The 278,589-nt window shown below is 41.3% G+C and overlaps 26 protein-coding genes and 2 non-coding genes across 53 annotated transcripts in view; 13 read left to right on the forward strand and 15 right to left on the reverse strand.

Annotated features, from left to right (window-relative positions):
- Nucleotides 1–757: 757 nt before the first annotated feature.
- Nucleotides 758–10,316, reverse strand: LOC131701751 (alpha-internexin-like). The gene is made up of 10 exons (XM_059001523.1): nucleotides 9,912–10,316; nucleotides 9,345–9,483; nucleotides 8,703–8,855; nucleotides 8,241–8,360; nucleotides 5,715–5,810; nucleotides 4,711–4,839; nucleotides 3,658–3,768; nucleotides 2,400–2,510; nucleotides 1,864–1,988; nucleotides 758–1,045 (listed from the first exon to the last, which is right to left on the reverse strand). The coding sequence occupies exons 1-10, from the start codon at nucleotides 10,019–10,021 to the stop codon at nucleotides 1,003–1,005; spliced, it is 1,137 nt and encodes a 378-aa protein (XP_058857506.1). The 5' UTR covers nucleotides 10,022–10,316; the 3' UTR covers nucleotides 758–1,002.
- A 1,282-nt stretch (nucleotides 10,317–11,598) lies between these two features.
- On the reverse strand, nucleotides 11,599–30,298 carry LOC117430786 (inositol polyphosphate 5-phosphatase OCRL-like). Of its 2 annotated transcripts, XM_059000868.1 has the most exons (24): nucleotides 29,805–30,298; nucleotides 26,973–27,052; nucleotides 24,961–25,052; nucleotides 24,655–24,693; nucleotides 24,090–24,203; nucleotides 23,398–23,541; nucleotides 22,570–22,840; nucleotides 22,068–22,211; nucleotides 21,552–21,653; nucleotides 21,036–21,150; nucleotides 19,962–20,078; nucleotides 19,536–19,717; nucleotides 19,004–19,115; nucleotides 18,365–18,474; nucleotides 17,997–18,132; nucleotides 16,940–17,050; nucleotides 16,592–16,757; nucleotides 16,091–16,326; nucleotides 15,378–15,401; nucleotides 14,972–15,091; nucleotides 14,774–14,858; nucleotides 13,957–14,084; nucleotides 13,626–13,737; nucleotides 11,599–13,286 (listed from the first exon to the last, which is right to left on the reverse strand). In XM_059000868.1, exons 1-24 carry the CDS (start codon nucleotides 29,862–29,864, stop codon nucleotides 13,162–13,164), a joined length of 2,925 nt encoding a protein of 974 aa, XP_058856851.1. In that variant the 5' UTR covers nucleotides 29,865–30,298; the 3' UTR covers nucleotides 11,599–13,161. The 2 variants fall into 2 exon arrangements, with proteins under 2 accessions (XP_058856851.1, XP_058856852.1); XM_059000869.1 differs by lacking the exon at nucleotides 15,378–15,401.
- An 891-nt stretch (nucleotides 30,299–31,189) lies between these two features.
- LOC117963324 (protein eva-1 homolog C-like) lies at nucleotides 31,190–37,828 on the reverse strand. Of its 4 annotated transcripts, XM_059000870.1 has the most exons (8): nucleotides 37,672–37,828; nucleotides 35,767–35,966; nucleotides 34,433–34,556; nucleotides 33,716–33,868; nucleotides 33,219–33,362; nucleotides 32,743–32,814; nucleotides 32,334–32,423; nucleotides 31,190–32,210 (listed from the first exon to the last, which is right to left on the reverse strand). In XM_059000870.1, exons 1-8 carry the CDS (start codon nucleotides 37,772–37,774, stop codon nucleotides 31,825–31,827), a joined length of 1,272 nt encoding a protein of 423 aa, XP_058856853.1. In that variant the 5' UTR covers nucleotides 37,775–37,828; the 3' UTR covers nucleotides 31,190–31,824. The 4 variants fall into 4 exon arrangements, with proteins under 4 accessions (XP_058856853.1, XP_058856855.1, XP_058856854.1 ...); XM_059000872.1 differs by lacking the exon at nucleotides 33,219–33,362; XM_059000871.1 differs by lacking the exon at nucleotides 32,334–32,423.
- A 1,209-nt stretch (nucleotides 37,829–39,037) lies between these two features.
- LOC131701743 (chloride intracellular channel protein 2-like) lies at nucleotides 39,038–54,757 on the forward strand. The gene is made up of 7 exons (XM_059001506.1): nucleotides 39,038–39,052; nucleotides 48,465–48,663; nucleotides 50,183–50,292; nucleotides 50,678–50,803; nucleotides 51,690–51,790; nucleotides 52,688–52,869; nucleotides 53,643–54,757. Exons 2-7 carry the CDS (start codon nucleotides 48,607–48,609, stop codon nucleotides 53,802–53,804), a joined length of 738 nt encoding a protein of 245 aa, XP_058857489.1. The 5' UTR covers nucleotides 39,038–39,052; nucleotides 48,465–48,606; the 3' UTR covers nucleotides 53,805–54,757.
- An 8,968-nt stretch (nucleotides 54,758–63,725) lies between these two features.
- LOC131701742 (C1GALT1-specific chaperone 1-like) lies at nucleotides 63,726–68,579 on the forward strand. The gene is made up of 2 exons (XM_059001505.1): nucleotides 63,726–63,886; nucleotides 66,225–68,579. Exon 2 carries the CDS (start codon nucleotides 66,233–66,235, stop codon nucleotides 67,181–67,183), a length of 951 nt encoding a protein of 316 aa, XP_058857488.1. The 5' UTR covers nucleotides 63,726–63,886; nucleotides 66,225–66,232; the 3' UTR covers nucleotides 67,184–68,579.
- Nucleotides 68,580–68,909: 330 nt separating this feature from the next.
- On the reverse strand, nucleotides 68,910–73,009 carry LOC117430215 (malignant T-cell-amplified sequence 1). The gene is made up of 6 exons (XM_059001507.1): nucleotides 72,834–73,009; nucleotides 72,122–72,274; nucleotides 71,712–71,809; nucleotides 70,382–70,515; nucleotides 69,896–69,963; nucleotides 68,910–69,167 (listed from the first exon to the last, which is right to left on the reverse strand). The coding sequence occupies exons 1-6, from the start codon at nucleotides 72,842–72,844 to the stop codon at nucleotides 69,086–69,088; spliced, it is 546 nt and encodes a 181-aa protein (XP_058857490.1). The 5' UTR covers nucleotides 72,845–73,009; the 3' UTR covers nucleotides 68,910–69,085.
- A 716-nt stretch (nucleotides 73,010–73,725) lies between these two features.
- LOC117430870 (cullin-4B) lies at nucleotides 73,726–86,917 on the forward strand. Its single transcript, XM_034051420.3, has 20 exons — nucleotides 73,726–74,429; nucleotides 75,681–75,796; nucleotides 77,102–77,205; nucleotides 77,574–77,643; nucleotides 77,743–77,816; nucleotides 78,032–78,194; nucleotides 78,331–78,420; nucleotides 78,680–78,762; nucleotides 78,952–79,019; nucleotides 79,473–79,591; nucleotides 79,925–80,117; nucleotides 80,494–80,598; nucleotides 80,744–80,854; nucleotides 81,219–81,304; nucleotides 81,553–81,660; nucleotides 82,208–82,321; nucleotides 82,685–82,790; nucleotides 83,545–83,717; nucleotides 84,133–84,285; nucleotides 85,240–86,917. Exons 1-20 carry the CDS (start codon nucleotides 73,976–73,978, stop codon nucleotides 85,333–85,335), a joined length of 2,586 nt encoding a protein of 861 aa, XP_033907311.3. The 5' UTR covers nucleotides 73,726–73,975; the 3' UTR covers nucleotides 85,336–86,917.
- A 4,351-nt stretch (nucleotides 86,918–91,268) lies between these two features.
- LOC117430886 (lysosome-associated membrane glycoprotein 2-like) lies at nucleotides 91,269–106,251 on the forward strand. 4 transcript variants are annotated; one of them, XM_034051459.3, is made up of 9 exons: nucleotides 91,269–91,488; nucleotides 95,875–95,993; nucleotides 96,756–96,969; nucleotides 97,215–97,376; nucleotides 97,537–97,757; nucleotides 98,078–98,203; nucleotides 98,382–98,442; nucleotides 98,785–98,952; nucleotides 105,718–106,251. In XM_034051459.3, exons 1-9 carry the CDS (start codon nucleotides 91,443–91,445, stop codon nucleotides 105,948–105,950), a joined length of 1,350 nt encoding a protein of 449 aa, XP_033907350.3. In that variant the 5' UTR covers nucleotides 91,269–91,442; the 3' UTR covers nucleotides 105,951–106,251. The 4 variants fall into 4 exon arrangements, with proteins under 4 accessions (XP_033907350.3, XP_033907353.3, XP_033907351.3 ...); XM_034051462.3 differs by lacking the exon at nucleotides 105,718–106,251 and adding an exon at nucleotides 104,376–105,711; XM_034051460.3 differs by lacking the exon at nucleotides 105,718–106,251 and adding an exon at nucleotides 103,208–104,080 and having other exon boundaries at nucleotides 91,270–91,488.
- Nucleotides 106,252–106,455: 204 nt separating this feature from the next.
- LOC117430887 (protein ATP1B4-like) lies at nucleotides 106,456–115,564 on the reverse strand. 2 transcript variants are annotated; one of them, XM_034051464.3, is made up of 9 exons: nucleotides 115,209–115,564; nucleotides 114,853–114,921; nucleotides 113,072–113,258; nucleotides 111,436–111,564; nucleotides 111,000–111,104; nucleotides 110,139–110,338; nucleotides 109,274–109,330; nucleotides 108,918–109,010; nucleotides 106,456–108,521 (listed from the first exon to the last, which is right to left on the reverse strand). In XM_034051464.3, the coding sequence occupies exons 2-9, from the start codon at nucleotides 114,916–114,918 to the stop codon at nucleotides 108,360–108,362; spliced, it is 999 nt and encodes a 332-aa protein (XP_033907355.3). In that variant the 5' UTR covers nucleotides 114,919–114,921; nucleotides 115,209–115,564; the 3' UTR covers nucleotides 106,456–108,359. The 2 variants fall into 2 exon arrangements, with proteins under 2 accessions (XP_033907355.3, XP_058856828.1); XM_059000845.1 differs by lacking the exons at nucleotides 114,853–114,921; nucleotides 115,209–115,564 and adding an exon at nucleotides 113,545–113,702.
- A 1,574-nt stretch (nucleotides 115,565–117,138) lies between these two features.
- LOC117963260 (transmembrane protein 255A-like) lies at nucleotides 117,139–129,837 on the forward strand. 2 transcript variants are annotated; one of them, XM_059000846.1, is made up of 9 exons: nucleotides 117,152–117,524; nucleotides 121,201–121,343; nucleotides 122,891–122,953; nucleotides 125,566–125,655; nucleotides 125,870–125,929; nucleotides 126,193–126,281; nucleotides 126,464–126,629; nucleotides 127,052–127,183; nucleotides 127,277–129,837. In XM_059000846.1, exons 1-9 carry the CDS (start codon nucleotides 117,470–117,472, stop codon nucleotides 127,424–127,426), a joined length of 948 nt encoding a protein of 315 aa, XP_058856829.1. In that variant the 5' UTR covers nucleotides 117,152–117,469; the 3' UTR covers nucleotides 127,427–129,837. The 2 variants fall into 2 exon arrangements, with proteins under 2 accessions (XP_058856830.1, XP_058856829.1); XM_059000847.1 differs by lacking the exon at nucleotides 122,891–122,953 and having other exon boundaries at nucleotides 117,139–117,524.
- On the reverse strand, nucleotides 128,458–128,607 carry LOC117430985 (U12 minor spliceosomal RNA). Its single transcript, XR_009309020.1, has one exon. It is a non-coding gene; the product is annotated as a U12 minor spliceosomal RNA (small nuclear RNA).
- Nucleotides 129,838–130,270: 433 nt separating the features above from the next.
- On the reverse strand, nucleotides 130,271–138,785 carry LOC117963441 (transcriptional regulator Kaiso-like). 7 transcript variants are annotated; one of them, XM_059000839.1, is made up of 3 exons: nucleotides 138,608–138,626; nucleotides 137,738–137,786; nucleotides 130,271–136,236 (listed from the first exon to the last, which is right to left on the reverse strand). In XM_059000839.1, exon 3 carries the CDS (start codon nucleotides 136,232–136,234, stop codon nucleotides 134,186–134,188), a length of 2,049 nt encoding a protein of 682 aa, XP_058856822.1. In that variant the 5' UTR covers nucleotides 136,235–136,236; nucleotides 137,738–137,786; nucleotides 138,608–138,626; the 3' UTR covers nucleotides 130,271–134,185. The 7 variants fall into 7 exon arrangements, with proteins under 7 accessions (XP_058856822.1, XP_058856821.1, XP_058856824.1 ...); XM_059000838.1 differs by lacking the exon at nucleotides 138,608–138,626 and adding an exon at nucleotides 138,185–138,252; XM_059000841.1 differs by lacking the exons at nucleotides 137,738–137,786; nucleotides 138,608–138,626 and adding an exon at nucleotides 138,715–138,785.
- Nucleotides 138,216–144,147, forward strand: LOC117430378 (NF-kappa-B-activating protein-like). 2 transcript variants are annotated; one of them, XM_034050366.3, is made up of 10 exons: nucleotides 138,216–138,291; nucleotides 139,634–140,051; nucleotides 140,214–140,294; nucleotides 140,637–140,698; nucleotides 140,891–140,998; nucleotides 141,199–141,244; nucleotides 141,530–141,651; nucleotides 141,897–141,969; nucleotides 142,339–142,488; nucleotides 143,043–144,147. In XM_034050366.3, exons 2-10 carry the CDS (start codon nucleotides 139,678–139,680, stop codon nucleotides 143,215–143,217), a joined length of 1,191 nt encoding a protein of 396 aa, XP_033906257.1. In that variant the 5' UTR covers nucleotides 138,216–138,291; nucleotides 139,634–139,677; the 3' UTR covers nucleotides 143,218–144,147. The 2 variants fall into 2 exon arrangements, with proteins under 2 accessions (XP_033906257.1, XP_033906256.1); XM_034050365.3 differs by having other exon boundaries at nucleotides 138,217–138,320.
- Nucleotides 144,148–144,347: 200 nt separating this feature from the next.
- LOC117430379 (A-kinase anchor protein 14-like) lies at nucleotides 144,348–146,447 on the reverse strand. 2 transcript variants are annotated; one of them, XM_059000849.1, is made up of 6 exons: nucleotides 146,359–146,447; nucleotides 146,055–146,175; nucleotides 145,842–145,936; nucleotides 145,269–145,448; nucleotides 144,698–144,750; nucleotides 144,348–144,483 (listed from the first exon to the last, which is right to left on the reverse strand). In XM_059000849.1, the coding sequence occupies exons 2-6, from the start codon at nucleotides 146,152–146,154 to the stop codon at nucleotides 144,399–144,401; spliced, it is 513 nt and encodes a 170-aa protein (XP_058856832.1). In that variant the 5' UTR covers nucleotides 146,155–146,175; nucleotides 146,359–146,447; the 3' UTR covers nucleotides 144,348–144,398. The 2 variants fall into 2 exon arrangements, with proteins under 2 accessions (XP_058856832.1, XP_033906258.3); XM_034050367.3 differs by having other exon boundaries at nucleotides 146,055–146,416.
- A 4,330-nt stretch (nucleotides 146,448–150,777) lies between these two features.
- LOC117963301 (putative defense protein 1) lies at nucleotides 150,778–154,563 on the forward strand. Its single transcript, XM_059001441.1, has 5 exons — nucleotides 150,778–151,052; nucleotides 153,197–153,309; nucleotides 153,602–153,711; nucleotides 154,007–154,068; nucleotides 154,261–154,563. Exons 1-5 carry the CDS (start codon nucleotides 150,848–150,850, stop codon nucleotides 154,335–154,337), a joined length of 567 nt encoding a protein of 188 aa, XP_058857424.1. The 5' UTR covers nucleotides 150,778–150,847; the 3' UTR covers nucleotides 154,338–154,563.
- Nucleotides 154,564–154,866: 303 nt separating this feature from the next.
- Nucleotides 154,867–155,966, reverse strand: LOC117412640 (NADH dehydrogenase [ubiquinone] 1 alpha subcomplex subunit 1-like). The gene is made up of 3 exons (XM_034021164.3): nucleotides 155,716–155,966; nucleotides 155,196–155,285; nucleotides 154,867–154,986 (listed from the first exon to the last, which is right to left on the reverse strand). The coding sequence occupies exons 1-3, from the start codon at nucleotides 155,815–155,817 to the stop codon at nucleotides 154,966–154,968; spliced, it is 213 nt and encodes a 70-aa protein (XP_033877055.1). The 5' UTR covers nucleotides 155,818–155,966; the 3' UTR covers nucleotides 154,867–154,965.
- A 749-nt stretch (nucleotides 155,967–156,715) lies between these two features.
- On the forward strand, nucleotides 156,716–161,806 carry LOC117411975 (regulator of nonsense transcripts 3B-like). Of its 2 annotated transcripts, none has more exons than XM_034019876.3 (10): nucleotides 156,716–156,954; nucleotides 157,651–157,757; nucleotides 158,333–158,439; nucleotides 158,553–158,651; nucleotides 158,769–158,879; nucleotides 159,012–159,058; nucleotides 159,284–159,451; nucleotides 159,760–159,926; nucleotides 160,239–160,581; nucleotides 160,676–161,806. In XM_034019876.3, the coding sequence occupies exons 1-10, from the start codon at nucleotides 156,841–156,843 to the stop codon at nucleotides 160,808–160,810; spliced, it is 1,398 nt and encodes a 465-aa protein (XP_033875767.3). In that variant the 5' UTR covers nucleotides 156,716–156,840; the 3' UTR covers nucleotides 160,811–161,806. The 2 variants fall into 2 exon arrangements, with proteins under 2 accessions (XP_033875767.3, XP_058857507.1); XM_059001524.1 differs by lacking the exon at nucleotides 156,716–156,954 and adding an exon at nucleotides 156,982–157,208.
- Nucleotides 161,807–162,678: 872 nt separating this feature from the next.
- On the forward strand, nucleotides 162,679–164,948 carry LOC117412618 (large ribosomal subunit protein eL39). The gene is made up of 3 exons (XM_034021131.3): nucleotides 162,679–162,805; nucleotides 163,644–163,747; nucleotides 164,729–164,948. The coding sequence occupies exons 1-3, from the start codon at nucleotides 162,803–162,805 to the stop codon at nucleotides 164,775–164,777; spliced, it is 156 nt and encodes a 51-aa protein (XP_033877022.1). The 5' UTR covers nucleotides 162,679–162,802; the 3' UTR covers nucleotides 164,778–164,948.
- Nucleotides 164,222–164,352, forward strand: LOC117430957 (small nucleolar RNA SNORA69). Its single transcript, XR_004548608.1, has one exon. It is a non-coding gene; the product is annotated as a small nucleolar RNA SNORA69 (small nucleolar RNA).
- Nucleotides 164,949–166,716: 1,768 nt separating the features above from the next.
- On the reverse strand, nucleotides 166,717–168,611 carry LOC117430845 (ankyrin repeat domain-containing protein SOWAHD-like). 2 transcript variants are annotated; one of them, XM_059001526.1, is made up of 2 exons: nucleotides 168,495–168,611; nucleotides 166,717–168,376 (listed from the first exon to the last, which is right to left on the reverse strand). In XM_059001526.1, the coding sequence occupies exon 2, from the start codon at nucleotides 168,254–168,256 to the stop codon at nucleotides 167,120–167,122; it is 1,137 nt and encodes a 378-aa protein (XP_058857509.1). In that variant the 5' UTR covers nucleotides 168,257–168,376; nucleotides 168,495–168,611; the 3' UTR covers nucleotides 166,717–167,119. The 2 variants fall into 2 exon arrangements, with proteins under 2 accessions (XP_058857509.1, XP_058857508.1); XM_059001525.1 differs by having other exon boundaries at nucleotides 166,717–168,379.
- Nucleotides 168,612–170,517: 1,906 nt separating this feature from the next.
- LOC117430570 (septin-6) lies at nucleotides 170,518–191,697 on the forward strand. Of its 5 annotated transcripts, none has more exons than XM_034902764.2 (11): nucleotides 170,518–170,652; nucleotides 174,643–174,757; nucleotides 176,186–176,381; nucleotides 177,601–177,787; nucleotides 180,165–180,326; nucleotides 182,674–182,770; nucleotides 183,525–183,693; nucleotides 184,148–184,280; nucleotides 184,465–184,655; nucleotides 185,785–185,829; nucleotides 190,247–191,697. In XM_034902764.2, the coding sequence occupies exons 1-10, from the start codon at nucleotides 170,623–170,625 to the stop codon at nucleotides 185,786–185,788; spliced, it is 1,284 nt and encodes a 427-aa protein (XP_034758655.2). In that variant the 5' UTR covers nucleotides 170,518–170,622; the 3' UTR covers nucleotides 185,789–185,829; nucleotides 190,247–191,697. The 5 variants fall into 5 exon arrangements, with proteins under 5 accessions (XP_034758655.2, XP_034758654.2, XP_034758651.2 ...); XM_034902763.2 differs by lacking the exon at nucleotides 190,247–191,697 and adding an exon at nucleotides 187,775–188,649; XM_034902760.2 differs by lacking the exon at nucleotides 185,785–185,829 and having other exon boundaries at nucleotides 189,148–191,697.
- A 1,170-nt stretch (nucleotides 191,698–192,867) lies between these two features.
- Nucleotides 192,868–198,771, forward strand: LOC117430621 (NF-kappa-B-repressing factor-like). Its single transcript, XM_034050869.3, has 3 exons — nucleotides 192,868–193,893; nucleotides 195,317–195,441; nucleotides 196,085–198,771. The coding sequence occupies exons 1-3, from the start codon at nucleotides 193,676–193,678 to the stop codon at nucleotides 198,247–198,249; spliced, it is 2,508 nt and encodes an 835-aa protein (XP_033906760.3). The 5' UTR covers nucleotides 192,868–193,675; the 3' UTR covers nucleotides 198,250–198,771.
- A 651-nt stretch (nucleotides 198,772–199,422) lies between these two features.
- LOC117430622 (ubiquitin-conjugating enzyme E2 A) lies at nucleotides 199,423–205,974 on the reverse strand. The gene is made up of 7 exons (XM_059001695.1): nucleotides 205,762–205,974; nucleotides 205,437–205,517; nucleotides 204,573–204,598; nucleotides 201,841–201,930; nucleotides 201,127–201,215; nucleotides 200,048–200,919; nucleotides 199,423–200,012 (listed from the first exon to the last, which is right to left on the reverse strand). Exons 1-6 carry the CDS (start codon nucleotides 205,803–205,805, stop codon nucleotides 200,791–200,793), a joined length of 459 nt encoding a protein of 152 aa, XP_058857678.1. The 5' UTR covers nucleotides 205,806–205,974; the 3' UTR covers nucleotides 199,423–200,012; nucleotides 200,048–200,790.
- A 1,703-nt stretch (nucleotides 205,975–207,677) lies between these two features.
- Nucleotides 207,678–218,320, reverse strand: LOC117430425 (uncharacterized). 2 transcript variants are annotated; one of them, XM_034903224.2, is made up of 16 exons: nucleotides 217,649–218,319; nucleotides 216,447–216,564; nucleotides 216,122–216,335; nucleotides 215,200–215,342; nucleotides 214,009–214,171; nucleotides 213,532–213,584; nucleotides 213,161–213,312; nucleotides 212,603–212,713; nucleotides 212,033–212,155; nucleotides 211,421–211,525; nucleotides 211,155–211,313; nucleotides 210,329–210,872; nucleotides 210,174–210,228; nucleotides 209,296–209,474; nucleotides 208,660–208,742; nucleotides 207,678–208,278 (listed from the first exon to the last, which is right to left on the reverse strand). In XM_034903224.2, the coding sequence occupies exons 1-16, from the start codon at nucleotides 217,952–217,954 to the stop codon at nucleotides 208,189–208,191; spliced, it is 2,598 nt and encodes an 865-aa protein (XP_034759115.2). In that variant the 5' UTR covers nucleotides 217,955–218,319; the 3' UTR covers nucleotides 207,678–208,188. The 2 variants fall into 2 exon arrangements, with proteins under 2 accessions (XP_034759115.2, XP_058857677.1); XM_059001694.1 differs by lacking the exon at nucleotides 208,660–208,742 and having other exon boundaries at nucleotides 217,649–218,320.
- Nucleotides 218,321–224,062: 5,742 nt separating this feature from the next.
- Nucleotides 224,063–227,132, reverse strand: LOC117430656 (ADP/ATP translocase 2). Its single transcript, XM_034050965.3, has 4 exons — nucleotides 226,933–227,132; nucleotides 225,208–225,694; nucleotides 224,958–225,098; nucleotides 224,063–224,503 (listed from the first exon to the last, which is right to left on the reverse strand). Exons 1-4 carry the CDS (start codon nucleotides 227,041–227,043, stop codon nucleotides 224,346–224,348), a joined length of 897 nt encoding a protein of 298 aa, XP_033906856.1. The 5' UTR covers nucleotides 227,044–227,132; the 3' UTR covers nucleotides 224,063–224,345.
- Nucleotides 227,133–228,709: 1,577 nt separating this feature from the next.
- LOC117430655 (solute carrier family 25 member 43-like) lies at nucleotides 228,710–236,517 on the reverse strand. Of its 2 annotated transcripts, none has more exons than XM_034050963.3 (5): nucleotides 235,823–236,517; nucleotides 234,581–234,822; nucleotides 233,429–233,601; nucleotides 230,821–230,955; nucleotides 228,710–229,777 (listed from the first exon to the last, which is right to left on the reverse strand). In XM_034050963.3, the coding sequence occupies exons 1-5, from the start codon at nucleotides 236,083–236,085 to the stop codon at nucleotides 229,565–229,567; spliced, it is 1,026 nt and encodes a 341-aa protein (XP_033906854.1). In that variant the 5' UTR covers nucleotides 236,086–236,517; the 3' UTR covers nucleotides 228,710–229,564. The 2 variants fall into 2 exon arrangements, with proteins under 2 accessions (XP_033906854.1, XP_033906855.1); XM_034050964.3 differs by having other exon boundaries at nucleotides 228,710–229,685; nucleotides 235,823–236,515.
- Nucleotides 236,518–250,639: 14,122 nt separating this feature from the next.
- LOC131701760 (ligand of Numb protein X 2-like) lies at nucleotides 250,640–265,507 on the forward strand. Its single transcript, XM_059001573.1, has 10 exons — nucleotides 250,640–250,775; nucleotides 253,227–253,781; nucleotides 254,355–254,572; nucleotides 256,091–256,287; nucleotides 258,836–259,201; nucleotides 259,362–259,517; nucleotides 261,072–261,246; nucleotides 261,501–261,738; nucleotides 262,035–262,193; nucleotides 262,847–265,507. The coding sequence occupies exons 2-10, from the start codon at nucleotides 253,396–253,398 to the stop codon at nucleotides 262,980–262,982; spliced, it is 2,031 nt and encodes a 676-aa protein (XP_058857556.1). The 5' UTR covers nucleotides 250,640–250,775; nucleotides 253,227–253,395; the 3' UTR covers nucleotides 262,983–265,507.
- Nucleotides 265,508–271,582: 6,075 nt separating this feature from the next.
- The window catches only part of LOC131701761 (cysteine-rich hydrophobic domain-containing protein 2-like), a 7,083-nt gene continuing 76 nt past the window's right edge, over nucleotides 271,583–278,589 (reverse strand). Inside the window, exons 1-6 of the mRNA XM_059001574.1 lie at nucleotides 278,424–278,589; nucleotides 277,466–277,520; nucleotides 275,416–275,571; nucleotides 274,774–274,830; nucleotides 273,965–274,024; nucleotides 271,583–273,768 (exon numbers count right to left, since the gene is read on the reverse strand). The exon at nucleotides 278,424–278,589 is cut by the window's right edge and continues 76 nt beyond it. Coding sequence (XP_058857557.1) covers nucleotides 273,718–273,768; nucleotides 273,965–274,024; nucleotides 274,774–274,830; nucleotides 275,416–275,571; nucleotides 277,466–277,520; nucleotides 278,424–278,566 — 522 coding nt within the window. The 5' untranslated portion in view covers nucleotides 278,567–278,589 and the 3' untranslated portion in view covers nucleotides 271,583–273,717. The remainder of the gene's footprint in view (nucleotides 273,769–273,964; nucleotides 274,025–274,773; nucleotides 274,831–275,415; nucleotides 275,572–277,465; nucleotides 277,521–278,423) is intronic.

Below are 278,589 nucleotides of genomic sequence, written 5' to 3' on the forward strand. Positions count from 1 at the left end.
GAGTTTACAGAAAGGATAACCCTATAAAGGTACTGACCCTAGTACCAACAGATCTCTGTATCAGGAGTGTTGAACTGGACTGTAAATGAATGCCAGCTGCAACGCTAAGGGGGATCTTACTTTTGAGGCCCCTTGAGATAGTGGATGCTGGGGAGTGTAGCTTTCTTACATGTGGCCTCTCTTGACTGATATGGAAGGATGCCCCCACTCCTCTCCTAATCCCTTCCTTATCCCAGACATGCTGTACCCTCCTCCCTCTGTATGGAGATGCATCACTCCATGTCTATGGGGCTCCTGCAGGGCACCCTGATCTCATCCATTACCCTCCCTGCCTCCCTGCCTGCCTGCCTGCACTTCAGCAGCTTTGATAGCGCTTCTCCATTAGGCCTGTTTAAAGTAGCCCTCATCACTCCTTAAAAGATGAAATACATACAAGGCCAATTTAAACAAGGCTCAATTAGGGCTTACCGCAGCCACGATTCTTCATGGCAGTGCAAAAGGGCATCAAATGCAAGTTTCCAAGAGCTTGGGTTTCTGCTGGAACAGGGGGAGAGCAGCGAGCCCAAATTGTTTCTTGTTTAAATTGGCCTGTTTTTTTCAGCTGATATCTCACATCATAATCCATTTTCAATTGTGTTTTTTTTTTAAACTACACAGTATTCCAGTAGACATGCTATCACCAGGTGGTTTTATACAGTATATTTCCTTTGACATCATTTTTTAAACAATGTTAAGAAAACAAAGCCAAAATGTTAGCTTTGTGTCAAGCAGTTTAATGAATTTATATCTGTGTATACAGTAACATCCACTCTGCTGTGTTAGATGATGGTGACCTTCCTAAAGTCCTGGTTGCTGTTTCAATGGTTCAGTGCTGCTTCTGCTTGAAATGAACCACCCCAGCCTGTTTCTGTGTGCTGCTGGGAAAGGAACACTGCACCCTGCTCTAGAACAGTACACTGTTCTAGAACGGTCTTGCACTTGGAATTCTGCTGCTCCAGACAATTAATAGTAGCATAGTCTCTCCACTTCTTCTTCAACCAATCCCCTGGGGGGAAAAAAAGTAGGGTGTCAGATCTAGACACAGCAAATTAGTGTGTTCCCTATCTATATAGCTATAAGAAAGCCTGGTCCCCACAGCTGTGGAGTAATTGTGTTTCTTATAAAGGACAGCTAGCCACATGATACTGCTTGTACTAGAACTGCCCTCCAAGAGAAGAAAGACGACCGAAGGGTTTTGCTCTTGTACTTCCATTAATCACCTTTCCTCTAGACTGACTCTTCTCATTATAGACCTGTATCTAAGCATAGGCAATGGCAGGAGTGAATTGAAGCAGAGGGCAAGGATGTTTATACATCAAGAAGAAGAAGAAGAAGAAATGACACCGAGTCTTCAAGGCAAGGGGAAGTGGAAGCACCTGCCAGTGACAGCTTGGAATCAGCTTCCTGCAAGCCTGTGGCTCCCCTGAGACTCAGGAAACAGTAGCCCTCCTTCCGAATGCTTCTTGAAGTGCTCAGCAATGACAAAGCTGCTCACAGCTGCTATCTGGAGCATTCGTCATCACTACTGAGGGTCCAACCACACTTTCCAGCTCTGACTGAGCCCCCCCTTCGCTCCTTGGAGGAATCTGTATTTCAGCACTCTCTCCGGCTTCTATTGTTTCATTCAAGATTAACCTGTTTTTAAACTAAATGTCAATGGTCTTTAGTTCTGCTGCCCTCAGTATAGCGTTGGATTTGACATCAATATTAATAGGAAAAAAAAAATCTAAAACGTTGCCACAAATAATGAACTAATCTAAGAAGCTCTGAACTCCAGACACCTCTGCAAGCACAGTAGCGGTCTTGTGGCCAGAGCTGCGTTACCTGTAGGCTGCAATCTCGATATCCAGGGCCATCTTCTCGCTCAGGAGCTCCTCATAATTGTCGGCCTGCTCTCTAATCTCCTGCTGAAGGACCTTGTGGCTCTCCTGCAGCTCCGCGGCGCAGTCCTGAGGAAACAGAGACACGTCAGAGGGTTCTGCCCAGCTCGGCTCCTTATGAGAAAACTTTCAGTTACACCATTCCCTTCTGACAGACGTACCTCCACTCGTGTCAACTGCTGGAGTCGGAGGCTTCTAGATAAGAATCTGAAACATACAGTACCACTATCTCCAGACCGCCAGGTGATCAAGAAAAGAACAGCACTGCTGACGTGGCCACACTGCGCAGCAGTGGCAGTCTGTGAAGTCAGATCTGTCTGGGGCGTATACATTAAGGGGTCTGTTTAGTTGGAAGCGAGATTAATGATGATGTGGCTTTTGATGGGCTCAGTCCTGCTCCTCTTGCCTTTGTTTTCAAGTACGCCAGTGTAGGGGTGTTGGTAATGGCCTTTATTTGTGTCAAGGCTGTGCTCTCCTCACCTCCAGATGAGCGATCTCCTCTTCGTGGAGAACCTCCTGGTCCTCGATCTCCCTCTCTAGAGCCTCTCCACACTGCCGCAGAGCCTCCAGCTCCTTCTCCAGCTCAGCAATCTGCGGGACGTGCAGACGAGAGGGAATAGCACAGCTCAAAACAGCGCAACTCAAAACAGCACACTGCCGTAACGACTATGGTAAACTTTCTTTATCCCAGATACAGCTGGAGTTACAACTTCTTTCATGAAAAACTTAACTTTTTCTGCAACCGATTCCCTTCAGTAGTACCATTTAAATAAAAATAAAAAAAGTACAAAACAGTCATATCACGTTATATCCTGAATATAACAGCAATAGAAATAAGACTCCTAATGCTTAGCAGTTGGATCCATTCCTGCTTTTACTATGAGTTTAATAAGACACACCTGAGCTTGTTACCTGTACACTAATTAAGCTCGTATTAAGCTGGAATGGGCGAAACTGCTATGCAATACCAGTCTTATTTCCATACCTGTATAAAACAGGATACAAATTTAAACATGACAACAGATTAATTGTGAAAACTCTGTGACTAGAAACCTGTTTTTCTAGAATCCGGCGAAGAGGCTAAAAAGCAGATTTGTCTTTCTATAAGGTATTTAGAATAGCTTTAATTTGCTCCAGCTGGAAGGCAACATATTAAATACAGAATGGGTTACTTCAAAGTTAAAAAAGATAAGAGGTGAGCACTGATGGGCTGAATGGCCTGTTCTCTTCTCTGATAATTATACAATTATATAGAATTACAGTTTAGCTATATTTCTGGGGAGATTTTATTTGAAGCGGTTCAGCCAGAATTCGTTATCAACAGGGAATCGAGTCCACATTCAATCAGCCATCACTCCTGAGTGCTAGAATTAAACTATGAGTGTGGTCTGGACAACTGCCCTTGGAAAATGTAAATCTAAATGGGAGGTTATCATTAATCTGCAGCAGCTGAACTATTAGAAACAGTATGGATTAGACAATTGAGACTGCACAATGGTTATTGATTTAAACTGTTTTATCAGCAAAAAACTTGTAAGCATTAGAAACCATATAACGTCATCAAAAAGGTTATAATGGTCAACAGGCGGTAAACCTTCACCACAGGAGCAGACAAGGACTTCGACACAATGGATTTGTCTTAATGTTGTCAAAAGGTTCCTCTAGACTTCCTCAGAACGATCTGATTCTCAAGCAGGATTAGACACGAGGGACCACAGAGGTGTTCCTCTAAACCTACCCGTTTCTTCAGTTCTCCAACATTGCTCACGCTTCTCCCTTCGACCCCGAATTCTGTGCCAGCCTTCGGCTTCTTTGTTTCCTCGTCCCATGTGATAGCAGCTGGCTCAAACTGGAAAAGCAGTACGGTTTTGTTAGTTCTCTTGCAGGTCATGACTATGACCCGGGCTGCACACAAACTATCGATTAATGTGACTCTATGACCAGACTGTACCTCTTCTAGTACAGCAAGGTAGTCAGAATGAATATGAATAAAGAATGCATACAATACAGCCACTAGTGTCAAGGACAATAGAATAATTCATTCATTTTATAAGGATGATGCTTTAAGATCTAAAGATGAACTTTACTTTAAGGTAACAGTACAAACTTAAATCGTGACTAGCCAGAAAGATGTACTCCATTCCTAATGGCATCCGAGCCTGCTATACTCTATAGCCTGGATCTGAGGGGGGCGCTGTTTTGAATGCTGATGGATGTTTGTGAGAGACGATAGGGGAAAGAGGTCAGGGGTCACTGCAGAGATTACAAAGATCAAGAGTGTTCAAATGGAGCCTGATCCTAGTTGTTAGAAGCTGTCTGTCTGGAAGTTATGTATGTTGTAAATTATCCTGTATTTGATTCCAGGATAACAGTGAAATGCCCTGCAGCCTCACAGATAAGCCTAGTTAAATCTCTGTGTCTTGTTATCGAAGATGGGCTAAGAATTTAATCATAGCTTTATAATTACACTTTCCATCTTCCAATAGCGAAGATTACAAAAACCCCTGAATGACAGACAGTAAAATATAATAAGACTACTACAGGTATTACTTTTTACATACTGTGAACTACCAATACTGATTTATTAGATTTTTATATATATATATATATATATATATATATATATATATATATATATATATATATATATATATATATATATATATATATATATATATATATATATAAAATCTAATAAAAAATATTATGTCTCTTAATAGACATGCCAAAAAACAATAAATATGCTCAATCTAAAATAAAATCAAACCACCCCCTCTCCCCCCTCCCTCACCTGCAGGTTCTCAGCCAACTCCCTGTAATACTCCTTGATATTCAGGACAGTGGGGGTCACATCAGGGGTAGGGAATGCCAGGCTAACCAATGGGGCACCGTCACTAGGGGCAACCAGGGTCTCCACACGCTGTAAGACAGACAGACTAAAACTATAAATGTTTTATCAGAAACAGTTTTTAAAAATGAAATTACTGAATGCTCAACAAGTCTGTCACAAATGGGTACAGGTGACAATAAGTGGACTGTGTTCCTTTTCCCTGGAGCTCTGGGATACAGTATCCAGGTGTGTCACGGTGTTATGGAAGTCACTGTCAGTACCAGTGGGTGTGTTATCAGATCTGTCTACCCTCCCATTCTACTCCCACTCCTGTTACCTGGCAGGGGGAGACGCTCCACACTTCATCTCTTGTTCCCCAAATGAGAGTTAAATTGTCTCTTTGTCAGAGAGGGCTGCTATCAGCGCTCTGATCTCCAGCATGGAATATCAGTGTCTTTTAGTACAATCCAGTCTCCATGTGGCACTGGCACTAGAGTCTCATTCATTTGCAGAGAAGATGAGAAATTGTTTTTGAACCCAGACCAAAACGCTGGAGGGAAGTTACTCTATCCCTTTTTGTTTTTCACCTCACTGCTTTCGATTAAAGCTTTTATTGTTCATTTTAAACTGACATAACAGCGTATTTACTATGAATGAATTTTATCAGGAAAGTGTGAGTAGGATGAGAACAGTATCCTCTGAGAATAGTTTCCATTAGCGCAATAGGGGAAAATTGTATCCATTACTGATACATTTTCAGAATATGCTAATTAAAATAATTCAATCTCTGAACTTTACAGGGACGCCTTGATAAAAGCAGCTAGGTATATGCACAAACCCAAAACCAGAACTGAGAACCATACTGATATCTGTGATTCCACACCTTGTGTGCGCAGCAACGACCTCCTATAAATCTTGAGTGGATAATTGGAAAGCGATGGTTGGTGGTTTTGTAAGACTCTCACCTGCTCGTGCTCCTCCTGCATCAGCACCAGCTGCTCCTCATAAATGCCTACCTGCTCCTGCAGTGCTAGGCACTCCGCTGTCACAGCGTCCACCTCCTGGAACAAAACAAATAGTGCACCAGGTCTCCCTCGGTCAACAGGCCTCAACAGCAGAACAAAACCAAAACAGCTGAGAGAAGAAGGGGAGCCGCAGAATACTGCAGACTGAAACGAGGTGTGGGAGAGAGGTGTGAAAAAAAAGCTAGAGAGTATGTTTAAATTGCCAAGACAGATCGCTGCCAGGTTCGGAGTGTTTTGGTGCTGTTCCCAATGACTTCCTAAACATGCATGTCAATGGACACGTTTATGCTTGCAGCCATAGTGTGAGCCATCGCGTGATCACAATATATGCATGTTAGGAAAAACTGCAGCTCACTGCAAATCAGTTTAACACAGAGAGCCTGAGGGAGGGGTGACTGTATTTCTAACTGAGATCATTTGAGATACTATTGCAAGCACTGCAGAGCACAATGAAGCAGAGTAAACCCATATACAAGCATGATGCAGCATAGAGATGGAGTAAAGCATGAAAGGCTTTTAGAAATAGGTATGGATACAGAAGCATGAAAAAGAACTGAAAAAGCTTGGAATCAGCCTAATGAAAGCAGATTCAAGCATGGCAAATCCAAAAGAAATCATCTTAAGAGAAGGATACTATGCCAATTTAATGGTAAATTACTATTGAAATTGAACATTTTTAAAAGGACTGGAATGTCAATTAAGTAGGCATAATTGCCTTAGTGGATATGTTGTGGGTTTGAGTCTGCAAGTCCAATCTGTGTATAGGTGTCTGGCTAAACTGATATATATTCCAGGAGTGAGCAAAGACTGATGCATGTATGGAAGTGTTGTAGATGTGTTCAGCAGACACCTTGCACTTTCAGTTTATATATGAGCAACACTGTACAGTATGTGCTTGTGAGATATTAAAGACAGGGCTCTTTTCACTGAAAAGACCTGATGAGTGAAAAGATATTTCAAATGCTATTCTCGCCACCAGGTGCTCTAGGCGTTGATGCTTCATTTTTTACGATCTCTCCACACGCTTTCTCTTTTGTGGTACGACCTTGGATTCCAAAACAGGAGGCAGCTTTTTTGTAAATAATACCATGCTCAGGCCCTGCTAAAGAACTGTTTTGAATAAAATCACAGATTAACAAACGAAGGCAAAAACAAACCAGGGAACAGATTCTCCAAAGACACAGAGTTGGATTGGCTACCTGAACAGAAGGGTTAATACCCCATGATAACACAAAGGACGGTCTTTCTCTTACTTTATTTGCAGATTGTAGTATCTGACTGCGGGGCTTCTTGCATGTTTAAAAACAGTGCAGTGTTAAAGAATTATTGAGAATCGATTCCATGTTCTGTTGAATTGTCACAGTGGTGTCTGTTCAAATCTACACAGTGCTGGATCTGTACATTATTATATGAAATATCTTTAGCCCAGAAGCTTCAAACCTATTAATACTACTATCTAGCAATTCCACCTTAAATCAGCTTTGTATGAACATCAGTCTATATATCAAGGGTAATAGGTGTATGTCATTTGTAATACATGCATTAAAATGTTAAGATGCATAACAACATTGCACACATGAGAAATGCAATGTGCATGCTGCATGATAATAGATATGACTGCAAGAGACTCATCTGAACTCTAAAGGGTACTATTCAAAGCTGTTGAAGGGGGTGGGCTGTGCGGTGGCATGTTGATTGTGTTTGATACAATGGTTTCAAAGGCAGGAGTTGGGTTTCACTGTGGCTCGATGCCCAGGGACTCGGCTAAGTTTAGGCTGTTTAGGAATCCAACAGCTGTGGCCGACATGTCTATCTGCTGAGCACTGCATGCTGAAGCACAGGGTATGTTAGCCTGCAGTGACACCTAGTGGAGGGGCTGACAGAAGCAGCTTCTGCTATAAAGTCAAGCCCTATTCCCAAAGCTCACAAGTTATTTACAGACTGCTTTGGTAAAGACTGGTTTGATGAATTAATATGTTACGTTATTATCTGTGATTATTATCTGGAAGCTGGTACTATACACCATCGATCTGTGTGGTTCCATTGTTTTTAAATTAGAGAGTAAGACATATTATCCTTGTTCAAAAAATAAATAAATAAATGTGGTTTTCTATTACGATTTGCTCAAATCAGATTTTTTTCCAGCACTATTAATAACAACTCCATTATCTTGCAGTCACCCCTAAAATGTTCTATCACGTGATAGGAAAGGAATAACACTTGACAGAGTCTTCAGATGTACTACAGTATTCACACCCCGAAGTCTGGTGCCATTAAACAGCTTCGACATGCATTGGACCATGGGAAGTGACTCAGACTAGAGCGGTTCTTAAAAGTATCAAGCTGGCATTGTGACATATCTACACTGGTTGAAACAGTCAGCCAATCAGATTGCTCCATGTTTCCTTGCCGTTTTGTAAAGACTACAATTCTCAGCTGTGGGAATACAAGGCAGAGCTGTGTTACCGGAGTGATCTCCTCCCTCTGCAGCTCCAGGTGAGCACGTTGCTCGGAGGTGTGTCCCAATTTCTTTTGCAGGATCAGGAGCTGTTTCTGTCGGGCATCGATATCGGACACGATCTCTTCCTGTGGAAACAAAGGGGCCTTGGTTACAGGAAGCCATTTAAAACAGGTGCTGACACACGTTAGTTATTTGTTTTAAGGATTTGGTGTGGGCGAGGTGGGGGTGAAAGCTGGTGAAAGTCTTTTACTGCACACCTGGGCTGACACAATCATTTGCTCATTACCTGCCACGCACTTCATACCTTGGGTCTGTCTTGGCTTGATAACAAAAAAAAACAACCAAGGATGATTATATAAAATGAGTCTACCTTCTAATTTAGTCAGTACTACAGCCCCACCTGGTGGCACAAGTTAGAATGACCTGTAACAGTAATGTCCCAGATTAAGAGTGCAGGTCCTCTTTACCCTCTCCTTCCTGAGCCTCTCCACCACGGCGCTCAGGTCCAAGATGTTCTCTCGCTGGCTGGTTGAGGAGGGGGAGGTGCGACTCTCCAGCCTCCTCTCCAGCTCCAGGATCTCTGCTTCCAGCATTTCATTCTCCTCCTCCAGACAGTGGGCCTGGGCCAACACAGAAGGGGACCGTCAGAGTGGAACCAGATATCATACCTGCAGCTGCAGCTTTGCAAGTCTAGCACCTTGTCCCAACCACAGCCTGACATTTTATAACTGAAGCCACTTCTGTTAAATTCCAAATTGGCTACGGTCTGGTTTTCCAAAAAGCATCAATTTGTAAAATGAACATTAGCAAAGGCCATACCATACTTTGATTGCAAGTGTCTGTGAATTGCAAACCAGGAATCAAGCTGGATTCCGGGGGCTAATAAAGCCTTTCAGATATCTTTTATGGAGGAGTTGAATGAAAATGTACTCAACTTTACAATTAAAGTGTCGCAGAAAACGTATTCAAGACAAAACTGCTCTGCCTGACACAATGCCTGCCTGTAAACTTACAATCAATTAACTGTATTAACATCTTCTACTGAAAACGCTGAGTCTCTGCTGTTTGTCAGATTGCACTGGAGTTGCTGTTGAAGGCTGGCGACTCACCGTTTCAATAAGGTTGACCAGCCTGTTGTTGAGAGCCGCTATCAGACCGCGGTCCCTCACACAGCTCGACAGACCCTCTCTGTTCAGAGTCCGGGCAGCAGCGAAGTCCGGCTCCACCAGCTCCACACCGCGACCAGCTCTGGAGACCAGACACAGAGAGAGCCCCACTAAGGTGATCGACACAGGTAACCACAACTCCAGCGTTCTTTAAAACAGCTCTCATTCTGGATGACTGGCGAAAGGTGGCCAAACTGAAGCTTCATTTCTATTAATGCAGATATCCAGATCTTCACAACAACGCTCAATCATAATACTAAGGTAAAACTATGAGAACTGAAGTAACTATTTGAGCTAGTGTCAGTCTTCTTAGACGTTTTAAATAACATGTTATTAAGTTCTATTAAATAAATTAAAGAAGTTAAGAAAACTATTACACCAACAGCACGTTTAAAAATTTGGAACACACTCATCTTTTTTTCTTCAAACTTAACGGAAAGACACAGGTACTTTGGTGAAACAGCAGCGCCAATTTAGCTGGCATCTTGCAGGCGTGGATCAGTCGCTCACCTGGCTGCTACTCGGTACTGCCCCCCACACTGGAGGCTCGCCGCTGGGCCCGAACCCCACTCCTCCTCCTCAAACAAGCGGCGGTAGGACGAGACACGGAGAAGACTCATACTTCCAAGGGGGTGGTGTGCGAATCAGCAGGCATGGTGCAGAGACGAGGGTTATAAACAGGGAGTGGAGGTCACATATAAGGGGAATTTCACACCCGAGAGAGGGATCTCTCATGAGCTCCCGAATAACCTAACTAAAAGTGTGCCATCACCACTCAGGGATTTAGCAGGGAGCAGACACAAGCACAGCACAACACTGCTTCCCGTTAAACCCAGTCTAGATCTTCGAGCACAATATAAAGGCAGAGAGTAAGCAGGACTTATTTTTCATAGTGGTTTTCCTCAAATAATATGCATACATTTCCAGGGGTTCTACAGAACACTGGCCATGTTAAAGACAATATCAAGCACATCATTTCTGTGCTTGGATGTTGAGGAATAATGTGTGTACTCATCCTAATGGCTCTCTATACAGCCTACAGGAAACCACGAAGATTACCAAGTCACAAATCTTTAACCTGCAAAGTGAGGGTTCCTCTGAAAGAAGCCAGCATTAAGGATAAAATGTTGAAAGCTCCATAAAGAAAGACATCTCTTTAACCAATAAAATAACTGTTTGCTTTTGCATTACAGAACGCAGGAGATATTTTGGAAACGGTTCCTTTACGTTGTACTGGAGTATGAATACGCTATTAAAGTTGTAAACGAGGGACAATGCTAACAGAGTTCATTCCTTCCCATCACAGTCACGTTTGGCAGAGTCGAGAGCTCGTTGGGAGCTGTCATATCCACTGACTGCAGCATTTATTACTGTAGGTCTAGTTGCAATACAAGAACACACAAACCCCTAGTTTTACATGTGTTGAACCTGTGCTAGGGTGATGGAAACAAACACATTCACTTAAATATTAGGTGCTGAACCTGGAAGTACTGTCCAATGTTGCCAGGATAAATTTCACACATGGGAGCTGTAAGGGAGGCATAGTGTTACGGAGTTTGGAGGAAACAAAGCACAGAAAGCACAAATACTGCAGGCGTTCAGGAGCTGAGGGTAACGTTCCCTGGGAAGAGGGCCTTTGGCAGCAATAGGTTCATTTTGGTAAAAAGGTTGCTGACACAATAATCAAAAGGATGCTGGTCATGTACTTACCAAGACACTATGAGCTTCTTCAACAGGAACGGCACATTGAGAGCCAAAAGATGATCAATGGGATGGTTTTAAAACTGATCCCAATCCAGCCCAGCCCGCTTGCATACTGAATTCATATAAACCATGTCTAAAAGCAATTTGATTGTTGCATATGGCTAGAGCTAAATCTTTACATTTTCTGTAGCCATCTGTCTATGGTGCACATACCAGCTAAAAGGTAGTACCACTGCCTTGTAAAGTTCCACTGCACATCAAGCCTCAAAGAAACTGGTAGATCAAAAAGTCTCTATGAAAGCTTTTCTGCCAGTCCTATACTCTCACCTGTGAGTCTGTACTTTAATTTATCTTTACCTGTTCTGTTACTCCCAACATCAATTAACCAAGCAGGCCACTGACAAACCCCAGTGGCTGAAGTTGCAGTGGTTTCAAGCTCTTTTGAGTTTCTTTGTGAGGAGAGGCAATGTGAAAAAGGACAAAAAACTGTAAATGGAGGAAATTTTTTTTTTGTATTTAGGGAGTACCGTTTACAGGACACAGAATTCAGATAAATATATACATAAACATTTTTTAACTGCACTTACTTACAGTACAAGTCATTTTTACATCACAGAAAGAAACACTACAGTATGTACACCAGAGTTAAGACATGAATGTAGATAGTTAATGCAGAGTCTCCAGCGTGCAGAGAGCTGCTCTCTCCCGCTGCACACCGTGACTCATCACTGGCAGTCTGTAAATTGCAAGTCTACTATACAAGTTTCTATGTGAAGCGAAATGGTGATCTAATCAAGAGCAGAAGCCAGAGTCCTGATCCCTTGATGTACAGTACCTGGTCAATTACTGTAGTTTTAGAGGAACCCAGTTCCTTGAAATGTAACCTCTTACATTGTGGATTGCACAGTGATAATGATGGCGCCAGATTTCAATCTGTCTTCAAACTCTAGTGTTTATTATTATGTTAATAATGAAGTTGAATAGTAGCCAATAGACCCGGGTTCGATTCTCTGTCTGAATACAGATGGTAAAATAATGCAGTTGGAGCCAAAGAGAACTGGGGCTGATGTCTTCCATCCTGTGCATTTATTACTTTGGATTTCAAAAATAAATAACATTATAATACACCAAATTAACATCCCAAAATGCATGGACATGTAAGTGCGTTTTGGGTTTGCCAGTGGGTGTGCTTGTGGTTTCAATTCTCTCTCAGGTTGAACGCAGGTCCCATTCAATATGGTAGCAAAACAAGCTTCAGTTGACCTCTTATTCCTATAAATACAGCTGCAGAGGAGAACCACTGCAACGAACAATAAAGTGCTCGTCCCTATCCTAGTAAGTAGTGTGGAGGGCTTTACCTTAGCATGTGGGTAACTAAGGGCACATTTTTACATTGAGGAACCAGATTAGCATCATGTATTTTGGCAGAGACTCTAATGACCCTCCATTTTTTGCAAGGTAGGATGAATACTGCATTATTGAGAAGTATCTGGGAACAGGAGTTGAAACACCATAAGAATCCTATGTTGGGAGTTAATGGCTTTCATCATTAACAGCACTGGATATGCCCTGACTGTACACCTTCAAATAGCAGGAGATACAAGTCTTATTTCTGGTATTACCGATAGCTGTGTGGGGGTGGTGGGAGGTAGGGTGTCTGTGTTTCAGGAGCAGATGCCATCAAGTATACTAGACCTTAAACAGTTATAGCAATAGGATATCCATTGCAGAGCAGTTTGAGCCATTCCTGATTTTACAGTCTGCTTCATTAGACGCACATAAGATTGTACTTGGTGGTTAAATAAGATCACAGTTGGATTGGATCACTCTGCCATGCAATGGGAGTCTTATTCTCAGTCCTGCTTGCTGGTTTACAGCATTGATCCCTCCCCCCTCTAAACAATTCCTCTATCCACAGCGACACACATCTCTGTATTAACAGGCTGCATGGTCAGGACCAGCACCCATGATAGTCTTTCATCACTGCCCACAATCCTTAACCCTTTGCCCCCTTGGTACGTCCTCCCATTGCCACCCCTCCAACCGGCTGGCTGCTCTACTCCTCATCCCCGCCCATTAGGAACCCCAGCATGAAGTCTATGGCTTTCTGACGGTCGTGGTGAGTCTGTCTTCCAATCAGGTTGGGTGGGGGTCGGATCAGGAGGCTGGCAAAGAGCGTGGCTGAAACACAAGGGGTGGGTGGTACAGTAATAATTATTATAAGGTCTTCTCACACAGTCTCAGTATCTTTACTGAACTCAACAGATTCAATGACATGCTCGCACTGAGCACAATACACCAGAACAAATCTATACTTGCATTCAAAATACCTGACCAAAAATGCTTGTCAGATAATGATGTAAGGAATTGGGCCAAATCAAACGTTTTCAGGACTAAGCAGGTACCTTTAAATCTAGTATCCATCACCCAAAAAAGCAGCTGTTAGATGACCATTTATGGCAATGTGTTACCCTGATCAAAGTGCCACTGTTCGAGATCTGTTCAGCCCCTCTCTCTCACCTATCATATTGGCGTTGAGATTGTTGTCTTCGGAATACTTCAGGAGCTCTCGCAGGAATGCCATGATGTACCGGAAAACATTGCGGTGAGCCCGGGGCAGCTGGGAGATCACCTAGGGGAAAGCAAAGAATTAGAATCATGTGGAAGCGACATCCTTCCACTGTACATGCAATCTACCCTGTGCAACACATTTTACACATATAAAACCATGTGATACTGATCACAGTTGTCTCTGCCCCAGGCAGATATGTGTGTTGGCCAGTCACAAAGATTCAATGAACAATGCTGATATCTGCACTGTTTCCTCGAGGATTTCCTACAAGGGCTGTACCTGTCTGCAGAGTCGGCTGTCGTGGGAGCAGTCCAGGCAGCGCTGGCACAGTTCATAACACACCACCGGCTCCGGCAAGGCCTCCAGGAAAATGAGCAGGGCCTCGGCTACTGAATGGTTACTGCCGGCTGGAGCGTTCTGTTCAGGAACCAACACGATGCAGAGGAGAGGCGTGAAGCCAGGGAACAGGAGCCCCTAGTGCCTCGGAAGCCTACATCAGTGCAACAGTACAGACAGCCTTACTGTCTTTCTGCTTATACACCATGCAGTCCATCTAATTTATGTAGTATTGATTCAGTTTATATCACCCCTGCCTTACATACATTTAAAAGACAAGACACACTACTAAATAAGATCTACTTTGAGATGCTTTTCAAAAACTATGGTTCACAAAAGGACCCTACTTTCATGATGCAAACGTTGGTGACTATAGATCTGCTGCGGTTTAGTGATTCATTAGACCAACTTTGCATTGCAAGGCAAAGTCCGTTGCTGGCTTTTTAGCAGTGAAATGTCTGGCTTTTTAACAACCAGCACACTGGGGTAAGACTCGGTGCTAACTTTGTATCTAGGTAATCAAACGCCTTGTTATTTTACCACAGCAGGGATCAAAACCCTTTGGTATTGAGCCACACTGATTACATCAGTTTCATGCAGCCATTTAACCTTTGCAATCTGGCACGGACGCCTTTTACCATTTTGAAGAATTGTGTCACAAATTCTCTTAGCTGCCTCTGTAACTCTGTACCCACACTGCTGTCTGTAAGCCAAGACTGCAGGATGTTTAGCTATCTGGAACTGGGACTGTAAAGGATACGGATGGTGTTAGGAATGCTGGTATCCAGACAGTTGATTATAGTCTGCAGCTCCTCCTGCATCCCTGGGGTCTGGAACAGGTCCTCCTGCACACCAGAACACAAAAACAGATTGTAGTCTTATTTTTTTTTAACAACTCGTTTTACACGGACATTTTTTCTAAAGGACCCTTCAGTGTTTGTGTGTGTTACTGACCCACCTGTCGACAGGCTTTTGTAAACAGATGGTCCACCAGCAGCCAGACCTCCTTGGGGATTTTCAAGGGTTTGTCTTCAGTTCCAACGTTGTCCACTGGGAGGAGATCTAAACGAGACCTCTCCTGATTGAAAACAAACAATACAAGCTCTGGTTCATCGAGACGGGTCTTCAGAACAGTTTGTAAATCATACTGCTTTCAAGCTTACTGTACACACTGCATTTCCAGCTACTGTAAGAAGTGACTCAGATGATTAACTATGCTAGGGAGTAACTTCAAATATTAAAACCATGCACTGTCCCTGAACAACTCTTAGCAGCAGGCAGAAATCAAAAATGAAGATCTGCCAACATATAAACCCACATGTGCGAGTGCATACCATTCATTGTTTGAGTTTTAAGGTTTTTACCGTCTCAGTGAGGCTTTCTTCTCCCTGGACATGATGCAGCCCAAAACAGATGTGTGTTTGACAGAGACAGAGAGAAATAAAGACACAAGACATAAATTGATTGATAGAAAGCAAAAAATCTTCTAATCACAGACTGATGAAAAACTTTTAAGATTGACATGCTTCGGAACCTTTAGGAACAGTGATCCGCTCCAATTAACAGCACAGGTGTAAGATAAGAAAAGCATTGAGAGTGTTATCAATGCAGAAAAGCACAGGCTGATGGAGTAAAGCAGCACTTAGGGGGTATTCCTTACTTCCCTACCAGCTTAATGCAAGCAGAGCATTAACCAGCCATGCATTTTGGGCTTACAATGCAGAAATGACTTCACTTATCCACCTAAAGTACTTCAGTTTCCCATCCTCACTCCAATATGCAAGCTGAGAATGCAATTCGAAAGCGACACCATACTATAAAGCCATTCACTTCCTCTTTCCAAAGAGTAGTCAGGGTTTCTTTATTAAACAAGCAGCGACCCTCTCACTTCCTCGTCATAAGGAGCCATGCAGAGATTCTGACGTAGCTCACGTCTCCACTCAAGGCTTGCAAGCTTAGAAAGATAAATTAGAAGAAATAAATAAACCAACAAACTCCCCCCCCCCCCCCCCCCCAAGCACCAGATATCGCACAGCACAGTACACACAGTACCCCACTGCCCGCCCCAGCCCCTCACCAGGTCAATGAGCTTGGTGATGGGGATCTCTCGGATGGGCTTCTTCATGCGACACAGGGTCTCCAGGGAGGTGCCGTAGCAGCTGGGCAGGTAGTTGCCCCCGATGGTGAGGAAGTAGTCCTTGCCCCGGTCGAGGTGCAGCACCAGGATGTCTTCAATGGAGTCCTCGGTGGAGTTGAGCATGGTGACCGAGTCCTTGCTGACATACACCTCCAGGGAGATCTCCACCGTCTCATCTGAGGAGTAGACAGACAAGCACAGCCCGCTTACATTCACACATCACAGAGGGCACACAGACGGAAGCATTCAAAGCTTTCTCATAGCATTACAGAAACCGTTCTTCATAGCTCTCCTACTCATTTCCACAATCCTTGGCAGCGTTTTATTTTTTTTTTATCTGTTTGGTACTTGAACATTAAAATGCATTGTAAACCAGAAGTTTGTAAGGGGGGGGGGGGGTCCCTTTATATAAAAAAAAATGTACAAAATGTATGTACTTACTGGGCTCCAGGTAGCCGTCACATGGCTCCACACGCAGCCAGGGCTTGCAAAACTGAGTGTCGTTCAGTTTGGGGATGAAGGCAAAGTGACAGGGGACCTGCCCATCGTTCATGATCTGGAACTTTGCCCTCTGGAGCTGCCGGAATCTCACGTTCTCAAAGATGAACTGCGGAGAGAAGACTTGGAGATAAAGGAGAATAGAACCGGCACTGGGAAAACACATTTATCGAAAACGGCTTATTACTTAATTGTTTGTTTTCTACCATTCTACCCAGGCCCAGGTTTGCTGGGGAAATGCTACATGTTTTCTGTGTAGGGCTGCAGCTGCTTCTTATCTGACGTACTTACCTCTCTCCGGGTGAGGGACAAGGAGGGGAGGAATTCGTTTTCCATCCTGTCCATCATCCGCACGATTTCTTCAAACACCCTCTTGTGGCGTCGCTCATCCACGACCTTGACCTGCGGGCGAAGAAAGCAGTGTGACACAAATCAGGACCGTACAGAACCAGAATGACTTCAGCATTGTGACTGCTCAAGTATTTGCTGTGTTTATGTTTCCAAGCACAGCTCACAGATGATTCAGTAGTGCTAAAAAGAAACGCAGTTTATAATTTTTGTTCTTATTCCTACCGATTATACTTGAGGGGTTCAAGGGTAGTTGTCGTGTGCATTCAGAAAAGTTGTGTAACTCCCCATGGTGAGAACATGCACATTTTGCAATAATGTTAGTAGCTTCTTAAAGCTTGTTTTAAGGGCTTTGCAAAAAAAATTACTCAGTGAAATAAGGTCTTGAGCAACACCCCCTGGTCTGACCCTTAAGTAATCGAATATGCCTGACAACTAAGTAATAGTGTTTGTAGCAGTTTGATGTGGTGGCCAACATACTGTCATACTTAGCAGAGACTTGAAACAGAAGAGGAAGCAGGCCAGGCTGTGGTTTAATATCTGATGCTGACCAGCCTGTATTTATAGATTAATAAATAAACTCATTCATCCCTCAGTTTTAATGCTGGGAGCCGACTGGTTTGCAAGTTACTATTTAAAGTGTTATGCATCCGCTTTGGAGTATTTATAGATCAATAAACATGCTGATCAGTTCCACCTTTGGAGATCTGACTATTCAATGGTTTCCAAGAATAAATAGCTGGTTTGCAATTTGCAAAGCTTTTTGTTTATAACTTGTAGACAGGTTTTTCACTGTTGTTTATATATTTGCTCTGCCCTTTAATGCTCTATATATCCTGCTGGGGTTTAAGACAGTAAGATCTGCCACTGTGTAAATCATTCAAATATACTTTCGATTGTTTTGTTTTTTCATTTCAACCATCTGCTAAATGCCCAGGGACTGCCCACAGACCAGCAATGAATGTCTAATTGATATGACCACCTGCAATGAAGACCTTACCCCAACACTGAAGAGGGAGCTGACAGGCTTGTGGTCACTGGTCTGTAGCTTCATGTGGCTCCTGTAGGTGAGCTGCTTCACACTGCTCCCTCTCCACAGGATCCGATCGCACCAGGCAGGGACACGGCACTTTCCACTGACACACCAAAAAAAGACAAAGCCAGAGCATGCAGAACGGGCTAAATCATTCACACTGGCTTATTCGAGACACCTGCTGGGAGAAGCAGAACTTGAACAGCTGCGTGTTCCTTCTTAACGACTGCTTAGGCTGCAACCAACCTGCCCCAGTGATAAACAACAGGCTTCAAAGCCTGGTTATTAATGACAACAGGATTTCAAACAAAATGAGAAAAATGATCAAACTATACCTGGAGTCCCATCGATCAGTTTTCGGGTCGTATTTGTACGTTGGTGTGAAATTGAGCTCTCCTTCATTGAAATCTGTAAACGCTTTCTTTGTCTGCCTCTGGATATTCAACTAAAACAAAAATTAAAATTAAAAAACGGTCAGTACATGGGATTTGTTCTCAGCTGTTTAACGAAGACCCCCTTGTGCTTTTATACACTAGATAATCTGCCTGGTTCTAAACAGGAACCCAAGAAACGCCATTTAAAAACATGTGCAGCAGCTCACTCGGACATTGAAAACCACAGTATTCATACCTTTACTGTTTATTTAAAACCACACAGAACAGACCTACAGCCTGTAATAACTGAATGCATTAAACTAGGTTTTGAACAATACATTTCCTGTCGTATGCATTAAATGTGCTGTATTCATTTTAGAAATAATTCTACAGCATAGACTGTATTGAAAACATATTGTACCACATGCAGCCACCACCACAGCAGCAAAAAAATAAATAAAATGCCCCCCCCTTTAATTAAATGAATGCAATTTCCAATGACAATTTTCAGGTTTTGAGAATTGTTAGACTACAGTATAAAGAGTGCACCAGCTCCTCTGCCTCGGCTGGATGTTTTCCTCTCATCCTCCCCTCTCTCACCTGGTCCAGTTCCTGTAGCTTCTTGATTTCATTTTGGCTGATCAGGCTTTTGACGTCCGCTGCATCAGTAAGAAAGAGGCGATAGTTGAGGTCTCCCAGCCAGATCACCACACTGTAAAAGGGGAGGATCAGATTTATCAGGCTGATTGCAAGCTTTTTAGATGGATTTTGCATTTGTTATGAACTATTTAGTGGACCGAGGGGAATTGCACAACTCATTACATCACTGGCTTACATGCCTGTTACTGGGCGGAAATCCCTTGAAACAAGCTTTAAAATGAGTCAAATATTTTAGTCTAGTTCGTCTCCCAAATGGTAATATAATCGGATCCAAGGTCAATAAAATGGGATTTTTTTGTAAGCTTCAGACACATTCTCACCATGTGGGGTGTGAGTTTTCTAGCTCTTCTTTTGCAGCACACCTACAGTGGGGGTCTGTTTGTTTTCATGGTTTCATTAAATCTAAACGTTACCCAACCTGAAATGAATCTTGAAATTGATTTCTCCAAGCCCCCACCCCCCCTTGACTCACTCGTGTTTAACAATGCTGCTCGGCGGCTGCCCTGGCACATGGAAGCTCATCCGAGCGCAGATGTCCTTGTAGTCCTGATTGCGCCTCTCAAAGTCTTCCACATGCGCAGCCAGGTGAGAGTTTACGATGCAGAAACTGGTGTTGTGGAACACAAACCTCACACCTACCCCGCCTTTATTACCCTGAACAAATTCAGAACATATTAGATTTAGGAGAAACAACAACGGCACGCTCACCTGTGCTTTTCTGACTGTGGACTCATACCATACTGTCATGTCTTTACCAGGTCAGTCAATTGGGGACCCCTTCTATTCTACTGTGGCTTCAACATTCAATACTGTTTAACGGTTACATTATATTTATTCATATCTTATAAGACTGAAGCACACAAAAGCATTTACTTGCTTTATTTCTCTGGCTGCTCACCATTTTACCCATAATCCCAGTGCCAGTGGATTCTTTCTCCACCTCACGGATATACTTCCGGTGCTCCTTCTTGGCGTAGACGACCAGCATCATTCCCACCAGTCGAATGAGGCTGATCTTGAGAGCAAGGGAGACGAAGTGTCATGAAGGCATGAGCTGAAATGTGTGCGTACAGTACTTGACTTGCAGGCAGCAGGGCTTGAAACTCGCAAAAGCCCTGGACCCACTCCTGGGTTTCAGAACTTCCTTCAATGAAGTATAGAAGACTTTGATGTTACATACATTCTTTCCTTATATCTGCATGAAGAACTATTAGCAAACCTGCAGACTCAAGGATGAGGTGCTGTGATGAGATCAGAGCAGGTTAACCAGAGGCCTTTCTGTTTAATCTGGCTTGAATAAGAGAGGTTCTGACAGACAGGACTAGATGCAGGGCTGGTGCGAGTTTCAAGCCCTGAGGTAGTGTATTATAGTGTGGTTGCTACTCAGAATTGATGAGTATTTTATGGATGGATTGGGAACATGAAACACTTTCAGTCTGATTCATAGCGCTGTACCAAGCCTTCATTACGACTCTTAATGTTTCAGCACACCACTTTACTTCATTGTAGCCAACACAGTTAAATCAGCTTTTGTGAGAATCCAAGAATGGTGACAGTATCCAGTAAAACGTCAAAGCTAATTCAAGCACTGCCGAGCCCGAATACATTAGCTCACCTTAGGAACGCCCCAGGAGAAGAGAAGATGAGAGCAACATAAAACAATAGCTGCATTCAAATCTATTTCTCTGCTTTCTAAGAAAGCATGCAAGTTTAAAGTACTTAATTGAGTTAACATTATCCATCAATTATATCCAATACAATTAAAACTGTTTATGAAGAGGACGTGGTCCAGCAGGTAGCAGTCCTGTCCATTAACTGTTATCTGGGTTCATCATTTTATACGCAAAAGCAGACAACTTTAAATTTTGAAGTGCTTTGTGCGTAATGGTGACTCCTAATAGTGAAGTATTAACTTGTCCTGGTGCTGCTGAATTTAGTGTATGATTTTCAGCTGGAGTTTTCAGAGACTCACTTTTTTGTACTTGGCTTTGGGGTGCAGCCCCTTCTCCACAGCTTCCACCCACACCTGCTCCCTCGCCGAGTCGAAATAGAAAAAGGCCTCTGTGCTCAGGTCCAGTTCCTGAAAACTACAGGCGCGGCAGAAATAGGAGAGCGATGAAATGCTTTCTGTTGTGCTGCACACTGGAGCAGACATACAAACTTTCTAAAGATACATGTTAAATCTCAGAGGAGCCTGACTACATCCCATCAGTCCAGCACACAAATAAACACAACACTGCAATTATCTGTCCATCTCCATCTCTCTATGTCTTTAGTTCTCCAAAGACGATTACAACCTTTTATATACCGTAGCTATTTCCTCATGTATGTTCCCATTAGTATGCATACAATATAACAAACCGTAAAGTGATTTCTAGTCCTTCCTGATACACATTTTTCAGGTGCTAAAAGTGTACTAAATCTATTATAAGATGCTATATCCCCATGCCCACACACACCGGTTCCCACAGCGTGGTACAGTACCTACCCAATACAGTACACATCAGGGGGTTCAGGGTCACAGCTTAGCCAGGCTTCCAGCCCACTGTCAGGGGACTGCCCGTTCACGTTCCACGTTCCCGTAAAAAACCTGGCCGGTGAAAAGCATATTTTATTGTACATTTGAACAACCCTTTGCAAAAGATCCCCACATTCTAAGCAAGTTGCCTCTCTTTCTCCTTTGCCTGCCCATTCAGCTAAGGTTACATTTTTATATCGATTTAAATTTCAGGATCAGGCAAAGCTATCTTGTTTTTAAAAGGTAATTTAGTCCAGCTCCAAGCAACTCCAACCAAAATGATTATTAATAGTAGAAACCTTCAAACAGAATCCTTGTTCGTCTATGGACTTGGTGTGTAGTTCTTCAGTATAAGAACCTGCAGTTACTGTAAAGCAAGGTAAGGGCTATGAGCCTCCCTCTCCTATTGGGAATCAGTGACTCATGAGCTGACCTGTCTAGTGGATAGTGCTTTCTACAAAGACAGCGTTCCTCAGTGCTTCTCACCTGAAGTTCTGGATATCCACATATTCCTTCTCCTTCTTGATCAGGCAGTGCTTGATTAAACCCTCCCTCTGTCCCGACTGGCTGGTCGGCACAAACAGTTTCCTCATGGTATTGGTCACATTGGGGTTGTCATTCCACTTGGAGCTGCAGGAAAGACACTGATGAGTCACAATACATGCAGGCTGAAAAAGGACGTTATACTGGAATAGTTAGTAAGCATGAGAAAGAATGCTTTAGGCAGCAAGCTCAATAGCAGACGATAGAGAATGCAGATGCATTAGGTAAGAAATGAAACCGTCAGAAAATAGATGTAAAATATACCTTTACCCTGATTTAAAATGTGTTTTAAAGCAGCCTCTCCATTATAAGTGCTCACATCCTTACTATACATGTTACAACAATACTGGTAAATTACTCTTCTAAAAGCTGTCAGGTTGAAATGCTGCCTAATTATATATACATATTAAAGAAAAGAATGCACACAATAGAGAAAGGTACTCACTCTTTATTTTGAGAGGCAGTAAAATGCCCTTCTTTTGCTGGTGAAGACAGGTGCCTCTCTTTTTGGATTGGTGCAGGTGCAGGTGCAGGTGCAGGTGCAGGGGCTGGGGCAGGGGCTGGGGTGTGTAACCCTCTCCGAGGCGGGACTGGGAGAGGTGTTTCTTTATGAGTCGGGACAGGCGGGGGCCCACGAGGCACACTGACCCGGTTGTGCTGGTTCTTCTTCTCCTCCACTTTCAGAACATCACTGAAATTATCTTCAAAACCAAGATCTATAAAAGGAATGGACCAGGTCAATCATATCACACTGGCACTCACATTCCAGACAGCCATGGCATTCCACACTGGTCTACAAATGGCTTTCACTGATTAAAGAAGGTGGTTGTAGCCTGGTGTGCTCGTGTCTACACAAGGGAAACAAGGTCTAGAAAGGGCCATGGAGGAATGGAGTAAACAGACACAACTCAGCTACATTTTAGAGTCATATTTTAGTACAACAGAAGATCCCGCTTTTGTACCTAAAGCAACTGTCTATTTGTTTTCTTAAAATATTGGTAAATAAACAAAAACAAATAGACACGTCCATTGCACACAGCTTAAAGTGTATTTTTTGGTGTTGAACATATGATACAATACTTTGCTACCTTCTGTAGATACTTTCCAATCAGTCCTCAAAAGCCAGTGGATTATGTGTTGTTGGACAGATCTACAATTTTGTGTTCAGTGCTATGAATGGTGACCAGTTAAAATGAATCTATTTCACCGAATAGAATCTCTGTAAAGAAAAGTATTATGATGCTCAAGTGCCAGTAGTACAATCCTTCATTACCTGCCGCTGGAAAGGCATTGGTAGGGTTGCTAGCACTGGTAGTAGTGGATGCTGCATTGACAGGTCTGCTTGTGTTACTGGGCCCTGGTGCAAAGTCTGATCCAAATGGGTCCATCCTGCCGGGTGGCTGGCTTTTAGATACAACTACAATGAAAGAATTGATGACATGTAGGTGGCAATATGACTAAATATTATGAGGTTATTAGTACACACACAGTAGCATTGAAACACAGTTTGATATTCATGTTCTGGACTGAGCAGTTTCATGAATATCAAACATAATATATATTTTCTCCCATTGCAGAAGTTACACTGAAATGTGCAAGTGTAGAATGATTTCCTTCCTTCTGCTTAAAATGAAGTAAGCACAGGGACCGATTTCATGAACTATAGAACAGTTTGATTTATTTCAAAGAGCAAAACCAGCAGGTTCTGTCTATACAAAACAGTGAGAACAAAAAATGTCTATTTTGTTTGTTAAATGAATCATTACTATAAATGGAATACATTATATATTACATTTGCATGCTGTCAGGTAGGCATGAGACAGAACTGTGTCATTTTAAGACTCAATACCTACTTCAAAAACAGGACGAACAAGTTCTCAAATAAGTAATGCAGTTCAGGGACATGTGAAATGTTCGGCAGGCTTCTTGAATGAAGTTGCTTCTTGAATTAAGCTTACCCCTTACCTTGCTGCTTAGCTCTTTTCACCTCCGTCAGGAAGGACAGACACCGGTCATCATCTGGGAACTCAAACAGCAGCTCTCCAGTGCGGTCCCCTCGCACCCGGATCCTGCACGAGGCTGGAAACAGAAAAGTAGACAGAGGGACGAGGATGGTTAGAATCTTCTTGAGCAAAGACTATGACATTTCTCCAGTGCAAAAAAAGGCTCAAAATCTCTAAATGTTTCTGTTTACTACCTGCTGTGTGGTTCTTTGCAGCCCTGTTTAACAACAACGTACCTAAAAATCAAGGCAGACTGGTCTAGCGTTAAGCCTAATGGCCAAGAGCCACCGACTCACCGTGTGACTTTGCAGGTTAGGAAATAAGGCTTGTTCTGCAAGAGGATGCTTCAACTCTTGCGCCGGAACTCATTATGGTGCAATGGTGTTTCGTTAGTGGTTGATATTATACAACAAGAACAGTTGTAGCAGAGGATATTAAACTCCAAAATGAATAGGACACAATGAGAAACCTCCCTATATAAACCTTTGTTCATTGGAAACTGCTCAGAGTTGATAATTGATACTCACAATTAACTGGGATGTCTATGAGAAGAGCCTCTTCTGCGTCTGAAAATGACAACAGCAAAGACAAAATCATGTCATGTGACTGCAGGAACCACTTTCCAACATCTGAACCGGATTGAATTGCAGTGCTTCCTGGGTTATTGATTAGCACGATGGCGTTTGTAAAACGCAGTACATAGGAAGCACTAGACTCCAAGTGGAAAGGTTTTCTAAGCTTTGTGAACTAGGCTCTTACTTGCTGTATTACATTAGCACTTTTGTTTAAACGTATCAGTTATGCCCAGATTTCAACTAATTTCAGAGAGTTACCTTGTATGATGTGAAACCTGCTGTTAACTGGTATGGTAATTTGTGGCACTGGACTTTTCACAACTACATCAGGATTCGACAAGATGTCCAACCTAGAGAGAGAGAGAGAGAGAGAGAGAGAGATACAGTGATCATCAAGAATGTTTACTGATGACATAATGAATAACATAACAGGAATGAAATCATGTTTCTGTGCACTGCAGTGCAATGCGTTTTACTTTCACATGCTGCTTTGTAAAAAGTGGTCATGGTTATTTGCATGACACCTCTATAAATCAGGATTTCACAAAGGGTTTTATAATCTGACAGGTGAAGCCATCCTGTGCTCTGTATTAGGAAATATACTGCACTGCTGATGCAGGAACAGGAGCAAGCACCTAAAAAAGAAGGAGCAAGTACAAAAACTAGAGGTGTTCAAATTACCTGGCAGATGAGTGGCATTTAAAAAGACTTGCAAGTCAAAAACTGAGCTAGTGGTAGAGGCAGAGAATGGAAGCACTCCAACTACTGAGAAAGAAAAAAGAATGCAAGTCCCATAGTTCTGCAATCTCCGGTATAGGGCTTTACTCACAGTGTTCCTTTCACTCCACTAGGATTTGGGAGAATTATTATTAAGCCCATGATCTACTTTACCCTCCTGATGTACGCTGGAACCACAAACGCTCTTACTCTCTCACACAGCACAACCAGAGCACACGTACAGTTTTCATACTAAGGGGTTGTAAGCATGCAAGTCTAATTAAGCTCTGGAAAGAAGACTGGAATGTATGCATAATGACCCTGAAACCCAGAAACACTACAATACTGGCAGATCAGCTTGCAAAATGATCACGCAGTACCCGGGTAGTGCCTGCAGTCTGGCCCATGTAAAGTCATAATTTACTGTTCTGACATCACAAGCCAGCGGATTATCATTGTCAAGAACAGCCCTGTGTAAGCAGAGCACAATGAAAAGTTACACAAACTTAATCAAATGTCAATTAAAAACCACCCCAACACTTTTGTTTTATTGCCTGAAATTATTCAGGAAATGTACAATACATATATTGTATTTCTGTCTTTCATGTGGCACTCAGTGCTATAAACAGTCCAGCAGCTCCTTCATCTAATGCAAGACAGAGTGGCTTTATTGGTGTGACCTAATGCTGTTGCCCCAAGCAGGAGGACTGCCCTCTTTTTTGCCCTGTAACATCCTGTAAGCACAAACTTGTTATCAAGAGCCAAAATGTCATGCTACCACAAGTAATCTTAACAGCTCATGCCCTGACTCTCTGTGCTGCTGAACTGAAACTAAAAAAAAAACACTTAGCATCTAACTTCTGTCTTTCATGGTCTAGATTCTATTGCAGCTTTCTTTGTTTTCTGCCAGATCAGCTCTGCTTGCGACAGTATCAAGCTTTGGACACATGCTACTGGAAGTTGTTCTAGGCTAAAAATGTAATTAATTAAAGTCAGTGGTTAATTCAGGAGAAGATCTGATGCTGCTGATCAACACAGCTACACAAGGAAAATACACAGATACATTATCTACAATATAAAACGCGTTCTTTCCTGCATCCTGCTTGGCAAAGCTGAAATGTTCCGGTTACAGATTATCATTATTGCTTCTGACATTTCCTGAAACTACTGTTAGATGCTGGCTTTAAATCAATGGCTCTGTTGTAATCTAAAAGGGACAAAGAACAAACTACAGTGTCAAAAACCTGGACAAATCACCTGCTGGCAAATGAGACTTTACTGAGGCTGATGTGCACCATACAAGATCAAACTACAGTTGAGGGGATCAATCTATACCCTGCTGGCATAAGGCACAGCTGGATTTTTTTAGAGCATTTTACAGCACTGGTGACTCGTGCTGGATTACATTAACACCCTATCTGTGGTTATCACTGAGCTACACCTTAAAACAGATGGTTGATACAATTCAGCGTAGAAGATACTGTAATGCTACTGCCAGATTCTTCAATGTCTTGGTGAACACAACTTTAATAAACAAAAGAATACAAACTCACATGTACTCTCCTGAGCGTTGAATCAGAGACAGCAGCCTGGGCTCCTTCAGTCCGTCCTTCACTGCCAGGCCTCTCACAGCTTAAACACAAGTGTTAAGGAACAAGTGGCAGCCTAGGGATTAGGATAAGAGTTTCACAGGGTTTCTCTCTCTCTCTCGCTCTCTCGCTCTCTCGCTCTCCACAGTTTTAACTATGTTTAAGCAATGCTTTTACACATTGTGCTTCAAAAGGGTTGGACCTGATCCTCTCTGAAACCAAAGCAGGCCCACCTCTACTGCAGTTAGGTTTACAGAAATAAGGCAGCACTCTCAGCGTGCCAGTCCTTCATGTGGGATGAACTGCGACTGTTAATCTAAATTCAAACCGGGGATCTCCTACACAGTATGCAGCAGTTAAAACCACTTAATCAGAAATAGCCAAACTAGAACTACTGAGAATGAACTCTGGCAGAATCCGCTTTTCCAGTGCATACAAATGAGACAGAGATTTCAAACTGGAACCCTTTTGGACTCTCAGAAGAGGAAACGTTTTTATCTGATCATTCATTTTTTATTTTATTTTATTTTTTTAATTTAGTAGTCACCAATTGATTTTTACTGGGAGAGGCAAAGACAAACACACGCTGTCCTCCGAAGCGTGTGCCGTCAGCCGACCTCTTCTTTTCACTCTGCAGGCCTACCAACACAGAGCTACAGCGTCGGAGGACAACGCAGCTCCGGGCAGCTTACAGGCAAGCCCGCACGTGCCCGGCCAGACTACAGGGGTCGCTGGTGCGTGGTGAGCCGAATACCCTCCCCGTTCCCCCCAGCCAATTGTGCACCTCCCCTTGGGAGCTCTCGTCCACGGTCGGCAGTGGAATAGCCTGGACTAGAACCGGCGACATCCAGGCTACAGGGCGCATCCTGCACTCCACACGGAGCGTCTTTGCTGGATGCGCCACTTGGAAGCCCCTAATCTGATCATTCTACAGAGCTGCCTAAATATATATATTGCCTCCGTTATTGATTTACTATCACAGTTGGACAGTTTGAAAGGGAAGCTGCTTCACAGGCTGATTACTCATTTAAATAAAGAAAGCCATGTCAGAAACATCCACCACCACAGCTACAACTTCTCATTTTGACCCTTTTCATAGCAATCACTAAACTCAGCACAGCCTCTCGTTTTTGGTCATCTGTTGCTGGTCACTACTCTGGGGTTTCAAGCAAGTTAACTGGAGGACAACCTGATATTTATTTACAAATACCAACAGCTGCTTTTGAAGGCATGCCGAATCACACAAGCTGACACTCAAAGTCCCCAAGCATTGAGGAAGAAACTGTTCCCCTACACCACCACAAGATCAAAGCTAGACAAAATGTCTTATTTATGAATGTATATAAATGGAAGTCTTTCCAACTCTTGTTGCATTTCTTCATGTGTCCACAAACATTGCTAGGGTATTTCAAATACAAGTATGTTCTTCCATATATACTAACATGTTTTGGCTTCAGCTTTCTTTACATCAGGTACTTGCATTACATTAAAAAAGTGTGCTGCACAACACTGTTCTTAACCTACATTATAATAGACAGGCAGCAATGAATGTTCTAGTCCTTGTACTTAAGTATAAAATGTACAAGGAGTGTCGTGTGCCACACCTGTTTAATCACATCTATATATAGACTACTGAGGTGCGCTTTGCTCTCCTTTATCAAAGGTAGAATTGGCCCACATATGAGCAAAGAGTCAATACCTTGTAGATTACCTTTAAAACAGCAAATGTTTGGAAAAAAAAATCTGTGCAGCACACAGTAAGTTTTACAAAGGTTGCCTCAGAATGTGAGGTCACATCCTGGCCCATTTCACTTGCAAAATAAATATTCTAGCTATCAACCAATACGACTAGACTTTGAAACCACTCCACCTGTCAGGGATAATTTGCTTAGAAACAAAACCATATGTAAATAATTTCTTAGTCCCTCCTACAAACCATATTCCATTATTCCTGTTGGTAAGATTATTTAAATGGTGAAGGTTTATAAACTACACTAGAAACAGTGTCACTTTACAGAGACACGACTCTAATTGAAATGCAGTTCATTTGTCAAAGGGACCGAATGTAAAACACATAACCCACGTAGCATTAAAAATGTTGTTTTTTTTAACTTTAACGCCTTGTTTTAACCAGCATGAATAGCAAAAGAAACATAAGACGTTTCGCAGCTTTTCCTTACAATTCCCACTCAAAGTATTTTCCTAAAGGTCCGGGTGTTGCAAGAATTTTAAAAAGCGATGCAACTCAAACCTGCATACATTTTCCGGATCTGAAAGCACTACACTACGTGTGTGGGGGTGTCCTAGAACAGATTATAAAGGCGGAGCAGAGGCAGAAGTATCGATTTGACAGGGAATGTGACACCCGTTTACCTTACCCAGTTACCACGGCAAACACTTTAAAAAAAAAAAAAAAAAAAAAAAAAAAAAAGTTATTTATTTTTAGTCACACTTCAAATAAACTAACATAAGACAAAGAAGCGTCGCAGAAGGTGAAATGGTGTTACAGGTAAGCGTGGTTGCCATGGTAAAGCTGACAACTTCCTACCTGATAAATCTCCCACACCATAAAGAAATATCGCCCGTAATATTACAAACAACTTATTTCAGGTGTGGGACGAACTGCTATGCAGAGGAATTTGTATTTACATGACAAATCAATCGGACAGCCTGATCAAACGAAAACCCAAGGTGCACGACATGATTATACCGTTTGACTTTGGGGGGTTTCTAGAGTAAATGGTTTTGCCTCAGATTGAAACAAACTAGCGATATGTTATAATCATCAAAGGATATTATAATGCACTGATCTTGCCCCAGCCCGAGTCTCATTGCCGACATGTTAACAGGATCCATCAATACTGGTTGTAACGTACACTTTGTCCAACTGCTTCCCCTAGGCTCCGTCCCACTTAGCCCAGGCAGGAATAAATCCTCGTCGGTTTCGCTCCCCGGCTACTGACAGGCAGTGCCCCAAACCAACACAGCAGCCTCCCGGCCGCTCGCTGACTACACCCGGTTCACTCTCCAGCGCTGTCCACACAGGCAAACTGTTCCCGGCCGAGCCGAAACACGAATCTACAGTACTCTGAAGCTTCGTGCTGCCCTCTCCCGGTCCAAACCGAATTTTAGCTGCACGGTACCCAGTTCTACACAGCGGTCTTGCCTGGATTCTTCTCCCGCACTCACGGTAATAACAGCAGCTCAAGCACCGACCCTACACTCCCTGCGACCCGGAGCTTGCCTCAGTTCCAACAGGGAGACAACGGGAACACCTGGCTGTCACAATTGTGAAATATTTATAATACTAAAAATAAAACACTGCCATCTAACGTTGAGGACGACTTAATTTTAATACAAACGATTTTGACTTCTAATTTTGACTTCCACAGGTATGGAGGTAGCTTGCATGTTGATATTGTGGGTGGGTGGTATACTCCAATAATTATTTCCTTCAAAAATAATGAATATAGAATTATTAATTCAAGTGATGGGATGGATTTTATTTGGCAGTTTTATAGCTGGTTTGACATATTCTACCATTTAATTCCTTTGTCAGTGCTATTAGTAGTAAGTATGAATCATTAGCATTAATTATGACATTCCAAATGTAATGTTTAGATTTTAACTGTATATACATCTATATAATTTACTTAAATCTTGTTTGCGACTTTTTTTTCTGAAGAAAAAAAAAAAGACTACTTACAAGCCCAGAATTAAACGTCCGTGTTTATTTGTGTTTTGGGTTTGGGGAATGTGTTCTGGAAAAACGACAGTTTGGTGTAGAGAGCTGAGACTAGCTGACATATCTTCACAGTGGTTTCTGCACAGAGCTGCAGTTTGTTTGTTTTTTTATCTCTGGATAAATCAGATGACTGGATTCATACTGTTAACCATGCACATTAACTATGTGTCAGCTTCCAATGTCTAAGAGTATTAACAAAATACCAAAGAATGAGCTGTATAATGTAAAGCTGCACAGCATTGCAGTTTGAGACTCTGCAGCTCAAAGAGCAGCTCTCCGATTCTTCTACTGGCACTCTGGGATAGTGCTTATCTCTGTCTCAGTGCAGTCTGTTCAGACTCAGGGTTTGGCTTGGCAAGAGCCTATTGCACCACAATCAACATTCACAATATTGCATATTGAGTGGGAAAATGACATAATAAAATAAAAACAAAGAAAAGGAGGCTCTTAACTTTATTCCAGTTTAAAACAGGACACATTGAGAACCCCTTTATTGAACACTGTTTCCTAAAGCACCATCCCACACATGTCAATTTCATTGGTAATTCAGAAGCAAAAGAGTAAAGGAGTAAGTTTGCTCATTATTTAGGTTTTAGGATTGCCTTGGTTTTGGAGTTGTCTTACAATACAATACAAAATAAATATTTAACTTGTTCCATTACTTGTTACAAAGCATAGCACACTATTCAACCACTAGGTGGCACTGATGTAGAAAAAAATCCCCTTAGAATTAAAAGAATCTGTCTTAAAGGGGAATTGATATAACCATGGTTTTTTATTTACTTTTTTATTTTTTTATTTTTTTATCAGAGCTCTACATTCCACAGTTCTATAGTTAATCTCAAGCTTTGAATTAATTGCTCACTTGCTAGTCCTTGTCAGTTTGCATGTGAAGGGTTAGCCAGTCTCCCAGCTGATCTGTGCCCCTACAAAGTCGCAGCAAAATCACAAAAAATATATATATGACCTTGATTTGTTGATTAAATGTCTTGTTAGGAAGCATGTGAAACAAGACATTTTAATCGCTTTTTGTATTAAAATATCTTTAACATGAGCATTGTGCAGCCAGCATCATTTAGTAGCTGCTTTGATCGTGTGAATGGCATAGGGGCTCGAGTCCTTGTGCAGCCAGATTTCATTGTCCCCTGGCTCCTTGACCTCGGCTCTGTCCACCAGCTCGGCCGTCACCTCCGGGCTGAAGATGTTTTCAGAGACGCGGTAGGAGCGAGTCAGGCGGCGGAAGGAGGAATCAGAGGAGGTGTCGTCATCGTAGTCCTCGATCTCCTCCCGACTGGGGTCCTCCCCTGGCAGGTCTACCTTCAACTCCTCCTCCAGCTCCGAGCACAGGCCCTTGATGTCTCGAACCAGCGTGGCCTTCAGCCCAAACAGGCAGGACAGGAGGACCAGGCCGGCGCAGATTCCAGAGACGAAGTACAGAGCGACTTTCTCGGGCCACCCTGAAGAGAGAGAGACAACGTCATGTGAGCCTGCGTCCCACCTGGGTCAAATCAGAATTCCAGCCCCCTCCCCAAGTCCAGAAGGAGCCCCCTCCAGCCTGTACACAGCAAACAGACACGTACCCCGGATTTGAGCAAAGATTTCCAAAGAGCTGGTAAAAATCACCAACTTGTCCTGAAGCCTGGACACTCCTGGGCCAGTATACCAGCCTCCTGCAGGCGAAGAGGGACTAGGCTTAAGGCTTCTTGAGAACCAGGGATATTTAAAGCACTGTATTCAATACAAACTCCCACATTTCACCTTGGGTTCCTTGAGATTCTAATTAAAAATCGACTGTGATTACAAAAATGGATCTAGATTGGGTTTAAAACTGCTGGATTACATTAAAATGCTCTAAATTTACAGTCAGAGCTGATTTTGTGTTTATCTTTTTGTGACACTGGTGTTGGTCTCAAAACACAGTGCATGAATGAAGGTGAAGTGAATGAGGTGGAGATTAGTTTTCAATGGGTGAAGGCTAAAAGGTTTTACCGTGTGTGTAGTCCGAGAGTGAAAAGGGGTCTGGAGATCCCCTCCCCAGCTCTTCCAGAAGGTTTCTAGGGACTGAAAGAGAAGTCCCATTAACAAGACCCCAACAGCAAAGAATCATTAAAAAACATACAGTATTTCAGAGCTGTGATATACCATGTAACAGTTTAGAAAACTGTTGCAAAGAATAATGATACGATGCTACACTATAGAAGTATATAAATAATGGCACACATAGGGAATGTGCTAGATTCTCAAAGCTATGTACTCCAACCAACTTGATGAATCCTCACAAGCCCTCCAATTTTATACCTGAGTTGCTTGATTTTTGGTTGAATTTTTCTTTTCTGCTAATTTTGAGTAAAGAGCTTTGAGAATCAAGCTCAATATTCACTCCGTTTTCTGGCATGACATATTTGCTCTATCCACAACAACAAAATCTAAAAGGGAACCTGGGCATGGTGCTGAGTCTCACTCACCGCACGTGTACGACACCCTCAGGTGCTTCCTCACCCCCGGGAAGCAGGGGTCCCCGAAAGTGTGCATGTCAGCAGAGACCGAGCAGTTGGGTTTGCTGTGACACCTCCGAGAGACCTTCTTTAGGGCCGAGGGGGCCAGGCACTCTGCAGCACACACAAACAACATTCATCCACCAGAGGGAGCTCCTGTCAGCACATGCAGTGAGAGCGGAACTGCACAGAAATAAAGGAGATACTGACAGAGCTCCATGCCTTGAGCCAATCCTGGACAACAGCTGCATGGTGGGATAGGCATTCAGCACTGTGGGGTGGGTTTGATCATTAACAATGCTCAGGTACCTACAGGACTTCCAAAATGGGATGGTGGGAGGAGGTCCGAATAAAGTGGTTAGTGAGTGTATATCATTCAAGCACCAGTGGTTTGGACTGAAAGGAGGGTCCTGTGGACCAGCTTACTGTACTGGAGTTCCACAAGCATCTCTCTCTGCAGTACTCACCAATGTCAGGCCCTGTGCTGTTCCCTTGTGGACACTCAGGGTTCCCGTGGTGTAAATGGCCGAACGTGGCTGAGTAGATGGCCAGCACGGTCTGATTCTTACACACCAGCCTCAGCTTCTCATTCTCACATACGACTTTACTGCTGTGATTCTCTGAGGGGGAGAAGAGAAGCAGGCTTGATCTTGCTCCACTAAAATCAGATTCTGCTGTGTTAATCTCATTTAGAAATAAATTCAATGACAAACAACTGGACAAGATATCTTTCGCAGTGTCAACGCCTTCTTAAACAAAAGGAACCTTTTTTTGTCTGAACTTTTCTACAAATATCTGTTTTTTTAGTCATAACTTTTTTAAGTAATCTTCCTGTTTCTTTTCATAAATTCAATTTCTTCCAATAGGAACCCTATTATAATCCTATTATTTGGTTGCTATTATTAATGCATCATCAATTTTTGTATCTATAAAATCTATAACCTAAAATCTATCTAATCTACAAGTCCTGTAGTTCTTCCTGTAGTAGCTTCTATTGAAATTACTGTATATCCCAGTAGACAAACTCTCTACCACACAACACCACAACACCAGACAGGGGACCGCATCAGAACAGCAAAGTCTCTGTCCCAACTTCCAACCCTCAATCCTGGATCATGAGGTAAGGCTACTCTAACCCCTCCAGCCCGATACCCCTCACCCCTCATGCCCAGCCCCAGCCTCACCTGGTCTGCACTTGAAGGACACGATCAAGTACTTGCTGGTGCTGGGACAGGGGTCCAGGCCGAAAACACGACTGTTGACAGGCAACTGGCAAGTTCGCTGATCCTGGCATTCAGCAAATACTTTCTGCAAGCAGAGAAAACAGACCATCAAGGAGACAGCGTGCAACAAGAGCCAGTGATGATCGCTGTACTGTGATTAGTGTCCCAAGTTAAAATGCACAGAAGTGAAAGCTGCAGTGACTTTAGTTCCTACAGAACATTCTGGTCTTGTTTTGCCTGCTGTGCTCTGTACTTGACCTTTGTGACAATCCAATTGTTGGTTTAAGCTGCCACACCCCTCTCTGTACTGGATATATGTTTCCATCATGGAGTGGGGTGTGGTTGGCTTTGCTGTTTCGTAATTCAACAGATCTGGCCTGTATCCTCATTTAAATAACACTGTGTAACAATTTTTTTTTTTTTTGGTTCCAGGAACAAAAATTGTGTTACATAGTGTAATCATTCCTTCAAATACAGATTGCTTTAAATCCTGTATTGCTGCAGCGGTCTCCAAGCGTTTCCAAGTTTTTGTGTTTAGGGATATTTCTGGGAGCAGGAACAGCATGAGACCAAAACAATACCCCCAATGTATGTTGAAAACAAATATGTATTCCCTGTTTGAAAATACAAACCTGGACAGCTGGAGTTAATTGAGGACTAGGGTTGAAAACCGCTGCTATGCATACATGCATTATCAGGAGTACAGTATTAGCAAGCTTGCAGTGATTGAGATATTCCAGGTATATGCATATCGCATTGTTCTTTGTAGCTGTAAATTTACACACAAAAAAGGAAACTGGCAAATAATGTTCTCAGTAAAAAAAAAACGGTTATACTGTTGCATTTTTTTTAACATATATTTTTTTAATATTTTAATTTAATTTTTTGTGTTGGAAAGTTTGAGATGCTGCTCCAAGTGTTGTTTAATGAAGCAGATTAAGGTTGCGGTGCATGTGAAATGGATCAACTTTGCAGCAGTGTAGAGTAGTGGTTAGGGCTCTGGACTCTTGACCGGAGGGTCGTGGGTTCAAATCCCGGTGGGGACACTGCTGCTGTACCCTTGAGCAAGGTACTTTACCTAGATTGCTCCAGTAAAAACCCAACTGTATAAATGGGTAATTGTATGTAAAAATAATGTGATATCTTGTAACAATTGTAAGTCGCCCTGGATAAGGGCGTCAGCTAAGAAATAAATAATAATAATAATAATAATAATCAAGAATTTTGCTTTGATTTAATCACTGGCCGCAAAAGGTTGGAGGAAACCTCTGCCGTGGTGCTGTCACAGTACCTACTGTAATGGCTATCGAGGACTGGCAGTCCGTGCGCTCCTCGGACGTGCTCATCACAGTCGGGCACAGATTCTCACTCGGGACCCGGCGTCCGTAAAACGCAGACAGGACAGTGATGGAGGTTTTATAGGGACACGTGACGGTGAGCCGTTCCCCATCACAGGCGTGGACCGTGTGGTTCTTCAGTATCTTCTGTAGGTAACCTGCAGGGCATTGCACACGCACACACACGCACTCATGATGAAAACGTGCCAGAAAATAACTTTGTGTTGAATATCAGAATAGCACCGTCTATTTTGGGAAGCTGTATACTTCCAGAATTCACTGTTAAGTGGTTGGTATGATGTCAGCCGGGACGCCACAGCTGGGGATTTTTAGAGAATTTTACAGCCCAGTTTAGTTTGCTGGGGGTTCCTAATGCACCAGGGACAGCATTAGTCACTTTTATTGTCTTGTTTGTAAACGTGATTATTTCAAAGAATTCGAGTCCTGTTAAATGAATGTAAGCGTCCTATAAAGAGCGCCCGCCCAGCACGTTTCTAAGAACAATCAGTGATATGGTGATCTAGCATGTTCTGAATGTTACAATGAACTCATAGCTCACAGCGTATTAATCATATTCCGGCAGCAGACCATGCAAACAGGGAAGTAGGCGTTGTTTCTACAGTAAAACACAACTTAAGTATTAAAAGCTGTCAGTCTAAATACATTTGAAGGGGTACCGTTTAAAAAAAAAAGTTATGAAAATCATTCTTAACGAGAACAAATAGATATACCTTTAAGTTATATCGTTGTTTTCAGGGCCAGGGTTAACAATAGCAATCTGGTGCTCCATGTCTTTAGTACCTGGGGTTAGTAAATATATTATATATAACTCCTACACTGACACGCGCTGTATTCCCTTCCGTTACCCAGCAACGCCCGTACCAGGCGCACGGGTACAATGAACTAGTATGCTAGAACGGGCTGGTACGGCAGTCATCAGAAACACACTTATTATTGTGACAAGCAATGTGCTTCGGAAGAAGAAGAAGAAGAAGAAGAAGAAGAAGAAGAAGGACAGTAATAATATACAAACTGTGTGTGATATATTTGCATTCATAAAACTACTTAAATACAATTTTCATAAACATTTTACGTTGTGCTTTGAGTGTCAAATAGCCCAACAACATGTTGCTCTCATGGGGTCTTTGATTACATAAAAGAAAAGAAAAAAAACAACTTGTATACTTTTTTTTTTTTTTTAATGTACGGTATATTACCATAAGTTACAATAATGGTGTTTGGAAAACGTGCTGTTAATTCAAAGTGACATGTTTTGTTGTTGAATAGAATGTTATTGCGACTCCCAGTTAGGCCGGGGTACCCAGCAGGGATGAAGCTATCATTTCAGAACCAGCGTATTCCTACGACTAACAAAAACATTACAGCGTAAACCAGGTACCGCGGAGCGTTCATTCAGCATCACTGTGACCAGGTTCCTTACGCGAGCCTGCGGAATGTAGCATAGCATACACTGATCATTCGGTATAGTATACTTCTGAAATATATGACATGGTCATTTTAATAACTGGATATTATTGGTGAGGATTCTGGGATTAGAGTTAAGGTTTAGCTTAATAGTATAGGTAACTAAGTAGTAGAGCATGAACAAAGCCTCAATGATACATATAAAGTGGGCTGCAGAGTTGTGTTATGTTAACATTTATTATCAGAAAACTCTCATAACATAAACAAATACTTCAGCCCTGACTGACCTCATGCCTGTCCCCAAAGCAGAACGCGTAGCAGCTGTTTGGCAACGATTTGCTAGAAAGTGGAGGAGGTTTTCTGAATATAAAAATTCCAGCCCAAAGTTGCTCTTAAACTTTTTTTATTATTACTATTTTACTAAAATGTGCTACTCACCTGAAAAATCAGGAGCCGCCAGCAGACGAGATGAGAAACACAGGAGAGTGAGAGACAGGGACAGAACAAACGTAGAACCGCCTAAACTCTGTACCCCTCGCATGGCGCAGCTGTCACATAGCGGCTTTATGGCAGACCCGTGTAATATGTGATTGCGTTGCGATGTCGTGCAAAGCTGGGAACCATGGACCCGTGCTCCTATTGTCCACGCGACTAAACAATGGCCTTCTTCATTATCTGGTGAAGAACGCTTGACTTGTTTGCAGTTAACTCCAAATCTACCATATCAGCTTGCAACTGTATATATACTGTAATAGTGTATGGAATAACTACATATGAATGTCACACATTAAGATTTTTTTTTTAAATAGAGAGAATTGTCCCTTTTCATGCATTTTTCATGCAAGTTAGCAGCATGTTTCCTCCATTCTCCTTTAATATATGGGCCCATGTTTTATTTATTTATTTATGTTCAAAATAATCCTCTATTTTAACATGGAATTACAATAAATATTAATCACATAGTAATGTTTTAAATACATATTATATGGGTTATTTAAAATGCACTGGACACTGTTAGTGCCAGGATAAGATTATTGAATGACTTGGAATAAGTCAGTCCTGAGTGCTCTGATCAGACGCCAGGAATTATGTTATTATTAGATCTTCTGTGCCCTATTATCTTCAGGAAATAGCGGCTTCCTCTTCCTATAAAACAAGAGGTATCTTGTGTTATCTTTTTCTGTAGTTCCTTGGTCAATTTTTGCTTCACCGCTGTATTATAAACATTGATGTTAGACTGCCGCTCCCTCGACTTGTGCTGTTAGCCTATTGCAAAGATCAAGGGTGGGTATTAGCATAGCTGGGTTATTATTTAAAAACCTGCAAGCAAACTGGATCCACTAGCTTGAACTCTGTGTAATAGACTGCTCCAGCGAATCTTAGTAAGGTCCAAAAAGGCATCCATTCACTGTAAGAACGAATCATTTGGGAAAGAGATGAAGGGTTGACTGGATCATCTCCTGACTAAAGCCACGGCTGTTTTTGTAGGGCATTTTACAGTACCAGGGAATCTAAACGGATTGCATCAAGCACTTTGTTAGGGGTATGTAGTTGATCCAGGGTTATTCCACAGTGCAGCCAAAAAAAAAAAAAAATTACAGGGAGCTTATCTCTGCAGGGTATAAAGTGATCAAATTGACTCCTTAGATTAAGAGTAAAAGGGACTTTCTCACCCTGACTAAGCTTCATGCAGCCGTCTTTAGGAATCCACGTAGCTTTAAAGGTTGTATCTGTTTTAATGACACCCCAGTGCTTATCTCCCCAGGCTGGCTGTTGGATCCTCTGAAGAGCCCCACGGATCCCGGAGCTTTCCTTAGTGGTGAGTACAAAGGAAGTGAAGGTGAAATAACTCATAGGAACTGAAACAGCCTTCACCACCCTTTCCATTCATCAAAATATCAGAAAATCCTGGCAAGTCCAAAGAAGGTCCTCCCCTGCCATGACACTGAGTGAGTAAGCCTGCATCGTGAGACCTCATCGGAACCTGCTGGTCATCCCTTTGTTTCATTTCCCTTCCTGGTGATGTGGCGCTACAGTTGTTATATTACATAATGCTTACTGTGGAGTTTAAAGACCGGTCTTTACTGTAGTGTAGGGCTATAGTGTTTAGGACCTATTTAAAGACCGGTCTTTACTGTAGTGTAGGGCTATAGTGTTTAGGACCTATTTAAAGACCGGTCTTTACTGTAGTGTAGGGCTATAGTGTTTAGGACCTATTTAAAGACCGGTCTTTACTGTAGTGTAGGGCTATAGTGTTTAGGACCTATTTAAAGACCGGTCTTTACTGTAGTGTAGGGCTATAGTGTTTAGGACCTATTTAAAGACCGGTCTTTACTGTAGTGTAGGGCTATAGTGTTTAGGACCTATTTAAAGACCGGTCTTTACTGTAGTGTAGGGCTATAGTGTTTAGGACCTATTTAAAGACCGGTCTTTACTGTAGTGTAGGGCTATAGTGTTTAGGACCTATTTAAAGACCGGTCTTTACTGTAGTGTAGGGCTATAGTGTTTAGGACCTATTTAAAGACCGGTCTTTACTGTAGTGTAGGGCTATAGTGTTTAGGACCTATTTAAAGACCGGTCTTTACTGTAGTGTAGGGCTATAGTGTTTAGGACCTATTTAAAGACCGGTCTTTACTGTAGTGTAGGGCTATAGTGTTTAGGACCTATTTAAAGACCGGTCTTTACTGTAGTGTAGGGCTATAGTGTTTAGGACCTATTTAAAGACCGGTCTTTACTGTAGTGTAGGGCTATAGTGTTTAGGACCTATTTAAAGACCGGTCTTTACTGTAGTGTAGGGCTATAGTGTTTAGGACCTATTTAAAGACCGGTCTTTACTGTAGTGTAGGGCTATAGTGTTTAGGACCTATTTAAAGACCGGTCTTTACTGTAGTGTAGGGCTATAGTGTTTAGGACCTATTTAAAGACCGGTCTTTACTGTAGTGTAGGGCTATAGTGTTTAGGACCTATTTAAAGACCGGTCTTTACTGTAGTGTAGGGCTATAGTGTTTAGGACCTATTTAAAGACCGGTCTTTACTGTAGTGTAGGGCTATAGTGTTTAGGACCTATTTAAAGACCGGTCTTTACTGTAGTGTAGGGCTATAGTGTTTAGGACCTATTTAAAGACCGGTCTTTACTGTAGTGTAGGGCTATAGTGTTTAGGACCTATTTAAAGACCGGTCTTTACTGTAGTGTAGGGCTATAGTGTTTAGGACCTATTTAAAGACCGGTCTTTACTGTAGTGTAGGGCTATAGTGTTTAGGACCTATTTAAAGACCGGTCTTTACTGTAGTGTAGGGCTATAGTGTTTAGGACCTATTTAAAGACCGGTCTTTACTGTAGTGTAGGGCTATAGTGTTTAGGACCTATTTAAAGACCGGTCTTTACTGTAGTGTAGGGCTATAGTGTTTAGGACCTATTTAAAGACCGGTCTTTACTGTAGTGTAGGGCTATAGTGTTTAGGACCTATTTAAAGACCGGTCTTTACTGTAGTGTAGGGCTATAGTGTTTAGGACCTATTTAAAGACCGGTCTTTACTGTAGTGTAGGGCTATAGTGTTTAGGACCTATTTAAAGACCGGTCTTTACTGTAGTGTAGGGCTATAGTGTTTAGGACCTATTTAAAGACCGGTCTTTACTGTAGTGTAGGGCTATAGTGTTTAGGACCTATTTAAAGACCGGTCTTTACTGTAGTGTAGGGCTATAGTGTTTAGGACCTATTTAAAGACCGGTCTTTACTGTAGTGTAGGGCTATAGTGTTTAGGACCTATTTAAAGACCGGTCTTTACTGTAGTGTAGGGCTATAGTGTTTAGGACCTATTTAAAGACCGGTCTTTACTGTAGTGTAGGGCTATAGTGTTTAGGACCTATTTAAAGACCGGTCTTTACTGTAGTGTAGGGCTATAGTGTTTAGGACCTATTTAAAGACCGGTCTTTACTGTAGTGTAGGGCTATAGTGTTTAGGACCTATTTAAAGACCGGTCTTTACTGTAGTGTAGGGCTATAGTGTTTAGGACCTATTTAAAGACCGGTCTTTACTGTAGTGTAGGGCTATAGTGTTTAGGACCTATTTAAAGACCGGTCTTTACTGTAGTGTAGGGCTATAGTGTTTAGGACCTATTTAAAGACCGGTCTTTACTGTAGTGTAGGGCTATAGTGTTTAGGACCTATTTAAAGACCGGTCTTTACTGTAGTGTAGGGCTATAGTGTTTAGGACCTATTTAAAGACCGGTCTTTACTGTAGTGTAGGGCTATAGTGTTTAGGACCTATTTAAAGACCGGTCTTTACTGTAGTGTAGGGCTATAGTGTTTAGGACCTATTTAAAGACCGGTCTTTACTGTAGTGTAGGGCTATAGTGTTTAGGACCTATTTAAAGACCGGTCTTTACTGTAGTGTAGGGCTATAGTGTTTAGGACCTATTTAAAGACCGGTCTTTACTGTAGTGTAGGGCTATAGTGTTTAGGACCTATTTAAAGACCGGTCTTTACTGTAGTGTAGGGCTATAGTGTTTAGGACCTATTTAAAGACCGGTCTTTACTGTAGTGTAGGGCTATAGTGTTTAGGACCTATTTAAAGACCGGTCTTTACTGTAGTGTAGGGCTATAGTGTTTAGGACCTATTTAAAGACCGGTCTTTACTGTAGTGTAGGGCTATAGTGTTTAGGACCTATTTAAAGACCGGTCTTTACTGTAGTGTAGGGCTATAGTGTTTAGGACCTATTTAAAGACCGGTCTTTACTGTAGTGTAGGGCTATAGTGTTTAGGACCTATTTAAAGACCGGTCTTTACTGTAGTGTAGGGCTATAGTGTTTAGGACCTATTTAAAGACCGGTCTTTACTGTAGTGTAGGGCTATAGTGTTTAGGACCTATTTAAAGACCGGTCTTTACTGTAGTGTAGGGCTATAGTGTTTAGGACCTATTTAAAGACCGGTCTTTACTGTAGTGTAGGGCTATAGTGTTTAGGACCTATTTAAAGACCGGTCTTTACTGTAGTGTAGGGCTATAGTGTTTAGGACCTATTTAAAGACCGGTCTTTACTGTAGTGTAGGGCTATAGTGTTTAGGACCTATTTAAAGACCGGTCTTTACTGTAGTGTAGGGCTATAGTGTTTAGGACCTATTTAAAGACCGGTCTTTACTGTAGTGTAGGGCTATAGTGTTTAGGACCTATTTAAAGACCGGTCTTTACTGTAGTGTAGGGCTATAGTGTTTAGGACCTATTTAAAGACCGGTCTTTACTGTAGTGTAGGGCTATAGTGTTTAGGACCTATTTAAAGACCGGTCTTTACTGTAGTGTAGGGCTATAGTGTTTAGGACCTATTTAAAGACCGGTCTTTACTGTAGTGTAGGGCTATAGTGTTTAGGACCTATTTAAAGACCGGTCTTTACTGTAGTGTAGGGCTATAGTGTTTAGGACCTATTTAAAGACCGGTCTTTACTGTAGTGTAGGGCTATAGTGTTTAGGACCTATTTAAAGACCGGTCTTTACTGTAGTGTAGGGCTATAGTGTTTAGGACCTATTTAAAGACCGGTCTTTACTGTAGTGTAGGGCTATAGTGTTTAGGACCTATTTAAAGACCGGTCTTTACTGTAGTGTAGGGCTATAGTGTTTAGGACCTATTTAAAGACCGGTCTTTACTGTAGTGTAGGGCTATAGTGTTTAGGACCTATTTAAAGACCGGTCTTTACTGTAGTGTAGGGCTATAGTGTTTAGGACCTATTTAAAGACCGGTCTTTACTGTAGTGTAGGGCTATAGTGTTTAGGACCTATTTAAAGACCGGTCTTTACTGTAGTGTAGGGCTATAGTGTTTAGGACCTATTTAAAGACCGGTCTTTACTGTAGTGTAGGGCTATAGTGTTTAGGACCTATTTAAAGACCGGTCTTTACTGTAGTGTAGGGCTATAGTGTTTAGGACCTATTTAAAGACCGGTCTTTACTGTAGTGTAGGGCTATAGTGTTTAGGACCTATTTAAAGACCGGTCTTTACTGTAGTGTAGGGCTATAGTGTTTAGGACCTATTTAAAGACCGGTCTTTACTGTAGTGTAGGGCTATAGTGTTTAGGACCTATTTAAAGACCGGTCTTTACTGTAGTGTAGGGCTATAGTGTTTAGGACCTATTTAAAGACCGGTCTTTACTGTAGTGTAGGGCTATAGTGTTTAGGACCTATTTAAAGACCGGTCTTTACTGTAGTGTAGGGCTATAGTGTTTAGGACCTATTTAAAGACCGGTCTTTACTGTAGTGTAGGGCTATAGTGTTTAGGACCTATTTAAAGACCGGTCTTTACTGTAGTGTAGGGCTATAGTGTTTAGGACCTATTTAAAGACCGGTCTTTACTGTAGTGTAGGGCTATAGTGTTTAGGACCTATTTAAAGACCGGTCTTTACTGTAGTGTAGGGCTATAGTGTTTAGGACCTATTTAAAGACCGGTCTTTACTGTAGTGTAGGGCTATAGTGTTTAGGACCTATTTAAAGACCGGTCTTTACTGTAGTGTAGGGCTATAGTGTTTAGGACCTATTTAAAGACCGGTCTTTACTGTAGTGTAGGGCTATAGTGTTTAGGACCTATTTAAAGACCGGTCTTTACTGTAGTGTAGGGCTATAGTGTTTAGGACCTATTTAAAGACCGGTCTTTACTGTAGTGTAGGGCTATAGTGTTTAGGACCTATTTAAAGACCGGTCTTTACTGTAGTGTAGGGCTATAGTGTTTAGGACCTATTTAAAGACCGGTCTTTACTGTAGTGTAGGGCTATAGTGTTTAGGACCTATTTAAAGACCGGTCTTTACTGTAGTGTAGGGCTATAGTGTTTAGGACCTATTTAAAGACCGGTCTTTACTGTAGTGTAGGGCTATAGTGTTTAGGACCTATTTAAAGACCGGTCTTTACTGTAGTGTAGGGCTATAGTGTTTAGGACCTATTTAAAGACCGGTCTTTACTGTAGTGTAGGGCTATAGTGTTTAGGACCTATTTAAAGACCGGTCTTTACTGTAGTGTAGGGCTATAGTGTTTAGGACCTATTTAAAGACCGGTCTTTACTGTAGTGTAGGGCTATAGTGTTTAGGACCTATTTAAAGACCGGTCTTTACTGTAGTGTAGGGCTATAGTGTTTAGGACCTATTTAAAGACCGGTCTTTACTGTAGTGTAGGGCTATAGTGTTTAGGACCTATTTAAAGACCGGTCTTTACTGTAGTGTAGGGCTATAGTGTTTAGGACCTATTTAAAGACCGGTCTTTACTGTAGTGTAGGGCTATAGTGTTTAGGACCTATTTAAAGACCGGTCTTTACTGTAGTGTAGGGCTATAGTGTTTAGGACCTATTTAAAGACCGGTCTTTACTGTAGTGTAGGGCTATAGTGTTTAGGACCTATTTAAAGACCGGTCTTTACTGTAGTGTAGGGCTATAGTGTTTAGGACCTATTTAAAGACCGGTCTTTACTGTAGTGTAGGGCTATAGTGTTTAGGACCTATTTAAAGACCGGTCTTTACTGTAGTGTAGGGCTATAGTGTTTAGGACCTATTTAAAGACCGGTCTTTACTGTAGTGTAGGGCTATAGTGTTTAGGACCTATTTAAAGACCGGTCTTTACTGTAGTGTAGGGCTATAGTGTTTAGGACCTATTTAAAGACCGGTCTTTACTGTAGTGTAGGGCTATAGTGTTTAGGACCTATTTAAAGACCGGTCTTTACTGTAGTGTAGGGCTATAGTGTTTAGGACCTATTTAAAGACCGGTCTTTACTGTAGTGTAGGGCTATAGTGTTTAGGACCTATTTAAAGACCGGTCTTTACTGTAGTGTAGGGCTATAGTGTTTAGGACCTATTTTGTGAATTAAATACAGTATGTAACTAGCAAGAAAATGTTCCCTTTGTCTTTGATCTTGCATTAAAATAGTCCTGCATTTATATATAACACTAACCCTAACCCCAACCCCAACCCCAACCCTAACACTAACCCCAACCCCAACCCGTACACTAACCCTAACCCCAACCCTAACACTAACCCAACCCCAACCACAACCCTAACACTAACCCCAACCCCAACCCCAACCCCAACACTAACCCCAACCCCAACCCCAACCCCAACCCTAACCACAACCCTAACACTAACCCCAACCCCAACCCCAACCCCAACCCCAACCCTAACACTAACCCCAACCCCAACCCCAACCCCAACCCTAACACTAACCCCAACCCCAACCCCAACCCTAACCACAACCCTAACACTAACCCCAACCCCAACCCTAACACTAACCCCAACCCCAACCCTAACACTAACCCCAACCCCAACCCGTACACTAACCCTAACCCCAACCCTAACACTAACCCAACCCCAACCACAACCCTAACACTAACCCCAACCCCAACCCCAACCCCAACACTAACCCCAACCCCAACCCCAACCCCAACCCTAACCACAACCCTAACACTAACCCCAACCCCAACCCTAACACTAACCCCAATCCCAACCCTAACACTAACCCCAACCCCAACCCCAACCCTAACACTAACCCCAATCCCAACCCCAACCCCAACCCCAACCCTAACACTAACCCCAACCCCAACCCCAACCCCAACCCTAACACTAACCCTAACCCTAACCCTAACCCTAACCCTAACACTAACCCAACCCCAACCCCAACCCTAACACTAACCCCAACCCCAACCCCAACCCTAACACTAACCCCAATCCCAACCCCAACCCCAACCCTAACACTAACCCCAACCCCAACCCCAACCCCAACCCTAACACTAACCCTAACCCTAACCCTAACCCTAACCCTAACACTAACCCAACCCCAACCCCAACCCTAACACTAACCCCAACCCCAACCCCAACCCTAACACTAACCCCAATCCCAACCCCAACCCCAACCCTAACACTAACCCCAATCCCAACCCCAACCCCAACCCCAACCCTAACACTAACCCCAACCCCAACCCCAACCCCAACCCCAACCCTTACACTAACCCTAACCCTAACCCCAACCCTTATACTAACCCTAATCTTAAATCACAAACTCACCCCACACCTCTAACTGAATCCTGACCTCTCTAATAATGCATCATTGCTTTTCATTCCCCCCAGCGGTACAACTGAAATGTTTTTTCTCTATAAAACAAACGCTTATGAAAAGGTTAGTTCTACCTGAGCATTTAGTACTGGAATTGACCTGTGACATCCTAAAGCCCCCTCTTAATTATTACACTTAATTATTACACATAAAAAAAGAAAATGGTTAGATACTGAGTCAATAGTACGGCTGAACCTTGAAATACTAGCACTTGTGAAACACCACCATACATGGAACTGCAACAAAATCCAATGCTATTCATCAGAAAAATCCAAGACTGATGGAAAACTTTTCCACAGAGAGACATCCTCCCCTCAACCAGATTGTCAATTACAGATCCTTCACCCCATTCTCATCCTGAACTTTCACCTTTTCCCTTCCCTATAATTCAGCATTTCGATTGGATTAAACACTCAGAAAGTTTGTCAGATAACAGTGATTTACCACCAGAGGGTTTCTCGTGGTTTATAAGAACTGTCAAGTTGTTAGCCAGAGAACATGGGCTTTAAGCCAGTGCTGGTGTCAGATTGACTGGGGGTTAAAACCCTGGTGTCGAAACACTTGATTGTTCAGCCTCGCTTGGCTCTTCTACGCTGCACTGAGGATGATGTTGAGTGCTTACAGACCCTGCCTTGGCTTCCTTCCACGTGATTTTTTTTTCAATTTCCTACATTTGTTGGGAGTTTCCAGTTTGAGGATTTGTTTTTCATCCTCCCAGCTAATGGAAAATCCCAAACAGAAACGAAGAACATTTAAAAGTCTGGTGTTTTAATTTTGATATCTGGGTGAACTCTTTCACTGCCTCTTGTTTGTGTGTTAGCTTTCTGCTCTGCTCATCAGTGACATCATTTTCAAACTGACATTTATGTTAATATAAGATACAAAAAACAGTTATTTATAGACTGAGCTTTACCGTTGTGTAATTGAAACAAAAAATGTATCAATTGCTTCAGAACGTGCCCATATTAATCTAGTATAAGGACTAGTCTGAGAAACTGCCACAGAATCCAGTGGGCAAGCAGGCAGCACAGTGGCATTGCGATAGACATCCCAGTGACCTTCAGGGTGCACCTCCAAGACTAATGTAAAATATTATCACAGAAAAGACAAGATTGCACGTCCCTTGTAAAAACACCATTTAAGAGTTAAAGGACACTATAGCAACTATTTTTGAAATGACTACTACATTACAGCGCAGTGGAAAATGTGACCCTGAAATGTTCCCTAGTGTCTGGAAACAAGGAAACATGCAGCTTACTTACACAAGCACTTCCTCGTGTGGGTAGCTGGACTGGGAGAGACTCCACTCCGATCCCTTTGCCAGCACTCTCGGGAACGATGAATATGTTTTAGGGTCCCGAAACACCAGGAAACTGCCAGGCATTTTATTCTGCCAACTACTGGGGTGACTAGTTGCATGTAACTATACTGGGCAGTGCCGCTACAGATTCTGTTGTGTCTCCTGTTGGTGAGATGAGATGCGGCTAAAATCTCTAAAACCATAGATGCAAACGAGCCTGGTGGTGCATGGTGGTTAAGACACTCACTTGCGGTTCACACCCAGCCTCCCTGTTACAGAACATTGTAACACAGTTTTAAGCAAGGTATTCAAATCAATGTGATGTTGCCCCTTTTCTGTTATTTTAAATAATTGACAATGCAAGTATTGTGTAAACAGATGTAAGGCCATGTTTACCACAACAGAAAAACATCTGATCTGCATTTGACAGTACAGTGGATATAGTAAATGTCCTCTGTGCGGGGCTGTGTTTAATAAGTCACGAATCACTTTGTGTCTGCCTATTACATGTTTCATATTGTTACAGTTTAATAAATTATGCATATGACCACAAACTGAAATGTTTTCAAGTTTCATTGTCCCTGCTGGGCAGCTGTTTACGCAACATAACTAGAATCAACGCCCATCTGGAAAGCCCTCTCGCTGTGTGTCTCTTATGGGTTTTTAAATAAGAGTCTAGTGAGATAGTTTAGTTATAGCAGGAGGGTGGGTGAGTAACAGTTCCAGGAATCCCCCCTCTCCTCCCCTCCCCTCTCCTCCCCCTCCCTCCCTCCCTCTCTGTCTCTCTCGTTTAGGAAGCACTTAGCTGTCAGGGTCCTGAGGGACTGCTGAGCACAATTTAAAGTACTTTCACTCTCACTCAGTCCAGTCAAAGCAGCGGGGCACAGAGGGGGAGAAGCCACTGAGATTGCAAGCTGCACATTCAGGAGCTGGGGAAGAGAACATCGCTATTGCTGTGTCGTCGTGGTTGTTGCTGTTGTTGTTTTTGTTGTCACACCTGGAGAAATGGCTTTCAGAAGGTCTGACCCGAAAAAAGAACCCAGTATTGAGCTGTTCATTAAGGTGAGTCCTTTTCAATTCCTTTATGAACCTGAGTTACTTCTGCTGAAACTTTGCTGTAGCACTGCACCTTTGAAAGAGGGCAGGGTCCCACATAGGCAGAAAACAGCAGAGGGAACAACACAGGGATAGTCAATAATTGATCATAATCCCCAATCGTACAATCAACCACAAACACAACCGTTTTAGATAGCGTCAGCAAGACAAGAAATCGAAGCAAAGTTATGCATAAGAACTACACAAATCAGCTAATTAATACAATAATTAATATCCAGGTTTTTCTATGCTTTTTGGATTTGACAGAATGTAAGATGATCCTTAAACGTCCAGTACACCCAAAATATAAGCAGAACTTTTCCACCTTAAATACCCAATACAAGCAGTACAGCAGTCCAAAGGTGAAATATTACACAGGCTGAAACTCTTAAACCGGGGAGGAAATTCATCATAAAAAGACAGACCCTGAATTGAATCGAACGCTGAGTAATTCAAAGACCTCTGTACTTTTTATGAACTTCCCCCACTCCTGACATGCGTATCAATCACAAGAGTATTCGATTCAGGAGAGTTTGTTTGATCGAGCACAAGATTGCCAACTCCTAAACTAAATTAAAAACCATCCCTCAACCAGAATTGACATGGTTGTGTGACGCAGTGGGAACAAACTACAGAACTTTACTGTAGTTCCATTGTAGTTCTAAAGATAAGCAATGGCATGCAATGGTTCCAGTGCTTTTAAAGTGGCCACTGTGATCACTGCTGTTGGAGGGGGATACACTATCACAAACTGACAGTGGTAAAGGGGAGTTCAAGTCTATAGCCGTGTAGTAAAGACAGCTTGGGACCTGTCAGTTTTGACTGTCTGTCTTCCTTGTCAGTCCGCTCTTTATCTCTACACACAGACTGCGAGGAGTGTTGCCGCCAGCCAGTGTCGCCTTATCAAGCAGCCCTGCTGTTGAGACACTCAGCCCCCCGGGCTCCCACAGGCACCTAGCTGGAGCTGTCGCTCCACTGCCTGATAATCCAGACAGCGCTGTTAGAGACACGAGCGCCACAGGCAGCGGCTGCAGGTTATGGAACTGAAGGGAGGTTAAATTGAAAAGCAAAAAACGTGATATTTCATGAAACTGAGGCTGTTACTCAGTATTCAGTATGTCTTCGGTATGATAAAAACAGACCTGGTTCAGTGCTGCCTGGGCCAGGGATCAGAGTATTAAATCACATAAGGTGCTGCCAGGTACATGAAGTGTCTAATTACAATGTATTCACATAGTACTGACTTAGTAAATACATGTGTACTGACACATAATTACAATGCTATCAGAAAAGGGTTAGGGTTAGGGTTAGGGTCAGGGTTAGGATTAGGGTTAGGGTTAGGGGGGTTAGGGTTAAGGACAGGTTTAGAGTTAGGATTCGGGATAGGATTAGTGTTAGGGTTAGGGTTAGGATTCGGTATAGGATTAGGGTTAGGGTTAATTTGTTAGCTAAAGGTCCTGGCTGACCACGTGCTCTCTCGTTACAGGCAGGTCTCGACGGAGAGAATATTGGACACTGCCCATTCTGCCAGCGTCTCTTCATGGTTCTGTGGCTTAAAGGAGTCAAGTTCACTGTAACCACCGTCGATATGAAAAAGTAAGGAATATTCCTTTACACAGATTACACACACATGTAGCAAGATATGAAGGGAAACACAGCATGTGCATGAGGAGTGGATTCTCAATGAGATTCTTCGGGGTTGAAGGATTTTCTTTAGAGAGAATAGTGTGCTGGAGTCAGAAGGGCTGGAATAGAAAGATATAAATGTTCAAATAGAAAACAATATTAAAATGCTAAAAGAGACTCCCATAGACAGTTCAAGATGCTTGATTTACTGATTAAAACAATGGCAGATGAATTGAATCGAGCCAGGTGCAATGGCTTGGGTAGAGTTGGAAACTGTGCTCTTCCTAATATCCCTAATGAAGAGCACAGGCCCCTTTAACCAGGACTGAAACTCCCTTTCCTGTTCTGACTCCAGGAAACCAGAAGAACTCAAGGACTTGGCACCCGGGACCAACCCCCCTTTCCTCCTGTACAACGGAGAGCTCAAAACGGACTTCCTGAAGATCGAAGAGTTTCTGGAGCAGACCCTGGCACCCCCTAGGTGGGACGCCCTGGCACTTCCTTTCGTTCAGATCACACTGCATGCTATACATGCGATGCAGACAGTGTTAACACGGCTACACTCATGCGATATCACTTTGACATAACGCTTGCTGTCGAGTGTCAGAAATAAGCATTGGATTCATATGCAATTAACCATGTGCTGAAGTTCCATGTTAACAGACAGTCAATAGATATGCCATGTGTGTATCTATCATTAGAGCATTTTAGCAGCCATTGATTAGCATGTGAAATACCTTATTAGCTTTGAACTAGATGAATAAACAGCAGCTAGGCTGTGGTTAGGAAAGCTTTTTAGTTGCTGCGTTACTGTACTGTAGTGTAGAGTAAGAGGCTGATGGGTGTGTGAGAGTAGATAGCTTTCCAGTACAATTACTTGGGGGGGTTTTCAAGGGGAACTTCTTTCTATTTAAATATACTGTTTAGAATGCTTACTGGGTGGCTTCAGTCTGCGCTAGAATCGATGCCTGTAAACGCTGTTTACTGAACTGGTATTAACACTGGCTGGAACACAGCACAGGATTGATCAGGAGGCATTTCTAATACATTCGAGCTGCCGATGAGTTCAGGTGACAACTAGGGTCTAATATGAATCAGTGTGGAGTGAATCATGAGTGTGCGCTGTAAAACTCAACATGAATTGAATGGGATTAGAGTCAGTAAATGTGATGTATCAAAACGTAATAATATAAAGTGTTATCCGAAGGTTTGCGAGCAGCCGTTAGCATGTGTTGGTGAAGCAGGGAAAGGTATGCAGTCAGTAATCAGCAGAACCCATGCTGTAAAGCCTCCAGTATCAGTAGGTGCCTCGTGTCTCACTACATGCAGTACGTCTAACATCACTGCTGTTATTCTCTCAATTCCAGGTATCCCCACCTCAGCCCGCAGAATAAGGAGTCCTTTGATGTTGGCAGTGATATCTTTGCCAAGTTCTCAGCGTACATCAAGAACAGCTCAGCAAACAAAAGTAAGGACCGGTAATAAGCGAGACAGTTCAATAGTGTTGCAGTGTAAGCACTAAGGTTTAGTCTTAATGTATACACAGCGTTTTACACAGAATCATTATCAAGGGTGTGTGTGGTGTTTATTTCTGGTATGGTAACTGTATTGGGTGTGTGTTTTTATTTATTTCTGAAACAAATTATTTGTATTATTTTTTTATTTTATTTGAGATTCTATCCATTTGTCTTTTATTTCAAAATGCACACAAAGTGGTCCTGCTTTTTCTTTTCCTCCTGAGATGCCCTGAAGTGCATTGAATTGTGTTCATTGGATGCACCGGTCATTTTTACCATGCCTGGAAGTCAATTCAGAGAAGGGGGCCACGCATGCTAAACACACTTGAGAAATTCACTTTGAAGTCTTATCTACACTGTCTGGTGTGTAAAAATAAAAGCAGGGCCTCTTTTAAAACCTGCTCAATCAACATCAGGAAGCTCATTTCAGTCATGTTTTGATGAGACTCGCTTCAAAATGGGCAGAAAAATTAACTGGATATTTTAATGAATAATAATGTTAAAAAACTGTGCAGAAAAAAATACTATTGTTATCAGCAACACTGAAAACAAAAGTGCAGTACAAAGATACAGTTGATTCATAATGATAAAGACATATAATAATTCATAATGATAAAGACATATAATAATTCATATGGATATACCATGGGTGCTAAAACAATGCTCAGCTGTCAAGTGTTTTTTGAACAAATGAAAGTGCTGCCGTTAGACTGCCATAACAGTGCGACTCTTGTTGTTTTTCACATAGCTGTCACTATGCTTCCCTATACTCTATGATATACCATGCCTTCACTCGATGGCATTTTGCCCGTGACCCTAACAAAGCTGTACCTCCCTGCTCACTGCAGATTTCGAGAAGGCTCTGCTGAGGGAGTTCAAGCGACTCGATGACTACCTGCAGTCCCCCCTCCCCGAGGAGATCGACCCCAACAGCACCGAAGACCTGCTCGTCTCCCGGAGGAAGTTCCTGGACGGAGACCGGCTGACCCTGGCGGACTGCAACCTGCTGCCCAAACTGCACGTCATCAAGGTGAGCACTCCAGATCCATTATACAGAGCGGGATACGCGGCTGTAGAGACCGCGGCTGCACCCTGCTCAGCCAGACACGTTAGTGCAGTGTGAAAGGGAGTGGGGAGGGAGTGGCACTGCGTAAACTAAAGCAGCTACTATACTTCACTGGCCCTGCACATGATTCTCACTGTTACAGTTCGATTTATTGGGTTAGACCCTCAAAGATGTTCACACCAAACTGTCCGTCAATAGACCATTTTTTCATGATGCAAAAGTTTTTTTTTTTTTTAAGCTGTATAAGTATGGATTGTTAATACGTTCTTAAAGACGGAATCATTTCCTTTTTCCCCCTTGACAACACCAGTAGGTTTCTGTACATTATTTTGACTCATCGGTGAGCAAGACGGGTGATCTATTCCCATGGAAACCAAAAGCAAACCCGCAACAATAAAAAATAGCAGAGATTCGGTCATTTCTAGAAAACTTCCTTTGTCTCGTTGGAGCCACAACACACCTAATATGTGATGAAAACAAACACACAAATAGTTTAAAAAAAGATCTTAAAATCTAGTAATTTATTACTATATTTAATATTCAATGGGTTTTGATGACCTGTTTTTTTTCAGAAACATTTCCATGTATTTAAAGGATATCTTTATTGTTGAAGTGTTGTATTGCTTTGTTCCATATTTCATTGCATGTTCTATATTCCCGTGTGTATCGTTTTTCTAAATCGTATCTAATGTATGGTTTCTCCATAACCCTATTAACTGAAGACTTTGACTTTCCAGATAGCGGCTAAGAAATACTGTGATTTCGAAATCCCGGCTCACTTCACGGGGGTGTTGCGCTACCTGGAGCACGCCTGCCAGAGGGATGAGTTCAGTCACACCTGCCCTGCCAGCGGCGAGATCGAGCGGGCGTACGCATCCGTAGCAAACAAGAGAACATGAACTGTGACCCGCGGCCAGACTCGCACAACTGCACTAACACAGCGAAGATCATCGGCGGCCAAATACATTCACTGAACTTTCTTTTAAGGCGTTGCATTTGTATAGCTTTTTATACTCCTATAGAGGCAAGAATCGGGTTCCTGGGAGCAAACCACTGCTCCGAGTGCTGGAAGAGATAGAGATGATGAGGATGATGATGAGGATGATGAGGAAAGCCCTCTGAGAATGAGGGTTGAGTCTTATTTATGAATCATAACGTCATGGTGGTATTTGCAAAATAGTATTTAAATGTAATCTAGGATCCACAGCCATTTGACATACTCCATTTTACTACACTGAGATATTGTAGACAACTTGTAGAATGATAGATTATACATATATATATATATATATATATATATATATATATATATATATATATATATATATATATATATATATATATATATATATATATAATGTGTGTGTGTGTGTGTGTTATTTGGTATTGTATACAAGGGCTTTCTGAAACTGTTTTCGTTTAACCTGAGAAGCGTTTTGGTCTTTTATACAGATTTAAAACCTGAAGTCATTAAAAAAAAAAATACTGTAAAGCCTTAAATATTTGTGAGCCTTTGTACATTACATACTTCGTATATTGCAACAGGTCGCCAACTTTTCTGGCGCAAAATAGCTTTTATGATTGTGATTCGCCAAATATTTTGTTCGCAAATATTTATGGCTTTACTGCCACCCAGTGGTGAAAGAAATAAACTTCACCTACTCATTCTAGCGTGCACTTGTGTGTGTGTGTCACTGGCAGCCATACATGTTATTGTGTATTATAGTGTATAATATGTTTGAGCTTGTGAATGTTGGATTGTTTTTCCATGTGTAACTGTATCAGTTATTTAAAAAACACTGCATTAGCTTCCTTAATCACCCCCAATTTTTTAATTAAAGTATTTAAAATATGTTCTCTATTTTCTACTAATGCATGTTCTAGCATTGTGCAACCCACTTTCAAATAACAGGAAGGTAGTATGCTGAGCTTAAATCGTCATTGAAATATAAATGCTTAAGAGCTTTTATATCCAAATGGAAAATGCATTTAAAAAATGTTCAGCGATAGTGTTGCGTGTAATTACAACCCACATAATAAGCTTGGATAGCACATAAATAAACCTGAAATTCCAGTCAGATGTTCACTTGTGTTTAATTACAGGAGCTCTGTGCAATCTGTAGCAATGATCAGTATTTTTGGAGACGTACTGCACATCATTTTCCAATATAATACATAGAAAGGCTGACTCATGTCATAAAAGAACGTGTTTATTGAATAGATTCCATCTGCTGTCCGTCACCCTGCTGGGGGAGAGGGGGCTCAGTTTGTCACACAGTATTTCCAAAAGCAAGCTGCAAAACAAACAAAAAAGAAAGCATTATACATGCACTATCAAACCTCTCTTTATATATTAAGAGTTCGATTTCACTGATGTTTTAGTTTAGTTGTTTAGAACCACTCTTCTCCTGAGGCCTCAGAATAGCTCTGTATTGTACTGTAAGACCTTTGGTACCCCTGAGTGTAACCATTAACCTGCTCCCCCTGCAACACTCGAATCTAAACAACAAGAATGCATTCTTTAAAGTAAATGAAATAGTGTAGCGAGATGCATCCCACCCTCCCACCCCACTCCCCCAGTGTTTTTAAGACAGTACTTTGTGCTCCGTTCCTCACCTCTCTTGGCTGGTTTCTGTGTGTTCTGGTCTGATTTCACAAAACTGTGGGTTATCAGTTTCTCTGCGGCTGCCAGTTTCAGCACTGCAGACTTGATATCATTAGCCTGAGATCAGAGAGATTTGAGGGGACAAGGGGGAGAGAGAGGGGGAAGGGGATGGAGAGGCAGAGAGAGGAGGAAATGATGACATCACAAACGCAGCGTGGTTCTAGGTGGCTCTGTGGGTTATTTTGAAGCCCAGGATACAGTGAGTAGAGTAGCACACATCTCCAAACCACCACACGTGTTATCTCAACATATCAGGCTGAATGTTTCAGTGAGCTTACATTGAAAAAATGATTTTTAAACATAGATATTGTAATGGTGTTGCCACTTTTTTGTCTTCTCACCAACACGGTCTTCTTTCTTAAAACACAGAGTTAAACACCAGGATGGATGGCAACGCTGTTGCGTGCTTTTACAAAATAAACCAAACAAAACCTAACCCACCTCAACAAGTTCTTTCTTGTCTTCCTCTCTCTTTCAATTCAATTCAATTCAGTTCAAAGATGTTTTATTAGCATGACTACAGCACAAGTATGCCAAAGCAATTACAAAAATAAATAATAATAATACAAAGAAAAAGAAAAACATCATACCAATTGGTTACAGAAAATACATCTATAAAATAAAGATAAAAAAAAAATACTTCAATAAAACACACCCATATAATTATTTGTACACACGTGTGTGGGACGGAAGGGAGTTTCTGTAAGTGAAGTGTAAGCAGACAGTCTCCTGGTGGAGTCTGTTTGAACACTGTGGTTTTACTGGTCCTGTCTCAGCTCTGATATATTCAGCAGCTGTGAGTGCCGTGTCGCTGTTCTCCCCCAGAATAATTACCATCTTATCCTCTACCTTCAGTGTCCTAAAGTTAGAGCTCTTTTGGGAGATCTTTGTAAAGAAATAGTCTAAATAGTCTGATTATATCTTTTGGGAGATCTTTGTAAAGAAATAGTCTAAATAGTCTGTGATTATATAATGTCTCTGCAGTGCTCTATAGCATTTTAAGGTTTTGTGTTTGTTGAGCCCAGCGTGCCATGAATGGATTTCTAGATTCTTTGCTAATTGCACTGATCAGCCTCTTCTGGGAGTTTCTGTTGTTGCCATTCCAGTTTGTTCTGTCTGTCCTGCTCAGCTCTGAAATCTTTTTCACAATCACTGTGTCAGATTGCTCCTGGCTACTGACAGCTATAGACTGCAATGATTTTGGGTCGCTCTGTTTCAGGTGTAACCTCACGACTCGTCTCTCAGTGTGGAGCAGTAGTGGGTATCGCCCGAGCTCAGCTCTACAGGCATTGTTTGAAGCACTTCTGAGCACATTTTTACAGAATAGCACATGCATACTTTCTGGTAGGGTTTTATCCCAGTCATTGTAATCTGGGCTCAAGGTTGGACCCCAGACCTCACTCCCATAGAGGAGAATGAGCACAGTAACACAGTCAGATAGTTTGTTCCAGGTTATGATCGGTGGATTGCTGATATAGAATCTGGTTATGATCAGTGGATTGCTGGTATAGAATCTGGTTATGATCAGTGGATTGCTGGTATAGAATCTGGTTATGATCAGTGGATTGCTGGTATAGAATCTGGTTATGATCAGTGGATTGCTGGTATAGAATCTGGTTATGATCAGTGGATTGCTGGTATAGAAAATCTCTCTCTCTCTCTCTAACAATCTTAACAGCACTGTTTGTACACAGACTTACCATATTGCTGATCTTCTCATGCTGTGAAGAATCCTTGGTACCTGAAAGAGGATCAGTAATATTGCTATTAGAGGTGAGTGCTCACGAGCCGGCCAGTTTACAGAATGAATAAGCTCCCCATTTATCTACAAACAGGAATGTCAATGGTCATCTCGTTGAGCTCTTCCCGTTCAGTACAGTCCAGGACCATGTTAATGTCCTTAATGGTTTCATTGCACAGTCCAAAACGTTTTCCCAACCACATCTAAAGCTTTTTTTAAAGACCTCTTATGTTGATGTGAACAGGTTAGGTTGGGTCATCACTTCAAAACTTCACTTTGCTCTGTAATGCAGAGTCATACAACTTCAATGGCTGAGAAACTCAAATGATGAGGTGCTACGTTGCTGTGTCTAACGATACATGTTGAAGCTCTATGTGTGTAACTTTTGTTTATCGGACTCAATAAATGGAAACTTACTAACAGAGCAATTGGTATTGTGCACACTCATTCACAGACATCAAATGTGTTTCTTTACACACACACACACACACGCGCACGCACTCACACACGCACACACACACACACACACACACACACGCACGCACTCACACACGCACACACACACACACACACACACACACACGCACACTCACACACACACACACACACCTCTTGTTAAGGAAACATTGTTTTGTTTTCCATTCTGCAAATCAGATTACTATCTTGATACTTGACGTGTATGCAGTCAAACCTGTTTATAAATGATCCACGCAGAGGTAAGTGGTTTTTAGAGACAGGTGGCCTTCATATCCAGGAGATTTAACACAGGAAAAATAGACAGTACATATAGTGGGATTTACTGTATTAAAGCCCTTAATTGAGATTGCTTTGTTTGTACTTTGAAAGCACCCACCTTTCACCCAGGCAGTCCTCAGTGTGCCCTGTGTGTCCTCATCCTGTGTCAGTAGTAAGGGATACACCTTCTTTAACTGTCTCATGCCTTCGGTTTGATCGTTGTCTGTCAGGTCCCCCTCCTCACTGTCTCCCATCCTCTGGTACACATCTGTAGAGAAGAGAACAGGCCATGGGAAACTCGTGTTTGCATAGATGTGGCTAAACAAACAGAGTAATCTTAGAAAAGAACATCACACAAAGGAACTTGTTTTACTTGTGTCTGTAATTCATTTTTCTTAAAGAAATATAGTTATTTTTACAAAACTGGAACCTCTACATCTAAATGACATCATTTGAGGTTATTTGAAAACTGCTATGGCAAACCATGAAACACAAGTCGCACCTGGAACGCACTGAAAGCTTGAAAAGGTCTCCCTGAGTGAGCGGCCAAAACTATCCCAAAGGTCCCAGCCCCTTGGTAATTCAGATTTGAATGCCATTGGCACTGACAAACAAGGATGTGGTGTTTTGAAAAATATTCTCCAAATCTGCTTCTAATTGATAATGATTTGAGAAAACATGTTTGTATTTGGGAAAGCTGTCAGGACGTTGAATGAAACGTGACAAAACTATAAAAGGAGGACTCACCCCAACCACACCCCCGCCATAACAAAAACAGATTGGATGTCGCCATAGAAACATCATCAGGGTCTAAGCTGAGCTCTGTAATATTTGATTGAATCTTAAAAAAATCTTAAAGCTGTAATGAAACTCCTAAAAACCAAGCGCGTGGTACCTACCTCCTTGTGGCACGTGGTTGCTCCCTGAATACAGCGGGTAAGCCTGCGACCAGCATGTTGCAGACAGCACGGCTACAATCGAAACCAAAGCCCAGGACTGCATGACGGTGTCTCGGTGGTTTCAGGTTTATTCTGCTCTGCTGAGATCGCATTGGTCCCATTTTTATATCTTCCAGCACCATCTATCTTGAGTGGATCGATAGTGTATCATGTCATCTCAGCCTGCCGGTTAATGGATAGACATGACAAGACCCCTCATCACGGCTCTCATTAAGGCACGCTGTCACTTGAAATCTCCCCTATCATTGCTTGTACAGAGAGCTTTGTCAAATGTTTACTCAAAGCTGCAACAATCAGTCCTGGCTATGAGGTCACTTCCTGTGCTATGAGGTTAGAATACAAATACATTATTTCTCTTGTACAATCTACGGTCACTTTTGGTCTGTGACATATGCAAATGTGATGATAACTGTGGACGACAGTGAAAGGCGGTTTTGCCCTTTGCTCTGGTGCGTTCATAGTTTTACCTTTCTTTCTTGAATCAACAATATTGGACGCCAAAGAGTTTTTGAATCAATGCTGCTGTTTTCTGGCGTCACGCTGTGTCTTTTTCACAGTAGTTTTGATATTTATTTATTTTCCTATCGTTAATCAATGGGGAGCAGCCAAGCACAGCCCACACACATGGTATTCACAGGAGGCTGCAGAAACAGGGGACAGGGTTCTGACTGAATGTCACTTCTGCAGTATTGTATCCCTCTTCCAACTCTCTGAAGTGGGTGTCCTGTGACTGCCATACCTTAAGAGAGAGTAGCTTCAAAAGTCATTATCATTGCTTTATTCCCCTTTCTGTGATCTGGTATCTGCAGTCATTCTCAATGCTTCTGGGTTCTGATGTTCCAATACTGAGTTCTTGCCAATTCTCTCTAAGTCTGCCTTAACCTTGCCTGGAGAATCTAAGTGCCAGGACGGAACAACCTTTCTCATGCCATTCAAATGATGTGACTTTCAACTCTCCCAGCCCAACCCACTCTCTGTCTGTATAAATGTAGGTGAAATATGAATCTCTGTTTGACAGTTTATCAGCATGATTGACAAGCAATGAATGAAGGGTGTTACCTTTCTAAATCTGCTCAACCAGAGTTTGATGGTTGTCTTGGGGGTGAATCTAAGCAGTTATTAAAAGTGAAATTATCAAAGGTAGTACTTTTCTGAAACTGTCCCAAAACAGCATTGCAACCTAAACTAAATGTCATTGCACCAGCCTACTCTGTCAGGTGCTTGCTTTCTAAAGGAGTGCTTGAGAAAAAAAATGAAATATAGTAAGTACAGGTGACAGAGCTTGGACAATGACCCCTGTGGTTTCTTTTCATTTTTACATTTCCATGTGCAACGGGCAGTGCTGTGCGATGAGGTTAAAAGCTCTGCAACCACACCTGCAGACACGCCTGGCTGTCTTGCATGGTAAAGATTGTGAGGTGCCCAGCCTCAGCACTGTAGATATAGAATGTTTCCATATTGTCTATGGAAAAGGCCAATGTAAGTCTGCCTTGACACTTTGTCAAGACTCAATATGCTGCACCTTTTCCACACACTGCATCATCCCTAAACTACTTTCTATGTTTAGACTCCGTCCTTCATAGAATCCAAAAAGCAATGCGACAGATTTCAAGGCAAACTGCGTCATTTAACAGCTCTCTCATCCATCAGAGCCTGCAGAGAGCTCTGCACACTCTCACCCATCAGAGCCTGCAGAGAGATCTGCACACTCTCACCCATCAGAGCCTGCAGAGAGATCTGCACACTCTCACCCATCAGAGCCTGCAGAGAGATCTGCACACTCTCACCAATCAGAGCTTGCAGAGAGATCTGCACACTCTCACCCATCAGAGCCTGCAGAGAGATCTGCACACTCTCACCCATCAGAGCCTGCAGAGAGATCTGCACACTGTCATCCATCATAATGCTCCTTTCAAGTTTGATGAGAAACCTTTCATTTTGATAAAGAGTCCAGTATATCTCGGTTAAAGCACACCTCATCCTTGCTGTCACCATGTGCGTAGGAAAGGATATTTTAAAGCTCCACACCTTTGTCATTAGATCATTATTTACTAGCCTTACGATTTTTCAATTGTAGATGCTGCGTCCTAATAGCACTAGCAACATTGGGCACTATACACAAAACATTAAGGTCTGTTTAAGGAATGTTTTACTAAATATTGTACATTTAAAGCCCATATTGTCTCATTAAATCGTGTTTGCAGTCCATGAATCCTATCTTAACTGTTTGGGTGGATTAGAGATTTATGATCATTATTATAAAAAACAATCCAAGAATAATCTGGGAGAATTGATGTTTGTTGTGAAATATTTTGGTTCTTTTCTTGTGTTTTATATATAGTTCAGTAGTAATAACCATTATATTTATGAATTTGCCTAAATCAGATTTAGCAATTCTATTTCCAAATAGGTCTTCTAATTCCTGTTGGAGAGCATTTCCAAACAGGTCTTCTAAATCCTGTTGGAGAGTATTAAAAAGTTTAAAATCTTCTCCGCTTCTCATAATGCCAGACAGGTGAATGATCTTCTAAATGGGTTTGTATATTAGGGGCTGAAGCCACCTTTCTGACTCTGAGTGAAATGTAAATTCATCAGGAGCACTCATAATTGAACTTATAAAGAAATGCACAGTGTTATCTAGAGGCAAAGTATGCACAAACCGTGTATGATTTCAACCTGAATGGAAAGCCCAATATCCTTGCTGTACAGTATCAGATCAAATGATAGAGGGCTTAGCAGGATCTGTTTAACTAAACAACAGGATATCCGGCAAATTAACATTGTGCAGCTGTCTGGATATCAGCAAGGAGAGCTAAGAAAAGAATCTGAAAGAAACAATTTTATATATATATATATATATATATATATATATATATATATATATATATATATATATATATATATATATATATATATATATATCCTTGTACTAAACAAAAAAAAACAGGATCAGGGAAATGCATCGAGTTCCAGTATCTGAATAAAGTGTGGCATGTCCCTTGAAAGAGAAAGTTATTTCAAAAGCTCTTTTAAAAAGACGAAGCATCTGTAAAATTAGAGTAGTCTAATTATCTCATATTCTGTACTATTTGAATTCACTGTGATGACAATAAACAAAGAAATAAATAAATCATACGACAGCGCAATATTATGAACTATCCACACAGCGCGAATTACCGCAGCTCTTTCCTAGAAAGTTTTTTTTTTCTTTTAAATTACTGTTATTATCACATTAGCATCAACACTTGAAACGAATACAATCATACAGTGACTCTACAGAGATTGCAATAAACAGATTCCATTTAACTGTTCTGTCAATTATTCTTTTATGTTTACTGTGAACTAAAACATCACCTAAATTAGCTTCTCTTTTGAATGCTACAACTGGGGCCTTAAGACTTTTTTTTTCTGAATTATGTAGAATCCGCAAGTGTTTCCAAACTATCTTAGAAATATTCGTTTAGAGTAAGTCATTACTAATGGGTCTCTCTTTACCTTTTTTTTATCTCGATTTTTATAATCTAGTAGACCATCTCTTTAAAAAAAAGGTGCGTGAAATACAACTAAAGCACTTGGAACAAACTACCTATAGTCCGTAAACATAGCAAAGCCGTCTAACACGTTTGCCTAGAGCCGTCTACAGTTTTTGCATTACCTATTGTTATATATAACTTCTGACAGACATATCTATGACCAGCCTGTTGGTTCATCAATAGTCATAACTGCTGCGGCTACATTTTGAACCTCTGGCATTTATAATGACCGGGTCCGTTCTTGCGTTCACGGGTTCGCTTAAGACGGTTCTGTTGCGGTCAAAACGCGAAAACTCACATTAATTAACATAGGTTGTCCAAGATCAGTCCGATCGGGGCCGTGTAACTATTTAATTGATTACCATGTGACTGTGTTTCTATCCATATCGTGCTGAAACTGTTAGTACATTTTCTTGTCATACTCAACAGCTGTTGCTGATTCAAGTAAAACGGGAAGCACCTCGTAAATGAAGGGCTGCGTTGTTAAATGCACCGATGTAAAGCGGATTCACCGTTGTTAAATTCACCGGGGGTTGCTCAATGAACTGTTGTTAAATGCACCGGAGCGTCACCGCTGAAGCAGCGGATTCACCGGCTTTGAGAGTCGGTGAACTGCAGCGAAACCAAATGACCGCTCCCACTGTAGAAGTTTGTCTTGTATACGGAGATACTGTATTGTCAATGTAACTGTAGATTCAGAGACGCCAGGTCTTTTGAAAATGGGTATGGAGTTGTGTATTTTTAAGAAATATATAACAGCGCTAATAAACAATACCACATTTGCCAATTATTCAGAATAGCCGCCTGAGCTGGTGACGTACAAGAATTCGATATGAGAGAGAACACATTATTATTATTTTTTTTATCGTGTATGTTATTTGTCCTTTTATAATTCAAACAAATATATGTTACGAAGTTGCGAAAAGTGGGCGAACTGTATTTGAAAGTGTATCTATTAATATATTCATATTAATAAACAATATTGCAGGCTAGCTGCTTTCTACATTTTAATGTAACAACAAGTTAAGCTCCTCGTTAGTCGGTTAAAGATAACTAAACCTTCGTCCCAATAAGCGTTCAGCTCTCACAGGTCAGCCACAGCCTTGCATGGCGCAGCAGCAACCTTTCCATTATTAATATTATCAGCTATGTTCATTCTCCAAACGGTTAAATTTCCCGCCCGATGAGCACCAAGTGATGTCACTTCCGACTCAGCTAGCCTTGACGTCATGAACACGGAAACAGGAACAGCAAGAGAAGGGCTGGCAGCTGTGTGTCTGAGTGAAGTTACTGTCGGTAGCGATTGAGCTAAATTGAGTTTTTTTTTTAATGTACTGAAAACGAAAAGGTAAGAACACTTTTTTTTTTTTTTAAATAACTTTAAAATTATTTTGGTGAAGTAGCTAGTAAATGCACAGGCGACAAACCTATATCCGTGTATATCATTATTTGAGTATTTTTTTTTTAATTTAGATTTTTAGCCACACGCCCAATACAGTTTAGCTTTCTATTTTGAAAACCAACGGTATTGATGATATGGGATCTAGAGAAGGGTCAGATTGCATTGGTGAAAAATAACTTACAATTGTTACAATATATCACATTATTTTTTACATACAGTTGCCCATTTATCCAGTTCGGTTTTTACTGGAGCAATCTAGGTAAAGTACCTTGCTCAATAGTACAGTAGCAGTGTGGGATTGAACCCACGACCCTACGGTCAAGAGTCCAGAGCCCTAACCACTACTCCACGGTGTTAATTTGCATTAGAGCTGTAGAGGCTAAAAAAAGTGTTATGATGATCAAACCCTTGAGCAATAATACAGTGTACTGTACGATAGCGGAATGGACTGTCCCACATACACAAGGATTACAAATCGGTCCTTTCAGGATTGATATATACAGTGTGTTTCTTTAATTTATTTATTTATTACCAAATGCTAAACTTCTAGAGTCACAATTGCAGCGTACCAAATGTAGTCCATTTGATGTGTTTAACTAGTGGATTAAGCAGGATTAAGTTAGTACAGATATGGAGGATTTTCTGTGGACTCAATCACTTCTACGCTACAATTGACCCCTACTGTTTTACCCAATCAAGAATAAATAACTTTATGTAAACAGTTTTAAAAAGCTGGAGCTTGGGAAGTAAGTGTTGATTTGTTTTTGTAGTGTACTCTAGGATATTACAAAGGAATATTGTATTAATAGACCTATATAATTCGGTATGTTCGTATACGAGGTCACACAATTATGTTTTTCAATAATGTTTTCACTTGTAACTAGAGTTAGCCGTCCCGGGTTCTGCACAACAACGGGTTGTATATAAAATGGAATGGTATTAAGTTGTATTTAGGCTAAATGATTCAAGTATAGCCAATGGTATTGATGCTAAATAAAACAGAATATGCAATACTGGACCAAGCAAGCATGGCATCTCTCCTACCATTAGTCACAGATTGACGTCGTTGTTTGCATAAAGCAGTGGCTGTAAATGCAAACCCGGATCACACTCGTGTAGTCTTCTGAATTTGAGTTTAGAAAGTTGTACGTCAGCGTCTGCTTTCGCCTGGAGCTCAATTAGCAAACATTGAGCTTGTTTGCTTTATTACGGTATAATGGTTTTTTTTTTATTAATCAAAAAACCTCTTGATTGCATATAGTACAATAGGCAGGGGATGCAGACAGAATATCACACAACACCGGCTCTGAAGCGCTGTAGTGGGCGTGGATTGAAAGTCAACATCCCATCTGCATTTTTTTCAAATACAATGGCTGGTCAAGAACGAGGTAGTAATTGGAGATGAAGTTAAGGAATTGTTAACTTTACAATGTGGGATTGGAAGCTGCGGCACTTTGAACTGTGCAGTAGAATTTGTGGGCACAGACCTTGCGCAAATCCTGTTCATGTGATCGAGGGATCACATTAACTGTATGTGTATATAATAAACAACGCATCAGCAATTTTTGGTTGCTTTTACTTGGTTAAATGTGCAGATGCGTTTTTATATGCATGTTATATGTGCATATGTTTTTATACACACACACACACACACACACACACACATATATATATATATACACACACACACAGGGGTGAAATTCTCAACAAAAAAGTGCAAGTACTGATATGCACTGCCGGGTGTAAACATTTAAAAAAAAAAAGACAACTGTAGAGACATCGTGTTATGATAAGACTAATTCAATAAACCCATCGAAGCTTTACACAAGTAAACCCGCAGTAAAAATTGCACAGGCTTTTTTAAAAACAGTTCTAAAACTAAAGGGACTCTCCAGGTAGCCATAGACAGGTGTTTTTTTTCTTCAAACAGTTCAAAGGTCTACCCATAGTACCCAAAAAACATTAACTCGATTCTGATGTGCAAGGATGGTTATAAAACTTCTGTTGCATAGCAGTTTGACTGGTTTTACGAAGAGTCTAATAAGACACACCTAAGCTTGGTACCTATACACTGGGGCTAATCAAGCTGGTTGTAAAACCTGGAATGGGTGAAACTGCAATGCAGATGGAGTCTTATTTCCTTCCCAGATGTGTGTATAATATAGTAGTCCAGTGAAAGCTTTTCATTGTGCAATATTGAATACCAGATACTGTAATCATTACGGCAGTAGAAATGTATTGTGTGTGAAAATGACTACAAGTAAATCTTTTTCTCTTCTGCCAGATTCGAAGATGATTTCAGAAGGCAGCTCCTTCATAAAGGGTATGTTACTGGGGGGTCTGTTCTGCACGTTGGTGACCCTGTTAGGGGATTTCAACAAGGGGCATCAGTCAACCACAGACCACCATCACCACCACATCCAGGCACCAAGCGAGGAGGAACTGCTAAAGCTTCCCGAGCCCAAGAGGTTAGAGCTGAGCCAGAACATCCGTGTGTACTGCGCCATCCTCGTGCAGCCCAGAGAACTCTCCTACTGGGCAGCTGTGAAGGAGACCTGGAGCAAGCACTGTGACAAAGCTGAGTTCTACAGCTCCGAAAACGTCAAGGTGTTCCACTCTGTCAACCTTGACACCAAAGACAAGTGGCTCATGCTGAGGAACGCTCTGAAACATGCCTACGCCAACGGCAAGGGCTACAGCTGGTACTTCGTGGCACTCCCCTCCACGTTTGCGATTATCGAGAACCTGAAATTCTTCCTTTTGAATAAGGACCCCGGCCAGCCCTTCTACATCGGACACACCGTTAAATCGGGGGAGCTGGAGTACGTTGAGCTTGAGGGCGGTTTGGTGCTGAGCGTCGAAGCCCTCCGCAGGCTGGTGGGGGTGTTCAGTGACAATGTCAAGTGCCCCGAACAGGGCAGCGCGCTTTGGAAACTGACTGAGGAAAAGGAGCTGGCTGTGTGTCTGAAGTACACTGGCGTGTTCGCTGAGAACGCAGAGGACTCGGAAGGAAAGGAGATTTTCAACACCAAATCGGTCAACACTCTTATTAAAGAGGCCCTGGCTGAGAAGCCCCAGGAGGTGGTGAAAGGCTGCTGCTCTGACGTAGCCATCACCTTCCACGGCCAGTCTCCGAACCACATGCAGGTCCTCATGTACGGGGTCTACAGACTCCGTCCTTACGGGCACACCTTCCACGATTCCTTGATATTTTTGCCTCCAGTTGATTCCGACAATGACTGAGCTTGGGCTGCATCGGCAGCCACACAGAACTGCAGCCCTGTGCAGAACGAGTCTAGAAACTACTTTATCTGTCCAATCTGTTCTCTTCTAGGGCTTCGTTCAGTGGTCCGAAGGTATGAGGTTTCAACAATTTCAGTAATTCAGCAGCAGTTGTCAGCCTTCAGAGGATCTGTCACACATTGCATTCATGTACTGATCAAAGTTATTATTTTCTTGTTAATGGTTGTTAAAAGCTGACGGGGGCTGTTGCGTCATTGTGGTGTGAGGAAATCATTATCTTTTACTTGCACCAAGCCTGATTCTCAAGGAGAAACTGAGATTTGAGACCCTGTGATTTATATTCAAGGACATATTGCCAACAAAACATATTGAAGAAACAAAACTGAACACAAAGCTCCTGTACTGAGAGCTCACTTATTTTCTGCAGGTCTGTGTCACGGATGCATTGGTGTAGCCTGTACTATTGCATCCGTTCATCAGACAGTTATGTTTTTGCCACGTACCAGACTAGGTTCACACAGAATTTGTCACTTCAGTCAATCTAAATAAAATATTAAAGAGGGCATAACATTGTTAGTGAGTATGTGCTTAGAGGCCACAGGAGAATAAGTAAGAAATGATATTAGTTGGAGTCATATCTTATTCATTAAGAGCCACGATAAAGATACGTTTCCAAGAATGACAATCAGGCTGTTTTTGTGATGGCAGAATGTTTTGCAAATCAATTTGGCCTATATGAATATGCATGTATTGCACAGGCTATGATTGATGCAATACTCTCAATTTAATCAGTTCATAGTCTGCTGCAGTATCTAATCTATTTAAAAGAAAAAATACAAGTACAGAAATCAAAGTACTGCATTTAATTTGGGTGAATTAGTTTGAGACTTTTATATTTAATTTTGTATTTATCTCTGAAAATCATGCATAGATGATTCAAACTATATATGTCCTAATTGATATTCGAGAATTAAAGAAGTAAGAAAGTTAAATGTAGAAAGCTTTGAAAATGATGTATTGAGATCACCTGCATTCATTATCTGCAATAACAAAATATGAGATTCTTCTGTGTTTGTATGTAACAAGTCAAAAAGCATTGAAGGGACTGCAAATGTAAAATGTTTTTCTAGTGAAGTTGTACACTTTGCAGCGGAAGTGACAGCATGTACAGTGAAGTCTCTACAATTGAAAAGTGTGCTCTACTGTCATTCAGGTGGGGTCCACAGAGAAGCTTTTGTAACCCTAAATCTGCTGTAACATGAAGATATTTTTGCATAGCACATCATACTTTTTCTACTGGTTTTGGATAATTTGTGGTAAATACATAAAATCTGACATACTGGGAATAATTGATGGTTTCTTGTCAATAAATGTTTGTGTCGGGATTTTTTAAAAACTTGTTTCTGTAAATGTCTTATTATATGATTTTTAATAAGTTGGCTATTTGGAATGTATTAAATAAATCTGAATGCTTTCATTTACAACACATTTTCCACAGATAGTTACAGCCTAAATTAAATCACTTTAGCTACACTTTATACTGGCTATGGCACAGCTATAATCCTGATTGAACCCAGGCAGAGCTTCAGTGTTCTGGCACTGCTATCCTCATTGTGACTAAGCTGGGATAGAGAGAACTGCAATCATCTCATGAGAAAAGAGTTAATCTGGGGTACCCCATTTAGCATCAAGCTTCACACTTTAGTACACTTGAAAAAGAGAACACTTTTAGAGCAGAATCTTAATTTATTTGTATTTTGTTTTGCCATGAATCCGGGTTTTCATTGTGTATTGTTATATATTCACAACAAGTCCATTGTCGTACAAAGCAGGTAATCTGCACACATTCCTCCTGAAGTTCCAGCTGGCAGGGACAATACATGACAATGCTTCTGCCACTCCTCACTTGTATGTCTTCATGTGCCACAGACCATCATTTAAATAGTGGAGGTTCTCAACGCCAATTCCTTTGTTGACTTTTTCACTGTATTAAAATGTGTGTGGGGGAGAAAAACACATTCCTCATCATCAGCATTCCAACATGATACAAATCACTAAAAAGCATGACTGCATCCTGATAAAAACAGGTTTTGAACACACCTGCTACTACTGGTATGGTGGAATGTTCTGCACTACACTCTTTAAAAGCGAGTTCATCGGAATAACTTTTTTTCATTGCTTTGTATTTACACCATTAAACTAACACTAAATTGTAAGACCAGGGTATGGGGTCAACTCCTGGTTTTCAATTCCGTTAACAATTTCTTTTTAAAATCAAATCTGACACATCACTGATCAAAATCGCAATGGGCAGCGTTCTGTTAAAATGAGCTTCTCACAGTGGCAAAACAAATTACTTCAATTGAATCACTGTTAGTCAGATACACTGACTTCAAATGAAAGCACTTGTGCAATCACAACAAGCATGTCTTTAAAATATCAATTCCAATTCCTGTACCTTCAAAAGTTATTTGATTTGTGAATTGGTTTCTAAATGGAATGGGCCTGAACCCTGTATAAGACAGACACACGTTCTGTTTAAATGTGTGTCTTTTTGACTCGATCTCATCAACCTTTTCCCTGCTGGGATAAGCTGTTTCTTGGAGCATTACACAGCAAAGCTGCATCAACCATCTACAAACCATGTGGATTCCCTGCTGGCAACACAAATCAAACCCTTTGACAATTTATACAAACAAATGGAGTACTTGCATGTTCTCTGCTGACATCTTCATGACACCGACGCACAGTGCATTCTGCTTACCCTCTGCCATTATAGCCTGGCACCCGAGGTCAAGGAGCCTACTAGCTGAGGTTCAAAGCCTTACCTGAAAATCATTACTTATTTACTAGAAATGAATTAAGTGTAGTTTGATTCCTGACTGTACATCGGCAGCCTTTTCTCCGGGATCATGTGCTTTGTATTGCTGTTAAATACTTAAACTCAGGCTTTACTTAACCCTAAACTAGTGTTTACATGACATATGGAAGATGTAAATGCAATACGACCTCATCTGAGGATGCCATTTGGAAAACACTTTCAATTCAAATACATATTTATTATGTGTCCACAAACGACTTTTTCCCCAGCTATTGCCTATTTTCAATATGTCATGCACACAAGGGTTCTGTGTGTAATCTCTCTTAAAATGTGTATGTATTATTTAAGGGCATTTTCATTTTCCTCTGGAAGGATACAACCACAGTATCTGCTTCTGCTGGGTACAGCTTGGCTCCTGGGGATGTGAGGCCAGGACACATGATGTTTGCTCCACTCAGGACAAATTTGATAGCTCCTTTATCTACCTGCTGATGTGGAAGGATAAAGGGATCTGGGAAAAATATAGAAATAAATACAATGATGTAAATCAGTGATACATTAGACATGTTCCACTACATGTAGACTTGAACTGCATGGGTCAAGAATTTAGAATATTATAAATGTATGCTGATACACTGAAGTCACAATACATACAAATTACTTTATGCAATACTAGCCAGGGTACAGCTGATGCAACTGTTCGGACTATTTTGAAGCTCAAAGAGATAAAGTGGTCAGCAATGATATTCTGTTGAGAAGATATGGTGAAACCTATATCACTATTAATCACTGACAAACTTGACAAACTACAGCTATCTACAGAGCTTTTTCTGGTTATGTTGTCCTCTATTCAAAATGTTATAAAAAGGTAAAAAGAACATATTAATGTTATATTATTAACACTATTACAAAATATCACCATGATCCACTTATTATTGGAAAATAATTTCATAAAAGCTGAGGCAAAGGTTCATCAAAATCAGACAAGCAGCTCCCAATATGGCTTTTAAATGTTCTACAGCTCAGCCTACTATATAATACTGGATGTCTTCACAGCATGAGGAAAACACTCCCATCTCTGAGACCTACATTCACAGTATGAGGAATAACACATCTCCATCAATTCACATGAGCAGCCTGGAAGAGAACGCCATACTGATCAGTTCCAACACATTTGTAGGTAAAATGTGGTCCAGTGGTTAAAGAAAAAGGCTTGTAACCAGGAGGTCCCCGGTTCAAATCCCACCTCAGCCACTGACTCATTGTGTGACCCTGAGCAAATCACTTAACCTCCTTGTGCTCCGTCTTTCGGGTGAGACATAATTGTATGTGACTCTGCAGCTGATGCATAGTTCACACACCCTAGTCTCTGTAAGTCGCCTTGGATAAAGGCGTCTGCTAAATAAACACATAATAAATAAATGCATTTTATATGTACTGCACCTCCTCTACAGTATAATCCCTTTCGCCAGAGAGTTTCCTCCACCACTGGAGATCATTTCAAAAAATACACTTAAGTCTTCTTAGTTTTTAGCTGAAGTAAAGTCACCAGCCACCTGTGATGCAGAAATAACAGCAAAATCAAAGTTGACAGTGCATGTCATAGCTATACTTAACAATGGCGGTAGTGTCTCCTGATTTTGATTTAATTCAGGCCAGGAGTGCATTCCCTTGACAATCAATGAAAAAGAAACCATTGAACCTTACATTTATGAAGTAATCTCAGTGTTGGGTAGAAAGGTCCTTCCCTCTGTCTGAAGAACAGCAACTCTCCATTGACTGTCAGGATTTCAATATGCTCGTGGCTGAAAATGTACAAATACCAATGCCTTACTTTAAACATGTTAATCCAAACAGAAATCAATTCATACACTTAAAATCAGAAAGGATAAATGCTAAACTTATAGTCTGGCTACTGCACTTCAGAATGCAAAGTTTCCCCTAGCTGATGTCATGAAATAGTGTAAATAAACTGGTTCAGTACAGTACAGGTGTTTGTGGATATATACATATTACAACTCAGAATGATCGGAGGCGCCCCCAAGGTTCTACTTAGCATTTTAAACTGCATATATGAGAAACTATAAAGATTCAAAAGCGAATTCCGAATACCGTACCATCGAACTATCTTAACCGGGTCCTTCTTCGGCATGATCTGATTGAGCCATGACTCAATGTCCGGGAAATGCTCCAAAAGCTGGTTCTTTATCCCTTTGATAACAGACGTTTTGAGCTGAATGCAGTTGGAAACATTTTCCTTATCATCAAATCTGAAATCAAATAAAAACACGAAGCTGTCATCGTGCACTGCTGTACAGTTTTCATCATAATTATTACTACGGTATTTACAAATAAGTACTTTTCTAGGAGCTGTACGCCCTGGAATTGTCACCTGACTTTACGTGCAGGTAGTCGGTTAAAAAAAGACAACAAACGATGAAGACTATGTACTACTGTATGAACCATTTTCTGGTCTAATTTTTATTTTGTGATTAATTTCAAAGACAATACAATAAATCCGTTATGTATGTACATATGTTAAACTGAATGCATAAGTAAAAAAAAGACAAGATTGCATCCAGTTACATTCAGAGTTATCATAAGCGATTGCTTACGGTCAGTTTCTACACTCATTTTATTTTTTAGGTCAGCTATGAATCTAATCCGCGGTATAACACGTAATGACACTTGTAAGAAGACTTTATACAAACGCATAACTTCATTGTAAGCATACAGTCAGTATAATAATCAGTCGTTTTACTGCAATAGCAAAACAGCCACGCAATGACAACCCCACAGACAGTCCAACGACACACAAACAAACCCAACTTTTTAAACATCCTCGGTGATTGTCTTTTCTAGAATTCGATTTTTGCTGATATTCTTTAGTAGAGCTCAATCAAACCCCAAAAAGTATAAATAAGATGCTCTCTCTCCACGCGTCTCCAAGCGCCGGATTCAGATGTGTTTGCAACAGCAACAGACAACACACACACACAGCACGACAGTACAGAGCGGAATGCGGTAAGAGCAGGACGTTTACCATCGAGATTGATGTTAAGACAAGAGCGGTCACATCATCGCTATAATGGATTTGTCACGCCACAAATGTATATAACATTATAGTGCTGAAATACAAATTATTACATAACACTTAAAGCGTTGTTTTTTTTTTAAAAAAGTATTTTTTATTTTTTGTCTCCCTTGGTTTCATTGGTAATTCCTCAATTAAAATTAAGTGTTATGTACATGTTGTTGTAGTTCATGTTATACTAATACAATTAGTATTATTCGTGGCGCTTTTAATTTAGCATAATTTAAAGGTTTAACAAATGCAAAAAAATGTGACACTAATTCATGAACACATGAATTCTCAAAATATATTTATTCTTATTACATGTTTTAAAACCATTTTTTACTGGCTGCAAAAACAGCTCCAGTCCAGAGTGACAACAGTATTGAAAACTTTTTAAAAAAACTTTATTTGTACTCCAAAGTTCACACAGCACCACCTCGCGCCTAGTACTGCGAACACCCGCTTTTACACTGTCGACGAAATACTGAAATACTTCCGGTAGGTCACAACATGTCCGTACACAGTTTAAAGTGGTTTTTCAGAATCTATATATATTCAACAGCCATTTAGACTGTTTGCCACGTTAACTTGGATTAAATAGGCATAATTAATGTAAATCTAATTTTAAAATATTTTTCAATGTGTGGGATAGACGGGCGCTGAAGAGGAAGCAGTAACCAGCCATCTTTTTTTTGACAATAACAAGAAAGAAAGGGGGTCTAAAGAGTGGAGCTTTAGTTTGATTTTATTATCTGTTAAAACAATTCAGCATTCAACAAAATCAGAGGGGACGAGGCTCAGAGAAAAGTATAGAGCATCAACGTCAACATATGCAAAAAAAAAAAAACCCTCGTAGGATTAATAGACTGGTTATTTGATTTTTGTAATTTTTTTCATGTTTCCAACAGGTTTATCTTCCCCTAATCCCCCGCCGCCAGCTCAGGAGGTCAGGCCAGCAGCTTCTGATGGTATTAACAGTAGCAGCAACATTAGCTCAACGTCCAAAAAGAGGAAAATAAACAGCTCCGAAAGGGAAGAATTTGAATCGATTTCCTCGTCTCCTTCCAAAAGCATTGGCAATTCCCCCTCCTCCGGTTCTTCTACCTCTCACCACGTCCAGAAGAAGTTGAGGTTCGAGGACTCTGTCGATTTTATCGGACTGGATGTGAAAATGGCTGAGGAGTCCTCTTCTTCTTCATCAACGTCTTCTAACAAGAATAAAAACCTCTTTTTGGCTGCTGGCGTTGGACATCATGCCAACGGGCTGACAAAAACATCGACAGGGTCCACAAGCTTCTCCAACAGCAAACCCGGAGCTGCCAAGAAACTAGTTATAAAAAACTTCAAAGGTAACATTTCCTGTCACTAGCCCTGCAGTAAAGCAATTTACCAGTTTCATTCTTGATTAAGAGTTTAGTGCATTCACGTAATCCACTCCGTGAGGCCTCTGGTGTAATGGACAATGGGTAACGTTAACTTCGAAGCTGTGTAATAATGTAGCAGAAACATGTTGCATGGACCGGTATGCTCATGAATCATGATCAGTTAAACTTCTGGTCGGGGGCTCAGTGTAGAGAGCTGCTATTTCAATGCATTGCCAATAGTAATGTATTTGTTGTTTACATGGAACAAGGTGTGATTTAGTATCTGCGTGCATTGGACAGCTACTGAGGTGCTGACCTGTGTCATAGCACTGCTAGGAAAATCTTGGAATAATTAGTCGGTCAAATTGAAATGTTTGTATTTTGATTTAAGCACGACAGCTCTCAGTATGCTCTGATATGATTGAATTGTGATAAGAAGTCCTCTGTTTGTAGGGATTGCTGATTTTATATGTTTGGTGTTTGTACAAAAACGTACTATGCCTACTAGAAAAAGTTATCTTTTAACAAGTGCCAAAACCATTTGATTGAAGTATTGTCAAGAAAGCAGTCCCTCCTGGGATTATAGCTGCTCTTTGTTGATGTGTTTATCTGCTGTGTATTGACTTCTTCAAATCTATTCAATCCGTTTTTTGCCAGGGATAATCTTTCTTTTGCATGACTAAGGTCCACCACATTATAGATTTAGTTCAGTGCAGTAGCCCCCTTTAGAATGTACTGTACTTTGGATACAGTTTTCTATGGCAGTACCTGACTTCAGAAATGTATGTTCACCTCTGAACTATTGGAAGTAGGATGATGTGTAATGTCATGTTTTAGCCCCAACCTTTCAAGCTTTTGTTTTAACTGCTTTTTATTTATTTAATACTACATATGGAGTACACTGAAGACCATGCAAACGTTATCCTAATATTAACATGGGATATTTGTTTATTTATCCACCTTCAGCCTCAGATTAACTCACATTTCTAAACCGATAATTATAATTTTGGGGGACGTGCTGTACATGTTAAGAGCTAGTCCTTGTTTTATACGCTGTAGTTAAAATGTTTTTTTCTTTTACATTTATTATACACACTGGAGCTCAAGATGATATTTCGTTGCCTCCATGCTTTTCAGGGCAAGTAAATGAAATCTAAGCACACAACACACAGGTACATGTGAAATTGAGGTTCAATGTTAACTCGCATTGCTTAAAAATGAGGTTTCGATTTGCAGAGAAACCGAAATTGCCAGAGAACTACACTGACGAGACCTGGCAGAAACTGAAGGAGGCTGTGGAGGCCATTCAAAACAGCACTTCAATAAAATACAATCTAGAGGAGCTTTATCAGGTAAGAAGCACACTACAGCATTAGTGTTCACACCAACAACATCTCATCATTGCCCCTGCAGTACTCATTTAATTTAACGTCTGTTCTCCTGCAAGTGGAGAAAAAAAAAAATCGCACATGTCTAGAACTTGTGGCTTCTCATTGATTTTGATTGTATTATGCCTTCAGTTTAATTGCTTCCACGTGGTGTAATCAGGTTATCTGGGCTGGATGTTTGTCACTGGTGTACTGAGAGTACAGCCAGACTCCTTTTTGAGCTGAACTGGTGCATGCGGTTTTCTGTTTGTTCTGTCTTGAGTGTACAGAGGACAGATTGGGCTGATATGAGGAGTGCAGAAACAAGTTGTTTTTTTCTTTTTTGTAAAGAACGCATTTACATAGGAGCGTTTACAGGATAACCAGTATAGTATAATGAAAAGTGTAAAAATGGGCATGTAATTAGCATATTGGATTAAGTTACTGGTTTGCAATGCTTTTTCCTATACTAGTAGAGCGCTCTGCAGTTGTGAGTGGAGTTATCTTTTCTAACCAAACCTGTGTGCTACACACTACTCTGCGTGTTGTTGATTACTGTTGATCCCAGCCGTGTTATGCAGCTCTACAGCGCAGTGTATTTTGCTTTGAGTGCTGAGCATCACAGTATTGATTTCATTCAGCACAGCAGCTGTTTCCAAGGGTCAAAATCTATATCTTTGTTTTTTTCATGTTTGTTTTTTTTTAAAGCGATGACCTTAACAGCGTTCTAGATTGGGAATCAGAATGTCCTAGGTTTTTATTTAGCTAGTTGTTGTGAGATTTGTAAAAACAAAACAAACAAAAAAAACAAAAACAAAGGAAGATGTCCTTTAAATAAACTGAATGAGAGCCAGAACTCCACTGCTACTTGTAACACTTGATCTTTTGTCCTATAGAGGTTTATTGTTCAGCTATTTAAATGAGGTCTCAGTATCTTGGAGTACAGTAGATCCCCATGCCTTTCATCCACTGTATACAGACAGACTGACAGGCTCCCAGGCTTTGATAGTCTCAATTTAGTTTTGTAACAGTTGGATAAACGGTTCTCTTGATTCTGTTCATAACAGTGAAAATGTAAGTGTGATGTTCCTACATAGACAGACAAGCATCTCCATATATACCCAGATATTAATGCACTCAATAAATTGTCCACAAAAAATCCAAAATTGCATCACATTTGAACAAACACTTCTCTAGATATCCACACATATCCAAACTAGCAACATCACTTGTAGTACTTTTTAAATAAGAGTTTTAATTCATTCTTTGTTCCTTTTCTCTGTTTTTTAGGCTGTTGAGAACCTCTGTTCCCACAAAATTTCAGCAAAACTTTATAAGCAGCTGAGGGCGGTGTGCGAGGACCACATCAAGGCTCAGATCCATCAGTTCAGAGAATATCCTTTACTGGGTGAAGAAGCAGCTGGACCACAACAAAGTGTCATATTATTGGTTCATCACTATATAGATAGATAGATAGATAGAGAGATAGATATAGATCTCAATCTCAAAAGATGTCATGTAGAGGTGTTGCCTGTATTTGCAGTTGATGATGCTGAAACCACACATGATGAGGGGGGTAATAATGCCTGTTTGTAATATTTTCTCAGTGTCGGGGCTATAACCTAGACAAATAGCATTAGAGTCATTTTGCCGTAATGGGTCAAGCAACACTTCTTGGTCCACTTGTGCTGCAGTGACCCAGATGTTATAAGGGTTGTATGCATTTCTCCATAGTATAGCAGCTTCCTTGACCTAACGTTACGGATGCATTAGACAGTGTGCTGTTCCTGAAGAAGATAGATAAATGCTGGCAGGATCACTGCAGACAAATGGTAAGTTTATGCAATAATGAACTTGAGTGACATCACAAACAGGTGCGTAAACAGGTAAACCTGGACTGACGTCATTACTACGTTTTGTTCTATTTGCAGATCATGATTCGAAGTATCTTCTTGTTTTTGGATCGGACTTATGTTCTTCAAAATTCAATGCTGCCGTCTATTTGGTAAGTGTAGTAAACAGCTTGTGAATGGAATGAGGAAGTCTGTTCAGTCCCAGTGCTTTGGGATTCTCCTGACGAGCTCCATGGCAGGTTTAGAGTAAATTGATAATGCAATATTGGAACAGAACCAGGAACCAATCGGAATGATTGTGAACACCGTAAAATAATAAAGGAAATGTAAAAAAAAAAAAAAAAAAAACATTGAACTCTTTTTCTAGGGACATGGGACTGGAGTTGTTTAGATTTTACATAATCAGTGATCAGAAAGTGCAGAATAAGACGATAGACGGAATCCTGCTGTTGATTGAAAGGGAGCGAAGTGGTGAGGCCATCGGCAGGAGTTTGCTCCGAAGTCTTCTCAGCATGCTCTCAGATTTGCAGGTAAGTAGCTAATTAAAAGCATTCTCTGGTCTGTTTCAGTCACCAGTCAATACGTTTGCTCTGAAGGCATCGTGTTTTAGTCTACACGTCATGATGGGTCTGCTGCTTCAAATATCTTTTCTGCTCTGACACTTAGATTTACCAGGATTCATTTGAGCAGCGGTTTTTGGAAGAGACTAATCGTTTGTATGCTGCCGAAGGTCAGAGGCTAATGCAGGAACACGAGGTAATTTTGACTTCATTAGATGAATGCACTTTTTATAAACTGATCCAATGGCATCAACAACTAAAACTGTACAAGTTAAAATAGAAAGGGGGGTATGCCTTGGTCATTGTTGCAAAACTCTTTATTCAGAAGTCTTTATTCATATTGATTGAATTGGAGTTGAATCTGACAGACACGGGTTATGATGGTTTAACACAGTTTTGTTTCAATCACGTTTTCCATCCCTGCAGAGCTGTATATATTAGATTTTCTTTTTCAGGTCCCAGACTACCTGCACCATGTAAGCAAGCGCTTGGAAGAGGAAGCTGACAGGGTTATCACGTATTTAGACCAGAGCACACAGTAAGCCTTCCTTTACTAATTCAATTGGCAGATGCTGTGTTGAGTTTTTATGTCCGTACTCCAGTTTAACCGGCTACAGTGGCCAGTCGTTAAGGGAGGAGGGGATGGTGTTTATAATAATAGTTCATGCCTTGGTTGTTTTCTAATTTAATTAATTGACTCCAACAAGAGCTTTTCCCTATTTTACAGAAAGCCCCTTATCGCTACTGTGGAAAAACAGCTATTAGGTGAACATCTAACAGCCACTCTTCAGAAAGGTAATTTTTTATTTATTTTGTATTCTCTAAAAGCATCTATTCCAGATGATCCTATAGCTTGACCTGGAAGACAAAACTACAGTTAATATTAGTAGGGCAGTTTCAGGCTTGTCGGTATCATAAACCTTCCTGCAGACTGGTGTCTACCACACGACAGATCTATTCCCTGTGCAGCATGTGTTAGGACTCCCTACTGAGGTTTACAGATGTGCTGATACGCATCAGACTTTATATGGGGCGCCTCATACCTGCAGCACAGGAACCTATTCTATAGTGTGGTGGAAGGGTACATGAACAAAAATAAAGTTTTACAGAATTTGAAAACTATGATCAAATGTTTTACTGATAACTTACTTGATTGCTAGTATTCTAGTTTCATTAAGAAGCAAATCAAATGTTATCTGGGAAAAAGTGTACATTTTCAAATGTGTTATTTTAAATTGCTTTCCCTAGGTCTAAACCACCTCCTAGATGAGAACAGAATCCAGGACATGTCCCTTTTGTACCAGCTCTTCAGCAGGGTGCGAGGGGGTGTGCAGGTCCTCCTTCAGCACTGGATTGAGTATATTAAGGTACTGGTAGTGGGATTCACAATTCTTCTCCCTTTCTAATGCTTTTTATAGCAGTTTAAGAATAATTTTCAATAAATGCAAACATATTTAAAAATATGAAGTCCAAAAATCTTTTCTTGCATGTATTCATTAATATATGTATGGATGCTTGAATGGGTCAATAATAAAAGAATATGTGTATGCTGTGTGTGTATTCCAGTTCTGCTCCACTCTGTTATCTTTGTGTTTTAAATTCTGACATGCCTCTTCCACGTTCCTGGGGACATAGACTTGCACGCTGTGCCTGTTGAGAATGCTGTGTAGCTGAACTTGGGTTTACTGTGCGTTCTGTAGGCCTTTGGAAGCACGATAGTAATCAACCCTGAAAAGGATAAGACAATGGTCCAGGAGCTGCTAGATTTTAAGGACAAGGTGGATCACATCATAGACATCTGCTTCTTGAAGAACGAGAAGTTTGTCAACGCCATGAAGGAAGCTTTTGAAACGTTCATAAACAAGAGGCCAAACAAACCAGCAGAACTAATTGGTAATTTTTTTTATTTTTTTTATTTTTGACAGTAAACACCTCATTCGTTCCTTTTTATGAGAAGTCATTCTGAGGCCTTTATTTCAGCTGTACTACAGAATGGGTTTAGCAGAAAGCTTTGATGTGACGGCTATAGGGTCAATGATTATAACAACACTGGACATAGTGCAATATTAAATGATGTAAAGGAATATCACATTCTCATTCCCTTTGCTTGGAGAAGAAGACTAAATACAGTTGTATTTTATCAATAGACGCACTGTAATAAAATGTGTGTTGCGGAAATCATTTCTGTAAGCATTGCAAGTTTTCTAGAACAAGTTTCCATAGCTGCGTTTTGGTAGCTCTGTAATTTACTTTTCTTTTTATGTCCTAGCAAAGTACGTGGATTCAAAGCTGCGTGCAGGCAACAAAGAAGCAACGGATGAAGAGCTGGAGAAGATGTTGGACAAAATAATGATCATATTCAGGTTCATTTACGGTACGGAACTCGCTCTTAAAATGAACCTGCTGCAGAAACATATTATGCTATTTTCATTGATCGTTCACTTGCAATTGGAGATGAGCGATGCAGAATATAAAATGTACTACACTAATTTACCTTTTTTTTATATTGTTTGCAACAGGAAAAGATGTTTTTGAGGCATTTTACAAGAAAGATTTAGCAAAGAGGTTACTGGTTGGGAAGAGTGCTTCAGTAGATGCTGAGAAGTCCATGCTGTCCAAACTAAAACACGGTGAGAGTCAAGTTCCTCCTAAACCATTAAGAGCAAGTGGCTTCAAACTACATTTGAATATTTAGAGATTTGTCATCTTACCTAGAATTCTAATCATTGAGGGTTTTTTTTGTATTGGTTTTTATTGCAGATGTATTGTAAAACTTGAAGCTACTTCTTTTAAAACTGTGGGTTATACTACACTTGCTGCTTGATTGTTTGAGGTGGGCTAGGTGTTAATTGCACTGTAGACCTGTGCAGTGTGTCAGGCTATGAAGAATTGCTCTTTGATTTCTAAAGCTTCTGCTCAGAACTAATCAACATTCTGATCATGTCTAGGAGGGTTCTTTGTTTCAGTTTATTGAACCTTTGTATTGTATTTCAGAATGTGGAGCTGCTTTCACTAGTAAATTGGAGGGGATGTTCAAGGACATGGAGCTTTCGAAAGACATCATGGTTCAGTTTAAACAGGTAAGGCTGAATTGCAAATTAAAAACTTCTATACAGCAAATAGTTTGTCCAGGCTTCAATTCTATAGATTGGAAGTGTTTACCAATACAGTTTGATATGACTTCATCCCTGCAAGGTTCAACAGATGTTTCTCTGTTGCACGTAATTCCATTCAAACTAGAGACTTGCTGTAATTGAATATGCAGTATTGTGTTGCTTTCTGTAAACTGTCCAACAGTCTCCTGCAGTTGTGTTTTTTTTTTTTTCAGTACATGCAGTGTCAAAACGTACCTGGTAATATTGAACTGACAGTAAATATCCTAACAATGGGCTACTGGCCAACATACGTGCCTATGGAAGTTCATCTACCCGCAGAGGTCAGTATTCTTTCAATAAAGCCAAGGGCAAAACAAAATACACAATGAGAGAATAACAGTTACATGATTAACAAATAAAATGTTGATACACTACATATGTTGATCGTAATATTATTTTCTCCCAGTATAATTTTTCATGCATGTCAAAATTAAATTCTCTTTGGCGATGACACCACAGTGCATTTTAAAGACTGTTGGATTTGCACGCGAGGGTCTTGAATTTGGATCCTGGCAGTTGTGCTTGGTTTTGTTTAAGTTTGAAATCAGCCTGGCCGCGTGGCCGTGATCCAGGTCTCGGTTGTGCCACAGAGAGCACTTCTTTAATTCTTCTGTGTTTCAACTGGAGGGTGTTGGTTCCTTGCTATGACTGCTCTGCTAACACCAGGTGCAATGCGCTGGGCTGCATGAGAGCACTGCAAAACTGCACCAACATTGACTTTCTAAGATCAGGGCTGTAAAAACGTGTTCAGGAAAAGAGGAGCCGCTGTTCTGTGAAATTAATTTGTGTTAACGTTTTGTTGCTACATTGTGTTTTTGACCTCTTTAGATGGTAAAACTGCAGGAGATTTTCAAAACGTTTTACCTGGGGAAGCACAGCGGCCGGAAGCTCCAGTGGCAGTCAACACTAGGACACTGTGTATTAAAAGCTGAGTTTAAGGAGGTAGTCGCGGTTTTTCAATTTCAGTTTTCTTTCCCCCCCCAGTTATTTCCCAAGAATACAAATTGTAGATACTTGGTTTATTGTTTTCCACCCTTTTTTTGTTGTCCTTTTTTAAATGATGAATGCAGTGCTGATTCTAAAAACAGCACACTTAAGTATTTTAGCTGATCCTGTAGGGTCAATTGGCACACATTTGACCAATATTCTCCAACCTGAATGGAGGTGTGGCATGTGTAGATGCAGCAATCATTGCACTTTCATTTTTCCAGCAATGCGGCATAATACTAGGAGGTGTTTTATATGTGACCCACATGTTAACGAATGGGCAGGGAGGGTTCTAAGTTGAATCTTTTTTGTGCACAGGGTAAAAAGGAGCTGCAAGTGTCACTTTTCCAGACTTTGGTGTTGCTCATGTTCAACGAAGGAGAAGAGTTCAGCTTGGAAGAAATCAAACTGGCAACAGGAATAGGTATATTTCTTTTTCACCCTTAACATTGAAGTACTCTCTTCCTTCTTAATATCTCCCACAGCGATTACAAACTCAAAAGTGTTAATTAGGAGAAGCTTAATGATTTAAATCACAAAATATTTGAAAGTCTTTCTTAATGTCTTCCTTGTTAATAATACACCACTTGTAATAACACTTTTCTAGATGCTTTATAAACTAAAGCATGACCGTTCTAAATTGAGATACGCAGTGAAAAGGGTGCAATTGACTTCTAGTCAGACTGAAAGAGCTGGCAGTAGATTTCTTGAGGTTGTTGAATTTGTCATGAAATGTTTTATCTGTATTATCTATACACTGTTTTGAGTAGATCATGTGTCTTGTGATCTGGAGCTCATTTTGACATTTCTGCCGATCGTACTGTTGCAGGTGGTTTATTGTTTTTTATTATTATACTGCAAGCTGTGGGCCAAAATCAATTTCCAAAGCAGTTGTAATAAATTGTGGGTGTAATTTGTGACCTACCTTGGAGTGCCTGTGCCAAGGAAAGGGAACGTTGCATTAAATTTAACACATACATGTAAAGTTATTTCACATACTGTTAATTCAATGGGCAACTGCAGACATTTCATACTCTGGTGTTAATTTTAATGATCAAACGGGTGGATCCCACTGTGTGGGTAACGAAAGAAGGTAAAGAACCTATTATATTGCTTTTGAAGGCTCTCCTTGCACAGGCCGTGGAATATTTCAGCAACGATGATTTTTGTCTTGACAGAGGACGGTGAACTGAGGCGAACTCTGCAGTCCCTAGCCTGTGGCAAGGCCAGAGTCATTTCCAAGACCCCGAAGAGCAAAGATGTGGAGGACGGAGACAAGTTTACCTGCAATGATGACTTCAAACACAAACTCTTCAGGATAAAGATCAATCAGATCCAGATGAAAGAAACGGTACCTTTTTATTTATCACAGGAGCTTTCTGTGGACTGAATTAGCTGTGCCAGAGCACCGGCAGTGTCGACGTTGGTTAGTCTGATGTGACCTGAATCAATAGCACTGCCAGTGCACTTGCAGAGCACTCTTTATTTATTACAAACACAGCACAGAGGGTACCAACGTATCCAGGCGATGCACGCTTGTAAAGATCTTTATCCAGATAAAGTAAAGCACTGGCATTTTCTCTCAAGCTGTGTGGGCGTAACCTTCAAACCAGTCCTCTTTGTTCTCCACGGCATACCAAATCATCAGAAAAAAGTAGCAACCTTTTGAAGATTATTTTATTTAAAAAATATATATAAAGGTTTTCTGGGCTATATTTCAGGTCAACTGTTTCCTTTGTACTGCAGTACATTTTATTTTTTCCCAGGTGGAAGAACAAGCCAGCACTACAGAGCGAGTGTTTCAGGACAGGCAGTACCAGATCGACGCGGCCATCGTCCGGATAATGAAGATGAGGAAGACACTCAGCCATAACCTCTTGGTGTCGGAGGTCTACAACCAGCTCAAATTCCCCGTCAAGGTAAGCATGTGACACTCGCACCCGCTGGAAATGCATGGCATCTGCACCTAAGAGACTAAATGAACCCAGAGAGAAATAAATGGACCTGATGAAGGACAGTGGTGTTTTTTTTTTTTGGGGGGGGGTTATCTTCAGACCTGGGAGTCTAACAAATAATAAAATAGTGTTTAAATGATGACATACAGGATAGACCTTATATGTACCCATTCATTATAGTGCAGTACAAAACATCAGTGATCCACAACTGAAAGAAATGAGAAAGGCCATTACTGTCTGGGGAAGCATTCAAATGGCTATATAATTAAAGCATACCACCACTAGATGGTGCTCTAACAAGTCTGTTTCATTTAAATTGTTTATAACTTACATAATTTAAGCCAAAGAATACCCTCTAATTGATGGTTTATAACCATAGTACATACCGAAAGAAACTAAATAAAGCTGTCTCATGATACATATATTTTTAATTAAAAATCTTCCCTAGTAAATTGTGATGTTGTTTGTGTGACATATTCCAGGAGTTCGACTCTGCCACATCAAGAATGCATACAATAAACCATTTATTAAAATATGACCTGCATTTTTAAAATGAGATTTCCAGACTTGTATGATCATATTAAAGTAATACATTAAAGAGAGAAATATATATATATATATATATGGCTTTGTTGCAATTTATATTAAAAAAGCTACCATCTATACAAAATGAAGAGAGAGAGCCAGAACTGAGCTTCTTCCTTAGCATGAAGTCTATTTGACATATATTAACGGTCCTGTGGTATGGCATTTCACTTGCTTTATTAATCTGAATGAATGGATTGTGAAGTCACTCATCAGCACTGCAGTGGGCGTCTTGCAAACGAGCTGCTTCATGGGATGCAGTTCATGTAGTTTCCAATAATATAAAACATTTTATATGTATTTATTGATTTATTTTATTTGTTTTTCTTGAAGCCTGCTGACCTGAAGAAGAGAATAGAGTCACTAATTGACCGGGACTATATGGAGCGTGACAAAGAGAACCCCAACCAGTATAACTATGTAGCGTAGAGGAAGCCCTGCACATGCCCTCAGCTGCTCTGAGCACTTGGTCTGGTCTCCCAGTCTCCAGTGGATGTTACTACTACCCTGTTGAACCCAGCAACCGACAACTGAATGGAAGTAGCCTCCTGGAACAAGACTATTACTGGGGCCTGTTTCCTGGGGACTGCATGCCCATTTTCAGAATGCTGGTAAATGCGAAGCAAAGGTTTCAAAGAAAAACTAGACACTTAACAAAGCAAAACAAAATGTGGGGGTCTGAAGAAGGAGATTTGATTAAACTTGTTTTAAAACAGTATTTATTGTGAAACTTATATTCATACATTGTGCATTTTTAAGGCATCCCAGGACAGTCGTCTTTTTTTTTTTGTTTGTTTGTTTTTTGTTGTTTTTTTTACGTTCCACTTTTGTTTGTCTCGCACAACTTGCCCCTGGCAGAGTCATCCTAAACTCGATATTTCATCACAGATTTGCCACTTCTATAAAATTCTAATAAACTGATGTTTGTGTGTTTCATCCATGTCTGTTCAGAACCCAAGACGGAGGAAGTTAGATAAATGCTGTTTATTACACAATTTAATTCCACTCTAGAAAGAATACACTTTTTATTCGTTTTTTTTTGTCTGGTCTGAACTTTTCATAACCTACAAAGATGTGAAAAGCATCCAGCCAAGGGTATAAGCCTGGAAAGGATATTGTCGTAATGTTATGTTGTCAGTTTTTTAAGTATCGTGTCACTAGCTTTGATATATCAAACTATTTCAATTGGATCTTTCTTAAATTTAAAAAATAAACTTATTTTCAGCAGAAACGTGCCAAAAAAAGGGGTTCCATTCATTTTTTTTTTTTTTACGGGGGAAAAAAAGAGAGCTACAAAACTCTTCTGTTGCTGCTAAACACCTTCATTTGTAAATGCTTATTAAAAACTAGAAGCTGCTTTTTGGAATCTGTTCATACCTCTTTGTTCTTTGTATGTAGAGAAAAAAAAAAAAAATGTTGTAAGGCCAACAAGCGAAGAACCACCAGATCACTATTGAGGGTTTAAACTAAACATGTGTCACCTGCAGCTGGAAACTGCTCAATGTTTTTATGTTAACACTTCATAAAGATGTTTCTGGGACGACGCTGAAAGGTACCAGTGGTTGTATGCACTAAATAAAGCACTCGGCTTGGTGTATTGCACAGTAACTAGAGGCCTGCGGGAGCCGGTATATTTGTTGACAGTTCTGAGATTGAAGTGTGCCAAGTCATGCTGCGTCAGACTGCTGTCCAGGTTTGAATTCAACATAACCATTGATGTTTTTTGTTATTGCTTCAGATTAAAAAATGTGTAGACCTGTTTTCTTTTTAGTTTCTATGTCCAAGGTTATTGTGCTCAAAACCCCAAATCATCTGTTTTCTTTTTTTTGTGGTGCAAGAATTCAGGGATGGGGGAAAAAAGACTCCCATTGCCAAGCGGTTTGATCCAGTCCAGGTTTTACTGTGCTTGTTACCTGTACAGTGTGACTTATAAAGCTCGCAATTAAACCAGGAATGCGTAACATTGCTGTGGAATTAAGTTTGACCAGAAATGTATCTTTTGCAATAAACATTGAAGAGGGAATAATAAACTGTAATCATTTCTGCAACCAATAAAAAAAAGCACATTTTTTAGTAAAGTTTCATACAAGCAAAAAGCCATCTTTATGGACTTTTTATAGATTCCAAGAGCAATGTAACATAAAGTAACGAATTGTGAGTGACACGTTTAAGCAGTTTCCTCATGATTACTCAACGCTGCGACAGTTATCATTTTGCTAATTGAACTTTGAAAGAGGAGGGGATAGCATGCATTACATGACCCTAAAGTTGCCATTGTAAGTTACTAGAGGAACCGGGAGGGTTGTATTTCTTCAGAATTCCTTTTTTAAAGTGTCAGGAAATGCTGAACTCTAGTTCGTAAGGAATCTAAATTCCTAAATATTTTTAATTTTAGATTAAAACTGAGGAAAGAATAGCACAGTATCAGTGAGCTTTTTTTTCTTCTAGAGACTTGTTGGTAATGATTCAGATAAAGGCATGGTGTAGCACTGTAGTCTCTGTAGAAGTTCTGTTTTTCGTTTCTGAATTGCAGCACGTTTCCCTGTATTGACTGGTGTTCAGGTATTTAACCCACAATGTGAACCTTTTACAACCCGTACATAGAGCTGCAATATAAAACCTTTTCATAGTCATCCGAGAACAGCTGGTGGCTTGTGTGTCAGTGGTTTTTATAAGGGGAAGTTCTTTTTTTAAATTTTATTAAACTGTTGCACCACAACCAGTACAATTTTTATTTTTTTATTATCATTTTGAATTATTTATTAGTACTTTTTGCATCAGCTGCTGCAAGCTGATATGATGCAAAACAGGATTCTGTACAAGTTTAGTGCTCGTGTATCTGCAGCTTCACTACATGCTAACATTGTTTTCATGCCATCCACATTAACGAGTGCTGGTATAAAAAAGAGAGAACAAAAAAAACTGAAACTGAAAGCTACCTGTTTTCTTTTTTAAATAAACACAAATATTTAGCAGGGGTAGGCTTACATAACACATGACAAGCCAGGACCATACCGAGTCAGTCTTTAGGGAAGGGGATGAGGGCAGAACAGTAGTTTCCTATCTGGATCACATGGTTTTTATCACCGTTGAGAAGCACTGTCCAAACAAATGAAAATGTTGTAGCTGTGTTCTGTGTTCTTCAGCCATTTCATTTCAGCATACCAAGATACACCCTTACGAACTATCTTTACTGCAGACTATGCTCCTCTGCAATGTTAAAGATCCCTTGAGGGTACCCTCCACGTTCTGGGTATTGATGTAATAATCAGTAATACATTCAAGTTTTTTTGTTTGTTTTTTGAGACGAGGCCTCATTTACAAGGGGATCCACAGCCTACATCTTTGGTAGAACAGCTAAAACCTTTTTGATCTTTAGTAAAGGACATGGGTGACAAGGGTATGTTATAGACTGTAAATATATGTTCCCTTGGAAGAAAAGAGTGAGAGGCTGTTCTCTAGTTTTTTGTGTCATTCAATATAAATATATATATATATATATATATATATATATATATATATATATATATATATATAAAATTAAAATATTGGTTTTGTATCTCCATCTATGTTACATTTCCCCTTTAAAGTGAACAGAATAATTTCATAGCTGCCATTTGCTTGTATTGGTCTCAGGTGTGCAGTTTTGAAAGAAACACATAGTATAGTAAACATTGGCTTTGTATTATTATTATTTATTTCTTAGCAGACGCCCTTATCCAGGGCGACTTACAATTGTTACAAGATATTTTTACATACAATTCCCCATTTATACAGTTGGGTTTTTTACTGGAGCAATCTAGGTAAAGTACCTTGCTCAAGGGTACAACAGCAGTGTCCCCCACTGGGGATTGAACCCACAACCCTCCAGTCAAGAGTCCAGAGCCCTAACCACTACTCCACACTGCTGCCCTTGTATAATGCATGGATACAATTTGTCAAAATATCACTTACAAGTACTGTGCAGTATTAACATTAACCCCATTGAATGCTGTAGATAAACTCAATTAGAAAAGGGGTTAGCATGTCATACACAGTAAATCTGTTTTGAGAGCATGTCAAACTGAGAGATCAGTTATATTAAGGTACTTTTATATTTCTGTTACCCTGGGTTACAAATGGCACTCTCATCAGTTTTTTTTCGATGGCCTGTTTTGTCATTTGTCTATTAGCAGAAGTAGAAGTGGGGTATGGAGAAGTATATAATCGAATTATGTCCTTTTAATTTCACAGGCAAGGTTACTATATTAGATTTTGTGGTAAACCGCAGTGACAGGGTTTAATCTTTTTTTTAGTGCTTCTGCTTTTGCCTGTCAAAGCCTGTGATCTATGGTTCATTTTTTAAGAGGAACTATTTTAGTAATTGAAGGGTTTTTAAACTTGAAATCTTACATAGAAATGCCTCAGTGTGCAACCAATCTTGAAATACCATACTAAAACTGTAAGTAAATGACAAAACTAATGTTATGATCGTCCTGTTAAAACCACAGGATTTCATAATATGCATAACTAATTAAATCCTGAATCGAGCCCCCCCCCCCCCAACTCCACACACACAAAGCAGGATTGTTTGTATTCATTGATTAAATTATCATGAAATCAAATCCTGGGAAACATTAACAATTGAAATATAGGCAGGTGTTTGGAAAGGGGGCGATTTGTAGTATTAAACCAATGACAAGATAAAGGGCTGAGATGGTACAGCAGCTTGCTCCTTAATTCACATTAAGGAAGCCTTTCACCTCTGCAGGCCTGGGTTTTCAATCTAGCTCTGGTCCCATGGGAAATTGGGAAATGTGTTTGATTGAACCATCACACACATGGCAGTCTATGCATTAGGGTTACCAGATTTCCAGAGTGAAAAAGCAGGACCTTCTTTTTCTTCAATTCATGAACACCATAGCAACTCTGAAGCAGTTAAAATAACTATATAATAATTCAATTGAAACTTAAATGTTGGGTCTATTTATTGCAGATCAGAACAATGTCTTATATATTTAATACATTGACGATTTAACAGGTTTACTGTTTCTGACTGTGACCAAATAATAAGGCTGACAACTGGGACTATCCCAGTTTTCCCAGGACGTCTGGTAACCCCTCATAAAGAATCGGGTCAGGATTGAGATGCAGTTGTGAGGGAAAGCTCTCAGGAGCCTGCAGACAAAAAAAAAATGTGAAAAGTGAAATGCTAGCCCTGTATATTTATATAAATACATGTTTTATATACAGAGGGAGAGAGACAGCATAGGTGAATTCAAAGAAGAAAAATCACAAACAAAAGACATAAAAGACACTGCCTGTATTTGGTGTATTGCTTGTGGTTTGAACTTCCTGAATTACTGCATTCGATTCAAACTCAGATTTAGTTAGTCAGTCGGACTAAATCAGACCAAGGCTGAACTCAGAGGGAGTGTGTGAACACTCGGGAAAACGAAAGGGAGAGTGATTCAGGAGGCGCGGCACACACTGCAGTTACCAGGCAGAGTACAGCCAAGGCACAAACATTTCCAGGAAGTCATCTGACTTGTCAGCTAAATATCCTGCTCTTATGGTTTCCAGTTCAGGTCACATTGGAATTGTGGGCTTTATCAAGCACAGCCTTCCTGTTTGTCAAAAAACATATAAAATACAGTCTGATTAGAGAAAGGGAAATGTGAAATCTGCTTCTATGTAACTATTTTTGTGGGTTTTTTTGTACTCACGGTGATAGAATAAAACGCCCTTGTGCAAAATGTGGGAAAAGAGGAAGATACACATTGAAGGCGTGTGAGAACATGACCGTTTATAAATTATGATCAGTCTATAAAAGAGAATTGTCGGCATGAATGCGCAAAATCAATCATAAAGAGCAGCTTTGAACAAGCACCTTTTTCCCTGGGAGAATCCTGTCCCAGCACGGCTGCTTCCCTGGAATCTCTGCAAATGACAGTCTGCAATTTGAATCTATTCAAATCGTTTTTCTAAACTCATTTGTTTTGGATTCAAGGGCCCGACTGTATCTGTATTTGCATTCTGAGATTTTATGGCCTGCTTTGTGTTAGCAGCGATGATTACCAGTCTTCACACCATAAATGAATGTGGAGAGATAGATGAAAAAAAAAACATTACTGAAAGACGCTTTCCTGGAGGTGTACAGCTATTACTACAAACAGCAGAAATGTTGCTAATTTCAAACTGCAGTACAAAATAACTGCAGATATCACGACTACAATATATTGCTGTACAGTATAGCTCTCATACAACCAAAAATAAACCTGTTAGACTGAAGTTAGTATTAGTCTTTTATAACAACGACTCCGCTTGGCGTCAGGTCGTTGCAATGTGTGTATTATAATATAAATGACTGGAGATCTTGAAGCCCTTCCCCTTGCGTACTGCCGCAGCGCTGATCCCGGTTGGAAGTTTGGAAAAAAAATCATGTGACTTTCATTTCCTGCTCTTTCAAGTCAGATCAGTCAGATCAGTCGCAGCAGCGGATCCTCGGTTACTCTCTCTCTCTGTATTCCGCACAAGCTCCCTTTTCAAAAACCGATATGTACAGCTGCATTGGCCTAGCTTTCCTTTTGCTTTTAGGCTGTGGTGAGTATGTGAAAATAGCACGTTTTTTTTTATTGAATTTGATGCATTTTGAATTACGATGGAAACTTTTAATGTACCTTGGCCTGGTCGATTCCACTGCAGCCTGGGGCTTTCCTAAGTCATGGATCCACACCTTCCGCGCAAAGGCAGGCTAGTGTGTGTCCGCACCACTCGCTTTGTTTTGTTAGTTAGTTGGTGCGGGCATGCGTCAAAAGTCATAGTTTATGTAAACTGTTTGTTTGTCGTTTTAATTTGAGTGCGTGCTGATAATTTATCGTAGAACGTTTTACTTTTTAAGTTTAAGAATCTGCATTATATTTTTATTCACGGATGTTGTTAGCAAAACAAAAAAGCATTCACGTAATTTAATCTTTAATAAACAATTCTGGTTAAATGCAGTCACAAATATTTTTTTTCAACCGTTTAACAGAATTGATTAGTTTATACCACATCAAATATATGTGTTCTAAAACCAAGCTACTGTAGATGGCATTTTTGGCTAAACTTATTTTGAATTTAAGCTACTATAACGTATATTTTTTTTATATCTTTAATACTGGTCTATCTACTGCTAGACAGTGATAAATAGCTGTCATTGTTAAAGTGATGAAGTGAATAGTATTACCAGTAACAGTGTTAGACGAGTTTTATATGCATAATTTTTAAAACACCAGCGACCGTTGCTAATGTGTGGTGACTTCAGGAGACTGGCCTGCCCACAATGTTCTCTCCAAATCCTAACACTGCTGTGTCAAGCTCTGCACCGGCCTTCATTGAATCTTGTTGAATAGGTTACACATAGGAACCAGCACGGGTGTTTTTTCGTTGGCTTTGTTTATGCATTTTTAAAAAATGGACTCGCAGACCTGTTATGACAAGCAAAAATGTTTTCCCTTGCTTTTCACCACTGTAATAATACGCTTATCTAGGCGATCTCCTGGGCCCTTATTTCAAAGTGCATGTGATTTCAGATCAGGTTTCACATTACCTACTTCTGCAAGTCATGTGCTGGTGTCCTAACATGACAAACAAGCTTATGATGTTTTGTCAGTACATATTAACGGTGTACCTTGGCCTCAATTACCTGTTCAAGGTACATTATGATCATAAAGTACAGGGTAGAACTAACACTGTACCAGACACTCCCAGTACAGTGCTACTGTCTCCAGCTGAGCGAGGTGTCCTAATTATATCTTTATAGTTGTACAAATATCTAAAACCAGCTGCATAACTTGGGTAGGACATTCTTTAAAACACACTGAAGGAAAATAAAGAGAAACCTGTTTGTCTATCTTTCAGAATAAGGAGAAACCTGTTTGCCTCTCTTTCAAACTGTCACACATGCATCTTAAACAATCGAACATATTGAAATATATGTACATCACATTTTTATTTGAGTGTATACAGGTATGACATTATTAGGAGGAACGCAGCCTCATTGTACACAGTGAAATGCCAAATAGTGCTTCCATGTGACTTATAGGCTTGCCGTTTCTGGAAGAGTTTTTGGATAGGAGCCCAGATGTAATGTGTGCAGCAGTGGTGGCCATTTGCCCAAGCCACCATATGGGTGTGATGTGATTAAAATATGCAAAGGTGAAAGGGTAGCACGCTGTGTTTTTACTGTGGTGTTCACTGATGTTGCTGGGCTTGAAACTCACACTAGCCCTGCACCCAGTCCTGGGTTTCAGAATTCTCTTGTTTAGGTATGTTATACCCCTGTTCCACTGGCACACCCAAGCCATGAGGGCTGGGGTGCTTCTCCACTGGCACATCCGAGCCGTGATGGCTGGGGTGCTTCTCCACTGGCACGCCCGAGCCGTGAGGGCAGGGGTGCTTCTCCACTGGCACGCCCGAGCCGTGAGGGCTGGGGTGCTTCTGCTCTGGCACGTCCGAGCCGTGAGGGCTGGGGTGCTTCTCCACTGGCACGTCCGAGCCGTGAGGGCTGGGGTGCTTCTCCACTGGCACGTCCGAGCCGTGAGGGCTGGGGTGCTTCTCCACTGGCTATCTGTCGAGACGAGCAAGAACCAAACAGTGAAACTTTGGCCTCACAAAACATCTAAATCTGGCTCGCAGCCAAGCAGGGCCAGGGGCAGATTAATGATTTTCATCACTACGCTGCGTCAGTCAGTACACTCGAGGAAGACGAACAACATGGCGTGTAGCGAGTGGGAGGAGAGAAAAGTGCAGCCTTGGGACACTGAGGAAGTATAGGTGTTGCATTTCAGTTGTATTCAGTAATATATGAAGAATGAAAAGGAAGAAAAACACAACTAACCTCTGGATCTGCCATTCTCCGCTCAAATACAGCGCCTCTTAATACTGCGTCATCCACATGCGAGCCAGCACGTTCATTGTGTGTTGTTTTGTCATCTTTATTTTCACCCAAATGAATGTTTTAGTATTGGGAGATCAATCAATCAAGGGGTGGTCCAAATAACATAAATGTTGGCATTCTCTTAGATTTTTTTGAACAGCTTTGAGCAACAGCAACATTACCCATGCTTATTTTTTGTTATAGCAGGAATCCTCTTTTTTTTCTGAATTTTGCATAATAAAACCAGAATGACATGCATACATCCTCTGCCATTGGTGTGGTCAATGTTTTAAAGAAAACAAGTAAGTAATCAACTTGTCATGTGAGTTAGCCTGAAGCCTGTGCCCATTTCTTTTTTTTTTTGGCATTTTTTTTTCTTCTTTTTTTGGTCTCTAAATAGGTTGGATACTTTAGTGGTTGTGACTGAACATTTCACGCGTTTTAGTTTGCTGAATCTGAATTTGAGGTGTCTTCCGGAACATGCGTGCCAGTGTGGTCAGTTTAATCTAGACTGAAAGGAAAGCTGCTAAATTCAGAAGTGAAACTGTTAACTGCTTGTGTTGACTGAGCATTCATGTAATAGTTTACTTTTGTACATCTTAATACAAGCATAGTTCTAAACATTGGCAGTGTTAATATATATTAAATGTTAATAGCAGTTGTGTAACATACAGGTTATTTCATACTGTAGAGAGCATATTGCCAGGAAAACCTGGAAAGGAGTTGTGTTTTCAGAATATTTATTAGTAACTAAACTAATGTGCGTAATGTAACTCATCACAACTCCAAAGTTTGTTTGATATTGCTCTGATATCAGGCCGTTTAGACCTAAATGTGGAGGTGTTGAAATGGACTATTTGTCTTAGATTTAAAACTGTACTAATATTTAATACTTCAACTTTAAGAGATCAAATAAGTTCTTTAAGTTTTAAAATACTTTAAGATTGATGTCTACAGTATGCTCAGTCTGAAATGATACAGCTCCTACTTTTCTTAGTGAATACCTTGCATATTTTCCCAAAACATATTTGATCAGTTCAAGGTGCAAGTCTATGCTTTCAATCGACTAGCTATCTGGGGTAGACCTGAATATTTTTATGCACTCTTAAAAACCCAAGGCCTGTTTCTGCAGGAACTATATTTAATTTAATTGTCAGCTGCAATGCAAAAAAAGAAATTCAAGTATGGGTGTGAATTTATCACTTGGAATCTGGGGTATGCTAAATGCTGTGAGCTTTTCTATGGCTGAATGGAACACTTGTCACCAGTTTGTGAAGAAGTTATGGATTGCATGATCACTTTGCTATTGCAATGTTCATTCCAAATGCAGCATTTAAGCATTCCACAGGATGCTGACTATTGAGTTGAAGAGAAGAGCCATCAAGAATCGGCAGTCTGTTCTGTCTCTGCTGGATAAGTCTAATGAGACGTTTATTTATTTTATATCCCTCTGTCTCTCATGGGGCGACAGCAGGTCCCATCACAATATGGGTAAAAGATCAGTATCAAAGGGGGATCTGCCTGCACTGCCCAAAATCTTAATTATTAAATAGTTTCCAACAAAGGTCTTGGGTGTTTGGAACATCTATATAGACCTGAGGTCAAAATGTAGTGCCAGGATGCAGCTACGTTCGGATCCCTTACCTGCAGGCTCCCCTGGGTCTTAGTGCTGTTACTGCGCTGGCAGTTGAGTCTTTCAGGCATCCTGGTTTTCCATTGAAAAACGACAACTGGTGTGTTATCTTGTATATAACGGATATATTCTTTTCATGTAACTGTTGTTCTTTTTGTTGCATCCCTAATTTTTTTCCCAAATCCAGTTTTTGACCGTGGGGCAGATGTGATATTGATTTTAATAAATGTCACCGCTGAGCTATCCTCTCCGGCCAAGCAGATTATTTATTTTTTTCTTCCTTTTTCTTTTTTCATTAGACAAATTAAAATGTAAAGCAAGCAAGCAATTAAATACATTTCAGCAGAATGACTACATTTTTACAGTATAGGCTTGCCAGTATTCTAATGCATCCTCCTAACGTGTGTGTGTGTGTTTTTGTTTTTAACATACACAGGTGTCCTACAGTCTGATGCAACTGTAGCAGAAGTTTTAGATCAGAACAACAAGACATGCATCTACGCTGAAATGATGGTGAATTTCACGGTTCAGTATGAGACCAGCAATTCTACACTTGTAAGTGCTTTTTAATGGCTATAGTAATGATTTAAGGTGCGTTTTGGTTTTTGGAGTGTCTGGTTTCATTTGTGGTTTGTGTGGCTGTTGCGTGCCAGTCAATTTACACTGTGTGTATGTGTGTGTGTATGTATGTATGTATGTATGTATGTATGTATCCTATCTATCTGTCTATCTATCTATCATTTGCAAAATGTGTGCAGTGCTTTGCAAAAGTGACAAATATTTAATATTTGAAGGAAAGTGATATTTTAGCTTGGGTTCATGGTATTATTTTAATACTTATGAAAGACCATTTATGGATAGCTCTCATAACATTAAACATACACAATGTAGTAAGTGAACCTTTAAAGCACTTGGATTACAAGTTGTTATTTGGGTCCAATCTAGTTGTAAATTTGATAGTAATAGGATACAACCAAGGTCCAGAACCATGTTTAAAAGCATCTGGGTCTCAAGTTTCTAAATGGGTCCAATTTACTGTCAAAAGAACACTTGCAGTAGGGATTCTTGTCCATTGTGTTGGTGCTTTTGGTTACTTGTTGCATTGTGTTCATGCTTTGCCTTTTCTTTAGATTAAAAATGGTCGTGTGCCTCCTTGAACTCTTGTTGTATTGCTAAACCTTTGTCATTCAAATGTACTGGATCAGTACTGTAGATACAGTCATGTGGAGATACAAATAGCAACTGATACTGTACCTGTCATACGTTGATATTCTTGGTGAGTGGTTTATGATTTTACGAATGTACTTTGTATTTTAGAGCACTGCAGAATTTGTCCTGCCAACAAATGTAACAACAGCAGGAAGCATCTGTGGCAATAAGACGGTCACCCCTTTTTTAAAAATCAGTTTTGGGAATGGCCACTATTGGAGCATTAACTTCACACACAGCAATACTTCGTACCATGGAGATGTTTTTATCTTCGGCTATAATGTCAGTGACAGCACCATCTTTCATAATGCCTCTCAAAAAGGTTAGTGTCTGTGCTCTATTTGTATGGGACAGAGGGATGGATTTTGTATAATTGTGCTTGGTTGCAATTCCCTCCTCCTCCAAGTTACATATACAACTATGTGTTTACAACTGACACCTTGTAATGTAAAAAAAATCCCAAAAAACTATAGAATATGCCCACATTAAAATAAATTAACTAGATTTGACTTTCCTTATTGGATGTGTACAGTTTCTTTACATGTTTTCTTTTGCAATTCATTTTAGGTGTTATCAAGGTTGTGGCCAATGATACAATGCCACCTGTGCCCATGGATCACTACTACAGATGTATGAGTGATGACGTTTTTAAGCAAGGCAATGTCACGCAGACCTTTTGGAACGTCAGTATTCAAGCTTACATTAAAGATGGAAATCTAAGTGAAAATGGTAAGCATAAAAATAAAATGTTCCTTTTTTATGCACGGTATGCAAGTTTTTCTGCCTGTCCCGTTGAACCAGAACATATTGTTCTATCTTGTGTTGTTGTTGTAGGTTTTCTGCTTGATACGTGGTTTAAATCCTATTTGTACATTTTTTTTTTTTACAGCCACTGTGTGTAGTGCTGATACCCCGACCACTGTAGCTCCAGTGACAAATATAACGACTATAGCTCCAGTGACGAATGTAACAACTGCGGCTCCCACCACTACTCCTAAGCCAACTCCAACCCCAAAACCAGATAAGGAAACCTACAAGGTTTCCAGGGGCAATGACACATGCCTGATTATCACCATGGGACTGCAGCTCAACTACAGCACCAGTGCCCAGGTACGGGACGGCACAATCATTTATTTAATCCAGGAAATGTCCTTTCCTGGTGAACTGCAGTGCAATCCTAAAACCTCCCGATGCATTTAAATATATCTCCACACATTACTAATACGCTCCAGCTGGATATTTCTATACAGCTGCAACTTTTCTAAGAGGCTAAGAGTACAGGAGAGGCTGTGTCGGGGGGCTGTGCCCAGCACATATGGGAGAAAGCACTGGGGTATCTAGCTTGAATTCTTGCGTGTGTTGAAGAAATGAAATGTGGTATATGTTGCTCCCTATTTGTTTAGTTGATTTATTATGTTTTTTTATTTTAGGCACCGTGGGAAGTGAAGAACATTGACCCCAATGTAACCACTGCGTCAGGAACCTGTGGGAATGACACCTCCACCATAACGCTGAATGAGAACAACACCATTTATCTTGTTTTCTCCTTCGCTAAAGTAAGTCCTTTAGCTGTATCTGAACAATGTAACTGTATGAATTGTTCATATGTTAGAGGCCAAATATGCATTCCGATAATGCAACTGTCTTTTTGACCGGATGCATTGTAATGCTAATATTCAAAGATTAATGCAATGTTGGTAACCGTGTCTTTATTTATTTATTTTTTTTAAACAGCACAGTTCAAAGACATTCTATCTTAAAGGAGTGAATGTAACCACAATTGTCAATGGCTCTGGTAAGTCAAATGAAATGAATTGCGTTTCTTTAAGACTTTACAGTTGAGTTCCATCTAAATAACATTGTCCAGTTTCAGAAAGATGCTTGTTTATGGCAAAGCTATACATTGTTCTTCTAAGTGGTTTAGCGTGCAAATATACGTGGAGCACTGTCACTAGAACCAGGTGCATTCCTTCTGATATACAATTCAAAATCCACGTCGTGGATACAAGGACAAGCATATTGGAATAGGTTTTAAAACGAGGAGCTTTGTGGAAGTGAAAATGTGGCAGTATGGATGGAGCATGCTTCATTTACATACCTTTATATATATTTATTCAATGTATCTTGAATGTTTTAGCACAACAACTTGGAATTAACAACAATCTAAGTTACTGGGAGGCAACCCTGGGCAGCTCCTACATGTGCAACAAGGACCAGGTGTTCAAGGTTACTGACAAGCTCTTCATCAACACATATGATCTGAGGGTGCAGCCTTTCAACGTGACCAACGGAGAATATTCTACAGGTATGTTCTGGAGATCTCTATCAAGTAAACTAGGGGTTATGATGGGTGGATCATTCACTATATTCTGTACAACCTGCAAAAGTGATGCTTTTTATATTCAGTGCATAAAAGACAAATGGCTTAGCAGCTGACCTTACAACTACAGTATGAGGCCACCTTTGAGAGCCAAGTTTCCTGATTTTTATTGCATGAGAGTAGCTTTTATTTACTTCATGCTAATATTGGACTCTGCTTTTGCCCAGATAAAGTAAGATATTAGTGGTGCAGGTGAATCAAGACGTAGCTTTGCCGTAGTGTACGAGCCATGAAGTTGGATTGTACATAGTTAGCTCGCTGGATTTTAAACTTGGGATGTGTGTTACTTTTAATGGTCATGGGTGATGTGCTAACAAAATATTAAACATTCCAAAAAAAAAAAAAAAAAATCAATGTGTTCAGTTAACAATATCCGAGTTAAAATGCTCTAAGTAAGTAACTGAACCTTGCTATTACAATGGACAGTCAAACACACTCTTTCTATTTGAACTAAACTCAAGTTGTCCTGAAAGCCATGTCTTATGTCTTCTGTGTAGCTGTCACTTTTAGAAAAAAAGGGTGTTGTAAAAATTTGGTTCGTTTTTACCCTCCTGTTTTTTGCATTCCTAAAATCAAAACACAAAAAAGAATGTGCTTTTATTAATTTATTTAATTTTTTCAATACGCAATCTATTTCTTTTTAATTACATTTTTATGCATACTTTCTCTCTGTCTGCAGCCCATGAGTGCTCACTGGACGACAGCAGCCTTCTGATTCCAATCATTGTTGGCGCTGCCCTGGCAGGCTTGATTGTCATTGTTGTGATTGCTTATTTGATTGGTAGAAGAAAGACCTACGTCGGATATCAAACCCTTTAAAGTGATGAAAATCATGAAACCAGCTAATCACCCCGATGGTTTCGTTCTGCAATCTCACAAAATCACTTTGTGTTTTTTTCTTTTTTTTTTTCACTCCACGGAGCAAGTGCAGGTTCTGTTTTTGTAATTGACCAGTCTGAGCTAAACTTTCTTCAGACAAACGGGCTAGATCTTTGACTTGTAGTATGGAAATGTGCAGAACAGTTGATCAGCTGCAATCATTAAAAGTATGAATCTCTTGAACTTAAGCAGAGTGTTAAATATTACCCACAGCTCTTTATTTTTTTTTAATGACTTGATTAACCACTTATAACCCACAATATTTTTAACAATCTGCGAGATACATTGAACCTGCACTTGTCTCCTGTATAGTTAGCCCTTTGTTTTAATTTCTTTAATTCATCCGTGTACATCTATAACTCAACCTTTATTTTTTAGCATCTCTACACTTAAATTTGGAAGTTGTACATGTTATTTTATTTCACTATATACTGTAATAAAAAAATATATAAAGGGTGTTTGCCACTGTATCCATGCTGCAAATATATAATAGACAAACAATAGTGAATTGGCCATGTCTATATTTAGTTTAGCCTCCCTGATATGGGAGAGCAGAGTACTGCAGATGAGGATACTTTGCTACAAAAACACTCCTGTGCAATTGTAGGGCATTGTTCATTGCTTTCCTACTGTCATGTGCACTTTTGAAGCTGGCTTAACTTTAAGCTTACCAAATTCCTAATGTGGTGGTGTATTTTGTAATATTAAAATATACGACAAGACTAGAAGTCATTGTCGTCTTTTGATGTAACAATGACAACAAAAATAATCAAAACAGTAAAAAGCTGTGTAGCCAGTGTTCAGATCTAGCTTTATTTCAGTATAGCACTGCAGTTACACTCTGTAAATAGAGAGAGGTTAATGTGTTTTATATGTATTGAAGGATTGTTTTGGTTGTTTGGTGCCGACCCAAACGCTTCTCACTCTGGCACAAATGCGGAACGTGAAGGTTGAGTTATAGCTTTTGAAATGTTGCAGTGACCTGCTGGAATTTGGTTGAAAAGGGACTTCTCATAGTAACTAGCAAATATTAGCCTTTATTACCATGATCCCTTTTAAATAGATAGATACAGTTTAACACCTCCTTATTCTAAATTTGATTTGACATGAAATGCACTTACTTGCTTTAACACAGATGTCATTCGTAACATTTCATAATGTGTTTAAAATAGCTGCTGCTGCTTTTATGATGCCAGCATGCCTCACTGCAACATTTAGTCTTTTGATTAGGGAGAAACATATTTAAACTGGTCCAGTTCCAGCCAACCATGGGATCATAAAAGGAATTTGTGTGTTTTTTGTCTGCACATGTATATATTCGTTTTTGCACGGATCTTGTGTCATGTGTTCTTGCAGTGACCAGTGCGCTGATGCCTTTCTGTTTTTTCTTTTGCAATATTTCTAAATCGTATAAAGTAACTTGCATGCCCCATTTCCACACTGTTTTAAGGGAATATTAAACGTACAGGGTCCTTAATTGCTAGGCAAGGTCGTAACGGTTTTGTTGCAGGAGTTGCTGTGTTCACTTTATTGCAGCCAGCGCTTGGTGAACCTGTTTCAGTACTGTAAGTTTTCACTTAAACTGTTCAGGGGTCCTTGAGAATACTAATTTTCCATTCTGTGTTTTAACACTTATTACTTTTACAGCTGTAAGATTTGCAGGGTAAAGTAACTGACTTTCTATATATCCATGTCACAGTACACAAATTCTGTCCCTGTTTAAACAGATCAGTCATTTAGCAGCTGTCATAAGATACTGCTGTTCAGTTTTGACATGTATTGCCCTTTTAGTGTTTTTATGGATATTGTTTTTATTACAAAGGCTGTACAAAACAAGAAGGGATATACATTTATTTGACTGCATATCCTTGCAAATCTCTGTGCACAAAATATCTCAACTCATCTGTTGCTGTTGCAATGCCAGTCTAACCTGTGCTTTATTTAAAGTCCGCGTTCCTATGGTAACCGAGCAGAACGGGGGACCAGTCTCTTTGTTACTGATTTCATCACTTTGTTGAATACAAAAGGGTGCAGCTTTTGAATACAAAAGTGCTCCTCTTCTCCAGTGAATACGAATCTTAAGAGCTGAGGTTGTAAAAATGTTTGGCAAGTGTTCATAGGAAAGGCATACAGGTGGTCACACCTTTTTTTAAATTGTTGCTTTGCATCAGCCTGAACTTTTAGAAAGTGCTCTGGGGGCCTTGGCTCTCATTAATCTTGGTTGTATTGTGCTTTTTGAAGTTTGCATTTAGCTCTAAAACTTGGATTATGTGTGCAGTGTTGACTCTGCTTTTGGGAATATAATGTAGCTCAATGTTTGTTTCATTTTAACGTTAAGATGGATTTTCCTTGTAGAAATGCATTTTGAGTCTTGCACAAGGTTGCTTTCCTCCCCTGAAGAATCTGACACCTTTTTTTTGTACATAAGTTGCCCTAATAAAAACTTTAGAGACTGTTTTGATGGAATTAAGAGCTTTTTTGTTTTGTTTTGTTTTGTTTGAAACATTATTGTGAATTAAACAGTGCTGTTGTTTAATCAAAAAACACATTCTTTAACAACACATTCCTTAATCTGTGAACGGGGTCCCAAGATGTAACTAGGCTGGGTACCGGCACAAACTTTTCTTCATAGCTGTAAATTTAAACAATCAGAAATACAATACTGTTGTTCTGCATATTCATCATGGCTTTGTATAAACAGCTTTATTTTCAGAGGAAATAGTTTGTGAAACTCCCAAATGATTCCATACTAAAACTAAATGATTCTACATTCTTTAAACACTGGCAGACTGGGATAGGGATGTGTTTGACGTTGCATCCACTTGGGTGCACAGCCATTCAAGCAGGGTTTTTTAGTAGTTCAGTTTAATTGCATTTGTAAGATATTTAAGATTCAGAGTCAATGAGACGTTCTTCATGAGAATCAGACTTTGCAGTGAAAGTACAGCGTGTTTGCGCCCTGTCACTTGAAAAAGAAAAAGGGAAAAAGAAGCCAGTACTGTAGTTACACTGTAATGTTTTTTTGGAAGCTTATTGCCGAGGTTTCCTAACCTCGCTTTAATAAAGTGAATTTCTTTATCCCTTCCTAATGTATTTTTTTTCACATTTCTGAGTCTTCAAAGGTCACGCAACTCAAATTGTATTCTCAAAATTGGGCTACTAAAAATGTTTGTTGGTTTTGCTAGTTTAGGTTATAAAGAGTTTTACATGTTAAGCATATTGGCTTTTAATGGTTTAGTACTTTTTTTTTTTTTTTTTTTTTTTTAATTTTGCTTTCGCATTACTTTTCATCCATATCCAGCTGAAGATTGCTCTTCTGATAAAGAAAACTACATTGTGCCCATAGCGGTCGGAGTAGCCCTGGCAGTTCTAGTTATTATAGTGCTGGTGGCATATCTTATTGGGAGGAGTCGAAACCGCAGCGCTGGATATGAGCAGTTCTGAAACAGTGGAAGGGCTTGGAATGTTCCTCGTTGTCAGAGCTAGCACCCAACAGTGCCTTTGCATTGGGGGCAGGAACACGATGCTTTCAATAGTAACGTAATAATGACTTGACCCTTTTTATTTTTATTAACAGAATTGTGTAATGGAAGACCTGAATTATGTAATGCGTTTACTGAACCTGCCACTTCAAATGAATGGGGAAATATGTAATCAGCAAGTAATCAAATACATATAAACAAGAAATTTCAGTAAATGGGGAAAGTCAAATTCTAAATCTTAATTGAATTGCTTATATAAGAGTTATTGGGACATAATTTGAAGTATTGCTAAACCTGAAACTAATGATTTGCATCTCTAATAAAACTATAGTTTAATAATGAAGAAATGAGCCCAGTTCGTGTTCTGTTCATGTTTTGTGTTTAGAGGCGGTTTATAAAGTCCTGCGTTCATTATTTTAAAGCTGTATATTTTAAATGATTTATTTGTGTGGCTCCTGCTGTTGCTGTGTTTTGATGTTTCAGAAGTTCAATGCAAAATGTGCTTGTTTGTAAACTATTTTTTTGCAGGATTACTTTAATTTCATTGTCTTTTTTTTTTTACTGCTTGATAGCTGTTTGCCTTCCAATGTTTTGTTTCATTATCACTGAATTTCAATGACCACCATTTAGTTTTTTACTGCATTTTGTTATGGCCTATAATTTGCTCAATAAACCTAATTTTCTACCTTGTATGTGTGGCATGCAATGAATTTAAGTCATAATTCTTTGGTATTCATTTTAATAGGTGGGGAAAAGCAACCAAGCAAAATTGGGATTTTATATTAAAAAAAACAAAATACTAATAAAAAGGTGTGTCTTGATTCATCAGGTGTGTGTGCATTGTAACAGCATGTGTGCAATTGTTGCTTGCATCGACAGGAACAGGACATTATGAGCGACTGACCTGCTAGCATTCTTAAAGGGTTTAGTGGCCTCTTCATTTTCTCTCTTGTGCTGACTGACCCTCTTCTCTGTCTTCTGTCACAGCTGTGGAGTGCTTCTTGGACTCTGACCTGAGCTTTCTTGTGCCTGTTGCTGTCGGGGTGGCTTTGAGTTTCCTAATCATCCTTGTGCTAATCTCTTACCTGATTGGGAGAAGGAAAAGTCGCACTGGCTACCAATCCGTATAACCCTTCTTTGCTGTGGCTTCTGCTGCTGCTTCTGCTAACACCACTATAATTCTGCTTCAGTCTATTACTAAAAGTTGTAACAGGTCTCCACACTGCTGTCAGGGAGGGCAAAGGAGTCGGTTCTGGAGCAGTTTGTGGCTCCTAACATGGTGGTGTTTTTATATAGATGCTCAAATACCTGGAACCAGTTAACATTTTACTGTATGTATGTATTTATTTATTATATTGGTTAAGTCCCAAAATTTTCTTTTAGTAGATAAAAAGCAGAAATATATATATCACAAAACATTTATTTGAACTTTTTTTTAGAAATTCCGTCTTTGAAATGTTATTTGGCAAGGGCATGCTTTCTCAAAAATATAAAAGGAAGTCAAAATAAACAATAGCCACTCTGTGTGTGTAGTATATACCATTTTTTAAAAAATATTCATCAATCTTAAAGGTAGTGGACAAGAAATGTGGGAGGCAAGCAATGGAAATGTGTTGACTTTTATATCCTATACAGTACGTAATACCCTCCCTTCAGCAGAACGCAGGTTCAGTGCTTGCCTGAGTATAGCATCAGCACACTGCGTCCATATTATCCTGTGAGATGTTAGCATAAAATTGAATTTTAATAGTCATCTTCACAAATGCTAGTCTTTGCCTTCATCTAAATATGCTGTGCTCAATTGTTCTGTATGTAAACAGAAAAGCTGATTCCACTCTTGGAAACATACAGTAATAAGAGCTTCAAATAGTGATTCAGATATATATTGGTGGAGTCTGACAATCAGTGCTTGTTGGGTAGAACATGCAGGAATCGTAGGTGTGACTATACTGTGTACAGGTAGCTACAAATTGAATGATTTTGACCCAAACATAGAGCCTGCAGAGACTGCTCTCACAAAACTGGCTCCCAAAGGTTTCTGGGTCCTCTTGAAAATCCTGCTGTTCTGTTAACCCTGGATGATACCCCTGCAGCTGATTTGTTTGTTTTTGACTCTGTTAAATCACATGTATATAATCCCGCACTCTTTTATGAGTTGAAAGTACAGAGGGTGGAACAGGACAACTGAACAAACAAAAGCTGTATCTGATCATGCCTGATTCTAGGTGCAGCGATTGCACGGTCGTCCTTATCTGTGCTAGCTTTTTATAGTGCACAAAAATATTCATTTACTACAATACAATTATAGTACATTTCATTTTTTTTTCAGGTTACTTTGCCTTCCCAGTTGGGTTATTCAAATATAAAACCTGTCTATGCTGGAATCCACAGATGAATATACCTGTATGCATTAGCCAGCTGCAAGATATCCAAAGGTTTTATAACTTTATTTCAGTTTTGAAGGATGCTCTAAACAAAAGCTGTAAATCTTTCACTTGTATACAGACCAACTGTTTTGAGATGAACCACAACAACAACAAAAACATGCATATTGCAAAATAAACCTGAAATGGACAACCAGCTTTGAAAATGTCTTTTTGGTCAACGAATGGAAGGTTGGGGATGATTCGTTTTGGCAGATGGACTTTTATCAAGTGGTTTTGCTGGTGTGTTCCTGCATTGAGAGATGCAGTTCTCTCAACCATGCTTGAAATATGTATTTTGCCCCTCTCCAGTCACCACTGAAGTCAGTTCTGAATGCACTTGTGCGTTTATGTATTTAGATCAAACCCGTTTCAACTCCTTGCTCAAGAGCTTTTGGTTCCTGAATAAATAAATACAAAGTTGAGCTTCTTTTACAGAACTTTGTGTGTGTGTGTGTAACATGTATTTTGAAAACCTGTTTCAACTCAAGGCTGAGATTGTCATGCTTTTGTTTATTATTCCACGCTGTAGAACGTTTGTGCCTGTGAAATACGAAATTGTAAACTCACAGTGCCCCCTTCTGGTTTTAATACTTTATTGCACCAATCTTTTTGCAATTTGATAATACAAAGAGAGTAGACACTTCTTTCAGATTAGTTTATTTAGTTCAGCCTTTGATTGTGCATATTATTATTATTATATAAATATGGTACATATTTCTCACTCAAAAACTAAATTATGTACCATCCCCATCTTTCAACATTTCAAGTATGACTAAACAGTAAGTGGAGCTACACAACAGCATCTCATACAAAGAAAATTGTATCTTTTAATAGAGCCTTAGAAACCACGCCAACATTAAAACCCGAATTCATAGTTTCAAATTTAATTTAAAAATGGGAATCCTGTAAAACCAAAGCAAACCTTATAAATGTACTGGCCAGCTACCAGCTACTCGCTACAATAATCCTGGGGTCTGCCGATAACTACTGACAGCAATCCCCAGCTTTAGTCATAATAAAATGTATGAGTGAACATGGCATTCATATAACCACTGTTAAATTCAACGAAACTGAATCCACTGGTTACAGATTACAAGGTAGTTTAAACTGGCCACACCCACTGCTGCCCATTGCTTCAACACCCTATTAATCACAGTATTAAACAGTTACCCCTTCACTGCTCTAGAACACTACAGAACAAAGGCACAATCTAGTAATTGAAAAAAAGTCATCTCCCTGGATGAAGTAAAATTAGCAGGGCTTTTTTTTTGCTTGAAAATAAATGAATGCATGAACCAAAAGCATGGAATTAAGCTTGACCTGTGTCCATATATGGACTGCCACTGCTTGCATCTATCGGCATGCTGTTTACAGCACAAGATCATATGGTGCAGTAAACTCCTGCTTGCACAGTGGTATATAATAGTATAGGGGTCGTGCCTTCGGTAAGGAAGCATTCAGACTCTACAGCGGTCTGTCCCAGTTTTATTCACAATCACTTCGTAGCTTTCCTGGTCATGAGTTTGGATACCTGGAGCAGGTATAAGCGTTCCTATGAAGTACCAGGACCGTATCGTTCAAAGTTAATATGGAAACGGTCTAAACGTGCTCTTCATGTGGTGTGAGCAGCACGGGCCCCTAAAGCGCTGTAAACAGCTGAAACGAAGGGCCCGGTTCATGCAGTTCTTCACGCTGGAGAGAAGCTGAGGGGTATTTAAAGTTGTGAGCGTGTCAGGGTATCAGGGGCAATGCTGAGTTCAAGGTCAGCTTTGCTTTCTGAATTGCAACTTGAAATGCCCGTCAGCGTTTACCTGCAGCTGGATTTGTTGAAATTGCTGGTAAGTATAAGTAGCGCTCATGATGTTGTCTTTGTGTGAATGTAAAGCTGTTAAAGGGACTGGTTACAGCCAGACAGGGAGCCAGGAGGGTATCCTCTCACAGCTCTGCCAGAGAGCAACCTCCATCCCCACCGGAACTGCCCCAGCCTGCCTGCCCTTCAGTCCAGGGACTCCCTCAAACACACCTGCATGACCTACCCCACAAAATGGGAATTTCTGATTAACATATTTCAATAGCAAATACAAATACATCAATGTTGTTTTAATACATTCAACATTTGTAATTTATTCTTGACAAATGACATGCCCTTTTACATTGGGAGACAAACTGTCCTAGGATAGTAACTATTATAAGTACATATACACTGTATATTCCTATATCAGTAGCTTCCTAGTGTTCATTTTTCAATCATATGTGCTTTTAACCATTTAGTCTACTGACCATGTGCTTAGTGTTTCTTGTAAGGTTTTATCTGGTGATACAGTACATGTCGCTGTAATTATTTGGTTAACATATTATTAATACTGTCAAGTTTATAACTCCTTTCTTTGTACGTCGATACAAAGAGCTATAAAGCCACGCTGGACTGGCTTTGGAAATGTTACCCAGCGAAACACAAGGATGGAGTCTCGATGCCGCAGATCCAGATGGTCCCCCTCTTGGGAATATGTTGGTTCTGCTGCTGCTGCTGCCCGGCGAGTCAGCGCTACGCTCCGATCTGGAGTGTGAACGTGATCCTGCCGAGGAAGCGGTCCTGCATGGAGTCACTCTTGATGCCTTTCCCGTTGAGTTTGCACTGGACAGTCAGGGGGTTTTCTGTTGTCACTTGAGGGAAGCGGATTGCCACCAGCGGGGAGGTGTAATTCACCTTTGGGAAGAGGAGCAAGAAAACCACATCAACACTGGAGAGCACCTGCAAAGCATATTACTGAATACAGTTGGGGAGAACATTGTGGCTTGCTAGTTTTAGTTTGGATACGGGCAGCATCATTTCTAGAAAGAAAACTGAATTTCCACCACCATCCGCTGGTCTAGACCCCTGAATACACGGGTGGATGACACATGCCAGGTTACCCCCTTTCACAGTACCTTGCATTAGTGAGTGCTGGCAGGGTGACAGCTGGAAGGCATACTAACGGACCATGTGTTACATGCCAAACCAGTCGAGAGTAATGAGACAGAGAGCAGGCAGGAGAAGTCAAAGCAAACGGGAAACAGAACAATGTGCATCTCCCAGCTCTGGTACAGTCTAATATCTACTTACGTGGGTCAGTTTCCCGTAGTAAGGATAATACATCAGATTGAAAAAGTCATATGGATGGAATTCTGCAGCTCCAAAATGATCCACATCTCCTTTCTGAAATCACAAATAATTACTGAAACCCGTTCCATTAAAATATATGTTAGGATCCAATTGGCTAATATATTTATGAAAACATACAGAAGTATAATATATCTATATATACTGCATCACTGATGCATCATTCATATATTACATTTTCTACTCTTGGCACAGTGCGTGATTTTCTACAGAGACAATAGAACCGAGTTTGATAAATCGAATAGTAAATGAAACATTAACACACAGACAGAGAAAAATAGACAGGAATAGACCATTACCAGAGCTTCACATGACACGGTCACTGGGGTCCCTTCTCCAGGCAGGTAACCAATGATCTAAAGATCAGCAGAAAAGAGTAGAAATCATACAGCAGTACACGTGTCGTGTCGCAGCGTAACACCCAAACAAACAGGCACAAGCAGTGCCACGGAGACGGTAGTTTTGTAAAACGTCTAACATGCAAACACTGCAGTATTGCAGGGAGACTCACACTGACGTTTACACATGGGACCTGCTGTGTCAATACATGCAATCTGTCAATCAGTTATCTTTCTCCTCACACAGTTCTGCTGCCTGCAGGACCAGCACGTTGTACTGCATCCACTCAGACATTCTTTCCTTGGAAATATCTAGGCACATTAAACGGTTTGTGAACACATACACTTGAGACGTTCTGTGTAGTGTGGACAGTTCTTAATAACGATATGCGTGGGAAAGCTTCAGTGGTGCCAGAAAACAAAATAGTTCCAATACCACTTGCAACCACCAGGTGGCAATGTAAACCAATCAAAATCTTAGAAACTAATGCAAGCAGCTGTAGCATTAACTATCCCACTATAGAATGTGTGTCAGATAAAGTCAAATGAAGCCTGCTGAATAATGACGTTGACATATCGAATTACATACTGCTTTGTAGTTTTCTGTATACTTAATAAAAAATTGACAAGAATTAAAAACCTATTTAAAATGATGTTCATGATTTATATCATACGACACCTTGTGTCCTTATTGGGCCCTGTTCTCAATGTTAACTTGCCCTTTATTTGAAGGCTTGTTCTGATTGCTTCAATACAGTAAGGTGTTCTTTATGAACTGAAGCAGGCTCCTTTTCTCCTGGCATATAAAAACCAGCTCCGCTCTTACCCTGTTCATTTTCAGAAGGATGCACGGCTTCCCCTCCGAGTAGCCAAAGCTTGGATCGTCGATCCCGGAGCAGTTTCCCAGCGAGGAGCGTTTGAACTGGCAGGCTTTCCTCTCGGCGCTCTCCTCTCTGTCGTCCTGCTTGAAGTACACATCAGGGGTGCAGGCAACGTTCTTCCTTTCCTGTTCGACGTCATTGTAGGCTGCCGGAGGAAAACAAGCCCTACTGTCACTCAGCCGAACACAGCGCTGTCAGCTCTACTGGGATTAAGGGAGGGATCTTGTGCTAATACGAAGGTGTTGTTTAGACACTACCAGCTGTATTCAGCACAGTTAAACTGCAGCCTAACTAAGCTTCGTAAGAAATCTTAAAGTGGTCTTAGCAAGCAAATTCTATACATCTTACCTGTGGTGCACCTTATAGGTCTCACATGTGCAGCTTTTACCCTAAGCAGTGTCTTTAGGGTCAAAGTATATCCCTGGCTGCCCAGTGTGTCAGTCAAAAGGGGAAGCAGCTGATTGGTTAATGACACGACAGAAAGCCCCAAAGGGGTGGGGACAGTTTCACTCACCAGGAGAAATGACCAAGGAAGTGAAAGGTTAGCAGAAAGCAAGGCTTGCAAACAAAACATTCTCTTAACCTTGTGTAGGACCAGCTGTGGTGTTTCTTTCAAAACTGCACATCTGAGCCCTGTATAGCGAATGCAGATTTACAGAATGTTTTTTTAATTTTTAGCTGCAATCACTTTACATTTATTAGATGATCAGTCCAAGCACTGTGCAATTGAAAATGATTGTAAGCCACTTCAGTAGAAACACAGGGAGTCACACCATGCTGTAACGTGGATCAAACGGACAACTCACGTGTCAGAAATGCATTCAGGGTCTCCGCGTACTTGGCCCATGTTTTGGGATCCGATGCATTGAACGCGATGTCGAATCCACCGACGCGGGGCGAGATCATCACTCCTGTCGAGCGGTACACAGATTCACAGAACTGCGTTATTACAAGGATCTCCCGCAGGCTCGTGTTATTCAGACGTGTAGATTAACTACCATTCTGAGGTGTGTTATAAAAAGGCAGGGCTGGGCTTTTCCAGCAAACTTTTTCTACTGCCTGTTATCAGTGTTGGAGAAGTTTTAAAAAGTGATCCGTTACTTAAACACAATTGTAACTAGTCACAGTAACCTACCACTTTGAAAGAAAGGAAAGCAGTTAATGGAAATGTAACATAATGTAATGTTTGATCCCAGTGTGTGTGCATGGGGTAGGATCATTGTGCGGTATGGAGTGTTTTACCTGGAGGGACCACCCTGTCTCTGTAGGTGGGTGTGTATGGACTGATAGTCATCAGCAAGGCATACATGCACACCGTGAACATGGCAGCCAGGAAGGAGTAGAAGATCGTGTAGAACAAGAGGATGAGCCCTTGAAGAAGATACAGCTGCATTAATACTTACATTTAATAAGAATAAGACCTCTGAAAGACAAGCTTCCCAATGAACAAATATATCAGCAGGAATATCTAAATGCTTTGGGGCTGTCCTGTCTGTTGTGACATTACTATCCGCACTGTCAGATAAGAGCATTCTGAGTAAACCTTCAATAGCTTTTAACAGACAGTCGTGGGTATCCATGTGCCACATTAGAAATCCATGGGATCAACTGTATCCACTGAGTTAGAATAGTGTGACTTCACTAAATCCATCACAGGACCATTCTCTAGCAAACCGGGACCCCATCTCCCCATTGTAGAGGATTCTCATCTCCAGGGGGTATTAATGGTGCTTTTGTCATTGCACAGCATGGGCTCCTTTGACATCGCAATAGTGAGGAGCCCCCTGGGAACTCTCCCATCTGCCCTTTCACTTCAACAGCCCTTAGTGTGGGACTCAGATCGCTGAATTTAACCACGATACTGAGAAGCCCTCTTTGTTTCAAATTGGTGTTCGTCTCATTTTCAGACTCAGAAAATAAGTCCAATTCCTTAGTTTTAATTAAAAAAACTGTTACTTTATGTTTTTGCCTAAAAACAAGCACTAGGACCAAGATTACATATATATAATCCACATTACCAAAGAAGGTGCAATAACTAAAAGAATGGTCTCTAAATGGGGTCTTTTTACAAGCTGGCATGACCGAGCACACAGCAGCATCCCTCCTGCTCTGGTTCGTGAGCCGTCGGAGGAGGAGATGAAAGGGTTAATTGGATTTGCAGCTCTGGCTGCTCTGCGGCTCCAGGACTGTGTGAAGGACCCTCAAGGTCACCAGAGCTTTGGGAAACCAGTTAAGGAGACAGCGGAGTTGTATGAGAAATCTGAGACCTGGCAAGCAGACACACAATTAATAAGGTTACGTGGGGAGTTTGTTTTTCCCAGGACAGCTTGTGTTGTGAGATACTGAATCATCTTATCTCTTATCCCTTATACACAGTGACCTACAACTCTACTAACCTAAGCAGGTAAAGTACAGTACAGCTGCATGTTCTGACTGTTACAGTGTGGTATATTCACAACAGCAGGTTAACTTTAATGTGTGGAGCTTTATTACTCACTAAACACCTCATTCTTAAAACTTGAGCACCTTTAGCAAGCATAAATACTGTAGTTCTTTTATTAATTGAATTACACATTTTCACAAACATGCTTTATGACTGATTACAAACATTGACCCCTAGGTCTTCAGCAGCATGTTCTGGGCTAGGCTGCTTGCCACCTTTGAATTCCATCAACTCTGAGATCAACGGCAATGCTAATTACAGATGTGTAAATACCGCGGATTGACAGCAGACTTCATTTAATTAACGTAAATGGGGAATTCAAATAAAAAAACAAACATAACAGATCATTGCTTAATACAGCCCTTAACGTTTCGTGACAGTGTCTGTCTGTGTGTGTACTGCTCCTCTGCTCTAAATGGACCTGCCTGTACTCACCCCAGCTTTTCCCTGACCTCCCCATGAACGCATGGGTCTCGGGGTTCCACCAGAACAGCTTCAGCTCCTTCATTACTTGCCCCCATGATTTTTTGTTTTTTCTCTCTGCTGGCATCTCGTCGTCGTCTTCCTCCTCCTCCTCTTCCTCCTCCTCCTCTTCCTCTCTGCGGGGCTCGGCTGTGACTGCCTGAAGCAGGGACAGAAGAGAAATGAGAGGCGGGCCTGAGATTACTCCAGACACAAATCCCAGCCACACTAGAGTTCCAGTTCTTTAATAAGATGCACCCTGCTGATGCCGAATGACTGAAGAATATATGTGTTCTTTAAGTCTTTTAAGATCTTCTCAACCAGTTTAGAAGCAAACACAAAAACCTTCAGAAATCCATTACAGAAGGTCCAAAGCCAGCAGGATTTAAGGATTAGGATTTCAAGTGGATTGGAACACTGATATTACTGACAAGCGTGGATCTTACTGCTTTGGAAAATCACCGCTTCCCTCCCAGGTTATACAGCTGCCATGCAATAGAGTTTGAATGTAAAGAGAAGTCAAGCCCAAGCCCACAGTGTCTTGAAGGCTGGAGTAAAGGACTGTTCTCTCATGTGAGGAAGAGCTTCGATCTTAGTCCTATCCCGTATTCTCAGGATGACTAGTTAAGAGGAGAAGCAGCTTATCATCCACATCTAGAGGGGACTGGGCTAAACATAGATGATTAAGGTAATTGAAGGATTAGTGGCGCTAGACAACGCAGGTCATTACAGGAAGACATCATGTGAATAGTCACTGGTATAGCACACAGTGTCTGGCTTACACTGAACTCAGCCTAAAGAAACAGGGTTCTTTGTTTTTAAAGAGAGTAGTCCACAGCTGTAAACACTAAGACTTGTCAATGTGTCTTTGTCTTAATTGTGTGTGTAGCATCTGAAATAGATTAGCAGCAAAAATACCAAACAGATGCAGTGAAAACCCAGTAACAGCATCAGTACAGTTAAGTTTCTTCTTCTTCTGGAAAGGGATGCAACAGGCCCTTCCCAGGGCGACATTTTCCTACGCTGCAGATGTGGTATTCACAGTACCCTGAGGGACATGTGGTCAATCGCTGAGGTCAGCAGCGCTCAACTTCAATGAATACCTCGGGATCCCAACTCACACTGGGCCTCTAAGCCGACTTTCTATAGTAACTGGCCTGAAGCAGATTCGTTTCACTCAGGCGTTTTTTCGACAGAAAATAAGAACGTGTGAAACATATCCTATCAAAGTGTTTATACTGCGGTTTTTAAATAACTTGTTTTTTTAAAAGAAGAAAATCACCCGCTCATTTTACAAAAACAGAAACAAACAAAGAAACATTATTTAAAGTCTCTTAAAGCACCCTCGAGCTGTTTTTGTTTGTTTGTGTGTTTCTTGTAACATTACGCTGTAATTTTAAAAATGATTTCATTTTAAAGACTGGAGCATTCGCTTTGAAAAAGTGAAGATCGCCCCTCTAATATACTGTGGTGTGCATCCCTCAGATTTCAAATGCATTTATTTAACCAGGATAGACCCCTTGAGATATACATCTCATTTACAAATGGGGTCCTGTCACCGTTTATATTAACAGTACTGTCGTAGCCTTGTCCTATGCGCAAAGGGGTTACCCAAAATAATTAAAAAAATTATGATTGGTGTTTATTTTCTGTATCTTTAAGATAAATTGTATTCATTTGGTCCAGTAGCCTGTGTTGTTTTTTCAAAGCGCTCATTCATAAAACACAAAGTCGAGCTTGCCGTTGTAACTCACCGGGTTTGAAAGGTAGTTTCCATGGTACTGCTCGGTGGCTCCTCCCGCGGTTGAATTCTGTTCCATGACCTGGACAAAAGAAAAACGTACTTATTAAACCAATCACATCTACAGCGCTTTCTCGCATAAGAAAGCTCTGTCAGCATATCCAACAAACCATTGACTAAAAAACGGCATCATATTAGATTTTTTTTTTACAAAAGCCTTACTTTTTACATAAGATGCATATATATATATATATATATATATATATATATATATATATATATATATATATATATATATATATATATATATATATTTATTTAATGTTCTATACAACTTTTTTGTATTTATCAGAGTACAAAAATATTTACCTCAAAAGTCTCTGTTTGCAGTGGTGCTCTGGGTAGCGTGTATCCTACGACTTGACCTCACAACAAAAAAACAAGCTGTCAAAAAATAACTTTTGATGGTTGCGAGTGCATGCAACGAGAGCTGTGGAGCGGTGGAGGAGAAGACGTCTTCTCTCTTAGCCGGTCAATGGATTCTTGTTGCGGGGAAAGTGTTTTTTTTTCAGCTTTTTCTTTCTATTGGCAGCGAGACAGCTATCCAGTTCCGCAATATTCTACACACGCACACAAAGTCTCGCAGCAGCGAAGCCTCGCTGGGTTAAAAGAAACGATTTTGTTTCAAACCAATGTGCTTCTGTCAATCAGCACTATCCTCAAATTGTTGCATGGACAGAATATTCATACCAGTTCTATTTTTACCGTCTTGGCTCCGAGGCTCGGCCAGCGTCTTGAAAATGTGCAGGGTCAGTTTACCCAGCATATATATATAAACCTGAGACTCTCCCTTCATACACCCTACCAAACAGCTTCATAATCTTCCGCGTATCACTGTTTTGTTTTTTCCCTCATACAATTCTCAAAGCTCACGAAGTCTTGATACCCTGGAAAAACAGACCGTTTTTATTCTTTTTTCAATATTCCGCTCTTTTATAAATTATAGTGTGATCAAACAAATAATCTAAAAAATGCTGTGACACCGTTTAAGATTTCTATAATAATCTCAAACTACTAGGGTGAAGTAATTCTGGATTGTATTAACTAGGAGGGTAGTACGTTCTGGATTCTTATAATGGTACAGAATGTCACTTCAACTTTGCCTTATTGTAATGTACATGAGCGCAGCAGCAGGGGGACGAGGTAACTCATATGCAGCAGTTTGCTAAATAAGACGTAGGTCAGTGAAAGTCCAAATGTTTTCATTGTCCAGTAGTGCAGATTGGAGCCGGATAAACGAGGTAACCGTTCTTACGATGGGGTGCAATTTGGAGCTCGAATTCCCAGAATGGAATTTGGGGAATGCGCTGGTCAGAGGTGACGTAGCGTGCAAGTCAAGTCAACATAGCATCTCTTGTCAGAGCAAGTACTTTCCCTTTACTCGTGTAGAAGAAATATCAATACAGGTTGCTTTTAAAATGTGTTAAAGGGCTCTTTTTAAAGATACGCATCCTTATACAACATTTCATTTAATACACATTTAAGAAGAGACCCCCTCCGTGCAACGGAGGCCGAAGTGTGATAACGTAACAGCTCAATACATGTTTTTTTTTTTCTTTGTGGCGCTAATGAGCTTCCATAGCCATAGCTCATAAGTTAATGTTACATTCTGAAACTAATCATGTGAATATTTTACCGTAGTCTCCTTCCCTATCCGTAAAGTGCTGTTGAAAAAAAAACCTCGAGTCTCAGATCCAACGATAGATGGCGCCAAAGTCAACAGAGAAATGTAATGTCAGCATTCGGTGAGAAATTACAAATACATGTAATGTAAATTGAAAATCCTATGACGTATGATCGCATTTTCATAGCATTGTAACATATTTTTAAATGTATGAATATTTTTTTATATATAGTTAAATAATAATAGTGTCATGTTGCATTGTTTTGTGTTGTCAATGCTTTAAATTAAGGTGGTGTTCCCCTTTAACAAATAATATTCAAACCACATACAGTATACTTGAAATGGTTTCGCAACAGCAAATAACAGCTCAAAGGAGAGATGTATTTCAAAATAAAGAAAGGATACAACAACACAAAAAATACAGTACCAATTTTTATTTAATTTTGCATCTATTTACATTTTTTGTTAAAGATAGTTGGTCGTGATTATGCATTTTACAGGTATAATCTGTGGAGTTGTACCGTAAATAACAGTGTATGTGCTTGGCAAAGAAGGCTCCATGACATTTTACGTCAATGAAGCCAACAAAAATGCAAGACAAGATATGTAATCATCTCATATTCATAATTCCACGGTTGCTGGAGGATTATCATGTGTTGTTAGATAGAGACGCATGCTCAGTTCCCCCAGCTGCTCCATACCGCGCCGCTCCGCTTTCCTGGAGACCGGACGGGGGCCAGCTGTGAGAGCAGCGCAGTTGAAAATGAGACTGCAGCAGCGGGGAGAGCGACTGGCGCTGGGAAGGGTTGTCTGTCTTTATCGCTGAAAGATAGGAAGGAACCCCCGTTGACCGATGAGACGGGAGCCATAGGCCGCGTCTTTCAAAATACTAGAGGAATTCGTCAATGCGAAGAAAACAACAAATTAAAATCACAGGAAGGGCACGATGCATCCCGGACTGAGCCAGCGAGCTAGCGGAATGACTGTGCCCCAGTCTGCTGGTAAGTGCAAGGTCAATACAGATGCAGTGGGACGGAACCAGTGTGCAGAAGGTAGCACCATTGCATAGTATTGTGGTGTAGGTGTATTGCGCTGGGAATGGCGTTTTCATTCAAATAAATTAAATCAATCAATGCACTGCACGCATGCCTACATAACGACCCTTCATCTAAGTGTGCTATTTGAATTGTGTGTGATTCCATATCCTCTGTATTTCTAACACGTGATGTTATTTGGGTGTACAGGAGTTCCCAGCAGGGTGGTGTAGGACCGTGTTGTTTACCGTGGTATAGTTTAGTACTGGAGGTTGATGGTGGCTGACTGATCTGTGAGGGACCTGAGGGCATTGGGGCTCGTGTGCACGCAGGCTGGCTTCTACTTCAGTCACTTCCATTCATTAAGAGGGGTTCTGTTTGTGTTTCTGAAACAGCAGGTTGCGGTGTGGGCAGGATGTGATGTCTGGCTAGACAGGAGGCTCAGGTGGGGGGAGTTTCCCCGTCAATTCATGCCAAATGTGTTGGCGTGTGACTAGTTGGGGACTTGATTTGAAGTCTATAAATAGTATCGACCCAAGACTACACTTCAGGTTTATCTCAGAGTGGAACAAGAGGGCAGAAATGAAAGCTGAGGAAATTTAGGTTTAGAATGCAAGGTAGCAGGAAGCACTTTTTGGAACAGCCTACAGGTGACCTACAGTCATAGGATCTAGAACACTGGGAACATTAAAAATAAATAAATCAATAAAAACCTGCTCAATTGTGTCCTTTTAAATGACACCCCCCTAGCAGGGGCGAATGGTGCTCTAACCAGGGTCTGATATTTATTTGTCTGTTGAGCGTGTTCACCTCTCAGAGTACAGTGCCCTTTTCAGGTACAGTAAAACCTCTGTTATCCAAACTAATTGGGATCAGGGGGTGTTCGGATAATCGATTTGTTCTGATACTCGAATTAGGACAGTGACATCATTTTTTACATGTGTTCCAATCAAGAAACCACCTAAAAAGATCAAACTCCCCCATGTACCTGTAAATATGTAACACACGTAGTACTGCCCTGGTCTGTAAATCCCAGAGGTGGAGGGCAGGTTAGCTCTGTCTCTATGACAACGACACGGCAGATGAGCTCAGTACACAATTAGCCAGGCTAACAAGGGGCTTCCGGATAACAGAGGCGTTCAGATAATCGGGGTTTGGATATTTGGGGGTCAGTGTGAGATGCCTCTTTCATTTCTCTGATTCCCCTTCGAGGGCGGGACAGTGAGACAGCCCAGTCTGTAAACAGTATATGAGCACTTTAACTGGGTCCCAGAACACTAACATAATTGCATATATTAAATAGATAATATGTTGTATTTGTTAAGCAAATTAATAAACAAGTATATTTAAATAATGTTATATATAACCATTCATTTAGATGGGACCATCACACGAGTACAAAAGGGGGTGTTAAAGTATTAAGGGCACAACGAATTGACACAGTTAGTGTGACATTCCAGCCCTCATGCCTAGTCCATCTGCCATCTCCCTGTTCTTTCACAGCTCCAGTGATGTACAATGCTGCTAGTCAGGGATGGAAATAAGACTCCTATTGCATAGCAGTTTCACCCAGTCCAGGTATTATAGGGAGCTTGATTAGCCACTGTGTGTAGGTAACAAGCTCAGGTGTGTCTTATTAAACTCACAGTAATACCAGGAACGGATCAAACTGCTATGCAAAGGGAGTCTTATTTCCATCCCTGCATTATTTATGGCTAATTAACCTTTTATTTTGTACTTGCTTGTCCTTTCATCTGTAAATCACAAGACAGAAACACAAGAGAATGAGATCACCGGCAGGGCTGAAAAAAACCAAATCTCCTACCTGCAAGCATTTATTCAATTTCAAGAGCTAGTGAGAGAGGCTGAGGAGTGTGTCTTCAGTACTTCGTTGAACTTGTGTACTGTATATCCGTTTTGGGTCTGCTGGGATCGCAGTGAACCTTTCTTCTATGAAATCCTCCCATGACAAGGCTCCCAGTGCAGTAGGATTTATACTGTTGCTAAGGAAAATGTTTTTGTTGCTGCTGTAGAAATGCACATTTATAAACGTCATGCCAGTATAATCTAAGTCTCTTTCTTCAGCCCTGGCAGTAGCCTTGTTACTGTTTCTTCCCTGGTAGTTGCTTTTGTACTGGTGTAAAGACCCCCCACAAGGCTGCTAGCAATAAATATTGTGATTATGCTTTGATCGTGAAGCTCTATAAAATGGATTGCAGTTTACAGTTGGCATCGCTTGTGTAAATTTCTGTTGGAGTTTAGTGTAATCATGCCATTAGGTGAAGGGGCTACAGAAGAGTGAAAATGCAGCTCGGATGTGCACACAGTCATAAACATTTCATTAAAAAACGAACAAGCGCCTTTCTGCGGTTTGCAGCTCACTTGTGAAATTACCTGGGGGCCACCTGACAAACACGTGTCGGTATAGGGAGGCGGTGCGTGCCGTAACTGTAGATCTGTGCCCATTCCTCAATAACCACACAGAAGAAGTGTGTGCCACACAAACGAGGAACACGATGCTTTTACCACTGCAGAGCAGAAATCTAAAGGAGTTCGCTGAAGGAGGACGGGCAATAGGAACTGTTTAATAGCGTTTTAGTGTTTCAAAGCAAGCCTGACCAGTGTTTATTTGGCAAGCCAGGATTACGATTAGATGCCAGATGGAGCCTCTAACCCTTTCATGCATGAAATATCGGAAATCGCTGAACGAAAGTAGTTTTGGACACATAATAAAAATGGTTTTAATTGTATTTCATGGGGGAAAAAATTGCATCCTCATATGAGGTCATGCATCTGTGTCTTCCGTATGCCCCCATGTAAAGACTAAAATATGTAGTTTTTTATCCTTCTCCAAATGACATCAGCGATGCATGAAAGGGTTAATGAATACAGGAAACTGGAACTTTTTGAATCTGGCCAGCCCTGTTTTGTTTCCCTGCTAACCAGGAGGTCTCTGAAATCGAGCTGCAGAAGAGAGGTGGAAAAAGCTGAGATGTCTCTAACAGCACGTGGTGATTGGTCAGTTCTTTAGGTTCTAGTGTGTGCAGCAGTGCCAGGCAGAAGCAGACCCTGCTGTAATAGGAGCTGTTCCATTGAAAATCGATTGGAATGTGGAATCCTATCCACTCAGAGAACAGGGTGTGCAATCAAATAGAAACCTGCGCTATGTATCACACACTTATTTCTATACTTCCCTCGTCTGACATGTTGTCTGTACTATATAAAAGCACCTTGCTGTTACACGTCACTTTAAATCACAATGGGCAGACCTGAGATCTGACAGGTAGCAGTGATAATAGTTCAAATACTAGGTATGAAATGCTGATTTTATACAGGGAACCGTCTCAAAAATGAGGACTCTGTTCTGGAGAACAGGCTGTAAACCTCTGCTACCATCTTCCCTGAAGGAATTTGAGGCAGTAAACAATGAGAAGTGCACATGTGCTGTATCAACACATTACAGTCGAGTCAGTGCTACACTTACTGCCCAAGGGGGCGCTGAACCCTATTGACAGTGCTATGGCGTGTGTTTCATCCCCGCACTCTCCTGCCTGCTTTCCCCAAACTGATCATTGTAGTTGCCTCTGTACAAATCGACAGTGTGTGCCTCAGATGTCTGCCTCCTTGTGTTTTGATTTGAAAGGTTTCTACGAACGGAAGAAACGCAACTCGATCATGGTGACTGTCTCTCTGCTCGTCATCTCAGTGCTGATCCTCATCATAGGCGTGGCTGCTACCACCAGAACGCAGAACGTCACCGTGGGAGGCTACTATCCAGGAGTCATTGTAAGTAGTCCTTCACATTTCACAGTTGCCCCGTTACCTTCACAAGCAGTTCTGAAGTAGAGGTTGTAACCTTCCTTTTTATTAATGGAAGGATATAGGAAGGTATGTGGCTTCTGGCAGTGGTATTTCCTCACACCCAGAGCCAGTGAAAGCGTTATTCCGGGGGAGGGGTATTGCAAGGACTGAAGCTGTGAGGGGAGCAGCAGTTCTGTCTCATCACGGATGTGTACTACGATGCTGGACCGCTGGACAAGTTCAAAGGAGATGGTGCCAGCTTTGAATGGCCTGCTTGTGGTTCATCAAAGGAAGCTTTAATCACTGCATCAATAGCAGCTTTGTGTGACAGTGATGTAGTGTTCTGGCTGGGCACAGGCCCCGCTCATGTGGGCTGGCTGCCCTGCTCTGTCTTTCATCAGTGACGCTGTTATTGTAGTGCTCTGGAGTTGAATTGATCGATCCCATACATTCATTCTCTCCTGTCAAATGGGCCAGTGCGTGTACATTTCATTGTTCACCAAGGAAGCCTACCATGTGACACGTCATATATAGTAGACCCCGCTAACGATACAGCCACCTGAAGGTTGATTGTATCTGACGGAAATGATTTCACTTAGCTGCGCCGTTTCATTGTTCTTACTTAACTATAGCTTAAAATAAGATTGCATTTGCTGCTGTAAGACACAAGCTTGTTTTAACCCCATTATTCAAGGTCAGAGCAGCCAGAAAGGAGTGAGGTGGGTATCTGCTTGATATTCTAGATTTATCTCTGTTGCACTGCAGCTGGCAGGCGTTCTTTCCATGGCTCTCACTGTATTGCAGCCTCAAGCTCTAGTCAGCAAAACCACATATTCTCCAGGTGTAAAAGCTCCTGTTCCTTCTTACCTGTCAGATTTGAATTCCAAATCCGCATTCCCATCTCAGACATGAATGGGTTAATGTTACCAAGGCACTTTTTTCTTGTTTTTTAAACAATAACCAATAACCGCAGGAGAAACATCTAAACATTCGGTTCAGAAACTGCATTTGAGCTCCGACGCTGTAGATCACTTCTAAATATGGCACGTCCTTCTGTGCTGAGTGCTGAGCTCAGGCAGGACACTTTGTTCCCTCCAGTTCTATTTACTGTAGCACAGGGGCAACCGACCCTGTGAAGTAGTGCAATCTCAAAAGTGTTCATTGTTAACAAACTCAGACACTGTCTAGACAGGCTGGAGAGCCAAACAAACAAATAACCTGTAGAAAGGGGATTTATCCAGGATCTACTACAGTAGTATGAGGCTACCATTGGTGGGATGGTATTTTTGGTTTACCAATGGCAGAGCTTGTTAAACTTCACTCCCGCTTTAGATGAGCAGTAAGCCAGTTTTTTTTATTCCTGTAGCTTTAAAACTTAAAATAAAGGACAGTAGTAGTGCATGACTCCTTTCAATAATATTCTTGCTCTGTATTTACATGGCCAGTGATACTGCTGTCATACAGTATGCGTACAGGTCACTGCCTGCAAGTACCCTTTTAAATGCTTCTTGTTGTTTCTTGTTTTCTTACAGCTTGGCTTCGGATCCTTTATTGGAATAATCGGATCCCACTTGATTGAAAACAAAAGGCAGATGGTACGTCCTGCCTGGTTTTGCTCTTTTCAGATCCGTTCTGCTGCTCTCTAGATTGCTTCAGGGTTTTACATCCAGCAATGATATTACCTTCATGTCTTTCACTATATTTCATTACACAAAGCACACTGACAGAGACTTCTAATCGTCTATAACTGGAACTGTGGTCCCTGTTCTGAAAGCTTTGCAGACCGGTTTGCCACTCCTTTTAGAGGGTGAGGAAGCGCTCAGTAACCAGTCCTCAGAAAGCATTGCTGAATGTTTTGTGAACAGGGCCCTACAGTACTGCCTGATTCTTTGTGGTAAATACTGAGCAGCAGGGAGCGATTGCCGGTGCTTTAAGAAGGACGGAGTTAACTGTAGTTCAATGCTTGATATGGGGCGACTAGAAACGTTGAGTTGTGCTGCAAGACGTACCCGAAATAGAAAGGTGAAACTGGAGGAGGATGGCGTGGCTGCTGGGAATGTGAGGATGGAGTCTGGAATGAATGGGACTGCAGGAAACACAAAGAGCAGGAGCTCAAGCCATCAATACTGAGGCATTCAAGCAGATCCGTGTTATATCTGTGTCAATCCTTTCATGTATGAAATATCTGAAAAAACATATGAAGTGCTTTTGGATAATAAATATATTTTTTCATTGCTTTACTGTATATGGGGGGGGGCATCCTCATATGAGGTCACACTATCTTCTAGTCTCACATGAGCCGCAGGTCCTCATATAAAGACTAGAAGAGAGGTTTTTTAAATCGCCATGCAAGAAAGCATTAAAGTATATGTCATATTCATTTCTTACCTGCAGGTTATCCAGTTACGTGTGTACCTGTAGGAATCTGCGTTGTTTTGCTTGCAGGATTATCTTCTTTAATAACTAGTCCATGCTTCTGAAAAGACTCCCTAAGTCTGATTGCTAGAACGTGATTGATTGTCCCTCCCGGCTCCCTGGCAGGGTATTGTTTTCAGTGAGACGTGCAGGCTTGCTGCTCTGCTGGCTGCAGGTTTGCAGCAGAGGGTGGGTGTGGTGCAATGGAATGCTCCCTGCATGTATTTACTGAAAGGTACAGATTGCTCTTGAAGGGAACCAGCGTGTCCAAGCGACGACTGATCCCCAGACTGCTCAGGCTTTTTCTGTCTCTATGTAAACCTGAACTAACATGGTCAGCTGCTGGTTTATTGGGCGGAATAAAACCTGTTCTTGCAAGAAAGAGCCCCACTTAGTTCATTTAAACAGGTTTTACTGGATGTTAAAAGCAAGCAGCAGCAATCAGGGTTTTACAAACAGCCAACGCAAGAGACTAATATATTACATAGGCAAGTCGCCAAGCTTTTTTAAATAAAAAGAGATGTTGTAATCTATTTGACGAGGGCACACTCCAGGAGTTGACACAGCAGTAAATTTGAGTAAAAGCCACAAGGTGTGATTAAGATGTTAACAGAAATGAGGTTTCAGCCAAGCAAACAAGCATTATTAATACTGGGGGGGGGGGGGGGGTGTCAGCCCGCAAATACAGAAAGAGGCAAAGCCTGTACTTTACTGCAATCCTCCTTGGACACAACAATGATATATTGAAATTCAAGAAGCCTAAGAGATGGGCAGCCAGTCTGCAAGGATTTATTTATTACTAATAAATCACTTTAATGTGAGCATGACGCTCCGCTGTGGTTAAAAATAAATAAATTAAAAAAAAGAGAATTATAAAAATAGCAAGGCCCGGATATGAGAGTGGATTCATTACTCGCAGTCCACTTACATCTGATCTGTGCTCATCCGTTTCTCGTTGATTTCAATATACAGAATGTTTTTTTTAATGTTACTCATAATACTATCTCCTGGTACATTTGCACAGTGTTTTTTTCCCATGCTTCCCCTAGTTTACCATTGTTCGCCATGTTTCGTAACATGCTGTACCGTGCCTCTCTGGGCTTTACAGTGCTTACCTGTGCGGTACCATGCTTCCACTGTGCTTGATTACACTTTGCTTTTCCTATGGGAAACGTTTCTAAGGGATAGTATAGAACGTGAGTGATATGAGACTATTTCCTAGTGTGGAATGTAAGTAAATCTATGAGGGTATGTATGGGACGTGCCCTGTGATCCTCAGAAACAGCACACGTTGACATGCTTGTGCTTGTCTTGTTTTTCGTACTGCTGAATGTCTTCGGAGTGAGTTATGTTACACTGCTGTGTGTCTCAGCCCGGTTTAGAACGAGGCTGTGTGTTGTTCTGTTTGTCTCACCCCAGTAGAGGCTAACCGGGAATGGAGTGAAATTCAAGCATCAAGGGGCAAGGCAGAGCTCATGCTTCATTGTCAGAGCAGGTGTGACATCTAGTGGTAGATGTGTGTAATGCACTGTGTTGACTAAACGGGCAGGGGTGGAAATAAGACTCCTATTGCACAGCAGTTACACACATTTTAGGTTTTACTGCAAGCTTGATTAGCCCATAGTTTATAGTTAACAAGCTCAGGTGTGTCTTAATAAACTCAGCGCATGAATCAAACTGCCTTTCAAATCAACAGATTGAAAAAACAACTTGTGTTTTGCTAGTTTGCTATTTAAAAAGCCTGACGTTTCCCTGTGAATGACGTGTCCTGTTTGTGTGCTTGTCCCTACAGCTGGTAGCCTCCATTGTGTTCATCAGCTTCGGGGTGGTGGCCTCTTTCTGTTGTGCAATTGTAGATGGAGTGTTTGCGGCGAGGCACATTGTAAGTATGTACAAACCAAACGGAATGAAGAGCCTGTAATGCTGCCAGGGCTTTGCCTAGCAGATAGGGAACGGGCTGGCCTCTATGGACAAGGGCAAGCTCTTTGGAATGCTTTGGGTAGATCAAGCATTCCTGAAGACTAATGCACAAAGCCTACAGTACCTCCAGAATATAAATATGTGTACATTTCTTGTGTTTATTTTGTAACCTCCAGGATCTAAGACCCCTGTATGCAGGACGATGCCATTACTACTCATCTCTTGATGAAAAAGACGTAAGTTTCCAGCGACTGATGTTTCTGCAGCGATTCGGGGAACGCTTTCATTAGTACACAGTGGGCGTGGAGGTGAAGCGGTGTAGCAGAGGGATGTTAAAGAAGAGAACCCAGTAGTTGCTTGACATCTCTTAGGTCTTGGTGTGTTGGTAAATGACCCGCAGCCAGCATTGTGAGCGTGCATGAGTCTTTTGAAGTAGATATTTTAAGCAGTAAAGAAGACTTCACACATGCTCCATTGCCTTGCTCTCTTCCCTCTTTAGGTGCCTTGTCAAATGTCGTCACGAGCCTCCTGCAGCCTCAAAGTCAAATCCAACACGTGCTACTGTTGTGACCTCTACATCTGTGGCAAGTACGTTTGCCCTGTGCTTTCCCCAGGTTTAAATCCCCGTCACTTCTATTCATACATAGCTTTATTTCCCAGTTTCAAGCCCATCTCAGCTCTAAAGTCATCATTGGTACATAAACGCCTTCTCCTTCTCTAAGCGTTACACTCCACTGTCCAATGGCAGCCTGTTGTCCATCTCTCTACAGATCTCGCAATGAACTGGGGGCAGGATACCACGAGTATGTGGACGTTCAGAGCTGCCAGGACGTGATCCATCTTTACCACTTGCTGTGGTTTGCGACAATACTGAATATCGTGGCCCTGTTTCTCGGGATCGTCACCGCTGCGGTGCTTGGAGGATTTAAAGATATGGTAATTCAGTTCTTTAGCTATTTCAGCTTGTATTCTTGCATCCTCTCACAATGTTATTATTTTATATATTATTTTCAACTTCTGCCGAGTACAGGAAGCATGTTCTTAAATTTTAAAAGGCGAGTGACATTGTATGGATAATTACACAGAACCACTTAACAGGCTCAAACAGAACGTTAATTGAAGATGAGATGCAAATTAAAAGCAGATTTGTAGTTTTGAAAATGACACCCTTACGACAGCGTTATGGGCAAGAGGCAGATCATTTGAAAGGCTTGAAATGATTTATTTTTAAACTAAAAGAATCGTGAATCAGCAGGAAGATGTACTGTTAAATATCCGAAGTGTCCTCTCTGTTGTGAGGAACGTGTAAAGAGAGCGAGGAGAGAGTGATGTTCAGTTTTGTGAGTGTGTTTTTACAGGGCCCTCCTCTCGCCTCCTGTGAGCCGGAGACACTGCCCGCCCCGATGACCTGTGAACCCCAACAGCAGGTGACCCCCTACAGCAGCTACAGCGCCCCACACCTACCCCCGTACACTGCCTACGACCTGCAGGTACAGCACTCTCCCGCAGCCACGGCTCGGATCAAACCTCCACTGGTAAGAGCAAGACACCCCCACCCATTAACTGTGTCCCTCTATTCCCAGAATTCCATCATCTTCCCAGCAGCCACTCCGTCAGGCCTTTCAGACGATTCCCAGTCGGGCTCCAGCTACATGTGGGCGTCCCCCGCCCCTCCGCGTTACTCCCCGCCCTACTTCTCTCCAGATGAGAAGCCGCCCCCCTACAGCCCCTGAGGACAGGCTCCAGACCTCCTCACGCATTGCTGGAGACACTGGCAGGAACTTTAATGTGACAGGGGAAGGGTTCTGCCATCATCATCCCTGCAAAGAAGACACTGTGATTTTTTTCTACAGGAATTTAATTTCGGAACTTTATAGACCGGAGCACCGTGCACGCTACTGTACAGTATTGTGGAGGCTTCTCTGATGATCTCGTTGCTCACGACAGCGAAACCTGTTAGCAGCCTTGCCTGAGCTGCTTGTGTTTAAGTGGTTTTAAGGAATGATAACCAAAGCCTTCCATTTTCATTGCTGTGCGCTGAAGATCTTTTGGTTCTTTGCTTTAAAAAAAAAAAAGTAGATATTTTAAATCCACTACTATAGATTCCAGGTACCCAAATGATCATTAAAGACAGGAAGAGGAGCCAGTGCCAAGAAGATGGGGTTTAAAAGACTTGGTTAGCACGCCTTTAAGGATCAGGGTTATTTCTGAACCTATTGATAGGAGGGCTTTACAATGTGAAAAGTAACTTTTATTGGACGTTTTACAAGCAATATAATAGGTACAGTATGCATTTGCCTGTCGTTGAGGAGTTCCCTAACCAGGTATACGAATAAGAAGACTTTCCTCCTTTGCAGCCACCATGTGGACATCTCCAGGTAGCAAGCCATGATGACGGCTTTTAACAGGACCTCATGGACAGCACGTCACTTACTGGTCTACAAACAGCCTTAAAAAAGACCTTTGACAATACCATTGTGTTAAACATCATCATAATAATAAACCACTGTATGAGGGGCTTTTACCGATGTAGCAGTTTCAAGACAGTGAAGTCCATTAACCTTACATTTCAAATGTGCTTTCTGTTATAACAGTACTGAAAAGTGCCAGAACTGTGATTCATGTTGATCTGCTCCATCTCAAGAGAGGTTTGGTGGAGGATTGTGCCCGCACTGCCGTTGAACTAAGATAGCAAATATAACGTTAGTTTGGAAACGTCTTGGTGCAATCCAGTGTTTAATTAGTTTTTTTTTAGGGTTTTAGCGGGGCAGATCGGTTCTCCTCGGCATCCCGCGAAAGTAAGCGGGTCACCTCGGGTCGACCTGTACACTTTCAAAAATTTCTAACGAGTTTTGAGCAAGGAATTGGGTGTCACCCCGACTCATTATTTTCCTTACTCATTAGTTTAAGGCATGCAATCCAGTGTTTTAATTTGAAAGTGCTTAAGCTCATGAGTTAAAAGGTACAATGTCAAAAGTTTTGATTTGGTTATATTACAATGTCACTCAACTTACTGGCTTCAGCACATACATTGCTGCCATGTGTTATAATGTGGAAGAGCCCATGTGCTTATTTTGTTTCTTGACTGTTTTAAACCCTGGACTCCATAACTGGATATTACAATAAGCAAAAAAGTGTGTTTATAAATATCAGAGCAGTATGTCATTTTGTTTGCATATATTTTGTAATAACACAGCATCTCAAGACATGGTAGAAGGTTACTGATGAACTCAGAGGGAAGGAAATATTGCTTTCCTTTAAGTGAAAATTCAGTTATTTAAAAGGTGTGCAGCAGTGACGACATTTAGATCTTTTATTTAACATCATGTAGTCAAAGAAACTACAATATCGCAAAAAGTCTACCGGAAGCCATAATACTAGTACAGTATTTCATGTTCCATTTCAAAATGCCATTTGTCAGCTTTTTTCATTAAGTATGTGGGAACACTACAAAGTGGTATGTAATTCAATATGTTAACGTATCATTATTCAGCAGGTTTCACGCCACTGTATGAGGCAGTCAGTTGATTCTATAGGGTGCTGCAAAACTTCTGGCCACAGCTACACAGTAGATTACATCAACTGGAACCTGTCATCAATAAAGAGTCTCGCACTGAAGTGGTCTTATCTCACTGCAAGGAGTTTAAACACTGGTTTTATTACACATTACCATCAATACCATACCCTTTTCCTCGAGGACTTTCTAACTCTAGCACACACACACACCCCCTCCCGCCATCAACACAAAGTCCCAACCATGAGTAATTTGTCCACCTTGTACCTTATGGAGCCAAGGGAATGGTTGGAAAAACATTTGTGGAACATTATTGCAGATGTTTCACAAGCCGTGTGCAGACAGGCATTGTCCTGTTTGACGTGCCAGAAATGGCAAAATAGGAGGTGTTCACTTCTTTACTTTGCTGCTGCATGGTGATCTACACGTGAGTTATGAACCTGGAATGAAGATAGTCTCCAAAAATGTAAGGTTGTAAATGGTTTAGTTTTTTCACCCAAAAAGTGTTGAATTTTTTTTTTTTCCATGCATTCTTTAAGGACTAGGCTTGCATTGTTTTCTCAATTTAAAGGCGTTTTCTAAGAACATGTGTCCGTGTCTGTATAAAGGAATAAAACAAACTGGATTTATTATTATTGTTATTTATTTATTTTTGCTCGTGCTATGAAGAAATGTGTACTGCATGTTTTTTACAAAAATGACAATTGAGATGAACATTTCAACTGTTCACTAATAGTTAACATTGAGGTTACATTTATTTATTTATTTTTTTTAAAGATATCACGCTCCTCCACTGATGAAAGAATGTGTTTCTCTTCTGATTGGTTCACCTGTCCTCCCATGTTTTTAGAAATCCTTGGGAAAAGAAATGTCATTGCTACGGATACATACAGTGGATTACCTGGGAATTGTAAAAGTGTCCTGCACAGAATGCAAGCCCAGTGCTGGAAAGCTGGAAAGTTGGAAGAGAACTCTGAAACCATCTCACAACAAAGAATTTCTGTATCGTGGTTTTACAAGATTTTAAGATGTTCCCCTTCATGACACAAACGCTGAAAGAATGTATATTCATAAAGTTTTATTTCCATTTTCGAAAGCACTAAGAACTATAAATAAGATACAAGAAACAAAACAAGAATCTAACTCCAAATACTATGTTAAGTAACGGGCTTTAGTACAGTTATTTACAGACGTTGTTTGAAAAGCAGAAGCACTGCTTTGACAGTTAATTTTGACAGTTGGAAAATGAGGCAAGCACTCTATTGTAGTTTAAACACACACACACACACAAAAACAACTAGATCTGAAGTGCTTTCTACTGGCCAGCACAGGGTTACAATGTTGCCACAGGCACATGTAGCAAATAGTGCTATAAATAAGGGTTCTTAAGCATCCAGTATAAATCACGAATGCACATAATGACCTTATTATCAAGAACATTCAATCCACTGACAACCTTCAGGCTGCCGTGTCATATTCTGCATGATTTTCTAACACCATGAATCTATATCGTCTCCCCACGCTAAACTGTACTCAGAATTACAGCACGGTCTTGGAGATGCATTACATGTGTCCAGCATACAGAATACGTTTCCAGTAGACCAGAAACCAGAGTCTTTTCAATCAAAATACCTAATCGTTGCTATTGAGAAGTATGGGACTTTTCACCTGAACTACAAGAAGCATTTCACCCAGAACCATACCAAGACCATTTAACAGTGCAGCCCTGCTTTGCTTGCCCAAATACCTTTTTAAAACAATCAAACTATTGATAACTTTGTTGCTACCTAAATTGCTTTAGGTATGACTAGCGTGCCAGTGGCATACTACAAATAAAGTGTTTTGAACTCATGAAATCATGAACACATTCGGTGTACAAGACCTTTACAATAAAGACAACCTGAGGCTGCATGCCGTCCTCATCTTGTCTGGATTAGCCCAGCGCACTTATATATCACTCTCCCAGATCCAGACTGCCCTAGCTTAAGGGATCTGTGCATGCAGAGACAGCAGTCAGCCTCTGGGGGTGCAATGGGAATGTATTCATATGAAAGCATGATCTGTTATAAAAATAAAGTGAAGTCTGCTTGTTGTCACCACAGGATGGAGTTAGAATAAAAACAGCGGTGTCCTCTACAAAATGAAATCAATAACTTCCTCCATAACAAAACAACCATCCCTGAACCGCAGTGCCACACATTGCCATGCACCCATGCCCAGGGAACGTCGAAGTGTCCAGCCATGCATGTGTTTTTTACCCACTATAAATCACATTTTTGTTCTCAATCCTCCTTTATTATTTTTGACACAGTTAAATGTTGAGATACAGTTCAGGTTTGGTCCCTGTTAGGTCAGGGGGTCAGATTGACACAGGGATATTTTTTCAGCCCTGTTGACCCCCACACCCGCAGTTACACACTTTTTACTAATACAGTAGTAAAGTTACTGTACGTCATAAAGCAGATTCCACTGAACGTTCATATTCTACCAAAATATGAAAAGAAATGAAAATGAATTTAACATGGTGACAAACATGTTTGCTAAAATGGGCTTTTTCCATTGGCTGCACTGTAAATGCATTATTTCTTTAAGAGAATGGCACTGTTTCTCCTAAGGGTGAAGTCAAATCCTCCTTTTCTGCACACATCAGATGCGGAGGGCTGTTAGTTACAGGGAAAAACACACCTATCACTATACGTTACATTTACCCCCATACATAAGCACTGGGCAGGTGAGCTAAGAATCCTACTGAATGCTAAAATTCATCCTCAAAACACTAAAGTAAAAAGTCAGTGGAACAATGTGCTAAACCTCAACTCTGCAACTGGGATATTTCACAGTGAAAGATAGACAGAACTACATTTCCTATGCATGAGCCACATAGTGACATATCTGGAATCAGGGTTTAGGTCAGCACTTTTCCTACACGGAATTCAATTTTACATCAATACAATTAAGCACTTTAAATATCTATCCCTTTTTTATTCCCTTCAGCTGATTATCTTCTTTTCTTACACTCTACTGTACAGAACATTGTGTTACTTTGGCGGATCTACACTAATTGGCTTGGTGGCCTTAAGGAGTCAACTGGCTGTGAAAGGAAAAAAAAAAGGAAGATAATATGTCAAATATCCAGCACCATGTTTCAGAAATATCCTCTTTTCAGACAGCAGACAGATCACTCCCCTTCTCTCTCTAACACAGAAACTACAATTCAAGATTAATTTCCATTATAAAAAGCATTGCCTACTCTTCAACATTATTCAAATAGTGTATATTATTCAATATATATATGCCGAGCTGTTAATTATGGACATCAACCTGTGAACGGGAGAGAATGACTCTACCTCCCGACCTGGAAGAGTGCTAAGTAAGGTTGGTGGTACGCCTTCATAGGGACGGGCCGACCGTAGGATGGAACCTGAAGTTGGCCATCTTGGTGAAAGGGCGGAGCTCTGCAAGACTGCTAAACAACTCTAGTGTGATCAGATGTGGTGTGCGCTGGGATTGGATAAAGCGTGGCGCCGGGCTGATCACAGGGAGGAGTTTGGCAGCACAAAGGGGGCGCAGCTACGGGAGTACGGTCCCTCGCTACTGATGTGTTTTTGTATTGCAGAGGGAGACTGATCGGGAGCTGGTGCTAACAAGCCAGCACAACCACCCAGGATTTCAACACTGCCACAACACCGCAACTGGGAGCACCTGCCTTTTCATGAGCACCTGTATTACTGTGTGAGACGTAAATAAACTGTATTGTACAGACCCTCTGTTAGGACATCATTCCTGCACTACTTACATTCTTACACGACTTTATCAGTTAAAAAACATGAAAGCTGGATGTTTCTGCTAAACATGAAAATCAATACAAGAAAATAGCCAAAGCCATTCATGACCTTGCTTTTCTATTGAAGGAATAGGCTTACATAAATGCTGAACATGCAGAAGTAACAGTATGCAGTAATGGGTTCAAGATAGAAAAAAACAAACATTACATTTAATGATTTTCTTTTACAACTTGTATTCTGGACATTGCTGTTTCTACTTTATTGTCTGTTTTTATTCTTAAGTTAATAAAAAAAATTTAAAAATGAATAGCACAGGCTTTAAACCAGTTTGATGACTCACTGACCCTAACCCACCTTGTCTTAACCATTCCGCTCCGGTGAACATTCAAAATACCCACCAAAAGTACACCGTATTACACCTTTCTAAACAGCTGAGAATCTGAAGATATTAACAGAATAACGTTTTCACTCTATGATGAAATATACCCTACAATTACCTAGTTTGAATGTTAAAAATATTTTTTCTTTCATAAATGTCTCTAAGTGTAATTTAGGTGATCTGCTACCTAAAAACTGTAAAAGCATCAGTGGTAACCACAACTCACGAACTAGGATCAGAAAGAATTCTATAAATACTGGGTCTGGTTTTCATTTCACACCAGATTGTTTGTCAGGTGCATTCTTGTATGTAAAGCAATTTCGTCTGCTCTCCGGTAATGCTGCGCTCTAAAATCATGGTATATACGGAAACCCAAACCTAAGATGCTGAACTGCTGCACGTATCTCTAACAACTTGAAACAGTTGCTTCACATTCTAGGAAACCGATGCCTTGCAGTTCAAAGAGCATCTCGTTTTGCAAATGCTTATCTTGGAATATAATCTGTAACTTGATTTCTATTTCATTTTTTTCCTAATCCAACTATGGGTAACAGAACTTATTAAAAGAATACTTTCATACAAAAAGTAACCAGCTAAACGTTATAGTTCACCTACCACAATTAAAAAAGAGAGATTTAAGTGCCCAAGGTTGCTTACTAAAACCTAGCTGCCTCAGGCCACCAAGCCAGTGCTACGTTGAGATGTCCTACATACATGACTCAGATTCACACCCGACATGGTTTTAGAGTAGGAGTTTGTCTTGGACCACAAAGAGCAGAAAAAAAAAAAAAAACTTGCTGTCTGCAAACTGCTTTCAGTAGGACTCTGGTATAACAAATTCAAACTCGGAAGTGCCTTCAGAGGGATGTACGTAAGTCGCTGGCTGCCCCGACCCAGGATGGACAAAAATATCATCCCAGTGCACTACCTGCTTGCCCGTTGCGAGCGGCTGGGAGCCTGGGCTGAACCCGGACCCCGCTTTGCTGGGATCCACATGGTACACAAGTCCGTCCTCGTTTATAATGGGTATTCCACCCGAGGGGTTGGAGACGTAGGAGTACGGCCTGAGCTGCAAGGATTTGCAAGGGAGCAGACGGTACAATTTGGATTCGTTGTCGTCCTTCTCCTTTTTCCCAGAGGGATCCTGGTTGTGAACGGACTTGCAGTGCGAGGACAACACCTGGTAGTTGATGAAATACTCTTCACAAAGCAAGCACTGGTAGCGGCGCTCTCCTGTGTGATGGATCTCGTGCTTCGTTCTGTACTCGGCGAGAGCGAACACCTTGTCACAGTAGCGGCACGGGTACTTCCTCTCCCAGGAGTGGGTGTTGAAGTGCCGCCTCAAGCTCGTCAGGCACACGTACGACCGCTTGCAAACAATACAGATATAAAAGATCCGTCCGTCCATAATCAGCTCATAATGGTCATCGTGCTTCACTCTGATCTTTTTCCGGCTTGGGGAGGTGTCCAGCTCGTCACTTGTAGCCATTCTGGATTTCTTCCCCCCACCGGATTGGGAATCTCCTTCCCCGGGGTCGTCTTTCACTGGAATGACGATGTCATAGGTGTTCTCTCCAATATTAGCGTACACCTTGCACCCAGTTGACAAAGCGTCGATTTCAGCACCTTTGTCCAAGGTTATGATCTTCTTCCCACCCGTGATGTTTTCAGAGCCCTTCAACTCAGCGGCTCCATTTATGGAACGGCTTGCCGACCCTATGTCTGAGAGCTTGATTTTGAATTCCCCAGGTTTGCTTGCAGCGTTCTCTAAGAGAGCGATCACCTGCTTCTTCTGGACTCCTCTGGCTTCATGGTTTTCCTTTGCTTTAGTGCTGGGGTACATGCCTGTTGGGGAACTAGTCACTGGAACTGGGGTGGATGGGGGACTGCAGAAGCTGTCCCAAGATGAAGAGCCGGTTGGAGAGGCAAGATTCATGCTGGTGTCAGGACTTTCATGCTCCGGGAGGGAGGCGAGGGAACTGGAGTCAGGCTGGTTATGTGAAGAGCTTGTGCCAGGTGCTGGATTAGCTTCCTCCTGTTCACTAAAGGGTATTGTTACCACACTAGAGTTTTTCTCAGTATTACCCTGAATCAACCTAGAGGAGCTAACAGGATCAGGCGGACTGTTTTCTGCTGTCTCCTCTTCTTCTAGGTCGATAATTTCAGAAGGGTTGGTCTGACCTTGTGTCGCTGTGCTGTTGGACTGACATTGTGTCGCTGTGCTGCTGGATACACCAGATTTTGGGGGTGTAATTTCAGAGCAGAAGATGACATCATCGCTATCTGAATCATCGTCAACAAAACCTTCGGACTGCTTGAATTCCTCGCTGGACAGAGAGAAGGCCTCAGTTATAATGGGCATGGCCTCACCACCTGCCTCTTGGGTAATTAGATCATTTTTGGCTGGGATATTTTGCGAGCCTGGGCCTTTGGATGCTGAACTGGAACCCACACCGTCCGGTACAGAATCTTTTGACAAACCAGGTAATCCTTTGACCTGGGAGAGGGGCAAACCCAGGTTAGCAATGAATTTGACTCCTAGCGTCTGACCAGACTTAATGAGCTCCTCCAGAATATCCGATCGGACCCGGATGATTTTTGAACTGTAAATGTAATTCAGTATTTCTTCAAAAATCTCTGCCTTTATGAAGTTAAGCTCAATCACCTGGCCAGCAACTGAAAAAAGCTGATGGAAGTAAGTGCTGGAAGACGACAGGATGTTTTTGTGGGCTCTGAATTTACGGTCCTGTACGATAATGGTAACATCGCAGAAGAGTCCAGTGCTGCGCTGCTCATTGAGAGCCTTCAAGAGTGTCCCAGAGTACTGAGAGTCCGCTGCTGAAATTAGCTTAATGCTCGCCATCCCTGCAAGTTGAAAGGAGAAATGTTGCATTAGCAGGCGTCTTACAGAAAGCATTACAAAATAAAAGGATCTCATAACATATGGTACCCGTAACATTCCAGTATAGGATGTCCACATAAAAACAAAACTTTACTGTTAAAAAGTGCCATGTACTTTCAATGATTATTTTTTGTACACATGCCTCAGTCCTATTTACTGCATATGAGCAAAATGCACACCACTGGCAGACAGACGGCCTGTGTTTATTCTGTAACGAAGTACTGGCACGTCAAAGCGCTGATGACAAGCTGTGTTATGGAATAGGAAGTAATAACAAGTAGTACATACAGTCCCCCTTCCTATGTGGTTGATTGTTGCACTACAAGCTTTTTTTCATTTTGTAACTCATGCTAAAATCAAAAAGGTAGTATTTGTGAATGTAATAGCAATTATAGGTGACTATGAAACCCATGTGTCTGTCAAAGCAACAGCATCTATCAGTAATTTGCCCAAATCCCCTCTCCATGCGTGCATATCATAAAGACTCAATCGGTATCGTTGAAAGTAATTTATTTTGGAAGTCCGTAGGTCAACAAAGTATTGTTAATGCATTTAGTACTGAATGTCTATCCAGCCTCGCCGATTTCCGTTCTTGTTTACTTTTGTTTATTGTCTAATTCCAGACCATGCTCCACAACGACTACGAATATACTTATTTCGAAGCTGTGGGCTAGACTTTTCCTAATAAAAATAATAAAGGAACATAACATGGTATTCTTCTTCACAACAGAATATAATATATTTTTAAAAAATACAAATGTTATCGCCTCCTACTAGAAATCTCCTAAACTGCGGTCCAATGCAACTTTTTTTTATAGATAGATAAACATACATACATACACTGGACCTCGACATTCAATGATTACAGTACGACCTCAGTTTTTTGCAAAGCTACACTAATCGGTATTTCGAATCGTTTCCCCTCCACAACCTTTGTTGATTTAATAATGAAGGCAGCTGGCGTAGTATTCTTGAACTTACTGCTAAACATAAATAGAATTATTTCTCTATTGTATCCAAATCACAAATACCTCACAAAAGACAACACAAAGATAAATGTCAACACGCTCAGTGCGAGCGGTTTGTGAACCCAGGGAAATACTGAGTTGATCAAGGCCTACTGCAGGCTTCCGAAGCCTCCCTGCTGACGAACACAAATCTAAACAAAAACACGTTAATTTCAGAGATGTTCTAGTTTATTGAAACATTTATATGGCTTGTGGGCGACTCGGACTGCACCTTGGGGGTTCATTCTTTTTAAGAAAAAAAAACACAAATATCTATTGATGACTAATAAAGAAAAAGCGAAGCATCAGAAAAGGAAACTGCTCTTTCTTCCTGGTTCATACGAGGTTGCGGCCTATTTGGAATTAAAATGCTTTCACCTTTTCATAACAGGAATACAGTCAGTAACCAACAGTCGTCGTGTTTAAATGGGGATGTTATCGTGTAGCTGATCGTTACCTGCAAAAACAGTCCTTCTCTTGCTCCTTTTTGGCACTATCCTCGGCTTCTACAAACAAAACAAAAAAAACGCAGCCCTCCTTTCAGCAGCCGAAATGAAAGAGCTGCCACTGAATTAATCATGTGGGCCAGCAGGGATCGCTAAAGACACCAACTGAAACATTACAATGTTTAGTATTAAACAGCTAAAGATACTACAGTGGCCACTCCGTTGAACCTCTCAAGTATACAATGAATAAGAAGGGATTATTAAAAATACAGAACAGCAGTGAATTTAGAATGGCACTGTGCAAATCAACTCTTTACTTTTGTTGTATGATTGCACGATGGCCTCTATTATTTCACAAAAATAATTATTGCAAGTATTTTCTCATAAACGTACACTTGAAATTATTATTTATAGCTATACACGAAGTCCAATGTTGACTTGCCTTTATAAACATTTACCTTAGGAACTGATCACCCTGGTTCACACAACGAGAGGGGACATTTTTCAGCAGTGCACCAGTTTCCTGTGTATGTCCAGTAAACAACAACGTCGGAGGTGTGAGTGAGTGAGTATGGGCACGTTGTATATTGAAAGGTGTGTTTTTAATATTAACCGGTATTTTTTAATGTTGTAGTCTTGTGACGTTAGTGTTTTATAGTTTAAATATGTAAACCTTGACGAGCATTGGAACATTTGTCGAAGTAGGTCTTAGATCCACACTTTCAATAAGGCCTCACTTGAAGGTAACGGTGTGTCTAACGCTTCACTATTACTGTACTGTAGTTATAAACTTTCATGAAAGTGTTTTAGATTCAAAACTGTTAAAATGTGTGTCGTGTTGCAGTATTGATGTACCCGTTTAGTACTAAAGTGAAGCTTACCGTATTTAACAAAGTAAGATTAAGTAGTAGTTGACAGTCCTTGGATATTATAAATCCAGTACACAAAACACAGTGTCCAGGGTTAAGGTAGTTTGAGAGTACATCACCTCATTCTGCGTAGCCCCCTAATGGCATAGTCTGTTCTTGTCAAACAGCCTGACCTGTGGTACATACCAGGCTTTGAAATAAGACTCCTGTTGCATAACCACTCGGTTTTACTAGGAGCTTGATTAACCAGTGTGTATAGGTAACAAGCACAGATGTGTCTTATTAAACCCAATGTATAACCAGGAATGGATCAAGTGTAATGTGGGTCTTATTTACATCCCGATATAGTCCAACAGTAGTCCTGTATGCCAGAGCTTCCCAGCCCTGGTCCTGGGGACCCCCTGTGTCTTCTGGTTTTCATCCCAACCGAGCTCTCAGACACTTAACTAAACCCTTCATTGAATGAACTGCTAATTTGCTTCATTAGACCTTTTTACTTGTTTGCAGCTCTTAAACAGTAGCAGATTTCAAGTTAGCCGTAACATTTTAGAAGTAACTTGAAATCTGCAACTTTTTTAGGAGCTGAAAACAATTAAAGGTCTAATTAAGCAAATTATTGGTTTAGTTAAGTATTTGTCAGCTCGGTTAGCCCAGAAGACACAGGGGGTCCCAGGACCAGGGTTGGGAACTCCTGCTGTATGCCATTAGACGAGTTGTTTTTAAAATGTAATTTACTATAAATCCATTATTTGAATTGTAAGCTTTACAAACAGAAAATATGTTTAAACAGAAACCCAATCAGTAATGTTGAACTGTCATGTGAGTGTGCAGTTTTATTTTATTTGAGTGCGTGAAACTTTGCATGGTACTTAAAAAAAAAAAAAAAAATATGAATCTTTATCAGCATGCCTGTCCTTTTGGTATCTAGTTGTTTTAACTTGTTTTATCAAAGGGTGGTGTCTTTGTGTACTGTAGTGCCCTATTTTAAAGATCAAAGAACACATCTTAAATACTGGCACTCTCATTTTTATTTTACAGAAAAAAAAATAATTGACCTGGTTTGAAAAGGATAATTGTACGCAATGCCGCCCATTCATCGGTCAAGAAGTCACAGTTCTGAGCCTGTCCACAGTCCCAGAAAGAAAAAACACAGCCGGTCCAGAAGCAGGAGCAGGAGCCGGTCCAGAAGCCCGCCAGTGAAATCCAATAAGCACAACGCAGGGTTTTTTAAAGAAGCGAGAAAGACAAGGTGGTCTCGGTCTCATTCTAGGGAGAGAGGTGGACCTAAACTCCCTACTGAAAACCAGCGCAGCCGATCGAGATCCAGAGAGAGGGTCGTGAGATCCAGCCAGCGGGATGTAAGGTCCAGCTATGGAAGTTACGATAAAGCACGACCGGAGCATTATGAAAAAAGAGAAGATGTGCTTCGGCAGAGACAAGATACCTTCATATCCAGGTTTGTTTGGTCAGCCCTCCGAAAACTAGAACAGGCTGCTTACATTTAAAAAAAAAAAACTGCTTACTTGAGTTGCTAATAATCTGTGGGGAGGTGGCACAAAAGTTTCAGCTTCTAAACTGCCACTTTTTAAAGAAACCAACCCAATGTTTTGCATTTAAGGCGACTGCAAGAGCGTGAGAGAATTGGAGAGTTGGGAGCACCTGAAATCTGGGCAATGTCACCAAAAGTTCCAGAACCAGAGTAAGTGTAGGAAGTCTTACTGTATAATGAAGTGTACTGACATTAAGAAAACCATCGTCATTATAATAGTGTATTACAGAGATGCATGTTCTGTATTGAGTAATAAATATGCATTGGAGTCATGAGCCATTACTCTGACAATACAATATTCTGAGCATCTGTTGCCATTTCTCTTGGATGGTGCACTGAATGTTCCCTTAGCTAAAGCATACAAACAATTTTAAAGGGAGTTTTTCTTTTTTCTTCTTTTAATTATTATAGAAATACAGTAGAAGCCCATTTACCCTAACGGCTCATCTTTCCCACCAATATTTTAAACAAAACTATTAACCCTTTTTACAGTTCTGATGAACACACTCCGGTAGAAGAAGATGCTAAAAACAGTTCTGATTCAAGTTCACAAGGTAAAGGCTTACTTACATTTTCCTGTTGGAGCTGAAGGGGTTTAGTACCTTCAGATACTATTGTTCTGGTGCTTGAGGCGACTGCTAACGTTGCATTTTAGTTGTGCTTTTCTTTTGTAGAAATCAGAAAACTATTCTGTATCTATTGCTGTAATCTCTGGTAACCTTGGTGTTGCATGTTTTCACGTACAGATAAAAGGAAAAAGAAAAAGAAAAAGAAGTCGTCAAAAAAGTCAAAAAAGAAGAAACACAGAAAGCATTCTGAAGAGAGCGACAGTGAATCAGAAAGTGCTTCCGAAGGTAATACATCTGAAAATATCTGCAGTGTACATTTCAGTGAAGGTGTAAAACACACGTGCTGTGATGTCAGAATGGAATCTGTAAAATTATATTTTTATTCCTAAAAAAATTATTTGAGGATTTTAGAAAAAAATAATATATATGTATATCTAAATATTGTCTCATCTTTGCTAATATATATATTTTTTTTATGATTTCAGATGAAGACAAGAAGAAAAAAAAGAAAAAGAAAAGCAAACACAAAAAGTAACTTGCTTTGTTTATTTAAGGGTAAAATGTTTCACCGGGATAGATGTGCTAGTTTATAAATTATGTAAAATTGCTAAATATGAATAGAAGCTAGACCTTTATACATTTATCATATAATGTACCGTGTACAACCAGTCTAGAAACTGTCTTGTTCCAATGTGTTCATTTTGAATAGAATCACTGTATTGATAATTGGTCAGGTAGGTGTCATTTATCAACAGTTACGGGAGAAGGTAAAAACTGGTGTCTTAACCCATCGTTCCTTCTCATGCAACACTGCAGGAAGAAGTCAAAGAAGAAGAGGAGTAAAAAGAGCCAAAAGGAATCCAGTGACTCCAGCAGCGAGCAGTCAGAAGAAGAAGAAGAAGAAGAACAGAATGGGGTGCTCTGGGTGGAGAGATCTAGTGAGTCCTCTGGCTGTAGGGAAGCAAAACAGAAACTGCTGCAGATGCTGCTAACAATCTGTTACGTTTGGTCTCCTCCAAATCAAACACCAGGATGTGGCGCTAAATGTCTAAAAGTAAAACCGTTTATATTAGAAGTCCCACTGTCACTTTTTATTTGCTGCTGCCGTTGGATTGGTCTCCCCTTGAAGTGTAACATTGTATCATCAGCATTCAGATTCTGTTTTAAATGATTGCTTTTCCAGGTAACAAGGACGAATGCGTCGTTGGTCCTGAAGCTCCAGTTGAACACATGTCTCAAGATGACAAACCTTTAAAGTAAGTACCATGGAAAATAGCAGTGTCTTCAGTAAGCATCCGGTCATTGTTATATTTTTGTTGTAGAAATGGTAAGTATTTTCAGTGATGTGATGTGGTTTGTTGGGGTTACTTTGAGAGTGAACTGTACGACCCTTATGATGTTGTTACGTATTCTTGCATTTCCTACTACAGCATGTTTTCCTACCAAGTTGCAAGCTAATCATTTTATTAGAGGTGCTGTCTGCCAGCTATGACTGTGTTCCCATACAACCCCAGTAAAAACACTTAAATGCAGATTTATTTAAAACAATAGACAGGTGAATTGCAAAAGATTTAGGTTTTTGAAACTGAAAATATTTGTGTGTGTTTTATTTATTTATTTTCTAGTTTCGGTCACGCTCTGCTCCCTGGAGAAGGAGCAGCCATGGCAGAGTATGTTAAAGCTGGGAAGAGAATCCCTCGCAGAGGTGAAATTGGGTTGACCAGTGACGAGATTGCAAACTTTGAGCATTCTGGTTATGTGATGAGTGGCAGCAGGTAAGATCTTTAGTGCACGCACACTGCTGTTTACATCTGACTCAATACTGTAGCTTTTATTAAAAATACCTATATATCATTTAGAGTACAGCTATGGCCAAAAGTTTTGCATCACCTAGAATTTTAGGATTGAGACTATATAAAAAAAAAAATAAAATAAAAAAAAACGTACATAATTTAGATATTTTATTTAACATCATGTAATCAAATTAACTACAAAAATGATATCACAAAAGACTACCGGAAGCCATAATAGTAGTACAATATTTCTTAGTTAGATTTCTTAATGTCACATTTTAAATTTGTCCGTTTTTCGTTAAGTATATGGAAAACTAAAAGCGGTATGTAATTCTGCGTGTTAACGTAACATTATTCAGCAGGTTAATTTTGCTTCGTAAAGTCCAATTAAGTTCTATAGGGTGATGCAAAACTTTTTGCCATCGCTGCAGTCCTGCTAGTGCTGTAAAGATAGATGCCATATTGTTTGCTTTTCCTGTAGAGTACCTCACTACCAGCATGCTGTTTCTAAAGGGGTTTTGGTTGTTTGTTTTTAGGCATCGTCGTATGGAGGCTGTGCGTCTGCGAAAGGAAAACCAGATCTACAGTGCTGATGAAAAGAGAGCCCTGGCATCATTCAATCAGGAGGAGCGGAGGAAGAGGGAGAGCAAGATCCTGTCCAGCTTCAAGGAAATGGTGTACAGGAAAACAAAAGGCAAAGACGACAAATGAAACCCCACAAGGTTGTTACTTTTCATGGCAAACGGCTGAATCGCAACTGTACGTTTGGGAGTTGTTTCATTTGTTTTTTTTCCTGTAACATAGGGAGAAATGTGTTTTCAAATTTTAATTTCTTTTAAAATAGTCCAAAATCTGTTTTCTACGTTTATTGGTGGCCTGTTTATAAAATACACTTTTTTAGGGCAACCTATTTTTGTAATTCATTTGGGTGTTTTGAACAGTAACAAAAATGTAGTATTTATGTAACTATAGTGAATCAGCCTTGCCACTTCAAAAAATGTATATAATACTAAAATAAATTCTACTAGTTTCCAAAATGAAAACAGGATGTGATATAAAACCGCTTATGCTGGCTACAGTCAATAGCTAATGTACATTCAAACAAGAGCTGTGATGTGATGTGATGAGTTAACAGGTTCTTGCTCAGCTTGATATAAATACTGCTGGACGGCTGGCTTTGATGCATCAACAGATTAAATTTGTATCTGAACCTGTATGTCTTTTAAAAAATAAATAAATAATTAAATAATAATAATAATAGCTGTGCTGATCAGGATATGTGAAACCATCTGAAATCTGTTTACCTGCCTCTGAGCAAAGCATGTGCAAGAAGTCCCAGTTTTAGCAGGTAAAGTGATGTTGAAATTGGGTTTGCATCAGGTTTAGTTTTCATTGTGCTGGTGTGTTCTGCACTAGGCTTAAAGTTTATTTTGAATTGAACTGTAGTTTTTAAAAGTGTGTTTGCATTGTCACTGTGTATTTATGTCTTTTTTTCCAAACTGGGTGAATGGAATACACCATATAATAGGCTGTTTCTGTGTCTTTCCTTGTATTAAATTTGTACAAAAAACCAAATGTGTGCATTTCTTTGAATCTTGCAGTACTTCATCTTGTGGGAACATGTATGCTTTCTTTTTTTATTTTCTAATGGAAATTTACAAAGTGTGTTAAGTCATGCTTCTGAGCATGTGATAGCAGGACTTAATATAGAGCTTCCTTGTTATTTTGTTATCTGACATGCACTTCAGAAAAGTCCTGTCAGCATGGCCTGACCATGAATCATTGAATTGTGAAACCGAGGCAGGACTGGCATTTATTTAACACAAAATACAAGGCCATGTAAAATACTGTGTTTATTTTTTCTTATTGATTTTATTGCTTCAAATAATTAGTTAGAAGTTGACAGATTCCTGTAAAAGAATCTTACTTTGGATGATGTCTTTCAGCCACTTTTCTCTAAACCTTGTTTGACCTGGCCTGTGAAATAAAGCAAGCGATAAAAAACATTCATATTATAGACTTTGTACCTTTCAAAAACAATACCCTGCTCTCTCTGAAGGTACAGCATTACAGTATTGCAAATACAATATTTATGACCAGGAAATGATATGTACTTGGCTTATTATTTATCGTTATATTGCATATTTCTAATTCATAATGTTGTCCAGTATAGTGGATGATGCTGGTTTACCTGTGTATGAGTTGGTTTGATTCCACAAGATAGTACACTTCTACGGGAAAGCTCTGAGAATTAAGAGCAAAAAAGAAATCAAACGATAAAGCCTGATTGCAGATTAAAACTTACACAGATACGATCACCAAAGCATCTGCATACATTTAATTGATTTCTGTCAAGATCTGAGGCTTGAAACTGTATTTGTACAAGATTGCATACAAATCAGACTGGATGAGGTCGAACTATTTTTGATGGATCTTAAGACCTACTCTTTTACTTAAATTACTTAAAAACAAATCAGACCAAGTTTGTACCTAACTCTATAACTGTACAAAAGTCTATTCATATTGGTTCATCAACTAGTATTCTGTGACTGTGACCTGGTTCTCAAAGGAAATGTTTTTCAAAATCCTTGTATATGACTTAGATAGCCTGTGCGACAGGATCTGTTTTTGAGACAGTCGACGGATGAAAAGCATAATTTTAGTATACTGCGTTGTGCTTTGCGTGGTTGCAGATAACGTGTTGCCAAAGCCTCCTATTTTAACAGGCTGTAATGTGAAGCTGCTGTCCCTACAGTACCTACCGGAGGTTTAACCTTGGAGATCTCTATAATGAAGTAGACGCAGGCTGTTGCTCTGGGGATTGGTTTCCTGCGTGTGGGAATGCTCCATCTCACTCTGTAGTGGTACTGTCTGCTAAATTCCAACTCCTTCTCTTGCAGAAAGTCAATGCAGTGAAGCCAGCTCCTATGGCATTCCCATGTCTGGAAAAACAATACACTTTGGAAAAACAGGTCTGAACAGTAAAGGCAGCCAGCAAGGTGGCATAACATGGGGAAACTTTTCCTGAAAGACCAGCCGAAACCTTGCTCCCTGATTTAAAAATGACCAAAAAGCAGGGCTTAGTTAGATGGATAAGGTTACAAAGATGTACTAAACTGGAACTGGTATGAGGCGCTATACTCTGTAAAAAGACAAAATGATTATAAGATAAAAATGATTATTAGATTAAAAAGATTCAGTATTTCACTAAATTGGGTTTGAAAAATATTTGAAACTGGCTCATAAGTGCCAAAATAGATACATAACAATAAAGTTAATTTTCAGTAGTCATTTCCCTGAACATGAAGCATTTGTTTCTTCTGGATCTGACTTACAGAAATATACTCTTCAATTTGCTTCTGGCCCAGCTCTATTGTGAAATCCTTGCAGGTAGTCCACTCAATGTTCTTCATCTCATAACTGCACGATTCTGAAAGCAAGCAGTCTACAGGTAACCTGAGCTTTCAATTGGACACAGGATAATTTTGACTTTAATAAAACAAATCCACTGGAAGAATGAATTCAGAGTGCTTTAAAAACAACCTTACCTGTTTGAAGTTCATTCAAGTCTAGTAGATAATTCTGCGCATTTTCCAGGGCAATGTCGATTATTGTGGAGGCTTGTTTGTTGAGCGCGATGTCCTCCATGGTGATTTGAAGCAAAAAAAACTGTTAAAGAAAATATGTATTATAACGAACGACACTAATATGCGTTATTATAACATCAGGTATATTTCCGTATCACTCCCCACTCAACTGACTATAACCATACACCATTTATAATCTTTGATACTATTCGAGAAACCATACACCATTTATAATCTTTGATACTATTCGAGATCCGGTGTTTACCGTTTCTTAACTGTGTGCTGTTTCAAAATCCCTCGGATCTACTGGCAATGCGCTCTTCTAAATGCTTTTGTTTACATCGGTTACTGGGGCGACGGACTCGTTCCTTCCGCTACTGAGGACTGCGTGAAGTAGCGTGCGCACTTCGCTGCATTCTAAGAACGACTCTATCTTTGTAAAAGTGTGTTTTTGGATCCATTCGTTGTATGCATTTCTTTATGTACGTTAAACAAGATTCGTGGCGAGCCTACCATCCCACACACGCGAGTCTCTATGTCATGGAAGTAAAGATTGCTTTGAAGTCTTCTGCACTGCGGGCTTTCAAATAGATGCTCCCACTCCAGCACATTGTAATAGTGATATTGAATAGCAGCGTGACACGGCTCTTTTATCAGTGTGCAATCTGTTTTCAAGAGGCTTGTTGACCATATCAGACATTCAGAACTGTGGAGGGTGGCTCTTTTAAGTTGCTTTAGTTAATAATTGCATGTTACCATGGGAACAGTAATGGATCAGTGTCATATTAATTACACATAATTAAAAGCAGGGTTCTTTATTTTACATCCCCATTCACTCACCTGCAAGCTACTTTCAATCATTTTAGAAGAGGTTGTCTCCTGGTTAATGCATTATGTTGTTTTAGCTCTAGTGTTTGGGAGCTGCATTCTGTATATGTGGTCTAGTAGTGCTTATAATCTTACAGCTCTCAATTCTAACTCTAGGTCTTCAGTATATAGAAATTGATAAAAGGAAATGTAGTTATTTTTTCCCTTGGCACTGAAATTACCTTCATAAAGAGTTCTTTGTGTGAATCTGCATGGCGGCACCAGTGTGGAGTGAAAAATCCCAAACCGCAGTTTAACCCATCTGTGATTTTTACTATCAAATTATTTCACAAGAATATCATGATGTGGCAATGCTTTGTGTTGAGCCATGCTTCCGCATTACAGTACATTACAATAGCATTTCTAAATTGAGCAATACGATGCTGGGAATTTGTCAACCATGTGCAGGCAGTGGCGTAACTTTATTATTTATTTATTTAGCAGAGGCCTTTATCCAAGGTGACTTACAGAGACTAGGGTGTGTGAACTATGCATCAGCTGCAGAGTCACTTACAACAACATCTCACCACAAAGACGAAGCACAAGGAGGTTAAGTGACTTGCTCAGGGCCACACAATAAGTCAGTGGCTGAAGTGGGATTTGAACCAGGGTCCTCCTGGTTACAAGCCCTTTTCTTTAACCACTGGACCACACAGCCTCCTATAAGTGGGTGAGTTTGTTTTATGAAAAAAAAAAGAAACCTTGTTCCTCTTCAGTAACAGTGCAGCACACAGTACATAGAAATGTCAGTTTAGGACCATTTCTACTGTTCAAAATATTTTATTTACATTAGTGACCTTCTGTGGTTTAGTATTATAGCAATATAACATACCCTACAAAACAGCAGTGCTAATCCCATTGACTCACATTGAATGAGCTGTTACTTGTGTTCTAAATCTCCATAACAGAGTGTGTTTCGTATTGACCGATGATGACACATGTAATAGTACAGGTCAGCAGTCAGTAAGTTCAATGCGATCCTCAGAGACTCAGCCCGGTCTGTGTTTGGACTCCTCCTCGGGAGTGAGCTTCTCTTCAGCGCCCCTCTGGTCAGTCAGCAGGCTCTCCTCCAGTTCGGGGCTCAGGGGCTGCAGCGGAGTTCGGCTGGGATGGAACTCGTTGCTGGGAACTGATAGGTGAAATAGTGCCAGTCAGGTTAAATGCTATTGGCCCTGGTTTGCATGAGATCAGAAATAAAAATGCTTGGAAGTTGAGATTTTATCTGCAGGTAAATGTGTTGATTTAAAAACAAGAAAAGCTGTCCTTCCTTCACCATTACTATTGCGTACCAATCAATGATAATTAACATGTGCAGTGTGTTTTAAAAGCCGATTGGAAGCACATTGTCCTCTCACGCTGGGTGCTGGAATTTTTATCGCTGTACCGAGGCTGTGAACTGACAATGAAAGTACGTTTTAAGGGAATTCCCTGTATAAGTATGGGCACACCCTGGTTGATCTATACAATGAGACCACTGTAGACTTGGTGTTACATTTTAATAATCCCCAAGTGGTTATTTTGCCTCTATTCCACCTTGCTCAGGCTTGCTCAAAGAGGTCAGATATGGGGGTGACTCCATTAAACATGCAAAAATATCCACAAATGCAGAAGCAGCAATGAACGATGATTAAGAACAGAACAGACATCCTGGGATAAAAAGTACATTCAAAATAAAACATTATGCAAATTCAGAAAAAAATCCTGACATAAAACAAACAGAACAAACTTGTCTTCCAGTTTTTTTTTTAAACACTCTCTTCCTTGTCAGGTAAGATACAGACTGAGAAAAACCCAGGTTCATGATTGGCAAGCAAGTTGGTAAAAAGTGCAGCAGAATGAATAGTGAAAGCACACCGAAACCCTGCCATTGTGCTGCTCAATAAAGCAAGGGAAACAGTCATAACGTCTGCTTGCGAGCAGTCCCGAGCACGGACACATGCCACAGTGTTTTCAGCAGCACAGCAATACAAATAAGTGATCTCAATTCTGTACAAACCACTGATACATTACAGAGCATCCTTTACTCATTTCATTTGTATTTTTATTTATATCAAAATAAAGTTTTTTGCAATTCACAAACTGCTTCAAGACTAAAGCTTTTCATCTCAAACATTAACAAAAAGAACACACTTCAAATAGCAGCTCATCCACACTACTGGCTACACTTTACCTACACCTTGTTTTTACCAATGCATGTACTTACAATACAAATGACATGATCAGGAAAAGAACTTTGTAAATGCATGTTCCATCCTCACAATCACAGAGCTGTGCCCATGAAGTACATGCTAGTCAGAGCTGCTTGTAGTTGATGTAGCTGTATTTTGAAGTGCACCCAATAAAGAATTGTAAGACTATGTTTGCTTGTCTTACCCCTGAGGAAGGTTTGCCTGGGGGCCTCAGTGATGGGGCTGGCGGTGCTGCACAGGGGAGTGGAACAGGAGCTCTTCAGACTGGGCAGGATGGTGGAGCAGGTGTCAGAGTCCCGGATGGCTCGCCCGTGCTGGTACGCAGAGGGAGACTTGGAGGGTGTGCATCCCATCCTGCCTGTCGCACAGCCCGGGATGCAGAGGAGTGCTGGCTGCTGAGAGCTGGCAGCGTGTTCAGCCTGATCTGACTGCCTCTTTAGTGAAGGGAGGGGTTGAGCTCAGTATGCAACACACAGTGATACTGCTTCTGTTCAGGTTCTAGCCCTCAGCTTCTTTCATACATCAGCTAAACCTTTTATGTTTTAAAAATAGCTGAAACGGGTAGTTTTGGACACATAGTAAATATATATTTCATTGAAATACATTTCCATTGCTTTATATGGGGAACAAATGGTATTCTCATATGAAGCTATCATGCATTCGTGTTTTCCGTATGTCCCCATATAAAGGTGAGGTCACCATGTGTGACATTGCTTATATATGTTACATAAATATAATGCAATGTGCATATATCAACATAAAGACTAAAATGTGTGACAGCTGCTTATAGAATAACCTTTTGAAATAAGAAAAAGAAATCCTGATTGTCTGATTACCAAGGTCTGGTCAGGTCATGTGTTTTCCATACCCCCTTTGAGTCCTGGGTCCACAAATGGACATATGTGGTAAATATATCAAATGACTGGTGTGCTGAAATAAAGATTCTTCCAGTAGAAAAAGTGTGCAATCCTAGCATGTTAGAGGAAAGGGAAAACATCTTTATTTCCCTATGGAGTGTACCTTGGAAATCCACCTCAGAACGCTGTGTCACAGTGTTCTTAGAACATTCATCTGTGAGTCACTGTGCAAGGAAGCATACTCATGATGAAAGTGCCATGCTTTAAGTGAATATCAGTCACATGACAGCATAACTGTTTACAAGAGCCTTGGTGTCTAGCATACTTTACTATCTCCTACATCATCTTTCTACAAAAAAATTAATTTATTTCCAAATAAAAAAAACAGCTTTTTATCAGTGTTGAGATTTCTGGTATTGTAGAGTCCAAAGCTCTTAATTAAAGGTGCAATCAGGGTAAATTACTGACGGAAACCTCACAATAATATCAGAGAAGGATTGCGTTTCTCGAGAACTCTTATAGCTGTCTTTGCCTAGGAAAACCTTTACAAATTGTCGTTGTGGGGCTTAGGTGTGGTTTGATAAGTGTGTACAGTATCTTTGTAACAACCAAACTCCTGTAACAATTGCTGTAATTTAACAAGATCTTGTGTAACTTACAAACCACCTCGCCTTGCTAAAAGGGGCATTATTTTACCGGAAGAGAAAATGCATTTTTTGTGCCTCAATGACTCAGCAGGAACCGCCTACAAAAGGGTGCATGAGAGAGCTGCAGAGACATTGAGCCGTGTGTATCTGACCTTGTGTGTACGTGTCAGTGACTTGAGGCTTTGACAGCAGCGATGGCCAGGTGGACTGGAACAGCACTGCTTTGTGTGACTCTCCTGCAGGGATTGAGAATGACCACCACCCTCCCCAACGGAGCCCCTCTCTCAGCATGTGAGGACATGATGCCTCAACACTCTGGGGTCGTGCCACAGCCTGGCCCGGCGCCCTACACCATCCAAGTCAGTAACAGCTCCTATGAGACCGGGGTGCCAGTCACAGGTAAGCAATCCCAGAGGCCAGGGCTAGGATTTCCTTCCCTTGATGCATTGCATCCAACACGCTGGGCATTTAGCATTCAAGCCAGCCACAGTGCGTTTCCCTTCATATTTGCTGGAAACCTTTTTATCTTTTGTAAGATCTGTGCAGTGTAATAGCAGCAGTGTTGAGTAGTGGTTAGGGCTCTGGACTCATGACTGGAGGGTTGTGGGTTCAATCCCAGATTGGGGACACTGCTGCTGTACCCTTGAGCAAGGTACTTTACCTAGATTGCTCGAGTAAAAACCCAGTTGTATAAATGGGTAATTGTATGTGTAAAAAAATAAATAATAATAATGTAATTGTATGTAAAAATAATGTGATATCTTGTAACAATTGTAAGTTGCCCTGGATAAGGGTGTCTGCTAAGAACTAAATAATAGGTTTTTAGTTCTTGTTGCTATGCTTCTGTTTTTCTCCTCCACTTCTTTAGTCTTCTCTTGATGTTTGGGAGCTTTCCAGCCCATGAAGCTCTCTGCTCTCTTTCCACAGTTCTGGACAGACAAATTCATGCAACCCTATGCAACTGATCTCTTATTGATTTCTTAAGGGCCAAACGTGTGTCAATTATAATTGAATGCAGAATATAAAATGAGTATACTAGAACATAGTCCCGCATAAAAGTGAAACTGAACGCAGCAGGGATTCAAGGAAATGCATGCACATGGATTAGGGAGTGGTTAACATGTAGAAAACAGAGAGTACTGATTAGAGGAGAAACCTCAAAATGGAGTAAGGTAACCAGTGGTGTATAGGCTAAAATAATTGAATCTGTTCAGTCTTGAACAAAGAAGACTATGCGGTGATCTGATTCAAGCATTCAAAATCCTAAAAGGTATAGACAATGTCGACACAGGGGACTTTTTTGACCTGAAAAAAGAAACCAGGACCAGGGGTCACAAATGGAGATTAGATAAAGGGGCATTCAGAACAGAAAATAGGAGGCACTTTTTTACACAGAGAATTGTGAGGGTCTGGAACCAACTCCCCAGTAATGTTGTTGACGCTGACACCCTGGGATCCTTCAAGAAGCTGCTTGATGAGATTCTGGGATCAATAAGCTACTAACAACCAAACGAGCAAGACGGGCTGAATGGGCTCCTCTCGTTTGCAAACTTTCTTATGTTCTTATGTTCTTAACATATGACGGGTGCTTCTGTTACTGGCATCTCAATGCGTAATAATTGATAACAAAAATTTAAGCCCGCTTATAGAACACATAAATTCCCTAAACTATTTAATCGTCAGTAGCAAAAAATAAACAATTCTGAAATACAAAAATCTGACAATGCGGAGTAAATGGCTTTGAGAATCTAGCCCATAGTCTTGAAGCTTCTCCATGAAAGATGCGTTATAATATATAATACATTCATTCCCACTGCGTTGTGCAATTGTGCTCCAGACTTTAATATGCATGAAGGGTCACTTATCCCAAAGTATCAATGATTTCATAAGTATCATCATCCGATTGCCCTTGAATAGGTAACAATAACATTTTAACTACAGTTTAAAGAGGATCACGTTTCTAGGCACACCGTTGCCAAGCAGGTTTTGGGTTCAGACCAATTACTGCGTACAGCAAGATGAAAGAGATGGAAACAATAGCATAAAAGAGATCGCCACAAACCAGTGACGAAGACTGGACCCTCGATATTATTATTCAGGTAAACAGTAAACACTTCAACAAGAAATACGCCTTTAGGGTGCAGATCTGCACCGTACCTTCGTGTAACTACAGCTCACAAAACTGATTTCATGTTAGCTGCAGTTCCAGGAGCCCAGTTAAACCTTACCATATCATTCTAGAACTACTCACTTCCATCATTACATTAAAAAAAACCATGACGTGCTTCCATCGATCCACTAACGCGTTCCAACCACGGGACGATCAGTTCTGAGGCGTCATATTTACACCTGACCTGACGTAACACTAGGGGGCAGTGTGGGACCATTATCAAGGGGATGCTTTGCTCATGAGCATCACTCGAAGCGTGACCTGGTGTTTAAAAGGCATGCCCTTTCCTCTTCTTGAATAATGGGAAAAACGGATTCTCTGCGGCACTGCTAGCGCTGTGACGCTCTCCTAACCCTGTGAATGGTTCTTACAGTTCGGATCCTGGGTCCAGATTACAGAGGGCTGCTGCTGAAGGCTGTCGTGCCAGGCAGCACCAGTGCTCTGGGTTCGTGGCAGGACCCCCCTGAAAACACCAGGTTCTTACAGGTAGGTCTTCACAACCCTTGCTGTTTCTATCAAAACTGCACGTGTATACAACGTATAGACGCGCACAACGGCTAAACGTACGGAGTGATTGTGTTCGCTGAAATCACTTTTCATATTTAACCACTTCAGATAAGCAGCGCTCATATAAAAGCGCATGAGCACGCGTGCAGTTACTCAGAAGCAGTAGCCAAAAGTTTCTGTTTCAAGCAGCATTACATCGTCTTTATGTCCAGTGTTTTACTCAGCTGAGACAACACGCGTGTAATAATTATTCCTGTTGGTTGTGTTGCAGTGTTCGGGAAACCGGCAAGGTGCAATCACTCACGCAAACACTAACCTCAAGAACAAGGAGACAGTGTACGAGTGGATCCCGCCCTCCGGTAAAAGCAGCATCCAGTTCATGTAAGTGTTTCACATTTCCGATTAGGATTTCCACTATGTTGAAAACATTGAAAATGATTTTATATCATTTTATAAAAGTACCAGAAACAAAGTTCATGGTTCTACATACGGTTTTGTAGAACACGCAAAACTAACACGCAAAACTGCAGATTTTCTAGCATGTGATCTAACATACACTGTAACTTTTGTTAATGTTAATTCATATTTCATACATACATACATATGCCTGCTAAAAATGATGCCAGTTTCTGTAAAAAGTATTTGTTCAATTGAAGATGCTATTATATTTTTACAGGGCTACTGTGGCAGAAAACCGCGAGCGTTACTGGCTGAATGTGAAATCCGAAATGTTGTCAGGTGAGAAAGCAGACTTTTCTGACGGTAAAGATGCTCTTTCAGAACAACAAAAAAAAGCACTTTCTTAAAAAGTTGTCTGCATTCTGATTGAAGTGCTTTCACGGGTTTCCGTTGCATAACGTTATTTCTCAATTTGAAATACAGAATCATATTAAGTGGTCCTAACAAAACTTGTTTTAAATTCCAAATCAGGGTCTGTTGCTGCGACTGGGGCAGGTTTGCTGGTGCTTCTGTCCAGTCTGCTACTGGCTCTGCTGTATTCCAGATAGACAGCAGCTCCTGTTGTGCAGCCTAACTGGTCCTGGATACAATCGGAATTGAAGCCCCCTGGTTATTGCCAGCCCAGTTCTTCTTGTTGGCGTGTTTATAGCAGCACTTACATGGTTTGCATTTCCTTGCTGAATTAAAAATACTAAACAACCTACAGATTGTGTAATTGCTGGTTTGTAGAATGCAAGGCATGCTGAATAAAAAAAGAAGTACATTTGAAAACTATTGGTTATTTTTTGCATCCCATTTCTTGTTCACACACACACACAGAGGACTGGATTAATATAATACACTATCAGGGGAGGAAACGTTGTTCTGCAGCTTGTTACAGACAATCCAAACCTTTATGTTGACGAGTGCCAAATTTAAGTAAAAAAAAAAAGCAACATTATTTAAGATTTAATACTGTTATCCATACGCCCTGCATACGCCAATCAGCGTTTCAGGAAATGCCAAAAAAAAAAAAAAAACGTTGTTTAACTTCTGAGACGAAGTTCTGGAAAGGAACACAAGCACCTCAGATCAAACTGTGTTCACACATTATATACGTTTATTAATGTACAGCGTGGGTCATCAAGATCAAATTCAACAGCAAGACCACATGCCGAGCAGCAACCCCACGGCTCTTCAGTCAATGTTTTCCAGTCCCTGTTGATGAAATAAGAAACACAGATGTAAGTGTGGAGACGGGTGTACATCGCTGTCTCTCCATGACAGGAAATGCAGAAGGGTGACACAACTCGCTGTTACTTGTCTCCATCACGATTGTAACCCCGTGAAATGAATGAATATTTAATGCACTCTATTTAGATATAACCATACACCAACGTGCATTTCATGCCCACTTGAGGTCTAACCTTTGATTTGTGATGCACACCATGCCCCGATATTCTCTTATCTCTCTCCATCAGGTACCACTGGTAGGGATACCGGGCGACTCTCTTCTCCTGCACACGGAGAAAAAAAAGAAGCTGTACTGTCATTGTAAAATAACAAAAGGAAGAGGATTTCATCGATGTGTCAAAAAAAAAATCTAAAAGAACGTCAACAGGAGCGGCTCATTGGGTACATTTGTGACCATACAAATTTTAGACCATAGTGTTTCTGTTTGCTTTCGAGTTCAGGAAGCGAGTCCAGCTACCTAAATGAAGCAGCCCGGTACAGCTTAGCACCCTGCAGATTATGCAAGACGCGATATTTGCATTACTTTCCAGTACTGTTGTGCTGTCGAGAGAGATTCGAGAGACCGCTATCTTACAGCATGTAGACTGATATTTACTGTATTTACAGTATTGCACCGTGCACCCTGCTCCTGCGTCATGTGTCTGTGTGTAACCTGCAGTCCTATCCTCGCCTTGTTCAGATGAAAACACTTACCTTGCCCCCGTTTGTGAACTTGTGAATCTGAGCCGTGGCGACACCAGGGATGACCATACAGACTGTCATGATGGCAAGACCTGGCAGGATTTCATACCACATGGTCTGGTCGTGTGTTTTAAAATAATAATAATAATAATATTAAGGACTGACGTCACGTAATCGTGTTTCTACCCGGGCTCTCCTCTGTGCATATCCTGGGGGTCACCCTCTCCTCACACTCTTCTGACAGAGAAATCGGTACTTCCTGTACAAAACGAGACAGGAAAAACAAAAACGGTTCTAATAAAACAGCAGCGCCACCTACTGAAGTAGAAACGGGAGTTCATCTAACACCGTATGTAGTTTCAAAAATTAGATTGCACATATTCTTTACTGTTATATTTCCTTCCAGTTGCAATAAATGTGTCTAGTTTTTTTTCCATTGATATTCTGTAACGCAAACTAGATGACAAGTGTATGTAATCAAAGCCATCTATATTAGTGAACATGCACTGTCTGCGTACAGCAAGCACTGCTTATCAACAGCAATATTAAAAAAAACGGATTTGCTGATCAATACTGGAAGTGGGCTCTCTCTCTCTCTCTCTCTCTCTCTCTCTCTCTCTCTCTCTCTCTCTCTCTCTCTCTCTCTCTCTCTCTCTCTATATATATATATATATATATATTAATAATAACACATTAAAAATGTAAGAGGGCAGTGTAAGAAACTATAAAAATGTAATAAAAAGCTTTTAAATTTTATACTACGACGACTACTACTACTACTACTACTACTACTACTAATAATAATAATAATAATAATAATAATAATAATAATAATAATAATAATAATCAAAGAAGTGATTAAAGTTTGTAACAAGGATGATAAATAACCGTGTTTATTTGACTGCCGTAACAAAGTTAAGCATAATATCAAAATACAGTACGATTGTACAATTAAGCAGAGTCGATACCAAGAAATCTCGCGAGACCTTAACCCCACGTCGCTGGACTAACCAATCAGAGAGAGGTGCCGCTCACAACACAAATCCTCCCAAACAGAAAGTTCGTGCGCCGCTGCGTGGGGTCGGTGCTGTTTGAATATCACACGAAAACCCACAGCAATCAGAAATAAAGAGGATCATGAAAGAGGATAAAGAGAACGCCAGGCCGAGGGAGAAGACAGTGGACACGAACTATGACGAGAACGAAAAGTGCGAGAAGCCCAGTAAAGAGAAGAAAGAGATCATGACGAAGGTAGATAGCAGCCATAGCGACAAGTGGGAAGGGCTGACACAGGCCTGAGCTCAGCTGTGACTGACCGGAGCAAATATACAGAGCATCTCTCAACTGAATAAGGAATATCGAGAATGCACAAGAAGGCGGTGTTACTGTAAATTAAATGCAAACTATTCTGCCATTTTCTTTCTTTAAATATGAAGAAATGATATGCCCTCATGCCGCGGGGAAACTTGCGTCTCTCGTGTTGTCTTTGTCGATTTGAACCACAGGTAGCATTTCTTACTTTATGCAAAAACTCACTTTGATTAGTACTTTTTACCCCTGCCCAAGCTACAGTTGAAATAAGAATAAACTGTCGACTGTCGATGATCGTTAATATCTACAGTATCTGTGTGTACTGTGTGTTTTTCTCAAGTTATAAAAGTACTGTAGACTGCAGCTGTTTTGCCACAGTCAGCGATGGGGTAACACACAGGCTCCTATATGTAAACCATTTCAGAGTTGGGTTGAGGCTAAGAGAAATTACTGCTGTTTTATTTTATATTTGTATTTTTTAAATAGATTTGCTAATCATTTTCAGGTAAAGTGACTTTAATGAATGTTAAGTGTTCAGAGTGACGTTGCCCCATCTGTAATCACCGTGGTTGAGTGATCCGGTGTTTTTCCGTTTGGTTATTATCGAGTAAATGTGACTTTTCTTTTGACTGGCAGATTGTTATCCGTCGCCTTCCTCCCAGTTTGACGAAGGAGCAGCTGGAGGAGCAGCTCGAGCCCCTCCCCGAGGTGGATTATGTTGAGTTTTTTGCCAATGATACAAGGTGAACATCCCATTACAAATACTGTGTAAAGAATACATAGTGATGCAAACCATTCCTGGCGGCAAGTTAAAGGTTAAAATGTGACTACTTCAGAGAAAACTTTCTTTAGTTCGCTTCTAATTCACATAGTTTGAATGGACCTGCTCACTGATGTGTAAAGAGTCGGCTTGCAGTATGCATTGCTATTGTGGAAGCATACTGTGTGTTAACAGACTGCCGATGAACAGGTACCAGTTATTAAACTACAGGAAGAGTTAAGAACAGTTTGAGTTCAAGGTTAAAAACAGATCAATGTTACAAAAGTCAATTTTATTACTTTCTTTAATCGAAGCCTGGGGCTCTGTTATAGTCATGCTGTACTGTTTAGCTGAGTCAATTACTATAGTTTTATCTGGATACACCATTGACTCCAGGCCACTCATTTAAAGGAGATTACTACCTCAATGATAAATAGGTTTAGTTAGGCACTATGGATCACTAATTATAAACTCTATTGAATTCTTAGACTTTAGCTAGATCAGGCCCAATTCAAAGACACTTGGGATGCTAACACTGTTGTTTTTCTCTCTCCACAGCTTGTATCCACATCTGTTTTCCAGGGCCTATATCAATTTCAAAAACCAAGAAGACATTGTTTTGTTTAGAGATCGATTTGATGGCTATGTATTCATTGATAACAGAGGTACAGTCATTTTAGTATTTGAGATTCTAATGTGTTGTTGATATTTCAGTAGAGATCTCTAATAATCTCATTGTGGCTCTTTTCTCTCGTAATTATTGATTTGATCACAACAGGCCAGGAGTACCCGGCTGTTGTGGAGTTTGCCCCTTTTCAGAAAATTGCCAAAAAGAAGAGCAAGAAAAAGGATGCCAAAGCTGGAACGATTGAAGAAGGTGGGGTACTTGGAGGCTTATTTTCTCAATCTGATCTCCTGTATAAAGTGATTCACTCATGACACGCAGGGTGATTTTTCTATTTTCTTTCTTTAAATACCCTTCCTTTTTTTTCAGACCCAGATTATAAGAAGTTCTTGGACATCTACAATGGAGATGAAGAAAAGTTAACTTCTACTCCTGAAACTCTCCTTGAAGAAATAGAGGCCAAAACCAAGGAACTAGAAGGTGAGTTCACTCTGGAAAAAACAAACACAGTCCCTGTAAAATGGTGAGACTTTCTGCCAGCTGACTTTGTGTTTAGGTCACACTGTTTGATTGGTTTACACACATTTAACAACCTTATTTCTGTTTTCACAGCTGCAAAGAAAACTACTCCACTTTTGGACTTTCTGAAAAACAAACAGGTAAATATATATTTGAATGTGGTTCTAATAAAACATAAGCCTATATACGTACCTGGGTATTTTTATTGTATAATCCAAGTAAAGATACAAAACTCAAATATGCCCAAGAATCATAATATATATAATCTATAAACCACATTGTATGTACTAGTTAATATTGTGTCCATTCACTACTCGATAACATTGCCTCACTGCTTCCCCCTGTGGATTTTGTTCTTGCTTCAGAGAATAAGGGAGGAGAAGCGAGAGGAGAGGAGGAGGAGGGAGCTGGAAAGGAAGAGGCTTCGGGACGAGGATCGCAGGAAATGGAGGGAGGAGGACCGGAGGAAACGCAAAGAGACTGAAAAGCACAGAAAAGGAGGCGAGAAATCGAAAGAAGAGCCAAAAATGAAGGTACAGTCCAGGTAGCACCTGTGTGTTACTGCTGTCTTCTATTCACCCTGCTTAACATAGCTTTTTAGTTTCTGTTGACCACTTAAAAGTCATTATCTTTGTTTCTCGCAGGGAGAACAGCTAGGAAACATGTTCAGTTTCCAAGTGTAATAATGTTAACAGATCTTAATATAAAAATAGTTTGCTGGAAACTAATTTAACTTCTCTTATTGACAGCCCACTTGTTATTGAAAGAGAAATTAAATGTCTAATTATTTTATTTTATTGTATATGTGAGTGTAAATGAAACTCATGCTTTCCCCTCATAGCTCCTGAGGAAGCCAGAAAAAGGAGATGATCTTGACTCGGACAAAGTTAAAGAGAAACCAAAGAAAGTGGAAAAGGAGAGGATAAAGGATGACAAGCCCTCCACAGGGGTTGGGGGTGAGCTGAAGAAACGTCAGGAGAGTGCACACTGGGATGAAAAAGGAAGGAAGTGAGTGTGGAGTGCTTGCATTATGGTTTTGTAAAGATGGTGCCGGTGACTCCATCTGAGATATCTGTGTGTTTCATTGTGTGCCTTCTGCTCTTGGTGCAGAATGGTCAGTTTGTTTTTAAATGAAGACGATAAGCCTGCAGCTAGCTACAATCCAGGTTCCTGCAGGGTGCTTACTCTTAGTTAGTAAGGACACACAGAAAACCTTTGTTCCACAAACTGTGCTGAATGAGCAAGTTACAATTGGTCATTTTCTGGAGAGGTGTTTATTTTAATACTGGTTTTACTTGTATATTGTTTTGGTCACTGCAGGACAGAAGAGGAAAGCCGAAAGGATTATAGAGACAGAGACTTTGAGCGAGACAGAGAAAGGGACCGGGACAGAGAGAGGGAGAAGGAAAGAGAGAGGCGTCAGAGAGAGAAGGAACGGATGAGGCGCCAGGACGAGGAGCGACGCCGGAGGAGGGATCGACACGACCCTGAAAACACGTACAGGAGGCGAGATGAGGAAGTAAAGAAAGAGAAAGACCGCGTGTGGGAGAAGAAGAAAAGCGACAGCGCCGCGGACTCCACATCCAACCCAGACAAGCCTGAAAGATCAGCCAAGGAGGAGAAGAAGGATGGGCCCAGCAAGAGGGACCGTTTGAGAAACAAGGTAAGTAAGGGCTTACCTCGACTCAGAACGTTTTCTACAATCGTAGTACTGCTGTACAGACTGCTGACTCCTCTGCATGGTTCTTGTACTGCAGGATCGGCCGGCCATACAGCTGTACCAGCCTGGAGCACGAAACCGTGGCCGTGTACCTGCCAGTGCAGAGTTTCCGGGTGAAGAGCAGACCCCTGAAGGGGAAACCAAGAGCCCTCAAGAGAAAGGAGAAGAATGACAGCAGAGATGAGGAGGGAGGTTCCCTGTCATCAAGGCAGCCTGGCAACAGAGCATGTGCTGCAGCAGTGCCTGCCATCATCTGCTCCTTACTTCCTTCCAGTATTTGGGGGGGGGGAGACAGACCGTGTTGTTTGAGTAAACCAGGGAAGCCTCCCTGTCAAAATGCTGAACTGCCGGGGCAGTATGAGAAGCCAAAGCATGCAGGGACCAAGCGAACCTGAAGTGACCTTAATGAGGCACAGAGCTGGATATATAGATACAACAGTGCGGTTTTTATTTGAGAAAGCAAAACATGCTTTGCATCCTTTATTGGTTTGTAAGAACACAGACCCCTCGTAGGATACTGTAAGAATAAAGCTTCCTACACCTGCCTAGTTTGTTCTCACCTTTAGTTGCATTTTTCTTAGTCTACACTTACTAGGCTTTGCATTTAGTGTTTGATCAGTACCTGAAACTACTTATGTTCAGGATAAGCCTGGCTGATGCAACTTCTCTACCTGTGGCCTTACACATTTCCATATCTCTTAAAGAGTGTAGTTTTTCCCATCACAAGACTTTTTAAAGCAAAACTGGAAAATATCAATAGGGTGGTTTCTGAATTCCTTCATACATACATTTAAATCCATTCCTCAATCCAAGCGTGTTCATTTTTATACAGTGAAGCTTTTGAAGGTCAGAAGAGTGGTGTATACTGTACACATTATTTTTGCAGTGCTGAATACACAAGTGTACAGTTGTTTAATATGAAAGGAGTTCTCATGGTGACCAATACACCATCAATTCTTTTTTAGTGCCCTGCATAACGCATCTCCTCAAACTCCATCTGCAGCATGACGCTGGATTTATCAACACTTATTTACAGTTTAGAAGGTGGAAATAATTCATTTAATCCTGGAATGTAATGTTTTGTTATTTCCCACATACGTGCTTGAGCTCTGTGTGTACAACTGTAAGTCTTGTTTAAGCTGTTTTAATAAAACTGTTCAGCAAACAAGTTTGGCTTCCTGTAGATTGTGAAAAGTAAGTTGTGTTCATTTCTTCTGTAAGCAGGCAATAAAAATTAAAACATTATAAAGGTTTGCTCTGGAGTGAAAGACCTCTATTTGGATTTGAATATTGCTCAACAACACAGGTGAGCTTGTGCTCTTAACAAAATCACAGGGGAGCGTGTCTTCTTGAGAGGGGTAGAGGGTATTGAGAGTTGCAGAGTTGTAAAGCACCTGCCAGTGTCATTGCACCCACCACTCACATAGATGACAATATCTTAGTCTATGAGCGTATTATTTGGTATCCCCTGGCAGTGGGACTCCTGGAAATGTCAAACTTGCACAGTATTCCTACCTGTACCCCATTATCACACACAAAGGGTTTGATTGATATCGGGTGCCAGTGTTAGCATGACCAGGAGAACTTTGTTGGCTATTGTAGTTTTTACTGTGAGAGGTTTACACTGTCTTCGGACTCGCTTTGAAATAAACATGGCTGTGGAAAGACAATTTGAAGAACACAGTAAAAATACAATTTCACAACATATTCAGGGTTTTAGGCAATTCCATTATAAACCTAATACAGAAAAGTGACGTTTATTTTACTTGCTTGACTAAAAAATAAAATTTAGAAAATTGTTCCTTATAACAATATAATAAAATGCTACTGTTTTAAAAAATAAGTATCATGCCTATTCAAATGAAATATCACTCTCTTTTCAATTGGAAAAAACGTAGTTATTATTGTTGTTATTATTATTATTATTATTATTATTATTATTATTATTATTAATAAGTTCTTCATAGTGTCCATTCTGTTGAAATCCACTTTAGCGACACACTGGTCCCTTAAGTATTCACCTGATGTCTCTCTGGATCCGCTGGGTGGCGCTGTGATGTGGAAGCCTCTCCAACAGCTCGCTGCGAACGTTAACCTCTAGCCTTTCCCAGAGGTCTCTCTCTTTGCCATCCGCCATTGTGGTGATAGGGCTGCGGGTTTCACTATGGTAAGGAAAAAATCTTTAAACATCCTTAATGTTCATATACAAAAACAAGCTTACGCCTCTGGAAATAAGTTGTTTAGACGTTTAGGTAACCAGCGATCGTGTTATTTTAACAAAAAGCAAACACAGAAGCGCTCGGATTGTCTTCCTCAGTCCCGATCTGTTTCAGCTTGCCTTTCTCATGTCAGTGGAAATTCAGCAAACGGCCCCGCTCACTGTGTGCAGTTTGTAGTCTGTGATTACAGTTTTTCCTGAACATATTTAAATTACTTGGGTATTGTGCGCTTTAGTACAGGAATTAACTGCGCCCGTTTTAAACGGAGCGCAAAATCACAATTTCAAGAGACGGTGATTTAGGAATCTCCGTTGTTTTAAGGTGCCGTTTTCTTGATCCATCGTGTTTTCCTGATAATGCGCCCCTTTGCTTGTGACTTTATTTGAATAAACTTTTGGGATGAATCGGCTTCCAATGAGCGAAAACTACTCCTGCTATTGACGTGTAAACACAGTGGAAATGCATGCGCTGTAATTAAGTGTGGGAGACGATGAAAACACAGTAAACTTGTGTTGGTAATTTACAACTGTGCCTGATGGAATGACTTCAGTATACTAACCCTGTTTCAGGGGTGGAAGGAAGACTTTTTGAGCCATGCCATGTTTCAGTGGGATTTTAATCCGACTCACCAGTACTCTGGAGGGCTGTTTCATTATCCGCATTGTTTCAATGGAATCTGAAGGATTGTAAATAGAAATGTTTGCTTTACATTGTACCTGAAAGTGTTTGGGGTTTATAAAACCGAGACCTGCATGCTAATGTTGGTTGTATCTTTTTATCCCGTAGTCATCCCACAAGACCTTCAAGATCAAGCGCTTCCTAGCGAAAAAGCAGAAGCAGAACAGGCCGATTCCTCAGTGGATTCGAATGAAAACTGGTAACAAGATCAGGTGAGCTTCATGGACTCTAGTGGGATAGCAGACTTTGTGCCCTATGGTCCTGTGCAGTACTTGCAATAAAGTTTTACATTTCTCTAACTTTTGTGAAGCACCTGTTCATTTGATCTGAACTTGGCGCTAGGGAGCAGCTTGATTTTTGTTTGTTGCACATGTTCCTGCTTAATCCAGAGGCATCAGTAACAGCCTTGCTTCCATTATCAGCACACCTCTCCCCAACCTGAAAATGCAAACCTTACCAACATTAATCTATCTGAATAGCAACACAGCCCTGCTGTGGTTTTTAAAGGGAACGTTCTCTATAAAACCAATGCTGGTTAAAGCTCCAGGAGCATGTGGCGCCACACAGATCCACAGCCAGTGGCGTGTGCACATGCGTGTGTTCATTAGGCATATTTAACCCTCATTATATTAAGCTCAGTGTTTACTAGAGATGTATTTTTCATGTTTTGTTGCTGGTAAGCTATTAAAGCAGGCTGCAATTACAGTGCTTCATTCTGTGGGAGGACTGCCATTAACCTGCTGAGAGTAAATGCTGCTGTGAATTTACTGGCTTCACCTGCTTGTGGTGATGGGCATTCTTTGTGGCAGCTACAAAAAAATCTATAAATTATTCCAAATGTCACTTCATAGAATTGGGATTGTAATCTTAGTGGGAATGTAAACAAGTGATTTTTTTTTTTTTTGACATTGTACCAGTTAGTGACGCCTAATCGGGATTTCTGCTAAAATGGGATACAATTCTAGTGGACTGTTCTGTTTGAAATTCAGCATGATGGAGCTTGATCTGCAACACTACAGTTTGCTATATGCAAGTTTAGGCACATTTTGTATGAATTACAAAATCAATTGTAATAGGGCTAGTTTAGTCCTTTAGATAAAAGCTATAGTAGGCAGAATGAAATGGCTTTAGATGCATCCCTTTCTAAGAGTCATTCCGTTTTACTCACAAGTTGACCCTTTATTCTGCTCCAGGTACAACTCCAAGAGGAGACACTGGAGAAGGACCAAGCTGGGCTTGTAGGACCAGCGGCTGCTTCTGGACGACATCACCACACATCCATCCTGCAAAGACTCCTCTCCGTGGAAGCCCAGGAGAGAAGCCATGTCGCCAGTGTCCGACTGCCTCTCTTTTGTACAGATACTCGATTGATTGTTTGTGCTCAATAAAAGCGAAAATTGGAAAAATCAAAAACTGATGTGATTTGTTTTTAGTGAAAACGGTTCTCCTAATCTAGAACTGTATTTATTGCTTAAAGTGCTTTTCAAGTTACTGGCTGCAGTTTGTGTCCAATTTCTAGAATGACTATTTTATTCTCCTGTTTCCCAGTGTAGCTGTCCTCGGATGCATGGTAAGATGATTTCAAGCACTGTGGTCTTGAGTAGTAATAGTATCCACCTACAGTAAGGCTTAATGTTTAAACACATGAAGAATCACTACCACACTTAAATGTGTATCTCTTTTCAGTGAATGCTTCTGATCCCCTGCATGTATGATCTCTTTCTGCTCTGAGCCATGTGTGTTGACTCAGCCTGCCCTGCGAGTACTTTACTGGTCATTCTCCAGAGTAGTGGTGATGCAGCATCTAGTGCAGGACTTCCCAACCCTGCTCCTGGGGACCCAACGTGTCTTCCAACTGAGCTCTCAATTACTTAACTAAACCCTTCATTGAATTTCCTTAATTAAACCTTTTGTTTTCAGCTCTTAAACAGTTGCAGATTTCAAGTTAACTATAACATTTTAGAAGTAACTTGAACTCTGCAACTTTCTGGGGGGCTGAGAACAATGAAAGGTATAATTAAGGGTCTAGATCAGTATTTGAGAGCTCGGTTGGAATGATGGGAAGCCCTGTTCTAGTGTGAACTATCTGATCTATTGAATGCTGGAAGGAAAGGGCTTTCAGATTGAGGGCCTCGATGGATTTCACAAGCTTGCATGTATTAAGCTGATATTTATAAGCATCATTCCAGCAACCATGAGAATTTGTAAACAGTCTTGTAGGTTTATTGGTTTTGACTGGTGGTAAAATTAACAAGAAGCAGCTTCTGAATTTCTGCTTCTGAATTTCCACAAGAGGGCGGTGTACCGGTTCAGGCAGTCCAGTATATATACTTCTGATCCTGTATGTGTTTCACTAGTTCAGTTAATCAAATTAACATGGTCAGCACACGCCTCCAGACCCCACGCCTGCTGTGTCAGGCTGGTATTGTAACTAGCACTGGGTTTCAAAGTGCCTCTTGTATAATGACCTGTGCTTTTTTTTTCTTTCTGTATGAGATAAACCTATTTATTTGGCTTTATTATAGCGTCGTTGTGTTCATTGCACATTTAGATGAAGGAAAGCTCCGTGTAAAATGGTTACTATTGCAACCCAAGCATTTGGTACTGTGGAAGGGACCAACGAGAAATGCCTTTGTGTTGATGCAGTCTTCCACCAGGGGGTGCTGTGAAGGTGTTCCTGAAAAGCCAGCCTGTTCTCATTAACATTGGTGTTGTATTTGCCAACGATAGTGATAACTATATGTGGGGCAGAGCAAACAAATACACGCTTTTTTAGTTGTTATGGTGTATTTTGGACGTGTTTCTTTTTAAACTACTTTTCCCAAAACGTATGAAGTCCTTTATCGATCCTAAATAGTTGCCTCTCGGAAAAGCGTGCATTATAATGTAAGGTTGCTTAGCAACGTTACATTATCGGGTTCTGATAATGCATCTTCCTCTCAGCTCTAACAAAAAAATGTCAGTTTAACTCCAGAGTAATTGCTTTATAATTGCGCTGGCCGACAGAAATGAAATAACTACATCTCAGTGAATAATGCATAGCATACAACAGGCATGAGATTCGTGTTTTATCCACAGAAGCTTTCGTTTGATTAACTCCACAGACGCATGTGACGCACCTTCGGACTGCAGTCACATCTGAACAGCACTGGGTGTCATGGAAACGCACAGACATACACAGTGCGATAGATCTGGACTGTATTTATAGAAAACATATTTGGTTTTACAACAAAAGTGCAATTTGTAATATTTGAAATCATATACATATATTGACATTTTTATATTTGAACAGTTCTACATACGACGAGTAGCATTAGCAAATCAACCACCATAAAAAAAAGTTAACAAAAACGATTTCGTATATATATATTTACATAATATTTACAAGATTAAACATAAATACAACATCTATGGAGTTTTGATTGACAATACTGTAAACATAATGTACCATAACTACAGAGTTCTGAAGTACCTCATAATGTGTCTGAAATTGCTAATTCATTTTTGTTTTAATTAAAGGCTCTATAAAAACGTAATACCATTTCATTCCAGCCAGGTCAATTCTAGACCCCCCTGTGCTTCAGTCAGCGGACCCCCCAGAATCTATTTGCCCTGTTTAGGAACGAAAAGAAAGATGGGAAGCGCCTCCGGAAAGTGCCGAACCTGGTGGTCTCTGTTTTGTTGACAGAACAATCTAGCTCGTCTCTGGTATTCTGAGAGGCGCTGTAGTGCGCTCCGCCTGTCCCGTTGTTATTTACATTGTGGTACCCAATGCTCCCAGTCTCTTCATCCATGGCCCCAGTGAGCTCTCTTAATTCGGTGGAAGCGTTTCTTTTCAGATACTGCCAGGCTTTCTTTCCATTGTAATCCCTGGCATCCACATCGGCGCTGTACGCCCCCACAAGGATTTTAATAATCATGTCCTGTCCGTGCATGGTCGCGACATGCAGGGGAGTGAGACCCCCGCTGGCTCTCAGGTTAACATTCACAGGAAAGTCCTTGCTTTCTGCAAACCTCATCAGGTGTATCAACGTTTCGTGTTTCCCATGCTTGGCCAACCAGTGGATAACCGTAAACCCTGTCACAAAATCCCGTTTAGTCAGCAAATTGGGGTCCTCGGATAAAAACTCGACGATGGTATCGTAATTCCCATCGACTACTGATAGCATCCAGGCGTGCTCCACGGGATCCAGGGCCAGAAACGCGCGGTTGTTATTTTCCTCGTTAGTGAGATCAGTGTCCGGATCGTTGTCAGGGTCCCCTTGCACGCTGCAGCTCTTTGACGACTGCAGTATGCTCCCCAATCCACGGTGCAAGCCATTGTTCAAAAAGAGTTCTTTTAAATATTTTTTCCTCATCGCTGGCGTAAGGGTGTATTTTTCTGCCGCTTCGCACGGTAGTTTCTGTGAGATGCACTGGCCGGTTGCTCCGCCGCCGCCTCCATCCGTCTCCTTTACTTCGGACTGTCTCTGGAACTTCTGCCTCCGCGAGGAAGCAGGCAGCGGTCTAGTGCGGACCCTGAGCGAAGGCTGCAGGCTCAGACTGAAGTCTCCAGACGCGCCTTTCACGGGGACGTGGGAGTCTCTCAGACTGGCACTTAGTAAACCGCATTCCGGATCCTCCCCCTCCTTCAGCAATGCTGGCCTTTCCTGATGAGAATCTGAAACACCGCTTCTACCGATTGTATCTGCCAGTTCGGAGCCGCTTGCGCTGTCATACATATTTGGAGCGATACTCCTCCTTTCCTGTAGACTGATGGCCCTTGTATGATAAGGAGCTCTTTTGCCCAGTGTGTATATCGTCCAGTCAAATGATCACTGGATGATTTTTTTTCTTCACTTCTTCTGCCGGACAAAGAAAAAGAACATTTAAAAACATCAGGTTTTTTTTTCTACAATAAAATAATCAACCAAGCAAATAGGCGCAGAGTGCCGACCAAATGTACCACTGTTTACCCACCAAATAGCGCGACACGCTAGCTGAGGAAGTATTGATGAAATCGTGGTGAACTTTCTTAAGAAACAACGAGCACCACCCATTTGACAGCTGTTCCTCTTTCACATGTTCGTTTCCGTCTATAAAAACAGAAATGCAACGATATGAAACTGAGCACTCAAGGTTCAAAGTTACCCCGTGCCAAGCACGGGACCAGAAGGACCCGTGACTTTTTATAAGCACCACACTAGCAACTGAAATACTTAATACATAACCCATTAATAAGGAAGAGAATATCCTCACTTGAACACGCGAACTGTGAAACCTACGCATTCACAGTCTCTAACTCAAGTGTAAAAGCCGTACTTTGTAATCCAAACCCTGCCGTTAAAAAGAAACGTACCCGGCCCTGACCGTCTCTCTCCCGGCTGGGAATGGTAACTCTGTCTTGGCAGGCTTTGTTTGTTGAAAGTTTGTATGTTTATTAAGCAAAGAAAAAGAACAAACGCGAGGCCTTCATCTCAAATAATTCTCACGTTACAGAAGGGGCATCAGCCGTACAGGTGTCACGGTAACTTGTAACCAGCAGTACAGTAAGTGCTGTTCACCTCATAATAACAAACCTACACACCTGCAGTATTATTGGTAGTTGTTTGAAACACGACCACTAGGGGGTGTGCAGCTGCAATTTCTGTCCTCTATAACAGTGGTTTTGTATAGAGGTTTTCCATTTTGCTAACACACAGTTGCCACAGGTGCAGAGGGGGCAGAAATTAGAGTTGCACACACTTTTGTAGTAATTTCTAAAAAACAATTTAACAGAAGCCGGGCCTCGTGGTTGAAAAAGACAGTCTGTCACAAAAACAAGCCTGTTGCATCACGACAATTATTTGTCAGCTTATCAAACCAACACCAAAGCAGCTTCCTGTCGTAGTTGTGTTCTGAGAAAGTGTTTCAGACATTCAGACAAACAGGTTTTACCTTTGTAAGAAAATCCATTTCCTGTTGATTCAGATACTACGACAAACACACCGTGATACAGCGAGATAACATCAGTCTTTCTCATGACGTCATTGAACTGCCTCTTGCTTAGTTTCTATATCAATAATTGCAACATCCTGAGTGATTCAAGAGTCCCACTCTTTCAATCAATTACAACTGCAATGCAGTTTTGTTCAGTTTACAATCCCAGTTATAATCATGCTGCAGTAATTACAATTCTAATTACAATGGCACTAAAAAATAGCATAAGCAACTCCACACATGAGCATGCTTCCTCTGTGTATTCAAAATCAGCAAACCGCAATCCCAGGCGCACACTCACAGACATGCAGCGGCGGTGTTTAGATCACAGAGTGACGGAGGGGCAAAAAGGCTGCAAGCAGAGAAAAAAAAATCTGTGCATTGAAACTACCTTAGGAGGATGTAAACAAACTGGAAAGCCAACTAGGTAATGCTTGTGGGTAACAAACGGTACAATGTGGAAGAGTGTAGTCGACCAGGAATCATACTTTAGAGTAGTATAGTGCCGTGCAGTGTATCACTTGCACTGGTAAACGTGTCTAATATTGATGTTGAATTGTCTTCTATGAGCACTCAGTATTCACAGTGTAGAATATAGACCCCCTGCCTGCTTCATCTAGCACACAGGGAAGCGTATTATAAGAACCTAGAGGACTGCCTGCCCTGCTGCCCATTATAGGAGATTCTCCTATCATTTCCCATAGGCAGCTTATTAAACTGTAAATACTGCACTGTATTTCACCACGATGTATTCTCAAAACCTTATATGTGCTTTCAGTGGTGAAGTATCTTCGTGTAACAAGTATTTAAATTCATGGCCATGCCTTTCTTTAATAGACGTTAGAACGGACCATCTCAAAAGAGGGGGTGGAAACCATGCATATCACATTCTAAAGAAATACTTTTGAACGGAAAGTTAGCCTCAAAGGGTACTAATAAGACTCGTGCACATTAAACATCTTGTAAGCTGAACCGCACGCGTTGAGCTGCCTTTGTCTCTTGCGTCTCGTACGTGCTGTAGCACGCTGTGCTGCGTGGTGCACTTGGTTTGCTCCTCGCTGTAATCATTTTCCTCTGTGCGGAGGCTGGCGATGTTTCCTGTTTAGGGTCGATTTGCAAGTAGCTAAGCATGGCGGCTACAGAGATAACTCGGCAAGCGGTGAGTTCGCTTTCATTTTGTGCTGGTTTAAAATTGATTATACAAAAATGTATGTTTGCAATACGCAGGATTACAACATTGAGACGTTAAAAAAAAACATTTCCTCTAACAATAACCTCGTTTTTTACGGTAATGTCAGCTAACGGAAAAATACATGCACTTTGTAGATTATTGTATTGATATGATTACTGCATTTCCGAGAAGAAACTCGTATTAATGCTGCAAATGTGGTCTTTGATTAAATAACAAATTCACAATGAAGGCGCAGTACCGCTCCTCTCAGTTAAACGTGCTTTTGATGTGTTGACTAGAATTATAATTTTTAAAATAAAATATACATTTAAAGAGGCGTTTTAATTACCACATTTTGGGCACTAATGTTTCTCAGCACGTTTCAGTCGTTGTTTAAACGGGAGTAGCAGAATATTGCAAGTTCTGAGGCACCATATTCAATTCCGCTATTTTGCATTGTGTTCGAGTCCTGTCACTCGAGGTGCACGCTGGGCGTTGCCTACATTGAATGAATCAATTGGGCAAAACAAGTGCACTTGGTTGCATAGTGTTGATAAACAGTCTGCTACGGGATGTGAAAAAAATAGCTTGCTAACCTACCCTAATTTGATTATTGCAAAGACGCCTTTTAGCTCTGGGAAAACACTGTGATTAACCATGCGTAAAACTGATACTGTTGTAAGTTTGCAAGAGCGCAAAATATATTATTTACCAAACTGTTAATTGGTTACAGTACTGCACAGTCCCCAGTTTGTTTGTGGAACATTCACAACCCTCCACAAATTAACATCAGGAAATAACTAATTATGAGAGCACGGGCATTTTGCGACGCCAGTTGGAATGAATGCTTATCCCGCGGATAGCGTGATGAGATGCTAGGATTTTACCACATTTTCAAAGGCAGCCCTGCGTTTTGCAATCACAAATTGACCCTCGATAAAAAGTAACCCAAAGTTTTTTTTTATTATTATTTTTCCAAATGCAGAACTGCTGAATGTATACAGTTTCAACCCGACACCTTTATGTATCTTCAACCCATATTTAAAATAAGGCAGTTGTTACTAGCAGTAGGATTTTTACTGGCACTATGGCAGCTGATTCCACAGTAGCTCCACAAAACAAATTCTTAATGTAACCACCCATTCTACTGTCTCTAAACGTAAAGTAAATCATATACAGAAGCATTTCTGTTCTTTCAGCACTGTTGCTAAACTACTGGCAGCAGTCTTTCTGGAGATTCGTACCGGCAGAGCAGTTTGTACTGGTAATAGGAAACCCCATAAAGACAGCTGGCAGTAGATTTTCACTGATAGTGACCACTTTGTTAAAATGAACGTCTTTCACAGGTAGGCTCTATCTCTCAACGGCTCTGATTGTAAACCCATTAACTGGCGTGGCAGTCCCACACAGCCCTTGTTGTTTGTTTAATCTGTTGCACAGCTGGCTTAAAAATGCCGATCACAAGTAGCCTGTTCTGTTTTAAAAAGTGTGAGGTCATAACAAGAAAAAACAAGAAGGAATTTGATACAGTATTAGCTTTCTATCCAGACCCAGTGAAAAACCAAGTCGCCTCTCCCCCCTTATTTTTAGTACAGTTTAACACCCCCTGTTATATTTGAATCGTTGTGCTAATGGCTGGTCAGAGCTACGCATCTATCTGTTAGTTTTAATATTTCTAATGTGCTGTCGTCAGTGTCCGGTTGTGAGTGCTGCTTTCATAACCCCCTGGTACAATCGGGGGTCTTGCGGGAGGATGTTAGTGTCTGTGAATCATTTTGAAAGTGGAGTTGCTGGATTGTCTGTGCTTGGAAGGATTTGTCTGTCAGATGAAGGTTATGCATCAAGTGTTGAAATGAAAAGGCTCTGTAATATTCACACTTCTGAAATCAGCAGGCTGTTGGGTAGATATGTAAATGCCTCTCTATATGTACATATTGATTTACTAGCTCTGCTGTAATTTGACTGTCTTCCAAGTCAGATGAATGAAATGAAATTGCGTCAGTCATTTCTTCAAAGCTACTCCAGAGGTGGCAGTGCTTGCTGCTTAAATATCGCTGATCAAAGCTTTGATCCCTTATTAACTCATGTGGCATCATGACCAAAATGTAATGTAAAAAAAAACTCAACAGGACCATCTTGCAGTCATTTTAATTTGACCGTGACTTTAAACACTCCACCTTAAGATTTATTTCAATGAGAAGTCTTAATCAATGCAACTGTGAAGATATTCTCGTCAAAACGTTTTTTTAAGTGCTGCCCTGTATCATTTTCAGTTATGCTGCTGGACAGAAGCATGTGTGAATGAAGTAGTGAATGAGAAACCTGTTTTGGATGCGGTGTGGTGGGAATGTGAATGTTGTATTTCGGTATTCCTTGTAAGTTGCGTTCTCAAGTCCAGCAGTGGCCAGGCTCATCACTACAGAGGCCAGCTCCTGACCGGCTGTGATGTCATCAGAGTAGATGCCAGAGCTAATCCAGAGATCCGAGTGATTTAATGTGACTTCTGTGAAGAGGCTGCTGTGTCATTTGGTTGGGTTTGTTGCTTGAGAGTGTGTGTCAGGAAAAACCGTGGTCCAAAAATAATACCAGGACCACGTGTTATGCAGTGCCCACTATGAACAGCCTGCTGTCTGTTCAAACAAAGTACCAGTCTTCCAGTTTTTCTACCCCTAAAACCGTAGTATTTTCAGTATTTGAGGTTGGCATACAAAAATATAGTGGAACAAATCTGCAACTCTTTTGCTCCTAGATAAAAAAGGTGCTCCACTTGTTCTAAATTGACTCAATTGTGTGTAACTAGTGCAGCGTTAATGCAGGGACTCTTCTGCATAGTTTTGATACAGTGGGGTCTGGGTAATACAGCTAGGTCTTAATCACACCTGGGGTGAAGCACAAGCAGGGTTAAAGGGCAGCATTTACTGTTTATTTGTATAAAAATAAGAGGAGCAAATTTCAAACCTCCTGCCCAGTGTGCTTGTGTGGCCTCGTGGAAATGGTGTCTGAATCGGTTTGATCAGGTGTTCAGATGCTGTACTTCCCCTCTCCTGTATGGTGACTGCTTCCCCCGGTGAAGTAGACTAGCTCACAGGGCTGCGCTGTGCACTTGAGGACTCAAAGTCTAGTCTTCAGCTCAGCAGAGCATGAACTACATAGAGTCGTCAGTACTTTCCATATATGTAAGCGTGGTCTAACTGCTCACCACAGCCACTGGGAGCCTGTAGAAGTTAAGACACAGGAAACAGGAAGTCAGGTCACATGAGCACCACAAAAGATTGGGGTTTGCCAGATGCATGCTTTTAAGCTCTTGAATTGCATTTTGGTTAAGGGTGCTGTGATGAGAATGAGGCTTCATACCATTGTGATGTACAGCTCAGAAATGACTTTGCTGAGGATCGCCTGATGAGAATGGTGACTATGTCATACCTGGTACATGACAACGTGGAAGAAAGAGGAGTTACAGAAAATAATCAGAACCCCCCCCCCCCCCCCCCCTCCCCGTGCATTGTTTAGCAACTTAAATACCGCAGATTGTGCTGGAAGGAATTCAAGTTGTTAAACAGGTAATTCTCGCTGATACTGTGAAAGAAGTGAATATACTCTGAGAGATACGTGCATTAGTCCAGGACCTGGGTTGGGCTGCTGCTAAGTACTTTCAGTTTAATTAATGAATGTACATTACACCACTGCACAATCCTCTTGATTAAATGTAATCGTCTCATTTAGAAATACAGTGCATCCTCCTCGGGAGTCCCAAGCATCCCACGATGAAATCCAGTAGCTGCTGTTTGACATTAAAATAAATTCCTACAATGCATTCAACTATCTGAGTAGGTTTTAAATGGTGGCAAACAGTAAACCAAGCATGTATTTTTGTTTAGTCCTTTTTTATGTTTTGCTTAATTAATTTCCATGCAATCCATGCAATTTGTGTTCGCACCCTGACTCACGTCCTGCCTCTCTTGTTGTGTGTGTTAACAGGGAGAAGGTCTCCGTACTGTCCCTCTGTCTGGCCATGTGGGCTTTGACAGCATGCCGGACCAGCTGGTTAACAAGTCCGTTAACCACGGCTTCTGCTTCAACATCCTCTGTGTGGGTGAGTACCAGAATCCCCACCATACATTATTTTAAATATCAGGAAAATGAGATGCTTGGGGTACAGTGTTTGGATGCTGCAGGTTTTCACTGTCTTGTATGAATGATCTTTGTTATGCAGGTTCCTTCAGACGTTGTAGGAGACAGTTATCTAATGCAAGCTTTTCATATCTAGTCTGCTAGTTAGAACACAAGCCCTGCTATAAATAAGCATGATCCCTGACAGTCTTGGAAGTACCAACAGCTGTTTAAAATATTAAACTGTCTGTCCCAGCACTGTTTCAGCAGTGCCCGTGACACAGATGTATTCTGCAGCTTCTTGAAAGTCTTGCTGCTTTCTTACTGTATACAGTAGCCAGTAGATTTCTATCCTGGTAAAAGTCTTCTGTTGTTGTTATCCATAACAAGTGAGTGAGGTCATACGAACGACAGTGCAGTGGAAAATGTTTTGATGCCAGAGTACAGTAGCTTGAAACTGACCATTTCACGAGCTAGGCTGCTGAGGTCCCATTTTGCACGTTTTCTTTTCTGATGAATTGATAATAAAATGTCGGCAGTGCACAGCATCTTCTGGCACCAGTGCACCAGAAAACATAGTTTTCCACGTATCCATCGAGTCAAGCAGACTCTGTATAACAGCTTCCATATTAAGACACAGTGAATGGCGAGGCATCTGTGAATGCAGCTGCAGCAGCTTTCTCTCTCACAGCTTGATTGATCCACACTGTACTGTTACTGGACAGTTTGACACAGCTTTCAGATCACAGGGCTCTTTTGAAGTGTAGCGTTCACAAAACCAAAGCGGTGCAGTAAATCGAATTGTTGTGCTAAGCAATTCTTTTGAGTAGATCGTAGCTGTTTCATAAACTGCATTGTAACCTTGTATTTGAATGGGATCAGTTGATCCATGAGTCAGTGAAAGTGCAGGTCCACCACAAGTCCTTCTGTTCCAGAAAGCAAGCTGTTTTTCTCCCGACGGTGTGTCCGTGTCATGAACAGATAACTGGATGGAACCTCCAATCTTTTAATGCTGTGCTTCGGTGGAGCTTGTTGGTCCACAGTGCTGGTTACTTCACTGTAGGACAGCCAGTATAGTATGTAATAACTGCAGGGCTTGGACAATTCTGGAACAGACTTAATGTTTCTACCCCCAGTTTCCACGAAGGAATTGTAGGCAACGGTTGATCACTTCCGATATGTTTAACTCCTTGTAGACTCAACCTGCTGAAGTAGGTGCTATCAAGGCTCTCCATAGTGGCACTGCACCCTATTGACGGTGTTATGGCGGGTGTTATATATTTATTTATTTTTTGGGGGGGGTTTCTGTTGTCACTGATCTTTTTTTCTTTGACGGTTGTCTATATAAAATCTGAAGCCAAGAAAACCCCGAACGCACTTTCTTCAGTGTGTTGTGTTGTGCTGTTTCTAGGTGAAACTGGTCTGGGGAAGTCCACTCTGATGGACACTCTGTTCAACACCAAGTTTGAAGGGGAGCCCGCCCAGCACAGCCAGCCCGGAGTCCAGCTCAAATCCAACACCTACGAGCTGCAGGAGAGCAACGTGCGCCTCAAACTCACTGTGGTTAACACGGTGGGGTTCGGAGACCAGATCAACAAGGAGGAGAGGTAGGCAGCATGGCTTTCAACCAGGCTCCTGCTGCATAGCAGGGTTACCTGTTCCAGGTGTTACTACCAGCTTGAGTAGCCACAGTGTGTAGTTATATGTTTGAAGCCTCCACAGTTCACATGTTAAAACTGCTGTGTCTGTGCCTGCAGGCGAATTTATAACAATTGAAACAGTGTTTAGTTTGTTATAGATTAATATTAATATAATGCTGCTGTCTGAACTTGGAACCTTTTTTTTACATTTAATGTAAACTCACACTAGAGATTCATACAATGTGCAATGTCTGCCACAGCTTTCAATAACAAAGATTAAGAGAGTAACGTTCAACGTGTGTGCTAAAGGAACCAGTTACAGCTGTGTTAATTCAGCCTTAAAGCCATCTTGTACAGATGAAAGTGCAGTTATTATTATAATTTTCCAGATCAGTTGACTGCTAAATATAGAAAAACTGAAGATATGCCACAATTCTTAATGATTAAGTGCTTTGTTTTGTCCCGTTCCATTTCCACCTCTTTACTATCCTGGTTAAGACAGTTTAATGGTGCTTGAATAGAGCTGCTCCATTTAAAGGAAAGTATATATTGTAGACCAGCTTTACTAGTATTCACATATGAGATGCATAGAGAAACCCTGATATTTCTGATGTGTGCCTGTGCTGAATGCAATACCCTGTGCATTAGGGTAAGTCAGCTTCTCTTTCATTTGGACCATCAGTCTCAGGTTTTGAAGTGTTCATGGTATATACAAAAACTAAACAATAGCGGTCTGTTAGCAGGGTTGGGGTCACTTCCTCTTTTACAATTCCCAATTCCTTCGAAGGAATTAGAATTTTATATTTCAGAGACGAAGTGATTCGTTGCCACTGTGAAGAAGCTCATTTTAACAGAACACTGCTAATTCCAGTTTTGATGAATGGTGTGTTGGGATTGATTAAAGGGAATGGGAATTGGAATTGGGAATTGATTGATAAAAGGAAGTAGGAAGGAGGAGTTGACCCCGTCCCTGTTTGTTAGTGAGGGTGTTGTGTCCCCTGGTCTATTGCACTTTGGGACCATTTTGAAGGTTTCGTAGGTTCAATGAATCCATTTTTGGGACCAAGTTTGCAGAAATACTTTGAATGTCCTTCGCTGCCCCCAAGTACACTTTGCTGGCAGTTTGGTTTTAACTTTGTTGACCAGCCCGACTCCGCCTAAGCATTTCACCCTCTTTGTTTTGAAGCTACAAGTCAGTCGTGGAGTTCATTGACACACAGTTCGAGGCCTACCTTCAGGAGGAAATGAAGATCAGACGCACGCTCCACAGTTACCATGACTCCCGGATCCACGCCTGTCTGTACTTCATCGCCCCCACTGGCCACTCGCTGAAGTCCCTCGACCTGGTCACCATGAAGAAGCTGGACAGCAAGGTAAGACTGAAAAACTCCAGGACGGAAATAAGGCTTGATCCATTCCTGGTTTTACTGTGAGTTTAATGACACACCTGAGCTTGTTACAGACTGTGTCTAATCAATCTGGTATTAAAACCTGGAATGGGTGACTCTGCAGTTCAGTGGGAGTCTTATTTCTATCCCTGGAAACAAAATCTTGCATCAAATCAGACTTGTCGTTAATTGTAACTATAACGACAAGAATGAAAATAACTGGGCAGATAGTTAAATGTTTGTTTTAATGAATTGCTATGGTGTGTTTTACCTGCCGTATCAGGACAGCCCTGCTCTACAGTAAAGATAATATATTGAAATAGCTTTTCAGTTTGGTATTTGTTTATTTTATTTGTAAGTTACAGGTTTTGTGATTCCTCTTTCCTCGCTCTCATAACCCCAATCAAGACCCGTTACTTGTAATGAAGCTAATTGTGACCCTGCTTGTTGCATCATATTTATATTTTAAAAATACTTGCATTAGTCAGTGCTGTGTGTGTGTGTGTGTGTGTGTGTGTGTGTGTGTGTGCGTGTGATGTAACTGGGACACTTGTGTGTTGCAACAGCTGTTTAAAAATACAATGTGTTTAGTCATTGTTCTAAATTTGACAGATTAGCCTGGGCATGTTTAACTCTTTCAGTGGAGAAATATTGATTTAGAATGCATCAAATTGCATAAATAGAGCTTGTGTTCTGACTTGTCAAATGTATGTGGTAATTCATGGTTTAAAATGTTCATACACGACAATTATTGATAAAGGTCTTGTGCTTGGCATAGTTGTGGTTCGCGTTGCATTCCCCTTTTATTTGCACCAGCATGGATTTCCTCTGCGTCCTTGTTTATAACTGCATGAGAGATGTGTGGCTTCTTGGTTTACAGTAACTTACAGATCATGAAATGGTGAAATGCGGAGCACAGTGAATTAGTTCAAACTCCTCCATACAGTAAAGTACATTGCCAAAATGGTTGTCTTCTGTGAATCCATGGGTTGTCTTTCTAAAGTACTGTCAGCATCACTTAACTGCGTGTAAACCAAATTCATCAATTAACAAAATATCAAGAGACTGTAGTGGGCTTGTTTAAGATAAATATGAGCCTGTCTGAGGAAGACTACACAAAGTGTTGTACATGTTTTATTAGGGGATGTGGAGCAGTGTGGAGTAATGGTTAGGGCTCTGGACTCTTGACTGGAGGGTCGAGGGTTCAATCCCCGGTCAGGGACACTGCTGTTGTACCCTTGAGCAAGGTACTTTACCTAGATTGCTCCAGTAAAAACTGTATTAATGGGTAATTGTATGTAAAAATAATGTGATATCTTCTAACAATTGTAAGTCGCCCTGGATAAGGGCGTCTGCTAAGAAATAAATAATAATAATAATAATAATAAGCTATATTAAGCTGTTCATCACTAGGTTAAAGATTAATAAGCGAGATGTATTTTGCATTGAACACGGTTAAGCCTGGTTTGTTTGAATGATGTGATTTACAGTTAGTCCAATGCACTGTAACAGTCTTCCCGTTTTTGAGTTTTGGAGAAGTAAAAACTTCTGTCTCGAACCATTTAAACCGCCTTCAAAGTGCTGTTAAGCCCTGCTGAAGCAGGCAGTCGGGGTTCACTTTTGATAAATGGTCTGTAGAGCAGAGGGAGCTTTCCATCCAAGTGTTTGTTTGTTTTTTCCCTGTGCTTTTTGTTTTTATAAACTGCAGCTATTTACCTCCCTCTCAGTGATCTCAGTTGCATGTCTCCCTATCCAAGGTTGGAGTGCTGTTGTCTGGACACTGACTTACACTCTACCGGCCTTGCAGTGCTCTGCCAGCATTGAATTCCCTTTATATTTTGACGATTGGGGTGATTGGTTGTTTTTTATTTTGTGGAATTTAATAGCATAAAGACTTGACCATTGTTTTTCCCTTTCTAAAAATTCCCTTTCAGGATAAAGAATGGTATGGTGTTGTAAAAAAACAGAATATATCTTTACAGTATGAGGGATGGAAATCTTTGTTGCTGTTTAAAACTTGGCCCCAGATGTCATGACTTCCTGTTGTCTTAATTCAGTAGTTCAGCTCCTGTTTTTGTGTGTCTTGCAACATGATTGCTGGATGGTAGGGCATTTTGATGTAATCTGCTGCTGGTTTAAAATGGGTATTGACAGGTACCAGTTGTGGGGCAAAATGCAGCTGCACATTCCTTCCTGAAGGGGGTGCTGTGGAGCATATAAGGCTGGTTTCACAGACTCCAGATAACACATTGGTTCAATCTGGGAAACCAAAGGCATTTAATGATTGTAACATCCCCACCTTCTCCAGTTCCCACAGTTTAAGTCCCTGGTCTTTTCACCACCACCTTTTTGTTTCTTACAGGTCAACATTATACCAGTCATTGCCAAATCAGATGCCATCTCCAAGAGCGAACTGACGAAATTCAAGATCAAGATCACAAGCGAGCTGGTCAGCAACGGCGTGCAGATCTACCAGTTTCCCACAGATGACGAGACTGTAGCGGAGATCAATGCCAACATGAATGTAAGATGAACAGCTCCCAAAAGGGCGCTCCCTCCCTCCCCCTCCGCAGCCCTCGCTGGCCCTTTGCTGAGCGCTTCGATATTCAGAACAGCCTTTGCTATGTCAAGAAAGCTCCTTTCTTGTACACAGCTCGATATAAAGATCAGTTCACCGTTAAGAACGCTTGCGATTCTGTAAACTGGATACGACTCATGCACTCATAACCTCTCGTCTTGGTTATTGCAATTGCTTGTTGGTAAAACCGTCACTAAACTTGGAAGGCTTGAGCTTGTCCAGAACACAGCTGACAGACTACTTTCCCACACTCGTCTTTCTCCAAATGTTACTCCAGTGCTTAGGCCTTTACTTTGGTTACTAGTAAGTTAACAAATTGACATTTAAAGATGCCCCAATAACTTGTATGGTTTAGGGCCATCATCTCTCCAAGAACTACTAACTCAGGATATTCCTATTCGTTCTTTTGAGATCAGAAAATGCAGAAGAGTTAGTTGTTGCAAAAAAATCGTCTTAAATCGGCTGGAGCCTATTCCAGTTGACGTTAGGCAGGTTGAAACATTGGAGTCTAAATTGAAAAAATACTTTTTTTTATGTAATTGGTTGTAGCTGGAGTGTATTGTACAAATTCACTCTTGTTTTGTTTTTGACTTTGTACAGCGCTCTGGGATGCCATGGGATGAAAGGCGTGCTATAAAAATACATTTGTATTGTGTAATCTGCAAATCTGTGCTGACCATCTCTGTTTGACTCGTCCCTTGTCATAACAAAGTGATTGCACGACATTCAGGAATGCGGAAGCCCCTTGCCACAGCACTTTAATATATTATTTAAATCTTACAAGGAAGCACAGTAGCACAAGATCATTGATCAGTGCTTTGTGGTCATACGAGAGATACTTAAACAGGATGATAGGGGTGATTTGTTAAGGTTGCATGTTTCGATAGTCGACTACATTAGAGGCTGGTATCTCTAACTCTCTATCTCTGTGTTGGGAGGTACTATCCATAGAACACCTGTCCATTCCCCCTGGTTTGTCTGGAAGAAGTGGAATATTCCCCTTTCACAGCGGGAGTGAAGTGAAGATGAACAAAGGCTCTTTGGAGCTTTCACTTTGAGCATGTTTAACAGCTTGGAAGCGAGCCCGCATGCATTGCCTTTCCCACTGTCTTCTATTTATTAACAAACTCGACTATTTTAAGCACAAGAGTTCCTATTTTCTTTAAACTGTCCGTGTCGGCTCCACTGCCTCAGGCAAGGAAAAGGACACAGAGAGAGAGCTGGAGTCTGGCGCTGGAGGGTTCCCAGCAGGGAGGAGGAAATATTTGAAAAACACACACAAGTCTAAGGACTCAGTTTTTAAAGTAGATTTAATAATGAGTGTATACGATACTGTTCTCGCTGACAGTAGCATATTGCTGCCTAGTGGACATGAAATGGTATTCCAGAGATTTAAAAATCTAACCCGAACTAGGCATTTCCTACAGGTATGATTTTTTTCAATGCTTTCCATTATTATTTTTTCTGCATATTGACACGTTATTTCTCTTAAGTGAGGATGCCACCATGTATATTGGGTACCTGTAAAAAAAAAACTATTAAATACAAAGCCACCTCTATCACCAAATCCATCTTTGTTGGTTCTTTATCCCTGAAAACTGTGGCCTGCATGTATTGCTGTGAATCGTGTTTATATATCAGTTTATTTATCTCAGTGTATGTAGATATATCTCAGTATAGATATAGTTCCTCTACAAGAGCAATGTAATAACCACCGCACAGAACTGACACTTTGAATCAAACACATTATTGTGCTCTCAGCAGTTTAATGCCAGTGCACATGAGTCAGCAGTAATTCTGACTGGGCTGTAGCCTGGCATGCAGAGATTTGTAATTCCTATGAGATAAGAGATTTGCCAGGGCACACGTGAACTGTGTTTTGTCTGCCTCCTGAGCTACGCGGTTTCCAGTTGCAGATAGTTTTTAATAGAGCGCGCCGTGATGTCTGGACCCACGGTGATACCCTTGCACTGTGAGGTCCATGCAGAGACAGTGATTACATGGAAACAGATATGCCGGCAGCAACTAGAATCAGCCTGAAAACAACCATCAACCTGCTGTTCCTAAAAGCATGTGAAATAAACACACAAAAGCATGTGAAATAAACACAAGCATGTGAAATAAACACACTGTAGTGAGGCATCGCCATTGCGCATAGTCTCACACGAGTACTATGTTTTAGAGTCTTGTGTTCAGAGATTTATTTCTGTCTCTACAAATAGAAGTGAAAGCTTGGTTCAGGTATATCGCTGATCTCTGGCACAGTTTTTTATTTTTGTTTGTTTGTTTTCAGGCCCATTTGCCATTTGCGGTGGTGGGAAGCACTGAGGAAGTGAAGATTGGGAACAAGATGGTGAAAGCTCGACAGTACCCCTGGGGGACAGTCCAGGGTGAGCAGCTTTCAGATCCTGGCAGAGGGAATGAAAGGAGAGCTCTGTGAAGAACTGCTCCTTTATTCTGGCTAAGCATTAGGATCCACGTGTTAATATCACTGTATATACAATATCACTGAAAAGCACATACTTTATAGTGTTTCATAGATATAGAGAATACTGCTGCAATCCATTGACTATTAATAGAACATCATAATTCAGTTTCAGCTCTGTGTATAATATAGAAATATTCAACTGTCCTATGAATAAACCTTTGTTCTGCTTCTTGCATGTGGACCAGCACAGCTTATCCTACAGTGTCATATGTCTTAGTCACATAGGGTATATAACAAAAATATTACCTTCTCCGTATTCAAGAAGGATTAGAATCAGTGCTGTAGCTGTTGGTCAGACACTGATGTTCTTGCAAGGTTGAGTTGCCACGTGCAGAATGAATTGAATGGAAAGGAAAGGGATGGCCTGAGGCTGCTAATGACTTTGTGTTCGTCGCCTCTGTTGGACAATGTGTGGATGTCTGTGCTGCTTAATTAAAAAAGAAACACAAGACATGCCATTTAGACTAGTGAAGCTATCCAGCAAGCGTTGTGTATGTATAGTTAATAACTGTGTCACCCTAAAGAAAGAATTGAGATGCAACATCACAAGCGACCCAGAGGGAGGTATCGGTAATCAGGCAGCATGTTGCTATCTAGAGCACCAGCCCCCACTCTAGATCAGAACTGTGCGAGTAACTGGATGTCTGCGTTCCCAGTTGAAAATGAGAATCACTGTGACTTCGTGAAGCTGAGAGAGATGCTGATCCGAGTGAACATGGAGGACCTGCGTGAGCAGACCCACGCCCGTCACTACGAGCTGTACCGGCGCTGCAAACTGGAGGAGATGGGCTTCAAAGACACGGACCCCGACTGCAAGCCCTTCAGGTACTGGCTGTGGAGCCGGCAGTATAGGGTGCGATCCCCACTGCCGACTCTGAACCACACGGAACCTCACACGGTGATCAGTGTCTGCTTCCTGCCACTGCAAAGAACACCCCTAATGTCAGGAGAAGAACTACATGAACTGATCTGTTCTGAACCAAAATTATTATTGCAAGTCACGTCCCGATTGCAACGTATCAGCAGCAACTGACTTATAATGTGTTGAAGTGTTCAGTGGCTTCCTCTAATCCAGTTCAGAGTGTACTTTCTCTTGCAATGTTTGCTGACGGAGCAGAGAGGGTGCGTGAAGTACACTCTCAACTTGATTAGAGGACGACACCGAACACTTCAAAACATACAACACATGACTGGATCAAGTGTCTGAAAATCAGATCTCTAACTGTGCATGTGTGTCTGTTAGTGATATTTCTAACCATGTTTTTTTATTTTTGGACAGTCTGCAGGAGACGTACGAGGCCAAAAGGAACGAGTTCATGGGAGAATTGCAGAAGAAGGAGGAGGAGATGAGACAGATGTTTGTCCAGAGAGTCAAGGAGAAGGAATCTGAGCTCAAGGAGGCAGAAAAGGAGGTTAAGGAGGAGTTCCTGCATTTCACCAGGATAGCTTAAGAAAAAGAAATGCCATCAAAGTAGCAGCTGTGCAACGGGCATGTTCTAACATTGGGGCCAGTTACAGTACAAAGACAATCCCATTCGCTTCAGAGCAAACCAAGGCAGTTAACCCCTTTTTTTTTTTTTTTTTTTTCTTTTTTAGCTGCACGAAAAGTTTGACCGCTTGAAGAAGCTGCACCAGGATGAAAAGAAGAAGCTGGAGGATAAGAAGAAGCTCCTGGACGACGAGCTGAACGTCTTCAAGCAGAGGAAGACGGCCGCGGAGCTGCTGCAGGCACAGGCCCTGCAGGCTGGAGGCTCCCAGACCCTCAAGAGGGACAAGGAGAGGAAAAAGTAAGTATGGCTCTCATCCTGGAAATCCAGGCTGCTTCATCAGTCAACCTTAAACAGTTACACAGATCTGATCTGGCCTGAAGAAACTACTCTAGCCTAGACTTGACTACAGAATATCCTGTAGTGGATATCTGTGGGCATTCAAAAAAACAACTGGGATTGATTCCGGGTGTGTGAAACATTTAGTGGAATAATCTTATTCAAATGGGAATCCGTACCAAACTGTGGTCTATGCTTTTAGCAGGACTGTCTAAATGGCATTGAAATGAAAGACAGATGTGTTTTCTGGTCTTTTTAAACTGTTGCATATGTTTTAGAGGTTTCTGCACTGCACCATTTTAACAGCAGAAGTAATCTAAGCAGGGCTTTAATCTGTAGTACTGTAATCCCACTAATAAGTGACATTGGTTTTACTTCACATACCTTTTGGCTTCATGTGGACACTTGATGTATGGTAAGTTACACACACAAGCACAGCTGTACAAGTGTGTGTCTCGCATAAGCAGCATGCATTAGTTTACATACAGATGCATTTGGAGTTAACTAAGGGAGGGGGTGGTGTAAGTGTCTGCTAAGGGAAAAGCAAGTACTGTGTGATGTGATTTGAAAAATATTGCAACTGTAGCAGTGGATGATCAGAACAGTGAACCTCCATGGTTCTGTTGATAAAGTGTTTTACACTGTCCTCCCGTGCTGCTCTGACACAGAGCTAGTGTGTGTCGCACTGCTAGGATTGCTCCCTTTAAAAGAGAACAGTGAGCATACTGTGTCTAATGAGAGAAGCCACAGGTCAGATTCCACACCTCCATACTGCTCCTCACTCTTCACTCCATGGCTGTATATACAAGCTGCTGTAAGGGCTGGCGTGGGATTAGGAGGAAAGTCTGTCCTTGCACGTAGCCGCGTTTCTTTACTGTTTGATTATTTCCCTTCAAACCGTTCTTTGTGCGGCAGTCAAGCAATCAAGGTTTTGTTTTTCACTGCAGATTTCTTCCAAGCACACTCTGGGTCCGCCTCCCCTTGTCAGTGTCCACATTTCATTTGTGTATCATGGCGTGTGTTTTCATTCATAATGTTCAGTGCTGTCATTGCCCCTTCATCAGCTTGTCACATGTGTGCTGTTTTACAGTTAACCCTGCTGTGTGCCGCATGATGCATGAGACCCATTGTCCTGGTAAGGCCAATTTACTAACCCTGACACAGCAATGGAATGAATTGAGAAGGGGGGGTTTAATGGCAGCCGCTCTGCAACACTAGGAAACTTTTTATACTGGGCATCAGGCCAAATGTAAATCTGATTAATGAACTAATTAATTAAAGATGTTTTTCTCCAGGCTAGTTCTTTGAGGAACAGCAGTCTGAAGCTGTGGAATGAAATAGAACTTGAAAAATCACGTGATAAGGTTTTAGCAGTTAGGCACAACCCTAAACTGATGGCTGTTGCCTGTTTTCTGACCGATCAAATGGAAGAGAATGCCAGCTTACTAATGTCATTAATAGGGTTATTTTCATGGATGGAAACTGAATGGGATCATCCACAGCTTGGCTCTCTGGTGGCCAAATCAAGCAGCCAGGAAACATCAGCGTTCTGCAGCTGTAACTTTCAAGGGTGGGATCCCTGTGACAGAACGCTTCAAGAGCGAAAGGATTACTAAGCTGAACTTCAGAGTCATTCATTTAAATCAATGCATGACTGTCTAGTGCTCCTTTAGACTGATCACATCTCTACATTAAGAGCCCAAACATACAGTTTGTACTGCTGGAGCAAGAGATTACCCTTCTTGCAGCTTAATGTTTAAAACTGCGCAGTAGTGAAAAACCAAAGTACTTTGTCATAGTTTTTTTTTTTGTTTGTTTGTTGAAATGTTCATGCTTTCATTTGGTTTATATGAAGTTGTTTAAAGCAGTGCTTCAGTACTGGCTGGAGTAAAGGACAGCGTGCAGGCTTGACTACTAAATAATGGCTGTAATATAGAAATTGCAGTGTCAGGCACGGAGTATATTAGCCATTCTATACTGTAGCTTGCTGTTCCAGCCCACTCCTGAGACTTGAAACAATATGCTGTTGTGAGATCTCCCTGTTATTCATGAAGCCTAAACAATTGTCGATTCAAATCAAACCCAACAATAGCCGTGCACATGTGCACCATCTGTTACAAAGACCTCTCTTTCTTTAATGTCTGCAGAGCTTCTTTCAAGTGGCTTCATTTGTTTTTTTTTGTACTTCTAGGATTTAGATCCCCAAAGCTAGAACGCGCAGTTCTAGGAAGTTTTGATTCTCTGGAATTTATGCAGGGTAGGACGCATGAAAAACCTCCCAAATAGCGACAAGCCCTGTAGAAACACATTGGCTTAAAACCATTTACTCCAGTCTTTAATTAAATCCTATTTTTGAAAGGATAAAAAGCTGCTGATTTTACAATCTAGAACCAAACCCACCCTGCACATTTGAAACAGTTTCTCAGAACAAGAACAGCGTGGACAGCTGGACAGCTGCCCTTGCAGTGTCCACTTTGACCAGCTCTGGTGACCGCATCCCTGTGAATCATTACAGGGGTTTCATAGCTTTGACGATGAAGCAAGTTTCCATAGTCGAGTCTTTTATTTATTACTGCGATAAAGGAATCTCTCATTCAACTTGAATCTGAAAGCAGCTCTTAATTAAACCTGTGTGTTTAGCTACCGGCAACAGAGAGTCGAACCATTATTCTCTTCAGTGTGGTTCAAGGAGCACACTTTTTATATTGGAACATTATAACTAACACCTGGCTCCTATAGGGCTGTAGTAATGATCAGTACAGGTTCAGTTTATGTCTAGTAGAAGTGCCTTCTAGCCGTACCTTGTTTAAGCATCCCCACCCTGTAGGAAAGAAACTATGATGTAAAATAATATGAGGGAGGCTCTTGTATTATGAAAATGTATACAGGTAATTACTATAATTCATCTCAGTGCTATCTGGAGGTTTATCTTGCATGTTTCATTGTATTGTTTATTATTAAGCACCATGCATTAGGTGTGTTACGTTTTATATTTGACATTTTATTCAGCTACTGTAGTATTTGTTCGTGTCCATTCTAACCCGTAGAAAACATTAACCCTACTTCTCTTTCATTTCCAGTTCAGGCTTCCTGTAGAAAGTCCTCCCCCAGCAAGTCCATGTGTTCCTAGTTAAGCTGCAGTGTGTGCTCCCTGCCCGCTCCCCAGCCCCCCCCCCCCCCCCCCCCACTCCCCCTCCATGTAGAATGAGAACCTGGCTGTGCTGAGTGGAAGAAACCTGCAATAACCAGGAGTGGGACTGCTCAGTGAATTGCATTGTGTTTTGGATTAATTTGATTTGTTTTGCTGCTTCTCACATTTGCACGATGGCGTGTGCTGAAAGAGTAACAGGAAAAATAAACCGCTGGAAACAAGCGTTTCATATAGCTCTATATGTGTGTTCAAATACAAATAAACATCCAGCATGGTTTGGAAATGCACAGGTACAGCTGGCCTCCAAAATTATTATTATTATTATTATTATTATTATTATTATTATTATTATTATTATTATTAATAGTAATAATAGGAGTGGTAGTAGTACTTCTAATATGTGACTGATCGTGAGATCAAGATATTCCATGCTTTAAGCCTGGGTGTTTCACTTTATTTGAACCCACAGTACCTGTTACACATTGCATGTGCAGAACATAATGCTTTCTAGTAAATGAAGAGCCATACCTCACATTTCATTTGCACTTGTACTTTGCTATTTAAAGCTTCGGGGATTGCAAGTATTGGCTGTACTGCACTGCTAAGCACATTATACAAAAGTATGTTTACGTGAACTTGAAATCCAAGATGTGAATTCTTCTATATAGAGATGCACCTTGTATCGGCACAGTGTTTATTGACACACAGACAGGATTTAAAGGGACCGGTTTGTAAATCGGTGTTCACAAAGTACTCGTCTTCACTGAGGAAATAAAGGGTCATTCACACCAAACTGCTTATTGATTACTGAAGTTCTTGTGTTGTTTCAGTTTGCCTTCTAGAAAGAACTCTCCCGCTCTTCTGGGTTATTCTTGTTAATTCAGAACCATGTGGGATCTCAGGTGTATTGGATTCATGGTTTGTAGCCTACATAGGTTCAAGAGGTTTAGCATTTTATATAATATATATATGGGGCTGTTCCAGGCCAGGTCTTTTTATTCCAACCATGCCCTTCAGTGTTCAAATTATCCACATAAACCAGCTCCAGGGATGGAAATAAGACTCCTATTGCATGGCAGTGTCACCCATTCCAGGTTTTACTACTCCATTAGCCTCGGTGTATAGGTAACACGCTCAAGTGTGTTCTATTAAACTCCTAGTAAAACCAGGAATGGATCAAACTGCTCTGCAATGGGAGTCTTATTTCCTCTCCTGCAGTTACTTGCCTATTAAACCTGTAATGGCGCGGTAGTGTTCTGTGGCAGTCCCTTGCATCATGTGTGTATTTACTTTCCTTTGCAGTAATCCATGGCTCTGCACAGAGTAGTTGCTCCTCCCCATTCATTACTAAGGAACCAGGCGTTCACTCATTTGTTATTCTGACCAAAGGCCAAGCAGCTCCTGGTATAAGGATGTGGACCGAGCTCTTGCTGGTTAGATATTACAAGACCACACCTGTGAGAACATGAAGGATAAGCTATTGTATTCTCTTCAGCGTAGTGATAATAATACTAACAGTGTTTCCAACTAACCATTGCTAGAACGTAGAGCATGTTTCTGCTTGAACATTTCATTCATATTTTTTTTAGAAGCAGGTTTATGAAGTTTTGTTTTCTATTTATCTTGTGTTTTTCATAGGATGGTTATAGTTTAAGCTATTGGTATAAATGGTGGCGTATCACACAATTTGTGGGAGAGAAAACCCCATTGAAGTATGTATAGGAAATACACAGTGGAACAAGCCTGACTGAGTCAGCTTGAAAGAACAGCACAAGCAGTCAGTTTGTATGAAATTGCTAAATTGTACAGCAGATGCACGCGTGACGTGTCCCTTTTTTGTTCTGGGATCAAAGATAATTCTTGTAAAACGAGTCTCTCTTTCTCAATGTGCACATTTTAAACAGAACTAAACTGATGCACAAGGAAGGTCAACTGATAATTCATTGTGATTTAAAACAGGAGTAGTTCAGCCAAGCCAAGAATAAAACTGACAAAAAAAAAATGCTTCCTTCATTCTGACATTAAGTTGTTCCCTTTTTAATATGAAAATAGGCAACTTTAGAACGTTAATGGATAGTACATAACTTGCTCAACCATTGCTCCAATGTAGAAAATATGGGGTATCCTATAATAATCTAAATAGAAGTGTATTTGTTTTTATTATTATTTGAAACTTCTTGAAGGTTTAAGCCACATAGCAGAATCCACTTTCTTATTTTTTTGAATTTGACATTGCAGTATTAATCTGTTCCTCTCCGTTGGCCACGCCTCTCTGCGTTTCTTCTCTGCGCTGCACTGGGAATGGCCTGTGGCTCTTAACTAGCAGATATCACTTTGACTGGCTGCTGCTGTAGCTTCCTCCTTTTTTTTGTTAACTTCCACTTTGTTTCTTTCTCTCTAGCTTCTTTTAAATCTGTCTTCGCCACCTGTCTGAAGAGGGGGATTGCAGCTTCCACGAGAATTAGGCACCCTTTCCTGTTTGTCGGGTTTAACTTTGATTCTGTGTGTCCTGTTTTTTTTTAAGCAAACCCTTATGTGAGCTTTACATGGTATATGTTTGGGGTTTTTTACACAGTTCCAGCCTCAGTAGCATTGCAAAAGGGCCTTGAAGACCTTTGGTGGTCTTTTATAATGATCGAATCAGCTATGGATACTTAATACTGTCTTCCCTAAACTACTTATTTGTGACAAATGCCAGGAATAAGACAGGGTGGGGGGATGTCCAGATTCACCGTCATGGCCTGGCTGAATGGCCATTGTTTCATTTATAAGGGCTTTTCCGTGAGATACATGGGATCCAGGGATTCCTTGAGGTCACTGACCTGTTCATAGTGGACAGATGGATGCCTCCCAAAACTAACATTGCACCTGGCATGTGCAGATCAAGAAAGAACAATGAACGAAGGGATTGTCGGATTCTCCACACACACACACACACACACACACACAGGTCAATGGGGTTAGCATGCACAGCAGCTACCACTATCTCTCATTCAAACCCATCACGCAGAATACAGCAGGGTGCCAGTAGAATAAATTGCTTGAAAAAAGTGTGATACAAAATGCCTCATCAGTATTGTGGAATAATGGATGATGGATTATGTATTATAACAAGCCATCGAGGGGCTGTGATGTGAATTGCCGGGTGAAACGGATTCAATTATAGTGCTTGTAAAAAATATTTATATATGCAAGTCAGTTAGCTGTGTTTGTTTCATATACTGAAGAAGTGAAATACCATGTGGGCCCACATACAGCGTCTCTACAGCGTGCTTTTAGTATTTCTGTCTAATCTGTATGGTTCTTGCATGTCTTCCCAGCACTGTGTTCTGTCTAACATGTTTTACTGAACTCTTATTTTGTAATAATGAATTTTTGCACTGTTCATTTCCAGAAGAAATGACTGTATCCCTCTTTTGGTACTGAGTTCTGACCCTTGTTTTTATGTTAAATTATAAACAGAAACGATTAATGTTTTAATTTCTGTATAATTTGATATATTTGTTTGCAAAATACTCTGCCAACTTGACAAATGTATTAAATCATATAGAATGAGAAATTGCCAGGAATGGTGTGACTGGCATAGTTTATTTACATACTTTATAGTAAAGATATTTTGTGGAGTAATACTCATAAAAACAAAAGTGAAAACTTGCATAAGAATTTTAAAATGACTATTGACTGTTCTTCATACAGAGCTTATTTTTTTTTTGTTTAAACCTTTTTAGTCAGTTAGTGTCCTAGTTTGTGATGCCATGTATGTCAGAAGAGGTTCTCCCATACATCAGAGTTAAGTACTTCACTGGACTATGATAGCATTGATGTACGTTTTCAATAAAATTTCAAAAAATGTGTGTGTGTGTGTGTGTTTTTAAATTGTTATTCAGTGTATGGTATATTAGCATTGTCTTTAAATGATATGTATACACAGCTGCATGTTTTTCTAAGTGATTTTCCAGATGCAAAGACATGGATCAGTTTCATTTTGTTAGATATGATTCGGGGGGATAATCGTTTTATTGCCAAAAAGACTTGTGCGAATGCTTTACATGGATGGTGCTGTCAGATGCTCATGACCGTTCTGAATGCAGTACCTTCATAGTGTGTAATAAATGACACGGGACGCTCTGAAAGGTGTGTTTAATAAATGACACGGGACGCACTGAAAGGTGTGTTTAATAAATGACACGGGACGCTCTGAAAGGTGTGTTGCTAGAAGTCCAAAGTGACATTTCTTTGACCCTCTGCTTATATACTGCTGTATGTGTCTCGTTCTTATCTCGCTCAGGACCTTTCTCTGTAATAACAACGTGATAAAGTTAAGACTGTACTGGAGTGGAATTTCAAAACGAGCTCACGTTTTATCAGCAAACAGGATGTGGGGAACAAATGTCAAAACGATTCTTCTCATACTCCAAGTATCTGTGTCCACAATCTATATGCAAGGGCTGCAGAGCTGGGGGGATGCTGACAAGAGTGATGTGTGCTACTTCCTAATGGCATCGACTCATGCCTGTCAAGACAGCAAGTCAAGTCAGAATCTTGTGGGGCTCGTTTTTGTGCTTATGAACACCTGGAGTTGTAATAGTGGAACATACTTGTAGAGAGATATCCACGTCTATCGACACCCCCAGCCAAAGCCATACACCCCGATTCAATTACATTTACAGCCTGAGACCCTAAACTAGTTCATGGGTGATTATACAGTATTTACTTAAGATGTGTCTACTGTAATGCTACCCAACGCTTGTTATTGACTTTAAAGGTCTTTAAAACACTATACAAAGTTTACCAAAATATATGTTATGTCCTGAATAAGCAAACAAAATCGTTGCATTGAGAGAACCATGTTAGCTGGTATGTCTTTAAAAAATTGAGCGGTTGGTGGACAGAATTTAAAGCATAAAACCTCTGGATATTCCTGCTTATTACCAGGAGCACAGCCACTGAGCAGCGGATTTAGACAGGCGGTGCAGCGGGTTAGTTTACTAGCATACTGACTGTGCTGGTCCTTCTTGTGGGACTGGATTCTAAACCAGCTCGTTCCTTCTTATATTTTCAAGGGATGGGTTAATTTCCTGTAAAGTTCTTTGGAAGTGAGATAGCACAGTGTGCTACTTTGCTCTTTCTCGTTGGGGGACTGGATTCAAATCCTGTTAATTCCTTCCTTTATTTTAAGGAATCGGTTAGTTGACCTTGCAGTCAGTGTGAAACACGGATTTCATGTAGGAGCTAGTGGTGCAGTGGGCTAATCCCATAGCCTTCTTTCCCTGAACACGGCGGTTCAAATCTCTACCGATGCTGCCGCCCCGTGGCGAGTGAGTGAAACTGTCATGTCATACAGAGTGTTTTGTTTTGTGTTGGGCGGTGAAACAGGCAGGTATTTACAACCATACACTTTCCAGGCAGCCTTGTCTTCAAGGCAGATAGGAAAAAGAACACAGCTTTTGATGACAGCACAGGGGAAAAATCCTCTTCTTTCTCCTTGGACTTGCACTCTAATATTTTAAACAATAAACTGCCTTTGCATCCGTGTGAAAAACCAACTATGGCCCACATTGAACAGCAGACGGAGCTAATGAGAGGTAAAAACACGTAAGGAAAACAGCAGCGCACGTACACGCACGCAGCGCTCCGCGTCCGGATTAAAAAAAAAGAGAGAGAAAATATTTGACGGTGTTAACCTGCAACGTAGAAATCAAATTTCATTCCAGATGTCGTTTTTTTAAAATGAAAACCAACCCCGTTTAATTCTTGTATTTCCATATGTTATTGTTTTCCCACACTCCACCACGGCGCTGGCGCCATGCTGATGGCGGAGGAGATGTAAATGGCTACCCAAATGGCCGAAGGGTTAGCCTCCTGTAAGGGGGACCGAGAGGCTCTGATACGATACTTGAATCAGTTCAGGCAGGTCTCCGAGAGCGACAAGCACTGGACAGCGAGGAGGCAGTTCCTTGTAAAACATGTATGGGATTATGAGGTCAACACGGACCAGCTGCTGTCCCTATCAATGGTGTGGACCAACCACGTCTTCATGAAATGCCGGTGAGACGCATCAATAATTATATTACTGTACTGTACTGTGCACCAGGGCAACTCAGTCGGTCTGTCATTGCTGATAATGTTTGTTTACATTGATTTTTAATGTTACCCAGGCCGCAGGGTGTAATAAACTGATTGCTTTGGTGTCAATGCTGTTTCACATCGCTGTTGCACTTCTGTGCTCGTAAATTTGACACCCTGGTTTATTCTAAGTGTGTTTATGTCGTTTGCTAGGAACCAGACAAACGTTTCTGACCCTGCTGTTTGTTACGTAACTGATGCTGGGTTAAAATGATTTTACCACGACCCTGAGAAACACTACCCGGTCCAATTCTGTATCATAAACAGTGTACTGAACCTGGTACAGTACCTCGTGTTACGCAGTGTGTACAAACCCAACCACATACTGGAAAATATGGTGGAAAGTTCTGGAAACAACTGTGTCCCTTATTAAAACTAACGCTACCGGGTGAGGAAATCGACACACACAATTGAAAATACTCTCCGTGAATAACCTAATCGTTTAATAATAATGGTGACATGTTACGAGTCAGTCTTATATTTTAATATCTTGGCTTGCAGATCGGGGCTCTCGTATGTCTTCGATCCGATTTCCTTGAATATGTGCTGCCCATTGCTTTTCATATTGTAGGTAGGATTATTAGCTGCCTGTCACACACTTCCCTGTGTCGAGTCAGTCCTGTTAGCTGATTTTCTATGTTTCTCTCATAGGTTATCATATACGCCTCTCCCTGTGAGCGGATTTGCGCAAAACGTTTTTATTGTAATGATATATATTCCTTTGTCATTTATTTTATTTTTTTATTGTATGTGCAACTTGTCTAGCGTGTTGATTTGTGGCATGCTTCACTTCCCATTCGGATTATTCCATAGTGCCTGGTAATGTTAAGCTTTCATTTTCACTAATTCTGTCTTCAGCCATGGTAGGCAATGTGTGTTTTAACTGTAATGATTTCCCCAATGGCATCCTCGAAAGGAAAGGTGTTTCTAACCTCATTCAAAGATCCAGAAAGGCTGTCTCTCCCTGCAGCACACGCAGAGCCGCACAACACAAGCTGTCGTTTTCTGTGCCGCTGGGGGGCTCTGTTCTTGTGCAGAATTTGCTGTGGGAGGTGGTGCTCAGGACCATCTGTCCATTGTGCAAAACAAATAGATGCATGTTGTGATGCCAAGGCATCTCCTTCCGCTGTGACAGAAACCAAGAACATTCAAATGTTCTGTTTTTATTATAATGCATTTTGGTTGACAAAGCCATCATTTCTCTTAGTGAGGGCAGTATTCAGGTTTCATTTGACCACTGCAACATAATTATGAGATGTATTAAAGGCAAAGACTATCCACTGTACCATGCTAAGGTAAAGCATTGGTGGGTTGATCGTAAAGCTCTTGTAATTCTTTCTTGCAGGTATAGCCCTGAGATCATGCGGAAGGTCCTTGATATGGCTGAAGGGATTGACATAGGGGAGATGCCGTCCTTTGAGCTGGTGCCTGGAGCCACAGCAAACAAGAGACCAAGCTCATCAAATGGAGGTAAGGAACTTTGTTGATTTCTCTAAATATCATCTTTGTCTGGTTGCTGAGTCAGGTTTTTTTTTTTAATGAAAGTAGAGCTAATTAAGTAGTTCCATGAATCTTGCCTGTCATGAACTTCCATATGCAATGTAGGTCTCCTGTACAGTTCTGAAAGAAACATGCAAATGTGTATTTTTATTTTTAAAAATGTTATCTTGAAGAAAGACTTCTTTTTTTGGCCATTTCACCAGGAGAGTGAAACTATCCCCACGTCTTCGTACTTTCCTTTTTTTTTTTCATCATGTAATTTACCAAACCAGCTCCCCCTAATAACTCCCAGCCAGTGACATGCTGTGACTAGAAAATGACCTAGGAAGTGTAACGGAAAGAGGGCTATCTGAAAGTAATTCATGCTAACAGAGAACTTTCTGTTGCCTACCATGATGGCATTACATTATTTATTTAAATATATCACGTGTGTCTTTCACAACTGCACGTTCTACTTGGCAAATGGAAACGCATGACAGGTAAGAGTCATGGAATTGTTTAATTAGCTAAACCCCTTCATAAACAGAATCACACTGCTCTGCCACAGAGTGTAGAGATTTTGAAATGAAGATTTGAAAAGTGCTTAACAAGGTTTGTGTTCTTGCTGCTGCAGGTGATGTGCCGGTGAAGAAACCAGCAGTGTCCAGGCTTGTCACCAGACCTCGATTCGAGCCCGTCCACTTTGTATGTAGCAGCGGCACAGAGGAGAAAGAGAACGAGAAAAAGCACACAAGGAGCGACATGGACAGCGGTGGAGAGCGTGCTGATGCTAACAGCAGACCTACACAAACTGCGCAAGACCCCTGCTTTCAGAACACTACTCCATATGTTTTCGACTCAGGAACAAATCAAGAAGATTGTGACGCAGCAGCCAGCACTAGCGGTTTTGGTCTTCAGAACCAGGACAAGACCGCCTCTTCAAACTTCATGACGAAAACGCAGCAGGACTATGCTGCTAAGTATGAGGCGCATCATTTGAAGCGGTCTGAGAGTTCCCAGAGTAAGAGGGTGGAAGAGATTTGGGGCAGCACTCCAGCCAGCTCTCGAGATGTCCATAGGGGGTTGGGGTTTGCAAAGCAGGAAGCACCCGAGCCTAGTGGGACCTTCAACAGGACCAAGCAGCCAGCTGAGAGGAGCTCCCACCCTTCCATGTATGATTCTCCTAAACCAGTTCCTGTCTCTTCGGCCACGATCGAGGAGAAGCAGAGGTTGATCATCAGGGTGGCATCGATAGTCTGCATTACCTATGCTGATCCCACAACTATGAACTCTGGGGACATACCCAATTATAACTTTATACTGAGCCGCAGCATCCAAGCTTGTAAGACCAACCCTGAATATTTCTACATCTCCCTCAAAGAGATCCCTCCGGCTGACCTCCCAAAGAACAGAAAGCTGCCCACGGACGGCTATGCTTGTGAGTTAAGGTGCCAGTGTGTCTACCTGGCGACGGGCTACTCTGGCAGCAAAAACGGAGCCAGGGATCGCGCATCAGAGCAGGCAGTGAAACTGTTTTTAAAGCCTGTGGAGGTGAGAGTCGTCCGCCGCAAATTCAAGCACGGCTATATCGACGACTTGGTCGTGTGTCAGACGCACGCCCACAATCTCAGCTTTCCTCCGGCACTACGGAACCCAGAGGAAAAGCCCCCGTCAGGCCCCAGAGGTCATTTTGAGCCGGACCCAAGGAAGCACTGGAGCACGTTTGTCATTGTTGACAATGCTCACGATGCCATATGCATCCTCAATAACTCGGCTGCCTTCAACCGGATGAAGATAGATTACAAATTCGACAATATTCCCAACACCAACACCTGGCAGTGCAGCGTGTACCTGCAGGATGAGTTTGTGGCGCGAGCGAACGGAAACAAGAAATCCTCCAAGCACGCGGCAGCAGAGGAGGCCCTCCGCAAGCTGCGGCAGAACCAGCCGGCAACACCGCAGTTTCCCAGGTCGAACCATCACAGCGACAACGGTGGCCGCCACCACCAGTCGACCGGCAGGAAACGGCAGCTGAGCGAGCTCGTCATCTTGGAGAATTCCGACAACGCCATCTGCATCATCAACGACACGGCTCAGTTCAACAAGATGGCAGCCGACTACAAGTTTGTGGTGATGCCGGACCACCGGTGGAAGTGCGAGGTGTACCTGGAGGGCCAGTTCGTTGCTGCGGGGATCGGGCCGAAGAAGATCGTGAAGCACATCGCGGCGGAGGAGGCCCTGGCCAAACTGAGGCAAACGCAGGCGGTGGTGAAGTCAAACCTGAGGAAAGAGGGCAACGAGGAGGCCATCTCTCGCAACCAGATCCAGGCACACTCGTCTGAGGAGGCCATGAAGCAGGAGATCAAGGAGGACAACATCGGCAACCAGCTGCTGCGGAAAATGGGTTGGAAAGGAGGTGGTCTGGGAAGAGAAGGGGAGGGCATCGCAGAGCCCATTAAAGTGAAAGAACAGTTCTCCAGGGAGGGCCTCGGCCTGGACATGGACAAGGGAAGCAACCGTTTAAACAAGAGAGACATCGAGGAAATCATTCGCAATTACGCCTGCTCGGAAAGGCAGGACGATTTGAGGTTCTCTACTGAGCTGAACAACGACGAGCGCAAGCAGATCCATCAGATGTCTCAGAAGTATGGCCTTCGCAGCAAGTCCTACGGACAGGCGAAGCAGCGGTTCCTGATAGTCAGCCGGAAGGTTCAGAAGGAGCAGTTGATCGGTCAGCTTTTGCAGGAAGGACAGGTTGGCCGATACGAGTTGGTGAAACCTCAGGCCCGTTTTCAGTAAACCCATTTTGTACTGTAATTGCCTCATTCCTCCCAAGTTAAAATATTTTTACCAGGAAATGCTTCAATTAAATAAAGTCAGTCAGAGTCATTTTGCTTAACATTGTATTGCCCTGTGCTTTCCTTTCCATGTCTCAGTCTGAGATATAAACATGCAGGCCTGCCCCTTGCCATGTGTTAATTTTGACACCTGGTTCTAACATTTGTAGCTTGCAACAGGACTTGCATTATACTTCCAGAGACTGGTTAGTAGACTGGTGGGTAGTGTGTTGAATTTTTCAAGAGAAATATATTTGCAGTTTATGGTGGACATTCGAGGAAAATGAAACAAGAATAGAAAAGTGAAATTGGATGGGGTCTGTAACACACTACCAGTAGATCCAATCCCATTCTTGGATGTTAATGATGTGTTCTGATGGAGGGGCAGTGTTTTTGTTGTTGTATTTTAAAATATGGTAAATTGATGACATGCAAAAAAAAGGTCAAAGGATCTAATAAATTCCTCTTGTCATTATTTTATTTTGTTATGGTGCCCGACAGCTTGTCTTTTCTTGTGTTTGTTTGGAAATGTGTGTATTGGCGATAAAATGTGTCTGCATGTTCTGACCATCTTCATTAATATAAAAAAAGCACTTTCTTCTTAAGAGTTGGAATCAAAATCCAGTTTGATAAAATGACAAAACTGAGCCTGTTGTCAGTGGTTTAGTTGAACCAATGCACCCTGCACCCAGACCCTGCAGTAGTCCATGAGCTTGTGTTTCCTGTTAAGCCAGCAGTGGAACGGGCACCCCTGGTCCAGGCTGTGGTGTCCTGTTTGTTCCAGCCCCTCAGTGAGTGGTAGGGCTCAGACTATTTCACAGCACTAGCCACATATAGTCTGAGCTACTGAAACCTATATTGTCGTGTCTACTGCTCATGTTGTAATGAAAGTATGCAATGTTGTTTTTTCATGGTGTTTCCAGATTATATGGACACAAGTAATGGGATGTTTACAAAGGTTAGGGTATGCATTTTACAAGCATGTATAGATGTATATTAGGTCTGTTTTTCGTAATTTACTCAAACAAAACCTGTTTTATTATTGAGTAAAACCTCCAAAAACATAAGCAATTTTAGTATATTTTTTGTTTGACCCTTCACATAAGGCATCAAAGACACTCACTCTTACATTGACTGATAGTTAAATGTTTTTATTTTTTTTATTTACAAGGTGAGAAAATGTACAGTTCCTTACATGGGTTACTAGTGCAAAGTTATACTGTCACTCAAATATCATGTGTGCATAAGAAACAATACCAGACAACTCAAAATGCAGGGTCTCATCTCTCGCCCCAAGCGAACTTCATCAAACGAGCAGAAAAGTATAAACGTGCCACCAGGCAGCCAAGCGTGCCTTCGGACAGCTGACATTTTCTTGTGAAAACAACACTTAAATAAAATCTTCCAAGTGAAGCATAAGATCACACAGACACAACAAAGACAGATCACCCAAGAACGTTACCATACACACACATATGCCCCCACCCCGCGTAGCCTGCCCCTCTCAACTTCTTCACAGGAGATTCAATAGCACATTCTCTTGACTTGTGAAAAGTAACCGCCGGGCTCGATTCAAGTGTTCATCAGGAACGGTTTTTGTTTTCATTAATTAACCAAAAATGGTAATTCAGTTGTAGTATCTGCTATTTAGACTAACTGCTGAGTTAGACGATTTTCTTGTTTGTCCCAACTCCCAACTCCCAACTCCCAACTCCCAACTCCCAACTCCCAACTCCCAACTCCCAACTCCCAACTCCCACAAAAAAAATACAATAGATCTCGAGCCAAAAGAATAATGCTGTTGTTTTCTTTATCCAATTCCTAATAGTTTTTGAAAAAGTAACCTTTTTTTTCTATGCATTACTTTCAAGGAAAAGCCTTGATTTTATAAGAGAACAGTTTGACATTATGACAAATGAATCAGACAGCATCTTTAGAATGCAGTCCAGAGTCTGAATGCATACAAAACAATCCTCTTGGATATACAGATCATATACAGCTCAACAGACAGTTCTTTGTGAGTTTTTACAGCGAGTTTGAAATAACACTGTCGGGAAGATAAGAGCCATACTAGTGCCGCGGCGTACAAGGGTACCTTGGATGCAGAGGCAACTAACTGGAACTCCTACCAAGAAGCAAGGGGGCATTTAACACAGCTGCCACTACAAAACATCCATCGTGAAATATGAGACTGGGGGGGGGCTGGTGTGTGACAAAAACAGAGCCTATGTAATGGAAACACTTTCCTCAAGTAACCCAGGTATGGTACATTTGCTTCAATGTAGATGCAGCTTTGTCCAGGGAAGAAGTTTCAGCAAGGAGGGGTGTGGTGTGGTGTGGAGAACGTGGTGGCGGCACAACAGTACTAACTTGCAACAATTAGGTAATGCCTTATGATGCGAGGAAGAGGAGGAGGAGGAGGAGGAGGGCGGCTCAAAGACTTCCATCTCATGGTTTGTATCTTGAGGCTGGATAGTGTTCGTACTGTACGCGCTGGCCTTGGTCAACAATCACGCCAGCTCTGTTCCACGATTGCAGACACACGTTTCTCATATTCACGCTTGTTTTCCTGGTACAGCTGGGCTGCCTGGCTGTTTGCTGGACTGTTGGGGTTTGGCTCATCCAGTAATGACTGTTTAGAAGGAATATAAAATGATATATATATTTATAAAAACATGCTTATGAAGCATCCAGATTATGGTGTCAAAGAAGTGTGTCACAATAGGCAGCAACAGCATTATTAGGGGATTGAAATTAAAAATTGTAATCTCATCGATTTGCAAGTATTCTGTTTATATCAACTGCTTTTGAAATAACAAACATTTGGGGGTTAACTCACCTGTATAGAGGTCAAGATAGATGAAACATCATAGGTTGGACTCCAACGATTCTGTAGAATATCCAAACATATACTACCATCTGCGTAGACTGGAAAATAAAAAAAACAATCCATAATGCTGCATGATAAATACTGCTGCTTCTTTAAACTACAGTGGTAAAATAAGCGACTTCTGGCTCCTCCCAGCATCCCAAAACCTGTCCTAGGCCCTGTACCAGCAGATTCAAAAACATCAAGTCTTCACATTTTCAGACCACGGAAATGTGGGCGCCTGCCATGTTGCTGAAAAGGGTTAATGGGTTTGAAAGGGAACATGTTTAAAGCTGTATTCATTCACTGGAAACACATTCCTACATACCAGCACTGAGTTTTAAGAACGCTCTAACTGTACCAGAGGTATTCTATTACAAGAGGAGCTGACTGGAGCAGCTTTGCAAGAAAAAAGGCATTTCTTGTGATTTTTTTTATTATTATTATTTTAAAAAACAGCAAATGCAATACTGCAGTGGCCATAATTATAAGATTTGTCAATCGATAGTTAAATCTTTTCAAGCCATGAAGTTTATTATTTTAAAGTAAGTGGTTTTTGTAGCAATATAGCCCATCTCATTCACTTGACAAGTCAAGATAATAGGTAAACTTGAGTACCTTCAGTAATAAACAATGCCTCAGCTTGATAAACAGAAGTATTGCTGTGCTGCATGTGTAGCTTACCATTTGGATGAAACATTTTTGAGACAAATCGAACTGTGGGAGGTTTGTTCGGGTATTCTTCTGTGAATTCTATTGTCAGTTTAAAAGTACCTAGACATCAAGACACAAGTTTTTGTTAGTTAACATATTCCTACAGGCTTGCTTTACTTCAAACCGCTCAATCAAACTGCCTGCCATCTGATAGATTCGTGGTATGTACAGGAGAAGCAGGCAGGAGTGGAAATGGCACAATACCATTTTAATTTCCAACTAATATTTGTATTCAATTCAGGGGTCTACAACAAATCGACATATCAGTTCATGAAATGTACAGGGAAAAAAAACACACAGCATGAAATATGACATTACCACATTTGAAGAACATAGTTATATAAAATATATTTCACAATATGTTTTAAATGTATGTTCTTATCAATGTTACTGTCCTTAACAGTCTGAATAAAACAAACTACAGGCCTGCAAACTAGATTGCATCCAATTCTACAAAGTAGAGAAGTGCAAGAGAGACACACTAGAACAATCCCAGTATCAGAGCAAACATCACGACAAGGTTTCAGCTACAACTGAACAGTCGCCACAGGTTTACCAGTTAAAACCAACAGAATCTCATTCTGAATACACAAGCTCACAAGAAAACCCCAGGAGGTTGCTGTGGCAACCTTGACATCAACACTGACGGGAGGAATCATATTCCACAATGTCTCATTGTTTAGATATGCCATGGAATCCCCAGCCGACAAAACCCACTCTAGATGCCGCAATCTATCAGAAGATTGCAAACATTGAGATAGAGGACTGCTAACAAAAAAGCAGCACAGTATGTGATAGAAGCAGCGCTCCCTTCCGATAACGCTGTAGTTAAGAGACCGTGCTGCTTGTGAGAATGGATGTGAAATGGCTTTACACTTACAGGGCGATGGGAGCCACTACTATATGATAGAAAAAGGTAGCATTGCACTTAACTACGGGTAGAAAGAGACCAGTAGAAGAATGAAAGGCATTTCCTTCAATGATTTGCAATGACAGAAGCAGGCAGCCTTTTCTCTGGTGGCACAATGCCAAACGTATCTTACGAAACACATTGCAGCACAGCAAGATGCAACACACGGCACTCCAGACTATTTCATGACATAATACAGCTCCAGAACTAGCTGGGAATTCATTAGCAAGGACTCAAAGGCTCCAATGAAATCTGGGAGTCAGCCTTCCGCATTTCAGTCCCGTCAGAAAGCACCGAATGTGCAGTTCCTGCTCTGCAGGGAGCAGCAGCTCTGTGTGTGATCTGGTACATCCTGGTTACTCTGACTGCTCATTGAGGCCTTCCAGCCAGACAGGAAGTGAAACAGCAGCCTGGATTTAAAGACGTCCAGAACAGATAAGAATGTTATCTTTTCCACAGCTCTTTGTTTCCGATTCAGTGACGGTTGCTTTTCATTTTTAGAGGATGCACTTTCTCTCTATAATGGTGGCACAGACACGGCTGTTGTATTGTAAAGTATACAGTCATGCCCAACACCAATGCCACAGTCAGAAGTAGTATTTGTAGGAACCTGTAAAACACACCGTCAATTTACAAAAGAATTCTGCCCCTTACTTTCCATCTGTCAAGCTTATCGAGCTGTAACATTACTGCTCGTCTCACACCTGTTCGGTGGCAGGATGCAGAAAGGACGAGGACATGACTAGTACGCTACTCTCAGTATCCCTTCAAAACTAATGCAAACTGGCATTTATCAGTCCAAAACGGTATATGGTTTTGCTGTATGTTTTGTTCTTCGAGTACAGAACTATTTGCAGTGTCACTAATCCAAGAGGGACTGCAACTGTAGCATTGTGACATCAGCAAACCAGCTGCTACTACTAAGCCAGAAGGCAATATGCCAGCTCCATTTATAACTCCTAGATACACAGGCAATACAAGATCACAACACCCTCCTCATTGGTTACTGTGGTCCCTCCAGGAACAGAGGTTAAAGTGTCCTTGATCATTACACTGAGCAGGGAAACCTGCTTCATGTACCTCCCTCTGCACTTCACTACCTCAGAGGCACTGTGCAGCAGGTACCTTCACAGGTGCACACTGGTATTATTATTATTATTTATTTCTTAGCAGACGCCCTTATCCAGGGCGACTTACAATTGTAAGCAAACTGATAGTTTCTTTTAATACTGACCATGCAAACACTGCATGCCAGATGGCCACTCAGCTGTGTGTGTTTCACACGCAATCTGTTTGTCTGGCTTGATTTTAAAGGCTTTGCAATAGTGCACTGGAGTACACTGTTTCAACACAGTGTTAATAAACAAGAGGTTTCAAGCAGGATACAAGAGCGATAACCGAGCAAGCGAGTTCACCATCACATCCTGCCTTCTAGGCTGAACAGTATGCACAGCCTGTAATGAGCTGTTTAAATGTAGTTAGTCTGTTGATCCCTTTACTAATAAATAATCAGTTCAGTCAAAGCATTACGCAGAGACCGGACATTATAAATATGCATGGCTTGATTACCACCGCTGTTACATAAGCAGATACCACACAATCTGTTCTCAACCTTTTGGCAGAAAGCAAGATGTGCTAGAACGGGGAGAGCAGTCAGGGCATGACAAGTGTTCTGAACAACACTCCATCCCCACACTGTTTTGTGTTTTGAATCTGTCGCCACGCATGAAGGTGTTATAGTGGGGTAACGCATTTATTTATTAATCTTTATTATTATTTTTTTTAAACTTACCGTCTTCAAATGGTGTTCCTTCTGGTCTGGAAAACAAACATACAAAAGAAATATAGTTAATACAACAAAATCTGGAAACCCCGAGGATTACCAACACTGCAGTATGTAAAACAGCCTCTTAGGTGGTAACTTCGATACAGCAAAAGAAAAGGCCAGTTATAGTAATACCAAATACTCACAAGAGAAGAGAACAATAGGTCTACAGGGCAAATTAGGCAGTATCAGAATTAACATGCGGTGTGTGGGTGAATCAGGTTTTTCACGTGATTGCTGTACTGCACACGGGTGTGGTATGCATACTAGGTTAACTTTACCATATAGAAGACCTATTGAACTAAGGTTAAATGACATCGGGAGATTACTATGAAAAAACTACATTAGTCCAGTTGTGAGCTTTTATTCTGACAATCCCACAGAATGTACAGATATATTAATTTTCTTAAGGCCGAGGCATCTCGTAAACAGTCCGCCTGTGAGTAATATTAATGAGTGTTACTTGGATAAGGTGAGGCTGTGTGTGAATACGGTACGCATTTTAATTTGTACAGGTAGCGACAAACTAAATGTTGTTCGATTGCCTTATTAAAGTATCACACATCGGAGCAGATGACGCAAGGGCGATGTCAGGCTGTCGCTGTTGTTCACGTTCGTTAAACCACAAATACAAAGTCCTGATCTTTCTTTGTGCGGGCAGTGAAATCGTTTTGTTTTCGGACAGCTGAGGTGTCATTGTTTTTTAATTAACAATAATGCCATGAAGTTTTCTCCCGGGACAACCTAGCTAAAATCTACTTGAATAACCCTGGAAAATAAAAGGGCATTGAATAAAACCACAATAATATTAATAATAAAAAATAAACTGACCCGAATATAACAGCATTCCAGACCATGATGTTATTTTCTGAAGGGGCGCCGCTCACTCCGGCCGGGGGGTCCTCTTGCAGTCTAACAATTAAAACACAAATATGTTTTTTACACTGTGTGACTACTGTAATAAACACTCTCTTCCCTATCCCGAAAACGAAGATACGCCAAATTCTCAGGCAACTTCCACAGACTCTGCTGAGACGGGCGCTGCGGAATTTGCGTAGTCCTCGGATACTGTATTTACACAGTTTCAAAAAAGTCGCCATGTTAGGTCTCAACAAAACGCCCCATATCACTTGCTTTTTAATGTTGTTGTTCTTACCGTTTAAAGTCTCTCATTAAACGCCGTCTAGCTGGGGTCGACATCTTGAAGAAAAATTAAAAATGAAACATAAACTATTTTGGGGGGGGGGGGGGTGTTTTAAAAAAAAAAAGAAGAATGCAGCGCTGGTTATAACAGAGCGGTTGTGAAAGAGCCCTGAAGCACACACGGGATCGTTACACAGTGTTCTATTACCCGAGCCAGGATCGCGAAAGACGCGGGACTGTACCACTGCACTCAACACAGGGGTGGCTTTGTACCACTCCAACATCACATTACTCGGTCATTTTAAACAATAAACCTTCAAATATGAAAACGTCTAAAGCCATGTGTCTGTTCCAAAGATGTCAGTTATTTTGTCTGTTGATATTTAGTACATTTGAAACAATTTCCTCCCCTTCATTTTTAAAAATGTTTTTGTTTTTTTTTTCTTATTATGGAGATACTTTATTACACGCCTCTGCTGAGCAATTAAAACATTTGGATCGACTAATGAACAAAAGCAGCCGGATTGCAACGATGTAACTATATTTGTGTCCATTGTTTTTCATTATAATAGCATACAGCTACATTTAAATTATATTTTGTAACAGCGTATAAAAACTCAGGGCGGACGTTATATATACCAGCGTTGTTACATTACTTTCTTTTCAAATGCTACATTACTTTATGTTCAGCATTTTACAGATAGATTTTTTTAAAATATGGCCAATATTTGTTCTCCTTTTCTTTACCTCCTCCTCCCCCTCCTCTGATCTCTCTATCTCTGTTCCTCTAGAATCTACCACACTCTCTCCCTCTTCCTCAGCTAAGAACCTTGGAGTCACCCTGGACCCCTGCCTCTCTTATTCCCAGCACATCTCCACTCTGGCATGCACTTGCCGATTCTTCCTGAGCAACATCCGAAGAATCCGACCCTTCCTCACCAACTACGCTACCCAGCTCCTGGTCCAGGCCCTGGTACTCTCCCGCCTAGACTACTGCAACTCCCTCCTGGCTGGCCTCCCTGCGTCCGCCACCCGTCCGCTCCAGCTCATCCAGAACTCTGCTGCCCGCCTGGTGTTCTCTCTGCCTCGCTTCGCCCACGCTACTCCACTACTCTGCTCGCTCCACTGGCTCCCGATCACCGCTCGCATCCAGTTCAAGACTCTTGTACTAGCCTACAGATGCCTTGACCAGACTGCACCCAGCTACCTCCAGACCCTCATCTCTCCCTACACCCCCACTCGACCTCTCCGCTCCGCCTGCACTAGAAGACTGGCTCTACCTCCGCTACGCTCCCCTGCCTCCAGAGCCCGCTCCTTCTCCACCCTTGCTCCGCAGTGGTGGAATGACCTTCCTACAGATGTCAGGACTGCCCAGTCCCTGACCACATTCCGGCGCCTCCTTAAGACTCACCTCTTCAAACAGCACCTGTAGAACTCCTCTGTTTGTATCCTGGGACACTATCACCCTTCATTTAAATGTGCTTTATTTTGCTCTTATCTGCCCCCTATTCTACTGCATTTAATCCTGTATTTCAGAATACTGTAATCTGCCAAGTGTTTAACCTGTAGTATTTTGTATTTAATCATATCCTGATGTAACTATCACTATTATCTGCTGTATTATTGAATTGTGGTTTGTCACACTTGTACTTTGCTTGAACAAAAGTTATTGTATTTCTTGCTCTTATTGTATTACTTGTATTGTAACACTTGAAATGTATTTGCTTACGATTGTAAGTCGCCCTGGATAAGGGCGTCTGCTAAGAAATAAATAATAATAAATAGTAATAATAGTAGTCTCATCTTCCATTTTAAGCAAATAAATCCTTTCAGAACATTTTTTACTGGTAGCGTTGTGTAAATGTGCCACCAGTTTACAATATAATTTGTTGCTATGTAGTTTCAGTAGAAGACTCTCTGCACTCCATGTGTAACTATAGGAAAATAAATCCAGCTTTAATAAAAAAATAAAAAAAAAAACACAATACAGCTTACCACAAACATAAAACTCTTATTTAACAGTTTAGGATTTACACACATCTTAATATAAATTCAGGACAACACATTTTGATATATATAAGTACAAAAGTACAAAAGTAATCCAACATTAAAAAGGAATGTAACTTCATGTATGTGGGTAACACTACATTCTCTGTTATGTACAGCTGGGTCTGTGAAACTAGCCGTGCACGTGCTATTTTACAAAGCAACACTGATTTGTGATCTTAACCATTGGTCAAACCGTCTTAAGAATTTCACAGTGAAATTTATCAACAAAATATAAAACTTGTTTTGAACAAGTGTTTACTCTCATAAGCAACGTCCAGCTGGTAATACAGAGATAAAAGGTGACAGTATTTAGACCTGCTACTCTCATTAAAATAGACCCGGTCCTCTGCAAGTAGAAGCATGTCTTTGTCATCCCTGTCCGTGGGTTTAGCTAAAGGGGTCTGTTCAGCCTGGGAATTGTCTGTGTATTCAGGGATGGGTCTCCAGGCACAAGCGCCTTACATAGAAATAAAAACAGCATCTAAAAGAGAACAAGAAAGCAAAGCAGAAAATCATTGTCTTGCACATACACTGTACAGAGTCAAACAGATCCTATTTCTCAGGGCTGCCAAGATGCAGAGTCTGCTCAGATAGCCAGCTGTTTTCTGTCCATCGCTGTAGCATGACGTCTGGAAAGCAAGCAGCAGTGTATTATAAACCACTGTTTAAAGGTTTGCACCATGGTGTACAAACACAGAAGCTTCACAATGGGTATGTAGTGTATTCTTGGTATTTCATAATATAAGGTAGAATAAACATTTCAGAGAGGACGGCAATAGTCTAAACAATAGAGAAACGTGTACACTAGAATGAAATCCCGAGCCTCCTGTTGTTCTATATTTCTCAGGAAACACACACTCACATAAACCAGCGTCTTGTTGGCCTCCACATCCTGAAACGTGTTGAACACACTCTTCACATGCTTAGCTTTTATGAATAAGCCGTCTGAAAAATGAACACCCATCAGAGTTAATCAGCAACAAGTTACACTTAAAGAGTGTTTTACACATTTGCTTCTTTAATTTGATTTATTAAAATACCTAAATACGACCCTCAGTGACAGGAGAGTCAATGTCAAACGTAGCATTGGCCTGCTTCGGAATGAACTGTGCTATTTGTATGTCTGTTTCGTTAGATAAACAGTAACTTGGTTTGATTATGAAATATCAACTAACTTCAGTCATCACATCCCGGCAACCTTTTTAAAACTCCCATGTTGCCTCAATATACCTCTTAAAACAGTATCTGCCATGCACCACTAACCTGCCACTAGAGGAATTACCACCTTTGTTCTATGGGGCATTTCTTACTCATATTTCTGATATGTAACTCCGATATGTCCTGCACTCTTCCAGGAACATACAGTAGTTTAACATTTGGCAATGCATCAAATATATATTGTAAAAGATATACACACCCAACATTTCAATGTACTGGCTCTCTGCAAAATAATGTGCAGGTAAAAATACTTCTAGGCTAGTCTCAAAGGAGTGCTCACATGGAGACAGGATTTTCAGCAGCAGCTCTTCTGCCCTCTCTTTGGTCTGTTTTTTCTCTGGGCTCGTTCTCTCTGGGCTGGGCTCTGCAGGCATGCCGTTGGGCCACAGCTTCTCACACAGGTGCTCAACGCAGGCTGTCACCTGCTTCTCGTCCAAATGAAGCTTCGATAAGACCTTTCTAGGATCAGAGGACCGAATGAGTTTCAAAGACGCCCACTGTTTTCCATTGGCTCCAATCGTGTATTCAATTCATAAATGGGACCAATTAAAGCCCTGACCACGAGCACCTCATTGAATTATGCTTATTAACCTGTAATGTATTCCAGAATGGAAAGTCAGTCACAAACTCTGCAGTCATTTTAGGGTAAGGTAAGCAGGGATGCAAATAAGACTCCCATTGCAAAGCAGTTTGCTAGGTTTTGCTATGAGTTTATAAGACACACCTGAGCTTGTTACCTATATACAGTGGCTAATCAAGCTCGTAGTAAAACCTGGAATGAGTGAAACTGCAATGCAATTGGAGTCTTGTGGTTAATAATTTGCTAAACAGACTCCTACATTTCCTTAGGTATTTCCCAAAGCTCTCTCTTGGTCAATTTGCATGGGGCTGCAATCCTCTACTGTACATCTTCATTGTAAACACTGACCAAATCCACCACTGACTATAACCCCAGTGCATAGGACTCAGTTGAATCAATTATTCCTGCATTTCAAGGGTTAGCACAGGGTTACCTTCACTGTTCAATCATTCCCATTCAAGAAAAGAGAACAGGAATTGGTGGCACTCGTTCTGTCAGATTTGGAACAAATACTTTGTTGTGTGCCACAATTATCTAATAAGCAAATCAACATAAAAACACAACCTGGTTCAACTTACACTGCCAGATAGGAAGATGGAATGAATTTCAAACAGTGTACAAGAAACGAATTATCTGAAAGAGAAAAGCAAAATACAGGTTAAATAAAACTGTTCTCTGTGGCCTTCTTACAAGATAACCCCGTGACCATTTCAAGGTATCATGCTGTACTTACTAGTTATTTCTTTTAAAAGCTCAAATATTGCTTTGGTCACTTCCTTCTCAGGTTTCTCTGCCTTTGTCTCTTGCCTCCTGGTGTTGAGTTTAGCTTTTCCTTTTTCAGTCTTGCCTCTTAACCTTTTCCCATCGACCACATCAGCTGAATTACACGGGGGGATTCCGTTTGGAAGGGATGCCTTAGAACCGGAATCCTCAATACAGCATTCCATCTTGGAGTCTTCAGAGTCAGATGGATTACACTCACTGTCAGCTGATCCAATCAGGAGGGCTCTATACGCTATGTTGGACTGATCCGGATTTGGTTTGTCTCCTGAATGGGTTCTGTCCTCCCTGCAGACCTCGTCTCCACCTGAGCCAGCACCCCCCCTGTCGGTTACCCCAGCTGCCTGGGGGGGCACTGACTCACCTGCATCTTCTACTAAGTGATCTCTGATGGGGACAGCATCAGTTTCCAGGTCCCCTCCTCCTAAAGATGAGCTAGCAGCATCCATGCCATCAATTTCATCAAGAATCACTGTGTCTTCAGAACAATCCTGGTACTGAAAATTATAAACAATTGTCAAATCACAAAATACTGTGATACTGATATATAGAGAATACATAAGCAGAGACACATTTGTGTCTTCTAACACATTTCTTAAACTGCTTTTAAAGTTGCTTCAAAGACACTGGAGTCATTTATAACCCCGTGCTAAGTTTCTGCTTCTACTTGCAGCAGGAGAAGGTTATACTGTAAAACACACCTTCAAGCTCTGCACTGTGTGCACAAAGAAATAAATCAGTCACAAAACTGCGTCTTTAAAAGAATTACACATCCTCACCTCCTCCTCCGTCTCGCCAGGGGCAAAGAAGGAAACTACGCTTCTCACAAGCCTCCACACTTCCATCAAAGGCTCTTCGCTTTCAAGCAGGGATTCTGGGGGCTGCAGAAAGCTGAAGAGCTCCTCACTCTGCCCAGCCGGGTGATTCAACACCAACTCCTGAGGAGAGACGTTGAGGAAGAGAAGATATGCTGGGGGTGGGCAAAAGCCCAATCAAATCAAATCATCTGTGATCACATGGACTTCTTCCCAGGGGTCACACTTACCTTTAAAAAATCTTCAAGTTTCAGTCTGGCTTTTTCTAGAAACTCGTCATCAGCAGGTTGCCCCCGGCTTTCCACAATGTCAGAAATGGATGAGAAATCAGGAGCCTAACAAAGAGAAATAGAAGATGTGGTATTATCAATTATAAATGTATTTCACTGAATGCAAATGCATCTTTATTTATAATTGCACAGAGAGGATGTAAAGCTGTGTGTGTCTCAGGTTCATATTCTGGTTACACAACAGCGCCAGCTAGTGTTTCCCACAGTCCACCTCAACTCAAATTCAAACAGGCAGACACACAGTACATTCATACGCTGTGCCAGTGTGTTTCATAAAATAGAAGGATAAGGAAAAAAAACACACATGGAAGGGCCATATTTAGACCCATGCTGTGTTTAACACAACATTAAGACTAACTGTTTATTTATGTGGCTAAATGGCTGGGATTAGCCACAGCTGGATTTAATAGGAGAATTTTACAGCACTGGTGAACCAACCACTCTGGTTATCTCAAGATCTCAAAATAGGTGCTGTAAAATGCTCTAATAAAACCCAGGGGTGGCTTATCCCAGCTGGGTTTGGGCTGATCACATAGACACCACTGCATTTACCTCTTTCAAACAACTCAGAAGCTGCTGAAATGCCGTCAGGGTCTTTTTCACATTCCACTGGAAAGGGTCATCTCTTTCTTCAATGTGAATGGTGAAAGACAAATCCTCATTTTCTTCCCACACCTGCAAGTCAACACTGTTTTTTATGTTGTAATGTTTTAGTGAAGTACGCACAGATCTTGCAGAGCACAGGATGACACACGACTACCACCTACAGACACATTCTCACAATGCAGGACAGTGCCACCTACAGACACATTCTCACAATGCAGGACAGTGCCACCTACAGACACATTCTCACAATGCAGGTCAGTGCCACCTACAGACACATTCTCACAATGCAGGACAGTGCCACCTACAGACACATTCTCAGAATGCGTGACAGGCGCTCCACAGCTCTTCTGCATGTGCACACCTACCCTGCACTCTGTTCTCATCACATGTGGGTTATGTGTGCATCAGGTGAGCTGGAATGACCCAACAGTTACTCTCAAACGTTCCTCAAATCAGCAGTCATGTTCTGCAGGTGAAGAATGCTTCAGATCTGCAGTTCTGATAAACAAGGCTTACCTTTGAAACCATTATCTTCCAATGTCCATCTTTCCACAGTTCATATGGGAAAACAAAACAGGTCTCTGGGTAACTGATAACACTATCACTCTCAAGGTCTTCTGTATCAGCCTAAAAAAAAGATTTAAACAAAAATGAAAGGCTTTTAAATTAAAAGATAAGAAATAATGAAATTGGATATTTAATGAATCAATAGGATAGAAAACGTGGGGCTGTGTTTAAGGATTGTTAAACATTAACTTGGCTGGGGAGAAGTCTGAGCCAGTCCATTCAAACTGACTAACACAGGAAAGCAGGTGAAGCTTGACTTCTACACATTACACACCATTCTCTCTTAGTCCCACTTTTAATAATGCCATATGAAATATGCAATTTGCTTTTACCTGTTATATATATATATATATATATATATATATATATATATATATATATATATATATATATATATTAAATGGGCAAGCTGGCTACTGTGCACATGAGCAACTGGGTCAGAATGTGGGAACAGGATTCGAATTCTAAAGCCCAAATGTTACTTTAATTTTTTTTAAAATGCCATGCCTCAGATAAACTGGGCTGAGAATCCCCCAGTCTTCTGAAGCTGAGATTTCCAGGTTCAGGATCTGCGCCTTCTTTACGAGAGATCTGCTTCTTTTTTTTCTTTTTGGATTTCTTTATTTTGAATTTATTGAAAACATCTGCAATCTTTGAACCTAGTTAAAAAAAACAAACATGCATTCATAAAAAAAAAATGCAAACAGATTTGATTCACAATGAAGAAATTACATTTACCTGCCATTAAACACGTGCTTGGAAAACTACACGATTAAAAAGGGAATTTTAAACCGGGAGTTCAATTTAAGAAAACTATAAACCCAAGTTCTATAAAACCCACAAGAATGGTAAATCGTTCTGAGAACACATATACTCACGCATCTTCTTCTTTTTCTCTGGTGGGTTTTCAGTCTCTTCCATTGTCGGTTCTCTGCGAAGTGTAGTTAAGGACAGACAGGTGAGAAAAAATGATGTTTCCACAGTAGGGATTAGAATTCGGTTAGAGATTATGGCAAAAAGGTAACAGCAATAACGATCCATGATGTGGTACTGCCCATTTCCTACCTCCAGATTGCCCTGAGCAGAAACGTGAAGGAAAACCTCTGATCTGGCAACACTGTTTGAAACAGATTTTAAAACTACACGTGTAAAAAGTTGTCAGGAAAAGAAATGACAGATACATTATTTAAACAGTTGTAGCAACATGTGCAGACTTATAACGCTATATTTTCCAGAACCCCGCTGCTTCCTCTTTAAGGATGTATAATAGGATGCATTTTACAAAAGGATTTTGGTTTAAGCATTGAAAGAGCATTAGGAACCTGCCGAGTGTAAAGGGGTGTGTTTGTACTTACTGTGGCTCGTCTGCTCGCTCGTCTTCCTGTGGAGGATTAAGTTCTGCTTCAGCCACCACAGTCTCCACAGCTAACAACGGAACTTGGTCATCATTGAACAAGCCCACCATCCACTGGTTTAGATGATCTGGATCTGACAGCATGCTAATCATAGGCTCTAAAACTAAAGACAAGGATGCCAGGAATGCAATCCCCGGCCACAGACTACATGAGACAAGTGGGTGCACATGACATATACGGTATCAACATGAGGTAAAGAACAGTGCAGTATAATAAAGGGCCACGAAGTGTTTATTGAAAATGTGATAAGCGGACTCCAGACATGCACAATACAAAAACCTAAGTGTGACAGACAGATGGAAGGACGGACAGACAGACACACACCTCCATATATCCCCTGAATATGGTGCTCTCAATAGCTTATGATAAATAATGTTGATACCATGGATCAGCAGATGTATGCTGAAAGGTAAGTGTGACACAGATGGACAGATACGTTTCATGACAAAAGAGGTTCTTTAGATAAACGTCCGTACGAACATCTCCTCTAAATGAACAAAGGTATAGGCAAACACTGACAACCGTGCCCCCTCCCCCTGTTCTCTATAGCTGTCTGTGCTTGTCTCATTGGAAAGGTCCATTCACATAGCTGAACAATTCCTTTCAGCCATTTGCATTAGGTTCTTTCATGGTGCTGATGTGTTTGTTTGACTAGGCGTTGCTCAATCAGGAAGTGATCATCAGATCTGCTTCGCAAGTATTGCTTAACCTGACACCAGATAGAGTGAAAAAAAATTGTGTACCACAGAGCACACAAGCACAGAAAGGGGGACTTTTCTCAGGGCTCCATCTTAGCAATTTATATATTATTAATCACCCTTATCCAAGGCGACTTACAATTGTTACAAGATATCACATTATTTTTACATACAATTACATTTCATTTTTTTTACACATTATTTTTACATACAATTACCCATTTATCCAGTTGGGTTTTTACTGGAGCAATCTAGGTAAAGTACCTTGCTCAAGGGTACAGCAGCAGTGTCCCCTACCTGGGATTGAACCCACGACCATCTGGTCAAGAGTCCAGAACCCTAACCACTACTCCACACTGCTGCCACTACTGTATCATTCTGCTAGGAATTTGAGAAACACATTTGAGAAACATGCAGTTGGGAAAATGCCTACCTTTCAACGATACGACTTCAGTCACTAAATGCTGCATATAATTCAGTCCCCACAGCGAGGGAGGGAGCAGGTTGCGAATCAGAACTTCAGAGCACTTTCTGAGCAAGGCCAACTCTTCATCCCTGGACTGGGACTGCTTCTTCCTGAGAACACGCAAACAGCTGCTCTCAAGCTGAAATACTTGAAACTGAACAATGCGCTGACACTTTGTAGAAAGCTACATGGACAGTATAGAGTATTACAATATGACCTCTAGCTGCATACATAAATGCATTCACAGTTTGATTAGATTCAGCCAAACTCTCACAGGAGTAACAGGTGCACTAATAAGCTTGAATTTAACTAGAGTCTTTTTCGATTCTATAGACTCATGATATTATGACAACAGTATATTCAATGGTACTTTGATATACTTGTGGTGTGGTGATGTGCCCTGGCCCTGACACTGTATCAAACAGGCTGAGCAGCTGTGATGTTGGAACTTTTCATGAGCACTAAAGGGGACTAATGCTGAGAGTCTGTTTTTTCTGCAAATTTGATCTGATTCCAGTGAACTGTCAGTTGGGTGCTGGTATTCACACGAACACAAGCCACACTTCCTTAAATTTAAGACAGCTGGTATTTGGTGCAAATACAACTCCGACTCACAGGATATTTACAGCAGCTCTGTGATCTGTGGTGTTTTTAAATCTCTATCGCTCTTGTCTTGTTTGTCAAACGTTTCAGTACAAATAAAATACTGACATGGTGTTTGTAGTTAGGACAGCAAAACAGTATGCAAGCTCAGAGAGGTCTATTTGTCTGACCTATACCCTGCCAGGATAACCTGTGGATTGTATTAATAATATAATAAACGAGAACATTATGAGATCCCAATGAAATAACGCAGAGAGCCGTTTACAGAGTGAGCTGCCAGCCTCACCCTTCGTTCAGCCTGCTGCTCTGGAGATGCTGAGTGAGAATGTGGACGACCCCCACAGCCAGTGTCATCGTCTCCAGGTGTCGTGTTGTCTGAATGAGGTGATCCACGTCGGTGTGGAACTCCTGTAGCAGGGCCTGGTGGAGCACCTGTCTCTCTCTGGGCTCAGGAGCATCATACCAAAGCAGGACAAACTGGGAGTAAGCGCACTCAAACACTGAGGGGGAGAAAGAGATCCAACATCATCCAAAAGACCATCTTAAAAGACCAACGCCATCAAATATCATACCTCAGCCATTTTAAACTGCAATAGAAAATGCAAGCCTACCCTTTCCTAGAGCCTGCTTTAGGTGAGGATACTGTGTCACTGGCTGGGACTCCTGGTTAATAATGACATAGGAATCAGTCTCATCTTCACCGGAGTTGTTTCCTTCTTGTCTGGTTTCCTGTACAAACAAAACACACATATAGGGGTTGCAACATTCTTTACTTCTTTACTGAGGGGGGTGTTTTCAAAGCTACAAATCTTCTTCCATTTTCTATTTGAACTTTCTGTTGATGTTGAGCCTCCAGGGAGACTGTTAACGGCAATTCTGTACACTTACACGTCCGATTGAATAACGCCATAGAACACGCAAAAACAAAGAGTCACGTGGGATTGCATTTTAATACAACAACGCATTTATCATTTACCATTTGAAATAACACACAGTATTAGCTTTAAAGTTACATACATCGTTTCCCCTTATCCCCGGGTTCACATACAGATAGCACGATATAACTAGCCTGACAAAAAACCACATCCTGTGGTTTATAACACCTCTCTTGTGATAGTCTCATACAAAAGATACCAGGGGTTAAAACAGCCTGGCTAAGTCATTTCTTATTTATTGGTGCTAACAAATAGAAAGGTTTGGAGATGGGTCTGGCAGCTTTCGAAAATGACTTGTCAAAATTTGCGCTGTTTAAACTGGCGTATACAAATGTGTTTTATACGGTTAATAATTGAGACTATTGTATTACACAATATACGGTAAAACCAACAGCGTGCAAACGCCTACAACGCGTCACAATTGTCGGTACTGCAGAAACAGAACCACTCTCGAGTCGACCGAATTTACAGTACAAAGTGAACAATAATATAAATAACTTGGTTTGAAAATGTGCTTTCCGTAACTAAGGTACTCTGACATTCTTAATTTAAGCTATGTCTTAAACTAAGAATGTCTAAACTATGTTGTGTGCCATTCAACGTGCCCTAGAGACTAAAAGCTTCTTCATTATTAAAAGAAAAAAAAAACAAAACAAACAAACAAACAAAAGGTTTATTAGGAATGTATTATTGGAGACTGGATTTTCAGGTGAGCCATGTTTTTGTTTTAGCAAAGTCAAATGGCGTGCCTGCAGCTCTGTATACTTAATCTCACAATCAGTTGTTAAGCTTGCTCGGTTAAGAGCCTGTGTACTCCACTCCACTCCAGTCATATTGTAAATATCAATGATTGAAAACAACAGCAGCGGCACACTTACCGTGCAATGCTCTTCAGGCACCTCTGTCTGGGTAGCAGTTTCATTTCGAGTCCTTCTAGCAACAGGGATCTTTGTAGTAGCAATCGTACAGAAGCAACAGACTGCTGTTTGAAATGCTGTCCATATACCGTCATAAAATAGCGAGAAAACAATCAGAACTAAAGTGATCCAGTACCGCCAGTCCATCGCTTTCAACTTGACTAGCTTTTTAAACATGTCTTTACACCGGCGGTTGCTAGCTATACAAGCGGGTTTGGACGCGGTTTGGCTGTCGTGTAATTGATCGTCGTGCTGTTTCGATTTCATTTCTCTCCTAAGGCGATCTCAGACAGACAGACTGGCATAACCGCTTTCCCGGAAGCAACAAGAAAGAAAGGTGGCTACAAACCGACCCAAGATCATCAGAGATGGTGGCTAAAACGATCCTAGAAATCTTGCCTGGCTAGATAATTATTGAGCAATTCTATCTGGTTTCACCGCAAGTACTGTTACGTGGCTGTCAAGATATCTAGGCTTATGAAGTGGTGCTCGATAATCTGCCAAGGTGATCGAGTCAATAATTATTGACAGTAACTAAAGAGGGCTCGAGCACTGCTGGTTCCTAACCATACATGTCATCATTTTACACCAAATATGGTAAAAAAAGAGAAAGCGTTAGAATGGGGGAGTTTGCGTTATACTCACATGCAGATGGATAGTTTCCTCACACAGAAACCAGCCTGGTACCCTAGATCAGTAACGCATGGATGTGTTGCCAGGGTACCACGACTTAGTGTTTTTTTTTTTTAATTTAGTCGTTGCCAATTCGCTTTTTATTATTTTCTCCCCAATTTGAAATGCCCAATTATTTTTAGGCTCAGCTCACCGCTACCACCACCACGCTGACTCGGGAGCGGCGAAGACTAACACATACTGTCCTCCGAAGCGTGTGCCGTCAGCCGCCCGCTTCCTTACACTCTGCAGACTCACCGTGCAGCCGCCTCAGAGCTACAGCGTCGGAGGACAACGCAGCTCTAGGCAGCTTACAGGCAAGCCCGCAGGCGCCCGGCCAGACTACAGGGGTCGCTGGTGCGCGGTGAGCCGAGAACACCCTGAGAACAGCCGACCTAACTCTCCCTCCCCACGGACGACGCTCGGCCAATTGAGCGCCACCCCCTCGGAGCTCACGTCCACGGTCGGCTGTGGAATAGCCTGGACTCGAACCGGCGACGTCCAGGCTATAGGGCGCAGCCTGCACTCTAGCGAGTGCTTTTACTGGATGCCCCACTCTAATGCCCTTTGAGACTTGACCTTGTTGGTGACCCAAATCAAACGCAGGTGTATTCTGCGGAAGTCATTCATATTGGCATTGATTGTGGAGATGCTTCCTTTGGGAATGTTACAATGAGAGAATTGGAAACTCGAGCTGTTCTTTACTCGCTGCTATTCTTGTATCTGCTTTCTGTGGGATACTAAAAAGCTGATGCCAGTAATGGGTCCCATTCAATCTGCTCTCAACTGGTGACTGATTACCCGACTCTAAGTGTTTCATTTACCTCCCACTGGGAGAGTTCTTTTGAAGAAAACCAGTTTACCTTAATCTTACTGCTGGTCTAATCATGTCTCGTTTCTGTTGAGTTCTGCCTTCAAATTAAACCAGCTTAGATTTTAAAAGCTGCTTTCAAAAACAGATTTGGAAACATCAAAACACACAGGAACCTTTTCGGTCGGGTGACCATATGCCTCAAGGCCTGACATTTCAAATTAAATGAATTAAAAGAACAAAGCACTGAGAATAGCGTCATAGATGCTGTTTGCAGATTTCATTCCAGTAACCTGGCATTTAAAAACACGTGTTACACTGAAACTGTCAAGATCGGTGCGGCTTGAAGATGGATATGGAAAAGCCATTGACATTATGCTGCATAGCTGTTTGAGCTAGATAGGAATGACTGAACCACTCCTTGGACTACTGAGCTAAGAGCTCTTACCTTTTTATAATGTTTAGAAATGCCTCTTCTAACCCCTCTGATCCACACTAATGTTTTTTTTGATACTGTATCTTTGAAAAAAGCGCAAGCCCCATTTCTTCTTCTCCCCACAAGGTGGCGCTGCATTTACATGTGTGTGTACGGTAGGCTCCCTCTGGCCCAAGCTGGAGTGTGATGATGTGAGAGGATTCTACGCTGTTGAGCCGACGCAGTCGCTAAACCGACTCGAAGCGGATTTGCTCTCCATATAAGGCAACCCTGAGAGTGCGTTCCGTACATACTCACATACGTCAAAGGAGTAACCTTCACGTGGGCATTCCTCCTGCTCGTGAAAAAGTCAAGGAGTTCCCTTGCTGTTGTGAATCTCATAGGGGGATGGAAAGAACGTTTGATATAGTAAGATTTTAACAGTAGTATACATTTTTAAAATAAATAAAGTCGGTCAAAGTGTGTTTTAACAGTTCCCGTTACTCTAGGAACCCTCGTGAGTAAAGCGCGTCATTAACCTACAAGCGTGCTCTTGATGACGTTTTTAATTTTTCATTTTATTGTTACAATATACAATTTGAAAACAGTGTTTTCATTCAAGGAAAGGCTGACAGCAGAACATAATCTCTTGATTTTTCTTTTTAAATATAATTATCATTCTTTAAAGAAAACTCTCCCCGATCCCCATTTCTGATAAACTGTTGGCAATTTAACAATCTATTAAACGTGAAGGAGACTGCAAATCATTTGAGTGCATTTAGCTCGAAGTACTACAGACTATGGGAACAGTAATCCCTATAAAACCCAATGCAAAGGGAAACAGTGCACAGTAAAGTATTCTTTTAAAGGGAGAGGTTGTCCTTATTGCCCTTAGTCTGTTGTAATCTCATTGAAGCAGTACGCTTGAATGCATGGCTCACATGTCATTTCCTTCTCATTTGTAATGAATTGCTTAGCTGTTCAATCACAATGTGATACTAGCGGTGAGGAGAGGGTGATACTGCCTGTGCTGTCCCAGCTCCTGTCAATACAGCGCTCAGATTCAGCTGACTGTGGCTCTTTGCTCGTTAAATAAAGACAACGCAATGAGAAATCCGACAGACTTTGACCTGCAGTGTTATGACGAATATATTGCTGAATGGCACCCAGGTGGCAGCGGTCTGTGCTCCTCCCACATTCTCTTCAGCAATTCCAGCGTTCCAACGAGTTGATGTTCTGTGAGATGACGTCACCAGTCAAGCGAGGCTAGTCACGTGTCCTAGTAAATTGCAATCTCCATAGTAATCACATGAAGAAAAAAAATCTATGCATTTAAAGAGCCAGTATACAAATACAGTATCCAGAATGCATCAATAACTGTGTAGTTTGGGCAGAACCAAGGACTGTACCTGCAGCCGAGTGCTGGACAATCTGCATGGCATTTTAAGACTCAAACACTAAAAGACACCTATACAATTCTACGACAAACGTTTCGACTAGAAGTCTTTCTCTGTATCTTCAAGACTCATAAAAGAGAAACGGTTATTAAAACGATACACTGCATCCTACTGCAAACGCATAGGATCTAGTAAGAAAGTTGCTTCTGCAGCCGCTGCAGAATGTATGCACCGGGATTTTAATGCGATTCCTGCCGAGGCTAAGACTGACTCACTGTACACAACGGGGGTGGGATGCAATAATAATATGCAGTCACATGAAAGGAGGCTCTACACGGTCTCAGATTGATGCATTGTGTACGGTACAGTACGTGGATGCATCCGATTTCATCAAAGGACCGCTGAAGGACGTTGTTTCAAATCCACCTAATGCGCGCTTATTGTTGCGCTGACGTAAAGTGGACATCACGTGCGTCAGAACTAGAGCTCTTTTTTACTTGAGAGAGAATTTTTCCATATTAGATATCTGTATGTACTGCTTTTGAAGAATATAAAACAATATAATTGAACCAAGGTTGTCTAAATATGTTCCTTAAATGCCCTCTCTAGTTTATTTTTTTAGCACTAATGCAAACAATGTATGATCCACGTGCAAACGAAAATCCACATTCCACTGACGTTAAAGGGATGGAAGTCGAGTGCTTCAGCCCCCTCTCTCTGCAGCCAGCAGCCCCTGGAAAACACTGCAGTCAGAGTACGGAGTTAGTGCAGAGCATGCGCGCACGCTGACGCTGCTGTATGGACTGTCAAACCTAGTGTCAGACTCAGCGGTGAGCGATCAACGGGATTCGTTCTCTAGCAGCTGGTTCTCGCCAGTCAAGACCACACCACTGTAATTCTATACAGTAGTGTGAAGGAAACAAGTTACTGAGTAGTTTGGCAAGCCATTGTATTTGGTGGCAGTGAATAGGGAATTAACCAAATATCTTAGCATTGCAAAAGCTTTGCAGACCTGTAGCCTTGCAGCGTAAGTGTTGTGTTGTTCTCTTTGGTAAACTCACAGCTGTGTTGTCAAGTAGCAGAGTCGGGTTGCAAGCATCTCAAACACGTGTAACACTCCCAGGCAAAGCCAAAGCCTTGCTTCCCACTGTCAGCACTCATTTAACATAACATAACTTTACAGACTGCTGTGCCTGTGTCAATGTGGCTTGTAAGAGTCCGGATTGATGCCCCATTATTTTTTTTTAAGCATCAAAGTCACTTGATCTTTGTTTTGGTGCTTGTGAATTTAGTGCTCCCTAAAGGCACAATGCTGGCGGGCACCCTGAGGCAAATTTGCCCAGTGTATTGACTTTTTTTTTAAATTTTTTTTTTACAACTAGCTTATAATATGGCATCACTGCACTGTTCACTTTGCATGGTTCATATCGCTTAGCAGAGCATGAGGATTTACTCCCATGTGAAAATGTGTGCAACGCACCTTCAAGTCAGTGAGAAATGAGTGGAATTCCATTTGAAGGCTAAACCAGATTGACACAAACCACAACGCCTGTGTGGAGCCGGTTCCTCTGCCTCATGGAAGGGAGTGACAGAGCTGAAACACAGACACAGCTGCAACCAGCTTGCCCTGGCTTATTCTAACACAGCAACACAGGCCCCTATTGCAAACAGACAATGATATATCAGTTCAAAAGAACCACATCGGAAATGAATAAATCATTCTTCATACATACATACATTATATATATATATATATATATATATATATATATATATATGTTTTTAAATGAAAGTCTGTGCTCCCAGGCCTATTCCCACATTGTTAGTGCTCTCTCATGATTTGTTTACAGGCAATCTTCACTGCTCATATCCACGCTATTCTCTCCTTACTGTTCAACAGGTTTACACTCAACCTGGCAGGCATGATGCAAGGTGCTCTGGATTAGAAGTAACCAGGGATTCAGAGGTCATTTCTTGGCCATTGACTTTTGGTTTGTGACCTTGGGGACAAGCCATTCAACCTGGAGGCACCTAAAAATGAAAGACTGTAGCCCCCACCCCCACCCCCACCCCACTTTCATAGTCTGTGATTATATAAAACCATATTTACAGCAAAACTCATTCCCATTCACTTCTGTATAGAACCTTCTGAGCACCAGATTAATCCGTCACTGCAAATATGCATTTGCTACGTTACATTAAAATCTTCAGAAGGTTGCAATGCATCATGTGGTAATCAGACAGTATAACGATGGCTTGTATGTACTGGCTATCTAGGATACAGAGTAAGGAGATCTGTATGTTCAGCCATGACAGGAAATGCCTCCAGAAGCAGCAGGTTAAAAGGCCACTCGAACTGCATTAGAATGCACTTGTGTGGGGGAGGGGACAGCGAATGTGCTATTTTTAGAAGCCAGGACTGTAATCCAGCACATCCATCAGATTCTTTAGCAGTAACACCCTTATCCCCCCCACCCCGATAGCCAGCTCTTTTGAGCCACTTGGTGTTACCTGGGGAGAAGCAGGCAGCCCCAATCCTTTCAGGTCAGCATGCTCAATTCTACCACCACGGGACAAGCTTGCAGCCCTCCATGCATCCCCCTTGTGACTAAACCTGAACAGCAACCCGACCTGGATTGCAATACCCTCCATAGCAGGGAATGCACGTGCCAGGAGTTCATCATTATCAAATGGAGGTTCAAGACTAAGCTACAGGAGTAATTCTGGCACAGACGCCATGACTGCCTCCAGTACACATACTGAACCAACCTTGTATTGTAGGCTGCCACGTAATTCATTATACTTGGCACAGGTTACAAACAGTTGGCGTTGGCTTTAAGACAACATAAAGCACCAAGCACAGATTGGCTTTACTACATTCCAAAATCCATCTGAGCTTTCAACAAGTGACCAGAGCCAAAACCTGGGTGCTGTGTCAGTTCAAAAGGTGCCAATATTTACTACTCTCTGCTCACAAATAAAACTACCTTCAATCCTATCATTGCTTTTATGGAATTTTCACTGCACCACTTTATACTCAAGCACTGTTATAAAAAATAGAAACCAGTACAAAATGCAAATTAAGTTAATTTAAGAGTTTTATTTTTTGTTTAGGTTATGGTTAAAAACAGACCGGCTGAATAAAATTGTAGAGCTCTTGGGGTCGGGGCATTTTAAATGGGAATGACATTGAATGAAAATAAGTGGTGTAAAGTAAAAAGAGATCAAGTGATTGTTTCCCAGAGTTCAACTAGTACGAAACTAGCTGGTCCCTATAAATAAGGCGGAATTTATGACAGTCCTTCCAAAATGTACAGAGATATGTTACATATAAACACACCATTTCACAACAAATCTGTTAGCTTAGATGACCTTCTTCAGCTCATCGTACAAGACAAGCACAAAGGCCCCACCCATGCCTCGGAGAACATTGGACCAGGCTCCCTTAAAGAAGGCTTTGCCACCTTCATCACGAAGAATCTTCCTCCAGCAGTCAATTGTGCCGCTGTACATAATGTCAGCTAGAAATTAAAGAAATAAAGAGATTACTCCACTGAATTACACAAATACAAAATGATACTTCTGGTCCTTGTTTACAACAGTCATGCTAAGATACCATGCAAGTTAACAGGAAGCCCTGTACTGTGAAATCTCAGGTTAATAGGTCTACATAAGACACTACACATCAAATGCACAAAAACAATATTCTGTGTTGAATTATAGCATTTGCCAATGGAGGTGGACTGCTAGGATTCAAGCCAGGCAGCCCCAGTTTAACAGACTCTTTAAAAGGAATATTTGCATGGTCTTGAAAGAACAAGGTCAGCCACCAAGTAACGTGCCAGGGTTAAATCAAAGTATGGCCATTTAACATGGAGATCGCCAAATATCAAAACAAGACACGATAAAACTTAGGACTACATAAGAGGTGGAGGGGCTGTACTGGATGCGTGCACGGTCTGGAGCTGAACTTACCTCCTTTACGTCCGGACTGCATCATCATACGACGACGGACGGTATCGAAGGGGTAGGAGGCGAGACCGGCAACAGCGGTCACACTCTGGGCGATCATCCAGCTTACAAGAATGCTAGCGTTCTTGGGATCTGGCAGCATACCTGGGGGGAGGAAAAGGCATTGTTTTAGTTACATAGACAATATAAAAGTCATGCAAAGAAAGCCACAGGAGTATCTACCTCCTGTTCAGAGGCTCTGTGGGTTGCTTACCTTTAGCCGTGTCGTAGACGCCAAAGTAAGCCGCTCTGTAGATGATGATACCCTGGACGGAGACGTTGAACCCCTGGTACAGCCCCTTGAGGCCATCAGACTTGAAGACCTTCGTCAAGCAGTCGCCCAGACCATTGAACTCCCGGGTGGCACCGGCTTTGCCAACATCGGCGGCCAGACGGGTCCTGGCGAAGTCGAGTGGGTAGACGAAGCACAGGGAAGTGGCACCAGCAGCACCACCGGAGGCCAGGTTACCAGCGAAGTACCTCCAGAACTGGGTGCGCTGGTCAACACCGCCCAGGAAGACCTTCTTGTACTTGTCTTTGAAAGCAAAGTTGAGGGCCTGAGTGGGGAAGTATCGGATGACGTTGGCCAGGTTTCCGCGCCAGAAGGACAGGAAGCCCTGCTCTTTGGGGATACGGACCACGCAGTCAACAATACCTTTGTACTGTTTGTCAGCTGTGATCTGTTTGCTTGCATGTTGCACCTGAAAAACAAAACAAACGCAGTTTCCAAAAACTGATGCATTCATTGTGTGTGCCCAGTTAACCTACAGAGTACATTTAAAAAAAAAAAAAAAAAAGTAATCCCAATATTAATTTCACATTTTGCTAAATTTGCAAAACCTCTTAAGGAAGGGAAAATAGAAGTAAAGAGGTTAACTAGTGCCAGTAGATAAGAGGTTAACTAGTGCCGGTATACTGCTGCTTCCCACTCTCCCAACTTTGACGAATTCAAAATGGAGCAGCCCACTACTACTGGCAAGGGCACGTGCCTAAATAGAATTAAATACAAAAAAAATAAATCAAATAGAAACAAAAACCCTTTACAAAATGTTGCCTGGCAATTTAAAACGCGACAAATGTGATTTCCAGGTAAAGCTCGCCAGTGTGCTGGCGTAACCGGGTGCTTCAGCAGCCACCTTGACAGGACAAAGGCTCTGTATTGCCGGTACCGACAATCGTCTTCTTATGGAGTAAAAGGCGTTACATTTTATAATTTAATTCTCACTTGTTAGTTGGTACTACAAGCCCAAATAAAATACCCGTTTGCGAAGTTTGCAGTTCTAAAATTCCAGCTAATCAATAAAACCTTCACTTCCTGTAACTCCAGGGCTCTTTTGGTTGGGCCTCCCCTTTGTCACGACCTTGGGTTGGAAGCAGAAATCAATTGTGACCTTTCTGCACAAAACGGACATGAACTACCGGTATACACTTTCGGGTAAAGGTGTAGTCTGGGAGAACACACAGCAACCAATTTGAGAGACCCCTAGCCCCACTACAACTAAATAACATGAAAGAGAACTGAACCGGCATAATACAATACATAAAATAACATAAAAAGGGTACGTTTTCATGCTCAAACTAGTCAAGACAGCTCGATTAATGGTTTTACTCTATGTTTAAGCAAAATATTTGAACAGACTGCGGTGTCTTATTTGTTAAAATATTATATATATATATATATATATATATATACACACACACACACACACACACACACACACACATCTATGAATACTAATGATAAAAATTCGACATCTCATATTTAACATTGCTTTCGGCTTGACAATGGATGTTCCACTGTTTGCAGGACTTGACAGGGAATCCTTTCAATAGCTGCCGTCACTGTGAATCTAACCCAGAGTCACTCATCATACAGAAGGCTGTCTAACTTCTCAATACTCGTCTTTACACAGCAAACCGATGAAAAGCCCATGCTTACCTGCAGAAGCAGCTTGACTCTCTCAATTGGTGCCACAGCTGTTTTGGAGACGGCAGCGGCGATACCACCAGCCAAGAAGTCCTTGGCGAAAGACAAAGCGACGTCAGACATTGTATCTGCTAGTTCAAACAGCGGTGTACGATTAAAGGCAGACCCTTCAGCCCTGAGCTCTACGTCGGCTCTGTCGAAATGGCCGATTTTTATAGCGCAGAAAGACTTTAAATTGGAAATAATCGCGAGACACAACGGGAGTACAGCGAACAGGAATGCTATTGGCCCTTGGGGCGTTTTAGGGCGGAGTGAAGCAGTGAGCTCGCGTCGTGACGTAGACAAAACGGCGTTACTAAGTAACAGAGTAACACCGCTTCGGAAAAGTGTACGAAATTATGTATCTGGAAAAAACAGAAACACTATTTCTCAATTGATTTTCTCACACAATTACATCATAACGGGCCAACAAAACCAAACACCACAAACAAAACAAAAACACAACTGAACGTGCGGGCGTAGCTAGTTTTTATTTATTGATTTCAAACTAAACTGTGGCTACTTCATCGTAATGTTATGCCACCTTTCAACAAGTTTTGATCACAATCACAAGTCAGACGAGTAGAAAAAAAGAGTACTGAACACGGCTCGTCTTCAGAATACGTGTGTTAAAATAATGCTTCAACTGTGCCACCAAGGTCACACCTGTCTAGATTAACAGACAATTACTAATTAATAATGACAACGCGAATTAGAAAATAAATGCCTTTTTTAACTGTTCCCCATGTGAATCAATAACCCCCCACATTTCATAGACAGACACTGCCACTGCGTTTAATACGTAGAAGCATTAACCCTTCGAGAGTCACCTTCATTCACTGTGACCTCCAGATACGTGTGCACTCAGCGCTTTCACTGTAATACGGTTACAAGCGTAACATTTCAAACAACTGTAATACCCGAGGTTAATTATAAAAGGGTTATGGAAATGCAAATAAATAACACATTGTGATACTGTTTAAGAGGTATGTAATTAATTAAGAGCTGTCATTTTACCTGGATATTGTTGTTGTTATTATTATTTTTTGTTTCATTATTATTTTTTCCTAGTAGATGTTGCATAGGATCCTATGACATAACGCTATAAACAGAGCGTATAGACGTCATAAGCAGACAGGGCAGTCTGCATTTGGTGTTAAAATTGCTGTAGAACTCTAATCCTCCAGCGGTACCTCTATGATCAAGCCCTGCCTGAGAGACCAGCTGATGAAGAAGCAGAGGAAATCATTACTACTACTGCGTCAACCTCTGCATTTGTGCCATTTGATCAATCTGCATTTTGAAGCCATTTTAATTAACAATTTGGAATAGTTTCAACCCTCAACCCTCAGAGAACGAAACTTCAAGGACCTCTTTCTGCAGGTCCATCACTTTTGACAGTGTGCAGTCAACGGAACCCCCTGCCAACCGAGCTCTGATCCCCAGACCTCTGTCTAACTCAGCCTTGCCCTTGTGACCGAAACCAACTTGCCACAGGGAGGCATTTTTTATACAGTTCATTACAACAGACATGTGCATGACAAACTATTCAGTCATGTGACTGCTCATTCAAACCAAGGCCAGTGCTAAACTGAATGTGTTTCTAATATTTTGTCCAACCCTAGTGCCTGTATTTAGCGACCTGTAAGCATGTTACAATGAACTTGACAGCATGTCTGCCCTCAAATGTACAGATCCCTGAACGGAATAATTAAAATAAAAAAAAACCCAAAAAACCACCACAACACGGTTTGTTCCAGAAAAACACCTGATTTTATATATAAATACAGTATTAAAAGAGCTGTACTCAGCAGCAATGCAATGTATGTAACATCAATAAAACAGCATTGAACAGTATGAACTTGTACATTGCGAATAGTAATAAAACACATCACTGTTTTTCTAAATCTGCAGAACAGTTTTTTTTTTTTAATTGAAATAACTCAGGACTCTGTGAATACGATCCGTTTAAACAACAGTTAGCTATACGCGAAAGCATTGCATTCATTGTGACTGAAGCAGAACATACCTGAATTCAGTCCAGGAGTGTGAGCTTAGCCTTTACAGGTTTGGATGATTTGCTTTTTCAAATCTGTAGATTCCAGATTTTAAAACAGAGCATCGAGTAACTGATAACTCTTTGAGTCTAAAAACCTTCAAGTACGCGCGCCCCGTGGGGAAAGGAAAATAAAAGTGGAATCAAAACAAACAACTCGGAAGACGATCATTATTCAATTAATACTGGAACTTCCTGGTTATTAGTTTTGTGCAGTTTGTCACATGAATGTTAAAATGCATTCATCTCAAAAGCAAGCGTGAATGACGGTTCAGGCTTTTACACCATTTTCAGATAAAACCGGACGTAATTAAAAAAAACTCTTTTTTTGCTGTTGCTATTTCTGAGACTAGGGGGTAGCAGTGTTGCCAGTGATTCCAGTAACATGCACTAAAGGTCTTCCTGTAAGAGAAGAACTCCTCTTCCTGCTCTTCTATGATTTTGAGGTTCATCTCGCGTTGAATAAAAAGCTGCATCTTCAGTGCGTTTGCAGAAGGGGTATTGCTTGGTTGAATACTGTAGTCTCTGTTGCTTTTTCCAGGCTCAGCCTCACCACCTGTTGCTCACAGTGGACTGCTCTGATTTAAAGCTCCTGTTCCTCAGCAATCTCCTCAGTTCTCTCAACTCTTGGGGTCCGAGGCTCTGGTCCACTCCAGGTGCCAGTTGGTAACTGAGTGGAGACACGATATAACCGTTCTTATAGAGGCAAACACGCTTGCAAAACTCAAAAGAGCTGAACATTAATCCGAAATACGGCACAATCTGAAAAAAAAAAAGGTGGTAAATTAACAACATACAAATATACTCAAATATTAAAAAATGACACAAAAGCTTGCTGTAGCCAAAGTCCCACTTCGGCATGAAAGATTTCAATGAAAGTGGTACAGCATGAACTGGGAAAGTCCTTTAGGAGCGGTTGGTGCGTAAGGCAGACTGGAACTTGTGACAATGAGTGGGAACATCATATTTGTCTAAGGGGTTGATTTGATCTCATTCTAATTTACTGGAGCATTTTCACATCGTTCCGGCAGGGTAGAAGTTGATCAAGCCAACCCCCTGGTCTATAAATCACTCTGCATTGTGTGGAGAGTTACACGGCAGCTGACTAGCACACTTCACACAGTGCATTCTCAAAGCAGTCCAGGGAATGGAGCTGGCACAGCGGGGAGTTCCAGGCAGCACATTCACATCCACTACTAAAAGATGTGTTCTGTGGGAATGGTGTTAATCTCTCACAGGGCTAACTGGGATTCATAACATTTATTATACTGTGCTTATTTATTTGCCGTTTCACTCTTTCTGTTTGATTAGCAAAAGTCTGTTTTGCTTACCTTTTTATTTAAGACACATGGTAACAGAGGGCCCTGTATTCAACTACACCTCCAGAAAACCTGTTCGGTTCAGTGGGCGGGGCTGTTTTTTTGTCCCATTCCTGATGACTTATATAAATGGAATGGAGAAACCGAGGAAGATTTGGAAACAATGATTTGTTGTGCCAGCAAGGGTTTCTTTAGCGTGAATACAAGTAAATGATATCTGAATCACCCTGGTATCTCCGGTTTGATCTCGTAAGGAGATGTGCATTTCAACACAAGGCAAGGCTACTCCTGGAAGGCTAATTAGGCACGCTGTGCGTCTAGCAAAGGTTCTCAAACTGGGGGTCTCAGAAATGCTTCAGGGGGGTCTTGATACATCAATAGCAGACCTACTGTAAGTTAAGTAAGGGCGACCGTGGATTGCGGCAGGTCTTCTATAGAAAGCTGACCTTGCATTTTGTCAGATAAAGAATACAACTGTGGACTCACCTTGAGAAGGTTGGCAGTCAGCCCGTTCCACAGCCCCAGGAATCCTTGCGCTTTCACTACCTGTCTGAAACAGTCCACCATGCTGGTGAAGTGAACATCGACTCCCCCATAGTGGGGCAGGACAGGGCTCTGAGCCTGGGGAGGCAAGATGAACAAGTCTGAGCAATGATGCGTATTCCACTCGGAAGACCCCTCAAAATAAAGACATGCTTTAAAACACCCCAAGATTTGTTTTAGCGATTCTCAAGCTTTTATCCACATTTGTAAACCTGCAATATCTGCTCTGCACATGTGTGAATGGGCAGTGTTCATTTCGAAAGGAACTGCAATCTGTAATATATACAAGCTGCATCTCCCTGTTGCCAGATTCAGTCACAATGGGGAATCAGAGCTGAGATACTGACAGAGGGCTCAGTTGACAGGTGCTTCAGTATACAAATGAGATGCAGTGATTAGTGCTAGTTATCCATGGTGGATCTACACCCTATTGACAGTGTTATGGCAGGTGTTACTATTTTCTGTCTATCTCAATGTCTTGCTGCTGTTGTCACTATTTTCGCTATAGTACATTTCCCCTGTCACAGCGTGTGTCTCTGCCCACAATCACAGCCATGAATTAGTGCTCACTGACTCAGAGAGTAAAAGTCTGGAAAACAGTTTTCAGCTGCGCCCTTCCCCCAGAGAATCTTGGGAGCACCGTCTGACAGGCTCTATCTCTTCAGTATGCTGTGTACAGGAAATGCCTGTTTGAACTAGAGGGTGTCACACCTATAAACGCAGGTCTGGCAGCCACCCACAAACATAGTTTCACCAAGCTTCACAATGACTCAGCTGCTCATCACAATCCTAGCACGGGAATGGGTGTTTTCAATACAAAGCAACAGGTAATCTATAGAAATGTTATCGAAACAGTAACCAGTTACCACCAATAAATAAAAAAAAAAAAACTCCACCCTCTCCCAATAACTAAACTCAAACACAAACACACCCAAAGCTAAAAGAAATGGTTGTCACTACCTGTCCCTAGTAAGAAATTACATTTGTATACTAGGAAATTATTTTTAAATATGAACTGGAGCTCATGTATATAGTTGACATTAAGGTCTAGATTCTCACATTGGTCAAAATCATGATCTGTGTTTATAAAGCTTGTTACCTTAAATATTAGGTCAGTTTTCAGTTACAGAGTGAAATGGAGGCAAGCTACCTTTGGTGACTGTAAACAAACAAAGCTTGTTTTGTTTCAGACACCAAGGAAAACTAAGGGGGCAGGCAAAGTCATTCAAAGACAGTGACCAGAACATCAGAAAGCCACACTTGCACTAGGGAGTCTATCGTGCTTCTGAAAGCTCTGTACTTTGAAGCTTGAGGTTATTTTTGAATGATCACAGAATTCCAATGGAACACAAAGACCAGGGAAGAACTCGGGGCGCTATGTTCCTTCATTGTTGCTCAGTTTTTACCCTGTACGTTTACTGGACTGGAGTGTCATAGAGCAGGTTATAAACACATTTCTATTTCTGAATGATCGCAGAATTCCAATGGAACACAAAGACCAGAGTAGAACTCAGGGCACTATGTTCCTTCATTGTTGCTCAGTTTTTATCATGTACGTTTAACTGGACTGGAGTGTCATAGAGCATTTCATCTGTACAGTGAGACAATGGATTTGTACCTTCGGTCTGCTGTGAAGAAAGCAGTCTTTGACCTACGAACACTGTATAGTGATCACTGAGTGGTTACTGATTACAACAGCTGTGAACTTTATGTGCAGCTCGACAGGTTCATTTATAGCCTTCAAAGTAAATTATACTGAGAGCAAGACAAACAGGTTCAGGAGACTCGGTGACCCTAGCCCACACCCATAAGACAAATAACTTCTCAGTTTGAAGTGTTCAGAGGTCAAATCATTACATAAGGAAATACACAATACTGTTGCACAAGCAGAAGTTCTGTGTAAGTTCCCCAAATTACAAAGCATGTGACTACTGCAGAATGCATGCCTGTGGACTGTTTGTCTTTTCAAACAACATTTAGCAAGAAAACAGTTTACAGTAATGCGCATCAAACTGTAGCTAAGGTACTAGGGTGCTTTCTAGTGGCTGGAGCTTGTAAATGCATAAAACAGGATTCACAGTGGTTGTTAATGACAGCCCACCATTGAGTCAGTCTACACTGCTTGTTATGTTTTTAAATGGGAAAAAAATCCATCTCACTTGAACAAGCTATCTTTCTCTCATTTACTATTATAGTACAGTAACCCGTCGTGGATCCGCGCGTCACATATCTGCCATGATCAAGCTCTTCAGCACTCTGTGTGTGTGTGGGAGTGAGTGAAAGGAAGGTGATTTCAGGTAAGGGAGGGGGTTAGGGTCAGGGTTAGGGTTAAACATGGTTCAGGAAGGTGATTTCAGGTAAGGGAGGGGGTTAGGGTCAGGGTTAGGGTTAAACATGGTTCAGGAAGGTGATTTCAGGTAAGAGAGGGGGTTAGGGTCAGGGTTAGGGTTAAACATGGTTCAGGAAGGTGATTTCAGGTAAGGGAGGGGGTTAGGGTCAGGGTTAGGGTTAAACATGGTTCAGGAAGGTGATTTCAGGTAAGGGTTCCTACCTGCATTTTCCTCTTCACAGTTTCGAAGGGGAAGGAGAGTGTTTGAGCCACCCCTGCAGCCAGGCAGCCATTAATGAAGTTCTGTAGTGGTGTGAATCTGAAACTGGGCTCACCCCACAGTTTATCCAGGTTCATGTAAACCAAGAACAAGCCACAGGAAAACGGTACAGCACCTACAAAACGAAAGCACAATTAGCACAGCCGTGTAGCGCCATCTACTGGATTAACAAACACTCTTGCTCTGAGCAGTTGGCAAAAAAGCTTGGATTTCATGGAGCTACAACTACAGAGAACTTCAAGTGTTTCAAGTCTATGGGAAGACGGTTATCCCCTCGCACTCACTCACAGTGGGGAAAACAAGTTGATAGTTCAGATATTAAACTAAATGTCACCTTCCTCTGGACAGTTCCTCTTTTAAGGAGGAAAGACAAAGTCTATGTACCTGCAGTATATAAAGAGATCTGCTGCTCGTTCCACCAGCGCATACTCCAACATTTACATACTGCAGCGTCTGCCCTGCTGTATTTGCATTTCCCATCAGCCAGCCCGCAGAACATCACACGCAGGGATTACAGTGCAAACGATGCATGCTGGACAGCTCTTGGACGTGTCGCTCTGTTTTGTTTGTGATCAGGTGTTTCACTACCGGAAAACCAAATGTGCTTCTCCAGTCCTTGTAGGGTTTGCGCCAATGAGAGAATTGTGTGGAACTAAGACTTGCAGTTTTTTTTAAAATCCTTTTAGGTTTATAAAAGTTTACCACAGTAAAGACAAAGCAAAGAGTAATAAAAACACAGTGAACGCATGGTAAAGCACAGCTAAGCATTGTGAAGAATAGCAAGGCAGGGTAAAGCATATTCAAAACAGACAAACCAGGGTACACCACGGTATAGGCATGGGAAAAGCATGGCTAAACTTGGTAAACTTTTATAAGGGATATTCATATACTTGTAGTGCTGTGGCATTTGCTGTATTAAGTTCTTGGACATCAGATTAGTGTCATTGTAAGTCACTGTAATTTACTGTAAAAACAAACCATTTACACAGTAGCCATGCATGCTACACATTGTGTGTCAGGATCACTACACAGAAGAGCTCAATGACCCGTGAGAATACTAACACATGCCTGCTCAATCAGCATGCTCTGCTTACCCATGACTGTTAAGGAGGCCCCCCGATAGAGAGCCAGGAAGCCTTCCTTCCTGTAGATGCAGCGCAGAGCGTGCAGCACACCCCTGTAGGCAGGATCCAGGCTGTTCTGCACAATCAGACGGGTCTTGATGACGTCACTGGGATATATCACCAGGGCAGCCACGATTCCGGCCACGCTTCCAGCCACTATGGCTCTCCACTGGGAAACACGACCCAGGTCATCCATGTGCAGCTGTATAAACCTGGAATTTAAACAAGCACGTCACCAACACGCTAAATCAGAGATGAAACGGTACATCACAGTCCAATGTACGGATAGGGGCCTCCTTCAATCCCCACAATCTGCTAGCTCTAAACCATGGGGGCACAGGCCTATCTAAACTGAAGCATGCTGTTTGCTGCCATGTACTTTTAATGGGACAACAGAACAGTGCTTTTAAACGGATTACCACAGAGATCATCCATGAAGTAAAAAATAGCAACACAACATTGAAGTGACACTGATACTGATACTGTTACTGCAGCAGGCTGTGTAATCGTACACCCTAACACTTTGATGCACGACTACCTCACATGGGGGACGGATATAAAAACAACAGCTCTCTGGTCTTTATATAGAGGCCATGGGGAAGACATGCATCTTCCACGTTCCATGAATCACAACCTGGCAAAAACGCGCTTCCTGGAAATCAAGGCTAACGCGTTCCAATGACAAAGCGTCCCAAATGACGTCGAGATCTCATGAGCGATGCTGCCTTGTCGGATTGGATAGCGATAAAAGGCGTGATTCTAATTCGGGTCAGTGGTTTTGCGCCCCTGAATGGCAAGGAACGGGAGTTACCCAGATCTAATTATGAAAACAAATCCAATTCAGGAAATAAATAAATAAATAAATAAACGGATCTGCACTTTAGAGGGGAACGAGAACCACCACAAGTGTTAGACATGATGCCGATTTATTTAAAACCTAATCTGCATAATATAATAACAGCAATCTACTGTACTCTGATTCTTTCTGATCCAATAAGAACCACGGATTACATATGCCACTATACAGCCATATATGGGACACGTATGTAAACATGTGCACAAAGATACTTACGTAAGAAAAGCATTAAAGATAAACTATACATTCCCGTTACACTCGCATGCACAAATGATATCTTCGCTTATCCATATCGTTCTTTTGTTTGTTTTTTTTACCTGACGGTTTTGTGGAAACTGTATTTTAAAACGTCTTACCTGTTGTAAGTTGCCAGCTGCACCGCGCTGTAAGGAACGATACGAATACAAGCCACACAGTTCCCTTTCCAGAAAGCTCGGAGCCCTTCTTCCCGGTACACGGTGTGGAATGCATTTAGAAATCCTCTTTTGCTGTGAAACGTCCCCACTTGCGTTACTATTTTAACGACGTCTAGCGGAGACGTAGCCGTTCTACTAAACACGCCTGCAACCCCTCCAGAAATTAAACTCTGCGAAGCGCTCATTCGGTTATCCCTCTTCATACTGGCTGTCGTTTATTTAGACAGTTCCACGGGTTTACAGACGCTGCATATCGAACAGCCAATAAGTTCTTAACATTGCAACGGAAACAACTTTGAATGCTAGCGACGGCGACAGTATTAAAAAATATATACTGACTTCCTAAACCCTGCCCAGCAAAACAGTGAAACGTAGACAGTATGACGTTACGCACGCAGCTGGCATGGACTGGAGCGCAGATTGAATACGGGGCACTCTTTGATAAAATATAATATAAAATACATCCAGTTATACATTTTAGATATGCTGGTTAATTTGATCGATTGTATGTTACTTGGGGATCCAGGTTAAATATCCTTTGATATCAGCTCCCCCGATGGAAACCTTTCTTTCCCAATTCAAACTACAATTTCTGTCTAACATCTGCATTGCCATCCTAGCTGACACGACAGTGGTCCCTCCCTCTAACTTTCACCCCGTGAATTTGAACCTAGGCTAATTCTCACCCCTAGACGATGCACAGACTTACTAGTAATGAACAGCTGGTTTCATGAAAAGGAAATGGCCACACACCATTATTATTATTATTATTATTATTATTATTATTATTATTATTATTATTATTAAATAATAATAATAATCGACTAAACAGGATCTTTGTGGCGGTTCCCAGGGAGGGTCTGTCCCTCGCCAGGGCTAATGATTTAACACGTGGTTTGGAATAACTAAAGCCCTCAGTGCAATGCTTGAGAAGTCTCATTTTCTTGAGCTGATAGATGAACACTGCTGCTCAGAGAGGCTCAATACCTAACACGAAGCTGCAGGCCTGCTCTTACTGTTCAGCTGTTCAGCAATACTATAGAGAGAACCAATAACTCGGTTTGTAAACACAATTCCAGCACATGGCATGTTTTTAAATGTCAAGAAGCTCTTCAATACAGGCTGTGGTTCAAATGCCACACGTGCGCCTATCCTTGATTGGCTGGTGAGATGGACCCATGTGATCTCATCCAATCAGTGGCCGCTCATTCCTCTTTTTCTGCTGAATTTAGGTCAGGTGGAAGCTTCACTGACAAACCCAGCCAAGTACGTATCTGCCTGGTGTAAACCCCAAAGCAGGGTGCGAGGAGGAACACAGCGAGGCTGAGGCAGGGAAGCATGTACTGTGAGCTTGTAAAGAGGACACTGCCTGTGCAGACGTGATCGCACATGCCTTGTGTCACGATTTACACTCCCGCCCGCCACACAACATACATACAGAAAAAAAAAACATCCATTAATACTCCAGCCACATTCGCTAAATAATCCACGATCACCGCATTTTTACCATTTCCTTATTGTTTTATTTCGATACCTTGTCGACGTTGTCTTTATCGAGTAAATAAAAAAGCTTTCGGTCCACGTTTCAAATCCCACCTCAGCCACTGACTCCTTGTGTGATCCTGAGCAAGTCACTTAACCTCCTTGTGCTCCGTCTTTCGGGTGAGACGTAATTGTAAGTGACTGCAGCTGATGCATAGTTCACACACCCTAGTCTCTGCAAGTCGCCTTGGATAAAGGCGTCTGCTAAATAAACAAATAATAATAATAATAATTTAAATAATCTATTTTTTGATGTTGTGTAAAATGACCAGAAGACGGCGCTCAAAGCCCATTTTTTAAAATCCTCAGCGCTGGTGCGGCGCTGTTACAGTCACTACCACCAGGGGGCACCCAACACGCATTGTCAGCGCAGGTCAGGTGAGAGGGCAGCAGTTCACAGATTAACAATGCAAATGTGAACAAGCAGGTTTCATTCAAAGATGAAAGAAAGAAGAGAAGGGGGTGGGTGTTCAGTTTCCTGCTTCCTAGAAATTCACAGCCTTTTTTTCCTGATGCATTTCCTCTCATGAAATTAGCACTTTTATCATTACATACAAATGTAGCAGTCTCTGATTTGCAGTAACTTTTTGCTTCAGGTACATTCGCAAAGCTATTTACACCAGATTGTCATTAGCGCGTTATTTTCACCTAATACAGTTACAAACCAGAAACAAACAGCTGGGACATGCAATGCTGGAGCTCGCTAACAGTCTTAGTGTGTTTTTTTAAAATTTATTTTAGAATTGTAATTGGTGCAAATGATGATTTGGAGTAAATAGATTTGAGAATCCGGTCCTATGTGTTTTAAATCTGCAATCTAATCATTAAGTGATTAGCACTGATTGTATGAAACAATTGTGTTTGCACTACTGCACTGCATAATGGGATTGCTCACATCTATCGCTGGGTTTGGACTCTTAACTTAAACTTTGCTGTGACTGATTTGAATAAATCAAAGCTACTGCGATTTGCTTCTAAAATGCTGCTTGAGTGTATCTGGTTAGAACAGAGTGGTAATCTATATGGAGCATGCTGTATGGTAGAAGCAAAGCAAATTGCAGGAAATCTCAGCATGGTAAAGCCTAGCCAAGCAGTACGATGCTCAGGCACAGCAAGTGTGGCAGATCATGGCAAAGCACGTGATGCAGTTGTTCATTATCCAGTTCAATAGCGGAGGTGCAGTGCAGCTACATGGGTATAGACATCTGTCTAACTACCTGCACAGTTCTGTTAGCCTGGATGAAAACTTTCCAAGGGTTCTGTGTGTCTGATCCCATCATTATTATAAAAAGCATGTGCATCAGAGTGTGGTATTTTAAATAATGTCAAAACCGAGTCGTCAGAGGAAGATGTAGGCATGATAAGTTTTTTATAACACGACACTGGATGAAAGTTAACAAACAGATGAGTAACCTGGGCTGAGAGCTGCCCACCTCTCTTCAGACTCTCTTTGGGCTGCTAGACCGTCCCACACGTGTTTTTCACAGCACAGTGAGGCCGGTGTGGTGAGACAGGTGATGCAGCCAGCTCCTGTATTGTGATTAATAAAGCTGTCCCCTTCGCTCCCAGTGGGGGCTTGTAGCACTTTTCCTATGGGAGGCTCTGTTTGTTTTCAGCTTGTGTCTGCCCAGCAGGAGCGCCTCCCTCCCCTGTTGAGATGACAGACTCAGCTCCTTGTGAAGCGCCGAGCCCCTGTCTGAAGTGTAGCCACTTGGTTTCTTTACAAAGGCTACTGGAATAACAGAGCCCCCTCAAAGGAAATGACCCTGTCTGTTCAAAGAGGATAGCTCTGCTTTTCCTACCTTTCAGATAGGAAGGGGGGCGAGGGGTGTCTCCATCCCAGACGGACACCATCTCAAAGCATCATTGTATTATTTATTAATATCATTTTAATAAATTATTTCAGAGCGTTTACATTTTGAAAGATGGAAATTCAACAGTAATGCACACATCTGAGAAACAAACCACCTGAGAGTGCTTAAGAGATCTTCAGTTGAGCGACTTACATGTATGATATTAGTTTTGCAAAGTCAATAGAAGGTAAATTAAAGACTGGAGTAAACTTTTGGAAAATATGCCCCAGTGTCTCAAACTGACTGAAGTCCTGCACTCTGAGAAAAGAATGTTAAAGTGTTCCATTTAGAACCATATGGTTCTGAATAGAACGATTTGATCAAATAGATTCAAATATGAAGCATGAAACCCTGACACTTCTACTTAGAAGCCCTTTGGTTTCACATGGAACCCTCAGTTGTTCAGCATAGAAGAACAGTTATTCATGGAACCTAAATAAAACTAGGGTTCCAGGGAAAGCGCGGAGGAACCATATGGTTCTGTATACTGTAGAATGGCCAGATACCCTTTTATTCTTAGAGTGTGGGCCAGGACTCTGCAGGCTACACAGAGACACACAACATGCCCTCCCAAATTACACACCCCAGGTGAGTAAATACACCTAATACAAACTTCACTAAATCCCACAGAGGGAGGCGTATGAAAGTAACGTTATAAACGCTGGCTTAGCTAAACCCATTGGATTAACACTAATGAGCTGTGGTGCCACATGCTCACAATATTGATAAAGTGTTGATGGCTAAGGAAGGTAATCTAAGGCTGGGACAATCCTTACTATTTTGAAAGGGCCTTACAGGGTTAAATAACTCATGAGACATTCCTTTGTGAATAGCATCCAATATCCGCATGTTTCAAGTGCCAGCCTGGGCACTGAAGCTGTGCCATTAAAATTCCAGTCTAGGGTTTGCAGACTATCCAGAACTGAGACTGGTCTCTGGACTGTCCCCACAGCAGGAGGTTCTGTCCACTCTGGCTGGGACAACAGAAGATATGCTGGGAAGGGGAAGAGGCTGCGTGTCCCATCAAAGCTGGTCCCTTGTTAGCACACCATGAGCCCCAGGACGGCTTGCTTGTTTCTTGAATGGCTTCAGATTGTTTGATCTGGTATTCAGTAGAGACACTCCAAAGAGAACAGCACTATATGTTGACAACCAGTGGGACACATGGCTGGACCGCATTATTCCAATGCATTCAAGAACTTGGTGGTAGTGTTCAGTGGTAACTCAATGAGCTTCACTCTCGCTTCCTACAATTTTGCTGCTGAAGTGTCATTGCCAGTGGCACAGGTAGCAACTGGCAGGGGGAAGACAAGCTGGCTGTCAGGGGCATTGTCATTCACTGCATGCAGCAGCACATACATGCGCATGCTGCTTTAGGTGGGCGTCCTTGATCTTCCTGCCTTTCTCCTCTGGCTTTGAAGTGGAGTGGAGGGGACCCATTGACCCCAGACTGGCTCAGGGATGCCTGACCCCAGGTCACAGACACCCCTTTAGCTCCATTCAGGTGCACCAGTGCCGGGCCTCCTCGTATTACTGCACAGGTTCACCTCCCGGTCAGCCACATGCCTACCTGCCAGCCCGGCTGACTGATGATGCAGGCATCTATCTGCATGAGCTAACGGATGAGGGAAAGGCTGTTTCATATTATATTTGCAAGTCTTAAACGGTTTGAGGGTGCTTGAACTAGGGTGAGGGCTTCACGGCTGGAGGATGTTCCTATATGGAGTTCTTGAGCGTCTGCAGGCATTGGCATCCCATGCCACTCATTTCACTTAAGCTGTTAATAAGATGTGGGTGAAACTCCTCCAGTATCAGAGCCTCCTTAAAAACTGAACGCTAGCTTTAATGTCACTTGCTTGGCTGCTGGTTCGCCTATGGGTTGCATCAGGGTAGCTTGAAAGGGCTTGTATTGTCCTGCTGCTTCCACAGAGCGCCAGACTTTTGTTTCCATGGCAACTGTGCTTGTCTCAGTGCCGCAGAACAACAGAATGAATTCCCAAACAAATGTATCCTTTTCTGAGTGTTCTCCACTTTCACATATACTGCTAAACCTTAGCATGTCAGGCAGTTAATGTAACGCATTGGAAATTAGCATGGTTTGTCATTGGATCCCAGTTTGGCCACATTGACAGTCAGTTGTAAATGTATTGTATTTCAGTGTAAAAGGACCTTCACTACGCCAGTGCAATGAATATCTCACACAGGTCTGAGTGCAAACTCCTCAGGGGATACTATGTGTGAATCTCTCTTGATATCCTGGTACCTGTGCTAACAGGATCTTCAACAATGACAATATCAACATTTGCAGTTTTTACTGTATTCAAATGCTCAGATTCCTTTGCATTTCACAAAAAGAAGCTTTTACATTTGTTTTTAGCAGATCATCAAGCCAGCCTCCATTCTGAATGACCGCTAAGGGCAGCTGGGCTCTTCTGCATGCCATCAATGGCTTGTGGCAATCACAGAGGCAGCAGCAATAAAACTCTCGCCTCATTATCAGGAGGCGCACTTAATTACAGGGCAGGGATATGAGAGAGGAAGAATGAGTCTTGTCATAAACACAGCCTCTCTACAGTGGAGAGGAGCATGGCCACACAAAGCTTTAAAACTGCTCAGAACGAACAGCGAAATCATTTTCACAGCCGTGGTAATAAACATCGGAGAAGAGCGACAAGAAAGGCCCCAATGAGCGTTTGTACGCTAATCGGAATGGAGGATTGTGGGTCGGAGCGGACATCACAGTTTCTGATACGGAACCTGGAATTTAAAAGGAACTGTTACACAAAATCTGACCAACTCCCTACCGCTCCTGAAACTCAGGCAAAACAGCAACCTGGACCATGTGTGCCACTGTAAAAAAAAAAAGGCCAACAACACACAGCCTTTGCAATTTTCTTTATTAGAGCAATCATGCATAATTACCAGCTGATCTGTAGGGTGACATCAGCATGTCAAATTGCTAGTTTGCGATATTAAAAGGCAGTAATGAGTAAGGCTTAATAGATAGTGACAGGAACCATTCTCTGTGCTGGTTTTTTATTGCTGTATCTGGACTGCGTCAGTGCAAGGCCAGATGGCCATTGGTCAGACACTTGACCTTATGGGTCAGGAGGCTCCCACAAGAAGCCTGGGCTCTGCTGCTACTGTAACCGCCAGCCTGAATGCAAGCCTTTGAAGATACAGATAGTCAACAAAGTGCCTGCGAATGACTATAGGAGACAAATAGGCTCTTAAGACACAAGCAAAAACAATGTTTGTGTCTTCTTCCACTTCAAAGGGTCAAACCGGTTTGATATTCATCTCTTCCCACTGATCAGTGTTGCTAACAGGGAAGGGGAGGGGGCTGATTACAAAAACAAGCAGGGCTTCCCTCAGGTTTAGCCTGCAGGGGCTCTGCGAGGGCTAGGCTCGCTCTTTTCAGAGACGGGCCTGTCCTACATGATCTGTTATCAAGAAGGGAAAGGCTGCAGACCAGGGCTGGGGCATAGGAGTTACTTCTGCTAAAGTAGTCTAACCCTTTCTGTGTAATTCAAACACTGAAAGATTGCTGTCCGAGTTGGAGCACTTCTATAATGGAATGCGACACACAATGGAACAAAACCTGTGGTCATGTTAATATGGTCCCATTTGTTTCTGTCTGTAGCTGCTGCATGACTGAATGAATAAATACAAAAACGATCGCAGGTCTTACAGTTTCTAAACACCCAGCGCAGGTACCGACAGGAATGATTTCATTAGAAAGCAGTTGTCATTTCACTGTAGAGCTGTCCAGCTTTTTCTAAAGCAGCCTAACTAATAAGAACCTGTGCTCCCGGCTCTGACCACTCTAAAAGCAGTGACGGACACAGCTGGAATGTCTAACAGACCCAGAGGCAAAGGGTGGCATGTTACAACAACACACTGTACAGGAAGCCAGACAAAGACATTCTGACAAAGCCATTCATTTACATGTAGTTAGAGGGAAAAAAAGCAACAATGAAAAACGTGTAGGCCTGTCTCTTCATAAATGTAGAGACCTCTATTCACAATCATTCCGCAGCCTGTTTTCATTAATTAAATACAGGTGAGTATTCAAACTTTATTTTGATCCCTCAAAACAAACTGCATATTCCATTAATACATGAAAATGCTATTTACTAAAGGTATGGTATTAATACTAACATTCGGAAGGCTGTTTTCCAAATGCTGGTTTGGATAGCAGGAGCTTCTTGATACAGTGCTTTCTGGTAATGTGGCCATTTGTTTTATGAAATCAGTAATAAAGCCTGGATAGGAGTAGTGTGCCGGATGTCAGTGATAATTGCTTTGCATGAAGCCCCTCATATTCAGATGAAATACCCTGCAATGCAAATCGTAGAGCAGCTCATTTCTAAGTGATCATTTCCTCAATAGCCGTTTTCCTTTGAGTTAACAGCTGGTTACAATCGCCTCCCAGTAAACAGATACGAGGGGGTCATCATGACAGGCCCCAGTTCATTGGAATTGCAGGCTGATTTATATGCTGTCAAAGGTGTTTCGAGTGGCTAGCTACCCGGAGGCCAGAGTTTGAACAAAACGGTGCAATGGTCATTTAGCTCTTTCAACACAGCAGAAATGTAATAAGGAAAGTAAACTCCACTCAAAACTGCAGCCCACACTAGCAGTGTCCATCGCTCCACTCTAAACTGCAAATATACTACGCGTATTGATCGATTTTTTTTCAGTATAACACACTGAGACTGAGATACACCTTGCACAGCACCCAATACTCCAAACCCTTCACCTCAGCTATTCCATCAAACTCCATAATAGACAAAAGCCATGTACACTGCAAACATGCTCTCTGTTCAGACCACATTATTCTTTATGTGTCTGTGAATCTATCATCTCAAGAATACAGCAGCAGGTCCTTACTATCCTATATGAAAAATACTATCCAGTAGTTTGGTTTTCTGGCCGGTACTATTGTATTGTTTTGATGTAAATCAAAGAAGTAAATGTACTCTGAAGCGTGACAGCCATTTACTGTTTAAAGACTGCAAATAAATAGCTCTTGAAGTGATCAATATCCACATAGCCACTGTGGCTGGGATCCCATTGCTTGGCAGAGGTTTTTTTTTTGGGTTGTCTATTCTACAGCTGTGTCACTCATTAAATTGCAATAATGGCACCGTAAACCTTGATGAAGAGAACTGCAATTATGTTATACTTAAAACACTATCATTGCTATTGTTTCAGCTCCCCTTGGCCCCTTGTTCCATATAGCTAGATTTTAAACCACTGTTTAAAACCATTCTAACTACAGCAGCGCCATAATTACAGCAGCGCCATAAATACAGCAGCACCATAAACACAAATGAATCCTATCCTGAGTGACACAGCTCTATGGCTGTAGGAAAGACAGAAGCATAGAAAAAACAGTGGCCTTTGTGGAATGCATACACTGCCGTGCAAAATTTTTTGGGACGTGGGCGAAAGTTATTTAAAGAATTTTATTTTAGCAAAGTCTGTTTTTATTATAAAATACAGACGGATCTTCTAGAAAGCAGAAAAAGGAGGAGAGAAGAACAAGACAGAACCAACAGGAATGATATTTAGTTCTCCCACGAGAAGCATTTTGACCTCTCTTGTATCTGAAAGGTCAGGGTAAACAGTAGTTTGATATGAAGGACTCACAAAGTGGTGTGAAAAGCCTGCTCCATTACTGACTGTGGGCTGGGTGGAGATGGCCCAGGCAGAGCGCCTCTCCTGATTGTTTGCCGGCAGGCTGAATGCGCGGGCCCCATTGTGAGAGAGCGGCCGGCCCTTCCCCTCCGTCTCTTTCAATGCATTCGCTGCTTTAGTGCTTTGTCTTCTAGAGTGCTGCCACTTCCTATCCAGCAGGGTCAGGGCAAGGTCGTGGCTTTGGACACCAGTCTATTATTTTGTATAATTTGATGCCCTGGTGCTGATGTTTTTAGCAGGTCCTGGACAGATCACTAACTCATTGTTGGGCAACACAGCTTTGATTGCAAATAGACAGAGGCCAAATCTTTGCTAGCGGCACATACCAGTTTTATTGATTTTGATACCAGGCTTCACATCTATAGATATTCTTGAGATCAAACAGTCTCTAATTCCTTCTTGTTGGTTTCTAGTAAATGTTTGCTATAGAAGAAGTGAGACAAGATCTAGTGGTACATCGGAGTCCCTCTATACAACCACCAAGAGACTGGTCAGAATGATAAACTATAGCAAAGCTCCAGTACAGCAGAGAAACAGGGAGAACTCTTATTGATACAAAAACAAAACAGTACAGTAACCTGCATTATGGTTATGGTTTGATGTTCTGCACAGGTTCATATTCTGCACGTCATGTTTCCCTTTGTGGTTTGGCTGTGACAATGGTGCTCTTCTCTTCCAGAATCACCTCCAGTGTAAACCGTGTTGAAAATAATGCTGAAAAAAAGATTAAACTGAATCGGATGCAGTTTTCATTTCAGTTTCATATTGTTCGTGCTCTGCCCCCTGTCTTCCAGGGAAAGAGCAAGCGGCTGTGCTGGGATTGTAATCTTTTAATGAACGGTTATCAGGACAACGGCAATCAAGGCCTGTGTCTGATAAGCGAAGGAAGGAGCTCAGGGCGGCCGCAGCAAGCTGTGATTGCTTTTCTGGCTGGTTCACAGTTCTGCTGTGATCGAGGCTCAGCCCCATGGAGGGAGGCTCCTCTGCTGGGGCTCTTAACTGATAGGGATCTAGAGCAGCCTTTGATCTTTAAGAGACTGATTACAGGTTACAAAGTGTCGTGATGATTAGAGATCCAAGGCAACATGGCAGGCACAAACAAGGACAGAGCGGCTCACTTTCGTTGGCACATGTGACAGATTGGTGGCACATTCCTTGGTGCAAAGAAAGAAGCACAGGATCTGCAGATCAGTTTCTTCCTATGAATAGATTCCAAAGTGTTTAATCCAGATATTAAGCTTTTATATTTCTGTCTAAATGTTGTCAGAAATGTGCATGTGAAATATAGGGATGATACAGTAGTAGCTATCCAGGGTTCTTTATGTCATGTTCAGTATTTGTTCCTAGTCTAATCCATCTACGCATTCATGTATATAAATGGCACCTGTACATATTGTTAATGAACACTGCTCTGGGGAATTTCATTTTAAGTTCTTCATGGACAAAAGTACAGTACCTGCAACGTCTTTGTACTATTTATTAGAACACTGCCCTTTTATAAAACACATATTAAAGTCAAGGAGAACAGCTGTTTACAATTGTAAGTATTTTTTTTTAAATGAGCAGTCTAATCAATTTGAATGACAGAAAAGATCAAGAAAGAGGAAAAGGGCAATATTTCTGTCAATGCGTCCCCATTCCCCAGGAGCCCTCGTTCCACACTCGGGCGCTGTTAACAGGACACTTGCATGTCACATTTCAAGGCTCTTTCTTGCAGGTCACATTTCAAGTGAGAGGTTTCCAGCCATTCCCTTTGTAGAGCAGACAGACCCTGGCGTTCAGCACAGGCCCAGGTCTGAGACAGATGCTTGGCTGGCTGCTCCTCCCTCGGGGGGGGGGGGGGGGGGGGGGCTGTCTGGGGTGGGTTTATGACTCCCGACAACTGGCCAGTAATGGAGCAACCTGCAGCGCACCTGTGCCTGGGTTGCCCTGCACCAATCAGCTTGCGGACAGGGCAGACAGCAGAAGGTGCAGGTAATATACTTTGAGAAGGTGGCCGGTTGAAGCAATTGATGTGGATCAAACGCATGGCCATTTCAATAGCAGTAGAGAAGGGTGTCGATCACTCTTTTGATGTTCCTGAAATGGGGTTAAATGGGAGGGAATCTGAACCTGAATGGCTGGCTTCTTTAGACACCCTCCTAAAGTAATGAAGCATTCAGCTTATTATTAGACAATATTAGACAGCATTTTACTGAATCACGACTTACAGAAGCTGTCCTTTATCATCATCCTAGTTTCACTGTACAATTTGTTCATGAAAAAGCACCAGTGGAGCTGATGCATTACAAGAGCACTAACAGCCTACATTTCTAACACAGTAACAGCTACTGTTGAAAGGAAATGCAACAATCTTTTTTAACTAGTTATAATAGCCCTTAGTTCCGGTTTCTGAGGTATTTGAGGTATGAACAATGGAGAGTCCTTCTTCTTTTGCGTCCGCTCAGCATGCTCATGCTGCTGTTTACTGTACGGTGGGGGGGTATGGTGGGGGGCAGCATGCAAGTCTCCAGCACAGTCCCACACAGTATCCTAGTCAATAAGAGAAGAGTCCTAGAAAGAAGCAAAGCCACTGCAAGCGCTTCAATCTCTAATTAATAGGATTACGATGTTGCAAGCGTCATTATCAGCTCTCTTCCCAATATATCAAAGCCCTGTTCAGTGACAGTGTTAGAACTTTAATGGTGCGAGTTTGTCATTCAAGTGCTTGTTTGTGTTTAAACACATCTACTCGTTCCAATTGAAACAAACCATGCCTCTCCTTTCTGTGGCACATTTACCTTGGTCTTACTGCTTTTTTTAAATCCTGTAGTTTTATTTTATAACATTATAACTTAAAACGTGCAACACAAACACACTTACACACATCCAGTAGTCAAATATAGTTATTTTCTAAAGCCACTTTATGTGCCTTTAATCTCAGGTATCAGGTAATAACTGGATTATTAGTCTCATTATTAGGAAGCAATTTGAGTCAATATGTGTAAATAGTATATATTAATGTAAGCCTCCTGTGAATGTGTCGAACCATGCAGATAATGTATAAGGACCCTTTTTTTAAATGTATTTATTTAGTAATATGCTCAACCAAAAAGTATTTCAAATGTTGTGCCTGTAGCTATTGCCATTAGAGGGACCCCTTGTTCAGCCCCTTCAGATCACCCTGTTTTATTTTGTAATAGGACAACGCCTGATTCTGCATCACATCAATGACCAGTGATTTATTCTTTTTAAAATCGTAGCATGGGGTTTCAAAGCCCTTCACTCCAAATTGTCATTAGCACATTTTTGTCAGCAATAAAAAAAAAACACACCCAAGATGCCAAACCAAACCAAACAAACAAACAAACAAACAGAACTCTGACATTTCATTTGTGTGCTTCTTTGAGTAAATAGCTTTGAGAATCTGGCCCACAGTCTTAAATTCACTCTGTGTTTTATAGTGTGATATACAGCAGTGACAGACTAGTCTTTAAGAGGCAATGTTTTCAGGAGAATTGATAAACACAATACTCTACAGTTATCTTTAAAAAAAAGATAGAAGCAGTTGCCAAATGACGTGTTAAATGATGATAGCTTTTAAAAGTTTACCTGGGTACATTTACACAAAGCAAGTCAACTTTCAAACCATCCTCTAAAAAACATAGGCCAGTAAATACACAGCAAACTGCAGAATTAAATTCTGGTAAATTTGCACAGTAATGAAATTCTGCAGTTCCCAGTGCTTTACTCGTTGTTATGCTGTGCATTTACAGTGCTATGCTTTAACATGATTAACCTACAGTCTTTACATTGCATTACCCCACTGCTCTGGGATTTCCATTCCAGACCATGCAAGTTTCACTGTGTTTTACTACCCTTTGGCGTGGTTTTAACATGTAAGATTTGATTACTAGTCTATGCTGGGTGATGCATAATGCTATGTGCTGCTGGGTTTATCTTACAATGCAGTAGAATATTCATGTCAACAGCATACAGATAATAACTCATAAGTATGCAATATTATGTATTGGTTAATAATCAGCACTTTTTGTTCCATTTTTTAGTGACCTGATTCAATGGCTGGGATACAGTTGTTTTTAACCAGTGCTATCCATATAGTGGCTTTTAGCACGTACTTAAAATTAAATCTGTGATATTTCCAATTATGTTATGCCAAAAAGGTCAGCGATCCTTTACACAGTTTTTGGTTGCTGTGTTAAGCTTACTCCAAGCGGCCATTGGAATGCCGTGATTAAAATGCAACCCTGCCTGTGCAGTACAGAAAGGAAGCAATGCAACTGATAAGAAAGAAAGTATGTGTGTGGAATACATCCAGATCTGCCATTGACCTGCAGGGGATCATTCCTGCTAAACAATAAATTAACAAAGAACTGGGAGATCAAAACCCTACAGAGCAGTTTTATGAGTGGCATCACTTCCCTTCCCCACTGCTGGGGGTGTGACAGTCACACTGTTAAAGTGTCCAAAGAGCTTTCAACTCCTAACTCCAGAGCTGTGACTATTACTGGACTCGTCACCAGTTTGAGAGCCCCTTTCACTCACTGCACTGTTTGTGCCCGCTCATAAAATACCTTCCTTTCTGTAAATTAAGAATGGGAATTCAACAGTAACCGCTCCTGCAGGATTAATCATGTCGTTTATAAAATAATATACAGACACAAGTGTCTGTGCACAGCGTTTCAAACTAACAGACACAGCTTGGACTGCTTCTGTTATATTCATGTGGTCTTTGGTTGTTTCAAACACATTTATCTTAATTAAATATGCCAGTATCTCTACACTAGGGAAGAATAAAAATGGCAAAGCATTTACTTGCTTTAAATGGTTACATTATTTGAGTTGTTGGTTGGCCAAACTCCTAAAAGATGTAGGAATGTAGGAGGGTTATCTTTACCAGAACTAGAAAAATAATTGATATTGTTTTTCTTGTAGGTACCCATCCTCAAACGGTTACCATGGTGTTTATTCACATCTGTGACTCAGGAGTCCAGATTTTCTATAATACATGTATAGCCTTACACTGTCATATAGTCAACTGAAGCTATGCTCAGTTAACTGCTTGGTTTTCCTTGCCTGGGGTTTCTTTGTAAGGAGGTTGGCTAATGAAAGAGGCCCAATGTTCTCTGATAATTTAAGAATAACATTTTTTTAAGAATTTTTTTTTTTAGTGAATGAAAGTTTATTAAGTTAAACCGTTGTTTATTGTTTTTATCAAAATAAATGTAATTTGTACTGTATTTACAAAAACTATTGTATTTATTTATTGAACGTTCATCGAGGTTACGGGTGTGTTAATTCAAATCGTACTTACCTGTAGATTTTTTTTTTGTTTTTTTGTGTGACCCAAGTGTCTACATTTTCTAATAATATTGCACTCTAATTATTTTCTCAGAAAGTGCAAGCACAGATTGCCACGAATCTTTCACTCAACGGTCGTGCAAATATCACCCTCGCATCTGTTTAACATTCACCAAAAACAAGCATGGACCAACACTAGGTGCCTCCGATTCAAAACAGTCGATTTTGAAAGTTAAATAAAAAGAGTGGTTTCTATATTTCATCAGCTGTAAAATAACAGCTACACTATGTACCGTGTACTGGTTTAAGTGCGCTCTTTTCCTAACTCATTGGAGCTGAACCCATTTTCAGACTTGCAAATTGTAGGAGGGGTCTGTTTAACTTAAAGATTACCTGAGTGGACTTCCTGAAACGTCAGTTCCTATTTTCTGTGGTCTGAAACTGGGAAAAATGAACGTACAATAACACCTGAAACTCGGCGCATAGATACATACGTAAGTTCATTTTTAACTAGATCTTATTTATTTATTACAGTAGTCGATCTTTATTGTTATCAATTAGAAATGACCTGGAAATAGATGTATATTGTGTTTCTTTGTAACTTTGGGAGAGACGCTCGAGTAAGTTTCGGTCAAGCAGGTGAGGCAAGTCACGCGGCCGTTAAGAATAAGTATATTTTGTAGCTTGGTTTTAGTACTCATTTATTTATGAGCCGCGGTTAGTGCTTTTATTTTAACGAGGCTGTGATATGTAGTCCCTCGCTCGGTCAGTTGAGTCCATGTTAAATATAAATTATTTAAATTGTCGCCCTCAAAGCAGACCTTTCTGAAAGTGGCACGTTTGAAAGCTGTTTGCTTGCTTCAGGTTTAGTTATGTGTTTCTTTGTTTACATCTTATTCGTTGTTTCGGTGTGTGTTTTAATTAAAGTTACACAATTGTGTCCTTATTAGAACACATGGTAAGTTGTCTACCTGACGCAAGTGGCAAACACGTGTTTTATTAACACCTTGTTAAAAGAGAATACTTTTAGTCTGAGTCGTTCTTTAACCTTTACCCGACAGTTCTGATCGTCTGTGATTGGTGGGCAGCAAAGCTGGTATTTACCTATACATAAGATCTGCCCCTCCCCTCCCCCAGCAGCACGTGACTGAGTGAGGGTAGTCTCTGCTGATGTTTACTCTGGGAGACCAGGATGTAAACATTCACACCCAGAGTGAGAAAATGAACCATTTCTCTCTTGGGTCTGGGGACATCAGCCCAACTCGAATAATGCTTTCCATTTACTTTCTGTACAATAAAAAAAGATTATTTTTATTTATTTATTTAGCAGACGCCTTTATCCAAGGTGACTTACATAGACTAGGGTGTGTGAACTATGCATCAGCTGCAGAGTCACTTACAACAACGTCTCACCCGAAAGACGGAGCACAAGGAGATTATGTGACTTGCTCAGGGTCACACATTTAAAGAACAAAAGGTTGTAGCCACACATCATCCACAGCATATCCCTAAGGGATTGCAAACTTTCAGCATTGATTTGTGCGTGTGTATATATTTAACATGGAAAAGGTGAAAGTGCTGTGCAATAGGAGTCTTATTTCCATCCCTTAAACAGCACTTAACTAATTTTTTGGGATTTAAAAAAACAAACCAAGGACTTTAAACAAGGAAAGGCCAAAGCATTTCTCATGTACTAGCTGTAAAAGAGGCGTGTCGATTGTAGCCGGAGAAAACAGCCCCCTTTGCCAGTATAGTATCCTGGCTGAAGACTGTTACCACCTCTACACTCTGTGCCCATGTGTTGTTATTGCCTAATTATGATTCAGTTATAGGGATGCCACGCCTGATTTGTAGAAAGTGAAGAACACCTTTGAAGGGAAACTCCAGTAAGTATGATGCAGTGTTACGTTACTGTCCTGGCTGTCAGAGATCCATGACTAATTCACCAGGCGTTAGCAACCCGACAACTGTACCCATAATACCAGGTGCCCAGTCTTGCAGGAGAAATGTAAAGTGGATTACAGTCTCGCAGTGGATTACAAAAACGTATGGCTGTTCTGAACTGCATTCTCAATGAGTGATCCAATAGCAGGGCTGCACTGTCATGCAGCTTGTGTGGCTCTCAGGCTGGGAGAGACAGCAGCGATCCTTTCCCACCCTCCACCTGATCGTGTGTGTGTGTGTGTGAATAATGCAGGAGCCTGCACTCCATTGCTTCTGTCTGAGGTGTAGGGGTTTGGTTTCAGCTAGGCAGCAGCCAGCACCCAGCTATTGAGTTACTTGTTTGCATGAAAGCACTGTGCACATAGCAACGCTGGCAATGTGCAAGGCAGGCTGAAAAGGGGTAAGTGCATTTGATTTCTTCCTTGTAGATATCAGAAGCTGATTTGCTATTGCGGATTGATGGGTGAACTCTTAGAATTTGGATGAAAAGCGGAACACTTCAGAAGTGAGAATCCCCTGAAGTGGTTCCGCGCCATGGTGGAGTGATGTCATAGGTTTTGTTTGCTTTTTCATGGAAAGAAATTCAGCTGATGCCTGTGGTTGACTTGACAGGTTTGCTGTGGGTCTGGCACACCTGACTGCAAACCCAATTCCAAATTCAGCAAAGTGACAGAGCAGGGCTCCTCTGATTGTTTTCAGCAGCTTTGTCAGTAATGCTGTATTTGTCGTTGTTGGCTTCAGACTCACTATAGCTTGATCTTATAGGATATCTATTGGTGTTTCTTAGTAAAGACGGTTGACAGTGTGGATTCAATATCAACGCCTTATTTGCTGAGCTACTGTATCTTGCTCCACATACTTTGAATGTAGATTGACTTTTTTTTTTAAGGTGCTGACACCTGATTGGCTGAGCCATCATTGTTTTGTTTTATGTTGCCTGACTGAAATTCAAGAAACATTGCACACAAATTGACGTGCCTTGTTTGTCTCTCTCCTTCCAGAAACGCACGATGAGTCCTTTCTGTTAACCTTTCTACAAACCCCAGGATGCTGAGGCACCCAAGAATCCTGCTTAACAAAGAAGAGGAAAAAAAATAAATAAAAAACAGCAGCACGGAATTTCCAGCATTTCACTGAAAGAGTGAAGCTGGACTAACTCTATCGGCCACCATGACGGAGCAGAGGAGCCAGGCCCTGAAGACACTCAGCCAGCTCTGTGCGGAGTGTGGGCAGAGTCACATGGTCCCTGAGAACCACCTGTATGACTACCAGGACGAGGTGGATGACGAGCTGTCCTGCCTCATCTGCCTGCAGCCCTTGCTGTGCCCCATGGACACTCCCTGCGGGCACACGTACTGCTTCCAGTGCTTGGACAATTTCCTGAGGGAGCAGGACTTTTGCCCTGTGGACCGGCAGAAGCTCTACCTGCGGCAATGCCGGCGGTCCAGCCTGCTGGTCAGGAACCTGCTGGACAAGCTGTCGGTGCTCTGCCCCTTTCAGAAGGACTGCGGGCTGAAGATGCAGCGGTGTGAGCTGGAGCCTCACCTCCGGAACAGGTGAGGCAGGTTTGTGATGAGTGGAGGGGGTGGCACAGCAGAACCAGCACGGACTGTAACTGTTTAGTGTGAGGTCCTGTGGCTACACAGTAATACTCTTTTGAATGCGGTTCTTAAACATTTCCATAATGTAAGCTTCTGTTTTAATGATCTAAACCACAGCAGATATATATACTGGCATCCTTTCGTTACATTAATCCCTGTGGTGTTTTCTTATTGAATACCTGCAGGTATAGGAATAAATGGTGTTTTTTCTTTTAATAGACTCATTGGGAATGTAAAGAAGTAGGAAGGTCTGGTGTGTGAAAGTTGCTGAGCTGTGAAAGGAATGCGAGTGTGCATGAGTTTTGTGGAACGCTGCATTGAGTTCTATGGAGATGTTTTGTTTTTCTCATTGAGAAGCAGCCATGTGAATGATGCGAAGGCAGTGGAGTTTTCGCTAATCATTCATTTGCAGGGAAACACTGTTCTGTACACACAGTCAAAGTTCAAAAGGAGTTCGTACAGGCAGCGACCACCCTGTTTGTGAAGCACAGTGTTTAGCAATGCATTTTTGTTTTGTTTTGTTTTCAGGTGCCCAGGCATTAAGAAACTGCGAGACGAAGCAGAGAGGAGGAAGAGGCCCCACTGGACCGAGATGAAGGCGGTCCGGGCTGGGGGGGAGCTGTCTGCGGAGGCTGCTCCAGCACTGCCTGCCCCTGGCCTGGCTGCAGGGAGCTCCACCCCAGGGGCGTCCCGGAGCACCCGCCAGCCAGGAGTGGTGAACCCAGCATTCGAGGAGAGCGAGGACGGTAAACACTGCAAACTGTATTGATCCTGTATCACAAAGCCACGGGCCAGCTGTAGTCCACTTTAAAAGTCTCGTCCCCCATGTTCACAGTGTATATTCTCTAGTGTATTGAGAGTAGTGCATTAGTAGTATTCAACCAAGGTGAAATGATTCATTGTGTTCATGTGGCTTTATTGCTTACAAAGAGAGTCGATTATTAGACAATAACCACACCCATAGGGGTATTGTGAGGCACCAGGAGTGGCTAAACAACTCTGATTCTTCAAGGGGAGCGAGGGATCACGCTACAGTAAGTTTGACAACGGACTGACAGAGGAAGGCAGATGGGGTTTCGTAGCTCTTATAACAATACATGTTCATTCAGAAAGCTACTTGAAACCAAGCAATCGTGACACCTCCTCTGCTTTTAAATTGTGCGCTTGTTTTAGGCACTTAAACCAGTCACTGCTGACAGGTCTGGAAGACACTGTAATCCTTTAATTTTTTGCTAGGCAAGGTTTGGGACACAGTTTTTTAGTTTCTCACTTCATCTTGCCTGGGGTCACATTTGTTTGTTATTCTTTTTTCACATGCTGTAAATCCATTGTCTGAACACTGGTACACTGGAAGTGAAGGGATGGGCATGTGCCACCTGGTTATGAGAACAATGATCAAAACAAGTAAGGGGGTGATCTGGCACAGCATCATCTTGATGATGATGACAACAGGCCCTGTCTAAAGCCACTGCAGGATTCAGTCTTTCCACTGCCTAGACTGAGAGCACACCCGGTCCTATCTTGTTTGATGGACTTGCTGTATTTGTGTTGTCAAGGTTTAAAATGCTCTTGTCCGATCTGTGTCTCTCATATCCGAATCATTTGGGAGAGGACCCTGTGCGGTTTAGTGATTTTAAGTACTGACTGTAATCGAAGTGCCACTCTATAAATGGCTTGTGTGGTCTTGGGTGTGTAACTTTCCTAGCTTCGGTTCTCTGAGGAGCTGCACTGACCAGCCATCCCTGGTTTACTCGGGTGTTCCTCTGCGGATTGCAGAGACACTTTAAGGAAACGCTCGCAGGTTTGTTTTTTTTTTCATGTTGGGTCGCAGTATTTATGACCGGCACTGTTTGTTTGCATTTCAGTCTGTGTGCCCTTGAGTGGATCTTTAGCTGCTGCTGTGTTTTGACCTTCTGATTTGAACCGGCCATTGATCTAGTTCAGTTCTTTCAAAATGTGGACCCTTGTGCACTGATCGTGTTGCGAGTGTGATAATTGCCTTCACTTTAATACAGACACTGAGGGCCATATTTTCAAAGGGTTTACTCCAGTCTTTAATGGAACCAAAAAGCTTTATATATATTCTAATGTGTTCTGCCTTAAAATGGACCCTAGCCTCCTAATGACTTTCTAGAGTGTGAGATTGAGGACCCTGCATGTTGTACACTGGCAGTAGCTTGCTCTACATTATAGGAAGTGTGTTTTACACAAGATCTTATTTACATGTATTTATTTGAATGCCGTTTCGTTCTTGTTTCTTCCAGACTCTCACCAGCGGTCGAGCCTTGTGGCAGAAACGAATGTGGTTGAGCTCCGTCGGGATAACCCAGAGGAGGGGCTGGGGATCCGGATCGTGGGGGGCAAGGACACCCCTCTTGGGAACATCGTGATTCAGGAGATCCTGAGGGACTCCCTGGCTGCCCGAGACGGAAGACTGGCCCCTGGAGATCACATCCTGGAGGTAAAGACCATATTATACTGGCAGCAGTGTGGAGTAGTGGTTAGGGCTCTGGACTCTTGACCGGAGGGTCGTGGGTTCAATCCCCGGTCGGGGACACTGCTGTTGTACCCTTGAGCAAGGTACTTTACCTATATTGCTCCAGTAAAAACCCAACTGTATAAATGGGTAATTGTATGTAAAAATAATGTGATATCTTGTAACAATTGTAAGTCGTCCTGGATAAGGGCGTCTGCTAAGAAATAAATAATAATAATAATAATAATAATATACTTCCCTCCCTATCGTTCAGTGTGCCTTCCTGGGTGATCTCTGTACCAGAAGTGGTCCAGGAGTGGCTTCAGGGTTCTGAGTTGCCAGAAACCTTGTTGCATTTCTCTGTGTTTGTTCACTTGATTCCCCTTTGTGGTACTGTACAGGATCACTGCTTGTAGCCTTGGTGTCTTGGTGTATAGTACCCTGTACAAAATGCTTCGCTAAAGTGACCATTGGAATGAAGCATGTTTAGGGTTGAGCCGGTTTACTGACTATTCATGTGTCACAGGGCTGTAACTATCATATATTGACAGACTGCTACTAGGCAACCAGCTTCAGGTTCAACACAGCAGTGTTTACATAGTGCATTAGAGTAAATGAGGCGTCTTTAATAAAAAAGCAGTTCTGTAGCCCTTGATCTATGAGTTACGAAGCATGAACCTCCTATATATATTATATATATGTAATTGTAATGCAGAGATGCTGAATCTCTGGGCCCTTGTGGTTTTGTGTTCAGTGAACTGTTGTCCACAGCATGAATGCTTTTTTTAATATTTTGATGCATGATTGTTCTGCTTGCTTTAGTTTATTATTGCGTCTGCCTCGCTTGTGCTTGCTTGTTAAGGCTTGTGTTGGAAAATGCTCAGATAAATCCTGCAGCATGACAGAGCTCATGAAACACACACAAACAAAGGCACCTGCGTGACTCCTTGTGCTTGGATTTGATCCCTTTTTGATCAGGGTAGGAATCCTATTGAGTTGAGATGGGGATTTAAGTTGTAGTTTTGAGCCACGATGAAAAGAAATGTATTTATTTCTAACCGAGGGGTGTTTCAATTCAGTGACAGGAACAGAAGAGGAATCTCTGGCCTTTTACAGCCTCCCCATCGCCTGTGTATCTTTGTAAAGGCTTGTTTGTTTTCCTTCAGTAGTCTGACTGTAACTGCATGTTGGTGCACTGCAGCGTCTGGTGTTTCCTTACAGTTACCTCGTCTAGTTTGCACACGGGCTAAAGTATCTCCACCACAGTGTAATAAAGTGCTTGCAGAGCTATGACGCTGTTACCCCACATGCAACAGTACCGGCACTTATATTAATAAAATGGTTGTTCCTGACTGTTATTGACCTCTTACAGTAAGGGTCGGTTTCATCAGTATTTTATTTTTTTTAATAAAAAGCGAATGGAGCCCAATGCTCCAGTACCTATAGCTCCAGAGACCAGGTGTAACCTGGATCAGTTCACTCTTGCAGCTTTGTTTCCTTCCAGCGTTTCACTCTCACTGTTCTCTGCCCCTTAAAGCAGAAGTATCCCACAATCCTGTTTGGTGAGACCTCATGAGTCCCTGATGTCCGCTTACTTCAATGCACTCCACATTTTTGTTTTTAAAGCAGACAAGCTGGTTTGTATTCCCCACAAGTAGTTTCAGCTGACACAAGCGTCCTCCCCTATTGAAACCTGCTTGCTACAGTCAGGTGGTTAGAAACAACCTGGAAGCAAAACAGAAATTACACATTATCTGCAAAGATATTTGAAAGCAGGAGATTCAAGAGCAGCAACCTTCTTGAATTTGCAAAAGCTACCCCTTTAAAAATCAAAAGGTAAAAGGCTGTGTGCCAGTACGCCTCCTAGTCTCTTTCCAGTCTACTCACGTTCTGCCTTCCCTTCTCTTTAACCCCTCGCTGGGCTGGGCTTGTAAACTGGCATGGGTGAGTAGAGCTGACTACACATTCAGATTAGTCCAGGGAAATCTTGCCTGTGTTTCGTTGGAATCCTGCATTAGCTGTACTTGGACCCAGTCCAATAGCAGTGAGTAACATCAGTCTTTGGGCTTGTTGGTATAAGATATGAAGTTGTTTTATCCAGATGTTATTTAACATTCACAGAGCAAGCCAGGCCTTTAATAGGACAGCACATGTGTGTGTAAAATGATACAGTAGTGCCTGTGCTAGATAAACTGCAATGGAAATGGTTACAAAACAAACTGAAAGGTTACTTGATTTACTAATGTTTCAATTTCCCTAAAAAAAAAAAAAACTGCTAAAGATCAAGTGTGTGTGCTATTGAAGGCAATGTTATGGAGGAACTGTTTGCCCAAATATGATGTAATCTTGTCCCAAAAGTTATTCCTCATCATGTGGCAGTAATGGTATTTTTTCACAGTACTGACACTGGCTTAGCTGTTGAAGGCTGTATCTTTTGAAACCAGTGCATTAAATAAACTAAACTTTGCTGTTCAAATGTGATGTCTATCTTTGACAGGGTATGTTAATCCGCTGCATGCATCCTGTTTTGCAGGTGAATGACATCAACATGGCTAACGTGCCTCACAGCCGGGCTATAGCAGTGCTACGGCAGCCCTGCCCCGTGGTCTGCCTGACAGTGATGCAGGAGAAGGGCTTCTCCCCACGGAGCTCCCCGCCGGAGCCGACTCCTCCCCAGGGAAGGGTGATCCAGGTGACGCTGATCAAGAGGGACAGCTCGGAGCCGCTGGGGATCAAGCTGGTCCGCAAGCCTGCTGAGACCGGGGTCTTCATCCTGGACCTGCTGCCGGGGGGCCTGGCCGCCAAGGACGGCAAGCTTCGGGACGATGACAAGGTGCTGGCCATCAACGGGAACAACCTGAGGCACGGGACCCCTGAGACCGCCGCACAGATCATCCAGGTACTAGAACACCCCGGGAGTGTGGTTTACAGGAGAAATGCAGGAGAACCCGGATCAGCTTGGATTGACAGTCAGTCTAATATAAACAAGCTAGAAGATTCCCACCTGTCCTCATCAGGACTGGGATGTAATACAGAAATCTTGTGTTTGTTATGTGCAGTCCAGCGAGACGAGGGTGAACTTCGTGGTGATGAGGCAGGGGGAGGAGCCCGGGAGAGAGACCCCTGAGGAGGGAGGATCGAGCGGCGAGGGATCCAACCGCTCCCAGAGGAGACCCGAGCCGCAGCACTGCCGTCGCCGCTCCGCCTTCCAGAAGGTGAGGAAACAATCGCCGCCTCTCTCCAAGAACTCGCACAGCTGTTCACAGTGCAGAAACGCAGGGGGAAACCTGTGAGCAATGCAATCTCTTTACTTGTTGTCGTTATGCAAAAAATAGCTATTACAATTCTAAAATGAATAAGAAATAACTTTGAATGACTCGCAAGCACATACATTAAATGTCTGAGTTGTTCTGGTTTGGTAACGTTTATTAGGTGCAAAACAAATTGTGCCAATGATGAATTAGCTTTAAAAATCTAGCCCTCTTCCAGTGACATTTTCCTAAATCATCCCTTCTTCTTTTCATTCCGACATGCATTGCTATAAATCCTTGGAAATTAGTTTTTGCCTGTTTTTATAATAAGCCACAGGGTTAAAGCCAGTGGCTGTATTAATGAAATTCCAATCCCAGAGCGCTGGCTTGACGCTTCGTGATAATGAGGACCCACCACAGTGCTTGTCTGAAGGGACACCTGCTGGGAGAAGCTGGTACTGCAGACGTTTTCCATTCTTTTCTAGTCCCAGCCTGTTGGGAGCCTGCTCGTTTTTATCATGGTGTGCTGGTGTTTCTGTTTAGGGGTACCTGAGGTTTTGCCTCCTTTTTTCCTTTAAATAAATCAACCAGGATCTGACTTGCAGACCACCATAAATCCCAGCGTTGTCTTCACAGCGTGCTAGAGGCGTGCAGACACAAGATGATCGGCAAATGAGCAGCACCTTAAGCTGTCACGGCAGTCACCTGTTGGTCTTCAGAGTAGACGTTAACTGTAGCCGCGAGAGATAACAGATCCTCCTTGTTGCTGCTTTCTCCTGATCAAAGGGAGCGGTGGTGGTGGTGGTGGGTGCAGTGGCGCGGGGGATCAAAGGTGCTGGCAGTTTGTCTTGGCCTGCCGAGTTCATTCCTTCACCCTGTCTGAGAGAGGAGGAACTCTCCTGCTGGGAGAGGCTCAGGCAGCAGCCAGGCCCCTGGCAGTCTCACTTCAGAGAGGACTGTGCATTTCAACATGTGGAGCTCCACTACAAGGACTTCAACATAGACAACTACTCCAGCAGTGTGGAGTAGTGGTTAGGGAACTGGGCTCTGGACCAGAGGGTTGTGGCTTCAAATCCCGGTGGGGACACTGCTGCTGTACCCTTGAGCAAGGTACCTTACCTAGATTGCTCCAGTAAAAACCCAACTGTAGAAATATTATTATTATTATTATTATTATTATTATTATTATTATTATTTAACTACAGACCCGCCTACAAATGTGGATTTGGTTAAATAAGCCGTTGATGTGTTTAATATTTGATATGTAATTTGCTGTTTTCACCCCAGTCTCGATTAAAGGTGGAGTTTTACCAGTGTTATGTGGGAGGGCATGAATGTGACATTCCTTTAACATTTATGAAAAGAAAATCTGGTTGTTTGTCACCCAAGTTCCTTCGCGTTTCTGGGTTCAGTTATGCTGCATAGTAATGTGTGTGTGTGTGTGTGTCTCTCTCTGTGCGTGTGTGTGTGTGCCTCTCTGTGTGTGTGTGTCTCTCTGTGCGTGTGCGCTCCCCTCAGGACCCCCCAGCTGGTTTCTCCAGTCAGGAGAAGGCGGTGACTTTGAAGAAGGAGCCCCGCACGTCTCTGGGCATCACGATCTCAGGGGGACGGGACAGCAGGAACAGGCTGCCTGTCCACATCACCAGCGTGCAGCCTGTGGGATGCCTGTACCACGATGGCAGGATTAAAGCAGGTGACTCCTCACACCAATTCCTGCTCAAGGAGCACAAAGTGGCTGAAGTGGGCAACTAACATGATTTCATGTGTGTATTGGAACAGTAGTTAGCAAACTTTTCCCCCTTTTGAAATTAATTGGGGGGGATGAAGTCCATTACTTGTATATTATAGAAATACAATACGCTCTGCGACGCTTGGCAGGGCGCCGACCCCGTTTGAGAGCCCCTGTATTAGAAGTGTGCTTTGACCCCTGTTGTTTCTCCTGCACAGGGGACGTGCTGCTGAGCATTAATGGGGTGGATCTGACCCAGCTGACCTATGGAGAAGCCGTCTCGGCGCTGAAGGCCCACGCTGCCCAGTCCGCAGTGCATCTCCGGGTGATAGAGACCGCGACAGAGCAGCCGGGGGATGAGGAGGAGGAGGAGATGGAAGAGCAGCAGGCAGAGGCAGGCAGGGAGGAGGATGGGAACTGGTCCCCGCTGTGGACCATGTGGCTGGGGTTACCTAGGTAAGTGTTAGCACAGATATATTAGAAACGTATCAAAGTACAGGTGCGTTCTACTGAGACGTCTCTATTTTTATTTTTTATATATATATATATATGTGAAGTACAATGCTGTTATGTACCTGTGTGTCCCAATAATTTAGCAGCTAATTAAAGGTGCTGATTGCCAGAATGCTTTTGAAATGGAAGCTTAAAAACATAACGCACTATAAAGTGAACTATGGGTTATGCAGGTACAGATCAGTATGAACCATTTTTCTTATTTGGCGCACATCTGACTTCCTGCTTGTGAATTTCAGCCATCTCCACTGGTGCCGTGAAATAGACCTGCAGAAGACCACCAATGAGAGCTGGGGCTTCAGTATCGTGGGCGGGTTTGAGGAAAGCCAGGGACACCAGCCCTTTTTTATCAAGACCATTGTTCCTGGAACGCCAGCTTACTTTGACGCACGGCTGAAGTGAGTCCAGTCTGTCTCGGCTCTCAGTCGCTGTCTGTCTGCTTGTGTCTGTGTGCCGGTCAGGCTTCAGTGGAGTGGCTCCTCGTCTGTCAGGAGCCTGTTTCCATGTGTCTGTGTTGTACACTAAATCCAGCAAGCTTGAGACAGGCTGATAAACCCTCACTGATTTACAATCTCCTTTCATCACAAAGCAGGGGTTGAGTGGGGGAAAAAACCCAAATGGCATTCCCTTTGCTACCCACTGCAAAAACCTCATGTGATCAAATGAGGGTGTTTAAACATGCTTTCACAGTGTTTATTTCTATTACAGTTGTAATCTGTAATGTCCTACAAGTACTTGACTTAACTAAGTTTGTATTGGGGAAATAGATGGTATGGATTTAACTGGGGTGAATTACAACATTAAACAGCAAATAATCTGCAGCAAGTAGTTAACCCTGTACATAGATAATTATAACCCAGCACCATAGTTATGGGTTTAATACCAAGGCTGTCTGCTTTTTTTAATGTAAGATTTATTCACATTTTTATTGAACAGTAATGTATTGCATGCATGGTCCAGTAGGTGCTATGGTTTGGGTTGGGGATCCCCGTTGAGTGTCGCTGCAGAACTGGTTTTAATGGTAAGTGACTGATCCACCTCTTCCTTCCAGGTGCGGTGATGAGATAGTAGCAGTGAATGGAGAAAGCACAGGAGGAATGAACAACTCCTCTCTGATCCCGAAGATGAAGCTGCAGAAGAACAAAGTCTCTCTCACGGTGGTGTCCTGGCCAGGGAGTCTGATCTAGCCAAATCAAATCACTACAAGGTCATATCTGAACTGATGTGTTCCCATCAAACCCTTCAAGTAAACCCCCCCCCCCCCCCCCACCGTGGAGATATGACCACCAGTAAAGCACGGTGGAGGTGCTGTAATAATTTCTATATGTTTGTAGAGGGGAATGTGTTCAAGCCCCTGAAGTTTCAAGAATGAGCTTTTAACCAACTACTGTACCTGCTAGTTTGCACTTCCTTCTATCCCTACAACATCGTAATGAAAGCATTAATTCCAGCTGTCTGATGTGGCTCTAGGCTTGCCAGTATGCAAGTTTAACTGCTATGTAAATGTCTGGAAGTGACACTAGTACTGCACTTTAGTCTTGGCGTTGCAGAGCACTGTGCCGTGTTCAACACAAATGCATTCCTTTACCCTTGCTGCAGCAGTTTATTATTATTTGTTTATTTAGCAGACGCCTTTATCCAAGATTACTGACAGAGACTAGGGTGTTTGAACTATGCATCAGCTGCAGAGTCACTTACAACAACGCCTCACCTGAAAGACGGAGCACAAGGAGGTCAAGTCACACCGTGATTCAGTGAGTGAGCTGTGATTTGAACTGGGTACCTCCTGATTTATAAGCCCTTTTCTTTAACCACTGGACCACACAGCCTCCTAGCAATACTTTTTTCAACATTTTGTTGAGATGTTGTTATTCATGCATTTTAATGCGGGGCATTAGCCAGGAGACGGAGAATCTCTCCTCAGACCATCCTATTGTAGCCAGGGCATTGACAGTATATGGCAAAGGTAAAAGGAATGGGTTTCGTATAAACACTGCTAGGTGTTTGAAACCCACCAATAGAAATCTCCATAATCAACACTGGGAGGTCTTCTAATACAGCACTGTCATTTTCAAACGTGTTCATTGTTCAGTAAGCCATTGTATACACCAAGGACCATCATCCACGATTGATTTTATAAACCAGGCTGTGTCCCTGTTGCTGCATGCATACAAATGCTGATCTGGTGGCATTCGTGTGTCTTTTTTATTTCTTTCAATAATGGCGTCCGAAAGGGATTTTTGAGGAAGGACGATAAACACTACGTAGAAGGATCCAGACCGCTTTATTTATTTTTTAAACTAAACACAGGGAGTCATACCAAGATAAGGGGTAGAAACTGGCACCAGGCCGGTTTCGACTAGTGGAATTGGAGCCTGTTGGAACCACTGTCAGTGAAAAATTAAAATACAGTTTGTAGTGTGAGGATAGGGGGTAATTGAGGGGGTAACTGGGGCAGAAAAATCAAGGGGTATCCTAGCAAAACTTGATAAGCCACGTTTAATTATCTGTAGATAATCTATACTTAATTCATTTTAACAGCAAAGTACAGATTTGTTTGAAAACTGAAATGTTTGTGGGTTTGAGTTTAGTATTTGCAATTACGTTGGTGGTAATAAGCAAAATGACTTGAATCTCAAATTGATGGATTTTAGAACATACCTCAACTGATGGCCCTTTTTCTGTTTAAGCCTTAAATAACAGAAATGATAGTTTGCGTTTGTTGCAACTTGCAATAACAAAAGAGAGGTGCCTTATTCTCTGCGTGCGTGAAGTTGATTTGTCTGCACCCTTTACCAGCCCATTGGTGGAAATGTGCCTGTCCTGTACCGCCAGTACAATCAGATTGCAGGGATCTCTGTTTCACTTTCAGAAACAATGCAAATCTACTGTGCCTTCAACTATACCCCATGGTATTTTCCCCCAGCCATTGCCACTTTGTGATTTAAACCCCTATTTAAAAGAACTGCATGTTCCTTCTCTAAACTACCTACTAGATGCTAAATGAACTTCATTCGCGATCTACACAGGGGAACCTACACAAGAATTATTCTTAAAAACTTGTACAAACTTTGCATTTCTCAAGCTTTTGATCCTGTTTGTATGTTGTGGATTTATGTAAAATGTAAGTTCTTGAATTTGAGCCTTTGCTTGTTTCTGACACCGGGTTTTCAATCCACTTCAGCTCTGTAAGCTAGTAAGCAGTTTGTTATACAGTGCAGTTCTGAATGTATGCATGTGGGCTAATGCAGGTGGCCTTTGTTGCTAGCAACGAAAATGTACCTTTCAAAATCCTAACTACCTAAGAGACCTTTGAGCTTTCAATCCACACCAGAAGCACACAAGGTGTTTCCTTGCAGGGGGTCAGTTCCTGTGAGGTGAAGAAGCACATGCAGATCTGTGAGGGACAGGACTCGAAAATGCCTTTCCTGGCCAGTGAAAGAACATTTTGATGGGCTTCCCACCTCCTCATTTCCATGTGCTTCTCAGGTTCACAGGTATACAGTTCTGCATGGCCTGAAACATCTAGACGTGTACACACTGCTTTTGGAAGATTTCAGCACACAAGTATTACAGAAAAAAAAGTGCTTTTCTTTGCTCTTGCTTTTTGTTGTGCCAATGCGAGAGGCACGTCTCTTTAGACCCTCCATCTAGCAGAGATTGCTCTTTTTCAGTTTGTAAGAAAATAAAAAGAAATCACATTTAAGATCAATTTTTGTTTTGTTTTTGTGATACACTTTTTTTTCCTTAAGGCCTGACACTGTCATTGAATTATTATTATTATTATTATTATTATTTTTTTTTTTTTTTACAGTTTTAACTTGGACTGTCAGCACAATCATACAAAAAAAAATGTAAAAAAACCCAATATTTGAATTTGTGCCCCTGAAGATCTGTACGTTACAGAAACAAATTAAACTGAATAAGTTCTGCCTTGCCATTACAGCAGAGTGGAGAATTACGCTGTTACACATTTCCCAACCCTGACTGTGTGTTGTGGAGAAGTTTTGTTTGCTAGAAATCATTAATAGCTAACTGATCCTTTCATTCTCAAAGGAAATGCTGCAGTTGGAAGTTCACTAAACACCCAAGTAAATTATATTCAAACAAGTATATCATACAATTCTTTAAATATAAAATAAAAAACGTAACCCTGTCTCAACAAATGATCTGATTTGAGCCTAAAATCTGAATTTGCAGCAACGGTTGCAGAATTTTTTTATTTTATTTTTATTCTTCAGGAAATTGTCAAACCAGAATGCAAGACGGCCCCTGCGTTCGATAGGACTGTCTAATACAGAGCACAATCTTGTTATTCTTGTACTTGTGGCGCCTGTGGCTTTCGCCTTCCTCACCCTCGTGCTGCTTGCTGCAAAGAGAAGGGTTTTGTCAACCCTGCTGTTTAGACATGTGCAGCAAATACAGACACCTCTTTAAATGTTAAGGACCAGTATTGCAGAACATTTGTAATAATGTTCAGAATGTGCATGCTGTGCAACAATGCACCTGTCCACAGATTGGGCGCTGTGTGCAGTTGACATAGCAGACAGCCTGGAAGTCACTTGAGCCGATTCGTTCAGTCTTGCTCTATTCTGCATTTCCAATCTGGTTAAGCGTCTGCCATGGCTTCTCTCCCAGTACCCCAAATAGCACTAGGCTCACTATTTGGAGCCGGTGCCATTTTCTCTGTCCCGCCTCAACCTGAAGTACGGCTCGTGCATCAAGCCACTCCACCAGCTGAGCGGATCGGAACCTGTTGTACTCGCTGGCGGTGGGGGTTCGGTCTCTGTCCCGGTCTCGCTCGCGCTCCCATTCTCTCAGAGAGCTCTGATACTCCCATTGACTGCCGCTGCTGGGGCACTGTTGTGTCCCACGGGGTGTGGGAAGAGGAGGAGGAGATAGGGGGGTAACTGACGAAACTGGAATCTGCAGGAGTGAAAAACCAAGAAAGATTCAATGTGTCTCTCTCCTGGCTCCTAGTTTGAGGTTTTACATTATAACACAATGCAGCAACTTCAGCCCTCGACTGACTGTGTGTTTTTTGGGTGTTACCTGCACATCATTGCTTGGTATCTCAAGTATGAAGTCGTGCACTGCAATATTGTTCCTGATGAAGCAGTTCAGAATGCAGGGCAGGGCAAAGTCTTAAAGCTTTCATTTAAGGGAGCAATAAACATCAGAGCGCCCAGAAGCCTTGACATGCATTAGGTAAAGGTTATGACATCACCTGCTGAGCGCATTAAAGTTTAACTAGTGGCTCTGTCAATAAGTAACGACACCCCCCCCCCCCCCCCCCCCCCCTCTCTCTGAATGAGAGTGTTAATATGGGCTGTCCCATAAATCAATACAAAATAGTAATACAGAGTGGAGTACTTGGAAGAGATGGTTCTGCAGGGTGGAGTACTTGGAAGAGATGGTTCTGCAGGGTGGAGTACTTGGAAGAGATGGTTCTGCAGTGCGGAGTAGTTGGAAGAGATGGTTCTACAGTGCAGAGTAGTTGGAAGAGATGGTTCTGCAGTGTGGAGTAGTTGGAAGAGATGGTTCTGCAGTGTGGAGTAGTTGGAAGAGATGGTTTTGCAGTGTGGAGTACGTGGAAGAGATGGTTCTGCAGGGCGGACTAGTTGGAAGAGATGGTTCTGCAAACTTAAAACTGCAAAAGGTTGATCTGTAATGAAAACCCTACGCTAGCTCACATAAGTCCAACACTTCCCTTGATCTCACTTGTCACGTCTCCACTGTGTCACACTTCCCACCCTGTGCTGACAGTTCCCCCCTCAGAGCAGCTCTTTACACTGACACAACAAAGTGTTTTTTTCTTGAAGGCTCTGCTGGCCGGTGACGGGAAGTAGTGAAGGTCTTCATTCCCTAGCTGGAGACATACAAACATTCAATGAACTATGAAGTGTAACTGCAGTGCCTTCATGAGATCAGCCTGCAGTGGGAATTGAACTAAATACATTTATTTAAATGGCATCGGTATGATTTAAGCAACTTCATTATACATGCCCTGCTGTCTGAACCCCAAAGAGCTCACACTATTTGAAAACCCTGGAACTTGGTATTAGGATGTGGTAATGTGTTTTTGCATGTGCTTATTGGAAGGGGCATGGCTGCACTCCAGTGAGATCACTGTGTGTCTCTCATCGTGTGCTTGAGATCACCTGGCGGGTGCAGGGGTGGGGGGTGTAAGACATGGTCAAACTTAATGATAGACTGAAAACACTGAAGCCCTCTGTCCGGGCACAGATTAAGTGGAGTGTGAGCAATGGCTGTTATTGTTTAGGGGACACTTCGGGAAGTGTGGTTATTTTACTGCCGTCCATGATACAGCTAATCAAACAAAACCTAGTTTGCTCATTTCCCTTAGGAAGCGCTGTATCACCCGTTGATGTGTCAGTCTGTTGGTCGACAGTGCAGTTATATAGATCACAATTGTGTAGTTTTACAGAGCTATCAGTGATACAGTACCAGGCACGCAACCACGCTGCTTTTATTATCCTCCAGAGCCCTGGCTTCCTGTAACCAATCATGCAATTAGTTTCAGGGTTATAAATGACATTCTCTATTCAAACTCCAAAAAGACACCTTCAACAATTTTTACAGCCCTACGTTGGAAGCGATGTGTAAATGGCCTGGATTGGGTTCTCTCTGCTCCGCCCTTCTGATGACACCCATCTACCCTCCAATCACATCGATGGTCCCGCTCCAGCTTGCTGCAAAGTGTGTTTCATCTCATTCAACTCTGGTTAACGGCTGTATCTGCAAAGCCTAAATAGTTGAGATAAGCACCACCTCCCTGAAAGAGACTGCTTCCTCTTCTCCAGCTGTGCTCATCCAAAACTGACTGCAAATCCAATACCATTTTGAAAGTAATCATCAGCCTGTTTGCATGGCATCAGCTTCTCTTTTTAAATATATTTATAGAAATTCATACAATCAAAGTCAATCATGTCCATCATTTGGCTAAATTGGGGGGTGTTAGTTTGGAGACCAATTGAGTTTAATCAAATCAAGTAATAGACTCAGACGGCTGTAAACACGTTTATTAATAATAGTTTTAACTGAACCACGTTTACCCAACAGCAGACCGAAAGGAAAAGGGAAAGACTGTGTTCACCCACTCAGTAAAGACACCATAACTCTGCTCTTCCTGTTTGTATTGCTGTATTTTAAGGTTTGAGCTTAGCGTGTGTTTTCCATGCAGTTCTAGTGTTAAAGAGAAACACAGGAAGCATGCTCTGTGCACCAGGGTGGATAACAGTTACCTGTTGGGTGGAGGCCCCGCCTTGATTCTGCCTGCCAGGGGAGATGCAAACTCGGCTTTGGTAATAATCAACAAGCTCATATGCAATAACAGTTTACTGTACATTATGCTAATGTCTCATAGTGCCCTCTAGTGTTAGCTCCTCTTCGTCACTCCAAACATACATGTGTGATGGCACTCCCGTTTTAATGTTGCCAATGGGGACCTTAACATCGTCACCATCACTATCGCTGCCGCTGTCCTCTTCATCAAGATCCTCATCGCTCTGAGCAGCCTGCAGTGAAGCGGGACCACGTGACCATTGCGGGAAACTAATGTGAACTCCTTTCCAGTTACAGTGGCTGTTTATTTATGGGCTCATTTATACTGGTAATAGGAAACCCCAAAAAGACTGTTGCCAATAGACCTTTTACTGGTTCTAATCACTGTGTTATAGTTTGTTCTGAGCCTCACTGGACGATCATAACAGATGGGCATTATTTCTCTATGTTTATACAGTAGCAGAATATCCCTATACTGTATGAAGAAAATATTATGAACCAGTAATCGGAAATTGTATATCATTTTCTTGCTGCATTTATACTTAAAAAGTGTGCATTGAAGCTGGTTTTATCATACGAAACACATTTTGCGACTACACCGTGCGTAAATCATATAATCATGGATGCTTAAGAATTGCTAGTATGTCATTTCAGTTCCATACTAATTAAAGCTAGGGAATTTAATACGTTCATATTGTAGATATTTACCCCCGTATAGCCACTGCTCCTATGTCTCCTCGGGTTTAAACCCAGCACCGTGCACCGAACTCGCTCGCCGTAACGCTGAAACAATGCAACAACTTATTGCTGTAATCAGTGGGTACTAATAATACCTGTATTTGGTGCATACTTTACTCTTTCTGGTGTTCTACAGTCAAAGGGTCTATATCCTGCAGAGCCCTGCCCTCGTGACATTTTTCTTGGCATAGTAATAACATAAAGGTTGGATCCCCCAGGTCCTAGCACCGTCTGTAAGAGACTCTAACTCTTTCTTAAATATTCTGTCCCGGTCTTTCTCCTTTTTTGAGGGGGTGGGTATGTAGGCTGGAAAACTACCTTTTGAAAAGCATGTTGGACATTAGAATGTGTTACATAAAAAGGTCACTACAATAAAACTTCAACCATATGAAGCACAGATTTCAGAATATTTTTGCAGAACAAAGTACTACGATGCAAAATGCATTGAGTTAAATAATAAATACAACGGTTAAAAGAATTGGCAGGGGGGGCAGGTTCACCTTGAACTTTGGCAACACCAATTGTGCAGTAACGATGTTAAGTGTTGTTGCAACACTGTTTTGAATACATTGCGTTTTGTTAGTTTAATTTGAAAATAACATCACTGTTGAACAGTTCGCACTTAACTATTTTTTTGTTTGTTTCTGGATTCGGCAGCCTAGAATTTACACTAGCCAAAATTAGAAATAAAATATTTCTACCATTATTTTTTTTTTTTTAAAGATGAAGCGTTTTTTAATGGGAGTAATTTACAATTAGCAGTACAAAAAAAAAAGCTTTGAAACACCCCTTTGTCTTTTAAACCAGGCAGTGATCCAAACTTAGGAAGAGCAGACAGCATCTACAGCAGCACTTCTCTGAGGTTCACGTGATCACACACAGACAGCGTTGGAAGTCCTGTTACTTGTATTTTAGCATTGCAATCCTGAGATGTGTTGCTTCTACTTCACTGACAAGCTAATAACAAAAGCGGCATTGACGAATTCCCACAGGTACGCCATTCTGTTACATTTGGCACGTCCCCAGCAATAGTGTCCTTCCATTCAGCAAGCGTCAGATAGCAGTTTGTGGCTGATATGTGTTTAAGGTTCCAGGAGGGGTGACCACAGTCCTTGATTCCCACACAGTAAACAGCCTTTAGGAACTGTACATAATGACTGTCTGAGCTCACAGCCCCTGTCTGCTTCTAGCTCAAGGAATTCCATTGACACAAACCACCATGCAAACTAATATGCAGAAAAATGAGTATCACACAGATCAGCTTATAACAATGATGGTCCCCCCCCCACCACAAACTTCCAAAAAAAATAAATGAGTTTCAAAAACAACAAATATTTGTTACTGTTAGTACACCACCTACAATCTTCCCTGAAAAACAAGCACCACTAGCTTCCAGTTTTAAGACTGCAATGCATATACACATATTACTCAATACCAGCACACTTTTAAAACTTTAGATCAAACATAAAATACAGATGCTTTTTATTTTATTTGACAGCATAAAGGTGTGAAACAGGAGTATATTATTTTACTAAAAGTAAATATATAATTCAATTAATATGAGGCAAATCAGGAGTTCTCATTTAAGTTTTTTTTTTTAGCTTGAAGTGTTTCAGACACTTTTGTTACATGTAGGTGTGTGTTGTAATACATTGTGGTGTTTTCAATAGTTTAACAGATTCTTGCTCAAGATTACCAGATACTGACTGGACTATTAAAAAGAATAACTAATAAATGGCAGAAATCATATTCATCATGTTATTTTATTATTATTATTATTTTAAATATCAAAATTAAGAGTACACACAATGATGCAAAAAGACATTGTTTTCCAATTTTAGGTCAACTTTTTTGGGAATCATATTTGAAGAAAATGTCCGACATGGTTTTAAGTTACAAAGAAAAGAAACAAGTCTCACCCCTAGACTGTCCAAGCAGGCATTTTTAGTACAAAATAACCACTGTCACACAAGCACCAGCCCCGAAAGAAGTAGATGGGTTGTAATCAGAATTGTAATTAACATACAGGCAATCATGAATGAACCATTACGAAGAGCATGCCTGGCACTGAAAGATTAAAAACAGAAGACATAAACAAGAGCTACATGTAACAGTGTTCTCTTTTAACTGGCCAAAAACGTGTTTAACTTCATTTGCTTTTTCATTGGCTGATCCTGGCAGGGTACAGGTTGATCAAATCAACTGCTAAACATGACAAAGGAATGGTCTTGGACTCAACAACAAAAAAAAGTTGCAATAGCCAATTTTTTTTTTTCTTCTTACATCTCGTAAGTTTAACACAATCACAAGTCTCTTATTGTTTGGCCCAAACATTATATTTTCACTTTAACTTAAGTGAAGCCCACTTAAAGTGCCATTGCACTACAAGTCTGATGAAAGTTCTCTGCTCTGGGGTGTTAACTGTTGCTAAGTATTAAAACGCTTACTTCTTTTATGCTTACCCATCGTCAAAAATACGCAAGCCAAATACAGGTGCTGGCCTCGAGGTCGATGTAGCAGCAAGACTACAGTTTAGTGTCAAATAGAGTAAGGTCGATACACATGAATATCCTTTGCATATTCATATAAAGGTTGAACATCTGCAGTCTTTACAGAAAATATAACAGCAGTCCTGTTTCTAATTACAAACATCCCAAATAAGTTCCAAGTAAAAAAATAAATTAAAAAAAGGAAATTTAATTGTATGTAACAACCACTCACTTGCTGTGTTACAGGTAATAGTGCCCCACCTAATTCTCACAGCTTGTAACACAAGTGCAAGGCACAGGTGGAGTCCTGCTACCTGTAGGAGGTGAACTTAGTGTTGTGTTCAGTAAAAACAGGGGAATCATTTAAGACACACACATATCAACACCAAACACCAAAACAATAAGGGACTGAGAATGGTGTTACACTAATGAGAGGAAAGACATTAGTCATTACCTCTTTAAATGAACCCAGAGTTACACTCCAGATTCCTTCTCAGCTTGCTGAAGTGCAATATGCAGTCCTTAATCTGGCATTATGTACATAATCAATATGGCTTACTAGGTTAAACACACATTGGAAAGTTGCTTAGAAATCTCATAACAAATCTACATTCAATTCTTGGCAATACAATATATGAGCTATATTACATTCTGTAAACAATGGCATACCACACTGTACATTTTGTACTGAAGCACTATTTACATGCTTGTTTCTTAGCTTTCCAGCAAAAAGTAATTTCCAAAGTGCAAAAGAAATGATGCTGTCTTAAACATGCTCCTAAATAAGTATGTTTAATGCAAAATGTTTCTCTTTGTCTTAATGTCACCCAAATAAAGCTATGATTTTTAAATACGATTATAAAATCTAATGGTTAGTGATTGGTATACAAGGCAGATAGGCTGCCACTAAAACAGTGCAGCAAAAAAGAAAGGTGATGAATTCGTAAAGCAATTTTAACTTGGGCTCTGTAACCTACCCAGCAAACAAAAATATCAATAGTCTTTCGTTCCATAAACTTGGTAACTCTGCTGGAATAGGCTGGAAGTTAGCTATTTCACAAACGATCTGAGGCACACATGTACATGCGGCATGCGTGTGGCACCTCTTTGCACATTTTAGACAGCATCAATATTAAGGTCCTCTGTGGCAATTACCTTATTTGTGGTTCACAACAAGGTTCTGAGTGCAACAAAGGAGCATTGCTTAAAGTAAGGAAATGAAAGTGCAAAGTTTGCTCTAAAGGAAAGCGACGGTGTTGCGATTCTACTGTACAAAGTTCTAAGGAAAGTTATAACAACACAGCAGCGTAGACAATCATCTGTGCAACCTATCTACAAGGCACTAAGGTAGGAATGAAAGACCATACAGCAGGAGGTCTCGTACACTTCTTCAGTCAGGTCGAAATATAGGATATTTGGGCAAGAATTCTATAAGAATTACCTAAAAAAAAAAAAAATTAAGACAATTTTACTCACAATTATCACAATAAAGCAAGTGATAATTATTGAAAAACAGGGTGCTTTTTTTGGACAAGATATTGTTTCATAGACCTGAAAAGTAAGGAAGTGGAAATTTAAAGAAACAGGTGTTCATTTTTAATGGTGATCACAATACAAAAATAAAAAAAAATACTTACATATTCCATCATGTTACTGCTTTCACATTTCCTTTTACTTAACTTCCAGTGCAGCCCAAGCTAGATAATTAGATATGAAAACCTGTTAATAACCTTCGCTACAAAAGAGCTGTATTTCAGACATGCTTAAAAGGCTAACTTGGTTTGAGGAGAGAAAGTAGATTAAACTGTGACACCACATGGAATTTTTTCTCTTTCTAAAATCTCAGCTCAAAGGGCACCTTTCAATAGCACAAGAGATGCCCCTTACTGTAAAACTATTAGAAAGTAGACTAGATGACAACCGACTTGGCCAACGCCTTCATCGCTGTTACTGTTTACCTGAGTGTTTCTTGGAAGTTTCCCATCCAAGTACTGACCACACCCAAGTCTGCCTACAGCAGCTCCTGAGGTCTGACAAGATAAGAATACCAGGTGCTGCATGCAGGAAAACTAAAGCTGGAGCTGAGTCATTTCAAACTGATTGCAGATGGTTTAATAACATATCATCTGCAGAGTGAGGTTTGTCTTACTTGAAGGACTGATGACGTGTGTAAAGTAATGTCAGAAGAGGTAAGCAGCTGAATGAAGCGATGAGATTGATAATAAAAATGACACCTATTATACTGACCGTCAGCACTTGTCTTTATTGTTTAACTTGTTTAAATATTCTACCTACCCTGTATTTTCCCCCCTCATTGCTGCAAGAACCAAACTTTAGTTTCTGGTGTCCCTATTTAAATGCAAACATCTCCCATGTGCCAATCCTAGCCTGCAATGAGAAACACAAATAAAATCTTCTTTAAAAAGTCTTACTGATTTCTGTTTACCTTATGGTACAATCTGTTATTTTCCCATTCTAACAACTTCTGAAGTGATCTTCTTGTCTAAAAGAAAATAAAATATATTTTAGACGAACCCCAATACATGTTTGTGTAGTGTACAGTTCTATTGCTTTCATTGCCCTTGATAGCATTCCCGAACTTGTGCAGTAGACAATTATATGATCAGAAAATGCATTCATTAAATTTGCCTCATGGCTTCTAGGCACCTGGTTTAAATGCATACTGCAGTATAACTGTAGTATACTGCAATACTTATAACTCACAAATTAAATTAAATTCATTAAATGCAGTCAACTGACCTCAAATGCAGAAACAATGTAAAGGATACGTGAGTATAAGCATTTATGGAGACAACTACTAATTTACTAGCTTGTAATGTTCATTTTACCATCATTCAAATTCCTCCTCCTTTTACACATTCCTGTTTAAACAGAGGCTCAACGGTGTACAACAGTAAATTAATATGCCCTACATCTAACAGTATACTGCCTATTATCTCCCAGAGATGCAATATAGGCTACCCATTAAAATTAGCCTCAACACAACTAGTGAAATATTTGGTTCCAACACAGTTATACAGAACGATCACGTAACAGAGAAAGGCCATCAGCTCACAAGAATACTTACTCTTTTGTTAAGACAAATAACAGGCCACAAACTGCAGCCCAGTGTGCAACAGCAACAAAGGCAGCCACAGAGCAACCATTTTACATTTACAGGGAGATTCTTCTTCAAGCAGGCATTGACGCGACCGATACTCGTCTTGAATTCTTCTGAAGCAACCTAGTCCAGCAGAAAGAAACAAAACAGAAAATACACGAGGAACCGTAAGCAGCTACACAACCAACAGTATTATAATGACGCTCCTCAATTAAATAAAAATGGCTTATATTGAATATTATTATTATTATTTATTTCTTAGCAGACGCCCTTATCCAGGGCGACTCACAATTGTTACAAGATATCACATTATACATTATTTCACATTATACAGATATCACATTATTTTTACATACAATTACCCATTTATACAGTTGGGTTTTTACTGGAGCAATCTAGGTAAAGTACCTTGCTCAAGGGTACAACAGCAGTGTCCCCCACTGGGGATTGAACCCACAACCCTCCGGTCAAGAGTCCAGAGCCCTAACCACTACTCCACACTGCTGCCTTGGACATCATATGGACATCATCAAATGAATACATTTAGAGTGAAGTTGTTTTTATTTGTGGGGAAGGACAAGATACTGACCTTCCCCAAACACTAAAGGAAAACGTGGTTGCCGAATGCCAGGTGCGGACTGCTGCTATATGCATCGGTATTCGTATTAGATATTCATGGTAGTCTTGCTTTGGGGGTGCAAAATGTTTCGCAGAAAAACAGTAATGTTAAATAAATATCATAAGAAACTGAATACTTTTTGACAAACTAGTCCCTACCAAAGCAGAAATCATGTTTTCCACTCTTTTCCAGATCAAAGGTAAGCAGGTACATGTCTGCAGATGTTGTCCAGGTTTTCTGATGAAATCTTTTAACTGTGTGTTCTTAAGTTGCCTGGCAAGCTTTTGTCTTTTTTGCACCAAAGGGGGACAAAAAGAGAGATAAGCATACAGCCCGTGGCTGCACAGTCCACACTCCGTGAATGGATGCCAATTCCTTTCAGGGTCTGTTCGCCATAAAACAGGGGTCGTAATCTTTTATGACAGGATACGAAGGTCCCTTTGCAAACAGGGAGCATAAAGCCCAGCAGGTCTGATCTGCACCCTTCAATCATAATAATCCTGACCACATCCATCACATGTCACCCTGGGTCACAATGCAAGGGCTACATTTTATTACCCTGCATTTCCCAATGCCCAATCGTCTCCCCACAGGCCTCTTTTTGTTTCTGAGTCCAAGCCAGGAAGCTTTTCTCTCTTCTGTATGGTTTAGTTTTCTGTCATTATTTTGTCACCTGGAGCTGTATGCACAAGCATTGAAGTCTTTCACAAATACACACACATTTCCTCCTAGGAGAGCTTACTCATTGACAGGGTGCCGCTTAAGATTCTTCTCAAAGATGCACCGAGACCTTGCATTCCCTCCAGAAAATTAAAACAGGCTTAATATAGGGCTGGTATGAATTACTAGTTAATTGTTTCAATCCAAAGCTCTATATTGATTGATGTCATAGGAAAAGCATCCTAGAACTAGGTGTTGCATGGAGGCCAGGCGCTTTACAGTTCTGATTGCACTGGATACAATGATTCTTTCATCCACTCAGCAGCCCTTTACCAATAGGATTACATAAACAAAGTGGCAGACAGAAAAACAAACTGGGGTCTTGACTACAACAGCACTGTAGTACAGGTCGATTTAATCAAATGTATAAATCATGTTAGTACCATAAATTATTAAAGAGAAGTTAAAAAGGGTAAGTGTACACAGGCTTTGATTTATGTAATAGAATCCATAATGTTTACAGCTCGTTGATAAAGGACGTGCCAGAGAGTGACAGCAGGCCATTGATTTCCAGGAAAGCTGCTTAACTTGACAGCATTTATTTAGTCACCTGTTAGATTAACACCAAGTTTAAACAAGATTGAAACAGTTTAATCATAGGGGGTTGCAAGCATTCATATGTACTCGTAGTACACAGTTTGGCCAAATGCTTCCATCACTAACTGTAAAGAGACGTACCTTTCCAGTGAGAACTGAAGGACACTCTGTATCAAATTTGTTGCTCAGACCAAATCTGGAAATAAATACAGAATAAATAAATAAATAAAGGGCTCTCTAAATCATGTAATGCATGCAGAGTACCTTAAAAATACAAACAGGAGTCAGACACCAGAACACAATCCGGATCATGTTATTTATTCAATTTTTGTAATGGTTTATTATTATTACTATCTTTTTTAAAGATATGAAGGTTCTTTTTCTGCATGTGTAGTTCTCTCACAAACTTCTGGTTTCTTTTTAAAAATAAAATTTAAAAAAACAACGTAATGTTAATTTCAAAACCAGCTTGAATGCTCATTACCTAAGGTGGGGGAACTACGCAGTGAAATGTAATGTTTTCACGAATACCAAGAACTGCGCATTTAATCACATTTCTGCTTTTCTCTAAAGAACATTCAATCATTGTCTAATTTATTTATAGGTACACGTTGTCATTTCTTGGACCATTTAGTGGGCGCAGAGTATTGAAGATTGGTCCTGTGAAAAATGAACTACCTCCAGACAGGAACTGATTATTCACAAGTGTACGCGAGTAACCATTAGGGCATTTGTGCATATTTTTTTTGACATGTAGTCCAGAAGCGTTTAAACAAGTCAACACTCATTACTCTATGGTAATTAATTTCATAACCGTACAGCGTAACTTTACACCTTACACCTGCCGGGCAATCCCGAGTATCAATGTCATAAAAACAAATAAACCGTCACGTCTTGCTCTGTAACTAGCAGAACAGACAGGTATATATTAGAATGGGGCTTGAACTGTAGCCACTTTAAAGCGCCTTGCCGTCTGTGGCGGATGCAATTTGCTAAGAAAGTCCCCGGCTTCACGCTCGGCCTACCCGCTAGAGGACCAAAAAAAACACATTACGCAACCCAGCGCTTGTAAGTGAATAATTTGGACCCCGATGCTTACACCGTGATGTGTCCGGCTCCCCGCATGATAACCGGCTCCGGGCAGAATCTAACGAGCTGCTCCTCGCTGACCACCCTCTCATCCTCTTCGTCCAGTTCATAGATGGTGTCGAAATCCGCCATGTTGGGCAGCAGGACGCTCATGACGTCAGTCGGCTGCAAACACA

Source organism: Acipenser ruthenus, chromosome 26 (genome assembly GCF_902713425.1).
Source record: "Acipenser ruthenus chromosome 26, fAciRut3.2 maternal haplotype, whole genome shotgun sequence".
NCBI classification, from domain to species: domain Eukaryota; kingdom Metazoa; phylum Chordata; class Actinopteri; order Acipenseriformes; family Acipenseridae; genus Acipenser; species Acipenser ruthenus.

Bases quoted from the DNA above. Each gene is read 5' to 3' on its own strand.
- LOC117430621 (XM_034050869.3), top strand. From the start codon at position 193,676: ATGGCTACCCAAATGGCCGAAGGGTTAGCCTCCTGTAAGGGGGACCGA. The intron at 193,894-195,316 runs GTGAGACGCATC...TCTTTCTTGCAG, and splicing joins CACGTCTTCATGAAATGCCG to GTATAGCCCTGAGATCATGC. The intron at 195,442-196,084 runs GTAAGGAACTTT...TTGCTGCTGCAG, and splicing joins ACCAAGCTCATCAAATGGAG to GTGATGTGCCGGTGAAGAAA.
- LOC117430425 (XM_034903224.2), bottom strand. From the start codon at position 217,954: ATGAAATCGAAACAGCACGACGATCAATTACACGACAGCCAAACCGCG. The intron at 213,313-213,531 runs GTGAGTATATGT...TTTTTTAACTAG, and splicing joins AGAGAAAAAGAAGAAGATGC to GTTCAAAGATTGCAGATGTT. The intron at 208,743-209,295 runs GTGAGCACTCCT...TTCATTTTTCAG, and splicing joins GCTGAAAATCCTGTCTCCAT to ACGGCTTATTCATAAAAGCT.
- LOC117430379 (XM_059000849.1), bottom strand. From the start codon at position 146,154: ATGGAGGACATCGCGCTCAACAAACAAGCCTCCACAATAATCGACATT. The intron at 145,937-146,054 runs GTAAGGTTGTTT...GCTTGCTTTCAG, and splicing joins CTTGAATGAACTTCAAACAG to AATCGTGCAGTTATGAGATG. The intron at 145,449-145,841 runs GTAAGTCAGATC...TTGTTTTTCCAG, and splicing joins AAATTGAAGAGTATATTTCT to ACATGGGAATGCCATAGGAG.
- LOC131701751 (XM_059001523.1), bottom strand. From the start codon at position 10,021: ATGAGTCTTCTCCGTGTCTCGTCCTACCGCCGCTTGTTTGAGGAGGAG. The intron at 8,856-9,344 runs GTGAGTCGCCAG...GTGTTGGCCCAG, and splicing joins TGGTCAACCTTATTGAAACG to GCCCACTGTCTGGAGGAGGA. The intron at 8,361-8,702 runs GTAAAGAGGACC...TTGTTTCCACAG, and splicing joins AGAGGCTCAGGAAGGAGAGG to GAAGAGATCGTGTCCGATAT.
- LOC131701742 (XM_059001505.1), top strand. From the start codon at position 66,233: ATGATTTCAGAAGGCAGCTCCTTCATAAAGGGTATGTTACTGGGGGGT.
- LOC117412640 (XM_034021164.3), bottom strand. From the start codon at position 155,817: ATGTGGTATGAAATCCTGCCAGGTCTTGCCATCATGACAGTCTGTATG. The intron at 155,286-155,715 runs GTAAGTGTTTTC...CTCCGTGTGCAG, and splicing joins AGTTCACAAACGGGGGCAAG to GAGAAGAGAGTCGCCCGGTA. The intron at 154,987-155,195 runs GTTAGACCTCAA...TTTCATCAACAG, and splicing joins GTGTGCATCACAAATCAAAG to GGACTGGAAAACATTGACTG.
- LOC117430870 (XM_034051420.3), top strand. From the start codon at position 73,976: ATGTTTCCAACAGGTTTATCTTCCCCTAATCCCCCGCCGCCAGCTCAG. The intron at 81,305-81,552 runs GTAAGGCTGAAT...TTTTTTTTTCAG, and splicing joins TCATGGTTCAGTTTAAACAG to TACATGCAGTGTCAAAACGT. The intron at 83,718-84,132 runs GTACCTTTTTAT...ATTTTTTCCCAG, and splicing joins AGATCCAGATGAAAGAAACG to GTGGAAGAACAAGCCAGCAC.
- LOC117412618 (XM_034021131.3), top strand. The intron at 163,748-164,728 runs GTGAGCTTCATG...ATTCTGCTCCAG, and splicing joins AAAACTGGTAACAAGATCAG to GTACAACTCCAAGAGGAGAC.
- LOC117430570 (XM_034902760.2), top strand. From the start codon at position 170,623: ATGGCGGCTACAGAGATAACTCGGCAAGCG. The intron at 177,788-180,164 runs GTAAGACTGAAA...TGTTTCTTACAG, and splicing joins TGAAGAAGCTGGACAGCAAG to GTCAACATTATACCAGTCAT. The intron at 183,694-184,147 runs GTACTGGCTGTG...ATTTTTGGACAG, and splicing joins CCCGACTGCAAGCCCTTCAG to TCTGCAGGAGACGTACGAGG.
- LOC117430786 (XM_059000868.1), bottom strand. From the start codon at position 29,864: ATGGATCCTGTTAACATGTCGGCAATGAGACTCGGGCTGGGGCAAGAT. The intron at 24,204-24,654 runs GTGAGTATCAAT...TTCTGTTTCCAG, and splicing joins CATAGACATCCCAGTTAATT to CCTCGTGCAGGATCCGGGTG. The intron at 19,116-19,535 runs GTGAGTCAAGGG...CCCCTTTTACAG, and splicing joins AGCAGCATTGTTAAACACGA to TGTGGTGATCTGGCTGGGAG.
- LOC117430655 (XM_034050963.3), bottom strand. From the start codon at position 236,085: ATGAAGAGGGATAACCGAATGAGCGCTTCGCAGAGTTTAATTTCTGGA. The intron at 233,602-234,580 runs GTAAGCAGAGCA...TTCGTTTTGTAG, and splicing joins GGCCTCCTTAACAGTCATGG to GTGCTGTACCGTTTTCCTGT. The intron at 229,778-230,820 runs GTGAGTCCACAG...TTTTTTTTTCAG, and splicing joins TGACTGCCAACCTTCTCAAG to ATTGTGCCGTATTTCGGATT.
- LOC117430887 (XM_034051464.3), bottom strand. From the start codon at position 114,918: ATGGAACAGAATTCAACCGCGGGAGGAGCCACCGAGCAGTACCATGGA. The intron at 111,105-111,435 runs GTAAAACACTCC...ACCGCTCGACAG, and splicing joins AGACAGGGTGGTCCCTCCAG to GAGTGATGATCTCGCCCCGC. The intron at 109,011-109,273 runs GTAATGGTCTAT...TTGTGATTTCAG, and splicing joins CCGTGTCATGTGAAGCTCTG to AAAGGAGATGTGGATCATTT.
- LOC117963260 (XM_059000846.1), top strand. From the start codon at position 117,470: ATGCATCCCGGACTGAGCCAGCGAGCTAGCGGAATGACTGTGCCCCAG. The intron at 121,344-122,890 runs GTAAGTAGTCCT...GTTTTCTTACAG, and splicing joins GCTACTATCCAGGAGTCATT to CTTGGCTTCGGATCCTTTAT. The intron at 125,656-125,869 runs GTAAGTATGTAC...TGTAACCTCCAG, and splicing joins TGTTTGCGGCGAGGCACATT to GATCTAAGACCCCTGTATGC.
- LOC117411975 (XM_034019876.3), top strand. From the start codon at position 156,841: ATGAAAGAGGATAAAGAGAACGCCAGGCCGAGGGAGAAGACAGTGGAC. The intron at 159,452-159,759 runs GTACAGTCCAGG...TTCCCCTCATAG, and splicing joins AAGAAGAGCCAAAAATGAAG to CTCCTGAGGAAGCCAGAAAA. The intron at 160,582-160,675 runs GTAAGTAAGGGC...CTTGTACTGCAG, and splicing joins GGGACCGTTTGAGAAACAAG to GATCGGCCGGCCATACAGCT.
- LOC131701760 (XM_059001573.1), top strand. From the start codon at position 253,396: ATGACGGAGCAGAGGAGCCAGGCCCTGAAGACACTCAGCCAGCTCTGT. The intron at 254,573-256,090 runs GTAAACACTGCA...TGTTTCTTCCAG, and splicing joins ATTCGAGGAGAGCGAGGACG to ACTCTCACCAGCGGTCGAGC. The intron at 259,518-261,071 runs GTGAGGAAACAA...CGCTCCCCTCAG, and splicing joins GCCGCTCCGCCTTCCAGAAG to GACCCCCCAGCTGGTTTCTC.
- LOC117963324 (XM_059000870.1), bottom strand. From the start codon at position 37,774: ATGCGAGGGGTACAGAGTTTAGGCGGTTCTACGTTTGTTCTGTCCCTG. The intron at 32,424-32,742 runs GTAAAACCTTTT...CTTCGCCTGCAG, and splicing joins ACTCTCGGACTACACACACG to GAGGCTGGTATACTGGCCCA. The intron at 32,211-32,333 runs GTACGTGTCTGT...CTCTCTCTTCAG, and splicing joins AATCTTTGCTCAAATCCGGG to GGTGGCCCGAGAAAGTCGCT.
- LOC131701743 (XM_059001506.1), top strand. From the start codon at position 48,607: ATGGCTTTCAGAAGGTCTGACCCGAAAAAAGAACCCAGTATTGAGCTG. The intron at 50,293-50,677 runs GTAAGGAATATT...TTCTGACTCCAG, and splicing joins ACCACCGTCGATATGAAAAA to GAAACCAGAAGAACTCAAGG. The intron at 50,804-51,689 runs GTGGGACGCCCT...TCTCAATTCCAG, and splicing joins CAGACCCTGGCACCCCCTAG to GTATCCCCACCTCAGCCCGC.
- LOC117430622 (XM_059001695.1), bottom strand. From the start codon at position 205,805: ATGTCGACCCCAGCTAGACGGCGTTTAATGAGAGACTTTAAACG. The intron at 205,518-205,761 runs GTAAGAACAACA...TTTAATTGTTAG, and splicing joins TTAATGAGAGACTTTAAACG to ACTGCAAGAGGACCCCCCGG. The intron at 204,599-205,436 runs GTCAGTTTATTT...TTTGTTTTCCAG, and splicing joins TGGAATGCTGTTATATTCGG to ACCAGAAGGAACACCATTTG.
- LOC117430886 (XM_034051459.3), top strand. From the start codon at position 91,443: ATGTACAGCTGCATTGGCCTAGCTTTCCTTTTGCTTTTAGGCTGTG. The intron at 96,970-97,214 runs GTTAGTGTCTGT...AATTCATTTTAG, and splicing joins TCATAATGCCTCTCAAAAAG to GTGTTATCAAGGTTGTGGCC. The intron at 97,758-98,077 runs GTACGGGACGGC...TTTTTATTTTAG, and splicing joins ACTACAGCACCAGTGCCCAG to GCACCGTGGGAAGTGAAGAA.
- LOC117430215 (XM_059001507.1), bottom strand. The intron at 71,810-72,121 runs GTACGGTATTCG...GTACATTTTCAG, and splicing joins CCGGTTAAGATAGTTCGATG to CCACGAGCATATTGAAATCC. The intron at 69,964-70,381 runs GTATCCTTCCAG...CTCGGGTGCCAG, and splicing joins CAGAAGCAGATACTGTGGTT to GCTATAATGGCAGAGGGTAA.
- LOC117963301 (XM_059001441.1), top strand. From the start codon at position 150,848: ATGGCCAGGTGGACTGGAACAGCACTGCTTTGTGTGACTCTCCTGCAG. The intron at 151,053-153,196 runs GTAAGCAATCCC...TGGTTCTTACAG, and splicing joins GACCGGGGTGCCAGTCACAG to TTCGGATCCTGGGTCCAGAT. The intron at 153,712-154,006 runs GTAAGTGTTTCA...ATATTTTTACAG, and splicing joins AAAAGCAGCATCCAGTTCAT to GGCTACTGTGGCAGAAAACC.
- LOC117430845 (XM_059001526.1), bottom strand. From the start codon at position 168,256: ATGTATGACAGCGCAAGCGGCTCCGAACTGGCAGATACAATCGGTAGA.
- LOC117430656 (XM_034050965.3), bottom strand. From the start codon at position 227,043: ATGTCTGACGTCGCTTTGTCTTTCGCCAAGGACTTCTTGGCTGGTGGT. The intron at 225,695-226,932 runs GTAAGCATGGGC...TTTGTTTTTCAG, and splicing joins GAGTCAAGCTGCTTCTGCAG to GTGCAACATGCAAGCAAACA. The intron at 224,504-224,957 runs GTAAGTTCAGCT...TTTAATTTCTAG, and splicing joins GCAGTCCGGACGTAAAGGAG to CTGACATTATGTACAGCGGC.
- LOC117430378 (XM_034050366.3), top strand. From the start codon at position 139,678: ATGCCGCCCATTCATCGGTCAAGAAGTCACAGTTCTGAGCCTGTCCAC. The intron at 140,052-140,213 runs GTTTGTTTGGTC...TTTGCATTTAAG, and splicing joins CAAGATACCTTCATATCCAG to GCGACTGCAAGAGCGTGAGA. The intron at 140,295-140,636 runs GTAAGTGTAGGA...CCCTTTTTACAG, and splicing joins CCAAAAGTTCCAGAACCAGA to TTCTGATGAACACACTCCGG.
- LOC117963441 (XM_059000841.1), bottom strand. From the start codon at position 136,234: ATGGCGAGCATTAAGCTAATTTCAGCAGCGGACTCTCAGTACTCTGGG.